This window comes from Aristolochia californica, unplaced genomic scaffold, assembly GCF_029961685.1.
Source record: "Aristolochia californica isolate CCGP_79_NKW_82.1479 unplaced genomic scaffold, dmAriCali1.0.hap1 SCAF_2, whole genome shotgun sequence".
Taxonomy (NCBI): Eukaryota; Viridiplantae; Streptophyta; class Magnoliopsida; order Piperales; family Aristolochiaceae; genus Aristolochia; species Aristolochia californica.
This window is the reverse complement of record NW_027181881.1, coordinates 43,477,508-43,755,815: the sequence shown is the minus strand read 5'-3', so window position 1 is coordinate 43,755,815 and position 278,308 is coordinate 43,477,508. Positions and strand designations below refer to the sequence as shown.

The following is a 278,308-nucleotide window of genomic DNA, read 5'->3' as shown; positions in this document are numbered from 1 at the left end:
GAAGGCTCATAAAGTTTGATATGGAATGTTTACAACACCATTTATAACAGAAACTGTTCTTCATGGAGACATTCAGTGTCATTAACTTGGCATTTGGAAATTTTTGTGAAAGCTGCAGGCTGTGATATAACAATCTGGTCATTTAAGGGCAGAAATTTGCTTTTGCTTAAAAAAATGGAACAAATTTGCTTGCAGAAAGTGTTACTGAAACTGTTGGTATATTGAAAAAAAGAGTATGGACCCAAGTCCATATTTTTCTTATTCTAAATTTATTTATTATCCAATGCATTCATGTTAATTTTATTTTGTGAAACTTTCCTTATTTTTATCAAAATTGAATCATAAAATTAAGACAATGGCATTGTTATAAATACAATGAAGTATATGGCGTTGTTGTAAATAGATTAAATTTTTTAAATTTGAAAAGGTTGGGTGCAGTCAACTTTGGCTAGACTTGAGTCTAGTCTCCTTTCTCTCTTAATATATTGGGTGGAATTATTAGTGATACTGAAATGTGATTTTTGTGAGATGGGGTTATATCCTTGAGTAGTTTTATTCTGTCATGTTTGTCATTATGCAAAAGGTTTGAACTTAATCGGTGGTTTGGGTTTTTATTCTATTGATATGTTTGAGCTCCCAGACCCTGAGGTCACATATGTGGTCTAAGTTATTTGAATTTTACCTGTGTTTTGGTTACTTCTCCTTATATACCTCGATATGGTGTCGTTGTGTTCTCAAGACTGCTTTTTTTTCTTCTTGTTAGGCTTGATGATGAAGAAGATGAGATGGATGTCAATGATCACGATGTACAGAGACTTATAATTGTGACCCAGGTTTAAACCTGAAACCCTTCTTCATATTGTTACTCATTTATATAATATGTTACTCGTTTATATATTTGTTGTTAAATTTCCCGTGCTGTCGTTTTGAGCAATATGTATCCAATTTCAGTCTCACACATGTGATTCTATATTAAATTGTTTGCTCAACAATGACCAGGTTTGTCTGGCTGATTTATGTCTGGATTTCTGGGTCCATGAGATGGTTCCTGATTTCTGTGGCGTTAGTGTTGTTTCGTGTTTTCTGATGCTGTTTACATCAATTAAAGTCTGTAGTTCATTGTTTGTATGCCTTCAAGAAACAGTATGATATGTGGTTTATTGATCCTCTTCGGGTGGAATTTCGGAGTTCATTAAGATATCCTTGTTTCTGAAAATGTGATCCTCTGTAAATAATTAAAATTTTCCTGCTATTACCAAATATCCAATTTTGGAGGGGGTTTCTGTTGTCAATTGGAAATGAATTTTGTGTAGGATCTCAAGAGATTTATGTCCTTATATGAATATGTAATTTTGTATTTTTCCTTATTATAATGTTTATTTCTATGCATCTCACATCCTAGTCGTGTTCTCACAGAATATTAGAGTAAATGAAGATGACAAAAGTGTTGTTCGGAAGTCCAAACCCATCTTGGGTGAGCTTGCAAATGCTATTGATGAAGGACTATATTACTATGAGCAGGTTGATAAGCCCTTGCATTATTCATCTTTTACTTCTTTAATAATTTTCTATCTGGGGATTCTTGTCTCTTCTGATATTGATACGACTCCTGGAATGGGTTTTATTTTGTTCAGGAATTGAGATCGAAACAATCTAATTGTAAAAGAAACCATTATGGGCCAGATGCAAAAGAAGGAGACTTCAAATCTGCCACTGGATCTGGATCTTCTCATTCGAAGGCTACTGGGAACAACCTTGAAGAGGGCCCTTCTCGAAGAAGGCAAGGCAAGGGCAATAGTAATAACAAATATCCTTCTCATAAACAACGGTTATTTCCCAGCAGTTTTAGAAGCCATTCCCATGGCCGTAACCGTCACTGCATTATAGCTGAGAGTCCACCAAGCAATTCAGTTGGATTTTTCTTTGGCTCAACCCCTCCTGAAAATCAAGGGTTAGTCCTGCTTTTGATACTTTTTTCTTTCATAAGTATGGTTTTTTTAGTGGTTATTTTTAATTTAGACTTACAGTGGTGTTTTAAAAATTTCAAATTCAGATCCATGTCTTCCAGGTTGAGTGCTTCTCCACATGGCCAAGGGATCCTAGCTGGAAGCAGTCCCCCCGTGGGTTCGATGCCAAAACCTTTCCCTGCATTTCAACATCCTAGTCATCAACTTCTAGAAGAAAATGGCTTCCGGCAGCAAAAGTATGTGTCCACCTTGAATTATGTGTAATGTGATCGTGATAGTGAAGGTAATGAATGTGTGGTTATGTGGTATTGAAACTTTTAGGTACCTGAAGTTCCACAAGCGCTGTCTAAATGATCGAAAGAAATTGGGAATTGGTTGCAGTGAGGTTGGCAATGTTTTGATTTCGAGTTTTGCTTATATGTTTTTGATAGAGTATGGGTTGTTTTGAAAATCTGCCTTTCTTCTGTTGGTTGAGAACTGTTTTTCCTCTGTAATGTGTACTCATGCTGTAAAATGTTGTATATATCTTTACCCATTTTAGGCCAATACCTCTGGTGTCTATTATGTGCAGGAAATGAACACACTATATCGGTTTTGGTCATTTTTTCTCAGAACTATGTTTTCGCCATCTATGTATAATGAGTTTCGGAAGCTAGCTTTGGAGGATGCAGCAGCCAAATATAACTATGGAATAGAATGCCTTTTTAGATTTTACAGGTATTGCACAAAAGATATTAATCTTTAAACAATAAGTTTAGTAAATAGTTGAACTATAGTTTTTATGCAACCAAATGTGGGCTTCCTGATTTTTTGCACTGCGGCATTTCATTTAGTTATGGATTGGAGAAACAATTCAGAGAAGACCTGTACAAGGATTTCGAGCAGCTTACCCTTGAATTTTATGATAAGGGAAATCTGTATGGCCTTGAGAAGTACTGGTGAGTTTGTATGCATTGTAGTGTTATTGTTACTATTTTGGAAATTGAAAATTAGTTAGGCAATTATTTTGCCTTGAGAAGTACTGGTGAGTTTGTATGCATTGCAGGGCATTCCACCACTATCGGGGGTCACGAGACCACAAAGAAGCTTTGAAGAAGCATCCGGAATTAGAGAGGCTATTGACGGAAGAGTACCGTAACTTGGATGATTTCAGAGCAAGTGAGAAAGCAGCAAGAGAGGGGAGCAGCAGTGGGTCTGGGAACAGACCAGAGGGATTGAATCCATGTGTGAGTGTGAGCAGAAGCAGGTCTAATTTGGGCGGAGAAGTAGAGTTAGCTGCACACTGAAGCATGAGGATGGGGGGTTGAATAGAATTTTGGAGTTGAAGAGTAAAAGGTTTTTATCGTGTATTTTTGGTTTTACAAATCTGTTTAGCCCTAGGGCATTTTTGTGCAGATTTTGGAGTGCCCCTGCGGGTAGAGAAAGTGTTGATTTTTTGGTCGGATTTGTAAATAAAAAAATAATGGCTGTATCTGGGATTGTGGAATTGACCAAATAATAAACTCGATTTCGGCCCGGTCAGCATCTTGTTGTCTTCGCGATCATTATTATTTTTTCTCGTTTTTGTCTTCAGTGAACTAAAAAAAACCCGAAAAGAACCCAAACCGTTAAACTCGAACCCGTCCCGATCAGAACCCTGCCTCCGCCCTGTACTCGTAAACCCAACTTAAACCCGTTCAACCAATCCGTTTTAACCCTGTTTTACATCTCTTTGTCATGTGGGTCGAATTCCCATATGAATATAGAGATATAAATATAAAAATAAAATTTTACTATATTTTTATTGTCAATTTCCAACGGTGGTGATTATTATCCTGAAGATAAGGCAGAGGTTTTTTTCTTTTGTCGTTTTAAGTTCCGCGGAACGGATAGGAACCCGAAAGCTAGGAAAGAACTGAAGAATACCGTCCAGAGGAAATGGCTATGGCTTTCGCAGCTCACTGCCAAGGAGCTCCTTCGGCTTCCCTCACTCTTCTTACGAGTAGAAGGAATACTGTAAATGGGCTGAAGACCACCACCTGCAGTGCACCCTTTGGGTCCTCCTTCCTTTCACCTTGTACCTCCGTCTCATTTCCATCCTCTTTCTCAGGTACGAACCCGCATCATTAGCGAGTAATTTTTGGGGAATGCTGGCTCGGTCTCCTCGAATTTATGGTCTTTTCCGTTGTTTGTGAAATCCATTTTTTTGAATTATCTATTCAAGCGTTGGTTTTCCCTTTGCTCCGAATTTCATAATGGTTTGAAAAACAGGTTAAAATTTTCTCCTCTGTTGAAGTTAAGGCACTGATTTTCTCTTTACTAACTTGGGGACAAAAATGTATTGAGAATAAAAAGCAGTAACATATTATGAAAATGATGAGGCAATGTCGTGACTTGATGCTCCCTCAAATCCTTTTAATTCTTTCGGTGTTGAAAATAATAACGGTTATTTAGTGAATGATACACGGAATAAATATTTTTAAGCCATAGCCCTGGTGTCATGAAATCCTCATCAAAACATACAAACACCTGTGCCTGTGGTTTAATTAACCCAGTGCCAACCTTTTGGTAACCGAAGTTCACCAGTCTTGCTTAGCAGGTGGTTCAATTACTACTATAGTCCCCAGAAAAAGAAAAAGAAAATAAAAATGGTCGGAATAGGGTAGTCCTGAATGGACCCAGCTCAATAGATGGCTGGCCAGATAACAAATTCAACCATTCATTGAGTATATGCTGGTCGATGAAATGTTTCCACATGACTTTTAACACAGAAAAAAAAAAAAAGGTTTCTACTTGACTTTTCCGGGGTTTTACTCCATGACACCTCTATTGAAGCTATCAGTGGCAAAGCACGGACTCTGAAACTGTAAAGTGGTGGTTTGTTTGTATTTAAGTTTTTTGGATGATGTGGTCACTCTTCAAACATTGCTTGTTGTTTTGCGGAGCAATCTGATTTTGGTGGTTACTGTTTTTTTGTCATTGTTTATAGTATTGGGCTAGATATTCGTGTTTCAAATAGTTTCTTGACATATTTTCCTTATATTTGTCATTGTAGTGGCTGGATTTTTCAGCATTTTCCAATAAAAAAGTTGTTTTCCTATAAGTGGTGAGAGAATTTTAAGCTGAATGAGAAAAGGCACAATTTCCTCATAACTGTTCATCTCGTGTGGCAGCATAAATAAATTTTCAGTATACTTTAGAAAGTAACATTTAATTCATGTTTGCCTCAAGGAAAGCATAATTTATCTACTTATCTCTCATTCCTGTTTTTTTTCTGAAAAAAGAAAACAAAAGATATCACTTTACTTTTCTCTGTTGCTAGTTGACAAAAGATTGCTTCTTCTGTTAGCACTATAAGTAATCTAGAAGGAGCCTCAAGTGGGTGAAGTTAAATCCTTTTCTGTTTTTGGTCGCATCTCCAGCATACTTTCTTGGTGGGGTTTGGTTTAAGTAATTTCTTGACTACTGACTATAAATGGTTTTGTGGGGTTCTTGTTTACATTGGTCTTGCTGATGTTAAAAACATCAATCGTGTTTTAAGCTATATGGAGAAGTATTTTATTTGCTCTGAGTGACTTATTTGAGAGCTGAAGAAATGAGCTGCAAATGTGCTTTACAAAAGTTTGTGTCATCACAGCCATATTTTTGCTTAAGCTAGCAGCCACCTGCTTGGTGCTGTGCGGCAGGCAATGAGTACTGGATAGCACAAATCCAACTTTAGGGTGTTTTTTTCTTACCCAAAATAAAGGGGCTTGACCAAGTACCAAGATAGAAAAAACTGAAAATGAGAGTGCTGACAGGGATCTGATATCTTCACTTGCATTTTCAGGATTATCCTTGAAGGTTGATTTCAACTATGGTCCAGTTGTGCGAGAGAAGCCACGTACTCTTACCGTTCGGGCAGGTAAGGCTGCTTTATGCCTGACTAAAAGGAACAGATCACGAAAATCACTTGCTCGGACTCATGGTTTCCGTCGGAGGATGAGAACTACTAGTGGAAGAGCAATTTTGAAACGAAGAAGAGCCAAGGGGAGGAAAATTCTTTGTCCCAAGTCAAATCCGAACAGTGGAAAACGGGCATGAGTAGAGAAGAATTGAGATCAAGCGTAGGGCTGTCCGCCTAGTCATTACATTCCAATCTTCTCCTGTTGGATTCCTTTTAAATTCTTCTATGGATCTGCATTATCATTTCTTTCTCAAATTTAGTTGTTTGTACTCCTAAATAGTAAGTTTTTCATCCCACACAGTCCTCTATGTTTAGCCTCTCCTTTAAATGCGTTGCAGGATGGCTAGAACCTTGACATTGTTAGCATTTTTTGCAGGGGCGACTTTCACTAAATTCATGTGATCCGAATCATGCATCCAAATTACAGGGGCAAGTGAATGGTTGACATTGAGACGACACTTTGTTGTTTTACCTGTGTCGATGAACCACACTAATGTCAGCTTGAACTAGCCCCTGATGGAGTGTTATTAGGAGAGTTTTGATATGCTTCTCGCATTCCCTTCAGATCAGAGGGGGGGGGCGGGAATGACTGTCTTCCTTTACATGAATGTCTCATTTGTATTTTCCCTTTGATTTGGGGAAGTGGAATGGAGCCGCCCTTTTTAATTCCATGGGAGCAGCGTATTCCAGCTTGTTTAATAAATAGTAGGATTGACAATAGTACTCGGTTCTATTTCTCTATTTCTATAGATGCTTCAGTTTATGGGAATTAGGATTGGATCTTCTTAAATGTATGAGACACAGGTAGTTCGTTCTCATTAACTCAACTTTTTGTAAGTAAACTTGTTCATTCACATTTGCTTGGATCAACCCTTAGCAATCTTTCTTTCTTCTTTCAGTTTTGTTGTAGCAAAAAATGAGAAATAAATCACAGAAAAATGGAGGGATAAGGTAATGAACATCTTATTACATTATGGGACCAATGTAATGAAAAGATTTTAGAGGGACAATGAAATCCAATTTCAGCTTATCCCAATTAATTCTCCTGTATTGCTTTCAACTCTTCTCTCTAAAACTAAAAGTGGGGGCCAATGTTTGACAAACAGAATCTGCAAGTTACAGTGCTCCAGAGTGCAGTATCTTCTTCTTCCATGGAGCAGCACATGGTGGGATTGCACCAGGCTGGGTCCTTAGTGGGTCCTTAGTGCCCACTATTTCTATGTTTCTATCTTGGCATGGTCTTGTCTTCTCAACCTTTTTTTTTTTTCTTTTGATGATCTTCAGCAGCCCAATCTTTCTGGGCAACTTTTACATCCCTTTTGCTGGGTAAGTTGCTTTATTCTCATATTTACTCCATTAGTTTACTGATCTAGGGTTTAGTGTTGGTTTCTTTAGGAATATATGCATTGTAGTTCTCAAAAATGCTACGTTATGTGAAGACAATCTCCATTGAAAGTGGAAGAAGGGTTAACACATTCATCTCTTCCATTCGTGGAGAACCTTGGGGTTCTACAAACTGTTCATCTCTGAAGGACTCTGGAGTCTGTACACCTTCCCATCCTCACTGTCTTAATCTTTAAAATGTAGAGAACACAAACCCAGGATATACCCAACTCTTTCCTTCTTTTCTTTAATCATTATAAAACAGTATTAAGTAATCCAATGCATAATCTAATAATTAACCCAGAAAGAGGAAGCTCAAAAACCATGTTTGGCTTCAAAGTCCAAACACCCAAAAAGTTTTTCATTCCTTAATCTCTTGAACTTGTAAGAAAAGATACAACATAAAATGGTGAGAATATTTGACATAGAAACTTCTGCAAAGTTGAAAGGTATCTCATCTGACAAACAGGCGACAAACAATAAAAATGAGCTCATAAGGCTGAACTACAAGTTATGATCATAATCTTTATTTTCTTTTCTCTTTTCCCAAAGCATAGACAAGTCTACAGGGTCTTTTAGTGCTCTTCCTCATGCTTTTGTGTGAGACTCATCCATGCTTTGTCAAGTGGAAATATTATAGTATCTTTTAATCTTGAGCATTCCCCCAAAAGGCCAAAACTGGGTATATAATACAGTCAGTAGTCATCATTTCATGCATTACTTTTGTTTTCTACTTTGATCTCTTATATTTCTGGAAGACCACAACTTCTCCACATTCTCTCTATCTTCTGTAAAGCTGATGATGAACTGTGCAATGGGTTGATCATTTGGGAGGAAACCCATGTGTGACATGTGCCACAACCCCCTCCAACCCAGAGATGGATGACAATATCTAGGGATTGAGAGCTTCATTCACATAAATTAATCACAAGTTCAGTTTTAATGGGTTCCAAAGTATCATGTACAATTCGAACTCCACGTGGCGAATCCCCCTTAGTGGCCGGCAATCCCTAAATATGGGCATTGAGAGATGCCACCACAGAAGGACTGATGAAGATTTGTCCTTGTACTCAGCTCAAACTTGGGTCAAGAGTCCCCAGTGATTGCAAAGGCGTTTAAAAAATGAGATATGAGAAGCTCCTTTGGTAGATCATAAAACAAATTTTATGTTTGTAAAGTGGGAGAGTCGGCAGATTTATGAATTATTAGTGTAGAGCTCTCTTAGCATCCAAGGGGAAGCATGAGCTAGAAGAAGAAATACACCTCAATCATCTGCTCAGGCGTATGTAGCCAGTAAAAAAAAGAATAGCTGGGATGTTTGCGATGTGAGAAAGAACTGGTGTGTGTGGGCTTGGAAGCTCTGAGAAGGATAGACAACATGATGAGCTGAATGATTTACTGTCGAGAAAACTGGTGTTTGGTTATGCTGTGGATGGATCGGATGGGTTTCATTTATGCTGTTCATGTGATTGATGGGGAATATATAACCTGGTCATATGAGCCATAACATCCACGAACTCGAACTGCATTTGTTTGCAGCAACTTTCTCTCTCAAGGATCCTTGGCATTTTTTTATTACTCTGTTACCCTTCTACGCTTTGCAATCAGATTCAAACTTTGAGACGTCAAAATAAAGAGCAAAAAACTAGATCGTGAGTCACAACCCAAGTCTCAAGGATTGATTTTCCCTGTCTGCCCGATTCTTTGGGGGTTTTTAGATAAAAGAAAGGAAATCGAGCTCCAGTAACTCCTTGCCTCAATCACTTATTGCTTTTAAAAAAATATATTGTGGCTTGTTATTTTGAACTGTGCCATCAATTGCAGTTTAGTTGCTTGTGATAATGCATGATTTATCCAAAAATATTTTTTAACTGATCAAATACGACAATTTTGTCGAAACTTTCGATTAAAAGTTGTTCTCTTTCTCTGTTGGTCACAGATTGTTGCGAGGGAAGACTAAAGTCTGCCATGTGGGTCCCTTCAGCGAGGAAAACGCCCGTGTATATACGTGGGCCGAAAACTTAGGTTTCCTGAAAATGGCTATTTGGCGTTTTGGCCTTTTGGTTGCAGAGCACCTGTCCCACTGCGATTCTGTGAAATCGAATTTTAACAGAGGTGAAATGAGGGTTCTTTAGATTCAGATCGGATCCAGCTGCATGTAAGTACAATGGGTCGTTCTAGTTATTATAGTCAGAGATTTGGATTCTGGAATAGTTTGTCCGAGAAAAAAAGGGGAAGGAATTTATTGACGGATACATGTTTTCCCAAGTTCCTTGACTCTTTACTCTCTTTGAGGTGGCTTGCGCGGGTTCCCTTCTGTTTCTTAAATCTTTGTTTTCCATTTCGAATGTTGGTTTGTGTTTCATCTCGGATTGAGTATGAAATTCGACGGCTATGGTTCTGTTATTGAGTGTTTTGGCATCTTGGCTACCTGTCTCTTGTAGTCTTTTTTCAGTTGTGGACTGGATTCGTTCTGCATGCCTTACAGGTTTTAATGGCGTGATACTTTCCGTCACCTTCAATTTTCTGTAGGTCGCAAGGGCTCTCTTCTGTTTAAAACTGGGATATTCTATGTCCCATTTATCAGTTCATTTCTGGTTCATCTTTCGCAGAGCATTCTGGGTGCTGGGCTTGGGACAGTTTTGGGGAGTGCTTTGATTTTTTCTTCCTTGATTTTTAGTCGATTCGTCTTTAGCAATGTGGTGTTCTTTCTAGCGAACAGTGAAAATCTCTTTCCCATGTTATGGACGCCATTGCTGTTAGGGGTTTCTGTATGTGTTAGTTTTCTCTATTTGTTTTTGCGTAATCCCTTGCAGATAGCACCACTTTTTTTGTAAGTTCTCTTTCTTTCAACTTTTGGATTGAGATTGGTAGGCGTTTGTGTGTAAGACATTTTTTTCAGAGTCGGATCTTTTGACAGAAAGACGACAATTTTTTGGATCGTTTATGTCAGATTAAAAAAAAAAAAGAATCTTTTATGTCTCTAATGCACCAGTTCTAGGGTTCCAATCTATTTCAGTAAGGAAACTTATATGTATTAACTGTTAAGCTTTTTTCTGGTACGCCTTGTTGGACTTCCTTTTCTGTGTTCTGTTGTTGGTGTTATAGAAATTTTGGTGGGTTTTGTGATCTTGAAACTAAATTTTAGTCCCTTATAGGGCTTTTGGCTTGCTTCAACCACGGTGTGCGTGAGAATTTTGGAGAAATTATCTTTGTTGGGTGTAGGAGTTCTGGGTGCTTCATTTTTAGTAGCTGCTAGAGTTTCCAAAGCTTGGGTAAAACCCAGTGTATCAGTATCCAGAGGATGGGATCACAAGGAGGTGGTCAACAGTCACAGTTTCAAAGTCTAGCCCGGCAAAGCTCTTTGTACAGCCTTACCCTTGATGAAGTTCAAAACCAGCTGGGTGATTTAGGCAAACCCCTTAGTAGTATGAATCTTGATGAACTTCTTAAGAATGTCTGGACTGCTGAATCAAACCAAGCTGGGGGGTTGGATATCGAAAGTGCATCTATTGGTGGTCCAATAGTAACCAACCCAGGTTTACAGCGCCAGAGTAGTGTCACACTAAATCAGACCCTGAGCAAAAAGACCGTCGATGAGGTGTGGAGAGATATTCAGCAAGGTCAAAGTAAGAATAAAGGACAGAGGAAAGTTCAAGAAATGCAGCCAACTCTTGGAGAAATGACTTTGGAGGACTTCCTGGTTAAAGCAGGAGTTGTAGCTGAGGGGTCAGAACAGAAACAAAGGTGTGAGGGTGAGCTGAAGGGTTTGGATCTCTCACAAGGAGTATGTAGTATAAGCCCTGCTGCACCCGTTGATACCTTGTCTGGTTCACAGAATTATTCACAACAAGCACCATGGCTACAGTATCACTACCAACAACAAGCACAACCTCAACAGCAAAGTTTGATTAATACGTATATGCCTGGCCGGCCAGTCCCTCAACAATTGTCTATCAGTCAGAATCCTCTTATGGATGTGTCATATCCAGAAAATCAAATGTCCATTTCGCCCCCATTGATGGGCACATTATCAGACACACAAACACCAGGGAGGAAAAGGGTTGCTCCTGGGGGTATGGGTGAGAAGACGGTGGAGAGAAGGCAGAAGAGAATGATTAAGAACAGGGAATCTGCTGCTCGCTCTCGAGCCCGGAAGCAGGTTAGTGTCTGAATTTTTTTATTAGGTCATCTGATGTCGTTTCTGTTTTATATTGATTATTTATTCATATGTGAATATTTTGCTCATTAATGTGCCAAAAACAGGCTTACACAAATGAACTGGAGAATAAGGTTTCCCGTCTGGAAGAAGAAAACGAAAGGCTCAAGAAACAAAAGGTAGATATTATTGTATCTGCTATCTTTGATTATGTTGTGAATAAACCATTCCGTTCTTCACTTGCGTTCAATTAGATTTAATTGGTTTCTCGTGGATTGGATGTTAGTGTTGAGGAAATAAGCTGGATAATCATTAAAAGCAGTAAATAAATGAACTAGAGATTGGCATAACCCTTGCCTATCAGATATGATCTCTTTGCAACCACTGTTTTGGCAGTAGTTATGTTGTGGAGTGCTCTAATTTTTTCTTTCTTTCTTTCTTTCTTTAATTTTTAAGCAAAAACTCTCTTCGTGGTGGCACATTGACCTCTACTTCTAGTTTTTCACTCTGTTTCTGAGTTATATTACTCTTATCCTCCTGATTCAATTTTGAACAATTCTGAACCATAATAGTTTTAAATGACGATGCCATGGCAGTAAAAACTGTATAAGGTTTGACAGAATTATGCAGATAGGAAGCCTGATTTTAGTTTAGATCCACTCCCCGCTATAAATTGTATTTAGGTTTATGAAATCAAATTCAGGATCCTGGTTGGTTGTGCATGTGCTGCTTTGATAAAATACAAGCAGAATCATCTTTTTCTGTTACTTGTAGGAACTGGAGAGGATATTGCATTGTGCACCACCCCCAGAGCCTAAGTATCAACTCAGACGAACAAGTTCAGCCCCTTTTTGAATCATGTTTATACGTGAAAATTTTGTAGATTTGGGGATAGTGGGCTTTTCTCCTTATAAAAGTTGTACTATTAAAAATGCTGGGTAGCTTGGTGTTTCAGAGCTTGGACACTACCTGTATAAGTTTTCGAATACATCCATGGAACACTATTTAAGAGCTGCTTTGCTTTTTTAAGCTGTTGAGTTTTCTTTGATATTTACATTTTATAAAGCCAGTAGTCCAAATAAGAAACGGGTAAGATTCTGATTGTTTGATGAGATGAAAAATCATTTACCATTTGGACTTCAGGTGTGAGAAGGAAAATACAAACAAATGAATCAGATATTATCATTTCATGGCACACTGGCAGTTTCCAAAAAAAAAACAAAAAAAGAGAAATTCAGTGTTTGTTGCCATTGTTGAAATAAACTGTGGCACTGAGCTACGAGGCATTTATAAGATCTTTACTCTGAGCCCTCATTATCAGCAAATATGAATCTGAGGTCCTCGTTATCTCTGTAAACTTGAACTAATGCTGCAGCTTTGTATGCAAACAAACCAAACCTGGCAGGGACAAGCTGCAACCACCCAAATGTTGACCAATTTTTTTCTAAACTCAGGTAGTTCAGTAGAAGTGATTGTGTATGTACAAAACCAATAGAAAAGTCAGGACCATCTACCTGGAAATCAAAAAAGCCACTGAAGAAATTATGTGAAAGTCCCCAAAGTCCATAAATTGCTGCAGGCATTACAAGCCTCGGTGATGAAAGTGCAAGCGCACTACCCCTCACTGTTTTTTCAAGGAGATTATTCAAGTCTTCACTTCTTATACCGATTCTGGTTTGCAGAGGCATACACATGGGGTTCAGTAGATTCTTAACATGTAAATACAAGTTTTCAATATATTTTGGCATAAGATTAAAGTTCTTATGAGATCGAAGACAAAAAGAAGATGTAGAGCTCACTTTTTTGGTTTCTTCTGCAAAAAAACCAGGGGAAAGGCTTCCTTGGATACACTGTCCACATGATAATAAAGCAGCTGGAGATATATACAACTACACTGCAAGTTGGTTAGGACATGCATAGAGAAAAAAGAGAAAATAACAGAAGCACAAAACAAATCTATACTGAGGACATGCATAGATTTTTAGTTTTGTCTCAACTATTTTTAGGTTAGTTAAACAGGCTGTCCATGAAAGATGGTGTATAGATTTTGCTCAATTTACCAATGATCAACATTAGTTGGTTGAGACCAAAGTGGTTCACAGAAAAAGAGGATTGACCATAGCTGACCCCAACAAATTTCAGACAAAGCTATGATATGACAATTGTGTCAGTATCATGGTTGCAGGACTCAGTGGGCTGGGAAATGGCCCTTGTATTTTAGGAATTCCCCCCAGGGCATTGCCCTGGGTCCAGCCTTGGACTTTAGGCAATCTAACTTGGATTTCTGAGAGTCCAAGTTGGGGAACCGTGGTCAGTATTAGTACACCACAGGACTATCTCTATCAACCTATTATTCAGTGTCTTGGGATCCAAGGTATCTCAGTTAAATTTGAAAGGACTTTTCTCAATGAATAATCAGCTATAAGTCACTTCAGGTCAGGAAAAAAAATCAACTAACCTGAAAACAACGCCGAGAGCATAGCTGATACTGGCCTGATTAAAAAAAGGGAAACATTTTAAGCAGCTTACTTGTATACTGAGTGACCCAAACCAGTAGAAACAAATCAAAACATTCGGGCATTTATTGGTTAAGAAGGCATTGATAAAAACAAGTGCACAGTAAGTATCTGAGCATACCTGGATAGATAAGGTTAATAGGCAATATCCACTGCAGGCAGCTCCAATGCCAGTAGTTAAAAGAAACAACTCCCTTTTCAGCTGCACACCAGTACAGAAAATATTTCAACTCTTGCCTAAAGAAAGTAAATAACTTTGGGTAAAACACAAACAGCTTACTACCGCGTCATATTTGAGAAAGTTTAGCCTCTTTCTTTTCTCACTGTCATTCTTCCAATTCTATCATCAACATGAAAACCAGTTAATGTTTTACAACATACAAACATTACCAACATGTGTATGACTGAGAACCTTCAGTCATAAATTTAAATTAACATATCAAGGATAACCACCTAAAGCAGACCTTAATATCATATTTCCTGTTATTAGGAGCAATACTGTGACCAGATATCCACTTGTGTGTTTGGGTCAGTTTCAAATGTCCCCCAGAGCTTTCAACTTCAGTGACCTGTGAAAATCAACGAAGGCTATTAGTTATTCAAAACTGTTGAGAAAAATATTTGGCCTTCCTCTAAAGGTCTAAATTATCTAACTAACTTCACATAGGACGACACTTTCAATGATGTAAGAAGTATTTAAAGTTCATTAATGGAGCAGAGGTCGTCACTATCAGCAGTAGTTTTACATTTTGGGAAAAAATCATCATAAATTTAATTCAATATGAAAAAGTAGGCTCATATGAATTTCACATGGTAACCAACCTCCTCAAGTCCCTGGCAGTTGTCCATTGTACTGGTTTCTGGTTTAATAAAACTTTGGTTCCTTGTCCAAGGTCTATCTGAAGCTTTAGATATGATATCCCCATTCAACTGTCTCTCCTTCAAGAAAATCTGCAAAATTTCTTCTCCGGCAAGGTCACTTTCTGAATAGAGACAAGGAAACCAATCATGTTCTACTTTCAACTCTATCCAGACTAAAGCAGCAAAATTGACGTTCAATTAATTTGAAGACAATCGTAACCAAAAGACTATCAGCTGATAAGACAATTAAACAATTCAAGCTACTGATCACCAATTCTGTTTCATGAAAATTGAACAAAGTAAATTGTGGCGATCAAAAATTGAGAGGCAGTTAAAATGATGAAGGCAGAAGGGCTGCTGACAGAGTAAAATGAGAGATGATACAGGCTCACTTTGTTAAGATTGGATAGGGTTGTAATGCGTTTTCTGCATAACTACTACTAATCTGTCCAAATCAATGAATGATCTATTGCGTTCGTTGAATTACAAGAAGAGTATACAGTCCACTGGCACGAGAGCTGATGGCTCAGTTTCTTAAAGCACAAGTTAGAGAATTAACTCATCTCATTCCGGTTTCTTCTACTTCAACTGATCAGAAACTCCTTGTTCTCTGAAATAAGAGTCTTCTCAACATGGCCAGAATAAGCATTCTATCAGCTCTATGGCTGCTGATTCACAGTCACTACTTGGTGGGTTAAAGAAACAGTTCAGTACTGTTCATGGGTTAAAGAAACAGTTCAATACTGCTCAGCATTAAAAAGGAAAGAAGCTAAAAACAAGCTCAAGTCTTCTGGAATAAGACTCCTGAGTGAGAATCTCTTTATCGCCTGAGTGAAAGCAGACAGAAGCACAGTTGACTGTCCTTATCCAGAGAAGAGACATTATGAACAACAAATACACTAGCAGTTTTAGAACAACATAGAATAAAAACAGTGTAAATGTTTGTCTACTTTAAAGGATATCACTTATCACAATACCCATGAAATGTGGATTTGATTAAATTGTTCAATCAGTTTCTGGAAAAACGAAAAAAACTCTTATTTTGTTTCCAGGGGCTGCCACGAGCAACTCAATTATTCATTATAACATTAGCTAATTCAGTTCACCAAAGCAAAATGTAGAAATACCCAGGGTTTTTTTTTTTTTTTTTTTTTTTTTAACGTTCAAAGATAAAATTGTCGTAAACTCAAAATGCCCCATACGGAAAAAAGAGGGAGCAAATGTTTCAATAGTAATGGGAATGTAATGTGCAGAGAATTGAAACGTAAAAACCAAACCTGTCAGTTTTTCTCAACTCCTTAAAAAAAAAAAAAAAAAAAAAAAAAAAAAAAAAAACTGAGACGAATTTAGTAACTCGAAATCACGGAAAGTAATTTAGATAACAAACCAGAGAGAGAACTTCTTAAGGCAGAAACTCGTGGAGATTTCCCGGGAGGACGACGAATATCATACAATGGGGAGATCTTAATATTGTAAGAACATGGATTTCTGAGGTCAGCGATGGTCATGCCGAACGACACAACACTAAAACGAGTGTCCATCTTTACACCTCAGTTGCTCATGGAAAGTATCCCGCAAAATATCTAATGCAGCAGTTCGGCGTATAGAACTGGTCACTATCTTCGTATCCAAGGACACTTGGAAAATCTTTGGTCGGCGAGCCAGACAACGAAGGGCATCTTGGGCAATTCCTCCGGTCGGTTCCTGTGGCAAATATCATTTTCCACAAGACGAGGATATCTTCGTCTCTTTAAAAAGGTTTTGAATATGCACTCCTCTTCTGGATTTACTCTGGTCTCGTATAATTAACGACCAGACGACGACAAGCAGTTCTAACCGGGAAAGACTTTTATTTTAAGCTCTATTTATATGTCATACGATTTTTATATTTTTTCATCATTTATAACTTTAAAATTCATTTTTTATTATTTTTCTTATTTATCCAATTATCGATTCTACACTTTGATAAATAGATAAATAAACCATATATTAATGTATAAATAAAAATAGAACAATATATAAAAGAGTTGATTATAGTCTTATTTACATGTAAACTAAACCAATAACCTCTTAAATGAAAATTAAATAATTATAATTATATATTTTAGTTATATAGGTCTCAAGGTACAAAGGGAACTGATTTGTGAATCCAAATGGTTCATTCATAAGACATCGAAATGATAACACAGGTAGTTAATTAATTCCATATTCAGAAGGGAAAGCATAACAGAAGCCAGTCAGAACTCAAGAAATTTGTTCATGGCTACTCAGAGAGAAGCAGACACAACTCTAGATAACTATTAAAGCTAAAATGAGTATTTTTAACCTTAGCCACCAAGGATCATGAGCCTTGATGAAGTCGGGAATCAAGCAAGGGTGAAGGGAAAAACCAAGTTTAGTTCTTCTTCATCCTCCTCGATTCCTCCTTACAGAGACCTTCTACAAAACGAGCATGTGGCTCCTCCGATGGAGCACCAGCGATCCAAGCAGGCAGTATGGAAGACATGACCGCATATGAGCTCAGAGGTGTCTCCTCGGAGTTGCATCTTAGAGATGCAAATAGCAGAGTCTTCTTTCTCCACCCTTCTTACTCTTCACCTGTATTTGTTCCTAATCTCCTCCTGACGACCCGAAAGACGGCCAGAACATTTAGCTTTTGCGTTCGGTAGTCGGAATGAAAATCTCGAATCCATCATGGAATGGGTGCTGACAAAGAAGTAGAGTTGGGCCACAACGGACCGGATGGCGGACATGGAAAGACGCATTAGGGAGAGGAAGAAGAGTAGAAAGAGAGGGATAAGAGGTGGGTAGACAGAAAATACGGAGGCTTCCATGCCAGAGATCGATTCTAGCAGAGTGGACTGAGGTGGCTGGGGTGCTCATTCATCTTATAATTTGCTAGATATCTGCTAGAAGAGGACCACAACTGTGACATTCAAGGGATGATACTAACGGCAACTTGATTCCCCTATTAGAACCACAAAATGGTAAAGAGCCGTTGACCTCTGTCGTCGGGGAGGAGGAGTCGAGAAGACGAACCAGTTAAAATTCAATTTCTCATTCTTGCGTTTACAAAATACAAGTTAGGGTTTTATACAATGAAGAGGGGTAAAATGGTAAAAACACAAATATTACAAAATAATAAATTAATTAACTAATAGATTACATTCTAATATTTCCCCTCAAGGTGGCTTGTAAATGTCTTTGACAGCCATGTTGGAAAATAAAGAAAAAAGGTGGGTAGAAGGGAGAGGTTTAGTAAACATGTTGGCTAGCTGGTACTGAAAACGAATGGGAAGTAACTTGAGGACTCCCGAAGTAACACGTTCACGAACTTGATTGTCGCAGTATAGTAGCGCAGGAGAGTCAACTTTGACTTGAAAATCTTGAAGAAGTTGCTATAACCAAATAAGTTCACTTGCAGTGGAAGAAAGAGGTCTATATTCAGCTTCGACGGAGGAGCGAGAGACGGTGGTTTGCTTTTTGGCCTTCCAAGAGACTATAGAATCACCAATAAATATGCAAAAACCAGTAGTAGATCGGTGAGAATCAAGACAGGAGCCTCAATCAGCATCAGAAAAGGCCTTTAAACGAACCGGAGCACAAGCATAAGAGTAAGCACGCATCTGCAAGGAAGAAGTAGAGGAAAACAATAACCCTTGGCCAGGACTGTTCTTGAGATAACGAAGCAGGTGATGCACTGCCTTGAGATGCAGAAGACGGGGTTGGGCCACAAATTGAGTAAGCTTGTGAACAGAAAAAGTAAGGTAAGGGCGAGATAAAGTAAGGTAAAAAAGTTTCCCAACAAGCCGCCTATAATGGGTTATATTAGGAAGGAGGTCACCGTTAGTGGCATTTAAACGAAGTTTGGGATCCATGGGAACATAAGTTGGTTTATAAGCCAAGTAGCTTGTGTCTTCAAGTAATTGTAAGGTATAATGGCGTTGGGAAAATATTATACCTTGCTTGGACTGAGCAATCTCAAGACCAAGAAAGTGCTTGAGACAACCAAGATCCTTGAACTTAAACTGAGTATGCAGAAAGTGTTTGAGCTCAGTAATAGCATGAGAGGAAGGACCAGTAAGGATGATATCATCCACATAAACCAATAGGGCGACAAAGGAGGAGCCATGACCTTTTGTGAAAAGAGAGTAATCGGATTTCGGTTGAAGAAAACCAAAGGTGATTAAAACGTGAGAAAATTTTGAGTACCATTGGCGCGAAGCCTATTTGAGACCATAAAGGAACTTGTGAAGCTTGCAAACTAGTTTGTTGTGAGAGGAAGATGACTCCCCTTATCGAAAGTAGCCAAGAGGGAGATCCATATAGATTTCTTAAAAAAGATCACTATGTAAAAACGAGTTATTGACATCAAGTTGAGCTAGATGCCAACCATGGGAGGCAACAAGAGCAAGAAAAACCTTCACAGTTACTAATTTGGTTACTGGAGAAAAAATGTCGACAAAGTTCAAACCTTCTTGTTGGGTATAGCCTGTAGCTACCAAACGAGCCTTATGTCGCTCAAGAGAACCATCAGAGTTAAGTTTGATTTTATAAATTCATTTGCATCCAATGGTATGTTTATCAGGAGGCAGAGGAGTGACGGTCCAGGTGTTGTTAGCTTCCAAAGCGGCCAACTCGTCACGCATAGCCAACCTCCATTCAGGACACTTCACTGCTTGATGATAGTATTGAGGTTCAACCTGAGAAGAAAGACTGAGCGCAAAATGTTTGTGGGAATCAGAAATGGCATGGTAAGAGATGGAGTTAGAGATTGGATAAGGCTGAGAGAGTGAAACAGATGGAGGAGAGCCAACAAATAAATTACAGTGATAATCCTGCAAGTAATGAGGTGGATGAATCTTCCTAGTAGATGTGCGAAGAAGAGCACCAGCGGATGAGGATGGAATAAATGTGGGAAGATCATGAGGTGGAAGATCATCAACTGGAATATCAGAAATAACGGGGGAATCAGGAATAGGGGAAGAATTGAGGTCGAGAAAAGGATGAGCTTGGAGGGAAGAGTGAGGCATAACTAAATCAGGAAAATGGATCAGTAAGTTGATCTGAACTTGTGATAGTATGGAAAGGGAAAACTTCCTCATGGAGCACGGCATCTTTGGAAAGGAAAACCTGTTTGGTCTCCACATCATAAAATTTATAACCTTTCACACTAGCTGGATAACCAAGAAACACACAAACCCGAGCATGAGGGTGAAACTTGGTACGATGAGCAGCTAAGATGGAAACAAAAGCTAAATAGCCAAAAACGCGGAAGAGGAAATAATCAGGAGATGTGTTATAGAGCAAATGGAAGGGGGTGTTATGTCGTAAGAGAGGAGAAGGAGTTCTATTAATTAAGAAAGCCGTAGTAAGAATACACTCGGTCCAAAAAGGGACGGATATGCGGGATTGAAAAAACCATAGATCGAGCCACATTCAAAAGGTGTTGATGTTTTCTTTCAACAACCGAGTTTTGCTGAGGCCTTTCAACACATGAAAACTGGTGCAAAAATCCTTGAGTTTGAAAAAATTCAACAAAGGATAACTCAGGTGCATTATCAGATTGAAAAACCTTGATTTTGGCATTAAACTGCGTAGAAACCATGTTAAAAAAATGCGGTATCACTGAGACAACATCAGATTTAGTCTTCAATAGATAAATCCAAGTAAATTTAGTACAATCATCAATAAGAGTTAAGAAAAAATGATGACCAGTATAAGAAACAGTTTGATATGGTCACCAAATATCACAGTGCACAAGATCAAAAAGACATGGTAACAAATGATTATGAGATTCAAAAGATAATCTACGTTGTTTAGCTAGAGGACAAATATAACAAGGATCGGATTTATATAATCTAGTTACATCACAGTTTAACTGATCCTTCAAAAAAATTTCTAGCAGAGTGGACTGAGGTGGCTGGGGTGCTCATTCATCTTATAATTTGCTAGATATCTGCTAGAAGAGGACCACAACTGTGGCATTCAAGGGATGATACTAACGACAATTTGATTCCCACTTCATTATTTAATTTTCTTTTAGCCTCTCATGAAACAAATTCAGGGGTGTTAATTCATGGAAGAAAGTTCTAATTCCTTCTCATCTATAGTTATGGGATTAAGGTAGGAGTACTGAAGTATGTGGGCCAATTGAAATGCCCCTGTTTTCTCATCCTTTCGATACATCCAGAGAGGGGATTGAGTCCCATTGATCCGCTTGAACCTACCTGACCAATCTGAGGAGTCAAGTAACGCAAGTTTTAACGAGAGTTAAACCATGAAGAAAGGGGATTTTCGTATGTGTAAGCTTCGACTGCTTAGGTAGTGCCACATCATTACGTCACATATGCACTCAAAGAGTCCTACGCCATGTCGCTCATCACGTCATTAGCAAGTCACATCTTTCTTTACATAGGATGACACGTTATTGAATACCACATAAACCCTTCACGTCAATTTGCCTTTTTTTTTCCTATTTTCTTTTCATGATTGATTTAAGTTATTTTGTAATAATTTTTTTAAAAATATATTAATTTCTGGTTTTAAAAATCTTACACATTTCATTTCATTACCTTCACTTTAATATAATATTTATTATTATTATTAATTATTTTATTTTTTAAATATATTTTATACTTTAATTATTTTATTTTAAGATATTATTTAATTTAATACAATATTTAGTAAAAACTAATTTAGTTTTCAAATTCTTATTTTTTGGTACAAATATTCTACCTTTTTTATAATAACAAACATAAAATTCGTATATTAACTAATTCAAAAAAATTATTCTTACCTATTAAACACCTATTATTATCGATTTAAATTTTTATTTAAAAAAATATTTTGATTTTAAAAATCTAACTCATAGGTACACTTTTATTACCTTATATTTAATTTTTATTTAAAATAATAATTTATTTTTAAAAATTTTATTTAGATAATAAAAAATTCAAAATTTTTTATTTTTTATAAAATAAATCTTATTTTTTTAATATTATTTAAAATTAATTAAATACTTTTAAAATATTTAAAATTAATTAAATACTTTTAAAATATTTAAAATTAATTAAATACTTTTAAAATATTTAAAATTAATTAAATACTTTTAAAATATTTAAAATTTTAATTTAAAAATATTAAATATATTTTTAAAATATTTTTGATGATGTGGCTTTTGGATGATGTATCGGGTGACATGGCATAAGATGCTTCAAGTGCTTATATTACATGGTGATGTGGCACCATGTAAGCGATCAAAGGCTTACATGTCACTTTGACTATACACATGTGCACTTGACTGATCAAAGTTGAGTATTTATATAATTAAGTTTAAAAGTTAGTTATCTATGTTATTATCATTTTTAAAAATTAGGTAATATACTAAAATTCCCTTTACCAAAGGAAACTAAGTTCCTTGTTAGGGGCGTTATGATATCAGACCTGTTACAAGAGAACACAGGTCATAATGGTATAGCATCATTTTACCTCTTTGAAACATAAAACTCTCTTGGGTCCTGTGAATGGACCACTGAAAGTCAGTAACTTATTCTAAGGAATCTGATCTTGCTCTATAGGACGTACAGGCAACGTTCAAGTGATCAAGTGGCCTCATACATGGGACTAATCTACTAAACATGTTTCATTCACTAAGCAACACCCTTAATAGAGTTCTTGTGGTTAGTGCGTAGCCAAGTTTCGGCCCTCTATTGGTGCTAGTTTCCTTCTGGTGCTACGAATTTAAACATCAGGCCGTACCCCCACGATGTTATGAGATATGAAAAAGACTGTTTTAGAGGTGCTTAGAACTACTAAAATAGACCCTTATATGCATTCTCACCATGATATCCACGCCATAGTTAATATAAACAGTTTGGTTGATTGAGAATCTGAAATTTTTGGTTTTAGGTTGTTTGATCGACAATCTGATCAAAATTTGAGAAAAAACGTGTTTTGGTAGGTAGTCCAATCCTATTAAATAATTATAATTGTTGGATCAGTACTCATTTTCATTAGATGTGGCTGGAGATCGACCATGAACACCTGATAAGCAGCCAAAACAGTAATTGCAGAAGACCCGACAAACTTCAAACGTAACGTTGATAGATGGAAGAACGTAAAATAAACGCATTTCTTAGATAGTTTTCAGCAGATACAATTGAGCAATACTAAGAACATATGCGATCATTCTCCCAGCTCCTCTGCTGCATACACTTTTTATTGCTGATTACATTCTTCTTCCGAGGGAGAGTCGTATTAACGATTGAGATTTATACAGAGGCAATAATTCAATCATCGTAACCACCACATATCACGTTCTGCTCTGGTGGTTGCTAGAAAAGCCGTGTAGTTGAGCACGATCACTTCATCTGTCTTTTCCGTTTCTCCATCTATGGGCCTTTCTTCTTTTCTCTCCTCGTTGCTTTCACTCTCCAATCTCCTGCGAACTGCGTGCCCACAACCTTCCCTAAACTGGGTTTTGGCCAGAAGGGTGAAAAGGATTGAAGTGCCCAAGAAAAGAAGGAGGAGGGGAACCGAGAATGCTAGCGCTGAGACTGCCATGGTTGAAGAGCAGAGGCAAGTTCCGGCGGAGAATATGGAAGAGACCGCAGAGACAACCTCCCAGTGGAGAATGTGGAGAAGAGCAGAGAAGTTCCCACCGGAGAATGTGGGAGTAAAGTAACAGAAGAGATGATTATATAGGTTTTGGACGTGAATAATTTTCTTCCACGTGTTGTTGCTTTCATTCTTTTTCTTTCAAGGACTGTTTAAGGGCTGACTGGTGAAAGTTTGAAGTGAGCAAGAGGACCAGATGTTAGACTCATTGATCTCATAAACCAGGACGTAACCTAACCTAAACATGATTCTTGCAATTTCTGTAAGCTCTCAAATCACACTAAAAAGATAAAATAAGGAAAGACTCCATTGGTTAACTGGCCAGATTACTTCCTTAACAAGGCAAGAACAAAGCCCTGACCTCTTGGATTCTCCTATTTTTAAGGTGGAGGAGGTGCACGTTATTTTTTATCTCAAAGATGAATCATGTTAGCAGTCACTGCATGCAAGTAACCATTTTCTCTGATGTTTCCACCAAGCGTCTCAAGCCGGAATTAGTATGGTAAAACTTGGGCGGCGGACACGACGACTTCTGTAGCTTAATTGGTGTTACATTCTTTCCACGCTAAAACGATTTACTTCTCCTTTCCCGACATTCCTATCAGCGATCAAGTGAAAGTATGGCGAAGTAAAATCCATCGATGGGCACTGGTACGATGATTTTAGTGGAAAGGAAATCGCAGTAGGTTATAAAATCTGAACAGGAAGAGTATAATATCTAAATTTAACCGAGTTCTTGGCGACATTTTTTTTCCAGTAAGGCTGCTATAGTATATGTGTATATCTGGGTGATGAAAGCTTGCTCGAGGTAATTTCCACAAGAGAAAAAAGTGGCCACCGATAAGTCTGAAATCACGTGTTGGACTAAAGAGCAAAAGCTGGACTCCGCCGGCGAAGCAGCAGTCACCGGAACTGAACTGCTCAGGGATGATGCATGCACGTTTCCTTGGCTGCGCCTTTCTTCCGCCCAACCTTATTCAATTTAATATTCATAAAGAGACTTTGGACACGTTTTAATTTTTGACCCGGACCAGATTAGGAACAAAATTAGACTTCTGATCAAGTTCAATTGTTTCACGTAAGCCTAACCTGACCGGACGGGGCTGGGGCTGGGTTCTTGATTACCTGTGTAAATCATGAAAGGAAGGAGGTACGCTGTTGCTTGTTATTTTGAATGTTAATCAATATTTATAACTTGATTTGTTCAGCTGATCAAACCAGTTTGATCAAGATCACGACTGGATCTATCTATCGTGTCCTCTGTCGTCAACTTTGAACATGATTCTTGACCTTGCTTCATTCTTGAAGTCCATATTTGGCTGAAATTTTCTCCAAGAGTAGTCGGGATATTTTTCAAGATAATAATGACGGAGAAGCCCTGGTCTTCTCCTGCTCATTCTTTCTGGCCCACTTATTTTGTTTCATCTGCTTTTGTTGTCTAGATCCACATTTGAATTCCCTTGCACAGGTTTTCCTATCTTTTCATCCTTCCGGGAAACAGAGATGATGGAAACAGGTAAGGAGACGTGGAAGGATCCCACCACCTCTCTTTTTCTTTTCTTTTTTCTTGTGCTGGTGCTTGTTGTGTTAATTTTTTATGAGAAACAGACAATAAATTCCAATAAGTTATATAAACTTCAATATTATATAGAGTTTTTTTTTACCAAAATAACCATTTGAAAACCAATAACGTTATCGACATATTTTGAAAACTACCCAACTTTGACCAATCCACTGTACATGTGGACAGTCAAAGGTGACATGTAAGCTTTGACTGCTTATGTGTCGCCAAGTCATCAATGTAGATATGGTAAACGAACACATCGATTGCCCTCTTTTTGTCATGTCATCTCACGCCACGTAAGCCCTCACTTGTATGTTTTTGCGTTCTAATATCTTCCTCGATCTTTCTCCTCTCCTCTCCTCTCGCCCCCTCTCATACTGTTGCTGCTCCCCTGCTACCGGCTCGGCCTTGCCCTCGCCCTCGACGCCCCCCTCTCAACCGCTCTCTCTTCGTCTATACCCAGACTTCGTCTCAGCCTCATCTCTCATTCTTCTTCTCTGTTCCCCTCTGTTCATGCTCTCGCCACCCCTTTCTCAAAACCGAAGCATATCATTTCATCTCTTCGTCACCCCCTCTCTCAAAACCAAACCCTATAATTTCCTTTCAACACCCCTTCTCTTAATACCCTATCATTTTACTATCTCGCCGCCCCTTCTCTCAAAACCGAAGCCCTACTCACCCTCCAAAACCTGAATTTGAATTTCAGAAATCGATTTAGTAGGGTGATTTTTTAGGGCTTTTGTTAATTGAATCGAATTATTGTGTTTAATTATAATGTTGATTTGGTTTAGGTGTTTAATTATTATTATTATTTTTGTGATTTAATGTTTAATTTCTGATTTTATGTTAATGAAAATTTTGTCAATTGCAGATAAATTAAAATTATTGTAAAGTTTAATTTTAGTTTATGGATTTTCTATATAATTTGCTGTAATTTAGTTTAGGGATTCCTATGCCATTGAATGTTGTATTTTTTGAAGTTGCTATTTTAATTTTAGTTAATTTTGTTTAATTTTCTGATTTGTGATGTTGCAGTTTACTTTATTAAGATAAGAGTTGCAAGATTTTTAGTTGCTAGTTGTTGTTACATAAATTTGAAGTGTCATAGAATGATCATGCCATGAGAATTTTAATATTTTTATTTAAAATTATTTATTAATATATGACTTTCCATTGATCCTATTTAGAGCTTTCAAATTAAGAAAAAAATATTGAAAATTGTGTTCAGATTGGTAATGGGTGGATAGACTTGGAGACAGACCAGAATGACTTTGTAGATTATGTATAGAGTCATACAATGATATCAGATGAGAGTCACAGGGAGATTTTAATTTTTCTCTTATCGATGAAACTACTTGGCAGAAGGATGACTCTGATAATGAGGAAAGGGAGTGTCGCCACGGCAAACATCACCACCATCGCAAGCATTATGATGATGAATGAGCTAGGTGTACCCTTGGCTGTACAGACAACTTCTAAACTTGTTGAATGTATAATATTATCTTACTAAATAAATGAGATTTGTCTTCTATGTTGGGTTTGCTTTATAGCTTGAGCCTATTTGGTTTGCCTTGGAAGGTTGTTAGAAAAACTGGGTGTACTATAACTTAGTTCAAGAAATGTAATTTTAGTCTTTTGAATCCGTGTCAAACATGTTGGAACGCCATGACTCCCATTAACAATCTCTTATACTACAGTAGTCAAATGTAATACTAAGGCTTCTGGGCATCTATTTGGTTTGTTTTGTCCAGGCAGAGGAAATGCACTGTGAAATCCTAGGATACCTTCTGTACATTGCCAAAGTAGTTGCTACACTGGAAGGGCTTGATAAGGGCTTCAGAATCGTCATCAATGATGGACCTGATGGATGTGTTTTCCCTTCCATGGTTTGATCCTAATAGAAAACTATTTGGGTTTCACTTCTCTTATAATTTTTTTTTTTTTCATTTCACAGGTCAATCCGTAAATCATCTTCACACTCACCTTCTTGGGGGACGTCAAATGAACTGGCCCCCCTGGCTAGGACAAAAATGTGGTCTGCATGTGGTTGAACTGTGATGAGATATGAGAGATCATATTTGACAATTTATGTTTTTGATCCTGGAGTGGCAGATACAAGTGATGCCCTTCATTTAAAATTAATTAATTCAATTTCTGTTATACAGTTTCAAATTTAAAATAATAATAATTCTATTTCTGTTGCTCTTATCAGCTGCACAAGTTCTCAAGCCCACAATCGATGAAGAGCACAACACTTGGGCCCATCAAAGGGTTTTCTTAATCCAACAATGTTATGGACACTGTTTGAAAGACCTCAAAACCTGACCCAGACCTAGAGGCTAGATGCGTCGTTATGAGGGTACTTTCGTAGTTGTTTGCCAAGTAGGCGCCCTTTTCATAAAGCAACAACTTGGAAAGGTGAGGAGCTGTATTTAGGGTTTTGCACATGGTGGGTTTACGGTTGCTGGAAGCGGAGAGCGGCAGGCTCAGAAGGAAGTTCAGCTGTCATGGTTCTCAAGTGCGCTTTCTCCTCTCCTTCTAACTTTTGATATTTGGTTCTAGTTCTCCCTTATTTGTTCCAACAAAACTCAATTCATGTTTCCTTTTTTTTTTTTTTCCTAATGTTTGCTTTCTTTAGATTGACCTAGATCTATGATTTCCAGGTCTCGTGTTGGTGTCCGCTCAGTTAGATATTTAGTTTTTTTTTTTTTAAGGTTGTTGTTTTCTTACCAGTGAAGAAAAAGTTGAATTCGTTTCTAGGCTAGAGGGCGGCGTTTTTTTGCTGAGCCAGGTTGAAGGTCTTCCTCCGGTTAAATGTCACTGGAAATTTTGTTTCAGTTTTATCTGCAGTGACATGATTTTAAAGAAATTATTTAACTGTTTTGTTCTATTTTCTTTGAACTTCTTCTTTCAAGTTTATCCTCTAAGAAAATGGAGAAATGACTGAAGCAGAAATCTTAAGTGTTGAACTAGTTTGTGCAACCGAGTTAGTCATAAGAGAAATTAGTTGAAGTAATTCACAACAAACTGAAAATGGGAATGAAAATGTTGTGGTCTGATTTTTTTCCGATTTATTCATTAACAAACTGGAAGTGACTGACGTGAAAATATGTTCGGATGGGGCTAGTGACTGAGCTGCCGAGGTACTTATGGTTGGAGTATAGAATTTTCTATCAGAAGCTGAAAACAAATTATCTTTTTCTAATCAAAGTAGAAATTATATATTATAATTTCTAGAGCGAGTTCGGCAGCCTTTTTTTTGTCTTTCTTTATTCCCAATCAGTTTTCTTAGCGCCAAACTTCAATCGGCAATTAGCACAGAGTTTCATAGTGAATGATGAGTGGAATTGCGTTGCAATTTGATCACCATGATATGCCAACATTGTATGTAATGCATGGGTTTTAGTTGGTTGTGAAGTGTATCTGCTATAAATATGTAACATTTTATACTATCTTATCACACGATTTGTTTAATTGTCCATCTATTAAGTGAATTATACTTGTATTGGAATTTGCCAATGTCAGCACAATACTTCCCGTTAAAGAAAATGATTCCACAAATCGATACAACTAAAATAGTCTATTGGTCTCACATTCTTTGATATTCTTGTGTTTAACTTTGTTGAACCACTTGGTTTGTTTTCAGAACTGAACTTTGCCGCTTCAGCGGTGCCAAAATATACCCTGGAAAGGGAATCAGATTTGTACGAGCTGATTCTCAGGTGAAATTTTCGATCTCTGCTCTTAATTTTGATTTCTGTGTGCATATGGATGTACTTTTAGCTTTTCATTGTCTTCTTCTTTAGTTTATCACGGAACTTGTCTGCATTCATATTAGGTCTTTCTATTTGCCAATTCAAAATGTAAGAGGTACTTCCATAACCGTCTGAAGCCATCAAAGCTCACCTGGACTGCCATGTACAGGAAGCAGCATAAGAAGGTAACTTGTCATTCTTTCTAGGCATAAGAAAAATCATTTTAGTTTGCTCAGACACTGTTTTGGGTATTACAGGATTGTAGGGACCGAGTCTCATTCTGATGTTATCTCAAATGTTGAAATGCTCTGTTCTGAGATGTCACTATATATGGGCTAAGCATATTTATTTTTCTATAAATGACATGTCTTGCAGGATATTCACGCTGAAACTGTAAAGAAGAGGAGGCGTGCAACAAAGAAACCTTACTCTAGGTCAATTGTTGGGGCCACTTTGGAGGTTATCCAGAAGCGAAGAACTGAGAAAGCTGAAGTCAGAGATGCTGCTCGTGAAGCAGCCCTACGGTGTGATTCTATGAAGATGTTTTCTTGATCTTTTTTATTCTTTTTTAGCATCGCATTGGAAAGTTTTCAAGTTTTTAACTATTAATAATAGGCCACTATGTTTCTTCCAGTGAAATTAAAGAGAGGATCAAGAAAACCAAGGATGAAAAGAAGGCCAAGAAAGCTGAAGTGATGGCCAAAGTGCAAAAATCGCAGGCTAAGGGAAACTTACCCAAAGGAGCTGCCCCGAAAGGCCCCAAGCTTGGCGGTGGTGGTGGAAAGCGCTGAGAGGTGGTGAAATGATAAATTCATTAGCACCAAGGCATATTTCTGAAAGTTTTTGTTGGATTAGCCTTGTAGGCAAGCAAGCTGTGTCGTTGACTGACTTTTTCAATTTCTTAATTGAGTGGCGTACTATTTTCGTTTCATATTTGTTATGGAGTTGCAATGCCCACATTTCATTCTTATGTATTCAGTAGCTGAGAGCTAGTTATTCCAGCTTTCATTTTTTCTACGATGCAAGTCTGAGACCTGCGTTTCCTTATTTTCGAAACGGTAATCTCGTCTGGCTGGAAAAAAATGTTTCTGCTGTTCATTACTGCCCATGGAGGGGCAACATCTGGGGTAGTGGGTGGTTTTCATGAAACAGTGCTTCTTCGATTCTTTTCCCTTACGTATATAATATAATTTAAACAAACAAATGAGATAACTTATTTAGCAATTGAGGGTTGATCCAATACAAAAAATATCTAAAACCCTAACTTATTTAACTGTCCTACTGAGTTATCTCAACCGTCCATGAACAATAACTATTTTAGCCGTCCAACTGAGATAGTTGTTTAGCACCAAATAGTTTTTCATAGGATCAGCCATTTGCAATTTAAACATATCCAGAATATAAATTCCATCATATCCCAGTCTTTCTAGGGTTTTCGGATGAGAAAAGTTTTCTAGTTTCGATTTTCCCAAACTCGTTTCCGACGAGGATACTTACCTGGCAACTCCGGAGTCACGGATCCGCCCACAGGCCTAAACTGAATGGGCTCTGTGAAGCCCAATACCGTGAAAACTCTGGAGAAAAGGTAGAACCCGTAATTTTAGGCATTGGACGGTTGACATCAGCTGCCTATGTTAATTGATGGATGAGATACAGTCCGAAAACCGCACGGTATCCGAAACCCTAGATCATTGTCGTCTATTTAAAGGATCCTCAGAAGCAAAATTTGGGCGAAACCCTAGGCTACCTTTCTATCTCTACTTTCTTGTTCATTGTTTCTTCGTCCGTCACTGAACTTCTTTTTGTTTTAATTCAATTTATGTACTTTGCGGCACATGAGGAATCTCAGTTTTATGAGAAATTTGCGTCTGAATATCCCTTTGATGCCATCACCTTGGAGATCTGATGCCTAATACCTCCAATAGTTTGTTTTTTTCTTTTTTTCTTTGTGATTCCGTAGAGATTGTCAAGAAGTCTTAATGAATATTTTGTGTCATCTGCGTCAAGAATTTTTGAAGTAACTGTAGGCATGATTTGTTACTTCTCTCTTCTGTGATTTCTCGGCTTCTGCAACTTGGAACGGTGTTGAAATTTATCCTCCATTATCCTTCTATTGTTGATTTAGATATTCGAACTCGATCGTTTTTTTGAGATTGTTCTTAGCTGGTAATGCTTTTTGTTTGGAAGAGTGATATGATGATTGATTTGTTTCCCTATTGGTTTGATAGCCGAGATGATGGCAATCAAAGTATTAGCTCTAGCTGATCACTCTCTTCTTCGACTCTAGATTCATTTTGGTTTCTTCAGATATCTGTTATCTGTCGACTGATTTCGTTGCCCTTGTCCGTGTCTAATCAGAGGCCTAAGATTACAGGAAATGTGATATACCGAATGTGAGAGTGCAAAAATAATTCTCACAAAGGAAATTGAATCTGAATATGTATGTGCCTGCTTTTACCTCCAACAAATGTGTATTCCTCTTTTAATCTGTGTCGACGAAAGTAATTAAAATTTAAAGAACAATTGTGTATTCCTCTTTTCTTGTCCGTCTCTAACCTTTAGAAAGAACCAAGACGAGTAGAAGTGGACAACAAACAAGTATCATAATTGGTGGAAGACAACACTTGAAAACCGTAGAACGAAAACCATCGAACCACTCACGAAACATTTTCATGGTTTTCAGCTCGAAAAGCAAAACTACTTTATGCTTTGAACCTAAGAAAATGATAGCAAAACTACCCACATTTCATCATCAGCGGGTAGGGGTGGCATCGAGCAGCTCGAGCCTTAACATATATTTACAAATTTTTTAAAAATATATATTAAATAAATTGTATATAAATTTAAATATATATATTTTACATAAAATTGGATATGACCTTTACATAAAATTAGGCATAATTTATATATGTAATACATATATAAGATTAGGCATAACCTCTTCTTAAAATTGAGTATAATTTATGTATATAATACTTGTATAAAATTCGGCATGACTTCTATTTAAAATTCGGTATGACCTCTACTTAAAATTCGGCATAATTAATATACATAATACCTGCATAAACATTTCATAAACACTCCATAAAATTATCTATACATTTCATAAACACTCCATGAAATTGTTTATACACTCCATAAAATAGTCTAAAAACTCCATACATTGCATAACATTATAAATAAACTCTATACAATAATCAAACACAACAAAATTCAATGAAATATCACTATCAATTTACAATCATCCAAATAAAACCAATAAATCCATTATAAAATTACAAATTATAGTTGTTTCTCTTAATGCTAGAAAATAATATATGTCCCTGCATGAGCAAAATCTCCACCTATGATAAAAACAAAAAAATAAAATTAGTTATTGTCAAATAAAAAAATACTTTTCCACTACTAGTTACTTAATGTCGTTAAAAATATAAAAATTACCATGATGAAAAAAACATGAAAAATCATGTAGCTGGTAGCATTATCTCTGCACTCTTCTTCTCAGGCTGTAATCATATAAAAAAAATTAATAAATAAAACTAAAAAATATCATAATAAATAATTAATCAAAGAAATTCACCTTTTGATTTTTCTTTACACCGTGAAGAACCCGAACCCAATCATTGCCACAAATCAAAGCTTGAAAGGTATTTGGTGCCAAGGAAGAACAATACGAGTCTATTACTCTACCACCAGCATTAAATGTAGACTCTGAAGCTACTGTGGATATGGGAATTACAAGGATGTCTGCTGCCATCTTAGATAATACCCGAAATTTCATATGATTCACTTTCCACCATTCTAAAACATCAAAATCATATTGTGAAGTTTCCTCACAACTATATACACCTTCTTCAAGATAAATTTCCAATTCAGACCTTGGTGAATTAATTACATCATTTTGTTTCATATAACTCATTAACTTTGACCAACCTGAACTTGATGAAGGCCTATGACTTATGGAAACACCCATAAAGCTAGTACTTGAAACAATCTCTTCATTTCTAATGTTCACATTATATAAGGATACATATTCATCGTAGATCTCATATAAGGTGAGTCGAACTAAATTTATATTCATTGTAATTTCCTCCTTAGAATATATCACTGGAAAACACATTTCGATCAACTTTAATTTGACCCTTGGATCCAAAACTGAAGCAACAACCATCAATAAATTGCATTCACCCTAGTACTTCTCAAATTTCTCTTTCATTCTACTAACCATTGTCCTAATGAAAACATTTTCATTTGTATAATGAAAATCTAGAACTTCTTTTACCCTATATACCTCACTAAGGTACAAATTAGAAATAGGGTAGTCACTCCCAGAAATTATATTAGTAGCTGCATTAAAAACTTCTAGAATCTCACACACCATGTGAACCTTTTTCCATTCATCAAAACTTGGCAAACAATCATAAGTTGGTTCTCTAACTTTAAATCTAGAGAATACATCTTTGAATTTTAATGCAGAAGACAACATGTCATAAGTGGAGTTCTAATGAGTTGGACAATCCATAACCAACCTCTTTTCACCAAGTTCTAATTGTTGTACAATTTCAGAAAAAGTGTGAAGTCTAGTCTCAGATAGATTTATGAATTTGACACTTTCACACACATTATCAATGATATCCTTAATCTGAACAAGACCATCTTGGACTAATAAGTTCAAAATATGAGCATAACAACGCACATGAAACAATTGTCCACCACACACCAAATTGTTTTTCCTTGAAAAATCTTGTTTCAAAACTCCGATACAAACATCATTATATGCAGCATTATCAACTTAAATACTAAAAACTTTATTTTCGATCTCCCACTCTTTCAAACACTTGTAAATAGCATCTGCTATATCAACGCTACGAAGAGGAGGAGGAACATGCACAAAACTCAAGACTCGTTTTTGTAGCTTCCAATTACTGTCAATAAAATGCCCAGTAATAACCATGTATTCAATCTTTTGATGTTGGGACTTCCAAAGATCCTTGGTAAGACTAATCTTGTTAATCTCTTTTAACAAAATTTTCAATTTCTTTTTCTTTGCCTCATACACCTCTATACACTCATTCTTAATGGTCTTACAGGATATTTTCTCATAATTTATATTTGCCATCTTCATTACAAAATTAAATCTCTCCTCTTCTACTATCATGAATGGATGCTCATACATAAGAATCCAATGAGCAATGAGTACTCTCATTTTAGCTTTATCATATTTTCCTCCAAAATCCATAAAAGGAAGTCCAGATGGACTTTGATCAACATTAGACCCCACTCCCACTGGTTGAAAGTTTAAAGTTTTATGTTTTCTCATTGCCACTTTTCTACTAGTGCAACGTTTCAAATGTCGACTTATATGTGTGGTCACTCCACTACTAATAACACTCAAATTGATTTTATAATGAACACACTAAGCCTTTTTTGTTCCATTAAGTGATACTTCTTTGAATTCCAACCACACATGAGACTTTTTTTTGTCTTTTTGAAGTATGGGTAGAGTCACCTTCATTCTCATTTATGGTAATTTCATTTGGGCCCACTTCTATGACAGAGGGTAGTGACTCTGGTGGAGCTGAGTCACTATTTATGGCCACACTAGAACTAGTGTTAATTATTGATGTCAATTGAGGAGGTGTTGACATTCTTACTTGATCTGTGTCAGGACCTTGAAGAAACCTGTGAACATTTGACAAGGTTTAGGCATCATATATCATCCAATGAGTGAATTTAAGACATCAAAGGTTCACACACAAGATCTCAATTTCCAAAAGATAAAAAATGAACTATCAAATCACTTTTGCTAATACATCAAGCCATATAACATTTTAGAACAGCAACAGATATAAGTTCAATGAGAATTAAGAAAGAAGGACAAAAACTAACATTTTTTATTCTTTTTTATAATAAAGAGAAGTTGGATGCAATTAAGAAAGCTCCTGATTCCATTAACTATAATAGAGTATTATTGAACAGAATATGTTATCAACACCAACATTTTTTATTTACTTTGACAGTAAAGAGAAGTTGGATGCAATTAAGAAAGCTCCTGATTCCATTAACTATAATAGAGTATTATTGAACAAAATATGTTATCAACACTCAAAATCATGAAATAAAATTTCATTGCTAAAATATATCAAGTAATAATTTGAATACCATTGCTGTTTATTGCTGAAATGTATGATAAACGTACAAAATTTTATAAGAGGTCAGACACCTAAAAATAAGAAAGCAAAAAAGGAACAAGATCCCAAAACATAAAAATATTTGAAAGTCTAGAATAATAACTTCATTTATGAAGAACAGTGGAATTTGAGCAAAAAAATCATTGATAACCAACTATTTTCCAAACATTATAACACTTGAGCTTAGTAAGTCATTCTGAGATATACAAAAACATAACAAATGACAAGGTGGGGGATTTTTCTCCCCCACCCTTCCTTTCCTTCTTGAATGTCATAACTCAGTATGAAGTTTCCTGGCTCTCAGCCAACTAGAATGCAATAGATGACACGCTCAAGCAAAAAAAAAATAAAAAAATTAAGAGAATAAAATAGGTCAACCTCTAGTAAGAACAAATGTCACTGAAGTACCATTGAACTATTTGAGATACAAACAATTGCAAGAAAAAGAGAGTATACCAAAAACTCATCTAGTGCAGGAACCCATATTACAATACCAACTGCCAGGATTTGAATGCCCCATATAGATATTTTCCCAATTAAATTTATCAATATTCTTTTTTAAGTGTCTTTCAACTGATTGTTTCCTTGTCCAGTTTACCAATTCACCAAGCTAATTCCTTCATCAAGTTTCATAATATTTACTTCCAAACTAAAAGTCACCTAAACATTGACAACCATTTTCACCTTGACTTGTAACCTTGTTTGCACTCAGTAAAATATGCATATATGTATGCCTTCGCAAACACTACCTCTTGTTTACAGTCATCCCCACAGGAAACTACTGCCTTAGATAAAGTCCACAGTGAATTTTGTGACCTTTTGCATTAGAAATGGACACCCTTTGTATTATTCTTTCCATCAATCGGTATCCCCTATTAAGAGTTCCAAGGAACTACTTTGAGTGGATATAACCATTAACCACTTTTGAGTCAGTCAGAGGGAATGAAGAAAGATGATGGGAAAACATACTAATGAAATCAACAGAATCTGGAAAATATGTGTTTAAAAAGTAGAATTTTAGCAAGAAGGCAGTAACTTACTTGAATTGGCAAGAAGCTCAGAAGAGAACCTCGTTGGAGTGTTTGCTGGTAGAGCTTTTGGCAATAAATGTTGTTCTGCTAACCCACGCGAACAATATCTTCTGCAGAACAACAAAAATAATATAGCTCGAACAACTTCATTGGATGTCTTTGCTATTTCCCTTCAAGAAGAAGAAGTTGTACACCTTAGCTGGGAAGGGTGACAGGAAGAGAGGCCTATACCCCGTTATTAAACAAAAATGATACTTAAAGTTTACTTTTCATTATTTTCAAATCCCAAATATATAACCAAGCTTTAATAGAGGGGTATAGCTGTTTTTATTTGTTGATATAAAATTTTTAAAAAAGTCATAATTCGCCCCTCACCCACCAAAATCATTGAAAACTAACTTTAACATTAACATTAGGATTGGAATTGTAAAGGAGATTTCCTTGAAACAGTGGAGGTTGTGCAGATGAGACTTGAGATAAGACATGAGAACAAAGAGAATAATGAAAAAAAGACCATTTCTGTTGGAAAATCCATCCCCCAAAGCTCTTTTTCTTTAAGTTATAGAGGAAAAGAAACATCCTTATACAATCTGTATAAAATGATTTTCCCAGTATGTTGTGACAGTATCAACACTCAAAATTATGAAATAAAATTCAACACTCAAAATCATGAAATAAAATTCATATCGGCAATTTCTTCCAAGGATTTCTTCCCGAGTGTACTTTTTAAGTTCAAGAAATCTGTCAGCTGCAAATATCTGCAAAAAAAAAAAAAAAAAAACAGATCGTTATTTTTGCTTAGGCATAACGGCATTCTAATACAGAACATTTCACTTACAGATACAGAGTGTTCGCCGTTTGGATATCCAAAAAGACTTTCCAAGAATGAAGGAGCACTGCTGAAACGAAGCGAGAGTTAGAGAGAGTTAGGTCGGCGACGAAAAAAAACCAAAAGATTAAATAAAAATCTTACCTCCTTCCGTCGGACTGTTGCTTTCGTCTCGTCGGCGATGAAAAACTTTGGATGAAGAAATCGAAGAGGAAGAAGAGAAAGAAATCGCAGAGGAAGAAGAGAAAAAAATTACAGAGGAAGAAATTGAGGAATCGAAGAGGGAGAGGGAGAACGAGGGATTTGAAGACCAAATCCCCCATTTCCCCTGACTACCTGCCGACGGACAACGATTTTCGCAAGAAATCATGCTGAAATGGTATGGAAATGGCAGAGAAAAGTATGGGTTTCACAAGCAGCTAGATAAAACGAAGAGACGTTTTCCCAAATATTTCCAAATCCCCCAATTCCCGAATTGCTCGTTAAATTAATGAGTCGGCTCGCGAGCCAAACCTATCTCTGCTCGAGCTTGACTCATTAATCTAAATGAGCCTATTTCTGAGTTTGAGCTCGGGTTGAACTCGAAATATAACTAATTGAACCAAGCCGAACTCGAGTGGCTCACGAGCCGGCTTGGTTCGGAGCCACATGACTCGTGACTCCTTTTCCATTTTTTCTCCGTTTAATTTTGACGATAGAAAATTCAAATATGGCGCGTCTTATGATGATGAAGACGGGAAGTCTCCTTTGCCGCCGAAAATTTTAAATAATTCAATTTTTTTTGCAACGGATACTTAAACCTAGAATTACCAAAAACTCCTTCAATCTCTACACGCCTATCAAAGGGCTTCCCCTTCATTAAAATAAACAGTATATTTTGTATTAACTTCTGAGCATATAGATGTGGGCCCAAGGTCAGTGTTTCCTTTTCTTTCTGCCCTTGGAATCTGGATGCCTCCATTTATTTTTTCCCTTTAGTTAACGATGGCGCAATCTGCTGCTGCTTTGTTATTGGATCTTTTCGTAATTATATTCTTCCGTGTTAGAAATGTTACGGGGCGTGCAAGAATTATTCCGGTAATTAATCTACTGCCCAAATTACCCTCACTTTATGAACAGTTACTTGAACATTAGCTACATTTCATTGGCTGGTCTTTTCGTAGTTGCCAAGTAATTTAGGGGCATTAATTAAGAAGCATGTACTGAATGTCTGAATTTCTCTTTCAGCCGGTTTCATTTTCATAGCTGCTTTATTCCAATTTGTCGTTTTCGGCAGGAAATACGCGAACTTGATTCTGATAAGCGGAATTCTTCGCAAGCTGCTGGGGTTTTTTGCTCACTAGGGGGAGCCGTTAAGGAAGTCTGAATTGCCCGAGTATTCTTTGCTGCTCCGAATCTCCCTCACAATCCGTAAATTTCGTAATGTTCGAATTTCGAACCACGGGAAATTTTGTGTGGCTTTAACGGTAAAATTATATCTCAGCTGGGTGTGATTAATTCTTCATTAAACCATTTAATTCTGTAGTAACTGGGAAATCGTTTGATTTTCAAGATTTGGAAATTCTTTTTAGTACTTTTAAAGTAGCAGAAACGATCCCGGAGTCGATCGTCGACCTGGAAGAGAGTGGACATGGTCTCCAGGTATTCCGTGATCCTTTTCTTTTTAATTTTTATTTCTGGGTTCTGATTTTCTAGGCTCCTTGTTGTGATGTTCTTAGTTCTTTCTGCAATTTTACATAGCTTTATTCTTTTTCCCTTTCTTGGTTAGTTGAAGATATGCGTAGTTCTTGAATTGGTTCTTCGGATATCGATATCTTTCTTTTGCATGAGAATCAGAAACTCTCGTTACAACTTTCTGTTAAACACCAGTGGGGCGTCAGAGTAATCGCTGTACTTTGAAAGCAAATTGAAGTATGTTAAATAAGTAGTGTTTGCTGAAGTCCATCTCATCCACTATCTTTAAACAATTGCAATCATCCTCGCTTTCTCAGCTGAGTGGATGGGTTTAGGGTTTTAGGGGCATAGAAGAGAATATGGGCATTTTGGTCATTTTGAAAGGAATACTCTGGTCCTGAGGCTGCTGATCTCGTGCTCGGCACGCAGTGAAGACCCCTATAGTTTCTATCCGGGAAAAAAATGATTATTTTAGTTCTTTCTGATTGTTTCCCGCTGCTTTTTTGTGAGAGTACTGCTTTTTATGAAGCTGTTAGGACGGAATAGTCTTAGAAACCCCAATGTATATTTTGTTTCCTCGTTTTCGTTTCTTTTGGACTTATCCTAGTCACCTATTCTTTGTGCTTCTGTGGAGATTTTGGCTTTTTCTCTGGATTTCTTAGTACAATAAATTCTGCTTCCTAAGTTTCATGTACATGTGAACCATTTCCAGCACTCACTCCTTTTGAGTTCTTGATTGTGGTGCCAATAATTTGAAGTTAAATTTTCGTGAAAATAATTTCTGAAGTTATACGTTTTTCTCTATTAGCGATGGCTATCCAGTAAAATGGATACAATCTGTTTTAGCTTTTGATTTGATTCATTCTTTGACTTAATGATGCCTATATCAGAGGATTTTGGTAGAGCAGTTACTGTCATTTTCTTCTCTTTATTTCATAAGCTTCTTGCAGTATTAGCAGACACTGGCAATCCATGAGTTATTTTTTATATTTTGGTGAGATTAGTTGAGGTTCTTGAAGGGCTTTTCATTTTTTTTGGTTGGATTGTCTTATTCTCTAGCATGTGCAAAGTATTAAATGTATCTACATTGAGCTAGTCATGATGTGATGAAGATCTTCCTTTGTAGGCTCTGCATTGTATCCTTGAAATTTATTCTTGTGAAGTCTATGGATGAGTAACCTCTGAAGTTAATTCTTAGTTTTCAATTGGGTTTGTCCTATTTTTTGTATTTTTTAATATTTTTTTAATCCTGGAGTTTGTCAGTGGTTTATCTCAAGTTCAAGATAGTAGAATCCCGATTCTTCACATTCTCTTTGCAGTTATCTTTGTGAGAAATATTCCTGATTTTTTTTCTTTTTGCTTGCATCAAAGCCTAGATGTTATCTGGACTTGGTTGTGGCATTATTCTGCAAGCATCTTGTGAGTTCTAAGATATTTTCTGAGCTTGATGTGAATACCTTCTTTGCCATGACAAGCTGAAGCTTCCTCTTCAAGTGCTCATCTGTTTTGAGTTGTTGCTAAGTCTGGAATGTTTTATCTGGTACAGTTTATGTTATATTTTGGTATGAGTTAATTTGCAAAATCTTTATTTCATCTGCCTCTTCTCTGTGTCTAGATTTTATAACTATTATCTTTCTTTTGGTTTAAAAAGATATTTTCCAGGAAAATTCATTTACGAACAGCTTCCCAGTATATTTTTATATATCTTTTATACATTAATTTTGTTTCATTTTGAGGATTGTGTCTCAGGAAGGGATCATAAAATTTTCATCTGAATGGCATGAATCATTCTCTATGAAATTTCATGTAGATTTCTTCTCATAATGGTTGCTTGTTGTTTCTTTGATTCTGATCCCAATGCATTTCTTTTTGGCAGTTTCTGGATCCAGCTTGAGATTCAATCACAGAGTTTATGATCTATGTGATTGACACTCGTCAGTTTCATTTGAAGCTTCAACATGAAAAAGTTGTTTTTCTTTCGATCTTCTGGTTTAAGTAATGGAAACAGCAATCCACCTCCACCACAGGACAAGGTGTATTGGGAGAAACCTTTTGAAAGCAATGAGATAAGTCATGCAAATAAACAGTCTCATGGTACAACTAAAAATTCCAAGAATTTGAGGTCCATACCAAGAAAAAAACGAACTTCTGGTAGCACAGTCTTGAGAAGGAGCTTTTCGTTTTCATCACCAAACACATCTAATGACCCAGGAGAATGTAATTTAGATTCTAGTGATGCTAATAAATCTACTTCAACTGGCAGCCCTGGTCTGCTTCTAGAGCTTGATGGTCCTACCTGGTAAATGTTTTAATTTGGTGAATTGATTTCCAATATTTTGTTTTAATTTTCAGAAATATTACATGTATTCTGTCTCTTATTACTTCGTACTTTTCCAGGCATCGTTCACTGACTCCAGAAAGGATCATCAAGTCTAGAAGTGGCGACCAGATGTTGGTTCTGGAATCAGGAGAAAAGCATGACTCTTCTGGCTCCTTCAGGAGATTTGCTGAGTCACCAGGGAACTCACCTTGTAGCTCTCCAGTTCTGCTAAAGTGTCAAGCTCCTCGATTATCTCAAGTCCCTAACAAAGTCTTGGACCTTTATATTGACGGAGAACACCAAGAAAATAGACCTATAAATGATTCTTCCCAGAGAAGCTCCCCTGTTAATAGGAAGGATGGTCCTTCAGCAGAAAGCAGGGTCCTTCCTGGTGCAAGATGGCCACCACGGATTCAGTCTAGGGGACCCACTTCTCCAACCAATCATAAGGATCATTTCAGATCCCACTCATTTCGGGAAACAAGAGATGTTCATCCTCATCATTTGAGAGGTCGGCCTGGAGAGGATGTGTGGCCTTCTTCCCCGCACAGGCTTGCTAAGAGTGTGGTTGAGAAACTAACCGGAGTATTTCCTCCAAAATCCAGACATAAATCACAAGAGATCAACTCTGAAACCTCTTCCACTACTGTTGAAGATATATTTGAAGACCACTCAGAGCTTCTTCCCAGTTTAAACCCAAACATTTTCCTTGAGAAAAGTTCCCAAGTATTAGAGGGACCTCACCAAACAACGAACAGGTATTGTTTAAAAGGGAACTCAGGATTAGAAAAACAGAACCTTTTAAATGTGAATGACTTTGTGAATATGGGACATGAGCATTTGCAGTTGAGAAAGGAGGAGGAGATAGATGTGGAGTTATGTAGGAAAGGGAAAGAGGCTGAGGAGCGGTTCCTAATTTTGTCAGAAGAGCTTGAAGAGGGGAAGCTCAGAGTTGGGAGCATCATGGATGAGATGAGAAACTTAGCTTTCGATGTCTCTGCTCAAACACAAAGCCGAGTAACGGAGAGAACTTGTGCCAGAGAAGCACTTAAACTTGCAAAAATGGAACTAGATTCGAGGACAAGGAGGCTAGAGAAGGAGAAGAATGAGTTGCAAGCTAGTTTGGAGAAGGAATTGGATAGAAGGTCTAGAGAGTGGTCTGTCAAGCTTGAAAAATACCAATCAGAAGAGCAGAGGTTGAGAGAAAGGGTAAGGGAGCTAGCTGAGCAAAATGTCTCACTTCAAAGAGAGGTTTCATTATTTAGCAGTAGAGATTTGGAAACCAAAAGCAAAATAATGGACCTAGAGTCACAGCTAAATTGTGTAACTTTAAGAATGGAAGAACTGGGGTCAGATAATTCTAAGCTCCAAAAAGCTGTAGCAGATCTTCAAGGTCGATCTGAAGGTGCTGAATCTGATCGAGACTCTATTTCACGAAGATATAGAGAAAAGGAAAAGGAAATTAAAGGTTTACAGAAAGATGTTGTGAGATTACAAAGGATCTGCTCTGAACAAGAGAAGACTATTTCTGGGTTGCGGCAGGGAGTTATTGAGGAGATTGGCATACAATCCTCAGAAAGATGTGACAGCTTGGTTAAATTGCAACTGGAGCAGGTGAGACTGACTGGTGTGGAACAGACTCTGCATAAGGAGATAGAGTCTTTCAAAGCTGAAGTGGATGCCCTCAGGCATGAGAATATTCATCTGTTGGATAGATTAAATGGTGGAAGGTCCTCATCATTTAGGCTTGAAGAGGAATTGCGTGCACAGGTCGAGTATTTTCAAAATCAGTGCTTCTCATTGCTTGATGAGGGTGGTCACATTTATGCAAAATTGTTGGAATTTGTGAAAGTGTGTCAGAATGATGACAGGATGGAGAAAGGGTTGGTTAGTGGGCTGGATAGTTACTGCATTTTGGAGCATGATATGAAGCTCCAGAGTTTTAGGAGGGGGGTTGAAAATGTCAGGAGAGGTTTGCAAACTTTATCTACAATGTTGCAAGATAAGGTTGAGCTTGATGCAACAGAATGTCAGGCACCTGCTTCAGGAGGTCAAGCATTGGAGGTAATATGATAGCTGCCTTCTTGTGCATAACTGAGTATGAAGTTTCTTTTCTGGTATTGATTTCCTTATAAATTTAATCAGCCAAGTCTTTATTCCTTAAAGTAATCTGTAGACACCATTGTACAAGTTTAATGGGTCATTTTGTTGAGTAATGATCTGACTTTCTTTTTTCAAAGTCTTGTTAATTTTGCTGTTAATTTTTTTTTAGGAGCATGATATGGAACGTGAGCTGAAGGTCGAAACTCTGTTGACAAAGGCTTTAAGGGAAAAGTTGCACTCTCAAGATTTGGAACTTGAGCAATTGAGATCAGACCTGGCAACTTCAGTAAGAGGCAATGACCTCTTAAGATGTGAAATCCAGAGGGCCAAAGATGCTGTATCTTCCTTAGGCCACAAAATGAAAGATCTCGAGCTTCAGGTGAGCATTCGATAATTATGTACATGGATTATTACTTGAATATTCTTAGAAATGACTGAGAGAGTTCCTGATGAACAGATGATAAGAAAAGATGAGAACATAAATCAACTGCAAGTAGAGTTGCAGCAAAGTATGAAGGAGTTGATGGTAACAAGGGGAATTTTGCCCAAAGTTTATGAAGAAAGAGATATGATGTGGGAGGATGTTAAACAGTACAGTGAGAAGAACATGCTTCTTAACCGTGAAGTGGCTTCCTTGAAAAAGAAAATAGAGGCTCTGGATGAAGATATACTATTCAAGGAGGGTCAGATTACAATATTGAAGGACAGCCTGAACAAGAAATCATTTGACATTCTTTATGATCCCAGTTTTAACTAGGATTACATTCTATGATGATCAATCTCGATTTTTTGGTAAACATATCCACAGTTTAATTTGTTTGCTGTTTTCCTTGCAGTTTATTTGCACGGTTGGGGGTGAAAAAAATGTCTTTTTCTATTTTCAATTTGTGGTTTTGTCTTGTATATGTGATGTGATGTGATGTGATGGGTTCGTGTCTCATTGTAGAGGAGAACGTTTGCTTTGCAAGTGTGGATATAAACATGACATGTTTTTGAAATTTAAAAATCTTGGGTAGAAAGAACTACCCACCCCTGCATTAGTCTTCTTGTGTTTTGATTCCATTGGTAAACAAAGTTTCAGTTGGATATAATGTAAAATGGTGCATTTCTTTATAAGTGAAAGGATTATCAATTCTATCACTTGACTCATTTGTTAGTGAAATAATATGTAACCAAAGTCTTTAGCGATATCAATATAAGAGTGATATTTTATTAGCCTGTAGTGTCAATTAAACAGATGAGGGCACTGTCAATTTTTTTTTTGCAACATTGGAATTCACTTTCCGCTCCATCTTTCACTTTCATATTCTTTCCTCTTCTTTTTTCCTCTATCTCCTTCCTATTTTCTTTGTTTTTAATCATTATTTTATTTTTTATTATTGATATTATAAATATTATGGATAAAATTGAGCTTATTATTAGTTTTAATTAAATAATTAAATAGCATAAATATTTTTAAAATTAGTAACTTTAATTTTTTGTCATGTATTTATTTATAAGTACATATAATTTTATTTTGAATAAAAAGATTTATTATATATTAGTTGATGATTATTATATAAAATAAAAAAATATATTAATTTTTTAATTATTTAATTATATTATTTATGAAATTTACAATTAGTTATCCTTAATTAATAATATATTTTATAAAATTTTAAAATACTAATAGATTTATATTAACAGAAATTATTTTATTTTAAATATAATACATTATTTAATTAAATTATATATTTATTTTTTATAATTTAACAAAACTACACATTCTTTATGGAAAGCACTGAAAAAAAATCTAGTTTCAAAGAGCACTAGCCCCTCTAAAGTTTCTCTTATGGGGGAACCTTTACTTGTTTTTGTGAATAGGAGTGACACTAAGCCAAATTCGCAAAACAATTTGGTTTGTAAAAAACTCGGTTCAATTCAGTTATTACTCAATTTAGACTCAAGTCAAACTTGGAATAAGGCTCATTAAGTGTTACAAACCAAACTCAAGATTTGTCAAATTCGGTTTGTTGACTAGTGAGCTAATTCGTTATCATATATTTTCTTACAAAAATACCCTTAAACCATAAATTATTTTCATCAGTTCTTCTTTAGCTGGTAGATGATTACTCTTATTTACTTCAAACCTCAAAGACTACCGATCTTTCAACTCTTTTAAGTCCCTCAACATATGATATTACTATTTATTAATTAAAAAACACTATTGATGGAAAATGATAAGCTGTTTTAATTCTTAAATTTGGTTGATGATAACAATATAAGAATTTTTGAAATGTTAGGCATATTTTTCTTACATTCATATAACATTGAATTTAACAAAAAATTTCGCTTTTATGTTCTTATAAATGCATTATTTCCTAAACTGACATTTGCCTTGTATCTTGTAAAGACTGCAATATCAGCCTTGTAATCGGTCCTCCAGGAGGATTTCAAGGCTACTGAGATAGAGGTAGGTCATTTTGCATCACATTACGTTTTACGTTTGTAAGGCAGGTCTGAGTACGAAGAATTCCTCATAACCAATCTATGTTTTGGCAGAAAGGTTGGTTTAGTTGATGAATAACTTGAATCTGTTTCACAGGTGGGTGTGGTTAGAAAAGAGAATCCAGTTATCAGAGTCCTGTGAACAGAGGAAATTGACGAACACACGACGGCCATCAGTGAGCACAACTAAGTAGAAGGATTATTCGTTACTGGATGATAGTTTGAGAAGTGTCTCGTGTTTTTTATTGGGCTATGTTGAGCCTGTTGAAGTTGAAAACATGTTATGTTTCTCATTTGAATAGCATCAATACTGAGAAGGCTTCCAAGCTACTTTCAGGTTTAGACAGTCCTTATTTAAGCCAAAACGAAATCTAGTAGGGTGGCGACAACCTTGACTTGATTGTTGATCGTCTAATGAGCAAATCTCTTGCAATTGCATTTTACCCATTTGACTTCAATTTATCTGGGTGCTAACCCAATGAACTCTACACAAATTTGAGGAGACATTTCTCCTCTCTTCGTCTAGGCTCTAAGCTAAAAGCTCATGAAAGATCCAGTTAGCGTTAACATCTGTACTATTGTACATTCTAAACATAAATACAACTCTGTCACCTCCTCCTATCTTTGGACTCGAAAATTTTGGAAAAAAAAAAACAAAAATGAATGAAAGCAATGGATCCATCTGCTGCTAATTCTGTACCTCTGCAAAATTAAAGAAAGAGACCCTCAGGTCTTCCTTCCTACTATGGTCCCTCCCCTTTACAAGCTCCTTTCTTCCATTTGACATCAACGAGGAGGCAAACCAGCAATGGGGTTTAGAAACTCCAAAAGCCAGGACGAGTTACTTGTTCTGCGTCGGATTTGAGACACTGGGTGGCGCCTTTCTTAAGCTTGCTCCGACTGCTTTCTTGACATCCTTCATTTCTCCTCCTGGATTGTTTACATTTATAGAAACTGAAGCAGCAGATAGAAGAAATCTTCTTGGATAGCTTCTTTCCTTGATCAGAATCTGTCTTTCAAGGGGAACGGACAAGAGGGAACATGTAACGAAGAGGACGAGGGCCAGTGTGAAGAGAGGAGCCAAAGCTCTGCTGCAGAATTTCATGGTGTTTCTCTGAACAGAAGGCAATGACTGAATGTAGGAAGAGATGGTTAAAATGGAGGAGTAGAGTTACATTTATACGGGATCTTTGAATTTCAATCCTCATTAGGACTGTTGAATTCTATATCCATGGATCTGTGTCGCTTTTGTTATTAAATACAGGAGTCATGTGTGACTGACTATACAAGGCTGTCTTCTGGACATGTCTTGTGCCCAATATTACAATTCTTAGCACCAGACACAGCAGAAAACTTGTTTAAACGAGCACATCTTGCAAGTATGTATTTGAAGGCAATGTAGAATACATTCTTGAAAGGGTAATCTAGGATATAGCTGAACTTCAGGTACATATGCTATGCTTTTTACTTGAGAAAAAAACTATTGACCCTTTTTTCTCTAGGAAGCAGCTGATCATGTGACATTGATTTGACTATTCTATATTTCTTGATTCTTCACAATCCTCACATATTAGACTAAAAGAGTCATGTGACCAAGGCACACGGTATCAGATCAGAGACCTAATTCATTTGTTCTCCTTTTCTATTTTAATCTTTGTACCTCTCATGCAGCTTGCTCAGCTTCGTGTAGCTGGGTTGCCTCTCTTTCCAGTGCAGCTCCATACTCCCCATGTCTCCTTCTGGGAAAATGCCTTTCCAACCTCAAGAAGTAAAGAAGCTTTTTCCCAAATTCCAACGGAAAATATATGTTGTTTTCATTAGTGCATGTGCCTAGTTGTAGCAAATATTTTATCTCTAGGGAGAAAAATTCCCTTACTCTACGGTGGCTAATTGGGATGGCTAGGATTGTCCAGTTGATGACTTTTTTTTTCTGAAACTGGGTCGACCCAGCTAGACTGTTCAATTGGTGAATGTGGGGAGATTGACAAAATCAGTATTTGATACCAATTTGACTGAAATCGTGTAAGATTTTAGTAGGAAAGAGAAGAGACTTCGTGTTTTTTTCCACGAGTCAAAGACGAGCAGAGTGAAGAACGTGGGCGCATCTGCAAGTTGGAGCCTTTTAAAGCAAAACCCCACCTGCTCAAACCATCACCTTTCTTAAGAAATGAATATAGAAACCAATGTTTGTCATCCTTAGAGCCGCTTACTCGTCTTCTCGAACTTCATATCACTTCCAGGGATCCATGTCTATTTCTGGACGGATGGACAGGTTTTCTCCATTTGTTTTTTGAGGTCTCACGGCTTCCCTTAGAAGCGAAGGAGTGTAAAAACAAGATAAAATAATTTTACAGGATACCAATCATTGCAGTTTATCTTCTGGAAAGGTTGCATCCGAGTGAAGATTTTGGAGCATTTGGGTTGGAGTTTCCGGGCGGTAAGATTCACCTCGAAAGCCTCAGTTTTCTTTATGTTTGCTCGTTTATAATATAAATGTCAGGTCATTACAGAAATATCACTGGTTAAATTGGAGATTAACACGGTTATAAATCATCTTTACATCTGTCATAACTTGTATTTTTGAAGAGATTCCTGAAGTCATTTGTTTCCATGTATGCAGTGCAGATTTGCCAGACTGGAAGCCTCACAATGGTCCAGATTCTTCAACTTCGACAGAAATATGAACTCTCCATTTTCACATCCAATGTCATCTTATACTTCACAGTTGAGGTCCTCTTTGTGGTCCATTTGGCCTAACTCTGATGAAATTGGGGGAAAACTACTTTGCCTCAGCTTCCAATGAAAGCCCTTCCATCAACTATTACATGAAATAGACCCATTACACAGAGATTAGATGTTTTTTATGCACTCTTCCTTTTGTTCTTTCTCAAAGAACAGCCAGACGTTCAAGCTGCGACTGGTGTGCTGAAGATAGAAAGCTAAAGTTTTTATACTTGGGGTAGACTATAAATAATACTACAGATCATCCAAGATGCCAGTAATTGCTGGTAACGGAGACGTGATCAAGATGATCGATTGTGGGTTACCAGCAAATCTGCAATTGGGACATTGATTTTTATCTATGATCACGGCAAGACTGAAGGAAGCAGCCACAGATTTATCCTTAAATATGGTGTTTAGACCAGAACTTGGGCCTTGGGGGCGATCCACCACTGTCTTCACCCACTCTTCCTTCTTCCTTTTTCTTCGGTTCCACTCGCGGAGTGATAATCAGTTCCATGGGTATCGTTCGTTATCGTTCTTTCAAACAGATTGATCGGGTTCCAGACAGACAACCGTCTCTCGCTCTCCGGCACAATCTGGCTTGGGTTGGATGGTGAGTACTTGTTCTTCACGGGATTCACTGATTTTGATGCAAGGAACGTCTACGGCTTTCCATGATGAACCTCGTCAAGTCGTATCGCGGTAGCTGTGGGAGAAAGATTCATTTATTGCGGCCTTTGCTGTACAAATTAAATGACAAGCTGATAAAGAAAACCATTTAATGATTTGAGAACGAATAGGAATAGTTTTAATTCATATGTGACTTTGTATCATTAACAATTAGGGTACGGACCGAGCTGATTTCGCGCCGCCAGCAAACCCGTCAGACGATATTGGAGCGGAATAGAGACGTTAAACCCGGAGTTTTGGTTTTTCAGTATGAAGACACGATCATTTTTAATGTAATCCCATCTGAAATTTATAACAGAGTATGAAATCAAAGAAAACATGAAATTTAGAGATTGCGAAACTGAAAACGAACTGAATCCATTAAACCTTCACGTGAATCTGCAATAACATATCCAATTAGAAGCCAGCAAGACAGTCATCATTTCCACCTACTTTTCTACAGTATAGTCATTGATTCTCCTGCACGAACTGCGAGATGGAAAAGAAAGAGGAATGGCTAGAAAAACGAAGGAGAAGCAGACAGTGAATATCCGACGTTGCTGGTGTCGAAGATACTGTTAAAGATATCTGCATTGATTCAAGGCTCTAATTCTGTATAACCGTTGAAGATAATTAGTCTTAATTATAGGCTAATTTTTTATATAATTTTTATTCTAATTTGATTGTAATATTCTTTATATGAAATTGTAAAGCTTATAAATTGATCATCAACTCCACCTTCGGATTGTGGTGGTTTTTTATCAAATCCTCTCATGGTATCAGAGCAGGCGTTCTACCCTGTCTCTGTCGAGCTATTCTAAATTTTTCTTTTTCTCTCCGCCGAGTTTCACTACCTCTTTATTTTATTTTCACAGCGTCCCTGTTCATTGTCTCTGTCATCGTCGCCATTGCAGAAAGATGACAACTTCGCTTTCTTGGCTGAGCCAGTGGCGGTGCATCCCGTCGCTGTTCATCTCCTCTGTTCGTCGTCTGCTCACTGCTATCCGACGCGAACCTCCAGCCGAACGCGAACCAATCTACCGTCGATCGTTGTCCGATCGCCGATTGTCGGTTTCTCCTTCACCGATTTTCGGCTTTGCTGTTTCTCGCATCGGTTTTTACAGAAGACGTCGCCGCGCCTCCTAGTAAGTCAGCTATCATCCTTCGTATCCTTCTTCGTCCAAATTTATTTTTCTTTGCTTCGTTGCTTCGTCCACATTTATTCGCTTTGCCGTTTTGCCCAACTTTTTTGTTTTCCTTTTTTTCTCGCTTCGCTGCTTCATCCACGTTTGTTCGTTTCACCACTTTGCCTAAAATTTTTTTTTCCCGCTTCGCTGCTTCTTTCCTCTCTTACCTCTTTGATTAAATTCAACGTCATAGTTATAGTCAAAGTCAAAGTCAAAGTCAAAATCAAAGTTAAAAAAAAAAAAAAAAATCGCTCGGCTTCTCCCATGGCTTCCGAATCTTCTTCTCATCTTCTCTCTTATAACACTCTAATCCACATGATCACCATCAAGCTTTCTACCTCTAATTATCTTCTCTGGAAAAGCCAATTTCTTCCTCTCCTTGAGAGTCAAGAACTGTTAGTGTACGTCGATGGTACTCTTGTCCCGCCACCTCGATTTGCACCAGCCACCTCTACCACACTCAACCCCACATATCTTGCATGGAAATCAGCCGATCAAAGACTTCTCAGTTTACTGCTATCCTCTCTCACAGAGGAAGCCATGGCTGCTGTTGTTGGCCTCTCCACTTCCCGTGATGTTTGGGTTGCGTTGGAGAATACCTTCAGCCATCATTCGAAAGCTCGTGAACTACGACTCAAGGATGATTTGCAACTGATGAAACGCGGCACCAAACCAGTTGCTGAGTACGCTCGTACTTTTAAAGCCCTCTGTGACCAGCTCCATGCCATTGGTAGACTTGTCAAGGATATTGACAAAGTGCATTGGTTCCTTCGTGGCCTCGACGCTGAGTTTTCCAGTTTTTCTACCGCTCAGATGGCTCTCACCACTCTCCCCTATTTTGCAGATTTAGTTTCTAAAGCAGAAAGTTTTGAGTTGTTCCAGCGGTCCCTTGAGCCGTCTGCCACCACTGCAGCGTTCACAGCCACTAAGCGCAGTCGTACCAATACCCATGGAACTTCTACTGCTTCCCGTGGTAACCACCGAGGTCGTACTCATTCCCACGGCCGCAACTCTTCCAACCGAGGACGCACCCACTTTGGTCAGGGTTGCCATCCACCCCGCTGCCAAATTTGTCGCATGGAGGGCCATTATGCTGATCGTTGCAATCAACGGTATGCTCAGACTGACTCCTCGGCTCATCTTGCTGAAGCCTTCAACACATCTTGTTCTCTCTCCAGATCCGAGGCTGCTGACTGGTTTTTGGACACTGGGGCTTCCGCCCATATGACCACCGATCCATCTACTTTGGATCAGTCCAAAAATTACACGGGTAAGGACTCTGTGATTGTAGGAAATGGTGCATCTCTACCCATTACCCACACTGGTACCTTTTCTCCTGTTCCAAATATTCACTTATTAGATGTTTTGGGTGTTCCTCATCTCACAAAAAATCTTCTTTCCATTAGCAAATTAACTTCTGATTTTCCCTTCTCTGTTACATTTAATAATGCTTCTTTCACTATTCAGAATCGTCAAACAGGAAGAGTGGTGGCAACCGGTAAAAGAGATGGAGGGCTTTATGTGCTGGAGCGCGGCAACTCTGCTTTTCTTTCAGTTCTTCGCAATAAATCTCTACGTGCTTCATATGATTTATGGCATGCTCGTCTTGGTCATGTGAATCACTCTGTTATTTCATTTTTAAATAAAAAAGGACATCTTTCTCTTACGTCTTTATTGCCTTCTCCCAAACTATGTAGTACCTGCCAACTTGCTAAAAATCATCGTTTGCCTTATTCTCAAAATGAACGCAGGATATCTCATGTGTTAGATCTCATTCATTGCGATCTTTGGGGTCCTTCCCCAGCCAAATCAACATTGGGTTTTCTCTACTATGTCATTTTTATTGATGATTATTCCCGATTCACCTGGTTTTATCCTCTGAAATTTAAATCTGATTTCTTTGATATTTTTCTTCAATTTCAAAAATTTGTGGAAACCCAATATTCCACTCGTATCAAGATTTTTCAAAGTGATGGTGGTGCTGAATTTACTAGTAATTGCTTCAAAGCCCATCTACGTTCTTCTGGCATTCATCATCAACTCTCTTGCCCATATACTCCTGCTCAAAATGGTCGCGCTGAAAGAAAACATCGTCATCTGACTGAGACTGGCTTAACACTTCTCTTCCACTCTCATCTTCCTTCTCACTTCTGGGTTGACGCTTTCAGCACTGCAGTTTATATTATCAACCGGTTGCCCACTCCGCTTCTTGGAGGTAAGTCACCCTTTGACCTTTTATACGGCTACTCTCCGACTTATGAAAATTTTCATCCTTTCGGTTGTCGTGTTTATCCTTGCTTGCGTGATTACATGCCTCACAAACTTTCACCCCGTAGTGTTCCCTGTCTTTTCTTAGGTTATAGTCCCTCTCACAAAGGATTTCGTTGTCTTGATCCTCTCACCTCTCGGCTATATATCACCCGTCATGCTCAATTTGATGAAACTCACTTTCCTACAATCCCTAGCTCTCAGGCCCAACCACTTTCTTCACTTCACATATCCAATTTCTTGGAACCTCGTCTTCATCATATTGAGCCACACACCCCTTCATCTCCTCCCCATTTCCCGCACATTCCTCAATCCAGCTCCTCCCCATGTAATATTTGTTCTGACCCTTTGGATGAGTCTGTGCAGGTTGATAATTCTCTTGCAGGTGCTTCTTTGCCATCTTCGGTCTCTAGTTCGCCTTCTATTGAGACTGCTGCTCATCCGCCTTCTCCCTTGGGCTCTCATCCTATGATTACCCGCGTTAAAGTTGGTATTTTCAAGCCTCGCCATCCAACACATCTCAGTGTCTTGGGCTCTTCTGGACTTCTTTCGGCTCTTCTTACTTCTACTGAGCCCAAAGGATTCAAATCTGCTGCTAAGAATCCTGCTTGGCTTGCTACCATGGATGAAGAAGTTCAGGCTTTGCAACAAAATGGCACTTGGATTTTGGTTCCTCGTCCTCTCAACACCAACATAGTGGGCTCTAAATGGGTGTTTCGCACTAAATATTTGCCGGATGGTTCTGTCGAGCGTCTCAAAGCTCGCCTTGTTGCCAAAGGTTATACTCAGGTACCTGGTCTCGATTACACTGACACTTTCAGTCCGGTTGTCAAAGCTACTACTGTCCGTGTTGTGCTTTCTCTTGCTGTTACCAATAAATGGCCTCTTCGGCAACTAGATGTCAAGAATGCCTTTCTCAATGGCAACCTTTCTGAACATGTTTATATGGACCAACCTCCTGGGTATATTGATCCTCGTTTTCCCACTCATGTTTGTCTGTTAAAGAAAGCTCTCTATGGCCTCAAGCAAGCGCCTCGTGCCTGGTTTCAGCGTTTCAGCTTCTTTCTTCTCACACTTGGGTTTTCTTGCAGCCGCGCCGACACCTCGCTCTTTGTCTTTCATCAACACTCTAGCCTTATATATTTGCTTCTTTATGTTGATGACATTATTGTTACTGGCAATAATCCATCTCTGCTTGACAGCTTTACTCATAAGCTTCATTCTGAGTTTGCTACCAAGGATTTGGGCTGTTAAACTTATTCTTCGCTATGTTAAGGGCACTCTCCATTTTGGCCTTAGTTTTCGTCCATCCACTGTTCCCAGTGCACTAGTCACTTATTCGGATGCTGACTGGGCTGGCTGCCCCGATACTCGTCGTTCCACATCAGGCTACTCCATTTATGTTGGTAACAATCTCGTTTCTTGGAGTGCAAAGAAGCAATCCACTGTCTCCCGCTCCAGTTGTGAATCTGAGTATCGCGCTCTAGCTATGACCGCTGCTGAACTTCTTTGGCTTACGCATATTTTGCATGATCTCAAGGTCCCAGTTCCACAACCACCCCTGCTCTTATGCGACAACAAAAGTGCTATCTTCTTAAGCTCTAATCCTGTTTCCCACAAGCGGGCCAAACATGTTGAATTAGATTACCATTTTCTTCGGGAACTTGTTGTCGCTGGCAAACTTCGCACCCAGTTTGTGCCCTCTCATCTACAGGTTGCTGATATCTTCACCAAAAGTGTTTCTCGCCCTCTTTTTGAATTTTTTCGATCCAAGCTTCACGTTTGTTCCAATCCGACGCTTCGCTTGAGGGGGGGGTGTTGAAGATACTGTTAAAGATATCTCGCCTTGATTCAAGGCTCTAATTCTGTATAACCGTTGAGGATAATTAGCCCTGATTACAGGCTAATTCTTTGTATAATTTCCATTCTAAATTGATTGTAATATTCTGTATATGGAATTGTAAAGCTTATAAATTGATCATCAACTCCACCTTCGGATTGTGGTGGTTTTTTATCAAATCCTCTCAGCTGCTGTATCTCTTAGCGGCCATTAAAGAACTTCATGAATTCAGGGACATCAGCTGCGGCATGATGGCAAGTCGTTATGGCGATCACAATGCATACTTAGTCATGCGTTTGACAAGGACAAAAAGTGAACATATATGGTGCACCATCTGGTTCCATCTAATTTGCTTCTTCTTCTTCTTTTTAATAAATCCTCTGGAAATTTCACACCTATTTGCCGTTATAAGACTTCACATTTTGTGCATTAGCACAGAGTATATTTCTTTCTTCCTTGACCCTACGTATTTGTTAAGTTTGTCAATTCATCACCCACCCAGCCAAGCAACCAACATAGAACCGCATTTCACGTACCAAACAGTATACACCGGTCCGACCCGTATATATTGATTTTGAGGCATCCAATACAGAGTTGTACTGCCAGGATACGGAGGAAGGAATATCGATCCAAGCCAATACTTGTGGATTTTGATATATCTATACGCTAAACCCTGATATAAAGTCATGAATATACATTGGTCAGTACTTAAGAGCCTTCCAAAATGATATTATAGTTACTACAAACTTCGCCTGTCAGTCGTCTAGAGTCGTCTTACAACACACAAATAGTTGAAGTACCCTAGATTTGACAGCACCCTGAACTCCACATAAAAAAAAAAGTGTCTTCCAAACACAACCTTACGCTCAACCTCCCCCACCCCCACCAAACCATAGGACAAGTGAACATCTTCCAAACCCACCCAAAAAAAGGAGTTCCACAGTGAATCCTGCTTTATAGGATAATTGGTAACCTGACAACCTACTCCAAGCTGCCAAGGCGCCCCTAACTGAAAACTAGCATGATATAGTTACACGGGATAAGTTAAAATCAGAAACAGACAACATTTTTGCCGATCAGTTGTACCTGAGTAGTACTCATAAGTACCCGGCTATGCTTCACTAGTCTAAGTTCACCTAACTGGTATCTAAATGAAAATTTAAAAAAAAAAAATGTTACAAAAAGCTACTGATTTACAAAATGAAACAAGTCCAACTCCACTTATTGACTCATTGGCGAGGAACTGGTGGGGTAGTTGGCGGATGGTTCTGACCATAAAATCCCATCCCTGGAAGCGACTGGTAGAAGCCTGTAGTGACTCCATGTTGCTGCTGTTGAGGCTGGGACTGTGTTTGTGACTGAGTAGCCGACCTTGCTAAGCCTATTAGCATATTACTAGGTGGTGGTGGTGGAGGAGGTGGGAGGGAGCTACTACGGCTTGTGTTGAATGAATACGGGCTTACACCCACCATCAAACCATTTGATTGCAGAAACTGTTGAACTTGAGGTGGGCCAGGGGGCAAAGGTGGTGGAGGTGGTGGCTGTAAGTGGTTGGTCTGTGCCATGGTGTTGAAATAGGTACTGCTTGTTATGTCAGAGGCTGGCATGAGCTTCTCAAGCTTAGGTCGCTTCTCTGGTGGGAACATGGACCCCCCACTGCTCATAGAAGCAGCAGCACCAGCTTCTTCAGCAGCAAGAGATGACAGGACAGATGAAAGCATCTGGGCTGATGATGTTGATGCAGCAAGTTTTGCAGCCATAGCAGCTGCTGCTGCTTTCTTCTTCTGCTCATCTGATGTCGAGGTTGGAGTTGCAAAAGATGTAACTGGTTGAGGATGTGGTGATTGAGGGGTAGTGCTCGACTGGACTGGAGCTAGATTAGGCTCTGGTGCAGATGCAGAACCCAAAGGTGAGGTAGAGGCAGCAGCAGTTGCAAAAGCAGCATTGGAGGTAGAGGTAGGGCTAGGGCTAGGGTTAAAACCAGCACCAATGCCAGAGATGAGAATAGGAGATGAAGAAAGCTTCTGTCGCATGTTAGTTGCTAGTTCAGTCTGCACGTGAGCAATCTGCCAAATAAACACAAATCAGCCAACACAAAATAGTTCTATGTTTAACCAAATGAGAAAAAACACAATATGTCCCACGTTATTAAATCCGGACCAGATCCGACCCCTTATACAGGTCTGAGCAGCCCAACCCTTCCCCCTCCCCCTCCCCCCCCCCCCCCCCCGCCCTGCTCTTTCTCCCCTCCCTTAGCATTGCAATGGTTGAAGCAAACCCCCCAAACCTTTTTGTAAAATAAATGACATTATCTCGAAGCAAATCAGTTCAACCGGACCTGGTCACTTCTCTGTGCATTTATCCTTTTTTTTTCATCAGTGGTTCAAAATGAGATATGTTTTTCACTTGCTCTACTCTTTCACAACAAGTTACTTTATAACATTGGTACGAAACACAATCCTCAAAAAAATTTTGTTGACGTCTGCTAGATTCCATCTAATATTTTTTTCCTAGCACATGCACAGTGAAGTTCAATGAAAATTTTATAAAAAACATGCTACAATGAAATATGTACCAGAGTATAAACCGAATCATAGAGTTATATGTATTATGTAACAGTGATCTGTGTTTACACTAAATCATAGAGATACATATTATGCTTTTATTATGAATTATGTTTAGAAAAAAATATTTAAGAATACAGCCAAACTTTTTTTATTATTTGGAAATTGAATTACACAAACTACACCTCAGACCATGATGAGACATTATAACCACCATTTTCAAGGCATCGATTTTTCAAAGCATACCGTTTCAAAAAATTTTTTTGTCATAAGCAGAACATAAAAATTGTGAGTAAGATGATTGAAGACTGCGCCTTTCTCAAAAAAAGGGGGACGGGGGGAAGAAGACTGAAGATACTCACCTGCACCTGAGTCCGAATAACCTCTAGCTTTGATTCCTGAAATTTTGCATTCAAGATCAGCTACATGAATATTCAGTTCATATGTAAGATAGGTCCCCCTCCCACAAAAACAAAAAGAACCCTTACTACTAAAGAACATTCAGTTCCATTTTGATAAATATTTTACCTGTTCTTGAAGAGCTTCTTTCAGCCGAGCTATCAGGGCACCCCTAGCTGCTTCGATACTTCCTAATTGCTGCATACATTGCTTGAGAACAGTTTCCAACTCCTCAAGTTCATTACCCTGTGAAGATCCCTGCTGATTACCTGAGACAAGAGACCACATGCTACTTAACTAGTCAAATACACACTTTCAGCTCGTAAAATTGCAATAGTAATCGACTGCACACCACCAGCTTTCCACATAATGGACATTGCCTTATCATAACCTTATTCAGATTTTTGCACCATTAGAACATGGTAAAATATTTTTTTGTGTTTAATATATTAAATATAATTTTCTTATATGAAGAATTAATATATTAAACATAAGCAATGATAAATACAAGTAAAAGAATACTTGTTTTTTTTTAGAAAGTGATGATTTTATTAAAACAAAAAAGCAGAACAAACAAGATTAGGGAGATACTTCCCCCTTACAAGAAGGGCATAGAGAGAGCCCCCTTGTTTAGCAAAATCATCCGCAACAGAATTTGCAAATTAGGGCACATGGGACCAAATACAGGTAAGGTGGGGAAGAATGTATAGAACAGAATAGTACACATCCCAATGACACCATGGTGGAGAAGAGGGAGAGGAGAACCATCCAAAAATCACCACAAAGTCTCCCTCAATGTGGAGCGGCCCGGAGAAGTGCTCGTGGAAGATGATGAGGCCTTTGAAGAGGGCCTGAAGCTAGGCAGCAGTGGAGTCACAAATGCCCACAGGTCTAGAATAAGACATGAGCTGGTTACCACCATAGGCCGCCATGCCAAAATTGCTGAGAGAATTGCCATCAAAATTCATCTTGATGAAGCCCTGATTGGGGGGGTTGCCACTCTTGCATAGCTGGACGCTTCAACGGGGCTCCCATCTAAGCAATGATACTCCAACAATCCCTAAGCGAGAGCCCAGAGAGAGTGGAAAACTCCTTCCTGGAATGGAGCCAAGAGGAGATGAGGCCAATAATGGAGGAGGTAACCCAATCACAAGATAGATGTTTGGCACTGAAGCGCCTATTATTCCGTTCCATCCAAATGCCCCAGGGGATCAAGGCAACACAAGCAGACATGATCATCTTTCCCAATTTAGGGAGAGGAAGTAAGTGCCCAACCGAGAGGATGTCATTTGGCAAGCAGAGCTGAAGCCCGAATCAACTGAGGATGTTCATCCACACGGACCAAGAAAAGGGGCATGACACAAAGAGGTGGCAAGTAGTCTCATCCTCAAGGCCACACAGGGAGCAAGAGGTGCACACATTGAGATTACCATAGCGATGAAGGTTGACTGCAGTGAGAATTCTATTAATCCCGACACTCCATAGGAAAAATTTACCCTTCCAGGGAGCAGAGAGACCAAATAAGACCCACCTCATGGTTGGGGGTTGTCGAAGTTCATCCCTTGATGAGGGAGTAGGCGGATGACACAGAAAACATACCACTAGCCTCCGACCACCAAATCATCCAAAGCATCACGAGGCTTAGAGGAGGAAATCACCTCCAATAGGTGAGAAGCAAAGAAGGGCAGCTGCATCATCAAGACCACAACGTAACCAGAGATCCCACACTCTCAAATCTCAAGCGTTCGTGACAAACAGGTAGCATTGCGTGGAGGCCGGCCAAAAACTACCGAAAGAAGTCTTCAGAGGCCCAAAACTAACCCACCAATCCTCCCAAAAATGGATCGAGCGACCATTACCAGTGTGGAGGCGAATGCCCGAGTAAAATAGCGGGAGGAGAGGAAAAATAGCTCTCTAGATTGGAGATAGGGTGGCTCTTCTCCTTCCCGAGGTCCACCACGTCTCATGCCAGTTAAGCTTGAACAACACCATTGGTCTCCAAAGGTTGTTGCCAGAAGTGTTTAATTTCCAGATCCATTTGACGAGGGCCATATTCATATTCTTGGTGAGTCGAACACCCAAACCCCCTTTAGATTTGGAAGTCCAAACATCCTTCCAACCCACCAGATGATACTTGAAATCAGTAGAGGTAACACACAAAAGGAATATCCTCATCAAACCGTCAATTTGGTTGCAAATCGAAGCAGGTCAATGCTTGAAAAGTCTCCCCGCTTTAAAGAGGAGACGACCCCTCCAAGTAGCCAAACGAGATTCCAACCTCTCAATAACCAGGCTCCATAGGTCCTTGTTGATGCGAGAGGTGAAGAGGGGAAGACCAAGGTAGGTGGTTGGAAGTAGGGGTGGCTTCGAACCGAGCCGGCTCGAGTTCGGCTCGGTTCGATTCGGAATTTCTTGAGCTCGAGATCCGAAATCGGCTCATTTGAGTTAACGAGCCAAGCTCGACCGAATCAAGGTTCGGCTCGAAAGCTCACGAGCCGGCTCGTTAACGGGCGAGTCGTAGGATCGAGAGCGGGGGGGACGCCGAATCCCTCCCGTCCACTGCTCTGTCGCCGTCAATAGCTCCTCGTCGGCCGCTACATCCCCTCTGATTCTTTGCCTCCTCTGTTTCCATCATCACCGACGACAAGTGCTTGCCGGCGCCGCGCCTTTGCTCCCCCCCCCCCCCCCCCCCCCCCCACGTCGATTTCGCACGTGTCAATTTCACACGTGCGAGATCATAAACAAAGAAAAAAAAAACTCATTGTCCCTTCCTCATGGCTCTTGAAGAAATTGAAACGATATTTTAGTAGAAATACGTTTCTAGAGACTATTAGTGATTTTTTTAATAAATATTGAAAAGACATTTTTAGTAGAAATATAAGGACCATTAGTGCCTCATGTTTTTCGAAAATATTTTTCTAATTATAAATTCTTGTTAAAAAATCATATAATTTTCTAAGTAAGATTTTCTTACCAAGATGGGCTAGAAAATCGTATAGAAAATTTTTGAATAAGTATTTGACAGTTGATGATATAATACTTTTAGCATGAGGCAATTTTCATAGCAATTTTGTGTTTGACATTTTATTTGATTAAAAATTTATTGATAAGTATAGTAATATATTAGATTAATTATTAATTTTTATTTATTTCCTTAGAAGAGGCAATAAGAGGTCCATTTAACTTTCCTAAGAAAATTTTAAAATATTTCTTGTAATTTTCTAGTAAGTCTCTAATAATAATAGGATTTTATTTAAAGGATTTATAGTTTTTATTTGGGTGATTGTAAATTCATAGTGATATTTCATTTAATTTTGTTGTGTTTAATTATTGTATGGAGTTTATTCATAATGTTATGCAGTGTATGGAGTGTTTAGACTATTTTATTGAGTGTATGGAGTGTATAAACAATTTCATGGAGTGTTTATGGAATGTATAGACAATTTTATGGAGTGTTTATGCAGGTATTATGTATATAGATTATGCCCAATTTTAAGTAGAGGTCATGCCGAATTTTATATAGGTATTATATACATAGATTATGCTCAATTTTAAGTAGAGGTCATGCCCAATCTTATACATGTATTATATATATAGGTTATGCCCAATTTTATGTAAAATGTATGCATAATTTTATATACAATTTATTTTATATATATTTTTTGAAAAATTTTAAATATATGTTGAAGCTCGAGCTCCGTTAAAATTTTTGGGCTCGAGACGAGGTTCGGCTCAAAGCTCGGCTCGAAATCTTTAAATCAAACTCGACTCGAACATAAGCAACTTCGGGCTCGGCTCAGCTCGATGCCACCCCTAGCTGGAAGGGTAGAGAGAGTAGATCCGCCATGGAACAAAGTTTCTCTGAGTTGATGTTAAACCCTAATAAAGTGGTCTTTTGCAAATTAACTTTCTACGATGAAGCAATTTCAAAAAGGCCCAACAAGGCCTTGACCTTCAAAATATAGTCCAAAGATCCAACTCCAAATTACAAAGTATCATCCTCATACTGAAGGAGGAGAACATCGAAAGCCTCAATGTTGTTAATCAGCTCCAACCAGCCAACCTTCTTAGCCTTGTAGGTCATAAACGAGAGAACTCAGCAACAATATTGAATAAGAGGGGGGATAGTGGATCCTCCTGTCGAATTCCTCTGAATCCCTTCAAAAATCCGCAAACAATCCCATTAATAAGGAGGGAGAAGGACGCCGAAGAGATGCAGGTTCTCATCCAAAGCCTCCAACGGTCGCCAAATCTCATCTGGCCCAAGAGGTCCCAATTAACCTTGTCAAAAGCCTTCTCAATGTCCTGCTTCAGAGCAAAGTGAGGAGTGCTAGAGCAGGAGTAATAATCAAAAAGTTCATGTGCCACCATGGAGGAGTCCGGAATGTTCCTTCCCCTAAGGAAAGTGCCTTGCCCATGACGAATGACTAGGGGAAGGAAGGCCTTCAAATGCCAAGCAAGGAGCCGATCAATAATTTTGTAAGAGCTAGGGATGAGACTGATGGGGCAAAAGTCACCTAGCTGCTCAACATTAGCCTTCTTCAGGACTAAGGCAATAAAGGAGGCCTCCATGCTTCTGAAAGTACTGCCATCCTTGTGGAAGCCTCGAACCATGTGAGATATGTCCTGTTTAATAATGGGCCAAGCTTTGCGGTAGAAATCCCCGTTAAAACCATTTGGGCCAGGCACGCGATCACAGCCAACCCAAGATCAGCCTTCTCAATCTCCATATCAGAGAAAGGAAGCTCCAGGAATGAAGCGGTAGCAACGGAGATTTTGGCAAAAATGGAGGTGTTGGAGCCTAGGCTGATGAGGACACTCCTCAGTATAAAGATCTACACAAAACTTGATCAAAGCATCAGTTATGGAGGATCTATCTGAGGTAATCTCATTGTCAACACATAATGAGGTAACTCGGTTAGTCCTCCGCCTCGCCGAGGTGACGGCATGAAATTTTTTTTGTTGGCGTCCCCTTCTTTCAACCATTGGAAATGGGATTTCCATCGCACTTCCTCTAAGTGATGAAAAGCATGGAGACGAGTTTGAAGACCAACGCCAATCTGGTAAAAAATGCCAATCTGGGAGAGGAGGGAAGCTTTCTCAACACCAAGGGAGGAATTCATGTTAGAAGCCCATGATTTCAATTTGCCTTTGAGGAGTTTCAGCTTCTAAGGGAGGTCCCAGTCGGCACGACCACCACCAATCAGCCAGAAGATGATCAAAGTCCACATTTAGCATCTATGAGTTCTCAAAACGGAATGGAGTCGGTGCCCATCTCCCAAAAGAAGTGGATAGGAGGATCAGCTAGTGGTCAGATCCCACACGATTAAGAACCTTGCTAGAAGCATTGTCATATAGCTGAAGTCAATCAACGCTCACAAGAAATTTGTCGAGTTTGGAAAGGAAGGGTTGCCTTTGCCCATTCAACCAAGTGAAGGTCTTTCCAAACAACGGAATTTCCACAAGCTCAAAGCTTCCGATGAAAACCGCAAAGTTTCTCATGGAAGAGAAAATACAGGTGGCAAGAAATGACTTCTCGTTGCAAAATCTGATCGCGTTAAAATCCCCTGCGATGAGCCAAGGCACCAACCATAGCTGGAGAAGAACGTGAAGCTCCCCCCAAAAAGATCTACGTTGCTAGTATCTGGTAGGTCGTGGACCCCAGCCAGCCCTCAAATGCAGCCCGAGCAACAGTCATGAATCTCAACCCAATTGAGAACTGGCCAAGGCAAAGATCCGTGAGGTCAAACATGCTAGTTCCAGAGGGCAATCAGACCACCAAATTGGCCCACCACGTTGATGGCACACCAATCCAAGGTAGGGCAAGGCCAAATTTCCGAGCAATGGAAGCAGTCATATTCTGACACACCGTCTCTTGGAGGATCACAACTGAGGGCTTGCAAGAGGCAAGAACGGGGCTCATTACAGTGCACTTCCTAGGCGAGCCAACTTCTCGAACGTTCCAGGAGACCACAATCATTTCTAGGGTGGTTTGAACCCTCATCACCAGGCAGGTAGCCTTTATAGACAACTCCCATAAGTCTTGCAAGATTCATCATATGTTGCCAGGTATCATCATCATAACAGTGCCTTCCCGCCAGAAGGGCAAAAATAAACTGATCCGAACAAGCGTCCAGAGAGGGGAGTGGGATGCAATCCAAAGAGTGGTTAGGCCAACCAGACTGTCGCCCAAAAGCTTCCCCCTGTAGGGAAGCCTGAGGAGGAGCTCTATGACACCTCTGATATGTGGCAAGAGCAGCGGTGGATGTGCTCTTCGGCTGACTCAAGCTAGGAGCAGTAGTAGCAGGCTGGATAAAAGTTTCAGTGGCTGATTCTGAGTCCAAGAGATCCAGATCAGAGTTAGGCCAGAATGGGGAGGAGGGCAGTGTGGACATTTCTATGGGAGGGCAGGGGTTGGGTGAGGGATGGGGGATGCTCAAGCTAAGGGGATTTATGGGACTGCGGGAGGTCTCCAAGAGGCCATTTCAGGGGGCCACCAGGAACCACATGTCGAAATAGGAGGTTTCTGAGTGGTTGGGAGTTGACAATTGTGAGGGATGGTGTTGTCCCTGATGGTTAAGGTCTGAAGGAAAAGAGAAAACTACTGTACTGAGGGGGTTTGGAAGAAGAGGTGGAACCGACGAAGTAAAGGTGGTCGCAATGGTACGTTGTGACAGGGGGTTTGGCTCGGGTGTGTATGGCTGGGAGGTAACAACCATGACAGGGCTAGCCATAGGATAGGGGCTAGGTGGCCAGACACCAGGTTGGGGAAGCGATGACACATCATTCTTGAGTCAACGAGGAGAAGTGCTGCAGTGAAGGGTTCCGTTCCCCCATCCGGTGCCCAATGCCGTTAACAACGGACAAATCATCAAAGACAACCTTTGTCCAGAAACAATCTTCGCCAACCGAAAGCCAAAGGAATTGGGACCCCATCCAATGTTGCTTCGGGAAGATAAACAGTCTTGACACGTCCATGTGAGAAAGTGAGGCAAATTCCGCCGCTAGGTAGAGAAGCCTTCCAAAAGAGGTCGCAATCCGAAGAAGAGTATCTTCCGATCAAAGCTCGACCGGGATACCCCAAACCGAGATCCATTGCCCATACTGAATCATAGGAGTCAATGGGACCCAGTCGGCGAACCTGGCAAGCGGTGCTTGGCAGCAGGCTAAGGCGTTTAAAGCATTGGTTTTATCATCGTTGAATGTGAGGGAAATCAGCCAAACCAGTGGCCCAAGGTAAGAGGCCCTCGGAAGATAGTCAAGATACAGACGAGCACGAAACCAGTTCGTGAGGCCAGTGGAGTTCCAACTTGGGTCAATCATGGTCGCCAGCGATCATTAGCTCAAAGCAATCTCTTGCACGACAAGGAGTGATCATTAGCTCAAAGCAATTTCTTGCACGTCAGGAGAAAGGGGGGGGGGGGTTGCGTGTGAAATACTTCCATGGGCAACGACGACAACATTGCAATGCTTTCGAGCATGGGCTTGGGAGGAGTGCTCAGTAGAAGAGGGAGAACCGAAAAGAAATCGGACCAACTTGAAGTTCCTTGTATCAGGTTCAGTGACCATCGTCCAAGGTAGTAGCAGCAGCAAAGGAAAGACGAGCATTCAATTGTCAGGAAGGAAACGAAGACTCATTTCCCAGCACTATGAACAATGACATGAATTGCAGGGCCATCTCGGTCTCGGGTTTGACAGATCAGCAAAGATGAGTCGCTGAAAGAGAGACATTTCCTCTTCTTCTGGCTCTCCTAGTCCGAACAATCGTCCAGCCCTTTCCGTCGCAATTTTCATCCAGTTTGGATTCACAGAAGTCATCGTCAAGCAGTAGCAGATCGGAAGGATCCTCATTCCCAGTCGTGTGATCCTGAGCCGAAGCACTGAGACATGGAATCCACGAGCTTGACTCTCCCTTCTCGAAACGATGCACGAAATTACCATTTCGTGCATAACGAAAGGAGAGGGAGGGAGGAGACGCGGTATCGTCCACCTTGTCTTTCTCCTTTATGACAGAAAACCTCGCGGAATGATTTCCGAGCCACCAACAGGGTCGCCAGAGATCGACGCTAGCCGTAGGCCACCATGGGAGGTGATTGCGACTCCCCCCAAGACCTCCACATCGCGCATGTCGTAGTTTTTTAACCCTAGGGTTAATGGTCCCTACTACTAATTAAATCAAGTCAAAGAATACTTGTTCAAAATAGTCACACAACAATACATTATACTGAATCCTGAAATAACATGTTTGTTGGTCCTTGTTAAAGATATGTGTGTGACATTCTATGTAATTAAGTGAAGGAGTGGCATAGGATGTAATTATGTAAAAGTTTTCTTTTTTTCCTTCATGTACTAGGGCTTCCAACCCTCTCATCTATAAATAATGAAGTGTGGAGAGAGACACATGCGTGCACTCTTTTCTCCTTAAAACCCTAGTCTCTCATCAACCTTGTCCCCTCTCTCTTGCCTTCTTTACTCTCTTTTCTCTCTTCTTCTTCTTCTTCTTCTCTTCTCTTCTCTTCTTCTTCTAAACCGTAGGCTTTCTAATGATGTAACCCTAGAACCTAACATAAAATCAGAGCAGGGATTCTAGGGTTGTAAAGCAAAAGCTGCTCAAAGGTGCTGAAGTATACAAAGAAGACAAAATTCCAGCCATTAGAGGAGGTAAAGTGCTGGTCCTTTTCGAATTTCAGCGAGCCCTACATCAGATAAGTGGTTTAAATCCATGATTTTCTGTCTTAAACCATTCAAAGTCATATTAGAAACAATCCTAGATCGGTTTTAAAGTCAATTCCCCGAATGGTTTGGAGTTGGGTGAATGGCTGAATTCCGAATTTTCTTGAATTCTTTATTGAAGCCTTGTTTTTGCTAAATTTATATGCCATAAATTCCTAATCTGGATTTCGAAAAATCCTTTTGAATCACAGTTCAACTCTCCTATAGTTGATGATTTAATTGATTCTCTAACCTCTTAAAATCCTAAGTTGGGGTTTGGAAGTTTTTTAGAAAGTTTTCCATGTTCAAGGTGTTTGAGATTACTTCTAAATCAGCAATTTGTTTTAATTTTTCCAGTCTAATTATCAGTGTTTTCAAGGAAGTTTGAAGAGTCTTTTTGAAGTTATAAAGGTTCATGAAGGCTGGCCATACTTGTGCCCTCCAATAGCTAGCCCTACATCCTCTACTTTGGTGTTGTTTCTTGAATTCTATCTAAAGTTGTATGCTTGTTTGGTTGATTGAGAAAAGGCTGATCCTTTGCTCCTAAAGTTAGTCAAAAGAGTTTTTTTGTGTGCTCTTTTAAGGGGGAACCCTGTGTTTTTATTTACCATGGCTGAAATTTCAAGTAACTCATCTTCTTCCTCAAGTTATGCTTATTTCACCAAACATGATCCATTGAGAATCACTACTATTTCACTCAAGGGTTTGAGTAACTATGTATCTAGATCTCAATTTGTTAAACGATTTCCGATTATAAGGGACCTTGCTGAACATTTAGACCAGTCATCTACCCATGCTGATGATGCTTCCTATCACAAGTGATCGAAGGAAGATAACTTAATTACAAGTCGGCTAACCAATAGCACAGAGAAAGTAGTTGCCAAGGATATTTGGGATAAATGTTTTCAATTATACTCTACTCCTGACGGTCTTCAAAAGATTTATGAGATATACTCTACTCCTGACGGTCTTCATGAAGACTTTGCCAGGTTCCAAGGTCTACTTCAAGAGAGGATAGTTGCTCAACCATATTTAACTAATATAGCTACTCAAGCAAAACAGAGGGAAAATTTTGTATATGCTATATGCCTTACAAATCTATAATCTTACCTGGATGTGGCAAAACTCAGGTGCTCAGTTCCTCGGTTAGACCTTCCTTTAGCGATATGTGTACAATAATGCTTAGGATACCGGTCAAGGTATCTACTCCTCTGGCTGAACAAGTTGAGAATTCAACAATGTTCTCCCAAGGGAGAGGGAGTAACAACTTTGGTAGAAGAAGAGGAAAAGGTGGCAGGTCATATGATAAAGATAGAGGAAGAGGAGGTGGTGAACCCAACTCTAATTCCTCCAACATAGGTCAAGAAAGGAAGATGTATTTTTTGTGACATCTAAATGACAAATGTTGAAACCTACATGACAAACCAGATTATTTTAAGGCTAACCAAGCATAAGCCTCCACAATGAAGTGACCTCAAATCCTTCTAAGGGCAAGATGGAACTTTTAGATGAAAATTTTGAGCTGTTTCGAAAATTAAAAAATCCAGTGGTTACCCTAAAAAATGTGCCCACGGTTACTGTTGCTACTATTGGTATGTATTCCTTTCTCTCATGTTCCAACTCATCACATCGGATCATTGATTCTGGAACCTCTAAACATTTAACGGGTAAAATTGAAAACTTATCCTCTATGACTCCATGTTCTATGGACCAATTTGTATCCATTGCAAATTGGTCCCAAACAAAAGTTTAGGATACTAGTACATCTCCTTTATTGCCCTCTTTCTCACTTTCTAATGTCTTGTTTGTTCCTTAATTTCTCTTAAGTCTCATGCATGTTAGCCAATTGACAAAAAACCAATTGTTTTCTAACATTTTTTCCTTTCACATTGTATCTTTCAGGACATCGAGACGAAACAGGTGATTGGTTGCTGCCATGAGAAAGGCGGTCTTTACTTTATGAACACCACAACCTTCACAGCTGTGACAACTACCAATAAAGATGCACAACAATGGCACAACCGATTGAGTCATCCATCTTTATCAAAGTTGAAATTACTGGTTCCATCACTTAGTTTACTTTTTCAATTGTGTGTGAATTTAGTGAGCTTGGGAAACATCACAAGTCTACTTTTCAACCCAGGCAAGACAATATATTTGCTACTCCTTTTGCTTTAGTTCATTCAGATGTTTGGGGATTTGTTAATGTCCCCAAAAATTTTCTAAGTACTTTGTAATTTTTGTGGATGATCATACAAGAATTACTTGGTAATATTTCATGAAAGAAAGAACCGAAGTATTTACCATCTTTAATTCATTTTGTGCCATAGTAGAAACTCAGTTTCAGAAAAAAAAATCCAGATTTTCTGGTCAGACAATATCAAAGAGTATTTTTCTTCCGATTTTAAAACCCTATGTCAATAAAGGGTATAATCCATTAGTCTTCATGTGTTTATACATCTCAACAGAAGATTGTGTTTGAAAAATGAAATATAGACATATTGTTGAAGTAGGGAGAATAATTATGCTTGCTATGAATGTTTTTTTGCCCTCAATTTTATTGGTCATATGCGGCTCACTGCTTGTTTTTTAATTAACCGCATGCCTTCTAGTGTTCTACATGGCCAAAGACCTTTTTCTAAATTGTTCCAAGACTCGACTTCTTTTCTGTTGCCACCTCAAGTGTTTGGTTGCACCCCTTTTTTTCATAATTTGGGTCCCATCTGAATAAATTTACTCCCAAGGCAGTTACATGTATTTTTTTTTTGGGTACTCCAAATGTTAGAAAGAGTATGTATGTTATTGACAAGTTCTAAGGCAAACCTTTGTTTCTGCTGATGTAACATTCATTGAAAATGAGCCATATTTCATGGCTAGTTCTCCCGGTTTTGCACCTTTTGTATGGATGTCCAAGCCTAATGTGTCGGTGGATCACCAACTTCCGCATGATGAGCAGCCACCTAAGACTTCTCTCTCTTTGGCTGTCGAAAACCTAATTGTGGGGGGCCCTGCTGTGCCTGAGGTAATTTCTCCTCCCTCTTCTCCAGTTTAGTTTGGACCACTGTTATGACACTAGACTTGTTGCCATTCGTAAAGAGCCTCGTAACACTACTCTTAGACCTTCATCCACCTCTCATCTCATCTCCAATTATGTATCCACTCACCGGATGTCTCCCAGTTGTATTTCTTTTTTGTCTGCAGTATCCTCTTCCCATATTCCTAAAAGTTATACAAAGGTTTCCGCTGATCTGAGGTGGAAAACTACCATAGATGAAGAGATCCAAACCATGTACAAAAATTCTACTTGGGACTTGACATCTTTTCCACCAACAAAAAAGGTGGTTGGTTGAAAGTGGGTCTATAAAATCAAGCATAATCCTAATGGCACAGGGGTTAGGTATAAAGTGAGGTTAGTTGCAAAAGGTTACACTCAGTCTTATGATATTGGCTATGATGAAACATTCTCCAGTGGCAAAGACGAATTCAGTTAGTGTTTCTCATTTCTCTAGCTACTAATTTTAAATGGTCTATACATCAGTTGAATGTTAGAAAAGGTTTTTTAAACAGTGATCTGATAGAGAAAGTCTATATGAGTCAACCACCTAGTTATGTGGTTGTGGGGGAGAAGGTATATCAATTTAAAAAGGAATTTATGGGCTGAAACAATCTCATCATGCCTGGTTTGATAAATTTACCATTATAGTTACTCGGCTTGGGTTCAAATGATGTGAAAATGATCATTCGGTGTTTACCAAATACACCATCCATGGGAAGATTCTCATGGCTGTGTATGTTGATGACATTGTCATTACTAGTAGTGACTATAATGGCATTTAGAAAGTTAAGAAGGATTTGAACAAAAAATTTCAGACCAAAGATCCAGAACTTCTCAAATATTTTTTGGGCATAGAAGTTCCTCAATCCAGTTATAGCATTGTCTTGTGACACACAAAATATGTACTTGATCTCTTAAAGGAAATCGGGATGCTTGGGTGTAAACCAGCTGATACACCCATGGAACCAAATGTTCGACTATGTTCAAAAGCTGGTAATGATGTTGAAGTTGGCCATTGTCAACAGTTGGTTAGAAAACTAATCTATCTCACAATTACGAGACCAGATATATCGTATTCAGATAGTGTTATCAGTCAATTCATACATCGACCTCAATAGTGACACTGGATATCTTTGGAGAGAATTCTCCAATATTTGAAGAAAAGTCCAGGTCAAGGATAATTGTTTAAATCCCATGGACATACTGATATTTAGGGGTTTGTAGATGTTGATTGGCTGGTTGTCCTGATGATAGAAAGTCCACATGTGGGTACTACACGACTGTAGGAAGTAACTTGGTCACATGGAGAAGCAAGAAACAAAATATTGTGGCAAGGTCAAGTGTTGAGGCTGAATACAGAGTTATGGCACATGCAGTAAGTGAGCTATTATGGCTTAAATCCTTCATGAACGAGCTCGAGTTCTAGATAACTAAGCATATGCAGTTTCACTGTGATAATCAGGCAGCCATTTTTATTGTAACCAACCTGGTATTTTATGAAATGACTAAACAAATCGAGATAGATTGTCACTTCGTTAGAAAAAAGTTACAAACCGATGTTGTATCAATGCAGTACATACCCTCCAAGAACCAACTGGTTGATATCTTTATGAAGGCTATTATTGCAAGATCTCTCTCTGATATGTCTCAAGCTGAGAATATTTTATGTTATTTCACCAGCTTGATGAGAATTGTTAAAGATGTGTGAGTGACATTCTATGTAATTAAGTGAAGGAGTGGCATAAGGTGTAATTATATAAAAAAAAAATTTCTTTTTTTCCTTTCATGTACTAGAACTTCCAACTCTCATCTATAAATAATGAAATTGGGGGAGAGCCTCTCATCAAGCTCGTCCCTCTTTCTCTTGTCTCCTTTGCTCTCTTTTTTCTCTTCTACTTCTTTCTATTCTCTTCTTCTTCGAAACCCTAGACCTTTTAATGATGAAACCCTAGAATCTAACACTCATCAAACCTAACCTCTAGCTGACACCTTTCTCACATATAGCCTGTGAAAAGATGGTTCTATGCTAAAATGAAAATCAATTTTCAGATTCAGGAGAAAAAACTAAATATTTCTCTAAGTTTAGCAGAAATAAGAGCTTGGAGAAAAGGAAGCTTTGTATTCATAATTTCATAAGCTGTAAATGAAAGAGGTTACATACAGTAACAACAGCAACAAACTAAATATAATTTCTAATGCAGTACAAGTAGTAATAATATAGTAATAACAACAATAAGAAGAAGAAACAAATCTTTCACGGGCACAAAAATTCATCTCAGAAAACATAGAAAGCTGCTATAATGAGCCTCTGCCAGGGGGAGGTGACTCTCAGTAGTGTCATCATTTCATTTTCCTAAAATAACTCTGCATGAACTTCCAGACTCACAATGAGATGGAAGATGTATGCTTACTTGGCAGATTCACTGGCCAATCTTCTCCCAACAACATCTTGTGTTTTTGTGGTACTCATAAAAAAATTAATTAATTAATACAGTTTAGTAACGTTCCCTCTCTCTATTATAAAGCCCGACTTGACCAACCAGTTGAACCGGGTTAAACTAAACCAGTCCCTTGTCTGAGTTACAGGTCTGTAAAACCAGCAGAAAGAGGAAACCATTGTGACAGAACCCCTTGCAAGTTAAACCAGCGATTGTAATTAACAGGCCAGGCAGGGGGAAAAATTCCCCCGCGTGACACAACTTGCAGGGGGGCCTCTCTTCCTCTCTAAAAATCACTTTGTAAATCAAAGATTTAAAGAGAGGAGGGAAGAAATGCAGCCACCCCTTCTCCTTTCATCAGACAACGGCAGGGAAGCCCTCTCCTCCTCTCTATAAATCACCTTGTAAATCAAAGATTTAAAGAGAGGAGGGAAGGATGCTACCACCCCTTCTCCTTTCATCAAAAGACGGTGAGGGAGGCCTCTCCTCCTCTCTATAAATCACTTTGTAAATCAAAGATTTAAAGAGAGAATGTAAGGATGCTGCCACCCCTTCTCCTTTCATCAAAAGACGGTGTGGGAGGCCTCTCCTCCTCTCTATAAATCACTTTGTAAATCAAAGATGTAAAGAGAGGAGGGAAGGATGCTACCACCCCTTCTCCTTTCATCGGAAGACAGCGGACGAATCTACGTCATAACGGCAAAAAGGGCAATGGATCCCTCCCCCATCGCACTTCTGCATTATGAAAGGCATAGCAAGGGTCCTTCCCCTATCCGGACAAAGGAAATAACATGGAAAAATGAGTTAAAAGATCTTGACTTTATTAGTTGGAAAAAAGGTTCCTAAGTTGGCTAGTTATTTTGAGACAGGCAATAGATCCAGTTTCTAACAAGGTATCAAAACAAGTTGTGTGTATGGGCCAAGGCCCAGTGTGTGCTCCCCAAATTATTTGTGTTGTGTGGACTGAAACCCAGTGTGTGTTCCCCAGGTTATTTGCATGTGAGATCCATGAAATGAGAGTCGGATTGTTTACGTGTTGTAGACATATTGTAGACCCGTTATGTGTAAGCCTAGACGTAGGGGAAAGTTGAGTAAGGAAAAATCCCACATGGAAAAATGAGAAGGAAAGTTTAAGGGGTTATAAGGTTGAACAATAGACCTCCTAATTGGGTAATCATTTTGGATGGAACTGGATGCAAGCCAAAGCCCAACAATTCAATGTGGGACTTTTTTTCCTTATTGAATTGTGAGCAAAATATTTGGGGAAGAAAATTCCCTTGTTATGATTTTTATTTTTTATTTTTAAATTTATGTTGACATCATTATAATGTCAGCACTGGTTTAAATCGAAAGAGATGAACTAGATTGAACCGGACCCAATCATCTCACTAGGTCCAATTTTTATTTTTATTTTTAGAAATGTCACTATGTCCAATTTTATAACATTATTCCCTCTCTAGGCCCTTATTTTAGTCTTTATTTTATTTTCCGTCATTTGTACGTAAACCTCCCTCATCATGCATTGGAATGCCTTCTCACATTAAATATTCTGCCCACAGTTTTCACAAAAAAATAAAAATAAAAAATGTCACCACCACCATCATCATCAAAGCCTTGTCTAACTATGTTTGTGTAGGTCACATAACTTCATCCTGATGAATCATATTTGAGGTCCAGAATTAGGTTGTCCTTCAAAATATCAACCCATATCAATTTCACCCTTCCTCTACTTCATTGAGGGTCCATGGACCTACATTTATAAAACCGTTCTCAACAATGCATCTTAAGGTCTACAAAACATGTCCAGATCCCTTAAATACTAACATAGAAGAAAATGAAAATAAAAAAAGGACTTACCGTGAGTACAAGCATCATCAACATCCTTTTCCATCTTTTCCACACAACGAACAGCAGCTCTACATTTGTTCAAGATTGTATCTTCATTTAAATGTTCATCATGAACAGATTGAAATGCAGTGACTATTTTTTCAGGCATGCCTCCAACAGCCATTTTCTGAATAAAAATTCACCGAAAACTAAAATGATATCCACATTCAACTGAGTGCATACTGCAGAGAGGAAGTAAAGGAGTTAAAGCATAGAAATTCTCACGATTCTTATTGAATGTGCATCCTTCTTCACTATTTTGATAGAATTAAAACTCCTTCCATTGTTTTCCACTGAAACTGGAGGCTCCTTAGGTGGGTCTGTCCCAAAAATTTCATCTTTGAGACCTCGACCACGAGATCCAAAAACTTTTCTTTCTTCCCATATATCTACCTGAAAAAAAATTAGCACAGACAGGAGGAAACCTTTTCTATCAAAATAGTGATAGAACAAAAGAAAAGGAAGAAAAAAAAGAAGAGAAAAACATAAACAGAAGGGAACCTTTTGCACTATGTAGTTACAACTAACGCCAAGAGTCCAAGCTTCTTGCAATATAAGCTTTTTTCAATAGCAAATGCAATATGAGCATTTTAAGAAAGCTTTTTCGTTTTTTATAACAATGGGAAAGGGGATTTTATTAAGAAAGCTCCAGACAGAGAAAAGTGCAAGCAAGAGAAAAGAACTAGTCCAAGACCAGCAGGACAATATAAAAGATAAACAAAAAGAACATTTCACCATCAATCAAACAGGAAGGTAAATGCTGACAGAGAGAGCTAACAATGTAATCAGCTAAGCTAATAACCAATTGCCAGTTCCTCATGAGAAGTAATCTAAGAAGATGGCAGGTCTCCTGAAATTTAATAGCACAGAAAAAGGTGCAGTGCATCAAGCTTCAATAACACCACCAAATGATTTTTGCTTATCCTCAAAGTCCTAATTTCTTTCTTTTCATATATTCCAGATGATGACTGCAATTGGTAACATCCAAAAAACTTTCCTAAATTTACCCAAGAAGCCAAATTCACTAGTTCAACAAGAGGAAGAATGAGGTGGAAAACAATTGAAGCCCACAGTTAAGAGTAAAGGCACTTCAAATGAACATAGAAGGGACAATGGAGAAGATGGCCAGCCACCCCAAGTTATTCAACCCAGAACGAGCAAGTTTGGTCTTCAATCATATTTACTCTTCTATGCAGCTAATCAATTGTAAGAATTTTATCCTTTTCTGCACACTATAAGAAGTGAGTAACTTTTGGAAGGGCTCGAATACACCATGCAAAACCCGTTGAGGTTGACAGAAAGCCATCCTCAAAATGTGGATGAAGTTTGTACATGTGTTTCCATAATCTTGATGCATCAGTGCAAGGATGTAAGTTTGCACATATTTAGCCGAGATGACCATTCACCATAATGTTCTTCTGTTGATACCAAATTTTATAGCCATTTTATCAAGAGAGCATTGTTCATGTGCCTGATATTTTTAATGCCAAAGCAACCTATATTCTTGGGTTTACACACTTCCATCAAGCCTAAAAGGTGATACTAAAAGTATGTCGAAGTACCCCTCTGAAGAAATCTACTCACAATGGCCTCAAGTATGTTTGCCGCTACTGCAAGGCAGAACAAGAGAGAGAGAATAAATGGGTGATCCAGCCACAGTGAGAGGGTCGCATAGCCAGCCAAAGAAAGAAGATATTTGTGCCACTTGCCAAATCGTCTCTCAAACATGCTCAATGATTAGAATCCAAAGTGATTTAATGAACCTTTAAATCAAGAGGGAAGGCCCCAGTATGAGGCTGGAAGGGAACACACATTGCAGCCTAGCACATTCATCAAGGTAGTAATCTCATCTACGCTTACATTTATGCCAAATACAGAAGATCTTAAGTATTGACTAGAGTTGAGCTCATATAATACAAGGTTTTTTCCCCTCTTTTGAACGGTGATGAAATTGTATTAAAAGAAAAACAAAAGGTACAAGAGTGAGGTTTGAAGCCAACATTAAGAGGTTGTTAAGACCCACAAGGAATAGCATTGTCATTTTTAAATTGTTAGCCAGCACAAAAATGCTGTTAGATGGAAATGTACGGTACTTTGGGAATATTAAATGTTGTAGTTAGATTTAGGTTTGTAAGTGTTAGAAAATCTACTGAGGGATTGTTTGATCTTTTCACATCAGCAGATGTTTTTGAAGTTTATGTATCTTGTTCTACATGTTTAATTATGGCACTAGACTTAGTTTCATGTGTTTTGATTATGTATATCGGGAGATATAAGGGTTTAAATGATTTTAAGTGTATAAGGGTATTTTTGTACTTTGACCTTTTCCACTTAATGAATAGACGAGGGGGTAGAGCATGACCCCTGACAAGACTCTTTTCAAGAATTCTCTCTTCCCATCTCCATCCTCCTTCTCTTCTTAACTTTCTCTCCTTGTACTCTCTTATTTTTCAATTTCACAGTAGGAGGCATCCGCTACTTGTGGAACGCATCAAATTGTAGTAGTTCGTGATTATATTATTGCAAGCAACGCTAAGAAAGCACCAGAGTTGAAACCACAAAATAATTTCTTCTGTATCTCCATTCCTACATATTCATGTTTGAACCTGAAACTTAGCCTCTCACGCCAAACTAGACATTAATACAGGCAGACTCAAGCTTATATCTTGACATTCTCCACAAAGCCTAGGTTTCAAATTGGAATCAGAGCAGTGATTTCCAAGAGGTGATGTTCTCGGATCGACAGACAAGGAGTAGGGCACCTAAAATGGTGAGTGTTTGACATCATTTTTGTTTCTGTAGCAAACAAATGGTAAGGCAACCTGAGCCTTGACATTCCTCTCTCTTTTTTCTCTACAATTTCGATTGAGAACAACAGTTTTCTGAGTTCATACAGCACCTTGAGACCTCTAGAAGAACCTTTAGTGGTTCTAAAGGAACTACCAAAATGCTGTCCACGGGGGAGATCATGATAAAAGAACAGGATTTTCTGTCCCAGATTTGAAAAACATGTAGGGTACCCAAGTATCCACAACATATAGACCAATACAAGATACAAAGAGCCTGATTTGAAACAAATACAACCCACTTCTAAAAACATGTAAAAATTCTGAACACAAGATAACAAGAGAAAGTAAGAAATAAAACAAACCATTGGATTATTTTAGCATGAGTTTAGATCTCTATTTTGTGGGCTAAAGATTTTCCGCATTCAAAGGCTAACCATTGGATTATTTTAGCATGAGTTTAGATCTCTCTTTTGTGGGCTAAAGATTTTCTGCATTCAAAGGCTCCCAGAAGTGGAGGGTGATTCCATGGTTGTCATTAGTTGGTTGCCAAAGCCCCGACCCTGACCCCTTGTCATGCCTTCGGAGATACTCGGCTGAAGCTTATGACATTTGTTCTAGCATCTCTATTTCTTGGTTTTGTACACCTGGGTCAGTAAATTGTTTGGGCAATTCCCTTGCTAATGAGAAAGTTTTTTTTTTTTTTTTATTCCAAAAAATTTGCTAATGAGAAGGTTGAGAAACAACATCTTGTTGTATGGCAGCTGGCCTCATCGGCCTAATTGTTTTTGCTGTATCTAGAGCTTTGATCTGTTGTATTCTCATTATTCCAACAACTAAGGACTTTTTTTAGAAACAAAAAATAGGACTTAATTTATTTTATGCTGCAGAAAATATTAATGAGAGGAATAAAATATCATAATAATTTATTAACTCATGTAAGCCAGACAAGAAGAGGTTTATAACAACACAACCAACAGTGTTTTGTGATTGAACTGGACAAGGCCATCTTTTCAGGTCTATAGCCAGACCAGGTCTAATAACATTGATGCATGTTGAAAAACAAGAACAGGGGCATTTTGGTTATTTTACATTGTCATTATTTATATTCTTGATGTAATATTATTCTACACATCAAACTATGTCTATGGACCAAATTTTATGTAAAGAGGACACGTAGAATAGGAGATATAGAGAATTAGGTTTTTCACTTAAAGTAGGGGCAATGCTGTAAATTGATCTCATCTACTCAACCCTAAATCTATAAATAGAAGCTGGAGGAAGTCCAGCCACCTATTTTCAGTTTTATTTCTCAATTTCACTTCTCCAAGCTCTCTCCTTCTCATTCTCTCTCTTTAACCTTTCATCTTCTTACTTTTTACACTGCAAATGAAGCAAGTGTTAGAGAGTTATAGTAGTTGATATATTCTGTATTTACATTATCTGATGTTTTTCTTACTAGGTGAATTTTTTTTTTTATCTGGGGCCTAGATCCGACATTATCAGTTGGTCAATGGTGTAAAGTTGTTAAAAGGCACCAAATGAGGCGGTCTAATTTCAATCTCAAGGTGGATCACTAGGACTAAGAGGGTTTGCTCTCCTTGAATTGACAAAAGGTCCTGATTTTCTCAATTTCCAGCAATTTTATCCTCATCTGATGTGAAGCTAATGCATAAAATACTATAGTTTGATCAGGTTTATAACAAGTAAGTTTCATGGACAAAATAAAAAATTAAAAAGTAAAGTGCACCAGCAAGAGAAATAAACAAATTGCGTCAACAGGAATGACCATTTTTTATCTTCTTTCTGAACCAACATAAATGACAAGTCCTACCATTAAGATGGCAATCAAGATAAGATTAAAACAAGATAAAAATATAAAAGTAAAAGATTCTGCCTTTGATCCAAACCATCTGAAAAGAGAATAACTTCACTATTCTTAAAGCAAAAGAGACAATAAAAGAATTAACTGATTACCAGCCTAGCCACCACACTCTTCCCTTGCTCGTCACCATTCTCGACTACATCTTTCAGCACTTTTGGAAGGACTTTCCAGAACTCATTCACAAATTCACTTCCCTTCCGTCTACTATTCTGTAAGATGTCATTTGCCAAATATAGAAAAGGCACACACTGCTCCTTTTGGCAGCTATTGAACAATTTCTCCCACGTTTCAACTACCTGTCGTGCTTTCTTCCGGTGAAAAATGCACCAATGTGACAAGGCTATTTCAAAGTTAAGAGAAACATACACAAACAAGTATAACCAACAAATATAATTCACAGGTCCTAATAAAAATACAAATTGCAGAATTATATTTCCAGACAACAGAAAATGTACAAGTACAAAGAGAACTTTATAAGTAATCAACAGTATAAAAGCACTGTATAGAAAAAATTGGATCTTACAGAGACTTTACAGAGTTATCTTTATGAATCATTCATCTTCATGGAACCAATCCTTGACATGATTCTCTTCTATCAGTGCAGGGCTCCCTCTCTTTTCTTCCTTCCTCCTCCATCATTACTTTTTTTTCCTTCCAGGCTTCCCATCCATTCATTCTGCCTGCATTTATTCAAATCAGTTTCTTATTTTCACATATATTGGAGACATCCTAAGTATTCTCTGCTGTTGTTCATCAATAGTTTTATTCCAACTATTCTCAGTTGCTTACAACTGGAACAATTTCCTTCACCCCATGGAAGTCCTACCTAACTCCTCTGTTCCCCTTGAACTCCACCACCTCCACCCTCTCCCTCCCAACCGACTCCTTGAAAACAAACTGCCACTTTTTTGTCCAACCGATACCCCCATCCCACCTGTTGTGCTTTCCTCTTACTGTTTCCTCACTTTCACTTTTATCACAGCTTTGAACTGTTCAGATGTTAAATTAAAATTTGAGGGAGTTGGTAGGGGCCGCGCGAACGCGTACCCCAGCTTGCACAAATTTTGACGTCCACTCTCCCACTTGGGGAGATGGTAAGGCAACTCTCCTCCCAAGTGCAATGGAAGCAGCTACCCTAGGCCATCGGCCTTCTTGTTCACCGATACACCCCGTCCAGGTAAGTACTTTTATCACAGCCACTGACAACATTCTCTGATGTTGTTCATATTTGATTTTATTTGTTCCAGCTTTAAGACCTCCAACCATCGGCTAGCTTGCCCTTTTTGGAAGTCTAACAGCAGCAAATTAACCATTCACCATGAAACATAACATGTAAATAAGAAAAAACCAAATGAGAAGGATACTTTCTATGCTTTGCTGTGAGTTGTTGAGTTTAGAAAGCTTCTCAGCTAATATCTGGCCATTAAACACGTTATTCATCTTGCCTTTGCTAACACTCAGGCAAACAAAATACTCCTGCACCATGCATTAATATGCAACCAAGTTATTTTCTATGAATAATTGAATTAAACATTCTAAAGAGTAAGAAGGAAACCCAATACTTTTTTTGAGAGAATTAAGAAAAACTCGAAAGAAAATGAAAACATTAATCACAAAAATATTTATCACATGAATATTACTTTTTCAGAACAATGATGCCCACAAGAAAAAATAAATAAATGTGTTTCTACCAATTAAGGGCATTAAATTTCAAAGAACTTCCAAGATATCATACATTTGATGTTTTACAAGAGGACAAACGAGGTTTTCAATTAAAGTACCCCACATTGTGCACATTTTGTTATTTTCTATGAATAATTGAATTAACCATTCTACAGAGTAAGAAGGAAACCCAATACTTTTTTTGAGAGAATTAAGAAAAACTCGAAAGAAAATGAAAACATTAATCACAAAAATATTTATCAACTGAATATTACTTTTTCAGAACAATGATGCCCACAAGAAAAAATAAATAAATGTGTTTCTACCAATTAAGGACATTAAATTTCAAAGAACTTCCAAGATATCATACATTTGATGTTTTACAAGAGGACAAACGAGGTTTTCAATTAAAGTACCCCACATTGTGCACATTTTGTTATTGCAATATCAGTCAGATACAATTGCCAATCCAAGCATATAAAATACATCTAAGAAATAAAGAAATGAACCTTTTCAAAAGAATCATTCCACTCCACTAGCTGAAAGATTTGAAATAGCATACCAGTTTTTTATTTTAAAAATTATTACAGGATAATATTATCAAAAATGAAATTCTTAAGTAGGAGTAATATCATTTTTGGATTCCTCTTGTGTCTCCTTTTAACCTGGCAACCTCAGATGGAGCTTTATTTGATCAACAAACCTTAAATCTCAATAGTTAGAAAACCAATGTATGCCTTCTTTTCTTGAACTTTCTAAGCTAGAAGTCCTTGTTCTGGATATATAGATATATATATATATATATAGAGAGAGAGAGAGAGAGAGAGAGTTACTTCTGATTATAATATACCAAAAAGACGCCTTTTTTTAATGTTGAACCTCATACCATGGTTAAACTTAACCCAAGAACTTGCACTAGAAGCCGCCCATGTGACTATTGAAATAAGGGTCCAATCCATAAGGGAGACTAATTCCAATTCAGCCACATTCTAGCTCCTTGTACTTAACCTTTCTGTTCTTCAGGTGTTGACGGATAGGTAAACTATCCTGATAAAATTCAAGAGGACAAAAGCCTAACAAACAAGTGATATATGTGTAATTCTCTGAGCACCTAATATTTCCTTCTTGTCCCATGTCATCTTAATCAATCCTCTCATTTATCTCCATCAATGACAGCCTTTTCAAAGCAACTGCTGTTTTTTTTTTTTTTTGAGAGAGAGAGATGTGTGAATATATTGCAAAAGAGAGAGAGAAGCTAAAAAGCAACTGCTGTTACAAGGGTTTAATAAGGTACGCCACCTAAATGAAGCAGTCAATGCTTGTAGTGTGGGCATCAGTCGCATTAACTAATTCTCTGTTGGGATAGAGCACTCTTATACACATTGATTAAAATATAAAGATGTATAAACAATTTCTGTCTAAAATATAGAGGCCTGAATTTGAAAAGAACATGACCGTATCACATTCATTTAAATGTGTTAATTGTATAGTTAGAAAAAGAGGATGTTTTTTTGTGGGGCACCCAAAAAAAAAAAAAAAAAAAGATTTGTGGGTCACCTCCAATAATGGGGGTCTATGCAGATGCTCACACCCCTAACATATTTTCTGTTTGCCCACTTGTGAAGAGCTCCATAATGTCGTGTCATTACCCAGTTTCCTGAAGCTGTAAGAACATACCACCTACCAAATAATTCTCTTCCACATTAAGCTACTTGGATATTTGTTCAGTGGCCACCAAGAGAAATGATTAGCTAATATAAACATCAAAGCTCCCACTGAGTACTAACTTGAAAGGTGATCATGTCAATCAGGTACAAGCTGCCTAGCAGGGATGGCCTGTGCGAATGATCATTTCTGCCTTTGGACATTTCATGCCAAAATTATACAGACAATGCCCTCTTCTTGTTTTGTCCTTTCTATGGTAAAACTGTTAAAAGACAACTAATCAATCCTTAGTAACAGTGACTGCTTACAGCAGGCTATAGCTGAATGATTGTAGAAAGTGGCTATTGACAGCACAAACACCAATGACCTGAACTCTGAATTAATGTCTGATCTCCATTTATAGACTTTTCCTTTCAGCAGAAGAAAGAAGAGCATTGGCTCTTTCTCCTCCCAAAAAAGTACATACCAGTCAGCACTTGGATGAGTCCAGGATGTTTGGATACTTGCGGTATACTTTATACAGCTTCAGTTGGACTTTTGTCACTCTGCATGACTCTTTCGGGTAAGGCCTTGTTAAAATATAATTTTAATTTACTTAATTTTCTAGAGGTTACCAAACCCTACTCTCTCCAACAGCCTTCTCTCTTCTCTCACATTCTCTCTTTTTTTCCTTAAGTTACCCGTACTCTCTCACTCTTCAGTTTTACAAATCTCACATGGTATCAAAGCAACTGCCCTGACCTAGAAATACAAAACAACTTAGAGAAGAAGAAGAGGAAGAAAAGCAGGATGAAAAAGAATAACAAGAAAAGAAGAAAGCATGAGATGACTAACAAGTTTTTGAATTTTCACTTTTTCTTTTACAAGGTGAAAACTTGATTCCAAAGTAAATCTTACTATAATAAAATGTTAGGAAGGGGGTCCCCTTACAATGAGAGATTGGAGGGACACCCCTTCTTTAGCTAACAAGTCAGCCACGTTGTAAGATGATCTCAGGACAATACTCCAAGCTCATGATTTCTGAGTTTTCATTTCATCGATTTCTTCTTAGACTACTTTTTATTAGACCTCTTCCAATTGTTTTTTTTTTTTTTCCTTCTTTGTGATGGCTCTTTTTATTAGCTGAAGTTGCGGTAGTCTGGTCTCTGGTCTGTTCCATTACTGTTCATCTGGTCTCTTTAATGCTTATTGTTTTCTTCTTGTCCCAAAGCTTGAGTTAACGCCCCCCACCCCTTCTGTTGCTATTATTGTTCAGGCCACCCTTATTCTCATCAGTTTGTTGCTCCATTTCCTCCTAAAATTTGAATAATATTGTTGGCCTGGTGCAAGGCCTTCCAGCCTTACATAGTAAGCCATCCCCAAAGTACGATTTAAGAGCCCCTTGAATGGATACTTTCCTTTTTTTTCCCCAACCACATGTTCACTTGCAACCTTGAAGGGATCACTCGGATTTACCTTGGCCCAATAAAAGTCGAATACCTTGTCTTTGTGCTTCTTGTTTGATGCCAGTTTTGGTTGTTTGGAATATGTTCCTTATTTTTTAGTGATCATCGCCAAGCAGAATTGGCCACTTTCCTTCCAGTCCTCATTGATCAGATGGGAAACAAGATAACTAGATTTAGTTACGTCTTCACTTTTACCTTCCAAAGGATGTGGGGTTCTTTGAACTCACTCTTCTGGCAAATCTTCCATTACATCTCAATATGTGCTATGTGATTGTGTCAATCTGTTAGTTAGAGTCCCTTGAATTGGTTTCTTTATTATGTGGTATATGGGGTGATTTCGTGCGTTTGTCCATGGCAGTCTATGATATCTAAGAGTTTTTGTTTTTTCTACTTAATGTTTTCACTAGTTTTTTTATTGAAACCATATACATTGTTTCCATTGATTCAAAATTTTCTAATTTTTGTCACCCGTCTTTTTCAACTCTTTCTTGTGTTGTGTTCTCCAGTTAAGGTTGGCCCCTCCGGTTAGGGTTGTGATAGTTTGTCTCTAGACTCCCTACATTACTTTTTGTTCCATGTTTTTTATCCAGTTGGACATCTTGAGATAGAGTGCTACCTGTTATTCATGGGGTGAAGGGAGAAGTTGAATGCCAACAGGAATCTAAAGTTCTCCAGTCAGTGCTCCATGATAAGTATTCCCCAACTTGAAGAGGTGATATATAGTATGAGGGTGTTGGTGTTGATAGAATAACAATACAAGATTCTATGGTATTGGGGAAACTTGGTGTAAGAATCAAGAATCTTTTTCAGCAACTTTTTTTCTAAGAGACCTAGCAATAGCATGCCAAGTATTCAATTGTGCAATTTGAATATCATTGGGATGATTTGCTCGCTTAAGCTTATAGAGGGAAAATGTCACATATTTTGTAACAAACCGAAGTTATACCCTCAAGTTTGTGGGAGAGTGTAAGAAAAAATCTAAATTTAGTTTATTTATTTTTTTAAGTTTTCAGAAAATTATTTTCTTGTGGAATCTTGTTCCCTAAAGAGTAAAGAGGAGCAGGGACATCATTTGTAAGTCGCCACTAAAGTTTAACTTATAAATAGGAGAGAGGAGCCTCCAATCCCTAATACCTCCAATAGCCTTCTCCATGTTCCCTCTTTGGTCACATTCTCTTTCTCTACTCAAGTTACTCATCCTCTCTCTCTTCTTGAGTTTTACAAATCTTAACACGCCCTTAGGCCAATCTTCCAAAGTTTCAACCTACAGGATGAAAATTTGGCCATAGCCATTTAAGATCCATGTTATCCACTTATCCACATACTGTCCATGTAGACAATTACACCAGTAAATATTGCATTAACTTTCATAATTTTCTGCTTGTTGACCTTTCAATATAAGTTGACAATGCTTCTTAAAGAGAACTATATATTACCAAGAAAATTATGATTATTGCCATTATAAGGTTTTCCAAACATGATAATGAAGAAAACATTTGCAAGCAACGCATGTCCCAACGAATTCTGTCTACACTGCTGTTTCTAATATCATAGTTTCAGGTACAATGCCAATGTATTCAACGTGACCGACTCCTATATGCATCTGAACACTTGCGAAGAAAACACTGTTGAAATTGTTATCACACTCTCATCCAAACAGCGAGCAGAATCAGAAAAATGTATCCTATTCGACCAAGTAAAGCCAACTTCAGGAAACTGGTCAGCCACAAATAAACCGGCGAGAACTAAGATAAACGACCCAAAATAAAACTATTTAAAAACAGAAACTTCTCCAATCAAAGAACGGATGACTTGACCCGGTTTCTAGTGGAAATGCCACACAGAATAACGAACCCCAGCCTTATATATTTGCACGCAGGAAAGTGAAAGGACCGAATAGAATTAAAGTGACAGACCTCAAATTCCACATACGGCAGCTTCTGACTGATAGCTTTCAGTCCTTAAAAGCTAAATTCAGAACTTTTAACGGGGTAAACCCTAAGTCCAGAGCATCGCAAATAGGCGAAGTTGAAGATTCTCGCCGAGCCCTAGATCCTTTCGGGTGGAAACCTGTCGGGAGTTTGATTCGGGTTTTTATACCACGGACGATAACGAGGATATATCTGCCGGACAAGGCGCAAGGCTTTACGTTTTTTGTTTCGGGTAGTTTGCGGCCGGTGTTTCAGCGAAACGACGAGGTTTGTCTGGACTCTGGCTATAAGGTTCATATAACGCACTTGCCACGCTACGGCACGGTTATCATGAATGGCCTTCAAGCTTTGAAGTACCCGATAACCTCTATCCTGGTTATGGGAATCGGGATCGGCACCCGCGTCGCCCAATCCGGAGTCGGATTGGACTCGTCGGGTCGATTATATATAGGAAATTTTGATATAATCTAAAAAATAAAAAAATAAATATAATATATTATTATTATTATTCTTAGTTGTAAACTTAGTGTATTGTGTATCTTTTGGCAAGAGAAAAAAATATAAATATAAAATCTAATAATATATGAATAATGATTTTGGGATTAAGATCGATATCCAACTTTGCGTGTAACGGTCACAAAACCCAACTGTCATATAGCCTTTACCGAGAGACTCTGCCAAAAATATATTCCAAAAAATATAAAAACTTTAACACCTTCATTTTTATATATAATAAGTTATTATAATTACATAAATATAATAATAATTTCCGGAAGATAAACTTTAATGTACACAACTTGGAAAGCACAAAGAGAACAAAAAATCAAATTATCCAATTTTTGTGGCTCAATTCATGAACTATAAAAACCTTATCTGAGCCAATTAAATTCTTTCACCTCAAATTTCTTTGAATTCCTCAAACCAAACAAGGTGTGAGATAAATGAAAAAAAAAATGAACGAGGAGCCCATTGCCATCTATGTGGACAAAAACTATGTGAGAGGGGGTGGGTGTGGAGCCCCCTTATCCCTTGCCTCTTCACTCCTTTCTTGTTCCTCCTCTCAATCAATTGCCCCTCCTAATGGGACATTTGGCATAAAGAAAGTAGAGAGTAAGGAAGAGCCCCATCCTCTTTGATATTAGCAAAGAAGTCCAAAGGCTCCACCATGCCCACTCCTTCTACTGGTGTGGGAATAGGACTAGGGGTGGCATCGAATTGAGTCGGTTCGCAAGCAGCTCGAGTTCGGCTCAGTTCGATTAGATTTATTTAGATCTTGAATTTGGTTCGAGATCCAAATAAGGCTCATTTGAGTTAATGAGTCGAGCTTAACCGAACTATGGTTCAGTTTGAAAGCTTGCGAGTCAGCTAGTTAACGGGCTCGAAAGTAAGAACCGGGAGCGAGAGTGGGGTGGGGGCAAAGAATTCTTCCTCCCCTCGTCACCCCCAAGCCCTTCCCATCCGCTATTGTGGTCGCCTCTGTTGTCATCAACACCTGCTCGTCAGCTGCCTTCGCCTATGCTCAGTTCAATTTCTTCCTCCCCTCGTCTACCTTCGCTTCTGTTTTCGTCGCAACCGTTATCCCCGACGACAGGTCCTCACCGGCGCTGTTAGACCTCCTTCACTCTGCATTGTCTCGGCAGAAAACTAGAGAACTAAGTTAAATAAGGGAGAAATAATCTAGCGCCCCACCCCCCCCAATGCACGAAGACGATTCTCACATGCGAGATCATAAGCAAACGAAAAAAAAACTCTTTCTTGAACTCAGGTTGTCCCTTCCTCATAGCTCTTGAAGAAATTGAAAAGATATTTTAGTATAAATACGTTTCTAGGGACTATTAGTGCCTCATATTTTTTGGAAATATTTTTCTAATTGGAAATTCTTATTTAAAAAATCATATAATTTTCTAAGTAAGATTTTCCTACCAAGATGGGCTAGAAAAATGTATAGAAGATTTATGAATAAGTATTGACAATTGATGTTGTTATACTTTTAGCATGAGGCAATTTTCATGACAATTTTGTGTTTGACATTTTATTTGATTAAAAATTTATCGATAAGTATACTAATATATTAGATTAATTATTAATTATTATTTATTTTCCTAAAAGAGGCAATAAGAGGTCTATTTAACTTTCCTAAGAAAATTTTAAAATATTTTTTGTAATTTTCTAGTAGGTCACTAATAATAATATGAATTTATTTAAAGGTTTTTTTTGGAAATATGTATCCTAGGAAAAATATTTTTAGTTTTTCCTAGAATATAAATTTTCAACCACGGGCACTAAGGAGGCCATAGTAAATTTATGGCCAGATTCCAAAATTACAAAATAAGTTAGACAACATTTGGAGTAAAAAAAATTAATATTGGTGCATTCTAATCCATTATCGAGATTCAATCCCGAACCTCCCCTATCATTTTTTTTTAAAAATGAATGCATAGTTTTATATATAATTTATTTGACATATATTTTATGTAGAGTATTAAATGTAGGTTAAGCTAGAACTCGGCTAGAGCTCGAGCTCGAACTTAGTTAAAATTATTAGGCTCGAGCTCGATTATAATTTTAGGCTCAAGCTCGAGTGTAAAATATTTAAATCAAATTCGGCTCGAACATAGGAAGGTTCGGGTTCAGCTCGATTCGAAGTCACCCTTATGCCCAATTTTATGTAGAGGTCATGCCCAATTTTATGTAAAATGTATGCCCAACTCGATGCCACCCCTAAATAGGACTAAATTTTTTTCCTTATTACCCTTTTTTATTGGTACCATTTATTAAATGGAATTGATCTCGAATGAATTTATTCATTTAGTTTAATATTCAGGTAATTGGGTAAGATTACCGACTAAATGCACCAATTGTATAGCCGATTACCCGACAACCCAAATAGCTCGAGGATATTATATCTAGTTTGGATACACGTGAAAAATAAAAAATAAAAAAATAGTAATATTTTAAAATTTTGATGATTAAGATTTTCTCTCAATTTCTTTCCTTTATTTTTTCCCAAATTTCATCATTTTGTGAGAGAAAATCTAATAGATTTTCTCTCTTATTTTCTTTTTATTTCAATAATTCTTTGTTGTCAAACAACATAAAATACATTTCTTTTTCCTTTTATTTTATTTTATTTTATTTTTTGTAGGCTCCAAACAGAAAATTAAAGTCCATGAATGGATTACAAAGAGGGATAAAATAATTATCTAAAATATTATTAAACTATTTAAGGAAAAAAACACCCACAATGATCCAATTTGACATACAAATTTTCCTTTCGTGTTTTTATTGTGAGAGTCATAATCATGGAATGACTCCGTGTGCTATAATTCTCCTCAGTGAGGAATTATGGTACGAGAACCAATCTAGATTCAGGCTAATTTGAATGGTGAAGATATAAAGGGTGATTGGGATTAGCAAGGTTGGATGTCATGCTTGCAATATCCTTGTTGAAAGATAGATGTTAAGGAATAGTCTCACATGGATTAGTGAGTACAAATATTTTGAGTTTATTAGTTGGGAAAGAGGTTTCCTAAGTTGGCTAGTCATTTTGGGATAGGCCTTGGACCCAATTTAATATGGTATTAGAGCAATATTAGAGCAAAAACTCGTATGTGGGCTTCCACCCAAATTATGCACGTGCCTACACATGAGGGCCTCCACCCAAAATTATCCACAAGCCTACACGTGAGGGGGAGAATGAGGGCCTCCACCCAAAATTATCCACAAGCCTACACGTGAGGGGGAGTATAAGGGCCTCCACCCAAAATTATCCACAAGCCTACACGTGAGGGGGAGTATGAGGGCCTCCACCCAAATTATCCACATGCCTACACGTGAGGGGGAGTGTTAAGGAATAGTCTCACATTGATTAGTGAGTACAAAAATTTTTAGTTTATGAGTTGGGAAATAGGTTTCATAAGTTGGCTAGTCATTTTGGGATAAGCCTTGGACCCAATTTAACATGGTATAAAAAATGTGGGCTTCCACCCAAATTATCCACGTGCATACACGTGAGGGCCTCCACCCAAATTATCCACATGCCTACACGTGAGGGCCTCCACCCAAATTATCCACATGCCTACACGTGAGGGCCTCCACCCAAATTATCCACATGCCTACACGTGAGGGAGAGTGTTAAAGAATAGTATAACGGTTCAATGTGCCGTATTTGGAACTAGAGACCCATGTTTTTTTTCTCGGGATGCGTGACCTTTTCGGGGCTTTACGTGTAGGTTTGGAGTTCAGCAAGGTGCCTCACCGTGTGCACCAGAGAGGGACCTCGACCAGTGCGCCCCTGCTATTGACGCCAAAAATATATGTCTCCTTCGGCTCAGACTTTGAGCGAGACGCCTCAACGTCTGTGTGGGTTTCACAAAGAGGATTTTTCCCACCGACGACGTCTGATGGTAGAAAGCAAAGGTGATTGCACAATGGCGCTCTCCTATGGTTCAGACTTTGAGCAAGACACCTTGGCATCTATGTGGATTGAGAAGAGAAGTATCCTCTCCCCAGCGACAATGTATGTCGATCAGAAATAGAGGAGATCGCATGGTGGTGAAGGGAAGGGGTCTTGGTATCTCCCACCTTTGTACGTTGCCGACAAAAGAAAAAAAAAATTGGCGAGACACCTCGATATGGCGATGGCATCGAATGTCGTTGCAAACTTTGATGGTATCGTCATCGAAGCCGGAAGTGACGATGAATCAGACACCTTTGTCGGAGAAGAAATGAAGCTCTGGTTGGTTTTTCAGTTGCGTCTCTCGGTGTACGTTGCAGACGTGTTATGGGAAGCACAAATAAGCAAACTCAATCAAACAACCAAATGCTCGTTATGGAAGCTCAAACAATCAAGCTCAATCATACAACGACAACACAAGATTTATGTGGAAAAACCCTTCAGTGTGAAGGGAAAAAACCACAGGGCAAATCCGAACAATCTTCCACTATTAAATATGGGCTTACAATATCAATTTCTCTCAAGTTTTCCCAAACTTGAGGTTTATAAAATCATGAGAGAAAACAAGTTTCTAATTCAAACTCATTCACAATAATTGAGAGATAACCAAATAAACAAAGGTTAGATATCACCGGATATGAAGATTTCACCAAAATAAGGATGTAGAAAAAGACAACTTTGGAAAAACTTTGGAAAACGTTCTTTCTTTCCTTCCTTTCTCTCTTCTCTTTCTCCTCTCGGTCGAACCCCCTTTTTCTCTCTCGGCCGAACGTCTTCTCGTTCTGTTTCTCTCGCTCATGGCCAACACCCTTCTTCACTTAGGGTTTTTCCTCTTTTATTTTATTTTATCTCTTTCACATGAAAGAGATTAGTGGTGGGGCCCACTCATGGGTTGGACCCCACCTACTAAAAACAACAATCTCCCCCTCCGGACCATGAGGAGGACTCACAACAAACTTCCATACCGGCTAGACTAGTGCACAACTAATGTTTTTCCTTGGTCACCACTTTTGTTATCATATCTAATGGGTTTTTATCAGTGTGGATCTTCACAAGATATAACATATCATTTTCCAACACATCTCTAATCTAGTGATACCTCAAATCAATGTGCTTTGTCCTACTATGAAAAGTAGCATTCTTACTCAAGTCCAAAGCACTTCGACTATCACAATGAATTGCATACCTCTTTTGTTTGAAGCCTATCTCACCCATCAACCTCTTTAACCACAACATTTCTTTACTAGCTTCAGTTGCTGCAATGTATTCAACCTCTGTTGTAGAGAGAGTAATGCATTTTTGAATTTTAGATTACCAAGAGATGGCTCCCCCTGCAAAAGTAAACAAGTAACCTAATGTAGACTTTCTCCCATCTATGTCACCTGCCCAATCTGCATCTGTAAAACCTTCTAATATAGGTTTTGAACCACCAAAACACAAACACAATTTGTTATACCCTTTGAGGTACCTGAGAATCCACTTAACAACAGCCCAATGTTCTTTTCCTGGATTTGCAAGAAATCTACTCACAACACCAACTGCAAAAGCAATATTTGGTCTAGTACATACCATAACATACATTAAACTTCCTACTGTTAAAGAGTAGGGAATCTTCTCCATGACTTCCTTTTCCTTCTCAATTGAAGTACATTGTTGGGAGTTTAATTTGAAATAATTTGCAAGTGGTGTATTTACCGGTTTTGCATCTTTCATGTTGAACTTCTTAAGAATCTTCTCAATGTACTTTTGTTGTGACAACCAAATTTTCTTCTTCCTTCTATCACGAGAAATCCTCATGCCCAAAATTTGTTTGGCTGCACCTAAGTCCTTCATATCAAAGGACTTACTGAGATCCTTTTTCAACCTGTCAATCAAATTCATATCTTGCCCAACAATTAACATATCATCAACATACAACAAAAAAATTATAAAACAACCATTTGGGAACCTTTTACAGTAAACACAATTATCTGTAGATGTCCTCTTGTAAATTTAACCCATCATAAAGGAGTCAAACTTTTTATACCATTGTCTTGGGGCTTGTTTCAACCCATAGAGACTCTTTTTCAACTTACAAACCATATGTTATTTCCCTTTTTCTTTGAATCCTTCTGGTTGTTTCATATATATCTCCTCTTCTAAGTCACCATGGAGAAATGCTGTTTTGACATCCATTTGTTGAATCTCTAAGTCTAGGCTAGCAGCTAGACTAAGAATCAGTCAAATTGATGGCATCTTCACTACAAGTGAAAAGGTTTCTTCAAAATCAACTCCTTTCTTTTGGCTAAAACCTTTTACAACCAATCTTGCTCTGTACTTGACTTGATTATTGTTTCAGTTTGTAAACCCATTTGTTTTTCAAGGTCTTCTTACCCTTAGGCAGTGTCACCAACTCAAAAGTGTCTTTCTTATGCAAAGAGTTTATCTCCTCTTCCATAGCTTTCAACCACATATTTTTGTTCTTATCTTTTAGAGCTTTTTGAAAATTTTCAGGTTCACCTGCATCAGTAAGAGTAATAAACTCATTAGAAGGATATTTCTGAGAAAAAATTCTACCTCTTTGAGATCTTCTCAATTCAAGTTCAGCCATCGGTTGTTCAATAGGAGTTTCTTCTTCTTCAACTTCTTGAGACAGTTCATTTAGTTTCTCCCCCAATTCAACATAATTAGGAGTCACATCTTCATGGATAACATCATCCTCTTTATGAGATTCTACACTTTCTTCAATAACTAGTGTAGGAAGAGACACGGGAGGCAAGAATGAGGTAATATCTGGAGTACTTTGACTTTTCTCAACTTTTTCAAGGTATTCAATGGTTTTGTCTTCATGAAAGACCACATCTCTACTTCTATGCAACTTTCTATTCTTAGGATCCCATAATCTGTATCCGAACTCATCATCTCCACATCCAACAAATACACATGGAATAGATTTCACATCAAGTTTTGACCTGTTTTCTTTGGGTACATGCATAAAAGTTTTACAACCAAATACATGCAAATGAGAATAAGAAATGTCTTTTCCTTTCCATACTCTCTGAGGAATATCCTCTCCCAAAGGGTATGAAGGTGACAAATTTATCAAATAAACTGCAGTCTTCACAACTCCCCCCCAATAGGATTTAGGTAATTTAGCTGTAGAAAACACACACCTTACTCTTTCCACAATGGTGTGATTCATCCTTTCAGCTACACCATTGTATTGAGGGGTCATTGGAACTGTCAACTCAAGCCTAATTCCAAGTTTTGAACAATAATTTTTAAATGCTCTAGAAGTATATTCACCTCCATTATCACTATGTAAGCATTTAAGTTGTTTACCTGTCTCCCTTTCAACCATGGCATGAAACCTTTGAAATATATCAAAAACTTCCCATTTGAATTTCATAGTGTAGACCCAAACCTTCTTGGAAGCATCATCTATAAAAGTAGCGAAATACTCTGCATCACCAAGAGACTTAACATCCATAGAGCATACATCAGAATAAACAAGATAAAAAAATCTTTGTGTCTTTCTTATGAACATTTCTAGCAAAGGTAAGTCTAAGTTGTTTACCAAACAAACAATCATCACAAGGAGAAATTTTCATACCTTGAGGTAAAAGGTCCTTCTTTGCTAGAATCTCTAACCCTTTCTCACTCATATGTCCAAGTCTCTTATGCCATAAATTTGATGAGCTTGCTTCTAGGGCTGCAGTCAAGACTTCATTAATGACTTCTACTTTCGTTTTGTAAAAAGTACATGACTTGATTCCTTTTGCTAGTATAAGTGATCCCCTGCAAAGCTTCCACTTGCCATTAACAAAACGACTCTCAAATCCCTCTTCATCTAATATGCTTGCATAGATTATGTTAAAACGAAGATCTGGAACATACCTTACATCTCGAAGAATCATCTTGTACCCGAGGTTAGTTTTGATGACTATGTCCCCCTTTCCTTTAACTTTCGAAAAACCTGTGTTTCCCATTTTCATTGTTCCATAATCACTTGACTGAAACATAGAAAAATACTCTGCATGAGGAGTAGCATGGAAGGAAACACCACTATCAACAATCCAACTTGTTTCAAAATCACTTGCTAAAAAAGAATCTACATCACAAGTTATAATAACAACTTCATTATCCAACACTATTGTATTTTCATCTTTTTCATTATCTTTTTCTTTGGCACTATATTTTCCTTCCTTTTGTGCTTTCTTGAGAAACCATCACTCACTCTTGATATGTCCCTTCTTATGGCAATAGTAGCACTCAAGATCCCTTCTTGACTTTGACTTTCCTCTAGATTTTCCTCTCTCTTGAGGTTTTCTACTTTTGTTTCTACCTCTCTTTTCAAACACCAATGCTTGAGAGTGGGAAGAACCTAGTGATTTTCTTCTTGTCTCTTCATTCAACAAGCTGCTAGTGACAAGACGCATACTTACAATTCCATCTGGATCGGAGTTGCTCAAAGACACCACTAAGGTTTCCCAACTATCTGGTAGAGAACTCAATAATCGAAGGGCTTGGAGTTCATCATCAAAAACTATCTTCATGGCTGCCAATTGATTTACAATACTCTTTATCTCATTGAGATGTTGTGCAATGGAACCATTGTCATTGTACTTCAAATTCACAAGCTTCTTTATGAGAAAAACTTTATTTTCAGCTGTTTTTCTCTCATATAAATCCTCTAATTTTTCCATAATGAGTTGGTTGAAGTTTCACTTGAGACATGGTGAAAAATACTATCATCCACCCATTATCAGATATGTCCAACTGTTTTTTTATCAAGTTTCTTCCATTCTTCATCTAAAATATTTTCAGGTTTTTCCCCTTCAATGGGTGCATATAAGTCTCTGCAATATAAATAGCCTTCCATCTTTGCTTTCCATATTATCCAATTTTCTCCATTCAAACCAACCATTCTATTAGCTGCATTTGAACTCTCCATTGGATAAAAAAAACACCCCAACAACCAAATGCTCTGATACCACTTGTTATGGGAAACACAAATAAGCAAACTCAATCAAACAACCAAATACTCGTTATGGAAGCTCAAACAACCACAACACAAGATTTACGTGGAAAAACCCTTCAGTGTGAAAGGGTAAAACCACGGGGCAAATCCGAATAATCTTCCACTATTAAATATGGGCTTATAATATCAATTTCTCTCAAGTTTGCCCAAACTTGAGGTTTACAAAATCATGAGAGAAAACAAGTTTCTAATTCAAACTCATTCACAATAATTGAGAGATAACCAAATAAACAAAGGTTAGAGATCACCGGATATAGAGATTTTACCAAAATAAGGATGTAGAAAAAAACAACTTTGGAGAAGCTTCGGAAAACCTTCTTTCTTTCTTTCCTTTCTTTTCTCCTCTCTTCTTCTTTCTCTTCTCTTTCTCCTCTCGGTCGAACCCCCTTTTTCTCTCTCGACCGAACGTCTTCGCGTTCTGTTTCTCTCGCTCACGGCCAACACCCTTTTGTTTCTCTTGCTCATGGCCAACACCCTTCTTCACTTAGGGTTTTTCCTCTTTTTTTCTTTTTTTTTATCTCTTTCACATGAAAGAGATTAGTGGTGGGGCCCACTCATGGGTTGGACCCCACCTACTAAAAACAACAAGACGGACAGATAGTCGAAAGAAATTCTATTTACCAAGAGGTTTGGAACCTCGATGGTATCGTCGTCATCGCCGAAAGATGTGATTTCAGGATCGACGAAAATCAGGTCGCTCTGATATCATATCAATGTTCTATTTTTCAAATTAAATGATACAAATCATATTACACATATATAAATGATTTTATTCTGTATGAATTCAAATTATAAATCTTTGCGAATCTTATCTTCGAATCTTATCTTAAACAAAAAACTCTTCGTTTTTCTTCTCCCTTGTTCTTATTTTGCTTCTACTTCATACTTTATTTATCTTCGCACGACATGAATAACGAATTTGAATCCTCAGCAAGGATCCCATGTAAGTGGGTGTAAGCCATGCCTTTATTTGACACTAGTCCTCTTTAGAGAAAAACTATGGTTCCCGTTAAGTAAATTAGATGTCTTTCCATATTTCTTAATTTTTCTCCCGTAATTTCTCAGTACACACGATCTTTTTCTCCTAACCAAAACTGAACCGTCTTCGTTCTCTTCGCTGTTGTAGCCAAGCCAACAACCCCTTAAGGTGCTAAAGGAATCTTTTGCAGTACCAAAACCATTTTGGATAAGCTTTAAATCCTTCAATGATCCAAGGCACTTCAGTAAGCTTTAAATTCATTGCTAATGACCAAAGATATATGCTAAAATAGAGCAAATACAACCAAAAGCTAGAATCGAAGGTCAAAGAGGCAGTTTGTTCTATGCTGCTTTCTCATGAAGAATGATTCAGATCAAGTATGTTGCATTTGGGCAACCTCTGAGGCAGGAACAATGGATTAAACTAAAAAGTCTCAGAAAATGGCAGTCTTGATGAATCTATACTTAGTTTTGTACTTTGTTGGTAATCATGTATATTGCATTTGGTATAACATTTAGTTGGTGGGGACAGGAGGCAGGAGCAATGGATGTTATGCACTTTTTGTTGGGTCATGCCTACAATCGTCTAGTTGTTTCAGACCAGAACAATTATAGGAACAAAGAACTTGTTAAGTAAGAAATGTACTTAATGAATTGATTAGTTTGAGTAGCACGACTAGACAATTAGGTTTTGCAGAACCAACATCAAGACAGTTGCCAATAGGATTTGGGCAACCTCTATTGCCTTTTGGGGAAAACATTGAAATCAAGAGAGGGGATTGGATTTGCTCCAAGTAAGTTATGGCTGGTTCCTATTCAGTTTGCTCAATTTGTTGACTACTACTTTCTTGTATTGTGTATACTGACGTGCTCTTCTTCTTACAAGATCTTGCATGACGCTAGATCCTAGACCAAAAGTTCTTTCTGTGTGTAAAATTGACACCAAATTTTGGAAATTTAGGGATTCATTAACCCTTGTCTTTTTCCACTACTGTGTAGTTGCAGTTTCATGAACTTTGAAAAGACCATGAGGTGTCGTCAGTGTAATGAGGACAGGCCAAAAAAAAAAATACAAACTTTTCTGGAGAGTGGGAGTGCCCTCAGTAAGTATGCTTCAGGTTTTGACTTGCACTGTTAGGCTGGTGAGCAGGTCCGATGGCGGGTCTACACTTGTTAGATGAGAGCGACACATTAACAAACAGAGTCAGAAAAAACGAGTGGCGACAGGCGAGTTCGAGTGTTGCTGTTGCCTCTTAATCTAAGGGAATGAAGAAGGATAGTTCTCAGAGATAATGAACAGCAACCAACAACCTTGGTTTATTAATTCAGAAAAAAAAACAACAACATAAACAACAATTCTTCTAAACTTGAAGACATATAAAAAAGGGGATTTCATCTCCACAAACCCCATCTAAGACACTAAATTGAAGCAAACTCAATATCTTAGTCCTTAATGATTTCTATGTAGGAGCTGGCGGAACCAGTGAGCAGACATCTTGGGGATCCTTTTCAAGCCATTCTCGTAATCAACATAATGGAGCCCGAACCTGGAGGTTGGAGGTATAACCAGACTTCCATTCAAAGTTATCCATCAGTGACCAAGCGAAATAACCGATCACATTTGCACCCTTGTCGATTCCCTTCTTCAAATTCACCAAGTAGTCTTTAAAATAATTAACTCTGGTCCAGTCATGTAAGCTTTCTTGCAAGGTGAGATTCGCTGCATCATCCATACCTGAATAAACCAAAAAAAAAAAAAATTAACCCTTGATATCGATCGTATCTTCATACGACGACTAAAACCAGGTATTAAAACCTCACCGTTTTCAGATAAGAAGACTGTTGGGTTATTGAAATGCTCATTCACGTACTTGACTGTCTTATACATTCCCCATGGAACGATGTAGAACCACACTGAATTTGCCTGCCAGATTTTATCAACGGGTCGATGAGATCTAATAGATCTAAGCAAAGTAAATCAATCGGACGTACAAATCATAAAACTTACTCTTGGACCAATTGGCACTCCGTCACGTTCATTTGTTCGATCATTTGAAGAGATTAAGTTTACACTCTGATATACCTAAATTTGTAGCAGATAAAATCGGAGAGAAAAGCAATACTTACAAGCAAAACCAGCACCCCAATCAGCATTGCAATCTCTTACTGCCTGATATGCCGATCCAGAATCATAAATATAAGTTGAAGTATACTGATTGACACTGACAAAATCCATCGAGCCCTTAACTAATCTGATTTCTCCTTTTGTGAACCGTGGGAGCCTCTCTCCCACAATTAGTTCCATTGATCTGGGGTCGTGACCAAATCTAATTGGTTCCAGAAACCTACAATATTCGCTCATCATTAGAAGGTCAAAATAGGAGTAGTTATCTATTCAATAACAGTGGAGGTCAACTTATATCTTACCAGCTGAGATGAAAATCTCTTGCCCTTTGAGCTGCTGCCATGTCTTCAATTCTCTCACTATAAGGTTCATACCACAAGAAATCTAACACGATTCCAATCTGGCCTTGTTGTGTTGCCTAAAAAGAACAATTCACTCAAATTTGAATGCAATGTATGAAAGAGGAAAAAAGAATGAACCGCAGTCATCCTTATAGATTTCCAGGCTACCTGATATTTTTGGCGATATCGGTTAACTACAGCAGTGTGACACAGAATTAAGTGGTGGCCAACAATATAGGGTTCTGTCGTAGAGTTTCCAGGAGCGCAATCCCCAAAAGGCTTCGAGCACCTTCCAGGAGCGAAGCTTCCATCGTCGTAACCTTGCATTGCGATCACTTTTGGCTCATTAAAAGTTATCCAGTGCTTCACTCGATCCCCGAATGTCTTGAAGCAGAATTCTGCATATTCTGCGTATGCTCGGCTGTTCCACCGTGTAACATCACGATAGTAACGAAAAAAAAACATTAATGGAGACGTAGTTTCTAAAACCAGAGCTCATTAATTTCATTGAAGATCATAGCGACTTACACAACTCTTCGGCTTCGGAGACCACCAAACTTCATTTTGAGAGCGTCAGGAAGATCATAGTGATAGAGGTTTGCAAAGGGAGTGACTCCTGATATTACAAAGAAACTTTCGTTACCGTAGAATATGTACACATATAAGATTCATGCTCTTAAAAAACCGACTGCAAGTATACCTTTCTCGATTGAGTAATCGATCAGATTGTTGTAATAATCGACTCCTTGCTGATTGACTCGATCAATGCCCTCTGTATATTCGGAGCATTAGCTTTTTTTTATATTAAATTGTAAAAAACAAAAAAAACAAAGACTAGTGTTTTAGTATAAATGTATATCAAACCTGGAAAGATCCATGACCATGAAATGGAGAACCTGTAGGCATCCATGTTCATATCCACCAAAAGGTTGATATCCTCCTGCAGTACCGCGTAAGGTAATCGTGAGACAATAGAAAGAAAAATGTTGAACTGTATACCTGTATAGTGTGATCGGAGGAAACTGTATAGCGTGATTGTTTCCTCCGATCCCGTGATTGTATTTTTGATTTTATCCCTTGACTTTAGGATCTAAATTTATCCTAAAATCGATTTGTAATGTATTATAAATAGCCTCCTAGACGGAGAAGAACAGATCATCGGAAAATCATTCTTTGAAGGTTATGTTTAACATGGTATCAGAGCAGGAGAATTTTTTTCTACTGTCACCATGAAAGAAGAAGCTGCCTCGTCGCCGAAGACATTGTACCCAAAGAACAGAGCAGAAGTTCTGCCCCGTAGCCGAAGCGCACGAAGAACTAGTTTAAAACCGGCTTCCGAATGTCACCGACGACCGCATCATCAGCCCAAACGTTTCCGCCAATGACCGCATTACCGAAGACGCTCTGTCGTCACTGTATTCTCGTCCTCGTGTCCACCACCCACTCCGGCGGAACTTTCGTCGCCGACGATTGCACCGTTAGCCGGCGAGGAAGGAGGCGCACGACTGTCTCCTCTGCTGTCGCGAAAAAATTTAGGTCGTAGCAGAAGACGAAGGCAATGCCGAAATAGCGTCGCCGACGACCACACCACCGGCCCCGCTGCCGAACATCACCACCCGAAAACTGGCGGGACTCCAGAAAGCCAACGAACCGCTGCCGAATCATCCCGTCGAATTTGCTGCCGAACCACCAACATTGACGGAGAAGACGAAGGTGCTCGTTTAATTTTTTTTTTAACTTAGGAACATTGTTCCTTTATTCATTTGCGGGTCAACCCAGCCGATAACGGGTTAACCCAGGGGATCCCGAACCGGATAATCGAACCGGACCGGACATATCGAAGTGCACCCGAACCAGACCTGAAACACACCCAAGTTGGACTAAACTCAGACAGAACCGAACTAAACCAGATTACTTCCCGGACCGGACCCAACATTCGAATAAACCCAAAGACAGACAATGGGGAGCTATCGTCTAATTTCTAGCAAAGCTAACAACCGGGTATGTACTCACTGCGGGGAAAAAGGTCATTCGTAACAGCATTGTTACGAGATTATTGGTTATCCAAAGTGGTGGGACTTCTCAAAAAGACCTCGAAAAAAGATTGTTGGGGACAAACTGTTGCCTACGGTGAATGTTGCCCATCCAGGTATTATCGGTAAAGCTTCAGTATTCTCTGCATGTTCTAAGAATAGAACTTGGATTATTAATACAGGTGCATCTGATCACATGACGATGGATTCCAGTCAGTTAAAATCTGTCCTACCTTCTACTAAATCCGCTATTTCCACCGCCAATGGTAGTACCTCTCCTATTACTGGGGAAGGGTCAGTTATCTTGTCGAATAATCTTACAGTAGATATTGTCCTTGTTGTTCCATCTCTTGAATATAATCTGTTGTCTGTTAGCCAAATTACTGCAACTCTTGCTTGTACTGTAACTTTCTGGCCTTCCTATTGTGTCTTTCAGGACATTCTAATCCGGAAGATTCTTGGTTATGGTGTTAGACGGGGTAAACTCTACTATTTGGAGTTGCCAGAGAATGGGGGATCGAAAATCAGTCAGGCAAATCAAGCTAGTAGTGAAGACTGTGCTCGAACAACTATATGGTTATGACATCAACGACTCGGTCATCTTTCCTTTGGTTATCTTAAGAAATTGCGACCACAACTTTTTTCAGGTTTGAATAATTTGGATTTTCATTGTGACACTTGTGAACTGGCTAAGAGCCACCGTATCTCTTATTTACCGAGTTTGAATAAGAGTTCTGACCCTTTTGCAGTTATTCATTCAGATGTTTAGGGTCCTGCAAAGGTTCCCTCTATTTCTCGAGTTCGGTATTTTGTGACCTTTATTGATGAATGTACTAAAATGACTTGGGTATCCCTGCTTATAAAAAAGAGTGATGTGTGTCTAGTTTTTCAGAAATTTCACCAAATGGTACACACTCAGTACCAGAAGCAGGTTCGTGTTTTGCAATCTGATAATGGTACTGAGTTTGTCGATGCTCCTCTTAGTAATTTTCTGAATATTCATGGAATTCATCATCAGACGTCATACACCTATACTCCCCAACAAAATGGATTGGCAGAGAGGAAGAATAGACAGCTTTTGGAAGTAGTGCGTGCCTCTCTCTTTGGTATGAACATGCCTCGATTTTATTGGGGCGAAGCTGTCAAATCTGCTACCTACCTTATCAATCGAACACCTTCTCGAGTTATAGACTTTCAAACTCCTCAACAAAAATTACACTCCCTAATTTCCATTCCCCATCTTCCGAATCTTGAACCCCAGGTTTTTGGGTGTACTGTATATGTTCATATCCCAAAAGTCTTGCGAAATAAACTTGATCCGTGTGCCAAACGATGTGTTTTTGTTGGCTATTCTGATTTTCAAAAAGGATATCGGTGTTATGATCCACACACCCGAAAGCTCCATGTCACTCTAGATGCCTCTTTCCATGAATTAAAACCTTATTACTCAGGGGGAGTCTCTCAGAATTCTCTTCAGGGGGAGAATTCAAGTGAAGAGAATAACGGAGGGGCTGAGTTTATTGAGTTAGAAGTGGTGAATGAATTTTTTAACCAACCAGGTTGTCGTGATGTGCAACAAGACTGTGCTCCCAACTATGAAGCCGAAAGTGAATCATTAATTGCTCCGGAAGAATCCTCAAAGTTACCTCCATCAGCACCATCAACTGAAGAATCAACCAAGAATGTTCCTCCTCAGGTAAATATGAATCATGTGTTTGATGAACCTATTGAAACATGTGTTCCTACAGAAAATATAACTTCTAGATATCCACAAAGATTGAATAGGGGAGTTCCAAAAAAACAATATGAACCTGATCTTGAAGCCAAAACCAAATACTCAATCAATAATTATGTGTCCTCCCATAGGTTGACCAAATCGTATGCATTTACTATTGATCAATTATCTAGGGTTTCTATTCTTAATAATGTGCAGGATGCATTAGCTGATCCAAAATGGAAAAAGGCAATGAACGAAGAGATGGCAACTCTACAAAAGAATGCCACTTGGGAATTTGTTCCCCAACCTAGAGGAATAAAGACAATTGGATGTCGATGGGTGTTCACATTGAAACTCAAACCGGATGGAAGTATTGACAGATATAAAGCTCGGCTAGTTGCAAAGGGATATACACAAAGGTATGGGATAAACTATCAGGATACTTTTGCACTAGTAGCTAAGATTAACACAATTCGCATTCTTATATCTATAGCGGCAAATCGAGACTAGCCTCTGAAACAGTTTGACATGAAAATGTCTTCCTCAATGGAGACTTAGAAGAAGAAGTCTACATGGAGCTACCACCCGGAGTTAAAAGTGGTTCTTTGTGTAAAGGTGAAGTTTGTAAATTGAAGAAGTTATTATATGGGCTTAAACAGTCACCTAGAGCATGGTTTGGGAGATTCTCGGCTACAATGAAGGAGTTTGGCTATAAGCAAAGTAAATCAGATCATACTTTATTTATCAAACATAAAGAAGGAAAAGTAACAACTTTAATTGTATATGTTGATGATATGGTCGTGACAGGAGATGACCAATGTGAAATGCAAGGTTTACAGGAGTATTTAGCGACTAAATTCGAAGTGAAGGATCTTGGACAACTTAAATATTTTTTGGGAATTGAAGTTGCAAGATCGAAACATGGAGTCTTCCTTTCACAGCGAAAATATGTGTTGGATCTTCTAACTGAAACCGAAATGCTTGATTGTAAACTGATAAAGACGCCCATGGAAATGAATCATAAGCTCGAAATTCTCCCAGATCAAACCCCAGCAGACAAAGGGCGTTATCAGCGATTAGTTGGAAGATTAATCTACCTATAACACACAAGGCCCGATGTAGCATATGCAGTGAGCATTGTGAGTCAGTTCATGCATTCACCAATTGAAGAACATATGGAAGCCGTCTATCGGATCTTGAGATATTTAAAGAGTGCTCTAGGAAAAAGGTTGTTATTCTCAAAAAATGATATGTCTACTATTGAAGGATACACAGATTCTGATTGGGTAGGTGATCAGACAACCAGAAGATCCACGTCGGGTTACTTTATTTTTGTGGAAGGGAATCTTGTCACTTGAAAAAGCAAAAAACAGAAAGTAGTATCAAGATCAAGTGCTAAAGCTGAATTTCGAGGTATGGCTCATGGTGTATGCGAGTTGTTATGGATACGGAATATACTGAGGGACTTAGTGATTGAATACGACAAACCTATGAATCTTCACTGTGATAACAAGGTAGTTATCGCAATTGCACAAAATCCAGATCAACATGATCGCACTAAACATGTTGAAGTTGATCGTCATTTCATCAAAGAGAATCTCGATGCAAAGATTATACAATTCCCCTTTATTCAATCTGCGAGTCAGATGGCTGATATGCTCACGAAGGCAGTATCAGGGAAAATATTTCATGGTACAATTGACAAGTTGGGCTTGACTGATATCTATGTACCAACTTGAGGGGGAGTGTTGAACTGTATAGCTGTATAGCATGATCGGAGGAAACTGTATAGCGTGATTGTTTCCTCCAATCTCGTGATTGTATTCTTGATTTTATCCCTTGATTTTAGGATCTAAATTGATCCTAAAATCGACTTGTAATGTATTATAAATAGCCTCATAGATGGAGAAGAACAAATCATCAGAAAATCATTCTTTGAAGGTTATGTTTAACAAAAAACAAGAAGACGTTTTTTTTCTCTTAAAAACTAAGTAAATCCAGTTTACTATTCCGAACCTTGTATCGATGGTACGAGTCATCAACAACTTCTGCAGTGTGATTCTTTGCAATGCGATCTAAGGCGAACATAAAAATAAAAACAAGGTGATCGGTCCGGTAGATCCAAAGCTCATTCACATGAGATAGAAAATGGAATGCACAAAGAATTAAACAGTTCCAGAATACCTTGATTCTCATGAATGAAAGCAATTCACATAAGATAGAAAATGGAATGCACAAAGTATTAAACAGTTCCAGAATACATCGCTTCTCATGAATGAAAGAGTCCCAGATGCTGGGACCTCGGCCATACTCCGGGCCAGCCGCTCCTTCAACCTGGTAAGCCGAAGTGGCCATCCCGAGGAGGAAACCATTGGGAAAACTATCTCTGTTGAGGCCTCTAGTATCGTAGCGACTGCCGGCAATACCCAACTTCAGGAGAAAAGAAACATGAATCAAGACGAAGAGAAGAGAAGCCATTGTCCCCATTTGTTCATAGAGGAGGACTACTGAACGGAACCGATGAGAGAAATACATTACAACTAGGGGTGGCATCGAGCCGAGCCGAGCCCGAACTTGTTTATGTTCGAACTGAGCTTGATTTAAATATTTCGAGTCGAGCTTCGAGCCTCGCCTCATCTCGAGCCTAAAATTGTTATCGAGCTTGAGCCCAACGAGTTCGAGCCGAGCTCGAGCCTCAACATACATTTAAAACTTTTCAAAAAATATATATCGAATAAAATGTATATAAAATTATGCATACATTTTACATAAAATTGGGCATGACCTCTACATAAAATTGGGCATAACTTATATATATAATACAAGTACAAGATTGGGCATAACCTCTACTTAAAATTGAGCATAATCTATATATATAATACTTGTATAAAATTTGGCATGACCTATACTTAAAATTTGGCATAATCAATATACATAATACCTACATAAATACTTCATAAAATTGTCTATACATTCCATAAACACTTCATGAAATTGTTTATACACTCCATAAAATAGTCTAAACACTCCATACACTGCATAACATTATAAATAAACTCCATACAATAATCAAACACAACAAAGTTAAATAAAATATCACTATCAATTTACAATCACCCAAATAAAAACAATAAATCCTTAAAATAAAATCTTATTACTATTACAGACTTACTAGAAAATTACAAGAAATATTTTAAATTTTTCTTAAGAAAGTTAAATGGACCTTTTATTGCCTTTTCTAAGGAAATAAATAAAAATTAATAATTAATCTAATATATTATTATACTTATCGATAAATTTTTAATCACATAAAATGTCAAACACAAAATTGTTATGAAAATTGCCTCATGCTCAAAGTATTATATCATCAACTGTCAAATACTTATTCAAAATTTTTCTATATGGTTTTCTAACCCATCTTGGCAAGAAAATCTTACTTAGAAAATTATAATATGTTTTAAAAAGAATTTATAATTAGAAAAATATTTGAAAAAACATGAGGCACTAATGGTCCCTATATTTCTATTAAAAATGTCTTTTCAACATTTATTGAAAAAACCACTAATAGTCTCCAGAAATGTATTTCTACTAAAATATCTTTTCAATTTATTTAAGAGCCAAGAGGAAGGGACAAAGAGTTTTTTTTTCCTTGTTTATGATCTCGCACGTAGGGGTGGCTTTGAATAAATTATATATAAAATTATGCATACATTTTTAAAAAATATAATGATAGGGGAGGTTCAGGATTGAATTTCAATAATGGATTAAAATGCACTAATAATAATATTTTTTACTCCAATTGTTATCTAGCTTGTTTTGTAATTTTTGAATCTGATTATGGCCTCCTTAGTGCCCCTAGATAAAAATTTATATTCTAGGAAAAACTAAAAATATTTTTCCTATGATACATATTCCCAAAAAAACCTTTAAATAAAATCTTATTACTATTAGTGACTTATTAGAAAATTACAGGAAATATTTTAAAATTTTCTTAGGAAAGTTAAATGGACCTTTTATTGTCTCTTCTAGGGAAATAAATAAAAATTAATAATCAATTTAATATATTATTATACTTATCGATAAATTTTAATTAAATAAAATATCAAACACAAAATTGCAATAAAAATTGCTTCATGCTAAAAGTATTACAGCATCAACTGTTACATACTTATTCAAAAAATTTCTATATAGCTTTCTACCCCATCTTGGTACGAAAAATCTTACTTAGAAAATTATATGATTTTTAATAAAAAATTTCAATTAGAAAAATGTTTAAAAAACGTGAGACACTAATAGTTTATAGAAAATTATTTCTATAAAATTTATTTTTTATATTTTCCAAAGGAAAAAGTTTTTTTTATTTTTTATTTTATGATCTCGCACATGCGAAATCGCACGTGCGAGGGAGGGGGGAGATTATTTCTCCCCTGTTCTGGTTTTTCGTTGAGACGACGCGGAGGGAAGGGGGTTATGGCGCCGGGGAGGACCTATCGTCGGGGATGACGGCTACGACGGAGGCGGCGACGGAAACAGAGGCGACGACGAGGAGAGGAAGAAATAGAACGGACGGCCACAGAGGCGGCCGGCAAGCAGCTGCGACGGCGGTAGAGACGGCCGGCGAACAGCTGCGACGGCGGTAGAGACGGCCGGCGAACAGTTGCGACGGCAGTAGAGGCGGCGACAACAACAGATGGGAGGGTTGGCGGTGACGAGGGGCGAGGAAAATTTTTCCCCCCCTTGTTCGCGATCCCGATACCGATCTGACTCACTTCGAGCCGGCTCGCGAGCCGATGAACTGAACCTGGCTTCGGTCGAGCTCTGCTCGTTAAGGTAAACAAGCCGATTTCGGTGCTCGAGCTCGATAGATGACAAATCGAACTAAACCGGCTCGGTTCGAAGCCACCCCTAATTACAACCTCCCATTTATATAGAGGAGATCAAAGGCATCCTCTCCTGATTGTCCTAGCCGATTAAGAAGTCTTAAGGGAGAGAGACTCACTTTTGGTAAAATTATGAAGCCAATCTTATCTGATCCAGCGGAGTAATATGTTTAATTTAGGAAACAATTTTTTTCTCTTGCGTTGGACTCTTCGGCAAGCTACAATCAACCACTCAAAAGGAAAGCCTACGATGAGCTAGTTAAATTGGGTCCAAGGCCTTATCCTAAAATGACTAGCCATTTAAGAAACTTTTTTTCCAACAAATAAATTCAAGATCTTTGTATCCACTAATCCATGTGGGACTATTTCTTAACACTCCGCTTGCTCTAATACCATATTAAATTGGGTCCAAGGACTTATCCTAAAATGACTAGGAAATCTTTTTCCCAACAAATAAACTTAAAATCTTTGTATTTACTAATCCATGTGGGACTATTTTTTAACATAGCTCTAACTCATCCTATTTGGATAAGTCGAGTATAAATCGATTAATAATTGTAGACCCGCCTTTAAAGCCTCAAACATTGAGGTGGGTCCAAGAAAGCTGTCCCTCGCGCCAGCTCTTTTCTACTTCTTAATGGATATGCGATATCTCTTGAGTTTCACGGGGACGGTGATCTGCATCTCGCAGTGTTCTCGTTTCTCGTCCCGCCTTGGTCCACAGCTTGCCAGTTTTTAACTTGAGAGGTCGGATTTTACTCGGCTATAATTTTCTTAAATTTCTCGGCCGCTTTTGGCGTCGGAGCTAAGGAAAGGCCTTCGACTTGGCTCCGTAGATTCCGTATCTTCGGAAAAAAATTCCCACATTAGGCGCCGTTTGAAGTTTTGGTCAAATCGTCAAACCCTTGTCATACTGAGAAAAGATTTTAAAATTACTCCGCTGGATCAGATAAGATTGGATTAATAATTTTTCCAAAAGTGAGTCTCTCTGCCTGAAGACTTCTTAATCGGCTAGGACAATCAGGAGAGGATGCCTTTGATCTCCTCTATATAAATGGGAGGGTGTAATGTATTTCTCTCATCGGTTCTGTTCAGTCTTCCTCCTCTGTGAACAAATGGGGACAATGGCTTCTCTTCTCTTCGTCTTGATTCACGTTTCTTTTCTCCTGAAGTTGGGTATTGCCGGCAGTCGCTACGATACTGGAGGCCTCAGCAGAGACAGTTTTCCCGATGGTTTCCTCTTCGGGACGGCCACTTCGGCTTACCAGGTTGAAGGAGCGGCTGGCCCGGAGTATGGCCGAGGTCCCAGCATCTGGGACGCTTTCATTCATGAGAAGCGAGGTATTCTGGAACTGTTTAATTCTTTGTGCATTCCATTTTCCATCTTTTGTGAATGAGCTTTGGATCTACCGATCACCTTGTTTTTTTTTTTTATGTTCTCCTTAGATCGCATTGCAAAGAATCACACTGCAGAAGTTGCTGATGATTCGTACCATCGATACAAGGTTCGGAATAGTAAAACTGGATCTAGTTACTGTGCTTATTTTTAAGAAAAAAAAAGCGTTTCTTGTCTGACGATTAGCCTACGCGGTACTGCAGGAGGATATCAACCTTTTGGTGGATATGCACATGGATGCCTACAGGTTCTCCATTTCATGGTCGAGGATCTTTCCAGGTTTGATATACATTTATACTGAAACACGAGTCTTTGTTTTTTTTGGTTTTTTACAATTTAATATAAAAAAAAGCTAATGCTCCGAATAAACAGAGGGCATTGGTCGAGTCAATCAGCAAGGAGTCGATTATTACAACAATCTGATCGATTACACAATCGAGAAAGGTATACTTGCTGTCGGTTCTTTAAGAGCATGAATCTTATATGTCTACATATTCTACGGTAACGAAAGTTTCTTTGTAATATCAGGAGTCACTCCCTTTGCAAACCTCTATCACTATGATCTTCCTGACGCTCTCGAAAAGAAGTTTGGTGGTCTCCGAAGCCGAAGAGTTGTGTAAGTCGCTATGATCTTCAATGAAATTAATGAGCTCTAGTTTTAGAAATTGCGTCTCCATTAATGTTTTTTTTTTCGTTACTATCGTGATGTTACACGGTGGAACAGCCGAGCATACGCAGAATATGCAGAATTCTGCTTCAAGACATTCGGGGATCGAGTGAAGCATTGGATAACTTTTAATGAGCCAAAAGTGATCGCAATGCAAGGTTACGACGATGGAAGCTTCGCTCCTGGAAGGTGTTCGAAGCCTTTTGGGGATTGCGCTGCTGGAAACTCTACGACAGAGCCCTATATTGTTGGCCACCACTTAATTCTGTGTCACGCTGCTGCAGTTAACCGATATCGCCAAAAATATCAGGTAGCCTGGAAATCTATAAGGACGACTGCGGTTCATTCTTTTTTCCTCTTTCATCGATTACATTGCATTCAAATTCGAGGGAATTGTTCTTTTTAGGCAACACAACAAGGCCAGATTGGAATCGTGTTAGATTTCTTGTGGTATGAACCTTATAGTGAGAGAATCGAAGACATGGCAGCAGCTCAAAGGGCAAGAGATTTTCATCTCGGCTGGTAAGATATAAGTTGACGTCCACTGTTATTGAATAGATAACTACTCCTATTTTGACCTTCTGATGATGAGCGAATGTTGTAGGTTTCTGGAACCAATCAGATTTGGTCACTACCCCAGATCAATGGAACTAATTGTGGGAGAGAGGCTCCCACGGTTCACAAAAGGAGAAATCAGATTAGTTAAGGGCTCGATGAATTTTGTCGGTATCAATCAGTATACTTCAACTTATATTTATGATTCTGGATCGGCATATCAGGCAGTAAGAGATTGCAATGCTGATTGGGGTGCTGGTTTTGCTTGTAAGTATTGCTTTTCTCTCTGATTTATCTGCTACAAATTTAGGTATGTAAACTTAATCTTTTCAAATGATCGAACAGATGAACGAGATGGAGTGCCAATTGGTCCAAGAGTAAGTTTTATGATTTATATGTCCGATTGATTTACTTTGCTTAGATCTCATCGACCTGTTGATAAAATCTGGCAGGCAAATTCAGTGTGGCTCTACATCGTTCCATGGGGAATGTATAAAACAGTCAAGTACGTGAATGAGCATTTCAATAACCCAACAGTCTTCTTATCTGAAAACGGTGAGGTTTTAATACCTGGTTTTAGTCGTTATGAAGATACGATCGATATCAAGGGTTTAATATTGTTTTTTGGTTTATTCAGGTATGGATGATGCGGCGAATCTCACCTTGCAAGATAGCTTACATGACTGGACCAGAGTTAATTATTTTAAAGACTACTTGGTGAATTTGAAGAAGGGAATCGACGAGGGAGCAAATGTGATCGGTTACTTCGCTTGGTCACTGATGGATAACTTTGAATGGAAGTCTGGTTATACCTCCAGGTTCGGGCTCCATTATGTTGATTACGAGAATGGCTTGAAAAGGATCCCCAAGATGTCTGCTCACTGGTTCCGCCAGCTTCTACATAGAAATCATTAAGGACTAAGATATTTGAGTTTGCTTCAATTTAGTGTCTTAGATGGGGTTTGTGGAGATGAAATGCCCTTTTTATATGTCATCAAGTTTAGAAGAATTGTTGTTGTTGTTGTTGTGTTTTTTCTGCATTAATAAACCAAGTTTGTAGGTTATTATTCATTATCTCTGAGAACTATCCTCCCTCATTCCCTTAGATTAAACGGCAGCAGAACTCATACTCACCTGTCGCCACTCGTTTTTTCCGACTCTGCCAATTTTTTTTAATGTGTCGCTCTGGTAGACCCGCCGTTGGACCTACAACAACTTTCGTTAACAAAGTTCAAAATCATTGCTACCCTGCTTGGCCACTTTGGCTAAGTTCTAATGTAATTAAATAATTCAACATAAATAAAAGACTAATATAACTAAAAAATTTTTAAACTGAGACTCTGTTTTTGATACCTCATTCTCTAATAATTGTGGCTTTATAATACTTCTTATTGTGTCGTTCGGATTTACTCACATGCGAAGATAGATGCAAAAACCCTGCCTAGATTCTAGATGGACAAAGTTAATCTAAATCTTATCTAGACCAATGTCGATTACCATCATGTCTTTATATGATAATCATTACACTTAATTGATCATCATCCCATTGTAGTTCTTTTTTTAACCTGGTCTTATTCCTTTTGTTTCAACTTCTTTTCCCTTTTCATTGTCTTCGCATCTCCTCTCCCTGTCTCTCTCTCTCTTCTCCCTCTGGGCCTCCCTCTCTTTTCACTCTCGGCCTTCCTCTCCCTTCTCCTTCTCGCTCTTCTCTTTTCCCTTTAAAATCCTCCTGCTTTCCTTCGATTTAACCCTTTTCGATTTCAATTTCCTCTGATTTCTCAATTTCAGTGTCAATTTCTTCTATTCTATTTTTATTTCCCTTGATTTTCCCATTTTGCTTCGATTTACACATTGGGTTTGGGTACTAACAAGACTGTAATGATTAGTACGGCACATGGTTTGAAGTTTACACAATCGAAGACAACATACCACTCAAAGGAGATAGCTGACATGGCTTGTAGGTATGCCAATCCGCCTGTGCAAGTTAAGGAGGATTTTGGGGCTGTCATGGATGTGCTCAAGAAGCTTTCTGCGCTTGAGTGAGGTGCAGACCTCTGGAAGAACTTTATGCATCATTGCTGCACCAGCAGTTTTTGTGTTTCTATTATTAGGCATTAGTGTTTGAAGGCTCTTTTGGAGAGAAATTGACATCTTAGGTTATTTTGATAATACATTTATATAAGTTTTAATTTCTATACCAGTCAGTAGATTGTATTTAGATATTTTTTTGTTAGTTTTCTTTGTTTTTTATGAAGTTCATCTATTCCATGTCACCTGATTAGCCATGTCCACATATAGTATAAAAGTATACTAAATAATGTTGTGGCTTACAGTGATGACTCGTGCATTTTGGATACTATAGAAAGATTATCCTTTTTTCATATCACTTTAGGGGGGGTTAGTTAACTTGAAGTTCGAGATGATCTTTAACCGCATGATGCCCTTCAACACTTGAAGTCGTTAGTGGAGCGCAGATGACATTTTATCTGGATGCAAGGTATGAAGAGGTTCTTCATCTCCACGGTTTAAAATCCTTCGTCTCAAAGAAGGCCATATTTGATCTTCTTTGAGATGAAAAACGTGCGACGCTTGCTTTTCCCTTCTCTCTCCTCACCCCCTCTCTCGCGCGTCCTCTTTTCTCTTTTTTCCTCCATCTCTCCCGCACGCCCTCTCTCGTATCCCTGCTGAAGAATATGGTACTCCCTGCAAGGCAACTCACCGGCCGACGGTGTGATGCTGCAGACGACGATCGAATCATCATCAATCTCAAGTGTTACCTCGATGAAATCTCTCTGATCTCCTCTGCGTAGGTCGTTGAGAAAAAAACAACAACATTGGTCCACCAAGGTCGTACTCCCCCGAATCGAGATGTGCACTCTCCGAATTCTCTAAGCTCCGGTGGTAGCTCAACCTCTGAGAGCTGCTTCCGACGGACGGAGTCCGCATTTCTGTACTGCCACCGATGGCGCCTTCTCTCACATGCTTCAACGCAACTTAAAACAAACCAGCCAACTGATGAGAAGACAAGATTTCAACTCAGGGCGATAGAGTCCCGCCTCTGAGTTGTTGAGATTAGTTGAAGAACTCTCAGAAAACTATATACAAAGACAAGGTAAATCATGAGGGCAAAAAACCATAAACAATAACAATTAACGCAAGCTCCCTTTTAGTGTATTCTTAAGAAATCTGACCAGTTATTTCACTCGCTTTCCACCAGATGCTGGTTCTCAATTACTAATTTCTTAAATGAAGCCCTGTTAATGAAAGCTTGATGAGAGAAAGCTACCTTCCATCTCTTCTCTTTTGCAAATGATTAGATGATCTTTGCCAGCGTTGTTTTCAAATGGTTCGGTGAATTTAAATGTTGTTGAAATTTTTTGAAGTGCTATGGAATGTTTTTGCCATGTGGTGAGGAGATTCGGGTGTTATACATATTCACCACATGCTTTTAAGATCCAGGTGAAAATTGTACATATTTGTTGCATATTGCACAATTATATATGTGGAGAGGATTATGATGATATATTTGAAGATGATGATTCGGGTGGCGAGCTCGGTGGAGGAGCTGATGCGGTCCAATTAGGTGCAATGGATAATACAAATAACGACGAATGCGATGGTCTTGAGGATGTGGGTAGCCAAGTAACATGCTTTCGGAGGCAGAGTGCATTAGAATCCACAAGATTCGGGTGGCGAGCTCGTTGGAGGAGGTGATGCGGTCCAATTAGGTGCAATGGATGATACAGACAGCGACGAATGCGATGGTCTTGAGGATGTGGGTAGCCAAGTAACATGCTTTCGGAGGCAGAGTGCATTAGAATCCACAAGAGCCGCACAATTTCGAGATGCCATATCAACTTCCATGTGGAACGATAAATGATGGTTGTAGCTTATTACTTTTGAACATGTGTCGTTCATATATACTAAACTTGTAACTTGATAATTTTAATATTAAAGGCACAAACTCGTTATTTGAATAATCTTTCTTTTAGGTTATTAATAAAGTTGTATATGTATTTATTTATTATTTTTGTTCAATTTTATTACTATATTAAACTTCATATTTATTGTTCCAGGAAATAAAATATAATTAAAGTATGCATTTGATTAATTAATTAATTTTAATTTTTTGAAAATATATTAGTAATTAAAATCTATCTTATGTTATTAATATAATACCTTTTATTTATTAATCATATTTATTTTTTATTTACTCTATTGTATTAGTGATTTAATAGTGGTAATTAAAATATTGTTAACTCAAGCATTTGGTTTAATTAACTCATTTTTATAATTAATAAAATCAATGATTTTAAATTTCGAAGATGAAGATGAAGATGAATTTGTCCACACTAACACCCATTTCAAAGATGAAGATCATGTAGATGCATGAGATGAAGATGAAAATGAAGATCAAATTTCTAGTTTGTTTACTAACCCCCCCTTATTGCAATGTTTCTTCAAATATAAGGTGTCGGGTAGCTCGCTAAGATGAATACACTCTAAATGATTTATAAAAAATGTAGTTCTTGCATCAGAAACACTATGCTATATGTAAGGAGCCACAAACCTAAATTTGCATGCTGTCTTACATGTCTTTTTTCAAAATCTTAGGCTTTTGTTGTCTACATGCCAGCAACCAGCTACTATGGTTGCTGGCATGTGATGTAGAATTTAGTTATATCGGCTTTAATACCTCGCAAGCGTACGAATCGTTCATGTAATTTAGCGGGAAGCGAGGGTCATATCCACAAGGAGGACTGAATTTTGTGTATTCTTCAGTCAACTAGCCTAACCAAATATGATGAATTAATATTAACTAAACACTAATTATATCCTAAATTATCAAGCAATCATCTGGTTAACTACTTGCACAACAGGAAACGTCAACTCTGGATTTTACGGTGATTCGTGCCTCTCTCGAGTGCCACATAACCACGGATCCGATTTCTCAATCCTTCCGTCTAGCCCCTCTCGGGCGCATAGAGTGAAAGACAGAAATCAGATTAAAATACCAAAATCCAACCTCAGTTATAATCCTACCCTAATTAGCTAATTTAATCAAATATCCGGGAAAAAAATATTCAATAAACATTAATTATCAAATAAGTTTCAATAAACATTCAAAACCTAAGTTCAAACTATATAAAAAATTAAATTCAAAAATGATGAATTACTCCCCTTCTCCTTCCTCTCGCTTGGGCAGCAACTCGTTCTCACGGGTGTTGCAATTTCCCTAAATTAATGGCTTCGGGTTGGCAAGAGTGAGTGGCCAGAGGTAGAGACGACGTCGGCGACGAAGGTTGGAAGCCGACGGACGGAGGTAACGTCCGGCGAAGAACGAAACATAGCTGACGTTCTCTAACCGACTCTCTCGAGTCTCGGTCGGAGTCGGAATAGCTCCGGGAATGGTCGGAAATATGTAATAGACGTCGGAGGATAGTAGGAAAGCGGAAGTGGCACCGGAGAAGCCCTCTCGGATCACTTCTCGGCTTGGCGAGCGACGACTGTCAAACTCACCTCGACGGAGACTCTCTCGAGCTCTCCTCGGGTTTGTTCTCGGTTGCTGGACGGCAGTGGATGGCGGTGGACGACGGTGGCACGACGAAAGACAGTGGCCCGATGAACGACGGTGGGAAACTCCTCTCGGGTCTCCCCTGTTTCCGGTGCTCTGTTCTAGTCGACGCACCCTCTGTTTTCTCTTTATGCTCCCTCCTCCCTTCGACGCTCCTCTTTCCTTTAATACCAATTTTTCTTTGTTTTAAAAACGATTTGCCCTAAAAATCACCTACATTTCACTACGGGCATTTTGGTAATTATCTCCATCTCCACCAAAATTCTCCTGAAATTCCACAATTGAATCTATAAAAAGCATTTCAGGAAGAAATAAACCTTAAAAACAATGAAATATAATTCAGGAGAGAAAAATATGCAATATCGACAGTGATTAATACCAAATTCAATAAATGCTCATTTCATTTGAAATCAGATAAATAACCACCTATAACACAATTATAAAGGTTATTCTATTATAATTAACCTATTTTCATGTCAGAATATGGCATCTATCACACCCCCAAACCTAAATCTTTGCTAGTCCCTAGCAAAACAACAATCGAACCAAAATTAAGCCTAGGAAAACAAAATGCCACTTTCGTATGGAGCACGATTGCATTTAGCGCATGCAACAAACCGTTAAACCCCTACTCTGCAGTAGTGGACGAGTTATGTCTCGTGAGGGTTTGCATGGAATTTACCCACAAAATTCATCTAAATCAATAATATAAAAAAACTAAAGAAAATTACTCCTCATTAGCATATGACTAACACTTAGTATCGTAAAATATCTGAAAACCATATGAGATCTTGCGCAATTTGAAAACCTATGTAAAGTATAGCCTATTATCAATCCAAATACACTCATTGTTACTCCACCTGAACCAATGTGACCCATAAGCTATTACTTCAACAGAACAAAGAGGCAACAAATAACAATAAAATCCTGGTCACATCACAATTAAGAGAAAATAGTAGAGTAAGCCTGTTGTCTGACAATCTCACAAAAGAAATATACCAATTTCAATCTTGACCTGCAACTTCTTTCAAATTACAATTCATCATCAAAGTTAAGGAAACTCATTGCTTCCAGATTTAAAATCATTTTACGTTATTACCAGCGCACTTGTGCTATTACCAGCGTAATTTTTGTTTCACTGAATACTTTTGGTATTACCACCATTTTGTATTCGTCTTCACTGCACATGCCCTTATTTTTAAGTAACCGACTATTCTGGTGCATGTCCCTGGGTTTGCCCAGGCTGTTTCTGACGTTATCTGTCTTTTGTAAGCAAGAGTATTTCCATTTGCATTCATACATTACAATAAGGAATTTCACTGAGGTATAAAAAGGAATGAGTTCAAACAGGCATACAAGACTGTTCAGACTAACATAGATCAACACTAGATTTACATGTTCTCTTTTGCAACTAAGTTCCAAGTCTAATGCAATAGTAAGTTATCCCACTGAATTCTCATGGATCACAACAAATGATATCAGATTTCTAATAGGCATATTCTACACAGTTTTACGAAAAATTTTGAAACACATTTGATCAACTTATTTTAACTCTACTAATGTTAACCACATACTAAGAGGAGTAATTTGAAAACCACGAACAGAAATCAAAAGAAAATTATTGCTAAGATATACAAGAGTCGTCCCCCCCCCCCCCCCCCCCCCCCCTCCCAAACCTAAACCTGACATTGTCCTCAATGGGGAAAAGTTAAAACACGACTACAAAAAGGAATAACAACTTAGCTAGTTATACTCCAGCAAGGTGAGGGTTAAGCTCCCTCAAGGCTCCTAAATCCATAGGTGGGACCATATGTGTTTGGTCATTAATAATATTACCGAAAAGTCAATAAAGACCCTCAGGTATGATACATAGTCTCCCTCGAAGAAGGTTTACTCGTATCAGTCGTACCCGTAGGTAATCATCCGTAGATGAAACCGCTATCCCACATCACACTTTGAAGAAATCTCCGTGTGACTGGCCACTGAAGGCAGCAGGAATCACGCGCTGAACACAAGTCCTTAAGTTACTCACCATAAGGTTTTCATTCAATACTTCAAGATCGAACTGGTCAATCCCAGAACGGTTGTTTGAGTACAGACGTCTCAAACTAGGGATCAAAAGTCTAGTCATCGACTACCGGAACCATGTATGCTCTCAGCCGGCAAGAGACCACCCCAAGTCCATGATGGGGCCGACATCGCCGAGGGACCTCCAATCATTCAAGACCAAAGTACACAAAAGGTTATCCCAAATAAGAATGAATAAACCAAAAAATAAATAAAAATAAAACTATAATGTACAAAGGGATAGATGTGGGGATTGCCCACAATGTGCTAAGTTTATAGTCGTAAGCAAGACTCTGACGCATTCAAGATGAAATGACAGGTTCCTCCAAGAAAATCACCATCACCTCCTCCGGTGTGGGGACATTCTCAAGATACGGTTTGAGCCTTTGACCGTTAACTTTGAAGACCGACCCGTCTCCATGATTGCGGATCTCAATAGCGCCATGAGGAAACACCTGTGTAACTTCAAATGGACCGGACCACCTGGATCTTAGCTTCCCTGGTTCACCATGGTAGCTCCTACCTCGACTTTGGGTGTTTTCTTACAACCTCTTCAACAAAGGGAGCTAATGGTCCACCTAGGGAGCGGCGCCCGTGCATAAAAACACAAAAAGAAACAAAACGAACTATCAAATTAAGCTAACAAACTCACTACTAAAAATATGAACTAACTAGAAGAAATAAAAATAATTCCACAAAAAATACCAAGCTAAAATTATGAAAGAAAAAAAATAAAATAAAATAAAATAAAAATAAATCTAACCTAAGACCATGGAGAACAAAGAAATACACTTAATACGTGCCTCCCCGGCAACGGCGCCAAAAACTTGATGTAGAATTTAGTTACATCGGCTTTAATACCTCGCAAGCGTACGAATCGTTCATGTAATTTAGCGGGAAGCGAGGGTCATATCCACAAGGAGGACTAAATTTTGTGTATTCTTCAGTCAACTAGCCTAACCAAATATGATGAATTAATATTAACTAAACACTAATTATATCCTAAATTATCAAGCAATCATCTGGTTTACTACCTGCACTACAGGAAACGTCAACTCTGGATTTTACGGTGATTTGTGCCTCTCTCGAGCGCCACGTAACCACGAATCCGATTTCTCAATCCTTGCGTCTAGCCCCTCTCGGGCGCATAGAGTGAAAGACAAAAATCGGATTAAAATACCAAAAATCCAACCTCAATTATAATCTTACCCTAATTAGCTAATTTAATCAAATATCCAGAAAAAAATATTTAATAAATATTAATTATCAAATCAGATTCAATAAACATTCAAAACCTAAGTTCAAACTATATAAAAATTAAATTCAAAAATGACAAATTACTCCCCTTCTTCTTCCTCTCTCTCGGGTGCTGCAATTTCCCAAGATTAATGGCTTCGGGTAGCAAGAGTGAGTGGCCGGAGGTAGAGACGACGCCGACGACGAAGGTTGGAAGCTGACGGACGGAGGTAACGTCCGACGAAGAACGAAACAGAGCTGACGTTCTCTAATCGGCTCTCTCGAGTCTTGGTCGGAGTCGGAATAGCTCCGGGAATGGTCGGAAATATGTAATAGACGCCGGAGGATAGTCGGAAAGCGGAAGTAGCACCGGAGAAGCCCTCTCGGATCACTTCTCGGCCTGGCGAGCAACGACTGTCGAACTCACCTCGACGGAGACTCTCTCGAGCTCTCCTTGGGTTTGTTCTCGGTTGCTGGACGGCGGTGGACGGCGGTGGACAACGGTGGCGCGGCGAAAGACAGTGGCTCGGCGAACGACGGTGGGAAACTCCTCTCGGGTCTCCCCTGTTTCCGGTGCTCTGTTCTGGTCGACGCACCCTCTGTTTTCTCTTTACGCTCCCTCCTCCCTTCGACGCTCCTCTTTCCTTTAATACCAATTTTTCTTTGTTTTAAAAACGATTTGCCCTAAAAATCACCTACATTTCACTAAGGGCATTTTGGTAATTATTTCCATCTCCACCAAAATTCTCCTGAAATTCCATAATTGAATCTATAAAAAGCATTTCAGGAAGAAATAAACCTTAAAAACAAAGAAATATATTTCAGGAGAGAAAAATATGCAATATCGACAGTGATTAATACCAAATTCAATAAATACTCATTTCATTTGAAATCCGATAAATAACCACCTATAACACAATTATAAAAGTTATTCTATTATAATTAACCTATTTTCATGTCAGAATATGACATCTATCAACATCTAGACAACAAATTTAAGTGATAGTACCAAACCTTACCTATCCATCATCTGGTTTAATGAGTCATGCAACCAGCTACTAAGGTTATTTTACTTTCCAAGTAGTGAAAAGATTTGCTATTTGTCCTCGGAAAAAAAAAAGTGATATGAATAGCCTGAGGTAGCCATGGAAGGTCCTAATTCCTGCTCAAGAAAATGGAGTTATTTCAGTTCCCTTGTTTTGTCTGTGATTGCTGAATCAACACAATATTTAACCTGAAATTCTTAATTTGATGCAAGCATCCTGGGAAATAGCTCGAAAGCAAAGTCAATAGTTATTTATTTATACTTTGGTTACGACTTAACATTCGATACACCCATTTGTAATAATTAATTAATATAATATAGTATTTCATTAAGTAGCATATTAATATATTTTAATACTACATTAAATCACTTATTAGTATAGTAATCATGTTTATTTTAGTTAATTGTCTGTTTAGGTATATGTTCTATTTAAATATATTATAAAAAATTATTCATTCTCTTGTCTACATCATATTTTTCATTTCGGGGAACTAATACTGGAATATGTTTTCCAGTACATTTGAACTCTCTCCACTACTTTGTTGACTAATGTTTTAAGTGTAATATTTTAAGAGAGTTGACATTTTTATGCTGTATCAGTTCATTTACTGGCTCTGAGAAAATCCATTAGAAATAGCAGTTTTGGCATAAACTTGTTGGAAAAACATTTACCTGTATTGAAGATCTCTATTCTGGAGAGCAGCTTTACATGTGTGCTCAATGTAACGATCGAGATCTCCTTTCAATCCCACAAAATGATATACTTGCATATACCTCACCGTGATGTTCTCTCTGTGCATTGATGGAGGCAAAGCAATACATGATGAGAAAACCTTGAATTTTGACATCACTGAGTAAAAGTATATATCTCTTGTATTTATCAACCTCTGGCTGATAGATTTTGCTTCTATTAGTGGAAGAGTTTAACTGAGGGCATGAATATGACAAATAGAACTGTCTCCCTCTTACCCAATGGCGTGCATAAGGAACTTAATGAAAATCCAAGTAAGCTCAGTTTCTCCTGAATAATTTACCTTGAAATCCTTCATGACTTGGTCTCATTTTCTTTTAAAAGACGTTTCATATGGCAAGCTCCTACGATGAAATGGCTTAGATGGCCTGATTATGACTTATATATGCATTAATAGAAAAAAAAAATCCTTGGTTTATCTAGAATGAATCCTTTATGAAATTGGATCATTTTTGCTAAGTAAAAAATGTACTTAATGAATTGATTGGTTTGAGTGGCACGACCAGACAACTAGATCTTGCAGAACCAATATCAAGACAGTTCCCAGAAGGATTTGGGCAACCTCTGATGCCTTTTGGGGAAAACATTGAAATCAAGAGAGGGGATTGGATTTGCTCCAAGTAAGTTATAGCTGCTTCCTGTTCAGTTTGCTCAATTTGTTGACTACTACTTTCTTGTATTTTACAAGATCTTGTATGACACTAGATGCTAGACCATAGACAAAATTGACACCAAATTTTGGAAATTTAGGGATTCATTAACCCTTGTCTATTTCCACTATTGTGTAGTTGCAGTTTCATGAACTTTGCAACGACCATGAAGTGTCGTCAGTGTAATGAGGACAGGCCAAAGAAAATACTCACTTTTCTGGAGAGTGGGAGTGCCCTCAGTAAGTATGCTTCTGGTTTATTAATTCAGAAAAAACACAACAACAACAACAACAATTCTTCTAAACTTGATGACATATAAAAAGGGCATTTTATCTCCACAAACCCCATCTAAGACACTAAATTGAAGCAAACTCAAATATCTGAGTCCTTAATGATTTCTATGTAGAAGCTGGCGGAACCAGTGAGCAGACATCTTGGGGATCCTTTTCAAGCCATTCTCGTAATCAACATAATGGAGCCCGAACCTGGAGGTATAACCAGACTTCCATTCAAAGTTATCCATCAGTGACCAAGCGAAGTAACCGATCACATTTGCTCCCTCGTCGATTCCCTTCTTCAAATTCACCAAGTAGTCTTTAAAATAATTAACTCTGGTCCAGTCATGTAAGCTATCTTGCAAGGTGAGATTCGCCGCATCATCCATACCTGAATAAACCAAAAAACTATATTAAACCCTTGATATTGATCGTATCTTCATACGACGACTAAAACCAGGTATTAAAACCTCACCGTTTTCAGATAAGAAGACTGTTGGGTTATTGAAATGCTCATTCACGTACTTGACTGTTTTATACATTCCCCATGGAACGATGTAGAGCCACACTGAATTTGCCTGCCAGATTTTATCAACAGGTCGATGAGATCTAAGCAAAGTAAATCACTCGGACATATAAATCATAAAACTTACTCTTGGACCAATTGGCACTCCATCTCGTTCATCTGTTCGATCATTTGAAGAGATTAAGTTTACATACCTAAATTTGTAGCAGATAAATCAGAGAGAAAAACAATACTTACAAGCAAAACCAGCACCCCAATCAGCATTGCAATCTCTTACTGCCTGATATGCCGATCCAGAATCATAAATATAAGTTGAAGTATACTGATTGATACCGACAAAATCCATCGAGCCCTTAACTAATCTGATTTCTCCTTTTGTGAACCGTGGGAGCCTCTCTCCCACAATTAGTTCCATTGATCTGGGGTAGTGACCAAATCTGATTGGTTCCAGAAACCTACAACATTCGCTCATCATCAGAAGGTCAAAATAGGAGTAGTTATCTATTCAATAACAGTGGACATCAACTTATATCTTACCAGCCGAGATGAAAATCTCTTGCCCTTTGAGCTGCTGCCATGTCTTCCATTCTCTCACTATAAGGTTCATACCACAAGAAATCTAACACGATTCCAATCTGGCCTTGTTGTGTTGCCTAAAAAGAACAATTCCCTCGAATTTGAATGCAATGTAATCGATGAAAGAGGAAAAAAGAATGAACCGCAGTCGTCTTTAAAGATTTCCAGGCTACCTGATATTTTTGGCGATATCGGTTAACTGCAGCAGCGTGACACAGAATTAAGTGGTGGCCAACAATATAGGGTTCTGTCGTAGAGTTTCCAGCAGCGCAATCCCCAAAAGGCTTCGAGCACCTTCCAGGAGCGAAGCTTCCATCGTCGTAACCTTGCATTGCGATCACTTTTGGCTCATTAAAAGTTATCCAGTGCTTCACTCGATCCCCGAATGTCTTGAAGCAGAATTCTGCATATTCTGCGTATGCCCGGCTGTTCCACCGTGTAACATCACGATAGTAACGAAAAAAAAACATTAATGGAGACGCAGTTTCTAAAACCAGAGCTCATTAATTTCATTGAAGATCATAGCGACTTACACAACTCTTCGGCTTCGGAGACCACCAAACTTCTTTTCGAGAGCGTCAGGAAGATCATAGTGATAGAGGTTGGCAAAGGGAGTGACTCCTGATATTACAAAGAAACTTTCATTACCGTAGAATATGTACACATATAAGATTCATGCTCTTAAAAAACCGATTGCAAGTATACCTTTCTCGATTGAGTAATCGATCAGATTGTTGTAATAATCGACTCCTTGCTGATTGACTCGACCAATGCCCTCTGTTTATTCGGAGCATTAGCTTTTTTTTATATTAAATTGACAAAAAAAAAAAAAAAACAAAGTCTCGTGTTTCAGTATAAATGTTTATCAAACCTGGAAAGATCCTCGACCAGGAAATGGAGAACCTGTAGGCATCCATGTTCATATCCACCAAAAGGTTGATATCCTCCTGCAGTACCGCGTAAGCTAATCGTCAGACAAGAAGACACTTTTTTTACTTAAAAATATGCATAATAACTGCATCCAGTTTTACAATTCGGAACCTTGTATCGATGGTACGAATCATCAGCAACTTCTGCAGTGTGATTCTTTGCAATGCGATCTAAGGCGAACATAAAAAAAAAAACCATGTGATCGGTCCGGTAGATCCAAAGCTCATTGACATAAGATGGAAAATGGAATGCACAAAGAATTAAACAGTTTAAGAATGCCTCGCTTCTCATGAATGAAAGCGTCCCAGATGCTGGGACCTCGGCCATACTCCGGGCCAGCCGCTCCTTCAACCTGGTAAGCCGAAGTGGCCGTCCCAAATAGGAAACCATCGGGAAAACTGTCTCTGCTGAGGCCTCCAGTATCGTAGCGACTGCCGGCAATACCCAACTTCAGGAGAAAAGAAACATTAATCAAGACGAAGAGAAGAGAAGCCATTGTCCCCCTTTGTTCACAGAGGAGGAAGACTGAGCAGAAGCGATGAGAGAAATACATTACAACGTCCCATTCATATAGAGGAGATCAAAGGCATCCTCTCCTGATTGTCCTAGACTCAGCCCCACATGATCTTGACATGATCATAATTGTCGGCTTCCCACTTCTTGACATGATCATAATTAGTGTCTTAGAAGGGGTTTGTGGAGATGAAATGCCCTTTTTTTATGTCTTGAAGTTTAAAAGAATTGTTGTTTATGTAGTTGATCTTTTTATTCTGAATTAATAAACCAAGGTTGTTGGTTGATATTCATTCTCTGAGAACTATCCGTTCCCTTAGATTAAGAGGCAGCAGCAGCAGCGGCAGCACTCGAACTCGCCTGTCGCCACTCGTGTTTTTCCGACTCTGTTTGTTGATGTGTCGCTTTCATCTAACAAGGGTTGACCCGCCATCGGACCTGCTCACCAGCCAACCCAGATTCTCGAGTGCCCAATAGGGCACAGGGAGTAACGGACCAAGTTAAACTAAATCCTACCTAGATCGATTTCGATTACCATCATGACCATCATGCCTTTATATGATAATGATTACACGGAAGAAACAAGAAAAACTCTTTGTCCATTTCTCACGGGTCTTAAAAAAAAATTGAAAAGATATTTTAATAAAAATACATTTCTAGAGATTATTAATAATTTTTTTAATAAATATTAAAAATATATTTTTAGTAGAAATATAAAGACTATTAGTACCTCATGTTTTTTCAAAATATATTGCTAATTATAAATTCTTTTTAAAAAATCATATAATTTTCTAAGTAAGATTTGCTTGCCAAGATGGGTTAGAAAACCATATAGAAAATTTTTCAATAAGTATTTGACAATTGATGATATAATACTTTGAGCATGAGGCAATTTTCATAGCAATTTTGTGTTTGACATTTTATGTGATTAAAAATTTATCGATAAGTATAATAATATATTAGATTAATTATTAATTTTTATTTATTTCCTTAGAAAAGGCAATAAGAGGTCCATTTAACTTTCCTAAGAAAAATTTAAAATATTTCTTGTAATTTTCTAGTAAGTCTCTAATAGTAATAGGATTTTATTTAAATGATTTATAGTTTTTATTTGGGTGATTGTAAATTGATAGTGATATTTCATTTAATTTTGTTGTGTTTGATTATTGTATAGAGTTTATTTATAATGTTATGCAGTGTATGGAGTGTTTAGATTATATTATGGAGTGTATAAATAATTTCATGGAGTGTTTATGGAGTGTTTATGCAGGTATTATGTATATTGATTATGCCCAATTTTAAGTAGAGGTCCTGTCAAATTTTATACAAGTATTATATATATAGATTATGCTTAATTTTAAGTAGAAGTTATACTCAATCTTACACGTATTATATATATAGGTTATGCCCAATTTTATGTAGAGGTCATGCCGAATTTTATGTAAAATGTATGTATAATTTTATATACATTTTACTCGATATATATTTTTTGAAAAGTTTTAAATGTATATTGAGGCTCGAACTCGTAAGGCTCGAGTTTGATAACAATTTTAGGCTCGAAGCTCGGCTCAAAATATTTAAATAAAGCTCAAATAGGTTCGGGCTCGGTTCGGCTCGATGCCACCCCTGGCCCTAACCTGACAAGTAGGGGTGGCATCGAGCCGAGCCCGAACCTGCCTATGTTTGAGCCGAGCTTCGAGCCGAGCCTCATCTCGAGCCTAAAATTGTTATTGAGCTTGAGCCCACCGAGTTCGAGCCGAACTCAAGCCTCAACATACATTTAAAATTTTTCAAAAAATATATTTCAAATAAAACATATATAAAATTATGCATATATTTTACATAAAATTGGGCATGACCTCTACATAAAATTGGGCATAACCTATATATATAATACATGTATAAGATTAGGCATAACCTCTACTTAAAATTAAGCATAATCTATATATATATAATATCTGTATAAAATTCAACGTGACCTCTATTTAAAATTGGGCATAATCAACATACATAATACCTGCATAAATACTCCATAAAATTGTTTATACATTCCATAAACACTCCAAGAAATTTTTTATATACTCCATAAAATAGTCTAAACACTCCAAGAAATTGTCTATACACTCCATAAAATAGTTTAAACACTCCATACACTGTATAATATTATAAATAAATTTCATACAATAACCAAACACAGCAAAATTAAATGAAATATCACTATCAATTTATAATCACCCAAATAAAAACTATAAATCCATTATAAATTTACAAACTATAGTTATTGCTCTTCATGCTAGAAAATAATATACGTCCTTGCTTGACCAAAATCTCCATCTATGACAAAAAAAAAAAAAATTAGTTATTGTCAGATAAAAAAATACTCTTCCACTATTAGTTAATTAATGTCATTAAAAATATTAAAATTACCATGATGAGAAAAACATGAAAAATCATGTAGCTGGTAGCATTATCTCTGCACTCTTCTTCTCAGGCTGTAATCATAAAACAAAATTTTAATAAATAAAACTAAAAAATATCGTAATAAATAATTAATCAAAGAAATTCACGTTTTGATTTTTCTTTATACCGTGAAGAGTCTGAACCCAATCACTGCCACAAATCAAAGTTTGAAATGTATTTGGTACTAAGGAAGAATGATACGAGTCTATTACTCTACCACCAGCACTAAATAATGACTCTGAAGCTACTGTGGATATAAGAATTATAAGGGGGATTAGTCAACAAACTTAAAATTTGAAGTTCATCTTAATCTCCTGATTCAATTTCATTTAATTCCTCTACATGAAATTCATTTTCAAACTTGGTGTTAGTGTGGACAAGTTCATATACATTGGAAAACAATTTTCAGTGTTAGTGCCCCAAACTAAGAAAAACATAAAAAATAAGAAAATGAGTAACTTATAATAGTATACTTAATTAAAACATAATATTTAAACCCCAAATTAGGTAAAACAAATATGATTACAACATAAATAAGTAATTTAATGTACAATTAATATAAATTAATATATTAATTAATTAAATTAGATATTATATTATTTAATGATTGCAATTTAGTATACATTAATACAATAATTATGTGAGCCAATTAACTGTGTACATGATTAATTATAAAAAATAAAAAAATAAACAGGAAAATTTGATCAAATGCTAACTTTAACGCACTATATTTTTACGTATTATTGCATCGTCCAAAAGGAAAAACAAGCTGAGAATAGGATTTACAAGCTTTTTTTTTTTTTATAAAAATCACATGTGCGAAACTCTCATGTGTGAACTGCACGTGTGAGTTCGCATGCTGTGTGGGACAGATCGTCGAGGGGGGAAAATAATCTCCCCCCCCCCCCCCCCCCCCCCCCTCAACTTAGGTATCCGGGGTTCTGTGCCGTTCCGGCGAGAGCGGTGGCCGGCTGATTTGACGTTGGTAGAAGGCGGTGGTAGGGGGTGACGACGACGATGGGAGAGGGTCCAGAGCAGCCACTCGAGTTGGGGTACGACGAGGCGGGGGCGACGTTACGGGAGTCGACGGCGACGACGATGAGAGGTAGAAAAGGCGATGAGCGGGGGGGAAGGATTAGGTGTGGCGGCAACGGAAGGGGCACAGGCGGCGAGAGGGAGAAGGGATATGGAGGCCGAGAGAGGGAATTTCGGAAGAAGAAGAGAGAAGGGAAGGAGGAGACGAAGAGAGCGAGGACGAAAGAGAGGCCGAAAAAAAATTCGGGAGAGAGAGTGCGAGGCTCAAAAATTTGCTCTATCCCGAGTCGGCTCGTGAACCGATGAGCCAAACCTGGCTCTGCTCGAGGTCAGCGAGTTAACTTAAACGATCCCATTTCTGAGTTCGAATTCGATTCGAGTTTGATATATAACGAGTTAAACCGAGCAGGAACTAAGGTAAACACGAGCCGGCCAGGTTCGGTTCGAAACCCCCCCCCCCCCTACAGTGAAGGAGTCACGGACAAAGTTAATCTAAATCCTATCTAGATCGATTTCGATTACCATCATGCCTTTATATGATAATGATTACAGTTAATTAACCATTATCCTATTCAATCAACATGGGTTGCACATAATTTGGCATGTGCACGCTTCAATCACTTTCCCACACCCCAACGTGTCCTTATCTGCTAAACCCTTTTTTACGTCATCGTGGACATCATCATCCTTGCAGTTGTCGGCATCTCACCAATTGGAGGATCAGAGTGCTTCAGTTTATTCCAAACCCATTGTTTTAACCAGATACGCCGACAGCATTATAGAGGGAGAGTGTTTAATTAGAAGAACATTTAGAGGTTTAGATTGAGATTGGGTCAGGAACCCCACTCACCTTGTAATTGACAGGAGCTAAACATGATAACTATCAACTCAAATTAAAAAATGCGAAAAGCAAATGTTCCCGACATTAGTTAAGACAAAGAAAGAGTGGAGAATTCCAGAAGAGGAAGAAGATGCATTGAACTGAACCCAGGTGACTTTAACGCCCTTAATTTTAATGCCCTCAGCATGACTAACGGAGATGATGCTGTGTGAGTCCTGTACAGGTCAACAATGACTGCCTCATTCTGCGAGAAAAATCAAGGGTTTTGGGTTTTTAAGAACCAGGGGGCGACAGCAATGAATTTGGGTGGTATGACCGTAGGGGTGATGTGGAACCCAGTCAAAAGGAATCACCTATGGCTGTTGGGTCCATTTCTCTTCTTTCCTGTTAGACCTATGGAAACGGTGGGCAAACGGTGGGCCCAGCCAGCGGCATGTGGCTCCTGCACTACGGTGCATGTTCATCATCCTCAACCAACCGTCGCTCCTTTTTCTTATGGTTTTGTTTGTATTTGTAACAGTCAGGCCATATTAATGTCTCCCTGCCCATGCTCGATTCATCGGTCAAAGGATTTCTTTCCACGCCAGTTAGGGGAGGCTTCGAACTTAGCCGTTCGATTCGTTATATATTGAGTTCGAACATAACTCCAGAAATAGGCTCGTTTAGGTTTTCAACCCGAGCTTGATCAAAGCCAGGTTTGGCTCATCGACTTGTGAGTTGACTCGTTAATTTAACAAGCGGCGGGATGGAGCAAATTTTCTGGAGTTTCTCACTCTCTCTCCCGAATTTTTTTTCCGGTCTCTGTCCCGCCCTCGCTCTCTTCGTCTCCTCCTTCCCTTCTCTCTTCTTCCTCCGAAATTCCCTCTCTCTACCTCCATCTCCCTTCTCCCTCTCGTCGTCGGTGCCCCTTCTGCCACCGCGACACCTAATCCTTCCCCCCGCTCATCGCCTTTTCTGTCTCTCATCGTCGTCGCCGTCGACTCCCGTAGCGTCGTCCTCGCCTCGTCGTACCCCAACTAGAGCGGCTGCTCTAGACCCTCTCCTTTCGTCGTCATCCCCCTACCACCGCCTGTTGCCACTACTCTTGCCGGAACGGCATAGAACCCCCGGATACCTAAGTTGAGGGGGGGGGGGGGAGATTATTTTCCCCCCTCGACGCTCTGTCCCGCACAGCGTGCAAACTCGCACGTGCAGTTCACACATGCGAATTTCGCATGTGTGATTTTTATAAAAAAAAAAAAACTTGCAAATCCTATTCTCAGCTTGTTTTTCCTCTGGACGATGCAATAATACGTAAAAATATAGTGTGTTACAGTTAGCATTTGATCAAATTTTCCTGTATTTTATTTATTTATAATTAATGATGTACACAGTTAATTGGCTCACTAATTATTGTATTAATGTATAATAAACTGCAATTGATAAATAATATAATATCCAATTTAATTAATTAATATATTAATTTATTTTAATTATACATTAAATTATTTATTTGTGTTGTAATCATGTTTGTTTTACCTAATTTGGGGTTTAAATATTATATTTTAATTAAGTATACTATTATAAGTTACTCATTTTCTTATTTTTTATGTTTTTCTTATTTTGGGGCATTAACACTAGAAACTGTTTTCTAAATGTATATGAACTCGTCCACACTAACATCAAGTTTGAAATTGAATTTCACGTAGAGGAATTAAATGAATTTGAAGCAGGAGATGAAGATGGCTTCAAATTTTAAGTTTGTTGACTAACCCCCTTTATAATTCGCATATCCACTGTAACTTTAGAGTCATTATTTAGTACTGGTGGTAGAGTAATAGACTCGTATCGTTCTTCCTTGGTACCAGATACATTTCAAACTTTAATTTATGGCAGTGATTGGGTTCAGACTCTTCATGGTATAAAGAAAAATTAAATGGTGAATTTCTTATATCAATTATTTATTACGATATTTTTTAGTTTTCTTTATTAAAATTTTGTTTTATGATTACAGCCTGAGAAGAAGAGTGCAGAGATAATGTTACCAACTATATGATTTTTCATGTTTTTCTCATCATGGTAATTTTAATATTGTTAACGACATTAAGTAATTAGTAATGGAAGAGTTATTTTTTTATATGATAATAACTAATTTTATTTTTTTGTTTTTGTCATAGGTGGAGATTTTGCTCAAGTAAGGACGTATATTATGTTATAGCATAAAGAGAAATAATTATAGTTTGTAAATTTATAATGTATTTATAATTTTTATTTAGGTGATTGTAAATTGATAGTGATATTTCATTTAATTTTGTTTTGTTTGATTATTGTATGGAATTCATTTATAATATTATACAGTGTATAAAGTGTTTAGACTATTTTATGGAGTATATAAACAATTTTTTGGAGTGTTTATAGAATGTATAAACAATTTTATAGAGTATTTATGCAGGCATTATATATGTTGATTATGCCCAATTTTAAATAGAGGTCATGTCGAATTTTATACAGGTATTATATATATAGATTATGCTTAATTTTAAGTAGAGGTTATACCCAATCTTATATATGTATTATATATATGGGTTATGCCTAATTTTATGTAAAATGTATGTATAATTTTATATATATTTTATTTGATATATATTTTTAAAATATTTTTTAAATGTATGTTGAGGCTCGAGTTCGGCTCGAAGCTCGGCTCGAACTCGGTGGGCTCGAGTTCTATAACAATTTTAGGCTTGAGGCTCAGAACATAGGCAGGTTTGGGCTTTGCTGGATGCCACCCCTACACGCGACGTTCCGGCTATCTCACTTAAAAAAAACAGGCGGTCGAATATGAACCACGGTGGCCGGAAAAGTTTGCCACTAGGTCCCACAGCCCCACATCTTGACATGATCATAACTGCTGGATAAAGAGTTTGTCACCGAGTTCAACAAAAGTCACCGTTACCCGGCTGAACGAGCTTTTTATAATTGTCGGCTTCCTTAAACCAGGGCTTAATCTAGTATTAGAATCACTAAGTCAATATAAGTATTTGTAATTATTAGGATTAGTATCAAGATGGCTATTATCGTTAAGGAATTTTCTTCTTGTCTGTTTCAGTTTTTCCGCGCTAAAGACAGTTTTTAACAACCTACGTGAACCTCCTTCTCCGATTTGCAAGCGAAGAAAAATGTGCCAGAAATACAAGTCAAGTTTGGGCTTCCAATAACAGACGAAGAGAATTACATTTCAAAGACGTTTCTTTTTCTCACCGTTGATTCAAGACACATAATCCTCTCTCTCTATCTCGCTTTCTCTTTCTCCGAGAAGGAGACCCCCCAGATATTTTCTACCCTCTCCATTCGCAGAGGATATCCAACAGGTAGCTTTCATGCCGACTCAACAAAGACCCGTCGTGGAAATTTTCTGGTTTCGGCCACAGTCAGCAAGTTCTTTCCTTTATGGTGAATGGTAAACAGTCGCAACCATGATTAAGCGAGTCAAGGCTCTCCTGCAACCCTAAACAGGGCTAACCTACTATTTGCCCTGCCCGCCTGCTCTCTGCTCTGCAGCTACAGTAGAACTTACTTGCGAGGCCTCCCTTATTTGCTATTTCAAGGCAAAAGGAATCATGACCCATCTAAGAACACCTATAGTGTCTTAGCGAATGATGACGAAGTGGCTGCCATTTACAATCTTCAAGTCCTCGTCTATTCACCTCTCTGTACTGCCAACCTCCGTATGGATCTTCTTTTTGCAGAGCTTAGAGCTTCGTCTACCAGGGTTTATTTCTTGAATGGTGGTGACAAGTACCCTTATTATTCTTTTACTAGAAGTGGGTGGGTTTCAGACACGAACTATAATGGGGGATGAGATTTCCTGTATCATGTAGATTTTCAACTTGAGATGTGACTTCTGATCGTCAGAGGTGGTCCTCAAATTTGGGTCTTTCGATGAGAAAAAAATGGATTTTCAGAATCGCCACCAGTGAACTCCTCATCCATGGCTTCCATTAAAAGATTTTGGCTGACGAGTGACGATACGACAAACCCAAACTACTTACACACAACAGGTGATTAAACTGTTGTAAAAATATATATTTCCTGGTGTGGGTCAAAGCAAAAGAGTTGCCCAGCGACACAGAGTCCCCGCTGACTTTAATTAGACCGCCGATACCTTATTAGCTCCCTTGATCGACTCTTTTAAAGTCCTTCTTAGTAATTTATTCCCGGTTTCTTGTTCTTTTCTGCTATATTAAATTGTTAACCCACTAACAAGCGATGATACCTACGCTCTCTAATCCATTTTAAAATCGCTCCAGGGTGTTCTCCCATCCATCTCAACGCCGATGCGACTGAGAAACTATTTTTTTTTTTGCAGGTTTTGAGGTCCTATGAGAACCTTTAATTTCGATGATACGACGCGAACCATATTGACCCATCTTCAGCTAAAATCCGAACCATGATAGTCAGACCCATCATGGTATATTGTTCTTTTCATCATCAATCTTTATCCATATATAATATATATCATGCATCTGAAAGACAATCAATAAGGTTTGGAGTGGAATTAAATGAGGATCACCAACTCGTATACAAGAAGATAGTACAGTCACTTCATTCATCCACCGATTAATGGAGCGTTTTTCGTTGGAAGGAACTAATGGCAGTTGCAGGCAATACAACTTACTGAAACAGACTGAGCAAGATACAAGATTTTTTTCTTTTTCTTTTTTCTATATATTCCAGTACAATCTACTCGAATATCACTTTCATAAAAAACAAGGAAACGAGTTTAAGATAATGAAGATTACGTTTGAGATAAGACATTCGCCCCACTTAGTTTCGGAAGCATTTCTCGAAGATGCCCATGTTGGCTCCTTCTCCTAACTTGCCATAGCTTGGTGTGGGAAAGACAAAGCTCACTTGGAACACTCAACCTTCATAGATGACTATTTTTTGGCGTTACTCAAGTGATCTTCTGGCTTGTAGGGATTTGTTTATATTTCCTTTTCAATCCATTTTAGTCCTCAATAATACTCCTTTCTGAGTCTTCATGGGAGGGGGACTAACCATGGAGCCCGTGAAAGATTCTGTGAGTTTGGACAATGAATACGAGCCCTTCTTGGCCATTCTGATTGTTGGGTGGATGGAACTGATTGATGTTGATTGGCTGTAAACAATTTGGTTCTAGCATTAAGTCAATGTATGCTAACACATCAGAAAGGCCTGGACTTACTTCCACCAACTACTGTCATGTAACGAATTTATACGTTCAAGGACTTGAAGCTAAGAAACTCTTGAATTATTGACAGAGATGATAAAGGAGCAGAGAAAGATAAAAAGGAAAAGATAGCTTGTCCCTTTGCTTTTCTGCTGAAGAAACAAAAATATTCCAGACATTCATCTCCCTCTTACACCTTTCCTCTCTCTCTCTGGCCCCTCTCTCTGGACTAACTGTACACACACTGCAGTGACACGCTTTTTTCTCTTCGTCATCTTTTAACTATAGCTAGAGAAAGTTTTCCCCGTCTCGAGTTAGGAACTTAGAATCATTCTGATCTTCATCATGTAGCCCCCACACCCAGAAAATCGATGAAAGTCAAGGTCATGGTTTCTCTCCCACGATCACGTTCAGCGTAGGCAAACAAATTGCTTTTTTTGTTGGCCACGGATTCAGCAGCTGAGACATCAGAATTGGAATCTGAGTAAACCGATTGATCAACATTCATCGCCAGCCCACTGTGGTTGTCCCGATTGCCAGAGTCATCGAGCTTATCACAGTAACCATTTCTTGAAGGCATGATCTTTTTCTCATCAGGACCTGCAACAAAGGTAAAATAATCGGAATGCTATATTGAGAAAACCAGACAGGACTCGTAAGAAAATGATCAATCAACGACGAGGAAAAGACCCTAGAAAGATCAATATGATCCCATCAAGCCAAAAGCAGCAAAGACAAGTGTAAATTTGGAAGGTAAACAAAGACAAAAGAGATGATAGTATAGTGACACAATACTAGTGCTCGCTAATGTTGAGAAACGGAAAGCAAAACCGAGGACGAACAAGGAAAGGCGCAGAAAAAGATATGTACCGGTGAGAAATTCAAACGGTGGCTGTTCGGAGGGGCTGAATCTAGTGAGGAACCCGGGGAGAAACCTACTGGAGGAATTAAGGGAGAGATCGGTACAAGTCGATGCCGATTCATCTCTTGTGCTGCTGATGGTGGATTCACTACAACCATTGTTATTGTCTATCTCCATCTTTTTATCAAGGGCCTGAGAGGAAGGCTTTCTTCTTCTGTAAGCGCTCGACTGCTCTCTGTGTTTCCTAGCCATGATCACATGCCAGTGGTTCTTCACAGCATTGTCGGTTCTACCAGGAAAGAGTCTGGCTATCATCGCCCACTTGTTCCCGTACAATCTATGCGCAGCCAAAAGCTTCTCCTCTTCTTCTTCCCTAAAAGCTCTCCTGTTGATCCTTGGATCCAGTTGGTTAAACCATCTCAACCGACAGCTTTTCCCTGCGAATAACCCAAAAGATTATTAGAAAAAAAAAAACACCCGTTTAAGAAAAGCGCAGATTCCATGAATCATTGTGGTGGGAGAGAAGGTAGAGCCAATATGCAAGACGAGGAACCCGGGCGGGTATAAATCACACAGTCGGCTTTTTGGGTGTTTTTTATCCTAGAAATAAGATGCAAAACGAAAGGAACAGAAACGAAAAATATAGAAGCCGAAATCGATGTCCATTTGAACACCCGAAAATACATACAAAAGGACTCGGGGAGTTCATTTATCGCCGGTAATACATATCGGTAAACATTATTGTTGCTTATCGCCGCAAAGCTAAGAAGGAATCAGGTTTTATGCACTGTGCAGATCATACAATGGTATCGTGTCCACGCACAAAACCAAATGAAATTGAAAAAACAACGATAGCCGGATTATCTCTCATTTGGAGCACAGCTTAAGCAAACTAATGTAATAAAAAACAAAGAAAATAACAGTATGATTCAACTTTCAAAACATTAAAAATGGGACGATAAAACTGGAATTTTTATTATCCTCTTCTCTTGCCAATTGCCATTCTTGGTTTACCTGATCTTCCTTCGAGCTTCTCGGCGATGAGATTCCAATTTTGAGGGCCGTACTGAGCCACAAGCTCCTTAAGTTTTGCGTCTTCAGCTGGTCTCCAATGGCCTCTGGCACAGAGCCTGGACTGCCCACTATCCTGATTTTTCCCCGAAAAACTCTCCCCTTCTTCCCCCTTTTTGTCATCCCCAAAACTCACTTCACTCCCCTTAACGCCCTTTTCCTCAAAGGACTGAAAGCTCCAGGCTTTCTTCTGCATCTCCACTGAGGGGCACGAAACCTGAAAGCCCATTTCCCGGTTATCACATTTTCTCTCTCCAAAACGAACTTCGGAACCAAAGCCAGGAGGCGGAGGTGGATATACAAAGCTCGCTCCGACACCGATTCTGAAAGCTTCCATTTTCTTCTCGGACTGAAACAGCTCAGTAGGAGCTAGGATAAGACAAGAGCAAACAGAAATTTCCAAAAACACTGTAAATCCCGACAGGATTTCCGGCTAGGACCGCCGTGAGCCAATAAAGCAGAGATTTGAGGGAGAAACCGAAAAACGCAGAAGTGGGTAAGAAAACCGCAACGAGCCTTTCGCACCTGAAGCTTGTAACAGAAGCAGAACAGACCTTTTGACTTGGAAAACAACAGAAACTGAAGAAGCCAACTGGGTTTTGGCTGAAACGATCAGATTTTGATCAGGAAAGGAAAAACTAGAAACTGGACCTTGGCTTACCGGTCTCTCCTTTTAAGGTGAGACGGGGATTTTGTGTCTGCAATTCTGGTGCTTGAGAGAACTTCGAGGAGCGGAGAGAGTGATTTAGAACAGGAAGGAGAACATAGTAAACTATTAAAAAAAAGAAGACGGAGGAAAGAACAGAACAAATAAAATACAGAGGCACAGAAGAAAGAGAATAACCAAGACAGAGGAAACCCGCACGACTATCTTTCTCTCTCTCTCTCCCTCTTTATGGAGTCAAGAGTCCTTACTTTGAGACTGATTTCTCTCAGTGGGTTTTGCGTTGCATGTTAAACTCAAAAACCGCTCGTGTGGTTCGTCCTCCTTATATCTGCTGCTTGTCTTCCTGCCCTGTCCCTCTCGACCTTGACAAAAAACACCAGAATTTGCTTGTCTCTTTTCGCAACCTCTGTTTTTCAAAGCAAGAAAAAGCTAAAACACCGACCCACATGTCCTTTCCCTCTAAATTAATACTGCCTTCCCAAATAATTTTTTTTTTGCAGCTTTTCCTTGGGATGTATATTCTTAAACCCATTTCTCACTTGCAGCTAAAAAATCAAAATATATCAGACACCCATTTCAAATCTCTCGTTCTTTGATCCTCTTATGTGCTTTTAAATCTCTCAAAACCTTCATGGGTTTTTTTGGATGCCGAATTGTATCAATCTATATATATATCCATCCCCTTTAAAGTGTCTCAAATTCAGTCTTCTACGCCCCACCTAATTAATCTCATTCTTAGTCGTTAAAACCAGCAAACCCAAAAACCCGTTTTCAGGACTGGCTGTTCTTCACCTCCTGACCCACCTTGATCACCTTCTCTTTTTTAGGTTTTTCCTCATTCTTTCTGTATAGTGCTCCTCAACCTCCTTCCACCTTTCTCCTCCTCATTGCTCCAATCAACTTATTTTTAAACCCAATCTTACTTTGAACAGTGGTTTCTTTGACTGCTGAAATCATCACGAACTTGCTTTTAGAAGACTGATCTCTCTCACTCACCACTGCCGCAATGTTTTACCAACAATTCTCTGCTAATTAAATAAAATGAAATTGAAAAGTAAAAAAAGGGATGGGGACGGAGGAGGGAAATAAGCAGCTGCCAAAGGGGCTGCACGCGTTATATGCATTACCTCTAAAAATAGTAAATCCGTATTTTTTCTGCTAGGAATCTGATGCTGTGCTTTTTGTGAAAAAAACTGCCGAATACGTATTCTCGGGAAAAAAAAAACCTGGAATTTTTTCTCCTGCTTCATTGCGGTTCAAAGATTCTTGATGAAAATGGTTTCCTCTTATAGTCATATCTTCTGTAAGGGCTAAATTCAGACAAGAGTTGGAGTAGGGTACCGTACCCGAGGAAAAAAGAGGCACCATTATTGAACACTGCGGGTCCACTTTTCCCCTGTACACTCTCTACACTCCAGTATTTGGTAGTTACCCGTCTCTTTCATGTTTCCTCTTTGCTTTTAAGTAGTTATTATTTCCCCCTTCTCCGAACTGTTTCTCTAGCCAGGTCAATTAAAGCGGTTCAATTATTAAACCAAACCCGAGTGTCTCCTCCTTCCACTCGATCCTTCCCTAACCGGGTGGTTTAGCAGAGATTGACTGTAGCAGAGAGGAATGCAGGTGGCAGGGAGACAGGAGAAGGAGCTGTTTCCCTTCCAGCAGATGAGTAAAACGAAAACGAAAAGAAGCAGAAAGCGAAATCGGAAAAGATCTCGGTTTCATTGCTCCGAATCTCAGTGGCAGAGGAGAGAGCGGAAAAGTAGGGACCGATATCGAAATCGTTACAGAAAAGACAGGGTTGGATGGGGAACACGTGTACCGCTGAGCGAAACGCCTCTGGCGTAGCGAACCGTTTGATAACCTTTTCTTTCCTTTTTCTCAACGTCCATCCAAAGCTGCTTTTTTTCCGGTTTTTCTTTTGGTTTTCTCGCTCCCCCCTCGGCCTTTTTCTGATACGGAAACCGTTTCGTTTTTGAATGACGGTGAATCGATTACACGTGCGATAGGGACGGGACACGCTTACGGCAGCGTAGGACGTTCAAGAAAGCGTAACGATATTCAAAGGTGGATCGTGGCAGCCGTCGATACGCCGATATCAGAAAAAAACGCTTTTCTGGGTACAGGAATAAAATCGTCGGGGATATCTGGTCAATGGTGGGACTGTCGAAGGAAGAGAGCCAGCTGGGTTTACTTTATCAGCATAAGAAATTATTTTCCGAGAACTTCCGTTAAAAAGTGGCGGAGATTGGCTGTAAGCCGATGGTTAAAGTGGGTCCGAACTCCCCCAGGAGTGATTTACGTGTTTTTTGCATGCAGTTTGCGAAGCCACTCCGACACGTAACTTGTATAATCAATCATGCTCTCGTTCAACTTTTCCGAGTTGGAAATTCCCGGACTAGCCATTCTCAAGTCTCAGTAGTGGAGTCGTTGAGAGGGAAACTCGAGACGGAACGTGGGGACATATTTGGGAGAAAAAAATGAAGTCTCTGTTTTATTCTGTGAAACGTCGCTGAGAGACATGCCTCAAAATTTATATTACTTTTCAAGTGGACCAGGAGTGGCGCTTGGGAGAGTGGTGGGTTCGAGCAATTACGAGGTCGAAAGCGTCGCGTCGACCCGCACGTGTACCGCCGCCGACCAAGAGAACGTTCTCACGTTCCCGAAGTATGACGGACCAACGCGGTCGGCCCACCCCGCCACGAGGACTGTGCGTGCGTGCATCCTGGCAACTCTGGTTTGTGCCGCGCACAGGGGTTGGCATTGTCGGATTCGTTACAGTCCCTAGGCCGATTTTTTTCTCTTCTCTGAAGTAAGAAGAGAAAAATGAAAATGAAAAAGGCCCCATTCATGAGTCTCCTCCACATCCATCCTAAGTCGAAAGAAAGCATGCTTTCGGCCGGAAAACGACACGTGTGGGGGAGGAATGGACCCACGCGTATGTCGGCCAGCACCGAAAAACGTGGGAATTGTGAGGAAGAGGGGACACCCGAAATCCGGTGAAGGATCTGCAAGGGGGGTTAGTTGGGGCTGTCCCTTTTCTTTGCTAAAAGACACAAAAGTGCAGCCTTTGTTGAAAAAGAGGAACCTATGATCACCCCCTCCGACTACTTTATTTGACTCTCCAACTTTCATATATCGAAAAACAAGAAAGATTTATTTCCTCCTCAAGTCTTATCAAATTATCATCTCCAATTCTCCCTCCCTCTTTCGCCCTTTCTTCTTCTTCTTCTTTTGATTTCTTCCTCTCTCTTTCCCTCTTTCTGCAGTCCTTTTTCATGTTTCCTTTTTTAACCCCTTTTGAGGAGAATATCTACATGCATGTGCCCCTTCACTCTCTGTCTACACTAGCTTTGACACAGTATCCGCCGTGGTTCGTCACATGTGATTACTTAGGATAATATAATTGAGCTCCCTGATCACCCTCTACTTTTGGTTTAAGATTCTGATGTTGTGTAAACTGTAAGTGACTGTTGGTTGGAGGAGGGATTTGAGCTTTAGATTCCTGTCTACTAGCGCTTGGTTTAGGTTCTTCACATGGGTGTTTGTAGTGAGTGGAGAATCAGGTGGGATTGGGATGCATCCAAGGGACAAAGAGAATCCCTGCAATTCATTGCCCCAGGGTTTGTACTCTCAAGTCTCGTTTACAGCTTCCTCAATCCCTAATTACATTTCCGAGACTGACATACACCTTTGAATGGCCAAAAGAAGACGAACGAACAGCAGCTCTTCGCACGATGTCAGCGTAGATTCCAATATATATATTCATAGCATTTAGCAACACGTCGTGCTTTCCCCTCCCTAGTTTTCGTAACTGCCGCAGCGTTGCGTTCTAAGATTCTACATTGATCTTATGGGTTTTTTCAACTTGAGTTAATAAAAGTCGAAACTGGTACAGTTGCTGGAAATTAAAAATGGGGAACATTCGATGTGTGGGTTCGCTCGCATTTTAACGGAGGTGGCTTAGTTCGGAGACATGGAGAGAGATGAGGACATTAAATTTAATTGCCGTCATCGCCGCTTACCAATCCAAACCCATTAAAGAGTAAAAATATATTCAAGTAAACAAAGGTGGTAGAGAGACTTCAGTAGACTGATGTCCTTGAGATGATATTCTCTCAGGTACACGCCCTTCTCTGCAATCCGTCAGAGCCTTTGTTCGCCATTGTTCAAACTTACATGCTTCACTAACCAAAGCTTAAGTCTGTTTCTGCTTCTCTTTAGACGACGTGAAAATTGATGAGCACGATATCAGAGTAGCTAATTTGATTTTAACCCCCATCCGGTGTGCTTCTGCTACTACCGGTTTGACCGTCCAAAATTGACATCAAGGTGGGAATAGTTGACAAGATATGCTCATGGGTTTGATTTCAGTATGTTTGTCGTTCAGGTATTTTGTCAATGTTGCTGATCAAAGGAATGGGCAATTGTGAGGCCCATTAGTTTAGGGAAGATGTTTGTGGGCAACGAGGTTCGTCCATATGTCCGCCATAACTTTCTCGTAATACCCTTGCTGTCCTTTATCCAGTATAACTCTGAATGCATGGTAGATCACTTTACTCAAAATATCTTTCTTGGATAAAAAAATGGAGGCAACAGCTCCGATTGTTGCAAATTTCGGCGGCCTGGGGGAGTCTCCTATCGTCTCTCTGTTTCCAGCTCTTACATTCGTTCGCTCTCAAACTACTGCTTCTTCTCCTTTTTTAGCTGTCTCTCTTTGCGCCAAGAACCCTGCAAAGCAGCAGCTACCGCCACTGAGATTGAAGCTTTTGAGTAATCTCCGACCCCTTAAGGCTGCTTCTTCCGAGACTGCTTCCGCTGATTCCGCTGAAAGGTGGCTTCTTGAGCCTATAGGTCTGTGTGTTCTACCCTTTTTTTTTTTTTTTTCTTTTTTTGTCTTAAATAGTTGGATTATGGCTTTCTGTGAACCAATTCGTTCCTCCTTTTTTTTTGCCAAGGCTTGAGCTTTAAGCTTACAGAGCTTATATTTCGATGTTAAACTAGTAGAAAGATGACCCTTGATCTCTTTTTCATCATAAAGAAAACAATTTAAATAACGTAAGTGGGAATACCATAAATTGCATTTTGTATCACAGAGGAATCGTTATACTGAACAGTACTTGGATTTCTTGTTAATAAATATGGAAATGCTTCCACTGTCCTCCGTAGTTCCACTCAATAAAAGCATGTCTGAGCGTACTGTCTAACAAACAAATTGATATTATCCACTGCATTTAGTCAGTTCCTTCTGACTTATCACTAATTTTAGGTTGTCCATTATTTCTACCTTCTGGTCTCAGTACAAAGCTGCATATATCTTTTGAAATGGGAGGTATTGATAGCATAAAAATCAGAAGACGAAAATTCTTGGCATTTCAATTGGCTCTCCCAACAATACCAAATGATCTCATGTTACTTTCAGCATTTTAAATTTGCAGTCGTTAGAAAATACACTGTGCAATCACTGAATGATGTTCCGAATAATTTGTCTCTCAACTAATCCAAGTTTTGTAGTAATATTGCAGGGGATGGAGATTCAAGACACATAGGGTATAATGTCTCAATGCCTGGTGCTTTTGAAATTGTTTCAGTGAGTGACTTTTTTGTAGTCAACTTGCATTTGAGATATGCTCTAATAACTGTTCCACAAATTGCACCTAAAGAGACCTGTGTATTCATTGTGTGAAACTCTCCTCTCCAGAAAGCAGTAATTGTAGGCCGAGTTCCTGAAAAGGCTGATTTGGTGCTTCCGGTTGCAACAGGTACTTGGATGTTTCTAGTCGTAAAATTCAGGATGTGGAAATATATTATGACTTCTTTTATCTACTTAGGTCCAATTAGGAATCTTTCCAACCAGAACTATGTCTCAAGTTGATTAGCCAATAGGGGAGAAAGCGCAGAGTATCATGTTATAAGAACTGCTGCTATAGTGCTTTTTTTGTTTTAGCCAGCCTCTCCTACTTGAGCGTAGCAGTCACGTGCATGAATTGGTTACCTTGAAATATTAAGAATATGCGTGAACCTGGATTCAGTGTAAGAGTGGACCTTAACCACTTAATTTTCTCGTAATTGCAGGCCTTTGTCGGATTATTTAGTTCTTATATCCAAGTAGTGCCCCTACTGAAGCTAGACAACTTTGATGTCATTTAGGTGTCTGGATGTAAGTTGGGTAATGGTGCAGTTGAGTTAGCTTGTGGGATCCATCAAGAATTGGATCTTTACAACTGCACCAGGGGCCTCTGTTGTTCACATGTTAAAAACTGTTTAAGTAAATTGCAATAGTCAAACTATTTAGTTAATAGTTTGAAAGTGAGGTCATGAGTGACCTAGGCGACATGCTGTGCAGGCATACAGACATGATGCACGAGTGGTAGAGGCAAAACCCAAAATGAGTAAAACATTGATAATACAAATATCAATTGAATAAGTTTGACTATGAGTACATTCATCTGATACCTCTTTTACTTTTCTAAACAGTTTCTGGTCTACATGCTCAACTTGAGAGCAAAAATGGTGTTTTACTGGTTACGGATTTGGACAGCACGAATGGAACATATGTTGATGAGAAGAAGCTACGACCTGGTGCTGTTACAGCTGTCTCACCTGGAAGTATAATTATATTTGGTATGTCATATTTAAATGCAAAGTTTGCATTGCATATGTTAGTTAACATCTGGCAAGTTCGACACCTTAGTTAAGGAGAATAGACTGGTGTTCTACCATGCTTATTTATCTTAACCAGGTGAACTCTGCTTAGTTAAGTTTGAAGATTTATACTTGCAAGTATTTCTGGTGAGTGAATTATTATAAAAAAAATAAAATTCCTGTACAACTTTAACCAAACTCTTTACAAAAATTTGTTGTACTTTTACTGAAATGGACATTATCAGAACCTTGAACAAAGTTCTTCTCCACTTTCCTTACAAGTTTAAAAATCCCTATATTGCAGCATACTATATCTGTATTTTCTTAGCAGTCAAGTCTTTTCTCATGAGTTTGTAATATCTCATTCCAGGGGATATCCACTTAGCAATGTTTCGTGTTTCAAAGCTGGACAACGCAACTCTTTCTGGCAAGTCAGATGAACCAGACAAGGCAGAAATCAAGACAGAGGCTCCGGCTGCCAATGTTGAAGCAACAAGTTAAGAACAACTTTTTTGAGTATTTATGTTTTTTTTTTTTTTGTCTCCGTTTAAAACATTAAATAAACAATTTCTGATATTTTCAGAAATTAATGAGTACAATTTTATTGCTTTGTAAATATGGTCATCCCTTTCATGACACACAAAAGGATTCCAACAAAGTTTAGTGGGCTACTAGTCGAAAAGTCTTAGAGGGTCCTATCTTGCTGAAAACAAAAGCTGGTGACTTTTCCTTCTTCAGGACTTATCTAAAGTAAAGTAGAAGTTCATAGCAGGAATCTTCAAGGGAGACCACTCAAGTCAAGTACAAAAAGCAGGCATATTTCCAATATTTTGATTATTTCACAAATGATGTCCACAATTTTTTTTGAGATACTAAGCCTCAAGAATGGCTAAAAACAGGCAATGAACATTGACTTGAATGAAGCCTTTAAAAGTATTTATTTGCCGATTTTCCTCTCTTTACGTGGTTGTCTGTAGGTCCTCGTATTGTAATTCTACATGCTGTTTGTTTGTGGAGATGGATTCTTCCTTCTCTGGACTCTACCCGTTGTGTATTGCATTATATCCAAGAACTATTACAAGTAATGATCATTTTACATCAACTAATATAAATCTCAGATAGCTTTCAGACAGGCTCTCTTGTCACCTTTACTGCCTGCTATACAAATCCTTTTAAAACCCAGAACCAGATGCCGGAATTGTTTGATTTTTGTCACACAGTATTCTCTAACAAGAACTTGAACTCCTCCAAGTCAATCTTACCGTCTCCGTTTTTATCAAAAGCTCTGATCATCTTCCTGCAATTTTCCAACTCCTTACCTTCTTTCAGCTCCAGCTTGTGCATGACTTCTTGCAACTCAGCCTCAGTTATAAAGCCATCTCCATTCTCATCAAAACTGGAGAAAGCTCCCTTCAGCTCATCCATGCTGGCTTCCTTCTCCTCCAACAAAGAGACACCTTGTAAAAATGTGCAGTCTTGACATCTCCAGTTCCAACGCGGCCGTTGAGTCTTCTCTGCTTCTTTTCTCATTCCAAGCCTCTCCATCACTGTGTCCATGTCTTCTCTAGTAAACATCTCAGTGCATGGACTTACTCTTTGTTGACACTCGGCGCCAATCTGGTTCCACCTCCTGCTCTTTCCACGTCAGAAAGGGATGGCCGGGATAACGCCATACAGCTCATGTATGACTTTAATATATTCTTGAACAGGATGAGCATTCCCTGCAAGGAGAAGGACGCAATGAAGTTGAGGATAGAAAATGCTGCCGGCATGGAGTTCTGGGACATACTGTCGCTGTAGATAAGGTGGATTCCCTCTCATAAATGGCAACAGTTATATCTTTCTTGCACCAAAGTGGAAGATTTGTTGGTGAATGCAGCGAAAGTGGTGGAGGGAAGTTTCAATGGTTCCAAGACTAAGTTTTTTTCTTTGTCATGAAAGCGACCCCAGAAAGAACAACTCAGGAATTTCCGGGAAGAACAGGTGAACTTGTTTTGGCTAAGAGTGAAGAGCAATAACAATGGGTGATTCACACTTACTTTATAATAAAATCAAATTCCTTCGCATTTCCATGTCATCAATCACAAGGTGAACGTAGCAATTAGCAATATTCGTTCCTCTTTACAGAGAACATTGCCATCACTGCTCATGTATGCTAGCAGAAACTTTTTAAGAAGGATTGATGGAATTTCAAAACCTTTTGCTGGGGCCTTAACTCTGGTTTGCTTCTGAATTATAAAGGAGGTTAGCAAAACAATTTCCTTATGTAGGAACCGACCACTGCTTCTAAAACCGAATTAGCTCAGCCACTGGATGACTCGATAGTGCATAAGCCTGCTTCCCGCTTTTTAAACCTTTTTTTCTTTATGATCTTTTGTCTTCAAATCCGTTGTAGTCTAGTTGGTTAGGATACTCGGCTCTCACCGGAGAGACCCGGGTTCAAGTCCCGGCAACGGAAAATTAATAATTTTTCCTATATGTTACTCATATTTTACAAAAATTCACCTAGGATAAATTCCATAACACACATTTATATATTACATGTCATAGAGAGGATGAGTTCTCTTAATCCGAAAAGCTTCAGATTTGAAGCCATGACGTGCCTATTTCAAAGGCGTGACAATTCATTTCCACTTCAAATTCCATGTGCATGGAATTTTTTTTATCTTTGAAGAGCGCTGCCGTGAGACGCCCGTAAAATCCTGAATTTACATAGCTCATCAACCAATACTGTTAGAATATTTGTTTGTATCGACCAGGCCAATCCTTGTATATGATCCGTGAGGTTGTTTTCCTAAAAGGTTCGAGCTTTTTAGTGCACTAGTTTCAACATGGTATCAGAGCAGGTTGGTCCCGAGTTCGAGTCCCGCTCCCACCGAATTTTGTCCCAGGTATTTCTGGTGAATTTGTCCACGGGTTTTCCCCGTGCGAGGGAGTATTGGAATATTTGTTTGTATTGACCGGGCCAATCCTTGTATAAGATCTCTTAGTGTACTAGTTTCAACAAATATTGATATCAGATTCTTGCCTAATCCTAAACAAACAAATGCCTTTTCTTTGACCATTTGGTGTTAGACACATCAAGTGACTCCCAATTAGATTTGAAGTAATGGTGCCACAAATCCTGATGCTATGTTGAACCAAATCTTGTTACATTTAAAATGGAACCAACATTAAGTGTCATTTTAGCCTTTCACCAAAAAAATAAAATAAAAAATCTAATTTTGGCCTGCCTAAGATAGTGTCCCGTGGGATTACTTGACTTAACATTTTGAATGAAGAAGAAGCATTTATTAATCAATTAATTAGGCTGACAAAAGTCTTCAGTTGGAAAGTGAGGTCTCGCTGGCTTCTCATGTTAGACGCTTCTTGCCTTACCATCTCCGATTCCTATGGCTCCAGAAAGTTGTCTGCTTTGGGTCTTCTGGAAGAAGTCAAAGTCGAGAATCGGTTCAAGATTCCTTCCTTCCCCGCATGAAAATGAAAAGAAAAATGAAAAGAGCTTGAGAAGGTCGTTACCCGTTAGGGGAACGGGTAACTCTTTACTTTTCTCTACCCCATTAATGCTATAATCTGTACAGAGCTACAGTTTCTACTGTTGGTAATAAATGATTAAATCCCCGCTCTCTCTCAGACCGTCGTCTCAAAGAGTAGTTACAGCCTCACTGGGGGTTTGGAGTCGTTGACAATGACGAAGTCGCAGCGAAGTAGGGAGGACGAAGTCTTCAAATGTCAATTTTCAACTTTTCAAAGCAGCCGCCCGTCGATTTACACTGCCAACATATGCCGATTCGGATCATGGGTTCCTTATAGTATATCTCTCTCCTTCTTTCACGCGTTCTCTGCCCTCCCCTGTCTTTAACCCTTCTCTCTTCTCCTCTCTTTTCCTTAAATCTCTCTTCTCATTTTGTCTATCACATTGGTTGCAAGAAGCCACCTGCTGTGTCTCTTTCTCTGTCGTTGCTCCATAACGAGTAAGTCTCCGAATGATATCTGCAAAGCAAGAAGCCTTGCTTCTTTTCGCTTTTGTTTGTATCTCGGCATTGTAATCATCATATTTGATATTTTTCGTGTTTCACACACAGAAAAAAGCAAAAAGATTGGTCTTTTTCTTTTCTTGTTGTACTGCTAGTTTAATCAAATTCTGCTGGTGGCAATAGGATTTGAGCCTCAAATCCGAGCCATCGTGATGTCTGCTGTTTTTTGTTTTGGGCAAGAGAAAAGAGCTGCAACTGATTGACTTTGTCTTGCCTGATAGACCTTGCAACTTTCTGATTTGCTTGTACCGATGCTACTTGGTTTGCTCTGAACTGGGTTTTGAAAGAAGATCTGAACTCCGTTGTGGGCATATTTTCTTTATGCAGGTGTCGCTTATTCTTGTATCTTCCAACTGAAACAAACAGAAAACAGGAACACTCAACTGGCTTTTTCTTCGGTTACCTCCGGTGTCGAGCTAATTGATTGGACGCTGTTCGTGTAGGCATAGGCTTCTTGAAATCTGAAACAGCTCCAGGTTAATTTCGACTTGTAGATTTGGATATTTGGGGCATGTGCCGAGGTTTCTGCTCTTTAGGTGATGGTAGCTGAGCGGCCTCTCCTAATCCATTCTCCTTGAATATCGACTGCAGTGGACTTGCCACTTGATAACTTGAATCCAAATATCTCCTCAAAGGTTATCCACATGGATCATGCTGCCGCTTCAGCGAACTTAGCCTCAGATCCCAATCCACGCCCGGTTCCATATTCATCTTCAACTAGAAGTGCATCTCAGCGATCAAGACCTTCTACTCATTATTTTATAGATGTCTCTGATGGTCTTGGCCCTGCAAATGTGGGCAGTTCGGCCTCTGGGAACTCAATAGAGAGTTTGGGTATCTCGGCTTCAAATCGGCGCCGGTACGGTTCAAGAGGGGCAGATTCTGAAGGGTTCTCTTCTCAGAGAGAGATAAGTGATGAAGATGCAAGAGTTATCTATATCAATGATCCTGTTAGGACAAATGAAAATTTTGAGTTTGCCGGAAATTCAATTCGCACTGGCAAGTACTCAGTTCTGACCTTTTTGCCTCGAAATCTCTTTGAGCAGTTTCACCGTGTAGCCTACATATACTTTCTCATAATTGCTATATTAAATCAGCTTCCTCAGCTTGCTGTATTTGGACGTGCTGCTTCAATCCTTCCATTAGCTTTTGTTCTGTCAGTTACAGCAATTAAGGATGCTTATGAAGATTGGAGGAGGCACAAGTCTGACCGAATTGAGAACAGTAGACTGGCATCCGTCTTGGTCAATGGTCAGTTTCAGTTAAAGAAATGGAAAGAAATTCGTGTTGCAGAGATCATTAAAGTTACTGCAAATGAGACTCTCCCTTGTGACATGGTCTTGCTTTCCACAAGTGATCCAACTGGTGTTGCCTATGTCCAAACAATAAATCTAGACGGTGAGTCAAATCTGAAGACTCGCTATGCAAAGCAAGAAACCCTCTCAAGAATGCCAGAAAAAGAAGGAAGTCCAGGGCTGATTAGGTGTGAGCGTCCAAATCGCAACATATATGGTTTCATGGCAAATATGGAAATTGAAGGGAAGCGTGTGTCTCTGGGGCCCTCAAATATAATCCTTCGAGGATGTGAACTTAAGAACACTGCCTGGGTGGTGGGGGTTGTGGTGTATGCTGGTCAGGAGACAAAGGTAATGCTCAATAGTTCTGGGGCACCATCTAAGAGAAGTCGGATGGAGACTCAAATGAACCGAGAAACTACACTCTTGTCCCTTTTTCTTATTGCATTATGTTCAATAGTCTCCACTTGCGCAGGGATTTGGCTCCGGCGCCACAAAGATGAGTTGAACTTCTCGCCTTATTATAGGAAGAAAGATTTCTCGGAGCAAGAGGAAGAAGATTACAACTATTATGGATTGGGGTTGGAAATTTTATTTGCTTTCCTGATGTCTGTTATTGTTTTCCAAATCATGATCCCCATCTCGCTTTATATATCTATGGAGTTGGTTCGACTCGGGCAAGCCTACTTCATGATCCGAGATACCCACCTTTTTGATGAGGCCTCAAATTCAAGGTTTCAATGTAGGGCTCTGAACATAAACGAGGACCTTGGGCAGATAAAATATGTCTTCTCGGACAAGACTGGGACCTTGACAGAGAACAAAATGGAATTTCAGTGTGCTAGCATTAGGGGTGTAGATTATAATAGTGGGAAAGCTTCTCTGGACAGTGACAAGGATGATTATCCTGTTATAGGTAATTGAGCCTTTCTTCTTCCAGTCCTAATTATTTTATTTTTAATCTTGAATTTTGTTTTGATGACTTATTGGTTCTATGTTCTTTTCTCTAAAATAGTTGATGGGAAACTACTGAAGCCAAAGATGATGGTGAAGGCTGACCAGGAACTGTTTCGGCTGTTAAGAGGAGGAAAAGAAATACATGAAGAAAAATATGCTCATGATTTCTTCCTTGCACTAGCTGCCTGTAATACCATTGTGCCTATAATTCTTGATACACAAGATCCGGACGTGAGATTGATAGATTATCAAGGAGAGTCTCCTGATGAACAGGCTTTGGCTTACGCTGCTGCTTCCTATGGGTTTGTACTCGTGGAGCGAACGTCAGGGCATATAGTTATAGATGTTCTTGGAGACAGACAGAGGTAGGGAAATCCTGCTCATTATTTTCTTTTTTTCTTTCATTATTAGTTGAAATGTACCTTCTAGTTCTCATATTGGCCTTGGGCTTTTGATGGCATTGTTCTATATTGTTGGAAAAACTGTGTCAGTCAAAATTCCTGAGATGCATGATTAAAGAAACTCACATGACTAATAATGATAAGTGTGGGAGTGGTTGTATTAGCAGTAGTTGGGTTTTACCCTGTGGGAGTTCTTATTTACTAAGCTTCTGGTTGGTGTTTTGGGTCCCATTTACTGGGCATTGCAGGTTTGATGTTTTGGGTCTGCATGAATTTGATAGTGACCGCAAGAGGATGTCAGTCATAGTTGGTTGCCCTGATAAATCAGTAAAAGTATTTGTGAAAGGCGCAGATAGTTCCATGTTTAGCATCATTGATAAATCCTCCAATGCTGATGTAATTCGTGCAACTGAGGCCCATCTCCACACTTACTCATCGCTAGGTCTCAGAACATTAGTCATTGGCATGAGAGAACTCGACGGTCATGAGTTCGAGCAGTGGCAGTCAGCCTATGAGAAAGCGAACAATGCTTTAATGGGAAGGGCAAGCTTATTGCGATCTGTTGCAGCTAGTATTGAGAGCAGTCTTCTTATATTAGGAGCCTCAGGGATCGAAGATAAGCTCCAACAAGGAGTACCGGAAGCTATAGAAGCTCTTAGGCAAACTGGGATAAAAGTGTGGGTTTTGACTGGAGATAAGCAAGAAACTGCTATTTCAATTGGTTATTCTTCGAAGCTCCTTACAAATGAAATGACCCAGATTTTCATAAATAGCAATTCGAAGGAATCCTGTAGAAAAAGCCTAGTGGACGGAATGGCCATGTCTAAGAAACTTGCAGCATTATCTATCAGCACACCAAATATGGGAGATGAGGTTACCAGGCGTGTACCATTGGCTTTGATCATTGATGGAAACAGTCTTGTCTATATTCTTGAGACTGAATTGGAAGAGGAGGTAAGTGGATCTGGACATTTTTAATGAAAAAATTTCAGTATCAATTCTTTTTAGATTGTTTTGTATATATGCTGAACTGTTTCATTTTTGGATGGCTAGCTATTTCAATTAGCCACAAGTTGTGGTGTAGTCTTGTGTTGTCGGGTAGCTCCATTGCAAAAAGCTGGAATCGTTGCCCTTATAAAGAACAGGACGGAAGACATAACTCTTGCCATTGGAGATGGTATGTTTGCTTCTGTTTTGCTTTTGTTGGTGGTTCTCAGATTAGTTTGTTGTGCGTCACAGCCAAAGTTTAGAGGCTATGGCACCTAAATTTAATCTCATTATTACCCTGGTGTGTGGGCTGTGTGGGCATGCCATTTGAAGGTCAAACATCTAAAAAGTAACCCCCATAAGGAAGCATAGTATTCCATCCGTTATTATCTAACTGGTTAAAGTGCTATCATTGTCCGGTTGAGAAATTATTGACTTTGAACCATTAACATGCTTCAATAAGTGGGTTTAGTCTCCTCCAACATGTGTCACAATCACCGATGCTTGCATCGTCACTAACTTGTTATACTCTGTTATGTGGTATCCAGGTGCAAATGATGTTTCAATGATCCAAATGGCTGATGTAGGAATTGGTATCAGCGGCCAAGAAGGTAGACAAGCTGTTATGGCTTCAGATTTTGCAATGGGGCAGTTCAGATTTTTGGTGCCATTGCTGTTGGTTCATGGCCACTGGAATTATCACCGTATGGGCTACATGATATTATACAACTTCTACCGAAATGCTGTGTTTGTGCTTATTCTCTTTTGGTAAGTGTTTGTCTGGCCTTCAAGTCTCATTTTATTGAAACTGCTCTCAGTTTCTATGAAAGTCTAAAGAACATCTGAAGAATTTGTCACATGTTAAACTACTGTAGCTCTGGAGTTGACTGAACTTGGGTGAACTCTTGAGGCAACTTGGCAGGCTTTTAGAAGTCGATTTTATACAGGCATCCTGTCAGTGCCTTGTTGCTGAGGTTCATTTTGTTTTATCCATCTTTTATCGATGTTACTGTTTTAGGCTCTAGAATATTCATGTAAACATATTTCTCTTGCAAAAATGGAGCCTACCACTCATACCTACCTGAAAATCACAAATCTTACAAACACCCTCTAGCTGTTGTTTTCCCTTAGAGATCCCATAAACGAGGAAGTCATCCCTGAATATAGCTATTTCGTCTCATCTGTTGCATGACCTTGAAACAGCAGGGCACTTCTGTTTCATGTACACACATTACTTCATGTGGGGCCTATTTTGCTTAATATCTTTTTAAAGGTGTAAGTTCATCCTTGTCACGTAATGGCTATCAGAAACAAATGGCAAGTATGCGTGTGGTTGTTGTGATATCTTCTATGGTTGGGGGGTGCCCTGATGATAATGTTGTTATCATTCGGGAAAAAGGATGATACTTGTTCTTATCTTCCCTTTAGATCTTAAAAAGAGGGCCTTTCAAGGTTTTTAACATTCTTGGATTTCTTGGTACTTCTTAAAAAATCTCCCTTGGGAGTGGAATGCAACACAGCACCTATGTTTCAACTGCAATGAGCTGTAACTAATCCTAGCTTCGTGCTAATTGGTGCAGGTATGTACTTTACACTGCATTCACCCTTTCACCTGCAATCAACGAGTGGAGTAGTGTGTTATATTCGGTCATCTATACTTCCTTGCCAACAATAGCTGTTGGTATTTTGGACAAAGACTTGGGTAGAAGGACTCTTATGAAGCATCCTCAGCTATATGGAGGAGGGCACAGACAAGAGTGTTACAACACAAAACTATTTTGGCTCACAATGCTGGATACCGTATGGCAAAGTTTAGTTATCTTCTATATACCCTACATTGGATTTCGGTATTGTACCAGTAATGGCTCAAGCATAGATGGCTCAAGTATAGGAAATTTATGGACTTTTGCAGTGGTAGTACTTGTTAATCTACACTTGGCTATGGACGTGATCCGGTGGACATGGATTGCACATGCAGTTATATGGGGTTCTATAATTGTGACGTTCATTTGTGTCATTATTATTGATGCCATACCTTCGTTACCTGGTTACTGGTAATTCCTTTGTTCTTTCTATTTATCTATTTTCATGCTTCCTTTGCATGTATCCCTCATTATAATGAACATGTGTGGTTTGTTTTAATTTGAAATGTTATGTGTTTACATCCCTTACAGCATTGTAGCTTGTGAGGGTTTACATAAACATCATATCCGACTTCTTCCTTGCCAGTGACTCGGACTAGTTTTTGTTGTCCTGGTTTAACACCATTGGTGATTAACATATATGTGACTCAGACAAATTTTTGTTCGCCGGTTGCATTCTGGATTTCAGACTGTTGGCACCATTGGTGCTTAACATACTTCTGACTCTTTTGAGAATCCGAAATGGCAGATCTATGCTGAATAAAAGTGCAAATCTGCACACTGATTTTCTGAGATGGATTTAGAAAACAATGCTTGTGTATTTGCATGCACAGACTTTCATATGCAGATTAATTTCATTGCGTGGTAGCTCTTTAACGTTTTCCCCCTTTTCTTCCAGGGCCATCATCCACAGTCTAGGTACCGGAGGATTTTGGTTGTGCTTTCTTGCAATCCTAGTGACAGCGTTGATACCCAGATTTTTTGTCAAGGTCTTTGTTCAACATTTAATCCCTGATGACGTTCAAATTGCCAGAGAAGCTGAGAAGTCCGTTGCTTCCAGAGATTTTGCAACAGTAGAAGTAGAAATGAACCCTGTAAGAGGGACCACACATGAGACAGCACAGTGATTTTGTTCTTGTATCATTATTGCCTTATTCTTGTTATTATTAATTTTTTTTTTTGTGGGTATAGTTGCTTATTATTTGAGCTCTGCATCTGGTATCTCACCAGGTTGCGAGAAAATTCTTTCTCTACTATCCGAAGGATAGCTTTGTAATATTTGCAGATGTATGTAACATTTGTTTGTTCTGTTAAAATTATTAGAAGGGGATGGGCGATTTCTGCAGGAATGAATGATCTCATATAACCCTGCTGTTCTTTTACTGTACTTGACAGTCCATTACTGGACTTGTAAAAACAGTTTGATCTCTTTACACAAAAAGTGAATACCTCAAAAAACAATGGAGTTCTGAAGCCGAAGCAGTGAAAGATTTGCGTCACCCACTTGAAGATAAAGAGAATTTTTAATTTCACCGTGGCCCTCCCCCTGCTTTTGACTACACCACTGTGGGTTATATAGGGTAAGAGGACTTGAACCTCTTAATTTGGTAATTAGGATCCTAAATCTTTGTTAATTCTATATGCATCTACCCAAAGAATGGTTCAACAATAAAATGATCTGCCTACCTTAAACCTACAAACTTCAAGTGAAGTCGTTCAGGAGTAATTAACCTGATTCTACAAGACAGCGAGCTCCAATCCCATTCCAAAATTTTGCTTTTTCTTGAGAATTTGATTTATTATTGTTATTATTATTTTGTCCATCAGAATGCCCGGCTGTTTGATTTACTGCAACTTTGTAGTTCTTCCTTCTCTCCCGGGTCTCAACATGCTACCGCGTGACGCTAGAATTCTCCTATCGTCGTCACTCTTCAGGGGCATGGCCCTATCCCCATCTCATATATATACTGATTACAGAAGTCGGCTGGATTTGAACTCCATTGTTCGTTTTGTGGAAAAAACAACGTATTTGATTCTCAAAAGCATGCATGTATCCAGCACTCAGTTCCCGCTTTTGACCGCCCAACTGAACATAGAAGCCATCGTCACCACGATTATGCCGACGTCTGCTCCTAAAATGCTCTTCATCTCCCGGTCCCAGCCCCGGGGCTTCTTTTGCCATTTATGGGAATTGTCTAAAACCCGAGAAAGAGAGAGAGAGAGAGAGAGAGTAAAAGACATCTCCTCCAGCATAGAGAAAGGGTGACCTGCCTAACCAAACTAACGAAGCTGCGTCTTTTGTTTTTTTTTTGAATGATACGAAGCCGCAGTTTTAAATGACAAACAAGAGGAACATCTCTGGTTTCTGATCTTATTCAAAGTCACCGACCTACTCTGGCTGGGAAGCTGCATCACATGCATCATCTCTTCCTGGTCTTTACTGCATGCAACAGGCAGATCATAAGTGCACCGAATAAACAGCAAAAAGAAACACTGAATGGAAAGGAAAATAAAGAAAAAAATCGACCTTGAAAAGGACCCACCGCATCGCAGAGGGTTTTTCATCAAGATATGTTCGAGGTGGACAACCCAGAAGACCCAACAAGTCTCGGTGAGCCAGATTCAGGCGAATCAAAATATATCTCAGGAAAGATCAGAATGTGACTGCATCATTTGCAGTGCCTACCGCGTCGCCAGGAGACTTTTATTTCTATCTCCATCATAATTGGAATATGTGTCGTAAAGTATGCATTTTTTCACCTCTGCCATAATCATATTGGAAAACAATCATTACTCGGGAGATCAAAAACTGTTTCTCGTCCCTGTTTTGAACACAGACAGTGATGATAAACGTAAAGAGAAGGGACGAATTAAAATAAATAGGCACGTGAGAGTGTGATTAATATCGATAAAATCTCGTAAGCGGAAAAGCTTTCGATATTAGATTATTAGTTTCGATGACAGAAGCTTCGAGACCGGCAGCTGGTTTCAGGACAAACGGTACAGTACAGCCCAGCACTACTTGATTCTAGTTTCAGAAGGCAGAAAGATTAAGCCCAGTGAAACGAAAGATTTTAAGTAACAAAAAGGGCCGTAGTAACTGAGCAAACCATCGACTTCTGTATGTTAAATGTTGGAAGCCAAGAATATTATAATCTGGAAACTTAAAAAGCATACCCTTTATTCAGAAAACTTAGTGAGATCATCATTAAAGAAGGGTTTAAAGTTTAAATTTTAAAAGACCGAGTTCACCATTATAGTAAGTCTTAAGCTTCATTTTAAAGGCAAAAAAAACTACTAAAAACAACCAAACTCATGAACTCGGCTCACTTTTTCCTCTTAACACGGACTGCCATAGTTTTAAAGGAGTTTAGATCGTCAGGATGGACTAACAAGTCCCGTAATCCACCCAATACATGAAGCATACGTGGTGCCCATAATGCAGTATGCTCTGAACTTGGGAAGCAAGCCCTCTATTGCCCCCTTTTTTCTTTGTCCAATGGGAGCTCCGCCGTCAACATTGGAAGGGAAAGGGCCAACAAGCTCTGCCAAAGAAGAAAAGAGCCCTTTCTCTTCCTCCTCTTTGCCTGAATCATTGCTAGGGAAGGCGGGGGAGGATGACCTTTTCCATTTCTTATCGATGACAAGAGCTCTTATGGAAGTAAAAAAAGGGAAGGAGGGAAGCACGCTGTACCTCTGCAATCTGCTAGTTTGCATAATCAGGCCAGCAAATCTAAACTTATTCTTAACCAAATTTTAAACTTAGGTGGAATTATTGGAACTGATCAAGTTAAGCAGAGTGAGTCAAAGTAACTCGGACCGACTTTTAAAATTATTTTTGGGGGCTTTTCATGAAAGGATTTAAAAAGGTTGGCAAAACTTCGATTACATTGACTCTAATCTATAGGATGCTGTTAACGATTTTTAACTAATATTAAAGAATTGGCTTGGAACCTCGAGCACTGTCAATATTCTCGCTTTCTCTAATTCGTGAGCAGAGTAGAGATGGATCCCTCTTGGTTGAATAAAAGAATCGGAAAGATAATGGGAGATTTGATTTCTGTCTGCAATTTGTCTTTCCATTTGCTTCAGTTCATTTATCAAAAAATACATGTTACTTTCTGTCGACAAAGGCTGGGGAAGTGACACATGTCATTCAGTCTTTTTAAACTGCTCATATCATAGGCATATGACAAGTTTCATCTTAGCTACTAACCACACTGTCAAAGGCATCGGATCACCTGTGCACGAATGGAGCCCTGACCCACCTTTCACCAGAGGGACTCAAGGGAACAGTAGTGGTGCAGGTGAGAAGCACGGTTTGAGATTTTAAAGAGTCTTTTAACAGATCGAAAGGCCTTGTACAGAAAGAAACTTTGAGATTTAATGCTCACGATTTCATGTCTCTATAATTTTTCCCGAGGATTATTAGAGAACATTAATAATGAATTGCAAGCAAAACTACCGAAACGAGGTTGACCAATGCAAGTAAATTAAATGAGTCTTCAATTTGGCAACAACAAAACAAAGCCAGTGAATCCCGTAATTCATGTGCATGAACAAAGCATACCAACTGAACCATTTTTGCTTCTCGTCTTCTTCCATGGAAGCCGCCACCACTACAGTGTCTTCTCGGTTAATGGCAGCCAACTCTGCGCCCACAGGACGGACAGTTTACATTTGATATTTATCGTCAGAATGTCGTCCAAAGAAAAGCCACTAGAGGACAGACGAACACAGAAGAAACAAGAACCAGGATTCCTTAGCATCAAAGAAAAATGAGGGTCTTTTTCTTTTTGGGTAAGGAAAGAAAAGCCAGAGTCGGTAAGGCAGATGTAGCTCTTCCGATGACAGATGTAAGCTCGTCTCTCCCGATGACGTCAACTAGGATTGAGTTTCTTTGACCACCTCTTGAATGATCCTCATTTTCAAATACGTTTTGCGACTTACAGATGGACCCATCTCCCGAGCTAGCCTTCACAAGGCCCATTTTTACTTACTGGTGATCTTCTATCCTTCAACCCCTTTACTGACCATGTAGTTTCTAAAGAGTCGACGTTGTATGAACCCTAATGGTTTCACGTCGTTTCAAAGGCATGCAGATTGAGAATTTTGAAATGAGGCTTCTGAGAAAATATTGCATAGACGTGTTTGTTGAATTGCCCCTCTGTGATTGTCTTAGTCGTTAAGACAGAGAGATCGGCAATTCAGCATAAGCCAACCTGAATTGAATCGTCCGTGGTGGATTAGCGGGCCTAAACCGACGTTCAGAGTCGGTGCCGCCTCTTACTGTAGCCGCCGCGTTTCTGCCATGATTCCTTGACGGCTTTGCTCATCGGGAATACAAGTCCCCACTGTTTAGCTCTTCATGTGTCTTAAGACGGGGTGGATTTTACCGGGGATAGTCTGGTAATTTCGGTTGTCTCTTTTGGACATTCCTTCCGCCCTCGCCCTTTTAAATACCCACGAAGCGAGTCGGAGACTGGGAACTGCGCCTGTCTTCGTTGTCCGGTGTCTGCTTTGTTCTCCTTCGCCTCTCGTCTTAGGCCCCTCTTTTATCATCTCTTTTGTCATTCCTTCTCTTCTTTCGTTTTCAGTCTTTCTACGCAAACGGGTTGGAGAAGCAAAGGAAAGACGGAAAAAGAAACGAATCATGGAAGAAGAGCAGGCCCAAGCCACTCAGAGCTCGAACCAAAGTGGAGAGAGGACCGAGCCAGTGAGATCACGGTGGACACCGAAGCCTGAGCAAATCCTCATATTAGAGACAATCTTCAACAGCGGCATGGTCAACCCACCAAAAGATGAAACCGTGAGAATAAGGAAGCTCCTCGAGAGGTTTGGCACCGTCGGCGATGCAAATGTCTTCTATTGGTTTCAGAACCGGCGGTCCAGATCTCGCCGCCGGCAGCGGCAGATTCAGGCGGCGAAGGCAGCTGACCCACATGCAGTTCGCCCCCCTGCTGGTGTAATTCGATACGATCCCACTTTTCCTTCCGCCACTACTGCTAATTCTCTCGCTTCTCCTGGATCATCCTCTTGCTATATTCCTTCTCCTTCCGCCGCGTCTGGGGGTGTTATTGGCGGTGATGGAAGTGCGAATGAACTCTTCTCCGTTCCGCCGCAAATGGATTTCTCCAAGATTGAGCAGAACCCAATAGTTCCATCCATGATGTGGGCTGGCGATAGTTCAAACTTGCACTATCAACCAGGTGAGCCTATGGCCGAGTACTATCATATTTATAGGGATATGCCTTGAAACAGCATGATGTCTTGACAAATCATACAGATGGCATTAATTGCTTCGCATGGTCAAAAGTTGCGTCTGTGCTTCAATTTTTAAGTCTGATAACAGTCCCGTCAAGCTTAATATGCTCATTTTGTTGGGCCTGTTTCAAACCTAAACTGAGGCAACCTCGAGGGCCTAGTTGCTTTGTTTTTCTTGATTTTCGACTACATTTCTCTACTGGAAAAAATACCGCTTTTCTGAGTGAGTTGTTGGGCGTGGTTTTGGATTCAAACCTTGCATTTGGTTCATAGGCAAAAATACTTCAGTAAGATGCAGTCGTACTTTAAGAATCTCATTGAAAATGGCGGTTCTAGAATTTTTTGAAGCTCTCAAATTCTGTGTTGTATTTGCATCAGAATCATCGACTGAATCTATGCGTTTTTTTCTCTTTCATCCTTTGCCTGACACAGGCGCAGTAAAAATTTCTCTTTCGTGTAATAGACTTGTTTTTTTTTATGGAAAATTTGATGTAATATTTCTCCAGTTCCGGTTCCTGCATTTTTCGTATTGCCATTCCTTTCTCATCCTTGCCATATTGTTACTCAGTAAAGATGAAATTTAGCTGTGTATTCTTCTTTTCGGATGCATATTATGCTCTAGATTATAGACGAAAACAAAATCCGCACGTTCGAACAAAATTCGTATTGAACCTAACAACACTCCCAATTTTATGACATGATTCCAGGATTAATCACTGTTTTTATCAATGGAGCTCCATCTGAGGTTCCTAGAGGGCCCCTTGACATTTCTATGTTTGGCCAAGATGTGATGTTAGTTCATTCTTCCGGAGAGCCCGTTCCTGTCAATGAGTTCGGTATTTCCTTACAAGGCTTGCAGTTTGGAGAAAACTATTTCCTGGTAAATAGCTCTTTTCATAATATTACTCTTACCCAAAGGACTCGGAGATTGTTTTCTGGTGTTATTCTAAATTAAAGTCCTTCATTTTTGTGATTGTTCTCTGCGCTCCTTTTGAGCTTGGGTTCTTTTTTCACCGAAAAAAGGTGCGTGGACAAGCAGGAAAGAACATTTGGGTTTCGGATTTATCTGTTGCTGATTAAGATTCTCTACAATGTCTACGGAACTTAAACACTGGTATTGGCTACTCTGAGCCCATTTCTCCATCGTTTAACTGTGGGAATTTTGCTGAAAACATGTCTTTCGACTTTTTCTTCTGGAACCCAAAGTTTCAGTAGGTTTGTCCTCTAGTAAGGGAAAAAGCGATCGAATCTATGAGACCCAAAGACTTCTTTTGCAGAAGAAGTTTAATTACTGGGGTTTAATCATTGCCATTTGACATTCCTTTATCATCTTCCCCATGTGCATATGAATTTTCTGAAAATTCAGTCAGTACCAACTACCATCACCTTGGGTATCCAGATAACTCGACAAATTGAACTTTCCTAGTTTTTCAGGGCTCTCTAAGCTCTAACAGAGCTCTCCTTGAGATTTCTTTGAGCTACGCTGTGGGTCTTGGAAAATTCTCTAAAGTCTCGTTAGATTCGTAAAAACTGTCACATCTGATCACTGATTTTTATTTATTTTTAATTTGCAGGTTTCAAGATCCACAAAAATGGAAAGCCACCCGAATTTGCACTGACAACACGAGAAAGCTTTCCTCGTATGTTCTGATGATTTTTATACCAGGAAGGTGAATGGACTTTCTTCCTTGGAGTCCACAGTTTTAACTTTTAAGCCACTGCTCTAAGCATTTCATTTTGGTTTTACAGTTCATAAAAACCTCTGAGAGGTTAAAAAATCGGGGGAAAAAAAAGAGTGCCAGGCGTGTCTTTGCAGTTTTGCACTCTGGTGGAAGAGATGAACGGAATCTAGTGAAAAAATTATTCATATTTTATACAAACCGAGGTGTAATGCATGTTAATGCATGGACATTTTCATGGGTATTTCTTGGAAATGAAAAGGGCCAACCATTTATGGGAAGACATGTTATCCTTCAAAGTCATGCAACCCATCATCGATATCTTGATTCTCCATGGAGGCTCTCAGGTATTTTTTTTTCTCTTGAAATCGATGCATGGATCCAGAACTTGGCTTCTTCCACCGGCTTTGTGTCCAATCCAAAGAGGACGGATGTTTATTGCAGTGACTTATTTATTTTATTTCAATTTTGTGAGTCCACCTCAGTAGAAACGGATCATGTGGGATGAGAGCGAGTAAGCTAATACAGATTTAATTAGATAACAATGGGGGCAGAGATCAGTTGCCACTGTCATTTTAGTCCACCGAACAACTTAATTAGGCAGATTTTGGCATCTAGAACTTTGTTGGGAATGAACAAAATGCAAGGCCCTCATTTGCAGATGCACCTCAAGCACGGGCAGCTGACGAGCAACCTGGATAATGAATCATTTGCAAAGATGACAACTAGGGGTGGAAATAGAAAGTTACAATTAGGAGCTGGTTTGAGAGTAGCTTGAGCTTGGCTCCTCTGGGTTCAGTTCAGCTCAATATTTTCGATCTCGGATCAAATTTGAGCCAGGGATAAAGCTTGTTAAGCAAAACAACTCGAGCTTGATAATTAGGTGGTTCAGTTTGAAAGTTCCCCAGCAGGTTCGGTTCTCTCATAGTTTAACTAAAATGCACTTAAAAGGCCCTGTTAGTGTCCTCTGTAAGTGAAATGTATGTCACTTACGTTGGGTAAAATATGTTAAAACCCGTTAGTGTCCTCTAAGTGAAATGTATGTCATTTACGCTGGGTAAATTACAAATGTAATATACTTTCCCCTGTTTTAGGCATAATGCGAGGGAAAGTGAATTCAGAGGGGTCAAGCTCTCAATTCATTTTTCCTCCATCAATTACATCGGCTTGTCGGGAGGCCTATCAAACAAAAGGGTTTTGGAGAAAAAAATTCAACTCCTCTCTTGCTCGCGACCTTTCAGTGACTTTTCTCCCCTCTCTACAACTTCCGTTGTCCTCTTAACGGTATTCTTGTCAGTCTTCTATTTTATCTTCTTTGTTTTGTGTTTTTCTTGGTCTTGCTTTTGCTTTTGCTTTTAATTCCTTGTTGAGTTTTTTTTTTTTTTTCATTTTCTTTCTTTTTTTGTTAGGATGTTGACCCCTTGTTATTCATCTTTCCACTCGCTGAGCGAGGAAGACGAGCTACAATAACTCAAAGCAAGGCACGCTATAATTACTATTATTAATTTTTCCTTTTAAATAACCATTGTTATTATTTATGTTTTGTTTTATTTTTTTGTATAATCTCTTTTTTCTGTTTTTTGATTTTATATTCATATTTTGGACTTTTTCATTATGCAATACTTAGTATTTAATTACTTCCTAATTTTATTTTTTAATTATAAAATATAATTAAAACTAATAATTTATTTTTATTTTCTTTCGTTCCTTTTAAAATAGTTTTAGCTTTGTTTAATGTTTGGGTCAAGTGGAGTTTCTAAACACTCAACCTAACCTCGAGCCTCGACTTCAAAACCAAGGTTTTTTCCACACCATTTCCTTTCCCTCAACTCCGTTCTTGCCTCATTCCCTCTAACCATATTTTTAAGAACTCAACTCTACCATGAACCCTTAACCTCAAACTCCAACTTTTAATTTGACAAAAAAAGGCTAAAAAATGGACCTCGATCCACCGTGTTTCCCTACCCTAATTTGATAAATATTTTTTGTGTCGTATTTTTGTATGTACAATAGTAATTTTTTATATTAAATAAGTGATTGAGTTATATTTGTATTATTACTATATTTATGTAGTACGATGTTTGTATAATTATTTTATATTTAGATATTACAAAATTAAAATTTTATTACAATTTTAATAATATAAAAGTAAGCATTTGCTTAATTTTTATATTTAATATATTTTATTATTAAATAATATTAATTTAATTTTTTGAAAGTCAGATATATCAAAATATTTTATTTAATAAATAATCTATCTGCACTTTACACCACACTTTCCATTGCACATACTAACACAAATAAATACTTTACACTGCGCACACTAACACAAACAAGTACTTCACTTTCCATTGCGCACACTAACACAAACAAGTACTTCATTTTCCCTCACTTTCATGAGGGAAAGTACTTCACTTTCCCTCCCACTTTCCCCCTGCACTTACAAAGTGCACTAACCCCCCCCCCCAAAATAGTCTCAACTTTCATTATGTAGCTCTAGTATCTCCCACTTCCAGACCTCAATTTTTCCCCAACATTCAACCTTCTGCCTAATTTCTTTGATTATCTTTCTCGTCCTCTTCGTTGCAATCTCCTGTTAATCGCCGATCGTCAGTATTGGCCATTGTCAAAGGAACAACCGAACAGGTAAGTTTCTTTGTACCGCTTTTTCCTTATGTTTTTCTTTGCATGTATTTCCCTCCTCTACCACTCATCTTCCTTCCCCGATGTTAGCGACATTTTTTGAAATGAGAGTCTTGACGAAGAGTAGAGTGACTAAGTTTAACCATATGAACTTCTAAAAACATATATGAAATTGATGAACTGAAAACGTACCTCAAGACATGGCTTCAAGTTTCGGCAAACAAAGCGTCTCGTCTATCGCAAAGGCTCATCGATGGCAACATTCAGGCTTGCCTCTACTAGACTAGATCCATTCTTATAGTCCTCCTTTCCATCAAAGGAGACCACCAATCGATAGGATGGTGAGAGGTTGTAATTGTTGCCAGTTACAACCTGTGACTACCCAGGAAGGGGAAATACCAAACGACGACGGGTCACAATGAGGTGACGGTTCGTCAACCGTCTAACATTCTCCCACTTGACCCATGCACATACTTAATATGTATCATTGATTATTGATATATCTTCAAGAACGTTTCCCATAGATATAATATTCTTATACTCTAACAAAGAAGATTAAATTACATGAATCGTGGCGATAAGTCCTTTAGAACAAGTATTACCTTCCACGTACAACTGTTTACTTTGAATGAGAACCTTATGTGGTACATTTCTTTATGAATGAACTTTCATAAAGCTCATTCAGGATCACCTTATATTGTCATTCTCTAAACTTTATGTATACAACCAATTCAATAGACAAATTGCGATACAAACATAAAGGGAATATCAATGACATAAATTACTTAATAGAACTGAGTCTCATATGTTTAACATGTCACTTATAAGCAACGGGTGGTAGACCCACTTTGTTTCCATTGACATGTTCTCGAATAGCTAAAACTTTATGTCAATATGATTACTACAACTTCCGCTCTTATTGTTATTGGCCAAAAACACTACTGCGGAATTGTCACAATAAATCCTTAATGGCATAGAAATTGTGTCAACAATTTCAAACCTTGAAATAAAACTCTTCAACCATATAGCCTGTGATGACGCTTCAAAACATGCTACAAACTCTGCTTCTATAGTAGAAATAGCAATCAAAGATTGTTTTGCACTTCTCCAAGAAATGACTCTTCCATCTAATAAGAAGACGTATCATGATGTCGACTTTCTCGAATCAAGGAAGCTAGCAAAATCAGAGTCTGAATATCCAATCACTTCTAGATGATCAAATCGTCTGTACGTAAACTTGTAGTCTTTAGTCCCCTGAAGGTATCGTATAATTTTTTTTGCAGCTTTCCAATGGTCCAAACCAGGATTACTTTAATATATGCCCAACATTCCCACCGCATATGCTATGTCAGATTTTGTGCAAACCTGAGCATACATTAAATAGCTAACTACGAAAGCATATCAAATGTTTTTCATTTGTTCCCTCTCTAAATTATTTCGTGGACTTTGTTCTAAACTCAATTTGTCACCTTTCACAATAGGTGTAACACCAGATGAGCAATTATTTATATGATATCTCTCTAGAATTTTGTTGATATAGGTTTCTTGAAACAATCCTAATGTTCCTTGGGATCTGTCTCTATCAATTTTTATGCCTATGATGTAAGAAGTTTCGCCCATATCTTTCATATCAAATTTCATCGAGAGAAATCGCTTGACATTATGAAGTAAATATAGGACTAAGAAAATTATTTTGCTCCCATTGACCTTATGGTATATATATATTGATCCATGATATTCTCTGTAAAACCAAATGATGAAATAACATCATGAAATTTTAAATACCATTGACGAACTGTTTGTTTTGGTCTATATATAAAATTTTTAAGCCTATAAACCAAGTGATCATTCCCCTCTTAAATGAAACCATTAGGTTGTTTCATGTAAACCTCTTCTTCTAGGTCTGCATTGAAGAAAACCGTTTTCACATCCATTTGATGTAATTCCATATCAAAATGAGCTACTACTGTCATGATTATTCGAAATAAATCCTTCTTTGAAACAGGAGAGAAGGTATCGTGATAATCAATTCTTTCTTGTTGAGTAAATCCTTTGGCTATAAGTCTTGCCTTATATATTTTAATATTACCTAAAGAGTTTTTTTTGGTTTTAAAAAACCCATTTATAGCCAATGGCCTTCCCTTTAGGTAATTTAACAATATCCAAACTTAACTTTTAGCTATGGAATCCAACTATTTCTTCATGGCATCATTCCATAATGTGGATTTATATCCTAACATGGCCTATTAAAACATAATAAGATCATCTTCAGCACAAATGTCCATGTTAGACTCTTGACGGTATACTTCATACTTTGAAGTGATTACAGATTTTCTAACTCTTGAAGATCTTCTTAATGGTACTTCAACATTTTCAGGTTGAGAATGTTGAGTAACTAGGTCTATAAGAGTATCCTCATGATGAGATGGTTCTTCAACTATTGGTTGTACTTCGAATAATCGAATCCTGATGATTATCATGAACAATAACCAATCTATACAAAGTTGTAAGAGTAGGTTGAGAACTTGTATGCTCCTCAAAAACTAAGTTTCGAGGTTGGCTACTCCGACTAATTTCATCATTCTCAAAGAATCGTGCATTCTTAGATTCGACAATTCTTGTAAAATAAAATGGATAATAAAATTTGTATCCCATAGATGTTTGTGCATAGCCAATGAAATGTCCACTGACTATTCTAGAGTCTAACTTTGTCTCATGTGGATTGTAGATCCGAACTTCAGCTGGACAACCTAAACATGTGCATGTCTTAAACTAGGTTTCCACCTTTTCCATAACCCGAATGGCGTTTTATGAACCGCCTTGGTTGGAACCCTATTGGGTACATAAACTGCAGTTTTGAGAGCTTTACTCCACAAAGACAATGGGAGATTGGAGTTACTAATCATACTCCTCATTATGCCATTAGTATTTGGTTTCTTCTTTCAACGATACCGTTTTGAGATGGTGAGCTAGGCATTATGTATTGTGGCACAATACCTTGTTCCTCAAAAAACCTTGCAAAAGGACCAGACAATTGTCCTCTTTCAGTGTACCTTCCATAATATTCACCATTTAGGGGAATAATAGAGGAATCAAAGTTTGGGACAGACAAAGTTTGAAGAGATGCAAAAAATAGATAACTAACTTACTTAACATGTAATGCAACTAATTTTTTTGAATATTTACCCATGTAAATAATGCAAACAAATAAATCAACGTGCCATTATAATATTTTCTGTATGCTTAGATTATAACACATATGTGATTTATGTCTCTTTATGATGGGACCCAGAAATTTATTTGTAGAGGAATATTCTAGGCCTGTAGGCAACTAGAATTTTTTTTCCCATCCTGATTAATCACTTAAATATACATTTACCCTGTAAGGCTAAATAATTATATCTCTATGATTAATCACAATTTTTTATGTCATTAACTTTATGTGACTAAACTTAATGTCACTAGACATTTGTTTAATTGAGAATGTTATAGCAATTACTAAATTATTCAAATGTATACAAAAAATATGACATAAAAATAATTGACTAAAATTAAGGTCAAATTATTAATTTTTTATATTTAGGTCAACTGAAAATATGCATAAAACCTAAATAAAATTTTCATAATTGAAAATTTAACATAATATGCACAGGATACAACTATATGTGAATGCTCAATTATTTTATTCATATGAATTGAAATTGCATAAAAAATAGATATTGTAATTTTAAATATGTATCAAATGTGTATCCAATAATAACATTTAAGAGCAACAAGAGACTCATCATACTGGAGAAAATTTGTCTTTCTTTTTTTATGAGACGGTGAGAATTGCCAATAGTAGCTGTTTGGGACCAAAGTCATAGGCTAACAACATATGTACATAATTATGTTATAAATTTCCCTTTAATGAGGTGTGTTAGCCAAGGGTAAAGTCAAAATAGTGAGAAAATGATTATAAATCATTAGAAATGCTAAGATGCTAGCTTTGTAGAGGAAATATAGTTCTTATAATTCCTATTAGTTCTTCCAATTTTCGATGCACAAGAAAGTTATTTTATCTCTTCAAACAAGTATTGAAGGAAGTTCCAGTTTAATCACAACAACTAATGCCTGGGTGGTTTCTTAAGTTTCCCGAGTTATTCATCTTGCTACTTGAATATGAGATAATCTGCGTTCATAGGGTAACATTCATTTCAAAACATAGCTCGACTTGAAAACAATTTAGTTGTCAATAGTAGCAAGCAATGGCATGAATTAGAAAGTTGGGTAAGCTCTATGGTTTAAAGTGTAGCTCATGGCACTCGCGCAGTTAAGCTGCCAGCAAGGGGAGCAGCTTCCAAGCTTGTAGTGGATTCAATCTTGAAGGGCCTCTGATTATCTGATGTACTTCTATCGGCCGAATCCCACCCATAGATTGACAGCATCGCCAAAAACCCAACTCCACTAAACACTTTAAATTGGATTCTTGAACAAGGAAGCAATTCCAAAGCATTTTATTCAACATTTCTAATCAGATTAAGAGGGGCAAAGAAAAACATTTGTGATGGGAGTGTAATCATCAAATTGCTACGGATTGGACCATTTCCCCTCTGCCTTCACTGAAGAGAATGAATGATAGACACTGCCTCACCCATACATGAGCTTCGTGTTAAAAATCATCTTCCAAGATGCTGTAGTTTCAACAAACGAGAGTGGTATTGATTCTGACTCATGTATTGTTTGGTCAATTACTGCAGGAACAGTAAATACTAAAGGGATCTTGCAATCCGACTTCATCAAGATTAGTTTTACAGTAAACGCAACCGCTTAAATCACTTCCATGGCTTTCGGATTCAGGAGGTGCAACATCAGTAAAACACATATGGTTCCTAGTCTAGGTGGTATGAACAAGGGAGGGAGAGAGTAATTCTCAGGCTCATTTATAGCACTGTCCATCCTTTGTTACGAATTGTCTGCCGAACTTGTTTCTAAAATTAATTCAAGAAGAAAAGAAAAAATGGTTCTTCTGTCCTCTTCAACTAAATGGTAATATGTGTTTATACTATAAATAAATAAAAACAATGAAAGCCTGGATGGAGCTTACCTTAAATTCAAATGGTGAGAAAGTGAGAAACTACCAACCTCAATCACTTCTAGCTAATGTAAATAAAAATTTCACCATGAAGAAGAAAGTGACATAAACTGTCCTAGCGTATTAGAAACGAAAACTATTTGCCATCTCTAGCAGTTTTTTCAGTTGATGAGTTATCTGGGGCTGAGACATTAAGACTAAGTAGGTGCTCATTTTTTTTATTTTCTGAGGCACCTTTGCTACTTCACAAGACAATTTTGTAAAGTAATCCTTCAAAAGAATACTCAGTAAATAAAAAGGTAGCAGAGCAATGTCAAGCAGCAATAGTTTGAAAATGAATAGATGAGTTACCAGTTTCCAGTGAACTGAAAAGCACCCTAGAGAATTCTGGAACTAGTATAAACATAAATGTAAGAGTGAGGAAAATAGACATAACAAAACAAGTGCAGATTTTATATGTAGCACTAACTCGTACAAACTTCAGAATTGTTGGGCTTAATTCACACAGAGAAGAACCTAACCAAAATCAGATATAGATCTTGCCTGGAATTGAAGTCAGAAGCCCGTACATCGTTCTGAAAATATTGTAATCAAAACCATGAAAGGATAGGCAAACAGACAAATAGGAGAAGTGATCTATAAACTTCTCATCTTTGTTTTTCTAAAGCATAAACACCCATAACTCATGAACAAGAGCGCAGTTTTGGAGAACTGTGTCTTTAGAAATTGTATTAGTGTGGGAGCTATGAACAACTTAACTTGCTCATTGCCTTTCCACCTTTAGTATTTACATCATGAACCTCTGAACCATCACCCAGAATGAAAGCAACCTTCAGACACCCCAGTCAGCTTCAGAGAAAAACCACAAGTGACTTTGAGCTTGCCAATAATTAGTTTCTAAAGCAAGTACATACAGAAAGCCATTATATAAGAGCCAGGAGCTAAGTTGCACCCATTGTTCCCAGTGCAGTAGAAAGAGAAGGCTCATTCGCAGAATGGACTAAGAGAAAAAGGCTAAAACCTCTCATGTATTGCTTTCTTGAAATGTTTGAGAACGAGATAAAGCTGCAGGATTAGCCTGCAAGACATGTGAAGCATCTGATGTCTGATCCTGACTGTCCAACTTGGATTGGAAAGATTTGAAGATACCACTTTTTCTTGTCGGTTCATTCTGATCAGGCTTAATACCCAGTGTCGCCCAAATAGAGCTTTTTGCAGCCTCATCCGGGTCATCAATTCTTAGTGTTTTTGGGACCCAGAGACTCTTCTCTGTTTTCTCTTCTGCTGGTAAGTTTCCTTCCCTAGAGTGTTTCCCTAAGGTTGGCGAACCATTGCCTGAACAGCCACTATTGCTTGGGGATGATGGAGAAACTCCCACATTAGGCACAACCCATGGGATATTCCATGGACCACCAGCCCAGCCAGCCATGCAGCTCCAATAAGAGGCAGGGGCAGGCACAAACGGGAAGGGAATACTTGGTGCACAAAATGCAGGAGGTGCCATCATTGGTGGCGGACCCCATTGAACTGGACTTGGGTTGCCATTCTCGGGTCCATAGACAAGCTCTGATGAGCATCGTCCAGCTGCCATGGCTGCAGCATTATTCCAACCTGGATTCCAAGGGTAAGGCCATGGAGGGCCACCAAAACATTGCAGAGGATGAGATGGAGTTGTCCCATTACAAAACCCTGGAATTGCTCCTGGCTCCACTGTACCCACATGTTCAGGCAGTTCCTTCTCCAAGCAAGTTGAAGCTGTCACAGATGATGCACATGATAGTTCCTCACCATTCTCACCACATTGAACGGGACCCATCTCAACATTTCTCTTCTTCTCTCCAAGATTAAGCACAGTTTCCATTGATTCACAAAGGGGAGCATCAGGGCCAAATTTTAGTATAGTCCCATTACCCTTCAGAGGCCTTGAAGATGCAGAAATCCCACATGGAAGCATTTGGGGGTGATTTGAGTCAGAAGCATCTACCCTACCATTAGGAATTCCATCAGAAGACGTTACTATATGACGGTAGTGGGAAGCAGCATGCTTATTCTTGCGTCTCCCTGCACCCACAGGAACATTCCTCATAGTCCCACCAGCTGTCCAATACCTCTGGCAGTTCTTGCAGAAATGCCTAGGCTGATTGACATTGTAATTATTGTAATAACAGAATTTGGTGTCTAGGCTGTTGCAACGAGGGCAAGGAAGAATCTTATCGGGCTTCTTGAGAACCTTCTCTTGCCCAGAAGCATCATTTTCAGCTTGCTCTTCCTCAGACTTAGCTTCAACTACTGTTTTGTTATCCTGAAGATGACCCTGATGATTGTCTTCTTTGCTCTCATTCACACCAGAAGAAACATTTTGCCCACTTGGCTCATCTCTGGGATCCAAAACCTGATCTTCCACTCCTGAATGTGTTGCATTTCCACAAGTATCCTGAAATAAAGAACTAACTTCATTGACTTAGTATGTCAATTGATCATGAACCCACGGCAAATTAAGATCAGCAATGGGCAAGGGGAGGTTGGCAAGGGAGCTATATAGAGAAATACATGAACCTCAAGTATTCTACATAAACTACAAGTCTTAACAATGGTTCACGAAATCATCAGCATGGATTCCATGCCACAGAAGACAAGTGAAACTTCAATTACTAGACATATCCAGAATACCAATTTGCATGCAACTCATCTCTTCCTTTTGCCAATTAAAGATAAGGATGGAAGTAGAAACCAACGAAACTTTGGCTTCTAAAAAATGTATTATATCCGTTATTTTAACCTTCAGACTATACTGCAACTAACAAAGCCTTGTTCTTTTTGGAAGTAAATTTTATTTCTAAACTAAATATTCCAGTTGCTCATTCTCCCCAGCAAGTTATAATTGCTAACATCTAAAGAATAGAATAAATGGTTTAAAAGTTATTAAAGATGCTTCAGTGGAAGTATTTAGTAGAATCAGTCCTTACCCTGTATCATATTGTCAATGTCTGAAGTTAGTTACTTTTCGTATTACATATTGCTATGTATAAATAAGCTAATAATTACTGTAAGCTTCACAGTGAATGAATAAGGAACTAAAAAGGATACCTCCCAACAAATCAAACAACAGTATTAGGTGATGTAAACAATACATGAATTCCACTTGGAACCCTTCCGTCTACAAGAGTTAGGGTTTAGACTGCATATAATATATAATCCACAAAAAAACGACGTTTACCTTGAAAATAACCTAAATATCAAATTTTAAAAAGAAATATAGAGTTTTTAAATAGCACAATTTTTTACAACCAAAAAGCAAGAAATTTCAGAACCCAAAGTATCAGACACAAAAAAACAGAGAAATGAACGAAAAGAAGCAGCGGAACAGTGTACATACTGTTATAGCAAGATAGCAAAATTACGAAGAAAAACAAAAAAGCACTAAGAAACACGCTCTCATCCCAAACTATATTTGGAAAATTTTCAGAAGTACGTAATTTGAGGTATCCGAGAAAGTAAAATGAAAACATCATAACAAGATGATAATGAAAGAATATAAAAAGTTCCAATTCAACGGAAAAAAAAAAAAAGCATATCATAACAAGATGAAGCACTGACCTTATCATCTACTTGCAACAACGCCGACACGGAGACCAGATCAGGTTTCTCCCCACTCTCCGACAGCGGAATAGTTTTCCCGAAGAGCTTGATCGCCGGATCTTTAATATCGGTCATTTCTTAGCCGTCTGATTTGTTGGTTCCGAGCTGATATCGACGAAGTGAAGCGCATGTCCTTTGACAGAGAAGAAGAAAGAAAAAGCAAAGAAAAAGTGGAAATAAGAAAAGTGAAAGAAAAAAAGCCTTGGAAAAAGGCACCAACAACGTGACGGAACTTACCGGGAAATGCCGGTTTCGATGTGTGCCAGCTAAGCATCCTAGTCAGCGAGGAGCGTGTTTCTCGGCCACGAATTTTCGTGGCTGTGGATTGCTGAGGGTGACGTCGTCCATGTCCCTGATACATGGATAGCCCATTAAAAGATGGATACTCCTTTAGCTTGACTTTCCAAATCCAAGTGAATTTACTTTTCCACCCGTTCTTTCCAATGGCTTGACCATGTTAACCTTTGGTAAAAATTAGAATACCCTAAATGACCTTTACGTCCGGCAAGTTATTTAAGCTTTTTCTTTTTCCCATACAAGTATGGCCAAAGCTGGGAAAGAGATAGGAAGACACAATGGTCTTAAGGAAAAACGAAAAGGGTATTATCGTCAGAAAGCCAGCGGTCTCGCTTTCCGCAAGCAGTCCTGTTAAACGAAAACTCGACCGGCTATCTCCGGTGGCGTCTCGACGGCTCCCGCATCTTAACGGTATCCACCCTTTCGCCACGTCATTACATATTCCGTTCAAGCCGGGACCCACTCCCCGAAAAGATAAAGCAAAAATCCCCACCTCGTGGGTCTCGACCCGTTCCAGCTTTTTTCGTTCGGTAAGTCAGATCGCCGTACCCTTTTATTAACATGTCATACCTTCACAATGGCTCGACCTTATATACCGATAGTCCACGTGGCAGCGCAAATCCGTCGCGCATATCGGACCTCTGACACGTTTCGGCCACAGAAGCGACGATGAGAAACGAAAGAGGACGGATACTGAATAAAAGTGCAGTCCCTTTTGCAGGGAAAAGAGCGCATCTTTTTGCTTTCCGCGTCTTGTTTTTTAAAATAATATTTTACTTCCTAATGGCTTACGATTTATACTTACCGGGGTGAAATGGAGCAAATTTGCCAGCGGTTTCAGCGGTGCTCAGTTTGATTTGATTTATTTAGATCTTGATAAGCCTAGCTTGAGTTAACAAGCGAGCTGGACTGAAGTATGGTTCAAGTTCAAAATTGCATGAGCCACCTCGTTTATTTAACGATGGCATGGGAGGCGGGAGGCGGGAGGCGAGAGGCGAGTCATCTTTTGACTCTTGAGTTCCACTTTGATTTCTTCTTTTCTTCATCTGCTATTGCCGATTTTTATCACCGCATAGCCCCTCCCAGCTGCGTTCATGGCAGACTCCCTGACCCCCGTGTCGTCTCGGTAGGCATTACCTCGTTGCTACTTCTGTCGTCGTCACCTCTGTCACAGTTATCAGCCCCGACAGCCCCGACGATAACTCTTGCCGGTGCCGGTAGACCCTCTTGCCCTCCACATCGTCTCGGAAAAAAATTAAAAGCCTAAGTTAGGAAAAAAATAATTCATGCGAAGACATCGTGCAATTTCATAAGTGCGAGATCACAAGCATATGAAAAAAAAATTATTTATTGAACTTTGGTTATCTCTTCTTCATAACTCTTAAAGAAATTCAAATTATTTGAGGTACTTTTTTAATACTAATTCTATTCAATTTTTTCAGAAGAACAGATCGGTAACATTTTAGAACTGTTGTTATATGAATCAATGCTCTAAATAACAAACGAAAATGGGTATACGATTAAGTCATCCACAACTATTTTTCTTAAAACTTTTTTTGTCTTGATGATCTGGTTTTCCAGTCATTGAATCAGAATAATTTGATTGAATACAAATGGACAAAATTGGCACTGTTTTTCAAATAAATGTTTTTGTGTTTGATTATTGAATAAAATTTATACAGTTTTATAAATAATTTTATGCATAGTATATAAATAATTTTATGCAAGGTTAACATACAGAGGTTATGTCCAATTTTAAGTAGAGGTTATACTTAATTTTATATAAAATATATATATATATAATTTTATATACAATTTATTTGACTTATATTTTATAAAAAATTTAAAATATAAGTTGGAGCTCGAACACGAACTCTATTAAAATTTTAGGCTCGAATTTAAGTTTGACTTCGGCTCAAATTTTTAATATTTAAGTCAACTCGGATCGAACATAGGCGGGCCCGCCAGGACTCTATTTGATGCCACCTTCTAAACAGCAAAAACTCGTTTCTACAGCGGCGGACGACCTCAGCGTTTCATCTGTGTCAACTCGGACAAGAACGATGCGTGGCCGGCGACCGCTGCAAATTGTCTGACGTAATTCTCCAATAAGATCAAAACACGAGAGGGAACAATCTAGACGGACGCTCACCGGATTGAGACCCCGTAACCTGCCTGGAACACGGCCATTTCCCATCACGTGACAACGCTGACCGCTGGCCATTAGCACATCGACAAATGTCATCTCAGAGTAAACCCAGTAAGAGAAGAGAGAGGCAAGCGGCACGTGTGTTGGACGTGGACGTCCACGCCCAGATAGGACAACTGAGACGTCGGACTCTGAAAGGGGGGTTCCGTTTGGTCGAGAAGGATAATGAGCCACGCATTTTAAGATGGGAGGATAAGGAAGTGGGGCCAAGTTTTTTCTGGATGGATTTTTGTGGGACCCGCAGACGGAGAGTGGAATAGGGGGAAACGGTGAGACAAGGGTACCGTGGACATGTTTGGGCTATCGAAAGAGCAAAAAGGTTTCGGATTGCTTTTTTAGTGGTAAGCCATCAGGTGGACAGATTGGACCCCACCACAAGATCCGATCAATTCCTGTTTCCATTTTCTAGTGTGCAGTGACTTATTTGTGGTCGTCACTTCCATCTGAAAAGGCTGTATGGCGTTTGTGCGCCTATTCTTTCCCCACGTGGCATCTGGAAGCAATTTGGGCCTTCATAGACTCCAAATAAGCCCAAATTATAGCGTTTGTACAAGACTCCCTGCAAGCCTGAACCTCCGATGAAGTAAACGGTGTGTCGCTAATGCCACTTGTTATCTGCTGTATCGAAGATCAAAAGGCAGAGAAGATGATCATGAGAAGGGTATGATGGATGAAGCACCCATTCCTCAAATGTCTCAACAAATCCCCACAAAAGGACAGAGTGAGTTGTTCGAGTGCTCAGCAAAGCTGAAAGACGGACCGTAAACTATTCATGGTGTTCTCTGCGAGAGCATTTTAAATTTGGTTCTACATGCTTCCATGTGAATTGCAGTGTACAGTCTCTACCTAATCTCTGTTTTAAATGTTTTTTCTCTCACTTTGTTGCAGCATTCACTACCTTTATCTCTTGTACCTCACCAAATCCACCATTTCTGAAAGTTCGCCAACATTCAATACCACCCATTATTCTAAGCTTCGACAGGATATCTGCAAAAACTCTAGTATCATTTATTCCTTCGATGGGTTTCTGCACTCTTCAGCATTATGTAAAACTCAACTTGGGTCATTATTCTATTCAAATTAACGCCTGTCTAGATACCAATATCTTTGACTGAAATGATGGACGAATGCCATACTTTTATCTAAGTTTTGTTCTTCTTCTTCTTCTGATGAGATTTTTTCGAGTTCCAGCCACATTAGAGCCCTGAGGAGATCCCCCATTTGGGCCTATTACGCAAATTGATCCCACAAATTCATAACAGGACAGTTCGGCCATTAAACCTTCCTGTGCCCTCCTCTGCAAAATCATATGATGAAAGAGATTTGACATATCGTCTGAGACTCTGAATCCACAGTTTTCTTAAATGTGCTCAGGCACAGAGTCCTCCTCCCTCTCAGGTCCAGACAAACTACAACTATGCCTAGGTTTGTGGTTTTGTGTGGATTACTCTGAATTCCATGACATCATTTCTGATATAAAGAAGACGCAATGGCAGGAAAAAGTTAGGCCGGTGGGCACTCGACCCACTTAACATAAATGTTGGTTGACTTTAGCAACTGGTTTTTATTCTCTCTCTGAGCTCACACTATATAAACACCACCAAATCTCTTCGTCCAAGCAGAGCCAATCAAGAAAGTTTGGTTTGGTTGATTTCTGCTCAGCTGAAACCTAAATGGAACAAAGGCGTCTGCTCGCTCTGCTGATTATGTTTATGGGTTTTTCTCACCTGATATCCGTGAGAGCTGTTCCTATCTCAAGTGAGTTTTTGCTTCTTTCTTCCCTGAAATTTTCTTTACGCCTGTTGATTGGGTTTTGTTGCAGTCAAACATTACCGATTGCTCTTTTCTTATTGTCTTCTTTGATTCGCAATTGCAGGGGGATTTGTGTCAGAGAATCAAGATCCTTCTGTAGAGATTCTGGAACAGGTTTCTCCTTCCCTCTCTCTCCTCCCTCTCTTTTCTACAGAAACATCAAGAGTTTTCAGCCCCAAGTTCGAAGTCTAATTTCTACTGTGAGGGATGGAATCAGTTGTTTTATTTTACGTCTCCTGGTTCTGCAACCTGGACCTTTCAGTTCAGAGCAGCTACAAATTTTAACATTTGATCAGGAGATGAGAAGATTACAATCTTCAAATAATAGTGAATTCTGGGGATGGCTTTATATGAACTGTAGATTTTACGGAGTAGAAAAGGAACATATTTTGAACTGAAACATGAAACATGCAGCACTTACATGCTTGTATTCTGAGAGTCCATTCATCGGCTAAAACGATGAACTGTTTCTTTTGACAGATGAACGACGAAGAGGTGATGCCGCTGGAGGAAGATTTCGTTCATGGAAGAATGGAAATCGAAAGCACCGATTACCCTGGTTCTGGAGCCAACAACCGCCATGACCCCAAGACGCCTGGAAGAAACTGAGGAGGAAATGGGACTGTATTTAGGGATCATTGGAAAGAATGATGAATGGTTCTTTTTCATCTATTTTAGACTAAACTGAGCTGATCTATTGTAAGATGGGCATGATTATCTACCGTAATCCATGTAAAATACGCTATGAATGTGGCTCTTGACAGCATCATCATGTATACCAAATATCGTTTTAATACATAAATTGCTTGCAAAAGTTCATCTTCTACTCTCTATGTTCAAAGTCTAACACACTCTCAAGTTGCAAGGTAGGTTGAAAACTAGAGTTGTAAATGATTCCAAATTACTGGATCCATCGAATCCAGAACTTAACGTTTAAACCTAGAATCTTTTCGGAAAGCCAAACAGCTGAACACGTAAACAAACTTTTCTGCTTCACCCCAACGCTGGGAAAGACCTGTTTGGGTTTCACCTTTTCCGCCTTCTAATCCTTCTCCTTAGCTTCTTCTCAGGCGACCGAGGAGGTTCGTCACTGGATATCAGAAATCATCCCTCGCCGGCTAACAGGTACGCATTTGTTTCTCTTTTGTATGTTTCTTGGCTGTCGTTACGTTTTCAACTTTTCGCCGGCTAATGGTCGACATCTCTTATTAAATAAGTCTGTACATTTTATGATGGAGAAGATGTTTATCTTTCCTATAGAGGTATGTCTTTGTTAGTCAGAAGACCTAACGGAGGACCCTGAGTGTAATTAGCAATTCTCTAAGGTGGTTGTGTAATATTATTGTAAATAAAGAGATTTGAGGGAGAAATAAGAGAAAGAAAAGGTAGTTTGATTATCACACTTTATAACCATGAGTTCTTGTGTATGGAAACCAAATTCAAGAAGAACTGACTTAATCCAAATAAGTTCACTAACCGTGTGAGGTATAGCTCTATATTCGACCTTTGCACTGTACTTAGCCATAACTATTTGTTTCTTACTTTTTTAGCTTAGCAAGTTACCTCCAACTAAGTAACACTTTTTGAAGATTTTTCATGAACTAGTTCACAACTCGCACAGTAAAGGATATATATGACTTAGTAACTATAACGAAAATCAATTTAACTACCAAGCAATGGCTAACTTCCCAAAGCAACATTCTCATGAAGTAGCTTTATATAAACTTCCTCATGTAAATCATCATACACAGAATACATTTTTTACATCAAGTTGAAAGTCTTATCCTTTATTAATTGCCACCGAGACCAATTTACGTACAAATGTAAGTTTAGCTACTAGCAATAATATCTAAAAAACATCAACACCAAATGTCTGTGTCTAGCCCTATGCAAGTAGCTTTGCCTTGTGTTGTTTAATAGAGTCATCAATACTATATTTTATGGTATAAATCCTACGACATCCCACAATAGATGCCCTTGCTGGTAGATTACATAGATGTCATGTTTCCCTAAACATTACACGCTAATGCTGTAAAATTACTGTTGTTTTGTTATATTCCCCTACCAAAGCTGGGAGTTTAATTTTGTTTTGTTCCACAAGTGGGACTGGACTGAATGTATTCTGGACAACTGTAATTGTTTTGAGAAGTTCCGGTGCTAGAATTGAAGGGTATATCTTCTGTTTAATAATTGTGCATAGAGATCCGAGATGTATCTTGCCCTACATATAAAATTGACACTCGAAAAGAGCATGAAAAGAAGTTGAGGTCAGAAATGGATTCAATTTCAATATTAGAAGCTTTAGGGTGCTAAGAATTGTGCTTTAGCATGATGCTCCAAATAAATAATTTACCTGGGATCAATCGTTATAGTAACAAAAGGTTTCAGGAAAGAAAAAAGCCCTCAGGATAATCCCTTGCCCAGAATTCTGGACGAAGAGTCGTAGGGTTTTCCGGCGTGCACGTGGAGTAGTTAGTCATAAGTGATAGTCACTAGCATCATTAACAAACAAGTATAAAAACATACAACCTTTTGTTTTAATCAAAATATATCCATACACAGACCAGAACCGTCCCGTGTAGAAGGAAATTGGAAATCACCTCTGTGTACGGATATTGTTTTATACTTCGTCGGATAGCCTGAATACAATACAATTGGATTTTACACTCTCATACCGCCCCTTTTCTTCGCAGACTTCTTACCCTTTTTCTTTATCTCTCCAACCCGTGCTGCTGCCCTTTGACATGAAATCTTGGTCACATTGGAGTAAAAAGTAAATGGTAAGCTTTAATTCTCCTCCACGCAAAGAGGTACTGAGATAATACACAGAAACGCCGTGAGTAATACAAAACAGCTCAGCCCAGAATTTGCAGAAGGAAAATTCATAATATTAATTAATCATCTTCATGTGATCTACAAACTGAAGATGGGATTTTCCAAAAATATTCATCTCTAGACAGGATTGACATACACAACAGCTACACAATTCCAACAGTTGAGACCACAGCTGTTGAAGTGACAGACAACCGCTTGGACGAAACAGAAACTCAAGAACTCATCAAGAACTTCCCTGTTTACTAACCTCAATTGTCTAAATTAATTCTTTCATATGCAGCGAATTGCCTGATCATCTGACATAAACACTTCAACTTTATGCAAGATTAAGAAAACGTTTTCCTATTTTTACTTTGCAAGCTATAGCCATTACAATCGTGGTACGTAAACACAATACCAAGAAAGTGACACAATGAACCTCCAGGCTTACAAAACAAAACTAAGATGAAACCAGCAAAGTGCACCTCAATAAATCTACCTTTGATTGCATGGTAGTCATGAAATCAATAGATAAAGTTGCTTGATAATAACAGTCAGAATCTACAAACAACATAGAAACAAAAAGAGAAATACCAAAGCAATGAACATGTTTCTTCATTTTTCCTCAAGGCGTTGCAACACGGACTCAGCAAAGACCTTTTGCCTGAAATTGTGAAGTAACAGAAACAACTACATTAATACAAAGAATATAGTTCCACTATTATTTATAATTAATGGGAACTGGATTGAATCCAATATGTTAAAACTTGGTATTGCATACATCAGAAGCAGGTTCATTTGGATTGGAGAGGCAAAAGTATTGTAAAATGGTTCAATTGGGAAAAAAACTTGAACCATCCAACCACAATCTCAATTTCCTTAAGCTTCCCAATTTCTATGCAATTAGGGTTAATATTATATCCTTCAGTTCTTGCCTGATCTTATCCGGAAAGTTGCATACAATATGAAAACAACTTCGTTAAGAGCTTTCCCACTTTGAGCTCATATGGAAATATGTAATTTTCAAAGCACATTGAAAAATATTCAAAATAATACGTATAGAAATAGTAGAAAGATACTTGTCAATTTTATTTTCAAACTGTGTTAGGTGACTGTTATCCTCTTACACAATGTCAGTTCAATGAAAAGCCATGTCATTTCAAACACCTAGTTGCTAATACTCTTTTTCTCCCCTCTCATTTTCTTGGTTTATATCAATCTATAATGAGAACCAAAATCAAGGAAATTAAAAGAGAAGTCAGGCATACTTGAGCTCTGTAAGTTTTGGGCTCGGGCGGGAGTATTTCAAATATCCATCCCATGGGACTTTTTTAAGACCAGCTCTGACAGAGATTATGTCACGCACCCTACAGAAAACACAACAATTTGATACATATTAAGTGATCTTTAAGAGGAAAAAAGTTATGTATTTTTTAAGAGGATAAGAAAAAAAGGGGTGATGCCTCTGCTCTTTCTTCTATCATTACCTTTCTGCAAACTCGATAGGTGTCTCTCCAGGTTTAAGATTTTGGGGCTCCAGGTACCAAACATCACAGACAACAGCCCAAGATGTCATTAGTTGGAGTAAATGCCTTGTGAAGGACTGCCTGTCAAGTAAATGTTTGAATGGAAAACTAGTAAGCTAGAGAAAACCATGTTCACAAATTGATTGACTTGCCACATAGTGAAACTTTTAATGCAATTCTCCTCCAATACAACCTTCATAGTGTTAAAAGTTGTAACCTTAACTAATAGAGGCAGGCTTTGCCAGATGGACTTCCATAGCTCCATGTAAGAAACAATATTACAGAATGAGTAACAAATTGTACATTAATCTTATAAAATTCTTACTTCTTACTGTTCCAGAAGGCATCCACAAATATTTTATTGTACTTTATTGCAACTGGACATACTGTGCAGCCGAGTTCAAAAGCCCCCTGACAATACCAATAAATTAGTAACAACATAACCTGATCAAGACTTATTTTATGGTTTTAAAAGAAATAAATAAAATAACCTGAATACATGAAACAGTCACCCATAGAATAAGCAAGTCAAGAAAAAGCCGAAGTAGTAGCCTCAAGGTGCTGAATGTACCAGACAATTTTATGGGATTATTTTCAGCTTCACACATCCTGATTTATACAACAGAGTAGACAACAAACTGACATCTACAATTTCTTGCTTTTCTGGGTTGGTGAACATAGATTAGTGGATTACGATTTCAAGGTCAACATCTGACAAGCCAAAAAATAAGGCCGAGTGTGAAAACTACTCTGTAGAGTCGGAATACTTTAGTTGGGATAGAGAAAGCTCAAAGAACCATTAATATCAAGAAGGAAGCCGAACATACGTATATTTAACAGAATGGCAGAAGAGATACCAGTCCCTCTAATATAGATAGTTCCATAACAAACAGATCATAGTTTCTATTGAAGAAAATAGTTAGACAAACCTTCTTGAACATGACAGTGTAATGGTTGTTCACACAAGTTCCCTCTGGAAATATCAGAAGAGGATTGTTATCAACACCTTGGACATGGTCCCTCAGCCTGCAGCATATAAGCATGTACAGCTTCTCAATATAGGATGCTTAGACAATTATTAGAACCAACTACAAGAGAACTTTATGATGAGAAGGATACTTACTTCTTTGCAACAATTTCACGATCCTTGGCTTCAGAGCGGTTGAACCAAATACAGCCTACACTCTCCAGTATGGTGCTTTGAAGAAGACCTATACCAATAAATTGAAAGTTATATATGATTCTGCCGTTCTTACTAATGTCTCAAGAAAAAAAAAATAGTGAAAGAGAAAGTTCATTAATCACCCCTTACCAACCCAACCAGGGTGTTTCTGCATAATTACTGCAAAGGCCGTCATTTGTTCTAAAATTATAAAGTCAATCATGGAAGTGTGATTGGCCACAAATACCTGAGGAAAAGGAAGAGTACGTGAATATCCAGATGGCAATAGATGGCTATTTGACAGAAAAGGAAACGAAGATAGATGGGTATGCTCTCTGCAGAGGTAAAACTTAAAATTAGGGTGAGCAGATGAAATTCTAACTCACCTGCTTGGGGCGCCTGCAGGGCCGTGGTCCATGATACTTGACAACACCAGTCCAAGAGGCAACAAATATGCTGCACATGAACTCCACCAGTTTCCTCTGGAAATTGTGCAATGAAAATGCCCAAAAACTCATATTTATTAAAGGTGAGGAATTAAAGAACTTTTCTGACAGATTCTGCTCAAACTCCAGGAGTTTTAAAATAATAATCCCATGATATGAACTGAATGGCAATTAAAAAAATAAAAATCATAGCTACATTGGGATACTATGACATACTTCAAATGTCAGCCACCAAAAACACCTTAACTCTTAAGAGATCGTAATAACCAAATTCAACAAAATTTGAAAAGCAGCCCTAAACACTACATTGTTCAATAGAAGCAAGGCAATGAAAAGTGTTGCAGGGTCTACCTCGATGCTGCTTCTCCATTTATCATGTCCTTTCAGTAGGGAGTGTACAGAAATGAAAGATGACAGAAATATTATCCATCCGGCAGCTAAGACAATAACCCTACGAGTGAAAGTAAGAACAAGATTAGTTGTAGGCACAGTTATATGACATGCAAGAAAGTCAAAATTCACCAAGGCAGGTTTTTTAGGACCAATATGAATTCATAAGCCCAATGTAAATCATCCCAAGTCTGGTAACTGAACCAATCAACTTAATGCAGAAACACTGAAATCTGAAACTAAGGAGTCGAATTCCAATATTTTTCCTTTTGTGGAGAAACCCAATGTAAAGTAAACCAACAAAAAAAAAAAAAAAAAAAAAAACACCAACTCAATGAAGTACCATGATAAACTTCTATTTTATCATCAACTCACCACACTAAGTAGTGAACTGGCCTAACAAAGCTTTGAAACATCAAACTGGTTTGAACGACTTAAAAGCCAAATCTGTTGGACCACTAATTCTTCTTTTCTAGACTATCAGGCACACAGACCAAGATACCCTTACACCCTAAGAGATTTGAATTAATTACCTCACATTAATAGCTCCCCATGTGACTGTTGAGCTAAAGACTCAATCCCTTGGGACACATTTTGTAGGGAAAAAAGAAGTATGATTTTTTTTCTTTTTTAACTACAGAAAAAGAGTATAAACTCAAGTATTGAAAGAATTTAGATGCTATTTTTCTTAATTTAACCATTATATTTTAATAAATGAGTCAAAGTTCATTTCTTCTTATTATTTTTTTATTCTATACATTAATGATTGATGTTCATATCAGATTTTTTTTCTATTTTTTTACATTTCAGTGATAACATGGAGATTATACTCTTCTTGTAACTATAACAAAATAAATGGCATTTTTGTAAACTACATGACTTGAAGGAGGAAAAAGCTGACAAAGCCAAAGTTATGTGAACTTGAAGCACAGTCTCTATTCCCTCATTTTGTAGCTCCAAATCATCTTATCCAAGTCAACTTTGCTTTATACTTGTTCAACAGTAACTCTGCCAAATTTCCCCCCTTTCTTGGTTGTCTACTGAATAGTTAGAGATGAAAACAGATCAGGCATGAACATCACAATCAATGATAACAAGCCCACAATCAAATGCCCACTGAATTTTGCACAGCAATAGAAATAGTTGACCATCAAAGAGGCTATATGAGCCCAGTTATCCAACAAAATACCACTGAACTTTGATCGTACAAGCTCAAATGGAAGAGTCTCCTGCCTCACTGCCAATGACGGATCCAACACAACTCAGATTGATTGAATATCATCTGGATAGAGATATGAGTGCTCAGACACTCATAGTTGCAAATTCAACAAACTGCAACTTAAACAGTTCGCACAGCAGTATAGTATGAGCTTTCACCTAGACAAACCTGATGCTGAATAAACTAAGCAATCAAACAAAAGTTAACAAGCACACACAGGACTTAAAGCTCATTGTCGATTGAACAAACTTCAGGCACTAAACAATATAACCAGTAAAGAGAAGTCAAGATAAATGTGTTAGTGGGATCTGATGTATGTAAAAGCAACTTTTTACCTTAAAGGGAAAAGGAAACAATATCTGATCACCACTCCTAAGCACCATAAAGGAAACAAATACACATTCCAGTTCCATGGCTCCGGAGGATTGGATTTGAAACAACGAGTGAAAGAATCCTATGGATAAAATTATGATTGAAAAATGAAAGTTAGGCTCGAAAAAATTACAAAATAACTACACAGCAACAGTGATAACAGCTGAGTGTAATCTGTGAACAATCATGAGGAAGGAACTCTAAAAACGTTTTGCAACGAGATCTTGTGAACTTACATCAACAATAGCACCGGCGGCTTCAGTTAATGCAGGGGAAATATCTAGCAAATCCCGCCTAATTATGAATCCACGGCACAAATAAGAAACTATGAAAAAACTTAAATGGGAAAAGAAAATCTGAGTAAGCGAGAATTACAAGAGGAGCCTCTTTTGAGGCTCTTGAGTAGATTCCGCGAGGTACTCTTCAATTATTGGCCGGTCCAAATCAACCTCCGAAGTCGAAGAGCGAAGCTGTGACATGCTGAAAGGAAGCGAGGCGAACGAACGAACTAGGTTTTCTACGTGCCTTGAAAACAACAATCTATGATACTTCGCTCCAGGATCCCCGCCCTGTTGATGGCCTTTGCTCTTCTCCCTATGGAGAAATGGTATTGGTTCTGCTTTCGCCTAAGCCGTTAAAGCAATTGAATTGTGTCATCTTAGCACTCCCGTTCCTCGTTGAAGCGGCATTTGATCAGATGCCCCAAATTTCTGGTTGAAGGTTTGAGAGGAAAACCCATAAGGGATACTCAGAGAATTCGATTTGAGAAATGGACCTTACTTACAAAACGAAGAGATGGAAATGAGGCATCATACATGGGCAAAGTGGAGATTAATAGCCCAGAAAACCATAGATTCACAGAAGCAGCGAGAAGCAACAAAAATGCGCGCGGGGTAAAGAGACCGAGTGACAGAGGTGAAGACACCACACCACGCCAGGCGGCAGAAAGGGAATCTTATCGGGTTCTCGTTGCCTACGGTGGTAGCACGGCGAACCCGTCACGATTAACGTAACAGGAAAGGTCGACCGGTTTGACTTTTGAGTTAACGATAAACTTGTGACTTCAGGCCAACAACTTAATAGCCAAAACCATGAGCCCATCACAGTCATGAAGCATCGCCATTCTTGCATCTGGAGAGGCATCCCAACGTTTCCAAGACTGCGTCTCCCGATAATATATTAATGGTCGCTATCCATTCATGTCAGTCTTAAATAATAAATACCTACTTACTTGGTGGATCACCGTAAACAGATTATTTAACAATGATTTAGTAAAATAGGTAACATTGTTTAAATCTTTTCAACTTTTTACTTGGCATCGTGAATGGTCGATCATTCTGTTTCAATTGATTGATCAGTCGCTTAAGTTGATCGATCAACCTTATACACTGATCAATCAATAAAGAGTTTTTTTGGGACAAAGAAGATTGAAGAATAAAACTTTCTCTTTACAATATGTAGTTAGCGATTCTAGTTTGAGGAGAATGTTGAAGACCCGTATTTTCAGTATTTTTTGGTAATTGACGAAAACTTTTCAAATCTTAGATAAAATCAAATTATTCTTAACTATTTATTTTTTTTAAAATGCCATCATCAATTCAATTACAAGCTCAAAATGCTTCTTTTAAGCTAGTTTCTAGCATATACACATGGAGGGAAAAAAAACAAGAAAAAATGTAGTGCACTATCAAAGAAAAATAATTACCACGTGATTCAACATTTGAGTTATATTTCTATGTAGGAAATAAGGAGCATAGTCCTATGACCATAGTTCAAATTTATTTTACACATTTGTTTATTTATTTATTTTTAATTATAAAGTAGAGATAAGGGTAAGGGTTTATTATAAACATAATGAAGTAAATAGCATGGTATGACTTTTCTAAATAATAGAAAAGTGTCACCAGGTGCAATCCGACTCGTTAAGCTCAAAATACCACTGAACTTTGATCGTACAAAATACCCTTCTCTCGCCTTCAACATCCATCTCTCTGCTCCCTCTCTCGGCTTTGGCATCTCACTCTGGTCTCCCTCTTGACCTCTGTCGCAGCGGCCTCTCCCTCTCGACCTCCGTCGTAGAGTACTGGATGTCGAGAGGCTCTGCGATAGAGGTCAAGAGGGAGAGGAGAGGGAGGGAGGCCTTCCTCCCTCTCCTCTCCCGCTCGACCTCCGTCGCAGAGCATGGGAGGCCAAGTATCTGTTGCAAAGCCTCTCGCCCTCTCGACTTCTCTTCTGTCTCGCCCTCTCTCTCTTCTCCCTCTCGGTGTACCGTCAAAGCGCCGCCTCTGTCGGTATTGCCCGCTGGCTCGCCGCCAAGGAAGACGACGTGCAAGACTATGGTTTAATTTTTCCTAAGTTAGGAAAAATTAAACTATTGTCATAAAAATCACTAATTTATAATTTTTATTTATAAAATAATTATTTTTATTTATTTAATATTTTATTTTATAATTACTATATTAAAATAGCGATTTAATAGTCATAATTAAAACATTATTAAAATAAATATTTGATAAATTATTTTGGTTTAATTATCCCATTGCTATAATTAATTAAACCAATGGTTTTAAATTTTGTGACAATATATTATTAATTAGTAATACATAAAATATATTATGTTATTGATAAATATATAAATTTATTTATTATATTATTTTATATTATTGTATTAAATTAGTGGTTTTTAATATTAAAACATATCTTATATTATTAAAAAATAATTTATAATGTTATTTATTTATTATTTGTAATTAACCATATACGTATTTTATTGGTTCACGTAATTACCATATTAATATATAATAAAATATCTAATTTAATTAATAAATATATAAATATATTTAATTATACATTAAATAGCTTATTCGTATAGTCATAATGATTGTTTTATTTAATTTAAGGTAGGCATTCTCTTGTTTTGGATGTTTTTTTCATATTCGTGACGCTTGTTTCCTTTGTCGCCTTCTGGAATTTCCATAATAGAAAAAATCAAACTCACTAAACATAAGGAAAAGTGGGAATTGGTTCAATGAATCTATTTATAGGTGCAGGGCCTGAACCCATAAGCGGTGGGAGGTGGGAGGTGGGAGGTGGGAGATGGATCGACCATATCACGTTTACTTTTGTCCGTTTGTAAGAAAGTCAAAGCGGGACGGTTGGCTGCTTTAGTAGTTTATTTTACCATTTATTTAATAAAATTGAATAATCGAGTAAATTAAACGTAATTCATAATCACTCGAAATATTAACAGAATAATGAACTGACAATCGAGAACGCTAACCGGAATGAAGATTGTTCGATTTTAATCTTATGCGGTTTACACCCTTAATTTGGGTTTGAGACAAGTGATTGGTTCGTTTTGGGTCTCTGGACTCGACCAGACCAAACCGTGTTGACTCAGAAATTAGGAGTCACGAGTCTGAGGCGTAAATCGTTGAATGAAAGCGGCTGGTTGAGAAAAGCATGTGAAAACGTCTTTTTCATATAATTTTGTGGCTCCGTCTTTAATAATATAAGGTCCCAGTGCCATTTTAAAATTTGGAGTCTTTGACCCTTTGGACACGAAATTTAAGCCGAGGCGACGTGTGAAAGCGTTGCTTTGGAGGGCATGCTTCCATACAAGAAAAAACATTAGGGGTTAATCCACAATGAATTTAAAACGAAGTAAAAGAGTAATTGATTCGGAAAACAGGTCCGAATTTAAAATCCCGTTTTTTCCCTGAGCGAATGAATCACTTCTATATTATTAGCCTCCATTGTTGTTGGCAAGACCTTTGACCCACATTAAATTGCAAAATAATGAAAATAGCTATTTGCAAATGGCAAGGACAGAAAAATCATTAAATTGGAATATGTTATCTAAATAAGTCAAATCCGGACGCAAATTTCACACGAGACCTCAGTCTTGTCTGTTCTTCGATATTTGAGGGGGGTATATTAGTCATTATAGTAGTGAATCGTCGTTTAGTAGGCCGGCCGAGTGATAGGGAAATTCTTAAGGGCCAAGGAATTGACTCGGAGGTACGATATAAATCAAAAACCGTTTCGTCCTTGGGGCGCCTCCACGCTTCTCTTTCGTTTCAGTTTCTACTCTGCAAATCCTTTTAGCGTGTTCCTTCCCTCTCGTCGGCACTCAGAATTCAGAGCAACTACGGGACTCTGTTGTCGCTTTCTTCTCATCCGATTAGATCGGCGGCCGCGGAATCGGTTCAGATCTGCCATCAAGTAGCTTCATTCTGTCTCCTTTCAGTAGTTTTTTATTCTCTATTGTCGATTTTCTCTATTTCACGTGATCTGCCAATTAAATTTTGAATGAATCAAGGTTCTATCGGCTTTATTTTGTGGATTTGGTTTTAGATCGAATTTCGGTCTTTCAAGTGATGGTGGCTGGTTAATTTGGAATATCTATTGTCGTTGTGAATTCTCCTGCAATTTTTCTCGGTAAGTTTAGCTGCTCAAGGCTTTGGGCAGACTAAGCGCCAGAGTCTGATTCAGCTCGAGTCTTTCTGGTGTGATCTACCTTTATACATGGAAATACTGTTTCCGTTTACCGTCTTCGTCAAACTTTTTGCTTTCGGCTTGCGGCGGCTTTATTTGGACGAGTTGTCCTGCACTTCACTAATCACTGTTACCTCATCTGTGTAATAATTTGCCTTTTCTCGAGCCTGCCCAAAGAAGTTTCCGCGAACTATTTGGCAAATTCCGGGAGGGTTTATTCGTCCATTGCTTACGGGGTCAAAAGTATCTCTAGTTGTATCAGACACAGCAGGTTCGATAGGATCAGACAATCGGAATTTGGTGTATCAGGCAGCAAGTTCTTGTAGGCCTGAAGTTGAAAAAAATTTGGAATTTGGTGTACCAGACAGCAGGTTCGATAGGATCGAGCAGTTTTTGTGGTTCGGATTCACCTCGTTACCTTTGTCATCTGTGTTTTCTGGTGTATCCGTTTCTGATAATTGGAGGATTGCTGAAAATTGAGAGAATCAGTTTATAGAGAATCGACATACTGAGATTCATTCTTTTTGTTGTAGCACGGTTACTCTATTTTGGAAGGGTGTGAAACACAATTGTCAGATACAGATCGATTAGGTGCTTTTAAGCTGACTGGCTGTTGCTGGACTTTCTGCCTGCTCGATCTGGACTTGGAATCTGTGAAGCATTATTTTCTCCCACAAGATTTAGCCTCATGAATTTACCAGTGGTTGACTGTCGCAGCTTGATCGAGTTCTGCCGAGCATTTGAACAGAACAGGAATTCCTTACCAATGTCAGACCACCGAAACAATCAAAACCAAAGCTCTCGTAACAAGAAGCAGAACAGTTCCTTGAATCCATTATCTCATCCGTTCTGTGAACACTCACCTTTTGCTGCCATAGATGTCATCATTTTAGTTCTGGTTGTCGGTGCGCTGGGAGTTTTGACTGTTCCATACTTCAAATTTATTTTCCATGGGGTGTCAGAGCTTTTCCCTGCTCTCGTTGTTCTCCTAGGTGATCTTATATATCAAGCTCCTGTGGCCTATGGAGTGGGGTTGGTTGTAATGTTTGTTACCCTGATTGCCATTTGGGAGATCATTGGTCATCAAACTCGGAAATGTTGGAATCCTTACTGTAAGGGTCTTCGAAAAGCAGTAGAATTTGATATTCAGCTTGAATCGGAAGAATGCTTGAGATATATGCCACCTATTCCTAAGGAGGCATATGGGCTACGCCCACTGGAGTTAGGACAGGATCACAAAGAGCTAGAAGCCGAGTTGAAAAGGATGGCACCACTGAATGGGCGAACTGTTCTTATCTTTCGAGCACCTTGTGGTTGTCCAGCAGGTAGAATGGAGGTTTGGGGCCCTAAGAAGCTCCGTAGAATCAAGAAGTAGTGGGGTTTAATTATGTCGGTCCTAGTTGTTTTAAATTAATAAGACCATGAGATAATAAAGTACCCAGATGGTTCACTAATCTCTGTTATTAATTCTCCTACTTCAGAATAAGTGGCATCCAACATGTTCTGGGAATCAAGGATATAATTGTCACTTTTTCATGACAAGGACCATATCTAATTTACCATATTATTCTTTTATGATTAGTTGCCATAACATGGATGGTGTTGGCAAACGCAAATGGCAAATCATTATGTTGGTTAAATTAAACTTTCATAACTTTTTCAGTTTTCTGATTCTTTGAAGACTGATTTATGGCAAAAAAAAATTTAAAATGTCTATTTATAGTGACTAAAGTGGTTCTTTTGGGATAACATTGTGGTCAATCACTATATCAATCACCATGTGTTGCATCTGCACCATTCCTAGGAAACCTATTCTTGCTTAACTTATGTAGCATTGAGTAATTCTACTGAGTGAGTTGACCCAACTTGCTTGTGCCTTAGGATCCACTTTCAGATACATGTCTGTTTAGCTCCTGCTTGTTGAGTGAATGCATATTTTGCATAAATTGTTTGATCTTACTTAAACAAACATCACTTGACAAAGAATATACTGATTCTACACGAATACCTGAAAAGTAAGTTTTTCTTGAAGGTGTAAAAAATACTCTATATCTAATTGCCATGCATGTAGAAGCAATTTCACGGCAGAACTGAGATGAAACCTACTGTTACTTTTGTGCAGTTCCTTCTGGCTCAATGTTCTTTCGATAGGGAAACATATAAGACCTTCTGCTATAATCTTGTTTGTTTCATATGGAACATATGCTGATGGGTATTTTTTTTTTATCAATTTTTGGTCTTAACACTGATCTTTTTCTTCTATTGACAAGTTATATGAAGATTTTCAATGCTCGTATTCAAAGCTTTCTCTCAGTTTCAGTAGCATTGGTAATATAATGTTGTCAGGGTGTTTATCATTGTACAAGGTGCTCTGATTTGCATAAGAAATGAACAATTTTCTTACCAAAGTGCAGAGCAGGAGATGCCAAAAGAAACGGTCAAATAAATTATTACTACGAATTATGCAGGATAATGTTAATAATAATAAAAAATGATTAGGATTATTATTATAATCGTATTGATAATAATAATACTAATATCTCATCAAAGAAAATAGCAGATATTCTGGGCTTGAAGCAAAAAAAATTATATGCACAATAAAAAAGAAAAGCATGCATTGTTGGCACTTGCAACATAAAATTGTCTAACCTCACCAGAATCTTGTTGTGCTTTCCGAAGTTGACGGTTCATGAGATGGTTATGTCTTCTTTGCTTTTCAGAAAAGTTATTGTTTTCTTTAGAGAACCTAAAAATTTGAGCAAATAGATGCAGGAAAAAGCTACTAAAATTTACAATGAAAAATGTGGACTCTGCAAATGGTAAAAATATCAGCTGAAAGAACAAACATATGTTGTCTGAGTTTATTCAACTGATAGAAACATATCTCAAACTTGTTGGTAGGAGTTGGTTCAAATTGAGTTAGCTTGGCAGACTTGACATTTACACTACAGGTGTTTTTTTCCCCATTTTCTCTTTAATATTGGTTACCTACACACAAGCAGCATATCCATAACCCCTGTGACACTTGAATCCAAGACCATGAAGTCACAACTTGCTTGTGTGGCTATTGAATCAAAGGCTCAAGGCACCTATTACTTTTCTATACTGGCCTCTGAGTGTACAGACAACTTTATTCAATGAATGACTTGAATAAGTCCTGTCAATTGAGAGAAGATAGTAAATCTCTTTCACTGAAATAATAAAATAAATCGATACGTTGTGCTATTTCTTTTGGCATACATAGAAGTTGATTCTCAGGTTAAGGTCTGAATTTCTTAATATGAAGAACTCTGGAAATAATTATTCAGTAATTAGTGTTTTCCACTAAAGTGCATTCCTTGTTGTCTCTTATTCATTGATAAAAGCAGTGTCTATGGTTAAGCTTTCCCTCTTTACATCATGTTCATGCAATGGGAATAGTCATTTTGCAGAACTTCGAGCATTGGATTTACTATATATACATTATTGCTCGATTTTTCAGAGCTCAAAGGAGTTGATTTTTCTGAGAAATAGAAACAGGACTTCCCCTCAAGGATGGATGCATCTTCTCATAAAACAATTTAAACTTGCTCAGTTCCAGCTGAAACCATTCAAATCAAATTGTTTACAACTAGAAGCAACATCATTTTCATCACGAGTATTGAGATCCAGTTGTCCTGTCAGGTAGGGCACTCCTAAACTCTTTGACTGCTTCCCATTCTCTGGGTGCAGTGATGATCTTTTGGTGTTCTTTTGTTCTGGAAATGTGCCGTTGCCTGCTCCTTCAGTCTCTCTTGCCTCAGAAATTCCCATGGATAAGTTGCTAGATGTCCTTTTCATTGGGAACATTATCCTCTCAGAAGAAAATATCTTACCGTCATTCAGTTCAGGACACCAGCCTGCCTTGTTCCCTTCAATCCTCAAGTTATCTTTAAGCTCTTCTGGATAGGTAGGAACATTACGGCTGAAGTTTCTCAAATTGATATCAATATTTTGAATCTCTTGGTCCTTCTGGGAAGCGTCAGATGAAGTCAAACAACTATCCATTGAACAATCTGCAATTTGGGTTGCTTGTTGTGTCTGTTGAATGCACAAACCTGGCATCTCTTTCAAACCTGAAAGAGTAGAGTTTAGGCATTCAGTAGACACCTTAGACACCAGCTCTGAGAGTTGCACTTTGGCTGCTTCTAGTCCAGCTGAACCCAGATTTTGTCTTCCAAGTGTTTCTTGGGCTTTCTCTAGCACAGACTGCAGGTACTTCCCTTGGGCTTCTATTCGGAGTTGCAAGTGTCTCTGCACCTATAGCATCCAAAAAATACACAGACTTAGAATCTTGTTGTTAAGAAATTTCATTAGTAAAGTAATGATCGAAGGAACAGTTGTCTCCACCTGTTATGATTATAACATTTTTTCAGGTAATGAGAATATCTTGGTTTCTTTTAGAAGTTTAGTAGCACAAAGTTCTATACTTGTGGATGACAAAGATACCTAGTCACTAACAAACATTTCCATTACTTGACACTAGCCAATACCAAAGATGTTGTTACTGCTTTTTTGAATGGCCACATGGTTTCTACTTCAAATTTCAGTGACATTATTTACCTCTAAATGTTAAGATATTTAAGATCTTTCCACTTAATTTGTCTTTCTGAAGGTTAAGGCTTACCTCAAGCTGGTCATGGAGCCTTCTCTGCACCTCAATTTGCATTTGTAATGCTTCACTTATCTGCATGCTTCTGAAAATGAAGAGCTACATTTAGTTAAAAAAAAAAAAAAAACTACAAGACAAAAATAACAAATAAGCTTTTTAATGCCTCTTACTTGCTCGTCTGGGATCCAAGATTTGTATTGCTTGGAACTGCTCCGTTTACCTCTGACATTCTATCTGCTGCTGTCATACAACCTGTGATAAACATATCTACGTGGTTACATAACTTTGAGACTTAAACGAGTTTTTTTTGGGATTTCAGATGTATCATCTCACCATGCTTGGTGTTCCCATTGTTAGCTTGGCCATGTAGATTTTTGCTAAGTCTGTACTTCTGCAGCAAATTAGCTTAACTTAGTCGGAGTTCAAATAATTAACATCTGTAAGACAGGGAAGAAATGTTATTTGTACCTGAAGATGGCTTTTTAGGTGGTATAAGGTAAGTCCTGGAATTCCCATTAGCCTCATTACCGTTTTTGGGGTCGCTTCTGCAACATGAAAGTGTGTTAACTTCAATTTCTTTAGCAAACCTTGTCCATGAACAAAAGACTGCAGTTTGGTAGAATTAGACTCACTATCTGCTCCACCCAGCTGATTTACTGCTTCTATAAAACGTTCATGGAGCTCTTGTGTCCATTTTAGTCGAGGCTTAGCATCCGTTGAAAGAACCAATCCTGTATCTCCCTGAACATTTGTTCCTTGCAGAAATAAATGCCTCTCTGGGAGAGTAATTGAACTCCTGGAGGAAGGGAAGCTGTGCTTCCCTTGATGATGATGATGGTGAAACATTTCCTGTGCCAAGAGAAAGAAATTTAGTAGCAGACATAGCTAAGAAAAATCAGTTACCTAGAAATCGCTGTGCAAATCTGGATCAAACTGTTCTCACCTTCTCTCCTTTTCCGCCACTTTCTATCTACTTGTGGACGAGAACTTGGCTTCTTGAAAGGTCCTAGTGTTGCGAGAAGAAAATGTATCTTCTCCTTAATGATCATTCCCCTGTCCTATCATTTGACCAGCTCTTACGGAGGCAAGTGTTGTGGTGGCTATCAATATATATAAGCAAGTTAAGAGGAAGAATAGAATCTTAGCCAATCCAATCTTCATAGCGACTCAAAAAGAGATCTTGTCCTTCCACACTTTGGCATGCGTAGGCCCCAGCTTGGCTCTCCCTCTTTTTCCTTATCATAGATGACAACTCCTACGGAATTTTGCCCTTGCAACTTTCTGCAGTCTTGTGCACAAAGAACCTCTTGCCGGAACAACTTACACCTTGCAATAGGTACAAGAATAGATCCTGAAAAAAAATAAAAAAAATTTCCCCTTCATTTTGGTCCCATACACTAAAGTGGGAACCTTATACCACAGAAGAAGAATTCTTCGACTAGGGATCCGAAATTTGATTGTGTCTAAACGTTGCACCAAAAGCGCCCTGACTCTAGAACTGGTTGTCTTCAACTGACACATCTACATCTTATTAAATTGCCAATCTCCAATACCGTGAGACAAAACCTTGTTTCTCTTGGCAACTTGTGGGGACAATGACATTGCTTGGTGATTGGAAATTGATGCTGTCCAAAACTCTTATTGTTTGAGAGCTGGTGAGTGAGACTGGAATGAGCATAAATTCCATGAGAAATGGAGAATATTAATGTTTTGAGTTTATGGGGAAAAAGGCAGGAAGAGGTAGGAGATTCTGTTGACTGGATGCATCCAGAACAGCATTAGATACATTCTAAAAGAAAAGAAAAGAAAAAAAGAAGAAGAAAGAAAGAGGAGGAGGTCCAAAAATAAAAAAAATAAAAAAAAAGGAAAGAAAGAAAATGAGAAAAGATGCTCTCTTGGGGACTATTTGGAAGCAAGGTAATGGAATAAGGCATACAATTCTCTTTCAGTCTCCTTTGGAAGTTTGGCACTTATTCAGCTGCAGAGGGGAAAAGGAAAAAGGAAGGAGAGTGGAGGGGCCGGGGGTGCTGCACTTGGCCCCCGCTTAGATTCGTGGCCTTGTAGAAAAGATTGTACTTGCTTCATACTTGCAAGGGACGGACGAAGAGAAATCTCAACCTCGAGAGACCCATTTTGGCAGAGCCTTCTCAACCGCTTCCTTTTTTAAGATACTCGATAAAAGAAGAAGAAAAGCTGTGACATACGGAGGAGCAGAGTTGGAGACTGTTCATTGATCGGAAAAATCTTCAATCTTCTCAAGCGCCGAACTTTAACAGGCTACATTTTGTTTTAGGGATGTTTGTCCCTCCAATAGTTTTGAGCTTTTGAATCATTAGCAGCTTCATTGGAAGTAATAGCTTCATCATCGGAGGGGCGGGCTCCCGCACTCGGCTCCCATAATATTAAATGATAAGTCCGAGGATCAGAAGAACTCAGAGGTCAGTTTCGTCGAAGGAGAGGTCAAATCGCAACCGCATACGTGGGCGAATGTGGTTGGCTTCGCTTGTTGACTGCACGTGAGACACTGCTAAAAGTAGAAAAAAGACGGAATAAAAGAAATTGGGGAAGAGGAGGAATATAATGCTAGATGGATATAGATAGAAAGTAGGATTCCGAGCATCTATCCCTTCCTCTTCTCGTAGGTAGAGATAGAGTTCAAATAAGAATCTCATTAGATTTGTTTTTTATTTTTATTTTATTAGTTTTGAACACAATCCAATACTCTAGTAAGCTAATGTGATGTTTTTTCCTACAAATGATTGGTTGAATCCGGTTTGAACAACATTGCTTAGGAGTGATGTGAGGGAAACCCAGGGACTCCTCGTCTTAGTCGTGAATCATAAGTCGGGAATAGAAAGCCTGAGTAAGAGATTTTCGTAGGGATAGATTTGTTAGTCTGTGTATATAAAGCATTGGTTTGGTCATATACCCAACAAGGTGATTGAACCCTGTTGCCCCATATAGATTGGTTTCTTTTTTCTTTTTATTAGAAATGGACAAAGTCGTTACTAATACATGGATTAACAAATTTGAACTCATTCTCACACTATAGATCAAGTTATCTAAATCGCCATGTTGCTAACTTAGAACGGGTTGATAAAGTTTAAGTGTCAAAGCTTTCTTACATTCCGGTTCAAACAAAGAACCGCGGGTCTCTCTCTCTATCCTATCTTTTTGGCAGTGAGATTCACAGAAGAATGCAGACGAGAAACTGGAGCTTGTACATGATCCAGTTTTTCTAATCACGGTGTTCACAATACAAACATAGGAGAGAGGTGAGAGTGAAATCCATCGTTTCTGTATGGGTGTGTTTTTTACCACCTAGTCCATTTTTTGCACATATTCTGCTTGGATTAATAAAAGGCAGCACATGTTGTCCCCTCAAATTCTATAGGTCCAACTTGCATGAATGATTTCATTTAGACTTAAAAGAGTTTTAAGGCTTGGTGATGGGTCCATTTGCATCCGGTTCTAAGTTTATCTCACCGTGGATATTTAAAAAAATGAAAAAACCCATAAAATAAAGTAGGCATTCTCTTTGAGTGGGGTGGTTAATCCTGGATTATTCTCATACTAATGATGCATCTCTTGCTGCAGTCTTGGTTTTACTGTGGGAATGTTTGTAAAATCAAGATTGGAATCACGTTTTGGCATCATATCTTAGGCAAATAGAATAATAAGTAATGACTGGTCCCTTCATTATGTGAGAAATAAGGACGCAACCAAATGATGTGGTGTTTTATGTAATTCTCCGATGTGTTGCCAGGAACGCATCTCCTTTTCTAGAGAAGGATTCCTCTTACGTCGATCCTAATTTGATCATCAACATCCTAATTGATCGATCATACATAGAATTGAGACAAGTGAGCTTTCTTTCTATTTGTATTAATTATGACTCACTGGGGGAAGATAACGAGCCGGTGGTTTTCCAATCACCGAGTGTACGAGATTTGAGTCAGGGTCAGACTCACCACTTTCATTCTGGGTGAGCCTCCTTCACTCCTCCCTAGTCTTGCTTTATTGGGCTTGCGAGTCTTTGACCTGAACTGACTTTCATATATTGGATAGGCCCAAGTTAATAATGTCTTTTCTTTTATTTTATTCTTTGTGGGTTCCAAACACGCCATAAAGCTTTCTAACCTAGGAGTTAGTTTATGTGAGTCGAAGGCCCATAGCAAATGGGTCCCAGTCTCTCGGAAAGGAAGAGCCCAATATACGTCCTTCTGCATTTCTCACGTGCCTTGTGAACGACAAATTTTATGTTTTTGCGCTACAATTTTCACTTGGTCCAATACTCTCTCATCGAAGAGCACGGCGATTGATTGATCCTCCATCTGCTCTGTCTCCAAGTTTCAATTTTCATTCTTTTTTCTTTAATACCCCTTTGGGGGCCGCATTGCATTTCATAGGCTCCTAGAGTGGATTTTATGTTCTCAGATTTAGATCTCAACAGAAGATGATTGCTCGTCTCCAGCTACTTCTGCTGCTCGCGTCATTTTTCCTGATTGCGGTTGCGATTTCAGGTTCAGCAACGATCCCATCGAAGAAAACCTTGGGAATAGCTCCAGAAGGTCAGTTTACCCGTGTTTTTGTTTTTCTTCAGTTTTGAACAGAGCTATGAGAGATTTTACTTAGCGACATCGTATTTAATCAACGATTGCTACCCAAAAGAAACAATTTCTGTTGTCTCGCGTGATTAATCAGATGAGAAGTACTTCAAATCCGAAGTGATAAAATGCAAGGACGGGTCTAAGAAGTTCCTAAAAGAGAAGTTGAATGATGACTTCTGTGATTGCCCAGATGGGACGGATGAGCCAGGTATGGAGTTTTTGTGAAATAAATTATTTCATTGGTAGATTGTGAGCAGTTCTCTCTCTCTCTCTCTCTCTCACACACACACACACACACACACACACACACACACACACACACACACACACACACAGAGTTGTTTGCTTCTATATATTTTAGCCTTTTTTTTTTAATTATCAACGAAGGAAATCATAGCTGCGTCTCATTGGCGATTCTCATGGGTTGATCATTATGGAAGAGTATCTTTGTCAGTTTTTCTCGTTATCAACGGTTTTTCATGACGCTAGAAGATTCAGCATTGTCTTTTTTTTTACCTGGTTTTGAATAAAAAAAATGAAAAAAGTTCTTGATCTTCCCCATGTTCACGTTCTGATTTGAACTTCTAAACATCGTCCGGTTATTATGGAACTGATTGTCAAACTTCCACTAAATTACCAATCGTTAATCTTGTAGTGGTGCATGGCTATTTAGATAATGTACTTTTTTTTTTCTCAAGCGATGCTTGAGTCTATCGATTTAGTTAATTCTGTTAGTTAGTAGAACAAGACATTTAAAAAGACAAAAAAAAGTTTGTATGCCTTAGTGTTAACAAGACAAACGCTTCGTGATTTAAAAATATATCACCAGACTTGGCTCCAAAGAAAAAAAAATCACCAGACTTCAACTGAGCGGTGCATTTTATAAATACCTGATTGCTGCACCAAAAATACCATTTTGATGCCTTGGTTTTCTTTACATTTATTAGATCTGTCTCCTCTCTTTCATGATCCACTGTGGCCGATATCTTCTTTTCCAGGAACTTCAGCTTGTCCAGAAGGTAAATTCTATTGCAGAAATGCTGGGCATGTTCCCCTAACACTATTCTCCTCAAGAGTGAATGATGGAATCTGCGGTGAGGATTATCTTCCACATGCTTTTTTTTTTCCTTCATTTTCCTTCCTGCTCGTGTGTGTTTATGTATACATATGCACTTTCCCTTTTGTTTCTTTCGTTCTTTCTTTTTTGTTCTGCCTTTGAGATGATACAACCTTCCAGTGCCTAAAGAATGTAGCAAAAACAGATTGGGTGTTAGTTATCTTATTTGGTAGTGGTGAGAGTTAATAGGTCTCATTTTAATATTTTCCTCGAATGCCTGTGGTATTTTTGTAAATTTATAGACAGTTTATACCATTTTGTGCTATCTTTCTAATGTGTTGATCTGTACTATAGCAAACTATCTGCCTAATAACTTGTTCCATAGGCTTATCACGTGCATCAGCTTCTATGTTCTCTAGAGAATGCATATTTTGGAGTTTCTTAATTATTTCAATGATTGGGACAAATAGATTGTTGTGATGGGAGCGATGAGTATGATGGGAAAGTAAAGTGCTCAAATACATGTTGGGAGGCTGGTAAGATTGCCAGAGACAAACTGAAAAAGAAGATTGCAACATACCAGGATGGGGCTGCCATACGGAAGAATGAAGTTGAACAAGCAAAAGAGGCCATTGCTAAAGATGAAGCAGAGCTAGCAAAGCTGAAAAATGAGGAGAAAATACTCAAAGGGCTTATTCAACAACTCAAAGGTATTGTTGCTACTTTTTTTGTTAAGTAATAGTCCCACATGGATTAGTGAGTATACAGATCTTGAGTTTATTAGTTGGGAAAAAGGTTTTCTAAGTTGGCTAGTCATTTTGGGATAGACCTTGGACCCAACTTCACATGGTATCAGAGCAGGTACTCATATGTGAGCCTCCACCTAAATTATCCACTTGTAGAGCCACAAAAGAGGGCCTACACCTAAATTATCTACTTGTAAAACCACAAAAGAGGGCCTACACCTAAATTATCCACTTGTAGAGCTACAAAAATAGAGCATGCACCTAAATTATCCACTTTTAGAGCCACAAAAATAGAGCATGCACCTAAATTATCCACTTGTAGAGCCACAAAAAAAAGGCATACACGTGAGGGGGAGTGTTAAGGAATAGTCCCACATGCATTAATGAGTATAAAGATTTTGAGTTTATAGTTGGGAAAGAGGCTTCCTAAGCTAGTTAGTAATTTTGGGATGAGCCTTGGACCCTACTAATATCTTTGTATCTATTTATTAGGGATCCCTTTTTTGGTTTGTGGGTGAACTCTTGCTAGTATCTTAAGCTTCCTTCTAGTGCTGAAATAGATCTATAGAATGATAAATATTTCTTACTCTTGACTCCTTCATAAGAAAATAACCAGTGAGAATATCAAAATCGCTTCTAAAATGGTTACCATAATGGATTTAATCATCTTCTATGTTGCTCCTATTTGATGAAACCTACATTTACCTCTGGAAGCTCTGCGGTGCCCAGAAAAATAGTCCTGTGGCCCATTGAAAGATCTGTATCCTATGATATTGGCATAATTATCAAAAGGACGAAGAAATGTTTGTTTGTTTTATGATGGGATTGCAAATAACCTGATTCAAATCTTATTTTACAGATCTTAGCCATTCAACTCTGACATCCTTTCCTATATGATAAAAAATGATTCAATTATTTACATTTTGCTCTTGCTTAACCCAGACAACTGTGTTCTTTAAGTGATTTACTTGAATCTTGAAACAGCTCGCAAGGAGCTAATAGAAAAGGCCGAGGAGCTAGAACGCAAAGAGAAAGAAAAGGAAGAGGAGAGGCATAATGAGGCTGAAAGAAAAGCCAGTGAAGTGGAAAAACAGGCCCATGTTCCCTCTGAGGTAGAGAATGTCGAAGAGGCACCAACAGAGTTCGAGAATCAGGTTAGTTCTGGTCCTTTTCTTGTTGATTTCTTGGCAGTATTTTTTGAACGTTTTTTTCTTCCCTTTAATGCTCATATTTCTATTCGCTGCTTCTCCGTCCTACCAGCACATTTTGGAAGATTGATTCTGCTTTGTGAACATAACGTTCTTTGAGAGTGCAATTTGATATTTTGACAAGTTGATGAGTTGGATGAATGTCAATAAGTTACATTTGTTATTTATTTGTTCTCTGGTTGTTGATATAGTTAATGCTATGCAGCTTCTCTGTTTATCCTCTGATTAGAGGTACTACATTTTTGTTTGGTTTAATATGTGTTTCTGGCTGTGTTAGTTTATCTAACATCATTACACTCATATCATCACTCATAATGGAGAAAAGGATTGATGTTGCTGATTGCATCATAGTTGGCACAAGGCTCAAATGATGATCCAGTGCTTGGTATACTACCTATTTCTTGATAAAAAGCTACTTTTTTTTCTGAAAATTTTGCATTGGGATATCCTATAAATTTGAAATGAGAGGCAACCGGAGATCATCATTCTATTAGGAAAGGAAGTCCCCTGACACTGACAAGCTGAGGAGAAAAACCTTTATCTGACAAGACATTATCTGAGAAGGAAGCTGAGAAGACACTATTACTGAGAAACCCACTAAGTCACCCAGTAACTGTGTGCATAATACTAATGCCTTCAGATCCTATTGGACCAGCTGGTCTCACCAGGTGGATTTCCAGTTCTTAAGGGTAAAGTCTCTTCTGAATGGAAAACTGGCTGACCTGCCCGTGTGGACCAGTTTGATCAGAAAAACAAACAGCCAGCTGAACTGGCTTCGATGAATTTTGTGAATGATGTTTTTTTACAATTAAATTTCAAAACGTGCGATGCATGATATTTGATCTCTTGACCTATCAAAAAATAAATAAATCTCTTAACTGCCACAAAAAAATTACTCGTTTGCTTATTGTATTACAATAATGCTGTATGGTTTCAGTTTTACCAATAATTGAACCTGGTTGAATTTGTTTAGCTAGACCTAGCCATACTACTGGATTAATGGCTTAGTCCTTTTTTTTTTAATTTTTAAAAGAAAGGTGCCATTTTATAAAGGCTGAGGCCCAAAGAAACAAAATTATGAAGCACATGAGGGGTCCTTTATAACGAAGGATTGGAGAGAGACCCATTCGCTAACAAGAGAGTCAGCCACAAAATTGGCTGATCTCAACACATTACTCCAAGTTACAACACCTCTAGACACTAAATCAATGATCTCAGAAAAGATTGGCTGTTCTTCCAAGGAAGCTCCTACTAGCAGCACCAACCAATAACAACTTTGGAGTCTCCTTTGACGATAAAAGGGCCACTGAACCAGGCAACATGATTCTTGATCCCGTGCCTGAGGGCTTGAAGCTCGGCAGTTGTAGAACCACTCACACCAAGGGGAACTTCATATGACGGCAAGATTCTCCACTGAAGAAGTGTGCTTGCAACTAAGACCCAGCCCTTTCAAGTCTACACAGCAGGAAACCGTAGTCAATTCCTCACTTGCTGAGCCCTTCTAGATGAGTCTGAAGAGAGCTGGGAAGAACCCCACATGTTCCACTTCTGATTCAAGCAAATTTCTTCTGAGGTTGGAATTCCGGGCTGAATGATAACCATTATACCAGGTTAGGAATTGGCCATCAGACGGTCTGGATTCCTGATGAGCAAGAACAGGCTAGGGAATTGAGTTTTAAGGGGGGAGGTTCCCATCTTAACATCTTGCCAGAAACTAATTGAACTTCCACTCTCAACATAGAACTTTGGGCCTTCCACCAAGAAAACTTAGTTTTTACTTTGAGCCTTTAACAGAGGGCTAGTCCAATTCTTACGTCTATGGACAACTGTTTCCCTTCACAGAGAGCTCACTACATCCTTAAATGCTGGACACTCTGACCAGTTAGTCTTGAGGGTGTTCGTACAACTTCTAAGAATCTGCATACTGAGCTTTTTATATTCTGGTCAATGAAAAAGTGCTTTATTTGAACTTATTTCACAACTATTTGGCCTCAGCTTCACCAGATTTTTGAAAACTTCACAGACTGATGATAATGGTAGAAGAACTGGGTGTTCACTCCCTTGCACAAGCTCTGTTACTTGCAAGTGACAGGGTTACTCAGTACGGTCTGTCATCTTCAGTTTCACTGAGTCAGTCTGTTCACAATTCCAGAGCACTTCAGTGTGGTGAACATGTTGAGGCGGTTGGTTTAATAGCTGTTGAGAGTTTCTTATGAAATCTGCTTCATGCAAATGTTCAGTATGGCAGTTCTACCATGCTTGATTTAATATTTGCGCAAAGGTCCTTGTTTCCAAATATTTGCTTTTCTTGAAAATGTGGCTTATGGCATTGCATTAGCTTTTTAATAATATTTTCGGATTTGCCAAATAGCATGCAGCTGAAGAAATTGATGATGATGAAATTGGAGTTGAACATGAGAAAAATCAAGACAATGCTAGATATGATGCATCTCCTGTTCATGATGATGCTGAGGTAATGAATGATGGGTCTTTTCCTTTTGTGAGTTTTAAGTAAACTGGTGATTATTTGGCTTTCTTCTTAACTGATTGTCCATGAGGACCTGTTTAATCATTTTTATATTTCCTGTAGCCGGATCCAGAAAACCTTGAGGACATGGTAGTGAAAAAAGAAGGTGATGACAATGGAATTGAGCCATCTTCTAGCCATAAAGTGACACAGGTATAAAAACTGCTGCAAAGTGGTAAATGAAACATTTTTTTTAAGTTATTGCAATTGATGTCATTAGGCAGTGCGTTGTTTGAATAAAATATGCAATATCTAAGTCTGTGTATTATCGGCCAGTGAATACCAGTATTGAAGCTCTTTCACAAAGTGATTCTTAGTGAATTAGGTTCACATCCCAAGATCTCCCTTCTCAATTGATTTCTTTTAAAGGACAACCCCCTCTTCCCATTTTCCATGGCACATTCTATCAATTAAAGTGCAGGCTAATGATGTAAGATTATTTTACTGGCATTCAATTTTTATGTACTATTCATGAAAGTCATAGTTCATGATAGTTCATGATAAATTCATGACATGTGTTTCAATGGAAACTCTACATTTTTTTTTAAATGACAGTGAAAGCCCTGATTTCCTCCTGGTTATAGTAGAATCACAAAGCTTCAATAAGGTGATGTTATGTTATTTTCTTGTTGGTTTTCAAGAAGATTAATGACTCTAATAAGCCTCCTTACTGCAGGCATTAGTTTGAGGTCATCATGTTACATCCTTAGTTGAAGAAAAAGAACAATATAAAGAATCTTCTGAACAGGTTTTGAAAAAGAACTGTAACTTGTCAATGGTTGAGGAATTGAGGAAATTTTCAACAAAAGAACTGACACATCAATGCTCGAGAAATTGAAGAAAATTTCAATAAAAGTACCGTGACACATTAGTAGAGAAATTGAAGAAAAATCAACTTTATTGAATAATAGTGGAAGGAAAAGTCCCTGAAAGTGTGGTTCACACTATTTATGCTCCAAGTCTAAATTGAACTCCACAGCATGCAATATTGGACACACAGTATTACTCAATTTGGACTTATCATCAACAAAGTATTACTGAAATTGATTTCCTGTTAAGACTAGGCTAAAGAGGAAACCACTACAGCATAAGCTGAGCACTTCATTGGCTGTCTGACTTTCCAACCATATGAGGGTATTTCTATCATTGATTAACAGTGATATTGAAGCTTTTTAATGACTCTGAAATAAGAAGAAAAAAAAAACTCTGACAAGTGGCTAAAACATTTAACAGATTTTTTTCTCTATTTTTGGAACAAAAAATCTTGTATTCTTACTTCTGGCAATTACAAGAAACCATATGCTTCACTGCCAAAACTTCAAAATCCTCTCTTAATGATCCATCATGACTCTTCTTGCCTTTTGCTTTGTTCTCTGGATCTTAGTTTGTTTTTCTTAAAAAGTTCTCCATATTATTGATGGGATCCTACTTTTAGGGGTTTTCTGTAACAATTGGTCGAAACTGGGGGATTTGTTATCAACAGGGAGTGTTGGGTGTGTGGGTATTAATAGCCAACTTCAAGGGCTGTAAGCCTTCTCAAGACAATTATTTTTGTTTAGATTGAACTTCTGCTACTGTGGATGGCCTGTCTTTCCTTTATTTGTAAGTGAACATTTATAAAGTGGGCTTACATTGGCAACGTCTATAATCCATGATATCTGTCCACAACATAAGCCTATGACTTAAGCCGCAAGACAACCAAATTACATGTTGTAAATCAACTCATTGTCTATATCTTAGACTGCCCACTAGCACTACTCATTACTCTTTACAACCTATCAGTAACTTCTGCATTCCCTACCCAATTTTTTTATGCAGTGGCACTGTTTTGATTACTATGCTTCATTGTTGTTGTTTCTATCCTTAGTTCTACTCACCTGAATTCAAACATTTAAGTTATCACGTATTTTCATCTGTAGGAGAAAGAAGGTTCTGAAAATTCTGAAGGGCTATCTAGAGAAGAACTTGGCCGTCTTGTAGCTTCACGCTGGACTGGAGAAAATGTTCAGGACAAGCCAAATGAGGTGGATAACAGTGCAAAAGAGGCAGGAGGAGAAGATGAAGCCATTCATGAAAGTAGCTATGACGGTTACTCTTCAGAAGCTGATGAGAGCAGCCAAAAGTATGGTGATGATGATAACACAAATATAGATGATGAATATGAAGAAGAGGATGAGGATGTGCTTGCATCATATAAGCCTGAAGAAGAGGACAATGAGGCAGATTTTTCAGGTTTGTCATATCAATCCAATGTTATGCAATGCTTTCTTTGTTAAAAAGTTGCATGACTGTGGAGATTTGGTTTGTGTCACATTATTTCACATATAGTTGAATTGAAATAAATGATTTAAAAGGGTTAACTGAATTTGAAGACCCGCAAGCCCTATCAAAAGGTTTTGTTAAACATTAGATATGTGAATCAGTACAATCAATGACTTTGACTTAGAAAAACCGAGAATTTGAGGTGGTCATCAAATCTATTTTGGATTTTGTGTCATATCAAGGAATGCTGCTCAATGGCCACATCCAGGATTTTTTTTGTGGCAGGTATTGGTTGAAACCTAACTTCTGTATTTGGTATCAATATGCAATATGGAGATGAAATTTTGCATCTTTATTTGAACTTTGTCACTTGGTTGATGGTTTACTACTACAACTAGTTAAAGTTATTCAGCTAGTTCATGCATGATTGACTCCTGAAAGGCTGGTTAAATGCTCAGGTGACTCATCATGTAAAAATCAATTGCTTCAATAATAAGGTTAAAGTTCTTTTTACCTGCCTTTTAGATTTTCTAGAGTGGCAGGCCCTTTTTGATGTTTTAAAGTTCAGACTGTCTTTTTAAACATATGCACTCATAGTTTGTTGGCTTATGTGGTTTGGTAAATTCTCACCATTTCTTAAAAACTGAAAAAACTCTTCCATTGGTTTTTTATTAATATAGTTTTCTTATTTGTTTGACTCCTTGTTATTTGTTTTTATAGGAGTTGATGCTGCAAACCCAGCCTTTTTTTTTAATCACATTTTGAATTTTAAGTGGTTTTGTGGGATCGCTCTGTTTTTTTGTCTTGATTGTGTTGCACTCATAATAATTTCTCTCTTCAGATGTTACAACTACTAGTACCTCATCTTGGTTGGAAAGGATACAACAAACTGTGAGGAACATTATCCAGGGGCTTAACATGTTTAGGACTCCTGTGGATAAGTCTGGTATTACTTGTATTCAAAACTAATCTTATTTTAGAATTTGCAATCATAAACTTTTGACTAGTTGGGTTGTTTGACTTCTGTAGAGGCTGATAAGGTGCGGAAGGAGTATGATGACTCAAGCTCAAAGTTATCCCAGATACAATCAAGAATATCATCTCTGACGAAGAAACTGAGCCATGATTATGGTAATAATATTGAAATAAGTATTTTAGCACATTTCATGCATGTGGTTGTCTCCTTTAGTATTTATTTTGTTAATTATTTATTTTTGTTTCTTAATTCATTGCTCAACCTCATTCCTGTAATTGCCTAACAAGAATGCCTTTCTATCATAGGGCCTGAGAAAGAGTTTTACTCATTCTACAATCATTGCTTTGAGAGCAAGCAGAACAAGTATGTAAAAGAAATTTTCCTGTATAATTATTTTTTCTGCTTAATATAGTCTTAAGAATCGTCTTGGGTGTTTGGCTGAATGGTCATTGGGGGGGGGGGGGGGGGTTTCTAGTGTGAATTCGTGGGTTCAAGTCTCACTACGGTAAAGTGTCCCAACATTTGAAAAGAAAAAAATAGTCTTAAGAATCTGAAATTTAACACTTGTCCTTCAATTATATTTTCTGATGTTATTGATGTTTCTATTAATTTTCTAGGTATGTTTACAAAGTATGCCCATTTAAAGAAGCTTCACAGGTTGAAGGACATAGTACGACACGATTGGGGTGAGCTTCATAATTACTCCTGCAACCGATATAAAATTTCAAAGTCCTGCAAGGGCAGTTATCTTGTCTATTATTTATTCTTTGACACTTCTCAGGCCTCTTGAATTGGGATTCTATGTTAACCTGGTCATGCTTTGAGCAGCTAAGAGGTTCATTACATTGAAAGGATTGGAATCTGTTTTGATCTTTTTAACTTGTAGAACAAACTGCAGATAAATTTTGAATACTATGCCTCTTTACTCTGGTAGAGAGAAGGAAATTTCTCAGCATGTCTTTTTCCTTCCGTAAGGGTAAACTAATGAAGAAATAATATATCCGCAAATCCTGTTGGTTGCATTCATTCTTCATGGCATTGCAGAAAAACCCAAACATGTTTATTTTTTTTATTTTGCTTCATATCCATATAATTTTCTTCCTCGGCTGGGAAGGCATTTGTACTTCATAATAATTTTCATTATCAAATCATCAGGCGCTGGGACAAATTTGAGGACTCATATAGAGTCATGCAATTTTCTGCTGGTGATAAGTGCTGGAATGGTCCTGACAGAAGTTTGAAGGTGAGAGTTCTTGATTACTGTGATGATTATAATTAAGGCTCTGCTTAAAGTGAGAGTTTGTAATTGACTGTCTAAAGATTACTTCATTGCTGTCTCTGTACAGGTCAAGCTTAGATGTGGAATGAAAAATGAGCTTACAGATGTTGATGAACCAAGTCGCTGCGAGTAAGAGCCTCTCTATTTTATGCTAATGACACTCCTGTTTTCTGAAAATGTTCCTTGTTACTTGCCAAATTAGTCTTTGTTGCTTCAGTTTTTGTTTATGTGCACTCATACTTGCTGCATTTTTGTTTTTTTTATGCTAGCTATTATGTTGTCTTTCAGTTAACTAGACATCTTGTGAAAGTGTGATTCTTTGCCAAACATGTTAGACCTACCATGTCTTCTCTGTATCTCCTGAGCTTTGCTCCTGAGTGGATGGATATGCAGGTCACCAGGAGGGACAATTGATTTCTTTCTTGGGGCAAAGATTTTTATTTTATTTTATCTTTTTTATAAATGGTGAATGACTAGACCTCTGTCATAGCCATCATACAATTCATTCAATACCATTTTGTAGACCTGGTAATTGAACATTTTCAAGGTGGTCTGTTCTCAAACTTATCCTTGCATGAAAGTAACGAAAAAATAACCTTGCAAATCCAGTTGGTAACATTTGAATAGGACATTCTCAAACTGTTTCCCTATTTGCTGAACCTGTCGAACTGACATATTGATTCTGTGGGTGTTCATTTATTTGACAGATACATAGCACTGCTATCTACTCCTTCAGTTTGCTTAGAAGAAAGATTAAAGGTATATTTTGTGTTATCACCTTTTAGATGTCCCTTCTCTGTGATTATTCTTAACCTCGCAGTGAAAGAAATTGGTGCTTGCCCAGGAACTGCAACATAAGTTGGATTTGTTGATCAAGGAGCAACCACAAATGCGGGATGAGCTTTAACCAATTTAGTTTGATCAGTGAAAGCCTTGCATTTAGGGGAGCAATTATTGAAAGTTCTCCTAGGTGGGCATCAGTTTAATTCTTAAACACAGACTAGGGAAGCCGTGAGCTAGCCACATTTGAAGCAAGGAGAGATGTAGTTGGTCTCCCTGAGTTTTGGGAGCCAGTTTCCCGATTTTGCTAGTAATCATTTTTCCGGACAAGAGGGAACGAAGCTAGACTCTGATAGCTCATGCTAGAAAACTATAATCACTGTGGATCTATAAGTTCATTGGTCCACAAATCCAGCTGATGTTTATGTCTCCCTTACTACACGTTACTCCATATTTCTGTTTTCAATGGTGTATGCCACGGTGGTAGTTAATGCAGAAGGCACTCTACTACAGGAATTGGCCCTGATGTGTATTAGGGAGAACGGTGAAAAACCTGACTTTTGGTTAGTAGAGCCAGTAACAGTTTCAGTAAAATCTATACAATTTAAAACTTTATTTCAGAAATTTTATATCCTTAGTAATTAATCTATTTGCATTGAGCAAGTGAGCCTGTTGGATTGCAATTTTCCAAATGTCTCCACTTCAGTGGACAGACTACGCTGTTGAAGATATCGAAGTTGACAGTGGCAGCATGACCCAGGATGACGAGCAAACAAAAATAACTAGGTTCCATTCCAAATCAAGCACTCTCTGTGTAAGACGTAGCACATAAATTTTCTATTATCTTAGAACATCTTTAGACTTTCAAAGAGCGTTATAATCCCCTGAGATGTTTTAGGCTCTGGCAATTAATTACCATAGATATAGGCTAGGATTGGATTGGAGCAGAGATGAGCTAGTCAAAGAATGTTTCATAACTCTTAGCTTCTTAAATGTATTTGTACTCACTATACGACGTTACATGGTATCGATATGTCCAAGAAACAACATTCATGGTCTATTTTATTTTGAAATTATTGGTCTATTTCAGATAAACCGCAGTTATATAGTCAATGTATCCACTTGGTCCTCTCCTCTCTTTCTTCAGCCATAACAAGCAATCAACCTTCTCCTTCTACGACTTCTGATCTTCAGTGGATTTTTATCTTGACCTCGTTTTTTAATTCCCTCTCTCTGTCTTCATTCTTCACTGCCGATCGTTTCTTCCCCGCCTCCGGTTTTCGGTTGCTGGGTTTGTTCAAGAATGGTTTCCCAAAAAAGGCCGAAGACAAAGATCGTCTCAGGGCTCACGGGGTGGTTGGGCTCGAGGGGAGTGGGAGGTGGCTAGGGAGAGGGCAGCTGGGGGATAATTTATGAACTAATTATTAACTACTAGTTTACCTCATAAACTTCTTTCTTGACTTCTTATAAAATAATAGTACTTAAACTCCTAATAACTAAGCTTATTTGTTGAACATCTAAATTTTTACATGTTTTTTGGCCTAATGATCTGAACTTTATTTTTTTTCAATTTTTGTAAAAAATTGTAGGGATCTGAGAGCATGCCAAGCCCATCCAGCTCAAGCAGGGCCATGAGATTACTCTCCACAGACTAGAGCATCATGGGAAATGAGATCGCCATATGCATGAGCTACAAAAATTTGGCAGAGGATGTTAAACCTGCCAGTGTTATCCTCTGTGCAGATAGAATCAGAGTCCACCCTTGATTACAAAGAATTTTTTAGGAGGACCGAAGCAGTCCCCACCCCTATAAGTCTATTAGAAAGAGCGGCACTAAAGTCGCACTAATTTTGGTTTTGACTGAAGGAGGGAGCACTGCTAAGCTTGTGCCAATTCTTTGTTGAGGTTCCTGAGTTTGATACAGATTTATTTGATTGGTCTTGTAGTGATGAAGCCCCAGCCAGGCATAGTCTTATCCACCGCGGGCTTATCCTGTTCTGACTGCAGGATGGTGTGGAGCATCCCATACTGAATCAGCAGAGGAAACACTAGAATGTATTCTTGAACATGCTAAGAGTGAACAACAATGCAAGGCAGGGGATTCTGTTGTTGCCCTCCACCGAGTTGGTTCTGCATCTTTGATCAAGATATTGATCGTTAAGTGAGACATCTCACACAGGAACCATTAATGTTTGGCTTTACTCTGTTCTGCTATTGTTGTTCGTTCTGTTTTTGAGGCATTATCATGAAAACTGCAAGAGAGCTATTTGGATGGGGCTCTCCTCGAAGATGTTTGAAGTTGAACACACTGACGCAGTTTTTAATTTTGAATGTTTTTCATTAAAGATGATGATCGTTGTTCTATGGGTGAAATACCGGAGTTCTTTGTTGGTATTTGATAAATTAGCCATTACGTTTTTCATGTGTTATTGACTCTGAACAAATTCATGAGACCAAATAAACACAAAACGTAGAAAAAGAAAGAAGAATAAGATGTGGTCTATATTCATCATTCTTTGGAGGAACAGAGAAATACGCGGGGAAGTGTGTGGAGATCTATGATGACGTTATTGCCTTGAAGCAACTTTCATGAGCATCGGAAAAGCGGAAGGATTTTGGCGAATTCTGTCAGACGCGAAGAGAGGAAAATGAGGAATATCTGCTTCCTTGTGTCTTTATACGAGGAAAAGACTTGTCTGGTCCATCTTTTACCTTGAGACTTTGAAAGAAGTGATTGAAACATATTCAATCTGAAATCCACAGACAAGATCGAACCGGCTTTTGCATAATGTTTGAATAGTCATTGAAATACTGGGTAAAAAGAGAGAAAAGGTGCTGTCCACTGTTATCGTATCCTAAGCTGAGTTAATTACACTCTAAACCTCTGGTTAACCATAAATGGCATTTTAACTCTTGTATCTGAACTTCAGTGTTAATGTGAAAAGAGAAAAAGAAAACCCCTCAACAATGTGTCTGAAGATACTCCATTCTGCTGCTCTCTGCAAACGGAGAGCGCACAGGAGAATGGTGGGAGGTCTTGCTTCCACATCTCCTCTACTCACGACTCAGGTGAGTTAGACTTGGTTTTAGAAGACAGTGAATGGATGGGGTAGAATCACCCAGAAGACAGAAGAACCTGAACCCGGGGACGGGAAGGGAGACGCCTCCTCTTTGAAAGAACCTCAGCACTATTTCTGCCTACTCACTGCAATAAGACTTTCACACTCTAAACAGTATATACCAGCCTGGTAAGCATTCAATGGAATCCGGAAATAGAGAAGAATGAACAGAACAAAGTAAGATTCATGGGCCAGCTCCTAAGAGCAAATCAGAATTATAACATATTTGGCATTTGACACAAGATAACCAATCATATTTGGGCTATTCCTCTCGAACATCTAATAATTTAGATGATTTTGAATGGACCATTTCCAATATTCAGCAGCGAAAAAGTTGTAGAAACAAAAAAAACAGGCATTTAGGTTGCACTCGGTAAAGAAAACGATATGTACAAAAGAGAATACAAGCAAAACTACGGAGAAGGACAAGGTTATAAAACAAGATTCTATTAACTCTCATCCGATCGAGAAGTGTTTCCATTAGCAGATGAGGCCGATGCAGAAGAATTTCCAGTATTCTGAGATCCTCCTGACAAAGAGAACAATCCATTAAAGGGCCAAGGGACGGGGACCCAGAACCTCCTCCCGTTACCGGTCCCAGCTTCACTTCCTCTAGCTTCGCTACCACTGCCATTGTTGTCATCAACTCTATTACTCTCACTGCCAGATCCATTTTGATCTTTTGATGCATCTGAAGGCATCTGAAACCTACAAACAGGACATGAGCTATGAAGCTCCAACCAAGGCAAAATACACCCGGAATGGAACTTATGCTTACAAGGCATCTCCTTTGCCTCTAACCCAATCTCAAAATCTTCTAAACAGACGGAGCAACTCAAATTTTCACCGACTTTCACAGTGGGCATAGCTTCAATTGCTTCTTTTTGAGCTGGAGGGGTGCCATACCTGTTTGGATCATTCTCTGCCAAATGCTGCAACAAAATATCCAAACCAGGGCCGATGAAGTAATCACCTAAAGAACCACCGGGAATGTTGAGGTTACCCTGGTTCTGAGACTCATTTAAATCGAACGACCCTTGAAGTATTATGGCCTGGTTGAAAGGATTAATAAGGATAACCCGTTCGCGATCCCGATCACGTTCGCTTTCCCTTTCTCTTTCCCTCTCCCTCTCCCTATCACTTTCAGAATCCAAATTTTCGGATTCTGATTGCAGTCCAGCCCGAAGGGTCTGAAGCAATTGAAGAATTGCAGCAGAGCTTCTTCTTCTCCGGATGATTGACTCGATTTCCTGTTCATGTTCAGATTCTCCCTGTGTCTCTTCATTTTCTTCATCTCGACGGAGTCGTCGGCGGCGAGGACTACTCATCATTCCCAGCAAGATGGGTGCCCACAGAGAAAGAGCCCGATCAGATCCTAAGTCCGCGTTTTGGTCTCTTCCGCCGTCCATTTCTTCCACAAACCCACTCTCACACAATGGGCATTTAATCTCGACTTCCATGACAGGATTCACCACTTGGGAACACAAGTGACACCAGTACCTGACGACCCCAGCGTCACCCATCTCCGTTCGAAGAGCTTCAACAGCCAAAGAAGAGGTATAAGAAAACCCAAAGATCCATTGCCGAAATCAAAACCAAATAATTTGAAATTTCACGGGTGCACTCTAGCAGCTTAGAATTTAAAAGAAAAAGAAGAAGAATGAAGAAGACATCCGAAAAAATAAGAGAAGAAGTTAAAAACATATATTTAAACAACACGGTTCTAACTTCCACATCGGAAAAAAATTCAAAAGATCCATAACAAGAGGAGAAGATCGAACTACCAAGGTTTACCTTCCATTTAAAAAAATTATAGCACCTTTCCCAGAAAAATCACAGATCTTTAAATTGGCCAAATCCTCCAGATCAATATATTTCTTTCTTTCATTAGAGGAAATTTTACTCATCAACCATAAAAGAAACACGATATGATACCCACAATTTCATGAATCGGGGAAAAACCCCTCCCAGGAAAAAAAAAGAAAAAAAAGAAGAAAACATCAAAGCCATTATTACTCGCCAGGAGCAACAGAAATTCAAGCAGCAATCACCTTGGAAAGCAAAATCTATTGTTGCTCGGAACGCCGGAAATTTGAACAGCAAACGCGAATACTGGAAGACAAACCGCAGTCTGCAGACATTTAAACGTAAAAGAAGTTCAAATGAGAAGGATCTACAAAGTTATTGGAGGATGATTTACCATATATACGTAAACCGGAAGGAAGATTAAACACGGAATCCAGCTTATTAAACAAGGAAAAACAAGTGGGACATCTGGGTTTCGCAGGAATCAAAAGAATTAATGTGTTTACCTGTAAATGGTACCCAGTACGCATTAATTCTTAGAAGAAAATGAACGCAAGCAGAAAACAGCCACGACGCGTCTTTTCATCTTCACGCGGCCCCTCCCCTTCCCTCTTAATTTTTTTTTTAACAGAGTAGAGTCGGTCCTACCGGATTATCCTTTCAAATAAACAAGGAAAAGAAAAGCTTTTACGAGACGCGTTCGGTGGTGATGGGGTATCCTTTTCTCGGAAAACCAGGGTGGCTCAGCTGCCCTACGTTTTGTTTCCCCAAACAGTCCTGTATCTGCTGAATTACAAAAACAGTCTTGTATTTTATGCATTTGTGTAACTTTTTTACTTTGAACAAGTTCCATTAATTGACACTCCTCGATAAAAAGTTAACCTAAACCCGTTTGAATAATCAAAGCTTGTATTTTTGGACTTTGGTGCCTGTATTGTTATTTTACTCTATGATTCGTGTCATTAGACTTAGACTTGATCAATCGGTGGAACAAGATTTTGACCGAGAAATCTTATTGTGAGAAGCTTGAGCGTTATGCTTCCCGATCCCTTGCTCTTACGGAAAGAAAAAGGTTCAAGCTTCTGGATTTGATAATCGGCAGTCTTTTACCTCATCCGATACGGTTCGTCTCCCTTGTTCAACCATCTGCTACAGTTTTCCAGCCTTTAGCGGCGTCCTTGCGAACTCTCAGTCTCCTTCCAGGCTTTCAGAATTAACAAGAGTGCTCGGCCAACGGCGATGAATCTTCACTCGTTGGAATCTCCATTGATGAAGGAAAAGAAGATGGCTTCTTAGTTTCAAGATTTTTTCGCTCCTTCGACGGGAATCTTTTGTGTGGTTCCAGGAGCTGCACCTGTCTTTTCTGCTGTGGCAACACTGATGTTTTGTTCTCCTGCACAAGTCATTTTCCATCCAATCTCCCCTTCAACCGATTCTTCTACAGTGAGCTCACCAATTCGGCAGCGGTCGAAGACAAATTCATCGACGGCCTGAGTCGTTATTTCCGAAGGTCAACGTGCCATTAGAGCCCCTCTCTTACATCAGTCTTGTAATAGAAGGGAAACATGTAACCTGAAGTAATGCGCACGATGGAAAGTCTTGATGAACTCGAAAGTAAGGTTCAGTGAAGGCAACCCCAGAAACAAGAGAGCGTTAAGCCTTAATCAATAGGTTTTTTCTAAACCAAATTTTGGGCTCTCGAAAGGCGCGAGTTGTTGGAGATTCTGTCTTATCAGTTCTCTGAATCACCAAGACCATCATATTATATGCATATCAAGACATCACATCGGGAAAAAAAAAAAAAAAACAAGCATATCACGACAATAAAGAAAAAGAAAAACCTTATCTGGAGCCCATACCAATTAACAATCCTTGGTACCTCCGAACCTCTCAGACAACTGTGAGAAGCCAACAAATTGAGCAGTTCCAAAAGGAGTAACGCACCCATATAAACTATAAGGATACCTTAACGAAAGCTCTGTCAAGACACGACAGAGGCAGTGAGCCTGTGACCTCCAAACCGAAGAAGCATATATGCCTAGGGATAGTGCTGGTTCTCTCAATGATTATCTTAGTTCTAAAGCTTGTCAAGAAGAGGGTGAATCCCAATACAATCCCGATTGATTAGGAAAGAATCTCTTGTTAGGAAAACCGATAGGGGATGATCATACCATGCATTTCTCAAGGAACGTGAAAAACAGAATAACATGAGTTTAGAATTCGGTTCAGGGCAACAATTTCAATCAGTTGGAGATGATGAAAGGCCAACAAGCTATCTGATATTGTCTTAAAAAGTATCCGACGACTCGAAGCAGGTGAGGCAATTCTGTCTGTGTAATTAGGCTTAATCTGTATCACAACTTGCGGCCATATTAAGTGGGAAAATCGGATACTTCAAGAAAACACTGGAGGCCGTGGTGCAAATATTCCAGCTTACCTATCGAAGAAACCGGCAATTTTACAAAATCAATTTACTCGCTTTGGGCACCCGGGGAAAGTTGTTCAATACAGGTTCCTGCAAATCTCAATCTTGATCAATCATTGTACTTTTTTTCCAGGAACCTTTCCACTAAAATATTTAAGCATGCTTTTGTTAATGAGTCCCACAGCAAAAAAATAATAATAACAATTTTGGGATGTGGGCTTCAAGGTTTAACAATTATCATCACTCGTCAGTCGTCACCTATTTGCCAGTAAAATCAAATAATATGTTAGAAAGAAATGATCCAAGCTTTTCATGTTTATGCTCATTCAACCTTTTTTGTTTTGTTTCTCCTTCCATATTCCAGTAGAAAGCAATAAGACATCATTCTTCTCCATCTGTTGCTCTCGATTTAAAGGTTCAATCTGCTTAATGCACAGGTCTTTTGAACGATTTCAGACAATTCCCCGTGCATGCATTAAGCATACCAAACAGAAAACTCGATTGAGAAGAAATTTCCATACTCCTGGTCAACAAAGGTGGGAGTTGGTGCAGAGAGTTCAAAGGAATTTCCATGGCTGACTTAACCATCTTCCACTAGTGGTGGTATCCAATTTAACCTAAAGTCAATCATCTACAAAGGTTCACCCGTCTACACCTCAAAGATATACCAAGACATGACTACATCGCTCCTCCCTTAAAAGAAAATCACAAAAATTTAGACAGAAAGCTCATATATATCGGAACTCAGAAGTTTAAAAGGTCTGCAAATAAAGCTTTGACCGGTTGCTTAAAAGAATAAAAGAATAATATTATGAGTGAGAATAATCATATTTGGTTAATATAAGGAAAAATCATAAAATTATTTGTTGAACAAAAAAACGTCTATCAATTTTGGAGAAGATCTGAACCCAACTTCAATAGGATATTGACCCATTCCTAGAGGCGAGAGAGTATTAGTGAGATCAATGATAAGAAAAGTAATATAGTTAATAATAGGAAAAATGCTTTCTATGTATATCTGAACAAAAGAAGAGGTAAGTAAAACTGAAAAACTTTTTAAGTCAATGAAGAGCGGTTTTCTTTATCCATCTCTTTACTTGAAAAAAGCAGTACTTACAGTTGATATATAGCATCTTCCATACCCTTTAAGCTTCATTGCCATTGTATCATATGCATCCAAGTCAATGAAACCATCAAACTGCAGTAATAAATCAGGAATAAGCTAATTGGCTGTGGATTATGAATATCATTCTAATTCTGGAAAAAAGGAATTGGCACTTTTTACAGTAGATACCTAAGAGAAATATTGTGAAAAAAGAGAATCACCATCAGCGTTCAACTCTCCAAAAAGTGATTCTAAACACAATAGAAATTTCAACAGAAAAAAAAAAAAAAAAAAGGAAAAGCCACCTAAGTCAATTGGTTTCCAAGGGAAAAGGTTGGTTACTGGGTTAATATTGTAGCCAAAAACAAGATATAATGAAAAACGAAAAGACAAAATCCACCCTTCAGCTCTCAATAGTAACAAAGGTTTAGGTTCCAACCCAAATGATTAGTTGCTAGCACATGACTCATAATTTTCTTAAACAAGTGAGAATTAGATTTCAAACATAATAAACATTAGTAGCAGTCTTGCATCATTTTAAAACTTACTAGTTTCTTGCACATTTTGAAGTTATTTCATCGCACAACCAAATATTACAAATGCCTTATTTTTGTTATATCGATGAGATTTTATGAACAGAGAGTCAACCAAATAGGGATAAAGATGAAAGAGAAGATGCATCTCAAAGAACAAGAAAGAAAGGTCCCTCAACAAAAAAGATATTGACTTGAGATGATATTCTCAGAGTAGGCTTTGCAAGGATAGTGACTCCAAGAGAGAAAAAGGCTCTACATAGGCCACAAGCTTCTCCCAGGTACTGCTGCGGCCTCCACAGTGCAGCTTCTCTCCTACATCACATCACAACAGTCTTCTTCAATGAAAACCAGCTACTGAAATTGCCAAAAGAGAATTCCTGAATAAAAGAGATTGGAGCTAAACTTCCATTGAATCAGTGGAGCCAAAAGGATGAATATGCCATTGAAAAACAGCTCATATATGGATCAACCCACCAAAACTAGGATATATCATCCCCCGTAATGAAGCAACTGCTCCAGTGATACGAATCTGAGAAGCTTATTACTCATACGCTATCATCCAGACATGACATTCCATAAGCAACATCCACTTCGAGGTGCATCTCAGTTTATCTTGAAGTCCATCTGAAACATATACCTCTAACCTAATTTTTAATTAGACTGACATGTGTTTATTATAGTGTCAACAGGAAGATTCCCACATAAGTTTAAAGTTAGGAAACATCATGTGGTCATTAGTTGTAAAATGGCCTCCTCTCTTCAACTAGTCATTTGGAATGGACCTAGATCTAACTTTAACGAAATACCAACACGGTATCTTTTCTAAATGGCCTCCTCATTTAGTTCGTATCCTGTTCAAGTCATCCATGTCTGAATTCCATTATTCGTTTCTTTATGCTAAGACATGCGGGGGTGTGTGCCAGGGATGGGGCGGGGGGAAGGATCATAACAACTTTATAAAACATTAGCAACAGGACATGTTTGTTGAAGACTTTATATTAATTGATTGTATGTACATTTTCTAAAATTATGATTATTTCTACATCAATGCAAACAAATTATCGAGTAAACTTGAAGCATACAAGTAAACAAAGTAGTCAAACACTACAGGCAACAACTGCCATTATAAAACCTGAATCCTATCTGCAGAAAATCCCCAAGAACAGTAAAAAGTAAAGATAGTTTCTTGGAATGTATATGGACCTATTCACTGAAGATCCATGATGAAACTAAAATTAACTTCTTGGAATGCATGCCACAAAAACCACTTCGATTCATCCTCCATCTTGAGCCCTCAATGACATCCGGGGAAAGGCTACCAGAGAAAATCCCTCTAACATAGCAAGATAGAACCACATGCAGAAACTAAAATCATTGCAACTATGATCAATAAAAACTAGAATACAAAAAACAGAGGTAGGATAAGTTGTTCACATTATGCACGTGATTTAGCTTTAAACAATACCCCTTTTGAAGAGAAATGGACATGCATACCGGTAAAGTCAAGAATACAAAGAACAGTGGCAGGATGAATGTCCACTTTAGACATGTTTAGCTCTAAACAATACCACATTGAACAGAAAGGAACAAGAATAAAAACGCAAATAAATCATGTCCAAGCTAACATAAACGTTTCGTGTTTAGAGAAAATATAATGATAGACAAGCAAAAAGATGCACAATCATCTGCTTTTGAACCAAAATAAATGTTTGATGTCAATTTGAACAGACAAAACTTCAAACAAAGTAAATGTATTGTCTCTTCCATTAGGTGCAATTTAGAGGGGGAAAACAAAAGAACACAGAAAGATATCAATGTGGAAGTACAGAAAAGATCTTGCAAGAAGAGAGCATTCATTAGCCATCAAGTACCAACTTCAATTAACTAGATATGACCAGGGTTTTTACATGCACCAGAGAAAACATAAAGGTCCACCACTTCGAATGGATAGATCTGCTACTCTGTTGAAGATGAATTATTAGGTCTTTTGCAGTTTGGATCATCTTCACTTTCTTATTAGTTCAAATCCATTGTTACTTTTCTGTTGGAGGTTCAGTTCATCTTAAAAATTTTTGGGGCTTTGACTAAAGATCTATTAAAAATTTATGGCAGTCATGCTACAGCACTATGCATTCCAACTAAAGATACCACATTTAAGATTTTTAGATGGTGAAATAAATGTTGTCTCAAAGCAAAGAAGAATACCACCACTGCAAGCTATGCATTTAATTATATAAGAATTACACATCCTTATAACTGTGAGAAGAGGAAGCTTAAACAACAATACTCAAATTAAATCCTACAGCACTCCCCTCAAAGAATACCACCCTTTTCAGGCACAAGTTTCCATGAATCAATTTCTGACAATTCAAATATACACTAATAAGATAATATATAACATACCATTGAGCCCACTACCAGCTTCCTGGACCTTTAGGGAGGCTGATGATAAACCTGAGAAACAATACATAGAGGAAATCAGAATAGATAATGTATTCCATCTAGCAAATAGACAATCACAAGAAATTTTAACTGCAAGAGCCCCGATAAAGGCAGTAATGAAGGGATGCCTGAAGAAAAATTGGTCCTCACAGGCAGGTTATAAAGCAATAATACTATCAAAATAATAATAGAAACTGGATATGTATGTGTACAGTGAAACAACAGATAATCAATAACATTTACAGTCTGGGATAAACAAAACTTTCCTCAATGGCAATAAAGAAAGAAAAAAATGACAACACATATCCCCATACTCTGAATCAGAGTACAAATGCCACCTCTTCAGCTCTTCTTTTGAATTAAAGTTGAAGACAAATCTTTCACTTGGTGGCATTAAGTCTTCTATATTCCATGTTAGAGCTGCAGTTAACATAATAAGTGAGGTTAGATCCAACAATTCTTTGCCAGATTTCCTGTACAGGGGGCTACACTCATGGATCCAATCAGACCACAAATTTGGAGGAAAATCAGTAAACCAAATACACTAATCAAGTTTCAAGACACCAAGGCATGAATATTAAATTCTCAAATTAATTATGGTTCCAAACCATGACAACAGCTTTACTTCAGCATGTTATACAAAAGTTGGACTCAGGCCAAACTCGGCCCAAGTGAAATTTGGGTCAGGCTGGGTTGCCCAAGCAGTTAGATCAACTAGGTTGAGAAGTTGGTCAAGGGATGAGTTAGGGGAGATTCGCTGAGTAAAGAAGGGGAGAGTCCGACACCCACCCTTCCCCTTCCCCTTCCAAATTCAAGTTGACCCAACCAAGTCATAGGTTGACTCAATGAGTCGTTTAACCATGGTAAACACATGTTGTCTTCAACTTCTGATGGAAAAAGGTTTCTGTGGTCAGAAAGAACTACAAACTCTTCCAAGAGGAGATAGCCCTACCCGGAGGACACAAAAAATGTAATTAGCCTGTGAGCCATCATAATAATATACACACCCCATATGTAGTGTTCTTCAATGTACTCAATTTAGATTGTTAATTATGCCAAATCCAAAACACATGCATCTGCAAATAGAATGGGAATAAAAGACACTAAGGCAACAACACCAGGTCTTTATACAACTCAAATCCATCATGAGACATGATTTTCTTTAGCTTGGTTGGTCAAGAGTAAGCATGGAAAGTAGGTAGTTCATTTTAATTTTTTGTTGGCATACAACGTCCTTTGATTGATTGAAAAGCACATGAACTTTCTCCCATCTCAAGGAACCATTTTGGTTCCTAGGAATTGAGAAAAGGTGAGACCTCTGCCCTAGAATATAGGAAGTAAGACACCACCTACAACGGAAGTTGGACTCCTAGGAAAAGAATATTAAAATATTCTTTATGGCACCTATATTCTTCCCTCCCATCTTAAGGGAGGGAAGAATATTTAGTCTCCTAATTCTAGGGAAAAGGAGGACGTTCTTCTCTTTTCAAACCCTGGCACCTAAAACTATATTAACAGAAGTGAAACAACGGCATGAGCCTATAACCAGAAAGAAAAATAATAAAGATGTGTCCATCTCCTCTAGCACCATTTTTGTATTAAATATTTATGCCAACCTTCAAGCGTAACTTGTCATACGCCAGCATTCAGGGAAAGTGGTGCCTCCTAAGGATCCCTGCATGGAACTACATTTTATTTCAAAAAAGAAATTCTGAGTTTGTAATGAATTGTTCCCTAGGTAAACCAACCCATCTATAACAGCCAGCTCTGTGTCAATAAGTTAAAACTCCTTTTCTTTCCTGGTTCTTGTGCACAGTTAAAACGAGTGGCAAGCACATAATAAATTCATGTTAACAAGGAAGGCTGTTAATCATGAAGAGGCACGGATTTGTTTCTCTTCTTGAATGGCAGAGCTGGATGTCAAAGCCATGCATCTCAGTGACTCATATCAATTTTCAGTGTTATTGTGTAAGGAGACTAGTGAAATGCTTCTGCCTAACACCATCTTAGGATATTCAATCAGAACAATTTAGCTGGCAAAGAAGAGGGAGAAATTTCATCATCCTAAACATGATGACAGAGCTACATATAGTCCTAGAGAGCAGTGCCTTAAACAGTTTGAAGAGTGTAAGACATAAGAAATCAAAATATGATTTTAAATCTTAAAAATTGGATCAGAAATTTAAACGTCTGCAAAACTTTTCTAACACCATTTGTTATCTGAATTATTTGGATATTCAGAGCAATGTATGAACATAAACATCTCAGACTACTGTGAAAAAAAAAAGGAGAGTTAAAAAATTCACAAAGTTTGTAATATAAACATTATTTTAAAATAAAAAATTGACAAAAGTATCAAAATAGAAGCAAGACAAAAATTCACAAGAAACTCTAGGAAAATGACAAACATCAACTCTTCGGAATAGAAAGCCTACTGTGAAATGTTTCAAGATCAGTCAAGATTGCCTTTGTCTTTTAAGAATAGAAGATGGAAGTAATCTAGCTATTAAAAATCACAAACATCTCAGCCATCCCTAATAGAAAGTGAAAATGGAAGGCATCTTTAACATGGCCATCTGAGGTTGAGGAATTTTCACAAAGTAGGTAACACATAGGAAGAGGACAGTCAAACCCAGACTGAGAAGAGATCTGCAACCAAGAAGAAAAAGTTATGAATTGGAGGCATCAGAGCCAGTTCAAAAAGTACTTCACAAAAGGACCCCTAGAAGCTCATATCCCTTGCAAGTTTGAGAATTCTAGATCAATACACTAGCCTCCTATGGAAGCAATCGGATATGTAAGAGTGAATACGTCCCAGGTCCAATCTTTTAAGAGATTCCACTTAACTGTCCAAGGAACTTCCCCCGCCAATTTAGTAAAATGAAGCACTTCAAAAAATTCAGGACAAGATGAAAAGTAAACAGTGACTCGATTTTCCCTAGATAGTCCACAAGTTGATAACGCAGAATGTCTGTCTCAAAGTAACTCGATTTTTCTTGATTTACTTGAGTCCAAATTCCAGAAGATAAAAATAATAGAGGAATTTCGAAGATGCTTAATGCTTTTCCCAAACTCCATATCCATGAGCAATATAATAGATACGCCTTCAAAAGATTAAGCTGACCGTGAATATTTTTCTCTTTCCAGTCCAGATTTCTACAGTAAGGAACCACAAGGAGCACCATGCTAACTCAAAAGCCTAGATTATCATCAGACCAATAGAAGCTTGCCAGAGTGCTCGAAGCCTGCTAACCAGCTATGTGTAAGAATACCTCTTTTGATCGCACTAATGGAAGCTTGCCAGAGTGCTCGAAGCCTCGACATAGTTGCATCAAAGAACGAAAAGCTGAAGGTGTCCTAAAAGCTAATTTGACAAGGTGTCTCGAAATCCATGAGAGAAGAACTTCTGGACTCTTCACACTCCTCAGTCCTATACTCTTCTTGAGAAATCAATCTATTGGATGTATAAATGGGCAATTCGTATGGTTTCGCAGTTGTATAACTGCCGCAGAACTATCCAGAGTTTCGGGAGTCGGCGGGAACGAGGGAACGCGGGAACACACGCAGGTCAGTAAAATCGAGTCGTAGTTACGGAAGATTAAAAAATAATAGCTTTTCTGATAATCAGACTCTGACATTGTTTAACAAATTGTAAATAGTAAATAAAACGAGTAAGAAAAAGAGAACAGAACGACGCTCGTCGCTATGAAAATCATAGAAACGAAATGCTGTGATATTAAAAGTTGGAAAGAGAGCATTAAAAGTTCTACGTAGTAAAACCTGACTGTTATTCTCAAGGCTTCAGAAGCTCACTTTGCCATCACCGGAGTTAACATTATTCTGCACATCGTCTCCTCTTCTTCTTCCCCCCTCTTCATTCTCTCTTCTTGTTCATGTTTTTCACCAATTGCCCCATCTGAAGCCTCCAGTATAAGAAATAAATCATCCCAAATCCCAAATTTTTCATTTTTTCGAGGAGTAAAAGCGAAAATTAAAAAAAGGCAATCACTAGTCTTTAATGTAACCATTATTTCAAAGTTTTTCATCATTTTTTGTTCCAAACAACTTCAAATGCAAATTGCATGACTCGGCAGAACTAACACAAAGAAAGATCCAATTTTGTGAAAACTGCCTACATACTAAAAATAATTAGTCTGGTTCAACCGGATCTGATCTCCATCGTAAGAAAACTATCAAATCCATAGAGGTACTAAACTCAATTGGTCATCGTAGTTCCTAGGTTAGTGCTCGTCTTCGCTTACTTTTAGCCACTCCATATCTGTTCTAATCATTATCCAAAGGGCCGCGTCTTAAGAAAGTGTTTAAGCTTCAATTGAACTCATCTCCAAAATACACAAATCCCGCATCTTTCTGATTGATGAATTGTAAAAACGTAGTTGACACTACTAGATTCGTATGGTCCTTGAGAAAAAACTGTAAGACAACAAAAAAAAAAGGACATGTCCAACTGATTCATCATACATCTACAATAAAAGTTTGAACCATTGTAGGCATTCGAGAGGCTTACAAACCCAAGCCTGTCGTCAGCTTCCGTTTCGGTGGTAGTGTCCTCCCAGAATCCAGAGCAATCTCTCATGAGGGGAGGAGTCAAAATTAAAAGACTGCTATTCCTGCTATGGAAGAGAGAGTAAAAATGCTCCAACCTCACTTCAGTAATATTACCTTCAGGATGGGAGATCGAGAACATCATTTAGAAAGGACCACAATCTCTGATGGATAACTTTTGCTCATGAAAAACAACGGCCTCAAAATCAGGTGAAACTGTACACAACAACAAATCCCACAAAACATACAATGCACGGCCTCATTGGGAGTATATTGCAAATAGCAAATGTGTTGTTGGAAAAATATTATGCTTCAAAAGCAACCGCCCCACGTCGAGTGCTTCAAGGGTTCTGTAGCACATTGTCATCCTGCATCGTAAAAAATAATGTGAGCTGCAGTTACTGGTGCAACAGTATAAAAGATAAAACTTTAAATGAAGAAGGTATCACCAGTGTTTCCAAATATCTTCATATAATGACATAACGAAATAACATAGTCAAAACATTCCCCAAGTCACACCCAGTCTTTCCTCAATTGAGTTGCCCAGTCTATTGACAAATATCATACTCTTGACATTTAAATTGTTGGTCCTGCTCATAAAATCATGTACAGTAGTATATACTCCTCCGTTTAAAGAATTTATATATTATTAGAGTTGGCAAGGTACGATAACTACTAATTTGATTAGGAAATATCACCTCAACTTAAAGTTTAATATATATCACCTCAAAGCTAGAGTTCCAAGACAAATGCCCACATGACTAGGGGTGGGCATTGGGTTGGGTTTATGGGGAGCCCGACCTGACCCAAAAAACCCGGGTTTGGGTTTCTAATTTCACCCTACAGGTTGGAGACGGGGCAGGGGTTGGTTGGGTTTAAGTCAGGTTTAGGGGAACAGGACAGGGACGGGGTTACGAGGATGGTGATTGAGTCGGGGTCAGGTTTGACGATTCGGGGATCAGGTTCGGGTTGGGGTTTTGGTAAACCCAACCCCTACTCGGCCCGTGCCCACCCCTATACATGACCTTAAAAATAAGAAACAAGCTTCTTCACAGTGCATAATCATCATGAGCATGACAGTACCCAGGTGAAGATCTTCAGGTTTTTTTATTTGAACTCCTCTCAAGCTACCAAGCTAGTTGTGGAAATTATGTCAGCAATATTTGCTTCCTTTCCCTTTTAGCTGTCTTAAACTCTCTTTGAGAATCTTTCTATTATTTTCGTTTTTCCTCCCTTTTTCGTAGTTTTGCACTTTCTAATTAACATATGATCAAAATACACAGCAAATATCATGAAGCCAAGTGTTAACTTGGAGGAGAATAAAAATGGCACACCACATGCCCCACACTTAAAATTATTAAAGTTTCTCAGTTTCTTTTTAAACGACAAAAATTGTAATAAAGAGGAAAAACTGACAAAATTTAGGAGAGCAAACAAAAACTGGAAAACCAAAAAAGTACATAAAAAACTAACATCCAAGAGAAAGAATCCCACACAACAATGAACTGCAATGAAACTCTTATACTTGCTAGACCATCAGCCATGGAATTAGTACTATGTGACACAAGAATCCAGCATATCCGACACAAGCCAGATAAATAAGATATCATCATAATATGGAAGAAGTCGCCATGGAGAACTTACATGATGAAAACCACTTAAGTCCACAGAACATCGCTCTCCACAACCAAAGGACCAGATAAGTACTGAAGAAATAATTCAATGGATGGCAAAAGGTTTACAAGTTTACAAAATAGTATCTTGTCCTCCATATATCCATTTAACACTTCAAGATATTATACTAATGCTACAGTAATTATATCACCAGCAAGCTATCTCAACAATAAACCACTGGTGAGTGCAGAGTTTGGCAGAAGTTACTGCCAGCAGCTGGAAAAGTTTACAGCTGAGAAGTATATGCCTCAAACAAGTACCATGTAATCACTTGAGACAATTTAAAGTCATGGAGTACAAAGATACCCTGCTTTGCTAGTTAATATACATACATATATACATACATATATATATATATTTGAAAATGATTTAAGAATAAGAAGAAGAAGAAGAAGAAGAAGAAGAAAGAAGCCTAAACTCAAAAGAGTCATTCACACAAATAGAAAAATTGGCTAGTCAAAGGACTTGTATTGAAGGTACAAGCTATCCTACAGGATCCCATAGTCTTCATGCCCAAGTGATGAGAACTTCAGCAAAATAAACAGAATTAAATTAAAACTTGCAAATAAAACAAAGGCCACATGACAATGCCTAGTACCTGAAAGGATTTGCTAATACATGGTATAGGTTGCAAAGTTTCGGTCGAAGATGGACGCCGACTACTATCAGCACAATTTGGCTGGTCAGCCTGCAAATGCAAAAAGTAAATAAGCCTGAAATCACCCCCTAACCCTTCCTGCATCCTCCATATCAAATAAACAAAACAATGTGTGTAACCTTAGATGGGCAGATGATGATTGTTAAACATCTTCGACAAGTAGTACTAAAGCATATGGAAAGAAGACTAATAGCAAGAAGTTGCCTTGAGAATTGCACCATGAAAAGATCTGGAACTTCCGTCATAATGGTACTTTTTTTTTTTTGAATAAATGGTATGTAATCAAGAGAATATGACCATGCACACTTCTTGTTTCAAGGATAAACTATATTTCTTTCCTGTTAAGAACTCCAATGGTTATTTTAGCAATTCTGGTGAATTTGAAATTTGAAGGCTTCCCATGAAGGCACAAAGAAAATTACAACTACACATAGATTCCATTGAAGACATAAAGACAATTTCAACTACTCAATTGCTCTCCTCATCATGTAAACCATTAGCAAAACAAGAAATACCAGCCAAAAAGTAAGAAGAATGAGAAAAGAAGAAACCCATACCCTATAAGTGTATCCATGATCCTGAGCATCTCGAAAAAGAGAAGAGTAATAAGCTGGATCATAGATAGAACCACCTAAGATGTCATCAGATTGAGAAACCTGTCTATCTATGACATTGGAAGGGGTTTGATGGGGCGGATTCAAGAAACTATTTCTTAAATCAAAATCTGCACCGCGATAGAGTGTATTGTCAATGCATGAAGCCCCTAATCTGTACATCTGGATCCACAACAATGATGACAGCAACCTCACTGAAAACCCTAGGATTTGCATCCAATAAGTGAGTCTCACCGAAAAGATAAAAAGAGGCCCATGGTTCTTAGAAGAAATATTCCTGTAGAATAAAGGATTAAATCAATTTGGCAATTTACATAATATTAAAACATATGAAAAAACTGAAAATAGTCATCAGAGTGAACATAATTGACTATTAAAAAAGAAAAGAAAAACTTGTAAGCAGTTGACCATTAAAATCATAATTAGCACAAGAGTGAAAGTCAGGTAATTAAAAATACTGTAAAATAAATTAAAATGATAAGATAGAGAAATGGTCAAACAAACAATAAAAATGATGTTTTAGAATGGAGGGATTTCTAATGGAAGTCTTGGGTTCCAGTCTCACCGGGGAAAGAGGTCGAAAGTGGGTGTAATAAACATTCCAACAAAAAAAAAAAAAAAGACTGATGTTCTAGAAATTACCTCTTAATTACAAATGTAAATTTCATAGACTAGTCCAATTCAATCCATTAAACTTATTGACTTAAAACTGATTCATAGGTTAATTTCAACGGAGCTACCTGGTGACTGATTTCAATAAGACTGGTTTTGATATAATCTCATTTTGATTTTTACCCAAGAATGAAGTAAGTTCATTTGGAAGCATCAAAATAAGAGGGCCATGCAAGTCACAGTCGGTGAATTCCTTCCCTCGGGATTTCCCTCTTTGCAATTATTACTTCATGCAGCAGAAACTAATGTTGTTGGGAGACTGCCATGGTGATTATATAACTTTGCATGATTTTTTTTTCTTCTGAATGTTCATTAGAAACACAGAGTACACCCCAAACCCTGGTGAGACTTGAAACTCACACAACAACAACCCCATGTGGCCATTGAGACAAAGGTTCAACTGACAAGTTATTCAAATATTATAAATAAACAGTGGCCAATCGCAATGCCAGAATCTTATATTTGGCAAATCTTCTTTGATTCCTGACAGGATGTCATGGTCTTTCTATAATCTATAGGTCTTTACTCTGGTTATAAAAACTTGCAGTCTTTGCCCAAATCCATCAGTAAATCCTATAAGTAAGAAAATGTATTTTAATCATCTTAAAGTACATCTATTACTAGGAAAGTTCATCTCACAATTAGTCTTATTATCGACATTTCATAAAGGTAGCAGTACTTTACTTGCTTGTTTTGCAAAGCGAACAGCAATCCCTTGGGTAGTATACCTGTCTCCTTTTATAGGTAAAAATAGATCAACTGCATGTAAAAAATATTTTCATAAAACTTTTGTTCCAACCACTGGAATAGTTGATTCTACGATAATTTTTTTTAATTATACAATATAATAAGTTTAATAACAACTGAATAGTTATTTCGATGATAATTTTTTAAATTATAAAATATTATAATTTTAATAACAGCCATTGGTTGCAAGGGCTACTAACCACAGAATTTATCAAAAATTTGTACCCTTCCAGTAAGTGACTAAATGAAGTAAAATGCAGCAGAAATGAGACGGATTTAGAACAAGAAGTAATTTAATAAAAAAAGGATGTTGTTTTTGGCTAACATACCATATTTCATGAGAGAATAGGATGAACCACATGACATCAAGCAATATTGCACAAACTAAAAGGACTGCATAGGTACGTCCAAGGCTCTGGCTGCTGCTTTCAATTGCAATGAGGGCAAAGAGTGCCACTACCAAATTGATAAGTAAAACACCATTGAACAGTGCTCCAAGGGATCCAATCAAGGCACAACCAATCTTGAGAAAGAATAACCAAAAAGTCAGACAGGTAAAATACCCAAAGAGGCACATTTCAACAGTAATAAATATAATTATGACTTACTTGGAGATTTACTTAAATGACCAATAAGCAGCATTTCCAGAAAGAAAGTAATCAATTTGAGGAACAAATAAAGGAATGTAATAGAAACAAATATTCTAAGCCATTAAACTGTCATAAATCCATAAAATGTGTGAGAAAATACACAACAAAAATTTAAATTCACCTACGAATAAGAGAAGACGAGAACCTACTCACAAATAGACTGATAGAGGAACCAGGAAATCAAAAGATGGTAGCCAACTGAGCAATTTAAGCAGAAATTCCAGGAAGAAGGTGAAGAAATTTTTTCCCATTTTCTAAATCATATAGAATATTGCAAGAAATGTAATTCTATGCAAAGAAACCCAAAGAGATGCTAAATGATGTCAGAACAATAAAAACAAGAACAGAACAGGTTACAGATCATAGCTTTGACACTTTGAGCTATTTGGGACTATTCACATTAAAACTAATACGAGTACAGTAACTCAATCTTTTGATCCATACTCTAAGAAACACAGTTAAAGCACAAAATAATAACAAAATAGTCGAAACGGTACTTAAAGTCTAAAACTCTATCATACATACCAGAAATTATAAAATGCATAGCATCGAGAAAAAATAATCCAGAGGGACTAAATAAACAAAACTTCCAGCATTTTCCATGCCTATTTATGCAATGAAGGAAAAAAAAAACAAAAGACATAAGAGTGCAAAACCAAGCTATAATCAGAAAGATTACAAGATGCAGGTTGAGTAGAAAAACCACAACCAACAAAATCACATCCTAGGGTATCCACGGTCAACCTTCGCAGAAGGAAAACAATGCAACGTTTCCGATCATGGTCAACATTATTCCCATGTAAGTACATACGTACACTACAGAATGAAAAAGGAAAATTATAAAGAAGTCAAAGATCTGAATGAAAATTAGAAAGAAAACCAAAGAGACGTGAAAGCTGAGAAGAAGTAACCAAATTCATCCACGAAATACTGAGACCATTGTAACGGACAAGGAAACAGAGAAAAACCCTAAAGTCGGTTGAGACATCTATTGATTTACCTGTATGTAGATGAGAAAAATCGCAACGGCCTGAATCCTGTCGTAATCTCGAAGCGAAGATCTAATTTGCGCCCGTAGCGATGGACAACATTGCATCATAAACCGAATTTTCTATGTCCTTTTTCGCTAGCTCCCTGTCAAACAGATAATTGGAATATGAGTACCAAACAAAGCAAGCTCCCTCTTCGCAAATTGCATAGAATCTTGAAACAAGGAGATCAGGAGTTCGTCCCGGAAGATTTCCGAAGTGAGCAAGAAAAAACAGAGAAAAGAGAAAATAGAAAATAGAATCTCGCTTTTCCTATAGTTATCATATTGTCTTGGATTTTGTCAGAGGCGTTTTTTTACGTTTTCTTCGTTTAAATTTTTTTTTTTTTTTTTTTTTTTTGCCTTTAACTGTTGAACAAAATGAGGGAAGAGTGGCGCGGGAGAAAAGGCTTGGTACGCAACGGCCCATCACTTTCTTAACGTCAGCGTTGGTGCGCGCAATTGCAGCGAATGTGTCTGTGAAGTACCTGCATGGTCATAGATTCCGACCTTTTAACGAGTGTTACCGGGTACACACCGAATTAGCCGGTTGAAGATGAAAGATCCTAATGTATCAGATCAAGTCAGTAATTCGCTTGGGTGGGAAGCATGTGAGATTGATCTTTTGCATTGACAGTTCTTATTTACACATACCTCCTTGTTGGAAACTTCCATTACAGTAGAAGAAAGTACATCTTTAGGGGGAAATGAGTCATTAGAAAAATGTGCCTCAATAGAAGAAATTACTCCAAACTGAAGTGTTGGAATGAATGATGTTGGAAATATTTGGCTTTTGCCTGGAGTGGTAGCTAATGTTGGAGAGTAGTTCGTGCTCTCAGCCAAATTTCATATACATCCTTGTAGTTGAAAACCAAAAACAAAATTTGTCGCACCCATGGAATGTTTCCTAGTGCGAGGACAAGCGCACGAAATTAAGTGTCTGTTCACGAATCTTAGTTTCCGTGACGCAAATTAGAGTCAAATTCAGATAGGTACAGAGCCTTGGAAACTCGTATCAGACGGAGTCTGCGGCCAAACAGTCAAGTACTACTATGATTGTGTAGCTGAACGATTTTCGCATACATATCTCTCTCAGAGTAACTAAATACAAAATTTTCCAAAGAAATGCACCAATGTTGTGTGTAAACATAGGGAAATCAGCTTTTTAATAACTGAATGAATTTGAATAAAAATCCCATATTTTCAGCTTACATAGTTCAGCCATCTAAAGCATTTTAGAGGCCAAGATTCACCCAAATACCTTCCTCGGAAGATCTTTTCCTGGAGTTCAATTAAAAGGAAAAAGTGGGATTCGGCACTCGTACATGCCTGGAATAATTACTCCACCCCCTCCCTGGTCACCCAATTGTCCAAACACTGAACTGATAAGAGTATAATCCAAGTCCTAAGCTGACCCCTTCACGCTAAGTATAAACTCTTTTTCGTGAAACAAAACAAATCATTTCACTCTTGACTAAGATTATTAACGAAAAACAGATAAACTTCCCTAATTCGTTCAGCTTTCCTGGGCACGGATAGATAAAAAAACCCTAAATTCACATTTTGAAATCAGGATTAGCCCAAGGACTTTTTCCTAGCATTGTCAAGCTCTGACCTGGATCAATACAGGTCAAGGTTGAAGCCAGGCAGTATCCAATTCACCATTACAATATCCATGCTGATCAAAGTTGTTTCTGGTCACTACACGATCAGACTCCTTGTGCTTGCCATGACACTATATATTCATTTAAACTAAAAACTATCTTTCAAACTGTTTTTCATTACAATCTGGGTTGTCAGCGTTTTGAAATGGATATTTGTTGGAACAAGTTACACAGCTGAGACTTTCATTGCTCCGTCTTTCCATTGTCATTCTGTAAAACAAAAGGACGCATGTATAAACTTAAAACACATGAGATTAAAACCAAGCATATCGCCAAGTGTTCTAAAAGTTAAAAAAATAAAAAGCATCAAATATTTAAACCCAAAAAGTGTTTGACTATAATGGATGTTTAAGCATGCATCTCTGAGTTCTTAGTGGAAACTAAAGCATGAGATAACTATAACAAAATAAACTTGCAATTCTTACTTCGAACTTAACATCACTTGGCGTAGAGAATGTCATAGTGTCCTGGACGATAAAGCAAACTGATCAAGGGCTTCACAGTGCTTGAAACAGTCTTTTCAGGATCACCAATGTAGGATGGGATGAAGTCATGATGATTCACATTTACATTTCCATTATCACATGAACTCCGGTCAAGGTAAACCACACGGATTGGCACCCCTAGTGCATCAGTCAAAGCAATGATATGCACATGATCACTCTCTTCACCCATGGGCTCTACCGATGTTTTACAGAACTGTGAATCAAAAGAATTCCAATCAATAACCGATTGTCAATGTAAAGAGGAGATAGTGCAGCATACACACCTGATCAACTGTTCCATTGCTCAATCCTAAAATGAATGGTTCAAAAAACTCAGCACGTTTTCGTATTTCACCAGAGGTGACAAATCTGAAGAACATGACAACTGCACAAAAAGTTCAATCAATTACAGCATAAAGAAAGAAGAGACAGATAGCATTAATTTCTTTAACATGGCAAGTCTGACCCTCACCATAGTCAGAGACTGATCTATCACGGCTCCTAATCAGCAGCACTTCATCACTGGACAACAAAGAAGAACTTTTTCTTGGCTCAATTTGATACAAACTCGTGTCTTCAATTTTTTATTTGGTATTAACTTTGCGAAATTCTATCATCAAATTTGGTTGATGGATTTTTTGCAGACAATCCATACGGCACAAAAATCACGTGAGCAAGTATCGAACCTTATGGAGTCTTCATGTCCTTGAATGACACTGTCCAGTTGCTCAAGAAATATCTGTACATTTACCCAAAGGGAATTAGAAGAAAAAGAACATTTATGTAAATTTGAATGGTTATAATCCTTTAGCACATAAAGAAAGAAGCAAAAGAAAACAAGTCAATTAGAACATTAACAGTTACCCTTTCATAAGGTAAAAACTGCAACTCAAAACAAATGAATTTGTAAGAGTTTCAAAGGTAAAATTAATTTCTTTAAAGGCAAGTAAATTTTTACATCCAAGAACAGGTGCCAGCAAAGGTTAACATGCAAGTTTTACTTAGCAACTTTACTCAACTCACCAGGAAGAAATCCTCAAAAGTAAAATCAGCATATCCCAGGCTCTGAAGCGTTTTCTTACACTGTTCAACGCATGCTCGAACACGTGCAACCTCTGCTCCATCTTGTGATTCCAGAATGTGCTCCTAATTCCGGAATCTCAGTCTTTTATTAGCTACATAGTATACCACTGTATTCACATCCCCCCAATTTGTATGTGGAGGGTAGAAAGAAGCAAAAATTATAGAAAGCAGAAGAGTGCAAGAGGGTTAGACAAAGGAAAGTACCAGGTATGCAAACATGAAGGATCGAAAGAAGCAATTCCCATCCCCCCGTGTTCTCCTAATGGCAGCATAGCTTTCCTCAAGAATCTGCATATTGAAAGCTAGGGTAAAAAACCTGAATTCAGGATCGTATTCCCAATAAAGTAGCTCCAATAATGTTCACATTCTCAAACACACTAAAACCAGGTTAGCAACCAAGTCACTCATAAGTACAGAGATCTTCCCATGGTTCAATTCTGATATAGACAATTTTTCCAATTACAAATTGCCAATTAATAGGCAAGCCAATGGCAAATACATGGTATTGCTAATATTAAGAATAAAAACCCAAAGAGTGCAACAAACCTTAATCTTTTCCAGCAAAATAGGGCTGCCCAAGTGGTACTCAGCAGCTAATGCAGACAAAGGTTCCTGTAGTGTTAAAGGTGTTGGAGCAGAAATATCAGTGTTTCTACTGCATGTAACAAGTCTCTCATTCAACCGGCAGAAGCCAATTTGCAACAGAAAAAACACAATGATGCACAAGAAGAAGCGTGATAATGATCATCATTTATAATCTCATCATCACGTAAGTCGGATTTCTCCCTGTGGATTTAAAAGGTTCAGTACAAGCTAAGGATGGACCAAGCACATTACAGATAGAAATTTAGGAAAAGTAGTCCTATATAGGTGGAGAAGGCTTTGATGATGATGATAAAGAGAGATTTAAAATGTCAGATATCACATAACATAATAATCAAGAACAATAAATAACAAGTCCAACCAATCTGCACTGGCCTATTAAAAAACTCCACAGAATGGTAACAGTCACCTGCCACTGCTAAAGTTAAAGTCATACTAAAATTATATCGTATATGTATAACTCATGCCAAACACATCCAGACCATAATAAGGCTTCATTAAGTGTCTAACCAATATTTAATCTGTCTCAGCCACTTGGCTTTACTGGACTTGTATCAACCACCCTTGGTAAAATGAGAGTTTCTAAACTGTTGTAAGTCTTTATGTAAAAGAGTCTTATATTATTGAATTAGCTTTAGCATTCAAGATCTCCACATCAAAGAAATAGTGGCAACTTCTTTGTTTTGCATGGTTTAGTTTGAGCAAAAACTAATGCATCGCATCTGCACCAAACCCACAAAACACAATACTTTTACAGCATAGATGCCAAAAGTGCTTCACTAAAATGTGGCCTCAGGATTAAGAATTTGAAGTATCTTGAGAAATGGAAAAGGCTAAACATTGCATAGAGCACAACATTTTTTGTTCTCTTTCTTTGTTCATCTTTTTATCATTTATTTGTTTCTCTCTCGAGACCAATAGAAAAATCTTATGCTGATGTGAGAAATTACATAAGCAGAAAAGAACCAAAAACTGGATTCTGAAAGCTACAAAAGGGACAAACAGCAAACTGGATGAGAGGCAATACCTGGTGCTTCCTTTTCATTCATTCTACATCTACATTAAACAACTTAATCCCCAGACTGAGGCTACAAATAATTGGGATTCGTGACCTCACATTTCCCATGAATGAGACACCTCTGGCAGTTTGTTTAAGTTTACGAGATTACCCTTCTCATTTTAGTAGAACAGATTTCCGCACGACCTAATTGCACTTTGGGGGCAAAAATTGTCATGGGAACCCATATATAGAAAGGAAGAAACTATCTAGAAATTTTTTGCTTAAAACACATACTAGCCAAAAGATTGTACAAAACAATATAATAGGCATCAAGTCACCATAATGATGGCAAAAACATTTCATGAGTCTAATAAAATCTTGTTTCAACTAAAAAATCATGTTCATGAGAAAATGCTTCATATAAAGTTTACTGTTAAAGAAAACATAAACATTTTCATCAGAAGTACAAGGTTTTTATGAACTTGAAAATCTATCAGCCAAATTGCTAGAAACCTCTGATAAAGTATCATTAATTACAGACATGTCAAAGGAAGATGGCCTGATTTATACTTCGGTTGATCGATACAAAGTTTCAACAATTAAACATTGTATCATAACTCCAATAGAGACCATCATACTTTCTACTTAATTGTTGAAAAATATGTTAGACATGTCAAATGCCAAAACTTATATTCTAGCTTCTGATGAGGCGATTTCACTGTAACAGTCGTCAAAATACACATACACTCTTTTGGCTGAGTTTTTATTTTACCCACATTGAACCTACTCTCCATTTTTGTCACTACAAGCACCAATATATAACCTTTTCACAGTTAACATGGTCAGAGTAGTGAAATCAGGAAAACAATAATCCAATGTAGCAGCAATGTTTAAACCTTTTAATACTCATTAACGCGAACTCCCTGTAGTAATCTGCAATGTTCACCAAGGAATATACACCAGAAATGTGTTATTGGCAAAAGGCAATTTCAAGTTTAACCAATATCAGAGAATCTTGAAGATTCTCAGCTTTCGGCAAGAAACCAGAATCATAATAGCAGTTAAATAGGATTTTATCTTTTTTATTTGAAGGCACTAAATAGGATGTATCTTGGTAAGAGTAGAATGAGACATCATATTTCAGAACCTCGGAACAAAGACTACAGGCCACAAAATGAAGCATAAAATGGATAAAGACTCCTTAAGGTTCTCGCCCTCTAAACTGCCACAAAATGTTTTGCTTCCTCTCGAACTAGATTACAACCAATATGTTTCAGAGCCTTTTTGAAACAAGCGTGCTCACCAATTACATTATGTAAATATCTCAGGAGTTCTACAGCATCAAGAACTGCAGAAAAGAAAACTGCGAAGTTCGAATGCTCAACAGTAGATCAACATTAAAAACAAGGTTTGCAGCAATCCAAACTAAAATTCAGGAACACTGCTGAGTGTATGAAACGCCAGTCAAAGAGGGGCCATGTCAGTTGACATCCAGCGGAAAACTCCAGTCAAACACTGAGCAGGGGAAACAAAAAGTTGACAAATAATCAAAATAGGTGAAAACTTCAATCAACTGTTTGCCCTATCAAATGGAGATGCAATCACGAGGACTTAGGGTTAATAAAAGGGAGAAATTAAGAAAGGGGGAGAAAAGGAAAGAAGAGGATGAGTGATAAAATAGGGTAACAGAAACATTACAAAAGAGTAATCTTGCCTTATCGCCAACAAACGGCATTTTCTCAGCCTCTTCCGCTTTGATAGCGGTCTGCTGTTGCATGATATCATCGTCTCTGAATCTCGCCCAATCCTCTACGACAGCGCTGGAAGAAACGGCATCAATAACCTCCGGAGAGGAGTGCATCTCTTCCTCCGACTGCATCCTTCCGTCCTGTCTTTCGCTCTGTTTTCTTTCTTCTCTCCCTTTGTCGAGGTCGAGTCTTTCATGCCCGCGACAGTGGCAGGCCGAACTCCGTGTTAGTCGGACGTTTTCCGCCGGGGCCGAAGGACCGTTACATCAACCCGGATATCAGAAGATCATAGCCTCCCACTTGCAAGATCTACTTCAATAATCATTACTCAACAGTCCTTGATTTCTTTGTATTGGCCAACGCCACCAAACTGAATATAAATATCACAATTAATCTCTTTTCTACTTTACTCGAGTAACGGATTGGGGTAATAAAACAATGACAAGAAAAGTGAAAAAAAAAAAAAAAAGTAAAAAAATTCCACTTGCCCGGGGTAATGTTATTTGACGAGGGAAACGCAAGGTCAAAAATATTCGAGCAAAAAAAAAAAGTCAAGCTGAGAAGAGACCCCCAGCAAGAGCAAACAAAGCAGAAGGAATGCAGATTTCATCGGAATCTTAATAAGCTCAGTTTTCCGGAAAGTATATACCAACTAGTCGGAGAGTCAATTTCTGGCTTCGTTTCAAAGTGCAGGTTATTGAACGGGGAAGAAGATCAAACTACTCCTGCACCAAATATGAGGAAATATTTGTGTTCTTGTAGATACTACTCCGGCACCAACTGACCTAAATTTTGAAAAGATTTTTGTGAACTTTTAGCACTACTCGACATGTTAGCGACACTCTTGTGTCAGTTCGTTGGATGGTATGCTGCTCTTCAACGCCTTTGGTTTGTATCGCTTCCCCTGAGTTCAACGTGGCATCAAGTTCCTCCTGCTTCAGAGCTTCTGACACTTTCGACCTGAATAAGAAACAGAAAAGCAAATCGATTATTGAACAAGGCATGATTGATTACTATTCTTTTTTTTTTTCTTTTCAATTAGGGATCAACGAATAGGGTTGTTTCCAAAAGGAAGGAAAAGAAGAAATTCACTGACTTATAAGAAATATGATTTAGAACCGACAGACAAGAATTTGTCTGAGCCATTGTCAACTCGGATGAATTCATTTGTTTAAAAATCATTGATAAGAAAACAGAAATCCTTCTAAGTTCTACCCCTGAAGAGTGATTAAGAATCACGAGGTTCACTTTGCCACATATTGATCCTCAATCACTCGATGAAGTTTGGTAAATTCCTGACCTGAATGATGATTCTAATGTAAATGAATGAATCAGAACGCAATGGGATATGAACAGGATCTCACCTTATCTGAAAACCATTGTAGTAAGTTTCATCAACCAGAGAGAAATTTCTGAGCTAAATAGGAAAAAAAACGCAATCAGAACACCAAATAGAACCTAAATAAGCTGCATCTTTAAATATCAATAAGCTGTGTGGCATCCATAACACAAGGAGAAAGGGTTATGAATAGTAAACTCACATAACTTTAGTAAACCCAAATTAAATCTGGTACCGATGCGTACTTTTTGTCGATCTGCTTCACTAATCAGACAAAAATATAATTAAATAATTAAATAATACCTTTGTTATGCCTGAGACGTTTATTCATTGTCTTCAGAAATTTTTTGTCTCTTATAGTGCATTGATACTGACGATCGCTTCCCAAGATAAAATAGACCTTTCTACCTTCTTAGATGTGTACAGTACTAAGCAGACGCAAATTTTGATCAAACAAAAAATATTCCCTTATTTTCTTTCAAGAACACTGAAACTTTTCTCAGGAATATAAGAACAGTTTCTTCTTTTCAAAACGTTTTTAAGAGTTTATCAAAGTTTTTTTTAGTTTATTATATTTTATTTCCAATGATTTCGAAAAAGATTTAGACTTCTAAAATAGGGAAATCCAAAAATTCACTGAACAAAACACTAAAACCCGAAGCATTTGATGGGAAAATTTTGAGTAGGTGGAAGAAATGAATAGAATATTGATTAATAACTCTAGAGTCGTTCTATGTAGTTGTGAGTACTCTAACGACCAGTAGCCAAGAGGACCATGAACCAACAAGATTGGTTGTTAAGAACAAATACGAGAAAAGATGATTATTTGTGTCGTGCTTTGATCCTTAGTGCACCAAGCAATAGTTTATATCACATGTAAAAGTGTGAAAAGTTTGTGGAAGACTTTAGAGTCAAAGCATGTGCAAGAAATTAAGTCTAAACATAAGTTTTTCATAGGAGATATAATATTTTTAACATAAGTCTAAACATAACTACTATCTTTTTAACTTACATTAGATGATATAATATTTACATTTGAAAATGGATTAAAACAATCATTAATAAGCAAACGTCTCCTCAGGCGAATACGTGGGAGTCTACCATCCCTCTCAGTCTCCTCGTGTAGAGAGTGAAGAAACACAGGACAAAGGTTCCGTGTGCTAACACGGATTTGAACGTTCCATAATTGAAGAGTTCATTTAGTAAAATCTGGATCTTCTTCGCTTGAAATGCCTCACATCGTTCAAATTGAGTCTTTCTCAGCTGGTCAGAACCGCCCACCTTTGCAGTTTTCTCCACTCGAAAGTGCAAATATTATCTCCTTCCATCTCAAAAGCTGTATCAAACACAAAAGATCCTCAAGAAGTCGCCCGGCTTCATTCAATAATCATTACTTTAGGTCTCCAAGAATCTGTTTTTTTCTCCGGTAAGCTCATAAAGAAATACGGAGAGCTTGGAAACACCACTGCCTTTCGCTCTGTTTTCAATCAGGCGTGGGACTTGAATAACGTGTTCCTATGGAATTCAGTCATAAGAGCATATGCTCAGAATGGGAGATTCCAAGAAGCGCTATTTTTCTATTCGGAGATGCGAAAGCTGAAATTATGCCCAGACAGATTTACCTTCCCTTCAGTTATAAATGCATGTGCTGGCTTACTTGACGTTGAAATGGGTAGGACTGTTCATGACCATGTAGTAGAAATGGGCTTCGGATCGGATTTGTACATTGGGAATGCTTTAATAGATATGTATGCAAGATTGGGTTGCTTGGATCGTGCTCGTAATGTGTTTGATTCAATTCCTAAAAGAGACGTGGTTTCGTGGAACTCTGTGATATCTGGCTTCTCTGCAAATGAAGAGCCAGAGAAGGCTTTAGAATTCTATTTCCGAATGAAAGTAGAGGGACCAGTTCCCGATTCTTTTACAGTTGGCAGTATTTTCCTTGCTTGTGGAAATTTGGTAGCTATTGGAGAAGGTGAAATAACTCATGGGCTTGCCATCAAGATTGGGGTAGAAGATTATACAACCGTGGCTAATGGTCTTATTGCCATGTACTGTAAATTTTACTATTTAACTGATGCTAAACGACTTTTTGATAGGATGATTCATAGAGATAATGTCTCTTGGAATTCTATGATTTATGGCTTCACTCACTCTGGTGACTGCGAAGAGGCCATCAAACTGTTTCAAGCAATGATCATACAATCTAAGCCGGACCTTTTGACAATTACAGCTATTCTTCGTGCCTGTGGTCAGATGAGGGACTTTAAACAGGGAAGGTTGGTTCACGAATATATGATACGAAATGGGTATGAAATAGACACAACTGCCAGTAATATTCTAATAACGATGTATGCCATGTGTGGCAATTTAGAGGCATCAAAAGAAGTTTTCAAAAACATGCATTGTAAAGATTCTGTTTCATGGAATTCTTTAATCAGTGGGTATGTTCACCAAGGTTCTTTCAATGACGCTATAGAGTCTTTTGAGATGATGATATGGTCAGACATAAGACCTGACTCTGTTACTTATGTTACCCTTTTGGCAATGTGTACTGACTTAGGAGATTTCATTTTTGGAAAAGAGCTTCATACTAATGTGATCAAAATGGGTGTGGATACAAGTGTACTTGTTGGTAATGCTCTTATCTCAATGTACATGATATGTGGGTGCGAAGAGGCTGCATTTGAGGAATTTGAGACGATGACATCTAGAGACGTAGTGACTTGGAATGCCATGATTGCAGGTTCTGTCCGCGCAGGTAACTGTAGTTTAGGATTAAAAATGTTTAGTCAAATGAAAGATGAAGGTATCTTACCTGACATGGCTACCTTGTTAGGAGCATTGCCTGCTTGCTCAGTTTTAGCAGCAAAAAGGTTAGGGAAAGAGATCCATGGTTATATTCTCAAACATGCTTGGGAGCATGAAGTCCCTGTAGGAAACTCCCTTATTGATATGTATTCAAGATGTGGCAATTTGGCAAGTTCTGTCCACGTTTTTTATCAGATGAAGGAGAAAGATGTAGTATCATGGACTTCTTTAATTTCTGTTTATGGTATGTGTGGTCATGGCAGAAAAGCACTAGAACTTTTTGCAGAGATGGAGGAAGCAGGTATTAAACCAGATCATGTAGCATTTATAGCGGTTCTTTTTGCTTGTAGTCATGCAGGTTTGGTCAAAGAAGGTCTGACATTCTTTGATAGAATGAAGAAAGATTATAAAATTTTGCCAGTGATGGAACATTATGCATGCATTGTTGATCTCCTTTCTCGATCTGGGCATTTAGAAGAAGCAGAGAATTTTATCAAGAAAATGCCCTTCAAACCTGATGCCCCTATATGGGGTTCCCTTCTTAGTGGCTGCCGATTGAAAGGTGAAAATGAGATAGCTGAACGGGTGTCCAAACAAATAGCTTGGCTGGATTCCAATGACACAGGATACTACATCCTGATTTCAAATTTAAAGGCGGCTATGGGCAAGTGGGATCAAGTGACGGAGATCCGAAAATCCATGAAAGCTCAAGGTCTGAGAAAAGTTCGAGGGTATAGCTGGATCTAGATTAGTAACAAGCTGTATGTATTTGGCACTGGGGACCATTTGGTGGGACAATCTTCACAGCTTTACCACTTACTACAAAACCTAGCTGAACTAATGGCAAAGGAAGGATACATCGCCGATAGAAGATTTGTTCTCCATGATGTGGAGGAAGATGACAAGATTCATATGCTTTGTGGGCACAGTGAGAGGCTTGCAATAGCTTTTGGGTTGTTGAATACAAAGGCAGGGACTCCATTAAAGGTAATGAAGAACCTTCGAGTTTGTGGGGATTTTAGTCAGAGATGCTAATCATTTCATCTGTTTAAGAATGGGTCATGTAGTTGTAGAGATTATTGGTGATAATTAGTCTTTGAGGAAATTCAGATAGATGCATCGAAGAGTGGATTATCTGAACCGTACTGGAGATATATGAAGTTTCTTTAGCTACTATCCAAGTGGCAAGTGAAAAGCTGGGAAGCTAGGTGTTTTAGGAGGGGTTGCTGGAAACTCTCGTGGTTGTAGATTCATGATTGGTGTATCTTTAAATGAAGTGAAGGAAACACACTCTTAAAGGTGAAGAGAACACAAACAATTCAGTCTGCATTTCCATGCATGGTGACCAGCCACAATATGGAAGTTTGCTGAGACACTTGTTTGCTCTCTTCCTCGATTGAGGACAGCATTAACATTTGAAAGCTTTTGCACATTGGCAAGGGGTATCAGCGAGGCACACCTGAAGACGAGAGATCCCACAGAAGCCTTAATATCACTGGACAGAGGTAGTGTTCTGAATCTATGTGCTTCAATCAGTTAGATTCTGGTGGACTAAACTCTGACACTAAAAGATGCACCTCCTTGTGCCATTTCATGCTTTTTTTCATGACTTTCAAGATTTTGCACACTAGGGTGCGTGTGGATTAATTTTAATTTTTGTTGTTGTTCAAACTACAATCATGAGTAATTCTCTCTCTTAAAGCTGCAATTCAAAACTTTAAAGAGATTAGTATCTATAATATATCTAAATTCTCATCTGGTTTTGATGTCATAGATTTAGTCTATTCAGCCTAACAAAAAGGATTCGATTTGGAGTCAAATTATGCAAACCTGCTTTATTCTTTAATTTACAAAAGTTTCGATATGCGTATTCTTATAAGAAAAAGCTATCATATGTATACACACAAAAAACTATGAAGCTTAAGCAAGCCTTGCGCACTTCCCGGCCTTGCTGAATCTTCCAATGGTCTAATGTTTCTTTGAAGACTCCTATTTATTATATACTTCCTGAACGTCAGACCCAATTCTCCACTTTCAGAATTAAGATTCGAATTACTGATCTTGTCATTCAAGTGTAAGATGTTACCTCTATTGCATTTCACCTTAGGTAACTGTGAACTGTAATGCTTGTGTTGTTGATTTGTCTTATTCATTCTACTGACGAGGATTTTATCTGAAACTTTGATGGCGGAAGTCCCAAAGAAGAGAGGGCAGGATTGATCCATTTGGTCCTCCTTTTCGTGCCGTATGTGGAAAATCTTCATCTCCCTTCATCGATTTTGGTACTTGCGCTTCGTGAGCCTATGCAGTCATCACTATTACTTTTGCTAGAGAAGCAGAGGCAGTACTGTCGCTGTTTCTGTCACCTCTGCAGCCTATGAAATTCTTGTTGAGCCAACTTGCGGACAGAAAAGACAAACCGAAAGAAAGAAAAAAATTCCCCTTCGAGGCTGTGACCCTGTGCTCTGCCTGCCATTCTGAAAGTGAAATCAACGAGTTCCCCAATCTCCGGTAAATTATCAATCCGTCTAATCAGTGTCAGTAAATGATGTTGGCGGACGGACTACCACTCTCCACCATCCTCTGTGTACGACAATTATTAAAGAAGATGGCCTTTTAAGCTGAATTATCAAATCGTGTTGATGAGGCAGGGCAACGCTAGCTTCTCTCCAAATTTTGGTTGAAGCAATTGAATCATTTTGATTAATGTTGCAAATAAGCTGTCGGCAAAGATTGTTGACTCGCAGAAAGCTGACGGCCTTCATTGTCGATGAATAGGAGAGGAGTTTACGTGCCGGAGCGACTAGCCAGTGACACTTCGCTGGTCACTGAATCAACAGCAGGTTGCCCTTGTCCGACATGCATGCTATTCCTGATTCCCTCTCTGATCACTACCTATAAAAATAAGAACAGAGGGCCAGATTGAGGAAGAGCGAGCGGCCATGGCGGGAGGCGTGAAGCTCATTGGTGCATGGACGAGTTCCTACACTCACCGAGTCCAACTCGCTCTGAAGCTCAAGGGCGTTGAGTTCGAGTACATGGAAGAAGACCTGCGCAACAAGAGCCCTTTGCTGCTACTCCATAACCCGGTTTATAAGAAGGTTCCTGTCCTCCTCCATGGCGAAGATGCGGTGGCTGAGTCGACCGTGATACTCGAGTACATTGATGAGACCTGGAAGCAGGATCCTATCATGACCGCTAATCCATACGAGAGGGCCAAGGTGCGCTTCTGGTCCCATTTTGCTGATGACAAGGTCAGTCTCCGCCCCCCTCAGAGTAAAACCTTGGTCCCTATGTTTATTTGATTACTTATCTGAAATGCATGAAAAACGGTGGGTGATGCAGCTGGGTCCCGCCGTCGGGGAAGTCTTCCGGCTGAGGGGCGAAGAACAGAAATCGGCCCTCGATCAAGTAAACCACAACCTGAAGATGCTGGAAGAGGAGCTTGCGCAGGGATTCTTCAAAGGAAGGAAGTTTTTCGGCGGGGAGAAGATCGGGTTTCTGGATATCGTGATAGGCTGCGGTTCGTCTTGGCTCTGGGTGTTCGAAGAGGTGGTCGGGGTCAAGCTCGTCGACGCTGAAGCTTTTCCGCGCTTCTTTTCATGGCTTCGAGATTTCGAAGAACAACCAGAAGTGAAGGAGACCATTCCCCCGGCTGATAAACTGCTCGAGTATGCCAAAGGGCTTCATCAGATGATTTCGGTGGCTACGGTTGAAGAGATCACCACGTCCAAGAGGGTGTAGTGCTGATTAGCAATCAAAGCTTCTTTTCCTGTTTCTCTGATCCTTGTTGAACTAATTCAGTGTGCTGATGTTTGTGTTTACATTGAGTTGCATCTTTCGTTGTGTTCTTGATCTTGTCTAGGGATTAAGATGCCGACGTCAAATTACAGCTCTTAAAAACGAAAGTCTTCTTAAAAGAAAAGGAAATCAGGTAGGAGAGAAGGGCTGAGCTATATTGCTGCAAATGGACGTAGATAACACGAATAAAATATTTTGTAAAAAATAAAAAACAGTAACAGAGAAGGAAACAAAAAAACGCAAAAAGATTTGAATAATAATATCTTCCCTTCAGCCCATGTTATTCTCTCTTTAAGACGAATTAAAAACAGAGAAAAATAAGGTCTATTTGCCGGCAATGAATAATAATTTTTACCAATCCAGAGGCCCTTCATTCGTCTCATTTTTCGACTACAGCAGACTGCAATGGCCAGAAAACCTGGTGAATGAGGGCACCCGGATTCTTTGCTCCCAGTCCAGCCAGAGAGATATCGGGAATTCATCAAAATAGGGTAGATTTCTACTTTACTGAATTCTGTCGAAAAATGCAACTACCCTGTTCAGTGTTCTCTTCCTCCGCGGTGAAAATAAAAGAGCAAATGCATGTTTATGAGACTTGCTAGTTGTTGTTTCCCTCGTTCTACTGGCTCTGGACTAAATTAGAGCAAACAGAACATCCTTGGTTGGGGCATTTCAGCCATTTTAAATCTAATGTCAGAAAACTATGGTTTTGTTAAAGGGTGGCAAAGGAGATTTATTGGATTTTGGTTATGGTTTCTCCTCGTTCGTCATACGGTTTCTTATCGCACATTTCTCTGGTTTGACAAAGTGCTTAAGAAATTCAACAACCATAAAAATTATCATGAATTACTTGAGTTCTGATAGAGAAGAAGTCCTTTAAGTTACTCATTAATAGCATTTGGCCGATAAATAAAGTGCCTCTGGAGGGATTTTGGACTTCAGTCAAGAACTGCATACAATTTAATCCTGATGGTGCTCCTCCGGTGATATTGATCGTCAAGGCTTTGGTTGGAAAGCAATGGCCATACTGCAGAAAGCAAATTTTTAGTCTAAATTAGGCAATATGGAGATTGAATAAGTATGCATTTGCTAAAGAAAGAAGACAGAACAACCCGTAGTAACTTTTACATAGCTTCAAAAATGTTTTGAAAGAAGACTACTCCATGAATGTCTTCTGAAGAAGGCCTCTGAAGGAGGGAGATCACTGTGCCTTCGATTTTTTGTTTATACACTTGGCTTTCTGTATAACTACTAAGGATATCTTTGCAGCATTTTTTTCTCAGGATTTGTTGGGTCTTCACTTTTAACAGCTTTTCAGATAATCTGAAAGTGAGTTTCGAAGGTGTTGATGAAGTAGCATTTAGCTTTTTCATGGATCAATTGTAACCCTGCTTTTTTCAGGGTTCATGATCTGGTTTGGCACTTCTCTGTTGTATAATTATCCTCTGCTGATATATTATTGTTTCTGTTCAGACTTAAAACAATCGCAAAGCGTTCAAATTTGTATCTATTTGTGAGTTCCTACCAACCCTTTCTAGATGATATTTTTCCTGCAGTGAGCTTCTTTTCTCTGCTTTTGTAAATGCCTAAACATGTAAATCACTAGTCCTTAATGCTTTGTGTAGCTTCTTTTGAACTTACTATTTCCAAACTTTTGTTGTTGAGAACTAACACAATGGAGCCGACCACTCAATCTTCTGTGTATTGGGGTGGCTGCGATCATGAACCTGCAATACCTCGGATAATATGCACTTATGCGTGTAAACAGGCTCCATCTTTTATCGTCTGGAGGAGTGCCAGTAAATTGAACTTTAGAAGATGAGTAACTCGCAGCGTCAACTTCCAAAAATCGTCACAATAAATAAATTGAAGGGGCCATAAATTGAAGGTTCCCCTCTTTGGCGAGCTCTGGCTGCTGTTGGGAGTGAAGAGGAATGCCAGAAAGTGCATAGTCCGATGTGGGCGATTCTTGCTGCTTTTGAGGATGCGGAAGCACGACAGTCCGAGAGAGCTGAGCTGTGAGTGATTGGCTGCGTAAGCTCAAGGATGCAGCTTATGAAGGAGAAAGACATACTGAATGGATTCGACATAGCAGCGCTGAAGAAGAAGGTCGAGACTGCGTGAGCAGCAAGGGCAGTGTAAATCCAAAGGAAGAGACTTCTTCTCTGGCTCGAACCCACCACTAATTCGTTATAGGAGGGTGCATAAGTTGCAGAAAGTCAAACAGAGGTTAGATGCCATCGCGGAGGAGAGACTAGATACTAATTTAATAATGGAGTTCCTAGCAGCAGGATTGAGAATCTGAGACCCCAGACTCTCCTACGGAAATAAATCCGAGATTGTAGGAAGAGTAGAAGATAGATTACGGGTAGTAAATCTATTGCTCAGTGACGGCAGGGAAGACAGCGTTTCTGTGATCTCTGTAGTAGGTATGGGGGTCCTGGCAAAACTACCCTCTCTCAGTTAGCTTAAAATCATGAACAGGTGAGAAGCTACTTCGACCTGAGAACATGGGTTTGCGTATCCAATGGTTTTGATGTGAGAAGGATGGTAAAATGCATTATAGAACCTGCTAGTTCGAGCGGAAACAATCTCTCAGACATGGATCCAACTATAATAGCCTCCAGAATATGTTGAGAGGGAGGAGATATTTGCTTAGTTCACACAAACGTGTACTATTTATTTTTTAAATTCTAAAAATAAAATTAATTTTTTAAAATAAAAATAAAAATATTTGTTTATGTTTTAAAGAATCATATTTAAAAATACTAAATCTAAAAAATCGCAACGTTAAATTATCATAAAAAAATTAATTAAAAATAATTGAATTGTTGAGATTTTAAACTTAAAAAGCATCAAGGGTATGTGTTTTATAGCTTCAAGAGTCTGCAGCTGTTTGCGTTAGACCGTCGATCGACGCCGAGGAGCTTCTGAGAAGCATATGAATGTAAGGAGTTCTTTCTGTATCCCCCCCAATCAGTTGCTCTTTCTTCGAGCAATGCGATCTTGTCTGTATCCTTACCTATCAAACTTAACAGTTAAAACCTCTTCGGGAAATGCCGTTTGTTTCCTCTGACATTTCAGTGAGAGCGAAGCTGGTTATGAACGACGACCAAATGGGTCAAGAGTCATGCTCATGTCTGCTACTCCGTATCTGCAAAGCATGGGTTACAGAGCCTGAAGGAAGAGGAGAAGATAGGTGTCTGTGTCTCTCCCCCCATGTGGCCAAGTTTTGGAAATCGAGAAAAGCTACTGGCTTTTTCACCTACCTTATTTGACCATAAATAACGAAACCCATCAGGATTGCAGCCGTATGCCAACTTAAACCAGAGACCTGGATTCGTGATATTCCGACCATTTAATTTTGCTATAACACGAGTACCTGTCCATCTTTTATGGTGGTTGTGCCAGAGATTAGAAATTTTAACCAATCCCTTGATGAGTCGAGCGGGAAGTAAATTTACAGTCTGTAAGGCTTGTCATTGTTGCACCATATTGAAGTAAGAAGAAAAGAAACCACATGAACTAGCACTTGAAAGAACTGAAAACTTGATGTCTTAATCCAATTAGACAGAAGACGAAATTAATTTTTTTTTTTTACTAATTTCTTTATTCTTCGGCATATTACACAGCCATCTGGAGCGACACTTAAACACACTCCAAGACAGTTAAAGTCCTTCCTATTGTTATATCGAAGGAACGTATCTCAGCAAGAAGCTGTTCCATTCAAGAGAAACAAAACAGAAGACTAACTTGTATCTCCTCACTTACAATCACCATGAAAACATTCAGGTGTGGGTTAAAAACCCTTGCACACCTCGCCCAAACTTCACCACACTACAAACATGAAAATAGAGGCCCTCTGCGTATTACCGGACATCTTCACACCATCCTTCATGATGGTAGTAGATAAGAATAATCATCCCAGACATAATAAACCATGGTAGAATATATATGTATATACAACTATAGGGTGTTAAAAGAGTTTTCCTAGAAGTTAGAAGTTTTGGAGGCTGTGAGAATTTTAGTTAGTAAGGAGAAGAGAAGTTAGAACTGTCCTCCAGTGTAGGTTGAGCCAAAAGACCAGTTTGGAGGAGCAGCAATATTGGAGGTTACAGATCGACCGTCACTTGTAGTCACCTTGAAAGAGAGAGCTTGCCCGTCGAGGCATGATCCGCTCTGCCAGTTCTGACCCCAGTTTCTTGACATGGGCTGCCAGCCAGTTCGGGAGCCTTTGACCGAGACAGCTACAACATCTCCTGCCCCACCCACATTGGTGATGAGAACTAGATTGAAGTAGGAATGCCCATTGATGGTGAATCGGATGCCACCACTCTTTCTGCAAGCAACCCTGAAGCAGAAGATGGATAAATGGGAGAGGTTAGAGAGATTGAAAATGGGTCCTTTTTCTTTATAACAGGCTTTTGCAGTTTTCTGAGCTTAGCATAGAGGGTGAACAGAAACAAGGGAGATAGTGGCTTTATGTTTTTTGGGGGAAAAAAATTTATATTTCTTTGAAAAATCTGTGCTTCAGTTATTTTACGGATTTTTAGGAACTTGAGAGGGATTGATGGTTCAAAAAGCACGAAAAAGAAGAAAAATGATCTTGTACTGGCGAATTGAATGGCATGAATTAAAAACTTAATACTGAAAGAAGTGGAATACCTTCTATACTGAACCGGTATTATTCCTGCTTTATACTGTGCTATATGCCGGAAAACCGGCTGAGAGAGATCAAAGTGCTGTAGAGGTGGATTGCACCATCCTCCTGCATCGTTCGGGAGAGCATTGTTTGGTGGACAGAAGTTAGTTGCTGTTACTATGATGGATCCAGGAAGACACCATTTGTGATCATTTACACATTTAATCTCATAACAGGCTCCACAGCTCAATCCATTATTAAACAGAGCTGTGCTCAATGCAGCAGTATTTGTGCCATACCCCTGACTATAAAGATTTCTGTACCCACAAGCCCCGCCTGCAACAGAAACAGATAAAACGAACTTTTTAGGGATGATGATGAGCAGGAACAGTTTCATCATATTTTATGAGCTTGATGAGGTTTTTTAGCCTACCCATTGTATCAGTAGCATCACTGCCTCCATAGAAAGTTGCATGAGCATTGGACCAACCACCGCCATTGGCTTGAACAGAATAAAAAAAGGTAAGAAACGATAAGAGGAAAAGCCCAAGAAAATCCATGCCCTGCGAAAGAAAGCCACATTTAGTCAGTATGAGACCATCTAAGGCAGTTTGGGAATGACATGTTTAGAGCAAAGAAATAGGTTTTGGGCTCACTGAGGTCTGAATAGAGAGCTTCAGCTATTGTCGAGAGGAGAAGAAGAAGGAAGAGGTGAGAACAAGTGAACTAAACGAAATGTATTTATAGATGAGGAACGGCGGATGGAGGAATGTATTCAAGTAGAGAGAGAGGAAGGGAATGCATAAAATAATGAGCAGAAGTAAGGGAAAGTGTGGTAGAACAGTGTCTTAACCACTATAACCGACCCAAACTGTTCATAAAACCCAACAAAATATGTTACTTTGTCGACAAAGTATACCACTTTTTTGTTCTCTTTTTGTGTGTTGGTCTCCTAATCCTACTCTGTAGGGTTTGACTCCCTTTGCATCCAAAGCTAAGTTTGGGCGATGAAAAACAGAAGCCTGGCTGCAAAAAGGGTAAAAACATTAAAACAGTACAAACTCCGAGAATCTTAATTCGAGCAGAAGGTGGCAAACGCTATGGCAGGGTCCCTATGTGAAAGCAATAGTACCAACAAGACATCAGAGGTGGAATCCACTAGGGTGGCCGTTGAGGCTGACAGCAGCCAATCTTTTTGGTCTGCGCTGCTGTTATTTTGGATACTCTATAGAGCAAGGTGAGACAGGTACTTGGCTCTATTCTACTAATCTTTCTGCATATTTACGGAAATAGATAACTAGTAAACCTTTCAACTTTTCCTTCGTTTAGACTTTAGACCATTCACCATTCACCATTCAAGAACAAGAAATTATATGAATTAAGATAAAAAGAAAAAGACTACTATATTATCCGCAGTTTTTAAATCCATGAACTCTCTCAACTATGCACATGGATGATGGGTTCTAGCTTTGACTTAAATAAGTTCTTAACATTTACTTTGGCCATGCCTGTTGGGAATAGACGTCTGACTTTAGAATGCACCACTACAATGGGAATCTTTATATTTTAATAAAACCCAGAAAATTTGTAGATGATCTCGGCCTCAAATTCAGGATATACCAGGTTAAATCGAGGTGCTCTGCATGTGGGACGCCGCCCAACATGAAAAGGTTAAGAGAATGACAGTTCCCCTTCTTCAAGCACATCTGATGCTTCAAACTTATCCCTCCTCTTTCCAAATCCATTTTGCATCTCTTTTGCGGCCAAATTAGCTGTACATACTGGATAATCTTCAACCTTTTTTTGTGATACAGATCAATTTAAAACAGCAAAGCGATCTTCTTTACAGCTTAGCAGAGACCTAACATATTCTTCTTTAGGATTTCAGTCGAACACCTGGTGTGCTATGTTCTTCAAGTGATAAATCCCATTTTCTCAACATGGTTATCTCAAGGCCTGCTATTAAAGCCCTGTGGTCTTCTTCCCCAGCTCTTGTAGAATTTTTTAAAGAAATTAATCAAGTGTTTCGGTGTAGTTCAATGTCCTTCAGTTTTCATCGTCTATTATTGAGAAGATATTGAGAAACAGCAGTCTCAGAAAGAAGCAGAAATGAGGACAAACAGATATCCATATTCAGTTGGGAAGATGTGTATTTGGCGGTGGGGGGGATTTGAAAGAGTTTAATAACATTACTTCGCATTTCTGAAGGATCCGCACACGTGAAATTTCTGGTGGCAGCAGGAAAGAAAAGCCAAAAAGCTATCAACACTTGAGAACTCTGTATCTTCAAAAGGAATATATGAAGAAAACTAAGAGCAAAAACTCCGTCTGGTAAGGAGCAACGAACAAGGCGAACATTGGGATCACATGGCCACTTGTAAAGCCACCAACTGGTCGAAAAGCAAATACCTCCTCATCATACTTGTTCATCTCATTTACACTGAAGCTGCTAGGCAGGGTCAACTCCTAATTACTAGTCTATCTCAACTCAAAAAAACCATAAACGTAAAATTGCTTCACCTTTATGTGAAACTAACTGGGTTTTTCATAAACATATGAAATAAATGATCTGTGATCTATGTTTATTCCATAAAAAAATATCTTTTTCTCCCTTCTTAGCACCTTATATAGCCAGTGCCTCGTGATAAAACGAAGAATCCTTTTTATATTTCATTTTATTTTCATTTTGGTTTACATTGTATTTATAATACTATATATGAAGATATAACATATTGTTTCTCATGGACGATCCATGAAAAGAGGAAATTGGTCCTTAATTTCTTCCATTTGAAAACTCAAAAAATTGTTCCTTAATTTCATCTGTTTGACAACTCAAAATCAATCCTTATGCTTGATTTCCTCTGTTTGACAACTCAATTCGATCTTTACGCTTCATTTCTTCTGTTTGACAGCCCACGTCAACTCTCCCCTTCAAGTTGGTTCATAAATATCTTTTATGCCCAACTTGTCAAGTGAGATATTAAAGGTCTTGCTTAGAACAACCTTTGTAAGTATATGTTGGTCTTCAGACTTAATAATGGAAATCAAATTATCTTGGATTCAAGATTTTGTTTGATGAAATATTTATCCACTTCAACATGTTTGGTTCGATCATGTTGGATTGGGTTATGAACAATATCAATGGTTACTTTATTGTCACGAAACAAGTTCATTTCGGCACTAGGAGCAAATCCAATCTCGATTAACAGACTTTTAATCCAAAGGAGTTCACAAGACCCTTAGCCATTCCTCTGAACTCGGATTCAGCACTAGACAATGACATTACCTTTTGCTTCTTACATCTCCATGCGACCAAATTACTTCCAACGAAGGTAAAGTAACTTGAGTTAGACTTCCTATCACAAACAATCCTAGCGCAATTTCAATCTATGTAACCCTCAATATTTAGGAGATGATTCTTGCATAACAAAAACCATTTTCCCGGAGAGTACTTTAAATAGCAAATAATCTGAATTATAGCTCCCACATAATCTTCACTAGGACAATACATAAATTGACTCACTATGATTATAACATAAGTAATATCCGGTCAAGTATCAGATAAGTAGATTAGCTTACCGACCAACTTTTGATACCTTTCTTTATTAGTTGGCACCTGATTTATACACTCTACAAGTTTGTGATTATGGACAATTGAAACGTCAGTTGGCTTACAATCTAGTAATCCAACTTCTAATAGCAAATCTAGAACATATCTCCTTCGATAAAAAAATATATTTTTTTTCTTGATCTTGCTACTTCAATTTCCAAAATATATTTGAGCCCTCCTAGATTTTTCATTTCAAATTCAGTTGTGAATTGTTCATAAATTCTAGAGATCTCTTCCATGACATGCATTATAATAATCATGCATCTACATAGATTATTAAATTTGTTACCTTTCCCAGTTGATGTTTCAGGAATAGAGTATAATCTGAGTTACTCTGTTTGAAGACATATTTCTTCATAGTCAAGTTAATCGTCCAAACTATGTTTGAGGTGATTGTTTTAGCCCATATAATGTGTTGCAATTTACACACAACCTTAGTCCCTAAGGATGCAATGTACTCTAGTGGAATATCCATGTAGACTTCTACCTCAAGATTACCATGGAGAAAAGGCATTATTTATGTCAAATTGGTGTAATGGCATGTCAAGATTTACTGGAAGAGACAATAAAACTCGAATTGTACTCAATTTTACCACTGGAGGATATGTCTTTTGATAATCAATCTCATATGTCTGTATATATCATTTCGCCATAAGCCTCGCCTTATATATGTCGATGGGTGCCTTGTGTTTAATGGAGAAGATCCATTTGCACCTAACTATTTTCTTTCCTTTTGGTGATGAAACAAGAGTCCATGTATTATTCTTCTACAAAGCCTCTATTTCTTGTTTTATGGCTTGATCCCACTTTGGATAAGTTAAGGCTTCTTGTAATCTACAAAGAACATTGCATGAGGATAATGTATGCACGGACACTTTGAGATGTTATGACAATCTTTGAGTAGACACATAATTCACAATTGGGTATTCTGAACTTCTTTTTCCAAGATCCGGGGAGTATCAATTTGGTGGTTTGTCATGATCGTGTCTGAAAAGTAAATTATAACAAGCAAAAGTATCCAAGTCATCAACAAGAGTAAGTGTAGAACTTACCTCAGGAATATTCTCAAGAGATAGGTCTAGGTCTTTGGGTATAGAGGAGAGAGGGGGTTCTTTTTTTGGATTCAGATCCCTGAAAAAAATCAGTACCTTTAGTTCTTTCTTCCTCATTAACTATTGGAAAATTTTCTTTACTCATCAAGTTGTCTTCAAATCCTGGCCACCTTCACCAAACCTATTCTTCACTTTATATCTCCCCCTGAAGAGGAGATGTAAATATCGGTAGAGAAAAAATGTCTCTGATTCCAAGAAGGTAACATCCATAGTGACATAGGAGCGCCTAGTAACAGGGTCGTAACATTGGTATCCTTTTTTGTATGTTCCATACCCTAGAAAAATACACCTCATTGCACATGGATAAAGCTTAGTGCGTTGATTTTTATGAAGATGAATGAAAGCCACATATCCAAAGGTTCGTGGAGGAATCAAAAGCCACATATCCAAAGGTTCGTGGAGGAATCACCTGAATAGTAAGTAAAGAAACATGGTTGGAAAGAACTTGTAATGGTGTCTTAAAATTCAACACTTTTGAAGGCATTCGATTTAATGTGTATTGTTGTGGTCACAACATCTTCCTAGTATCTACTTGGTATATATGCTCCGATTAAGAGAGGCCAGACTGTTTCTAAGATATGCGTTTTTTTTTTCAACAACGCCATTTTATTATTGTGTTTGGGCACAAGAAGTTTCACGTAGAAGGCCATGTGTTTGAAAATACGTTTGAAATTATTAATTAACATATTCTCCTCTATTGTCAGATCGAGAATCTGAATTTTAGATGAAAATTGTGTCTGAACCATTATATGAAATGATAGAAAGACACCAAAGACATCAACTTTATGTTTCAATAGGTACAACTAAGTTATTCGAGTGTAATCATCTACAAATAATACAAACCACCGAACATCGAAAGAGGTGGTAGTAGGAGAGGGTACCCAAACATCAGAATGAATGAAGGCGAAAGGAATTTTACTTTTATGTAAGCTTACCGAATAAGGTACATGATAATTTGTAGCCAAAATGTAGGTATTAAATTTACAGTCTTATTCATGTAACTATGAAAATAAGTATTTCATATACCTAAATGACGATTCCCACACGACGGACCATAACAAGATCTGTCACTCCTTGACATTGGTTGCATATTGCATTTCATTAGCTTTACCAGAGCTAAATCATCCACGTAGTACAACCCCCCTTCACCTCTTAGTACCACGCCCAATGATGAAAACATGCTGGAGAAGGCAAAAAGATAAGGAGAGGGTGATAAAACAACAGTTCCAACTCCTGTAATTGGATATATAGTTTCATTAGCATTTGCAATGCTAGCTCGCTATGGTTGAGTCATCTTGATAATATCATTTGAATCATATGTCATGTGATTGGTTGCCCCTAACAGCGGCTAGCCAATACACCCAAAAGACCGATCTGTTAGGTGCGAAAAGCTACCGCCTACAAGAGTGGTTGGAACCACTCTGATACCCACCCCGCCTATTCTTGACCGCCTCTCACGGGATTCGATCACGGGACGTGGCGTACCCAGCTCTGATACCATGACAACGGCTAGCCAATACATCCAAAAGACCTATCTGTTAGGTGCGGAAAACTACCGCCTACAAGAGTGGACGGAACCACTCTGACAGCCCCCAAATCAATTATCCAACTACAATAATCACTCCTTTTAGAACTGAGTAATGCATACCCATATTTACCTTGATCATTGTGAGTATCATTTGACGATTCCTTTTGTGAAATAAAAGATAATTGTGGTTCTGCGTTCACTAGAGCAGCCCGTATTGACCCTCCATTAGAAGTAACTTCTCATTGTTCCTGAACCTTGAACTCGGTCCACCATTTTGGAAATCCATGTAACTTCAAACAGGTTTCAATGTGTATGTTTCATTTTTTCCACAATGAGTGCATCCTCCTTCCGATTTTCTTTTTTCCTTGGAAATAGTATTTGATTTTCTATTCACTATAAAAGGGGACGTCTGGAGTGAAGATGATTGTTTTTGACTCATCTTAATTCTTTTGGAAGTCATAACTGTTGTTTTTAGTAGGTGGGGTCCAGCCCATGAGTGGGCCCCACCACTAATCTCTTTCATGTGAAAGAGATAAAGTAAAAGAAAGAAAGAAAAAAAGAAAACCCAAGTGAAGAGGGTTTTTCCATGAGCGAGAGAGACCCGTGCGCGAGAGAAAGTGAAGAGGGTTTTGCCGTGAGCGAGAGAAATAGAAGAGGGTTTTTTTTCGTGAGCGAGAGAGACCCATGCGCGAGGGAAAACAGAAGAGGGTTGTTTTGCCGAGAGCGAGAGAAACAGTGCCGCGAAGACGTTCGGCCGAGAGAGAAAAAAGGGGGTTCAACCGAGAGGAGAAAGAGAAGAGAAAGAAGAAGAGAGGAGAAAAGAAAGGAAAGAAAGAAAGAAGGTTTTCGAAGCTTCTCCAAAGTCAGTTTTTTCTACATCCTTATTTTGGATAAATCTCTATATCCGATGATCTCTAATCTCTATTTATTTGGTTATCTCTCAATTATTGTGAATGAGTTTGAATTAGAAACTTGTTTTCTCTCATGATTTTGTAAACCTCAAGTTTAGGCAAACTTGAAAGAAATTGATATTGTAAGCCCATATTTAATAGTGGAAGATTATTCGGATTTGCCCCGTGGTTTTTTCCCTTCACACTGAAGGGTTTTTTCACGTAAATCTTGTGTTGTGGTTGTATGATTGAGCTTGGTTGTTAGAGCTTCCATAAAGAGCATTTGATAGTTTGATTGAGTGTGCTTATTTGTGCTTCCCATAACAAGTGGTATCAGAGCATTTGGTTATTTGGGGTTTTTTTTTTTCCAATGGAGAGTTCAAATGCAGCTAATAGAATGGTTGGTTCGAATGGAGAAAATTGGATAATATGGAAAGCAAAGATGAAAGACTATTTGTATTGCAAAGACTTGTATGCACCTATTGAAGGGGAAAAACCTGAAAATATTTTAGATGAAGAATAGAAGAAACTTAATAGAAAAACAGTTGGACATATCCAACAATGGGTGGATGATAGTTTTTTTCACCATGTCTCAAGTGAAACTTCAGCCAAATCATTATGGAAAAAATTAGAAGATTTATATGAGAGAAAGACAGCTGGAAATAAAGCTTTCCTCATAAGAAAGCTTGTGAATTTGAAGTACAATGACAATGGTTCCATTGCACAACATCTCAATGAGATAAAGAGCATTGTAAATCAATTGACAGTCATGAAGATGGTTCTTGATGATGAGCTCCAAACCCTTCTATTATTGAGTTCTCTACCAGATAGTTGGGAAACCTTAGTGGTGTCTTTGAGCAACTCCACTCCGGATGGAATTGTGAGTATGAGTCTTGTCACTAGCAGCTTGTTGAATGAAGAGACAAGAAGAAAATCACTAGGTTCTTCCCACTCTCAAGCATTAGTGTTTGAAAAGAGAGGTAGAAGCAAAAGTAGAAAACCTCAAGAGAGAGGAAAATCTAGAGGAAAGTCAAAGCCACAAAGGGATCTTGAGTGCTACTATTGTCATAAGAAGGGAAATATCAAGAGTGAGTGTCGGTTTCTCTAGAAAGCACAAAAGAAAGGAAAATATAGTGCCAAAGAAAAAGAGAAAGAAAAAGATGAAAACACAATAGTGTTGGATAATGAAGTTGCTATTATGACTTGTGATGTAGATTCTCTTCTAGCAAGTGATTTTGAAACAAGTTGGATTGTTGATAGTGGTGCTTCCTTTTATGCTACTCCTCATGCAGAGTATTTTTCTATGTTTCAGTCAGGTGATTATGGAATAGTGAAAATGGGAAACACAAGTTTTTCGAAAGTTAAAGGAAAGGGGGACATAGTCATCAAAACTAACCTTGGGTGCAAGGTGATTCTTCAAGATGTAAGGTATGTCCCAGATCTTCGCTTTAACATAATCTCTGCAGGCATATTAGATGAAGAGGGATTTGAGAGTCGATTTGTTAATGGTAAGTGGAAGCTTTGCAAGGGATCACTTATACTAGCAAAAGGAATTAAGTCATGTACTCTTTACAAAACTGAAGTAGAAGTCATTAATGAAGGCTTGACTGCAACCCTAGAAGCAAGCTCATCAAATTTATGGCATAAGAGACTTGGACATATGAGTGAGAAAGTGTTAGAGATTCTAGCAAAGAAGGACCTTTTACCTAAAGGTATGAAAATTTCTCTTTGTGATCATTGTTTGTTTGGAAAACAACATAGACTTACCTTTCCTAGAAATGCTCATAAGAAAGACACAAAGATTCTTGATCTTGTTTATTCTGATGTGTGCTCTATGGATGTTAAGTCTCTTGGTGGTGTAGAGTATTTTGTTACTTTTATAGATGATGCTTCCAGGAAGGTTTGGGTCTACACTATGAAATTCAAATGGGAAGTTTTTGATATATTTCAAAGGTTTCATGCCATGGTTGAAAGGGAGACAGGTAAACAACTTAAATGCTTACGTAGTTATAATGGAGGTGAATATACTTCTAGAGCATTTAAAGATTATTGTTCAAAACTTGAAATTAGGCTTGAGTTGACAGTTCCAATGACCCCTCAACACAATGGTGTAGCTGAAAGGATCAATCGCACCATTGTGGAAAGAGTAAGGTGTATACTTTCTACAGCTAAATTACCTAAATCCTATTGGGGGGAAGCTGTGAGGACTACTGTTTATTTGATAAATTTGTCACCTTCTTACCCTTTGGGAGAAGATATTCCTCCGAGAGTTTGGAAAGGAAAAAACATATCTTATTCCCATTTGCATGTATTTGGTTGTAAAGCTTTTATGCATGTACCCAAAGAAAACAGGTTAAAGTTTGATATGAAATCTATTCCATGTGTATTTGTTGGATATAGAGATGATGAGTTTGGATACAGATTATGGGATCCTAAGAACAGGAAGTTGCATAAAAGTAGAGATGTGGTCTTTCATGAAGACAAAACCATTGAAGACCTTGAAAAAGTTGAGAAAAGTCAAAGTACTCTAGATATTACCTCATTCTTGCCTCTTGTGCCCCTTCCTACACCAGTTATTGAAGAAAGTGTAGAATCTCATGAAGAGGATGATGTTATCCATGAAGATGTGACTCCTAATGATGCTGAATTGGGGGAGCAACTAAATGAACCCTCTCAAGAAGTTGAATAAGAAGAAACTCCTATTGAACAACCGGTGGCTGAACTTGAATTGAGAAAATCTCAAAGAGGTAGAATTCCTTCTCAGAAATATCCTTCTATTGAGTTTATTACTTTTACTGATGCAGGTGAACCTGAAAATTTTCAAGAAACTCTGAAAGATAAGAACAAGAATATGTGGGTGAAAGCTATGAAAGAGAAGATAAACTCTTTGCATAAGAACCACAATTTTGAGTTGGTGACATTGTCGAAGGGTATGAAGACCTTGAAAAACAAATGGGTTTACAAACTGAAACAAGAAGGGAATAATCAAGTCAAGTACAAAGCAAGATTGGTTGTAAAAGGTTTTAGCCAAATGAAAGGAGTTGATTTTGAAGAAATCCTTCCACCTGTAGTGAAGATGCCATAAATTAGAGTGATTCTTAGGCTTACTGCTAGCCTAGACTTAGAGATTCAACAAATGGATGTCAAAACAGTATTTCTCCATGGTGACTTAGAAGAGGAGATATATATGGAACAACCAGAAGGATTCAAAGAAAAAGGGAAAGAACATATGGTTTGTAAGTTGAAAACGAGTCTCTATTGGTTGAAACAAGCCCCAAGACAATGTTATAAAAAGTTTAACTCCTTTATGATAGGTCAAAGCTACAAGAGGACATCTACAGATCATTATGTTTACTGTAAAAGGTTCCCAAATGGTTGTTTTATAATTCTTTTGTTGTATGTTGATGATATGCTAATTGTTGGGCAAGATATGAATTTAATTGACAAGTTGAAAAAGGATATCAGCAAGTCTTTTGATATGAAGGACTTAGGTGCAGCCAAACAAATTTTGGGCATGAGGATTTCTCGTGATAGAAAGAAGAAGAAAATTTGGTTGTCACAACATAAGTACATTGAGAAGATTCTTGAGAGGTTCAACATGAAAGATGCAAAACTGGTAAGTACACCACTTGCAAATCATTTCAAATTAAACTCCCAACAGTGTACTTCAATTGAGAAGGAAAAGGAAGTCATGGAGAAGATTCCCTACTTCTCAGTAATAGGAAGTTTAATGTATGCTATGGTATGTACTAGACCAGACATTGCTTTTGCTGTTGGTGTTGTGAGTAGATTTTTTGCAAATCCAGGGAAAGAACATTGGGCTGCTGTTAAGTGGATTCTCAGGTACCTCAAAGGGTCTAGCAAATTGTGTTTGTGTTTTGGTGGTTCAAAACCTATATTAGAAGGTTTTACAGATGTAGATTGGGCAGGTGACATAGATGGGAGAAAGTCTACGTCAGGTTACTTGTTTACTTTTGCAGGGGGAACCATCTCTTGGCAATCTAAACTTCAAAAATGCATTGCTCTCTCTACAACAGAGGCTGAATACATTACAGCAACTGAAGTTAGTAAAGAAATGTTGTGGTTGAAGAGGTTGATGGGTAAGATAGGCTTCAAACAAAAGAGGTATGCAATTCATTGTGATAGTCAAAGTGCTTTGGACTTGAGTAAGAATGTTATTTTTCATAGTAGGACAAAACACATTGATTTGAGGTATCACTGGATTAGAGATGTGTTGGAAAATGATATATTATCTCTTGTGAAGATCTACACTGATAAAAACCCATCAGATATAATGACAAAAGTGGTGACCAAGGAAAAACATGAGTTGTGCACTAGTCTAGCCAGTACGGAAGATTGTGGTAAGCCCTCATGGTCTGGAGGGGGAGATTGTTGTTTTTAGTAGGTGGGGTCCAGCCCATGAGTGGGCCCCACCACTAATCTCTTTCATGTGAAAGAGATAAAGTAAAAGAAAGAAAAAAAGAAAACCCAAGTGAAGAGGGTTTTTCCGTGAGCGAGAGAGACCCGTGCGCGAGAGAAAGTGAAGAGGGTTTTGCCATGAGCGAGAGAGACCCATGTGCGAGAGAAACCCGTGCGCGAGGGAAAACAGAAGAGGGTTGTTTTGCCGAGAGCGATAAGTGCCGCGAAGACGTTCGGCCGAGAGAGAAAAAAGGGGGTTTGACTGAGAAAAGGAAGAAGAAGATAGGAGAAAAGAAAGAAAAGAAAGAAAGAAGGTTTTCAAAGCTTCTCCAAAGTCGTCTTTTTTCTACATCCTTATTTTGGAGAAATCTCCATATCCGGTGATCTCTAATATCTATTTATTTGGTTATCTCTCAATTATTGTGAATGAGTTTGAATTAGAAACTTGTTTTCTCTCATGATTTTGTAAACCTCAAGTTTGGGCAAACTTGAGAGAAATTGATATTGTAAGCCCATATTTAATAGTGGAGGATTATTCGGATTTGCCCCGTGGTTTTTTCCCTTCACACTGAAGGGTTTTTTCCACGTAAATCTTGTGTTGTGGTTGTATGATTGAGCTTGGTTTTTAGAGCTTCCATAAAAAGCATTTGATAGTTTGATTGAGTGTGCTTATTTGTGCTTCCCATAACAAGTGGTATCTGAGTTTGGTTGGTAGAGCTTCCATAAAGAGCATTGGATAGTTTGATTGAGTGTGTTTATTTGTGTTTCCCATAACAATAACTACACTAGTTGTATCATCTATTCCCGTTATTACTACTGCATGTCTTATATCTTCCTTTCGTATATAAGCATAGCTTGTTCTACCATAGGGAACGGTTGTAGTTGTAGCACATCACTCTAAATCTTATCTAGTCGATCATCCAACCCATCAAGAAAAGTGTAGGCCCTATCTTCTTGTAAGATAGAATTGTATTTTAATATATCGAACTCACACTCCATCAATTAATGTCGACGAAAATCAATTTTTCTCCATAAGCCTTGAAGATCATTGTAATATTTTTCAATTGATCCTCCAACTTGTTTCATTCTAGTGATTCGTCTCTTTAAATCATGTACTTGGGAAGCACCTGCTCCATAAAATGTTATAGCTACAAAATCTCATACTTTTTTTTAGAGTTGGAACTCAGATAAAATTGCTAATCAGATATGGATTCATTGAGTTGATCAGCCACCCTTTTACAATTACATTTTTGGTTCTCCATTACCGAAAACTTGGGTATATATTGATGGGGCTGTGAAAAATCTCCATTGATATCCCAATTTGTATTTGCCAAAAATATACATCTCAATAATTTGAGACCATATAATTGGTTCCACCCAACTTGACACCAAAGCTCGGTAAAGGGATCTAAGTTTGAGTTTGAGTCAAGACTTCCAAGGTAGAGTATGTGCTCATAGTTGGTTCCTTTTTTTTTTTATATAGCAAAATAGAGGAATACTAAAAAATTAAATAGTAGTGGATATGCCACTTACTAATGAGGATTGAAATGAAACCAGTGAACCTTTTTGTAGATAAATATAGCTGATAATATAGGATTTTTTTTTCTAGATGCTCTGACTTGGTCCATATGCTTTCTGATTAGATCAGATAGGGCTTCGTCAATATCACTGAGTCCAACAACTTCAAAAAGAGGACAAAGTCTGTTAAGAGACCACGTAAGTGGCTTGAATACTACTAGCATCGTCACAGTAGGGAGCTCCATCCGTTAGGTGAGAGAACAGGCCTCAAAGGCAAGTGGACGAATCCCCTCGTGAAACGCTAGCACCATGGTCGCTGCTAAAAGTTCGAACCTGAGTTCCATAGCAAGTTCACCCTGCACTGGACAACGTTGAACCATCTAGCTACTCAAGTGGTATGAAAGAGTCTGATGACACCTAAGCCTTGCGTAACCCAGTGACAAGGCTCCAATAACAAAAGATGTCCCATTGGTGAAGAGACTCAACGAAGGATAACAGGAAGCATCTATATCTGGAAGAAAAACAATCTTCACGACAAGCTCAGCGACACATTTCATGCAATTTCCTGGTCGTATTCTATCAAAGCTCGAAGGAGATTTGATGATATTTTCTTCATTCACATCGACAGCAAGGACACTACTGGTAGAGTCGTTCAGCAGAGGATGATTCCGCTACATTGGAATCACGTCCTGCTACCCAAAAACCACTCCAGGAAGAATGATGTCCAGAGAATCTGCTCTAGCCACCTCTGGAACCACCGCTCTTTACTAGAATTTTCACTACTGCTCGAAAGAACGAAGGAGCAATGGATCTTGATCGGATGACAATCACCACCATGTAACGCTCTGACACCATGATAAAACGAAGAATCCTATCTATATTTAATTTTATTTTCATTTTGGTTTACACTGTTTTTATAATACAATACATGAAGAGATGAGAAATTGTTTCTCATGGAAGATCCATGAAAGGAGGAAACTGGTCCTTAAATTTCTTCCATTTGACAGCTCAAGAAACTGTTCCTTGATTTCCTCTGTTTGATAGCTCAAACAGATCTTTCATTTCTTCTGTTTGACAACTCACGCCAACGCCTCAAGAAACTGTTCCTTGATTTCCTCTGTTTGACAACTCAAACAGATCCTCGATTTCTTCTGTTTGACAACTCACGCCAACACCTCATGTAGAACTCTTACAATATTCTCAACTTCTCCTAGACTAGATGATGGGACTAAATACCATCTCAGGAGGGAAACCCAAACACTACTATGAAGAAAACATTGGGTATTGGAGTTAGGACATCTTAGTTAAGAGTCGTCAGTCTCGCCGCTGAGCGTCACTCTCTATTTTACACTCCCGAGGATCTTTGTAACCATGCATGCCCATAGCAACCCTTCTCTTCATCTCACGACTCTCAAATCTCCTCATCTCGCTTTCTCCTTTGGTCCTGCTGTTTACTGCTCTCTCTTTTGTCTTAGTCACTTTACAACGAACGGGTATAGGCATAGCGTCCAGACCCATCAGCATGGGCACCACGCCAGGCCTGCCCCAAACCACCCTCTCCCCCGCTAAAGTCTTGGGCAAGTCCGAAGTCCTGTCCGGATGCAGATTAATGTAGCCATCATTGCAGAACCTAGTTGTTCTTCGCCCCCCAGGACAGCAGACGGACTTTCGACAACCTTCTTCGTAGCAAAGATTTCGGAAACAGGATTTGTACATGGCATCTTTTCCGTCTAAAGAAAACCGAGGGTACTGATTCAAGGCTTTTCTTGCAGAACTGAGAATATCCGAGTTGTTCACGCAGGACATCCTCCTGTTGGTGTATTCTCCAAGTTCTGCCCTCCTCGTGGCCTCCTCTTCTAACTCCAGCTGCCAGACCATCTCCTCCAGGGTCGATGGGCGTCCTTCCTCCAAGTCGCCGTCAGATGAGTAGGAGGAGCCAAGAAGAGATGGGTCGATCAAGCAGGAGAACTCTTGATCGGGCTTCCGTCGGTTGAGTGTTGATGTAGAGCCGACTCCGTTGTAGAATCTGAGCACACTCTTCTTCATCTTGGCTGAGAAGCCTCTCACGGGGAAGTAAGCTGGCAAATGGCCGGAGGATTTGAACAGAGATAAAAGATGTGACCGTGAGCGAAGTGAATTAAAGAGGTGGGTCTGTTAAAGGGGATTCACGTGAGACTAGAGATATCTCACAGGATTTCTGCTTTGCTCCCTGCAAAGGCTAGCTGGGTGAGGTGCTGCAGAATCGTAATCTCACAATCCATTGAATAGAGTTTCAAGGCTTCCACCTTCCTCCGTGGATAGACAGATACGCCCATGCATAAATTCCATTTGAAATCAGATCAACCAACACTGCCCGATAAAGGAAGCGTTGGACATGCTCCATAACCGTAATTTCACGCAATGACAGTCTGAGAGGGATACGAGTCATACGTAGCAAAGAGACGTAAATGCTCTCTACTCTCGAGTCTCAGCGAAGGTAGCAAATAGAATTTGACTTTGAAATGGTACAAGGTACAGACCACAATAAGGGACTCCCGCAGAGATTTCACCCTCCAGGGCAGAGACGCGGAGATAGTGGGAAAAAGTAATGTCTCGGCTCGGTTCAGAATTATAGTCAGGATTGTGAAACACGTCCGTCCAAAGTAGTTTTTGCGGGAGAGCTGTCAGCTGACTCTCCGAATACAGAAAGCAGGCCACGACGAGAAGACAATTTATGTGCACCTGGGACTCGTGAAGCCACAAGCAGGAAGCAGTGCCCACTGCCTACGCGAATTAGCAGAGAAGCCCGAACAAGCGTAGTCAACTCCAGTAAAAGCTGCTTTTAATGCTTTGCATGGGATAGGATGAGTACATACATACTATCAACAAATGGGTCAAAACATGCCAAATATACAGTAAAAAAAAGTATGCTCGTTAAGTGTAGTTTACCATCTGGATTCCTCCTGGTTAAATACAGTGAAATACAATTGCACAAGACGCCAAAAAAAGGAAAATCTGCACTGATCCAAGTACAGCCCTGACCAAACAGCAAAACATATTGAGCTTCCCCTCAACACATTAAGACTCCTTGTAATAATTCCTAATGGCAGAACAACCTGGCCCGTGAGGTCATCTTTTAATGAAATCCCCGATGCTTCTCAATTATCTCGATTCTTCATGCCAGGTCAAGTTTTAGAGCACCCAACTGGATCCTTGCCTGCCTGAGAACCAGTAGAGTATGACCCAGTTCGGTGAAATATTTTTGAACCCAAAAGATCTTTTCCTGTCTTTCCTTTGAAAGAGAAACGCTTTCTAAAATAGTTCCTTATCAAAGAGTTACTAGCTCCACGACCCATAGGCAAAGATCCATTCCTCCTCAAGCCACTCTCACCGTGATTCATGTCCAGGTTACCACAATTGCCTGTGACATCAGCTAAAAAGGTTTCTCCTTGATTCCTTTGAACTGATCTCCGCGTCATCTGTAAAGGTTCTGAAACTAGTGATGATGGTGGTTCAGCCCCAATGGTATTTCTATGGCACACTGGACAAGGGGGATCAAAACTTTGAGATTTAGGAGTTGTCTGCTCCAAGCAGTCAGCGTGAAAAACATGACTGCATGACAACACTCCAGCTATTGGCATATCACCACTTCTGACAATCCGATAAGAACTCCAAGGAGATTTCTGCCAGAGCATTCTTCCGCACAACCCACATTTTGGATTGTCAGCAGAGTGTAGCTTTCCGTTTTCCGAGTCTCTGTGTTCGGTGATCTCAAACCCTTCTCTATCAAATCCCATGTCATAGCTGCTTGCATTGCTCCACCTAAATCCTTCTCTTCTAGAACTTAAGCTGGGATCCGGAGAAGCATCCAACTCATGAAGATTATCAAGGGTTCTATGGAACTTACGCTCAAGACTAGATGTCCTCTCTGGCCAGAAAGGTGACGTAGTATTCTCACCAAGTGTCAATCTGCTTCTAACAGCAGGTTCTACTGCTTCACCAACTTCATTATCTGATACAGGATTTCGAAATACAAGAGGATAAACAGGTTTAGACATAAATGAACGCCTAGTTGAAAAGTTGGCATGGGTAGGGAAGGAAATGGGTTGTTTGGTTGACGACTCCCATCGAGAAGATTCAGAAAGTGGAGATGGTGATCCAAAACTGTTAGACATTCCAGCAGCGAAGCGCCTCTGCAACAGGCAAAAGTAAATAAATTATACTCAATACAAAAACCACATGGAACTTATCACCATTAATAAAATGTAAAGAATAAAGATTGCTTACCTCAGTAGACTGAGAAAATGGAGAAGCTTCCAGCCTTGATCCTGGCAGCACATTCGTATCTTGGTTATCCAATACAGAGCATAAAATCAGACAGCAAATATAGACATCAATATACAAGCAAAATTACCTCCTATGGAGGGTGTGGAAAATTCTGCAGAATTGTATTTTTCAACAGCTGGAGTCCAACGAGAGGAACCTTGTATAATGTCTGATGGACTTCCAAAATAAGAAAACACGCCATCAGATATAGAATGGTGATGATGATTAGGAGGATACTGTTCACTGCTCACCCTACTTCTGCTTCCTTTACTATGGGAAGATAAAGATGACCCATATAAAACAGCACCATGAGACCCATTAGACAATGCATCTGATTGGAACCTGCAATCCCATCTCCTCGAGAGTGGAGGAGAGAAGCTAGAATTTGTTCTCCAATGAGGTTCATTGGGCCCCATAGAATAGTCTCTACTATTTGTGTTTGATTTTGCCCCATGTGGCCCCGCGGCCACACAACAAAGAGCCCCCGTCTTAGCTATTTTTATGATTACAATCAAAGAAGAAATGAAAATTTCAAACTTCACAACTCATGCAAGCTGGACATTGTGAGATAAATTTGTAAGCTTCCCAAACACTCATTGCAATACTATAAAGCCAAATATCTTCAATATATACAAGTGAAATCATATTAGTTGCATTTGCTCATCAAAGCATGCAGCAATTAGCCAAGATCTTCTAGACTAGTCATTCACCTCCACAGCAACTTCATCAAGACTACATGGCCTCTTCTTTTGTTCTGCATAAAAAAGCCTTTCTTATCATATGGAGTACACAAAATGAAAACAAGAGCAAAGATAATTTCCAAAGATTGAACATGTAGATTCAAATAACATTTAAAATTTAACACAGCATTTATTCCTTAAATTTCTTCAAAAGTGGACAACTGGCAGTCCTTATTAATATCAGTACGCAAGCCTTCTAGACTAAAATCAAACTGATAATAGGTGAAGGATTGGGATCATATGTTCTGCTTGGAAATGGCCTCTGGTAATGCCTCACACCCTTGACAGTCCAGGTTCAAAAAGACATTAAAACCAGTAGCCCGGGCAGCAAAAATGACAAGCATATGTATTTGGTGCACACAAAAAGTGATATTTATTTCACAAAAGAAGAATGAAAGTTTCTGAAAATATGACCATTCCAATGGCAATGATAAATAACATAATATTTTAAAACACAGCCCCTAAAAATATGAGAAACATACACCCAGCAGTCCATTCCAATCAAGGGAATCTGGTTAGGTCGTACATCAGATATGGCGGCATCTTACAGAACCCACTGAGAGGGGGATTTTCATGTGCAATTTTCACAGGAGCCAGAATATAGTATAAATAACCCCAGCAAAAATTTCAAGAAAAAAACCCAGTAAGATTCACCAATTCCATATTATAGAATTGTCAAGATCACCAGCTCATGCTGACACTACCAGTTCCCACAGGCATTCTAAGTTTTCATTAACTATGTCCATGATTTTCAAGTGAGAACAATAATTTTAGCATTAACCTCAATTCCTTTAAACATTTTCTAAATAAAAAAATCCTTCAATTCTGTAAACTACACATATATGTGATATCCACTTGCCATAACAATTTTCATTGCGCAAAAACAGTTTATCATCTTGTGAAAAGAAAAAACACCTAGTCTTGGCATACATGTAGAAATATCCATCTGATTCCATATGTTGTAGGGAACTCTTCAAAGCAAAACAATATCCGGTCCTATATTTCTCGACAAGAAACTAGACAAAATTAAATCAAAACTTCAAAGTGACATATCCAAATGCATTATATGAGGCACATTAATCTTGCACTGTTTTTCACAATTAAAGTTTAACTGCAACTTGGAGTTGTTAAAATCCATACAAGAAGACTGGTCCAAGAACAATTAATGATATCTAAGGATATTCTCATGAAGGTTCATACAGCTTCTATGAATTGACTCAGAACCTAAATAGTTTACGCCAACTTGAACTCCTAGTTGGCTGCGCCAGCTTGGCAATTCATGGTTTCACTGTAATATACATTAGGCATTACAACAATATAGAAGATCTTTTTCTTTTCTGAATGATCAACAGCACAAAAGATCATCCTAAGAAACGAAAAAGATAAAGATAAAGCGGCATTTCCAGAAGATAATAAGACATTCCCCTGGTTACATACAAAATAAAAATGGAGAATACACATGGGAGATTTGGACCTTTGGCACTATGGTCACAGAGGGGAGTCTCCAGTTGTCAGGTCTTTGATTCGATCCTTACCAGGGAGGTAAAGGGGTGTGTGTGCATGTGTAATCAACATTCAAACAAAGGAATACACATGGAAGAATAAAACATAAGAACATGAGGAGCATATAAAGGAAATGGTAATCAACATTAAAATACTAAAGAAAATAATACAAAACGAGAATAAATTTATCAGAATTTAAAAATTAAAAAAAATCAGAATACTTTACAGACCACCTAACTTACGCACTGTAAAAACTAGTCAAGCCACGAACACTTTTTACTTGGCTCATTCAAATGAAATCACCTCAATATTAACAAACTCGTCTAATATTTTTGTATAAAGGAAGTATCACGACAAGCGGATTAACAAACCATCATTGAAGAACTAAAAATTATTAATGCAAATAAACCTATAGCAATCTCACTGCATTAAAGAAAGACTGGAGATCGTGCAAAATAAATCCAACAACCCACCACTCGGGATAATAAATCCAACCACAATTAGAGGAATGACCAAGTCATGCAAAAATACACTATCACTTCGTTGGTCAAACACAAGTGCTAATTTCTCATTATAGTCCTGCCATCCTTCCACAAAATTTTACTATTTTACAGAAAATAAAAATATTTTTAAGACAAAAAAATTATAACAGAGTTATAAAACCCAGACTGGTTCAACCAGACTTGGTCCATTATCCAGGCTATTGTTCGGTAAGACCCTGGGAAATGTTAAAACCTGGTTATCCAGACAGGATTCACTAGCTGACCCAGTAAAGTCAACTGAGTCTCTTCTCGTGTGGGTGAATTCTCCCCTGAGCAACACAGAAAGAGGGAGAGGAGGGAGGGGGGAAAGGACCCCCCCTCCTCCTCCTCTCTCTCTCTCTCAACAACCCACCCTTCCTAAATCAGGGGAGAAAATTTTCCTCCTTTACAAGTTGAAGACATCATCACAAGTCAATTACCAGTCAAACATGGTTGACCCTGGTTCAACTGGTATAGTTCACTATATCGGTTTTATAACATTGAACTGTAGTGATATAGTGACAATAAGAAAATGGACAACATCTAGGGAAACAAAAAAAAAGTTGGAGACACCATTAAAAAAGGAACAAAAGAACTATTCATGTCATTAACCACGATGTCCTTGAACCATATTCCGTGAGACCACCACCTTGATTCTGATTCATGGCCTCCAAGGCTATCGGTTTAAGCAGCTTGCAGCTGTGGTTCAATTTGAACTTAACAAAGACGACTATGAGCTGAGATGGTCTTCCACACCCAAATAAAATGCACTATAGAGTCAGCAGAATGGTGATTTCTATCATATTACACATTAAATTTCACTGCAAACACTCCATTTCAAGAACATGTGAATGATGGTTTAAAGAAAGGGAGAGGGAGACAGGGAGGTGAGGGACTGTCAAAGATTCAGTGATTCAGCATGCAGAGATAAAAGAAGAAACTCTATAAGATTAATTTTGACCAAAGTTAATAGAAAAGGTAGTTGCAGCGGCACATCTTTCATAGAAGCCAAGATATACTGACACTTAGCAGTCACAAATATTGTCATAACAGTAGGCTACACAAGTCATGTTCATATTCTGATGTTTTTTGGTGGCAGACAACATCAATCACCCTCTTCGTGTGGCTTAGTTTTGAACTCATAAATCTCCTAAAAAGAAACTGAAACAAAAGTTGCAAAAAGACAAGTAAAACCAGCTTACTCAGCACAAGGATGAATGAATTTATAGTTCTTCCATTCTGGTCCAAATAGTGGCAGTCACATAAATTGAACAATCACTAGATCTATTCCTAGAGCCATCGATCAAAGAGCTATGTCCTAGAAAATGCCAAATCTGGTATTGCATTTTTATACATAAACATACTTAACCAGTAATTTTTAGCGACTTCCCAGTAGAGCTGGAAACATGAATTACATAGTTGCAACAGGTAATACAAAATACACTGAATAGTACAGAACTAGATATTTCATTACAAGAGAAGAAATACTTGCAAAAAGCGGAATCCAAAACCTGAAGATACACACACAACTGTTCAATTTGGACCAACTTACCGTGCTAATATATTTTAATCGTGAATAAAAAATAAAATAAAATAAGCACAAAAACACAACAATAGTTCTTCGTTACAATATTCCAAAACATAAAGAGTGGAAATGGGAATACAGTATGCTTCAGAAGGAAAACAAGCAAAACATATTAGTAATATAACTTATAACATAGCATACTACAAACAACCACCAGAAAACTAATAAAAAAAGCGCCTTCCCGTATGAGATGAACAAAATATAATTACAAGCTTCCACGGATTCATAGCGCGGGCGAATAACCAAAAAATAACAAAAATCAACAAAAATTATTATCAACGCCAGACTTCATCATCTGATGTAATTAAGAAAAGAAAAATACCATGAACAGGTGAAGAATAAAAAAAGAAACGGAAAGGCAGAAATAATACGAAAAAAAAAAGGCATATAGATTATAGGTAAAGGAAGAAGGAGAGTGTACCTCGGAGGCAGCAGTTGATTTCGATCTGCTGCGTCAAGCTATGCAAAGAAAAGATAAAGAGGGCAGAAGGAAACTTCGAAACCCTAGCTTGGGCAACGAAAGGAAGGGGGGTGGGCCCCGTTATCGTATTTTGTTTGTTCCGTGGAGAGAACAGATTAAACAGAGAAGGAGAGGACAAAAACCGAAGAAAGAAGAGGAATAAAAGGGCACTGAAAGGGATGCGCACTCAGCACTTCCTCCGGAAAAGTACCGAAAAACGTGCCGGAGTTGAACTTCCCCCCACTCCCCTTTTCGCTCTTCTATTTTTCTTTTTTATTCTCTCTCTAAAATTTTGGGAATATATTGCTAAAACGCCTGTAAAATTAACGACTAAACAAACGAATTAATCTTGAGTTCGTCTCAAAGGAGGCCTAGGGGAGCAACCGGTGATTGGAGAATTTGAAGAAGTTCCACCCGTGGTACGTACCAGAATAGGTCGGCTAGCTGTGCCGTGTTGGGCCCAGTGCTATGCGGCGCATTGGTTAGTCCAACCCAATCCTGACCCAGGTGAGTGCCCTCCCCAATGGGTCCAAACGACGTTTCCTGAGTCATACTCACCTCACCTCATTTAAAGGTACTGAAATGGCTTTCAAGCTTTGGCTTCCCCTTTGGAGATGTCCAAAAATTTCTATCTCATTGACTTTTAATTCTTCTTTCCCCAAATGAGACTCTTTTCTCGCTTAGAATGGTTTACTTCCATAATGGGTCGAGTCACCTTCCTAAATCAGGGTAATATATCTGAGGTAAAATCTGATATATATCGATTGTTATATAACACAAATATCAACTTATATGTAACACATATTGACGATACATACATCCACCGATTTTTAGGACTAGTATGTCATATGTCACATGTATAGACCCACAAGAGGTACACTCGTTTTGTGCACGATTTGTTCCATGGGTCCTATGTAAATTAAAATGCTGATATTTATTACAGAATTTTTTTTTATATAAACTTGTGCATATAAGTGCACCTTTTTTTTTTAACTTTATGGACTTGAGTCCATAAAATTAACCATGAAATAGGGAGGGAGCTATAATTCCGACCGGACCAATCCCCGGCCCCTTGATCATATCGGCCAAGTGCTCTCCCACCAAGAAGCCCGCCAACCTACACCGCGAAGCTCTTACCACGGTCAGCCGAGCGAGAAGGGAGACACGAGACCTGCGTCGTCTCCAGGTGCATCCCTTATTCCTCCTTTCGCTGTCTCAATTCCTCTGTCATGTAATCTTTTCTTCCTTTCTGATTTTAATAATAAATTTATTGTACCGTGTTGCGAATCTATCCAAACAGAGCCTCGAGTTTCAAATCGAAGGAGTTGTGTACGTTCGTCCCAGGCATCTGTTTGGACAGTGCTTTGGGAGTTGGTTTGGTTTTGTTTCCTGATTCATCCTTTCGTGCTGAGGTACACTGGCATCCTTCGTCTGAGATTGGGTGGACTATCTGGCTTTCTTGTTTCTTCTATTGAAACTGATATTGGACACAATTCGGCATTCCTCCATGCTTCTGCTCCTGATCCGTTGGTGTGAGGATGCCTAGTTCAAATGATTTTACTGAGGAATTAGGCGAAAATTAATTAGTTTCCTTTGTAGGTTTTTCCTACTTTTTGACTTTACTGGAGTTGATTTCAGTAGCCCTTGTTATAGGAGGTTGGTTTTGTGCATTTACTTTCCGATGAAGGTTGTTTATGTTGTTGGTATTATGGCTTTCTCTCATCTTGCGGTATCATTTCACTGATGAAGGTTGATTGTCACTTTAGGACAATTGCCGCATCTTCTGTATTTTGTTATAGCTTTGTTGCTGTTCATCCACTAGATGTTGATGGTATTCTTGAACCTGTTTTGAGTTTCTATTTGATGGAAAAGATATTATTCCCGGTGCCATTATTCGTACTCATGAGTAGTCAACTACACCTTTGATCTTGTTGTGCCCACTCTTCGATTTAATATTTGACTTCCATTATTGTTGTGCAGAGGAGATGGGAAAGTTCACAGCTATAATCCTTGTGTGCTTGTTTGCTACTCTGCACGTTCCAGATGCATCTCCATTGCCAATCACGGCTCCAGCATTTCTGTGGTCGACACATGATCATGGGTAGGTTTATTTGCTTTATATCTTTGGTTTTATTTTATTTTTTCAGAAGTGGGAGGAGCAGTTATGGTCACTGTGGGTAGGCTGGGTCAAAACAATTACTCTACCAGTTAGTGATTTTTCTCTAGTGCTGAAAGGGGCCACCATTTAGATGTCTCTTGTTTTTCTTTCTTCTCTCGTCCTCCTTGGTCAACTGATTGTGCATTTGGGATGCATATACATATATTTAAAATTTTCAATTGTTTACCCTTTTGTTAGTGGGTGATAGCACAAACCTGGTTTCCACCATCCCACAAACGGTTGCCTTACACAAGTTTTTCTCAATGGTTAAGTTCTAAATTTACTGAATACAACTTTATTTTGGGCAAATGCTTGCATTCTTCTGGAAGAAGTTCATGTGCTCTTCGTTACTGTTTCCCTTTCTGGAAGTTTCCACTGCAATCTATCTTTCTGATGTATCGTGTAAACTTTATATTATGACACTTAATCTTTGATTCTATTCAGAAGGAACAGGCTTAGAAAACTTGTTTGGATCTTTTGCTTGTGGCAGCAAGTGACTGAATTTGCAGTTACCCTTGTAGTTTTTTTTTTTACATGGGTACATGCTCCTCCATCTTTACATTCTTAGACATACGGCTACAAGGTTGCTGTGTACTCTTGCATCTTCCAACATTATGATCATACAGCTTTGAAGTAGCCATCCCTTGTACTTGACTTCACTTCAAAGATAATGTAGTTGTATTGTCATTTATCTAAGTATTGGCTGAAGCAAAGCTTCCATTCACTACATTTAAGAAGGGAATGAATCTCTCATTTCCTTCAGAGCTTATGAGAGTAGATTTGCCTTCTTAAAAATCTTGGGGGATCATTAATGAAATTAATTAAGTTCATGAGTAAAACCCTTTTAACTAAATGACTTTGGCGGTATCGCACTTCAAAATGTGCAATGTGGAGGAACATCATTTCTATAAGATATCATTACTGCATAAAGGACGGGCTTCCATCTGACAACATACCTTGATTCGCAACCTGCATCTGGAAAGCGATTTGCAAGCGCAAGCCCCTACTTCAACAGATCACCTGTATCCACGCTGTGATTGGCTCCCCATAGATACTGGCTTGACACTTGCATTGGGAACTTTCCCTTGGCAGAATATTTACATATCTTCTTTCACCTTGTTTGCAATCCTCATATACTGGTCCATGATTTTTCACTCCTCCCATGACCTCGACCTGCTGGAACCTCGATCTCTGTTGAGATTTGTCGATGTTGGGTTGACACAGCTCAACTACTTAACACTCTCAACCAGCCTACATTATTGGGAAGTGTGAAGACCAGCAAATCTGAACGAAAACTCTTTGCAATACCCATATGCTGTCCTCCCTCTACTCCCTTCTCATCTCTCAGCATCAACAAGCATTCACCATCTGTGTTCTTGCTGGAAAATCCCCTCCTTCCATAAAGGTCACCCATTTCTTGTGGTGTGCTTTAAAGGGGAAGATCCTCACCCTTGACAATTTAATTTGTCGAATTAATATCCTTGAAAACAATTTATGCAAGCCTTGCAACTCTGATGTTGGGAAAATTGACCACCTCTTTCTCCATTGCCCCTTTTGTTTCATATTATGGGCACAACCCTTGCATAAATTTAGCCTTCATTATTGTCTACTGGCTTCCCTTCTGGAAGCTCTTGTTCATCTTTTCAGTTGTCTGAATACCAAATCTGGCAAAATCCTCTGGTGCCGTGAGGGGTGCTAAGTTAGAGATACTCTTGCTAATGAGGAGCTTGGCAGACAATAACACTTTATCTTCACTTTATGTTCTTTCTTTCCTTCTTTTCTAATAACAATGTGTTCATTTTCAGAGAGTAAAAGTTTATTTCATTCTTTTGACTAACTATTGCTATTATTTTCTTTTTTGATGATCGTTACCAATTGTGTTCTTATTTGGATGTCAAGTTGCTGTTTCATCTTTCCTTCCAAATTGTGTTCTTTTGCTTCTATTTTCCGTTTTCGGTTGTGTATGGTTGCCTTGATATTTGTTTCCTTTCTTTCTGACTATGTTCATGACTCCCCACTTTTAGTTTGTTCATGCTCTATTTGTTGATGTGGCTGAGTACCTTTTTTTTGTTTAGTATTGGCCTTGCATAAAAGCTCCAGATTAAGATCTCTTATCTTTTTGTTTTTTTGCTGATGCAGGGGGTCTGGTGGGATGAGTGAAATTGTGAACTACCGTAGACTCTCCACAAAGGACTTAGCCAAGACTGTGCTCTCTGAAGGGGGATGGTCGAATTTTGTGGTATTCTACTTTTCTTCAAGGTTCACTGCTAGTTCTAGTACTAGGGGTTTTCTTTAAATTACAAGTTTATCTTCTAAAAAATTAAGTTATTACTCTTTGATTGTGACCTTAGTGCTCTAGAGACAACCTTCAGAAGTCTGTTGATGTTGCAGTTGTTTTAGTGGGAAAAAAGGTATGGTGTTTCTTTAGAGAATCCTTTAGTGATGTTTCATCCTTTCAGATATCATTTAGATTCGTTTTGAAAGCAAACCAAGTTATGAACATTGTTGAGTTTTTATTTTTTAGAAAAAAATTACTTTAAAAAAAAATTAAAGGAGCAATTTTGTTGAGAAAGAAAAGGAAACAGCAAGCTAGCGGGGAGCTAGCTAATCATTTGACTAAGAGACATTACTTGAGGGAGAGAAATCACTTTACTAAATCACGCTGCATTTTCTGCAATCTTTCATGATGGTCAGATCAAGAATTTACCTCATGGGAAACTTGGAACAAATGAATCTGTATAGAAGCTGCTAGATCCATAATCTGGGCAAATTCTTGGTCAATGTGAGGATTTCTGCTTTTGTAAAATCTGATTTACATAAAGGACCATCAATGTGAGGAGTTCTGTCATCTACATCTTTAATTACTCTACCATAATCAGGATTACCAAGCGAACTCCTGTCAAAATATGGAGCCGGGGGGGGGGGGGGGAGGGTGTGGTTGTGATGGGCACGGGCTTCATCTAGCCTGTTTCTGAGGCCTTTGGCTAGACATGAAAGCAACTGATCTCAAATTCTTTCTGATAAGAGCAGCAGGCATTTCCAATTATTGGCTTTTTTAGCTTGTCTCTTTGAACTTAAATTCTTTCAGGATATGGTATACATATTACCAGCCGACCTCTCTGAACTGGCAAAATTTTATTTTACTGACTATTTTCTCATTCCAGTTGCTTAAAAGGCTCGAAGGTGTTTTTAGAGTTCTACCGTTTAAAAAAATGGAATTGTCTTTGGCTTTAATGAGCTAAATTTATCTTTAGATTGAAAGGAAATAGTGAGCAATGAGTCTCTGGTGGTAGCACTTTATGGCACCACATATTCTGTCGAATTGCAGTTTTCATGAATCATATTATTTCTTTGAATACCTCAGCTCCCTCTGAGGCTTGTGTCACATATATGACTGACTATGGAAATTAGGTAGATTAATCTCATTTGAGGTTTGAAGCTGAGTTTGGCACCAAAGTTTTGAATCATCTGGTGAACTTCGCTTGATTTAAGTATATTCCTTTTCATATACAGTTGCAATCTTCAGATATTTCTAGAAGCTCTCATGTGGAGCAAGACCTTATAGATCTGCTCAAGGTAATTACTTGTTATAATAGTCAAGTTTTTTGGCAGTAGGATTTTTTTAAGTGTGCTCATCACAGGGCTTCCTTCTTTTCCTCCAGGTCTCTTTCACAAGTTCCAATTTTTCAATGGCTTTTCCATATGTTTCAGTATCAGATGAAAAGGAAGCATTTGAAAATTCTTTGATTTCAGAGATTATGGAGACTTGTGGGGATCATACTCAAGTGAATAATGTTGCATTTACTGATTCATGTTCAGTAAAGGGAGAGGGTCTTGTGAAACTTGAAGGCCTTCCTGCGGCCTATGTAAAGTCAACAACTCAACTATATTGAATTACATTTTATTCTGTAGTTCTAGAAATTCTTTAAATGATCTGTTCATTAATTGCATAAAATTCTCATTATTAATTGGATACAAGCAGGAGTATATTCGTTCCAAGTTACAAACAGAGTCAAAGGGCCAGACAGATTTGGTCATTCTTTGCAGCAGTGATTCACAGTCATCAAATGAACTTGGTGAGAATGTTTCAGAAGGTATGTTAGCTTGTATGGCCTTTTGTCTTTCAGTTTCTGTAGTGAGACAGATTATTTATTTGAATTTTCTTTTTCAGGTGACATATTATCTGAACTTATCAGCTTTCTGGCAAAAAGTGATGCAAGGTATACTGTTCTGTTTACCTCCGATCCATACAGGTCAATTCATTACCCTTCTCACCAGACATTGGAGAGGTTTCTTGCTGAAGGCCCCTCAGGAAAAGAATCCATCAGTTCAACTAGCTGCGACAGTGTTTGTCAGTTCACATCAACACTTCTGGAAGGGGTCATAGTTGTAAGTTACTCCACCCCTTGGTTAAGAGTGCTATGGATTTTGTCATTAAGCTAAAAAGGATAATTTACCAATCTCAGTTTTGAAACTGTTTAAATTTATCAGAAGTAAAGTAATTTATATAATAGTAAGAGAGCGCAGATAATATCTATTCTTGACCATGGTCATATGATCAGACCAAAGTAAAGTAATTTATATAATAGTAAGAGAGCGCAGATAATATCTATTCTTGACCATGGTGATATGATCAGACCAAAGGAATTGAGGGTTCACGAACATCAAGAATACGAGACAAAAGGGCCCAAGTGTAAAAGTTTCGAAATCAGATTTTAGTTGTTAAACTTGATTAATTTGCATGCATAGGGACTTTTCTCATGGCAAAGAGGTCTTGCTCCTTGTTCTACACATGTTTAGCCAGCATATGTAGGATCAGATAAGCAAAAATCTCAGTATTATTTCCATGTCACCTGTGAATTTAGTCACATTGTTCATTAGAACTGGAAACCATTACAACATTCAACAGGGGTAATATGCTTAAATAATTTAAATATAGTTAAAATTACGTAAAGCTATCATGGAGTTATTGTGCCTAAATAAGCTAAAATTTAAGGTTTCTTGTGTGCTTCTAACGGTAAGCATGTCTTCATTAACCATCTTTTATGATATGATACACAATGTTACAAAATATATGCTATGCAAGGTTACAAAACACCTCTGAAACTTTTCAAATGATCCAATGTAGTGTTATTAGATCTAGACCAGGATGGTTGATTGAACCTGCTTCAGTTGGACCTGGTCTCTTGATTCTCTTCTATTCTTTTGAAACTAATATATTCAAGGTAAAAAGTGGAAAAAGTGGTCAACTTGGCTGTTTCGCATTGTCGGAAAGCCAACCCTTGCAGATGAGTTTGCTTGGTTGGATCAGTTTTGCCCTTCCTCCCTTTAGCAAAATGCGAGGGATGGACCTTCCCCTGTCAATGAGATCAATGAAGTTCCTTTGGCCTGAGTGTCCAGGGGGTTGGGGTGGCGGAGCTTAGTTCCCATCCAGTTCCTTTTATGTGTTAAAACTTTTATTATGAGGTATTGGCAATGTTATGTTGGTTCAATTGCTAAACTCTCCACCCTTTTTGGTTGTTGACTGTTCTGGTTCTAATAACATTTGTCCACGTCAATGAACCCTTGCATTTATTTCTAATTGGGTGATCCTATGTATAGATCTAAGAGAAGTTCTGTACTTTCATGATTTAATGGGCTTAATTAATACTATAAATTAAAAATGATGATCATTAAGCAGTTTTAACTGATAAACTTCATGACTCCTATTGAAAGTCAATAAACC

General features: G+C 38.4%; 29 protein-coding genes and 4 non-coding genes across 45 annotated transcripts in view; 17 read left to right on the top strand and 16 right to left on the bottom strand.

Moving 5' to 3' along the window:
- LOC137955692 (la-related protein 1A-like) overlaps positions 1 to 3,488 on the top strand; it is an 8,151-nt gene extending 4,663 nt beyond the window's left edge. For 2 of the 3 annotated variants that reach the window (XM_068802763.1, XM_068802761.1), the window contains 8 exons: positions 764 to 833; positions 1,417 to 1,521; positions 1,635 to 1,951; positions 2,054 to 2,203; positions 2,289 to 2,352; positions 2,539 to 2,684; positions 2,801 to 2,905; positions 3,013 to 3,488. In XM_068802763.1, the coding sequence (XP_068658864.1) occupies positions 764 to 833; positions 1,417 to 1,521; positions 1,635 to 1,951; positions 2,054 to 2,203; positions 2,289 to 2,352; positions 2,539 to 2,684; positions 2,801 to 2,905; positions 3,013 to 3,253 (1,198 nt within the window). In that variant the 3' untranslated portion in view covers positions 3,254 to 3,488. The remainder of the gene's footprint in view (positions 1 to 763; positions 834 to 1,416; positions 1,522 to 1,634; positions 1,952 to 2,053; positions 2,204 to 2,288; positions 2,353 to 2,538; positions 2,685 to 2,800; positions 2,906 to 3,012) is intronic. The other variant, XM_068802762.1, reaches the window with a different exon arrangement.
- Positions 3,489 to 9,298: 5,810 nt separating this feature from the next.
- On the top strand, positions 9,299 to 12,463 carry LOC137955732 (ABSCISIC ACID-INSENSITIVE 5-like protein 2). The gene is made up of 4 exons (XM_068802829.1): positions 9,299 to 9,433; positions 10,434 to 11,437; positions 11,542 to 11,613; positions 12,209 to 12,463. Exons 2-4 carry the CDS (start codon positions 10,580 to 10,582, stop codon positions 12,287 to 12,289), a joined length of 1,011 nt encoding a protein of 336 aa, XP_068658930.1. The 5' UTR covers positions 9,299 to 9,433; positions 10,434 to 10,579; the 3' UTR covers positions 12,290 to 12,463.
- A 216-nt stretch (positions 12,464 to 12,679) lies between these two features.
- On the bottom strand, positions 12,680 to 16,345 carry LOC137955119 (uncharacterized). Its single transcript, XM_068801990.1, has 8 exons — positions 16,199 to 16,345; positions 14,845 to 14,933; positions 14,234 to 14,290; positions 14,072 to 14,152; positions 13,893 to 13,927; positions 13,234 to 13,323; positions 12,949 to 13,105; positions 12,680 to 12,846 (listed from the first exon to the last, which is right to left on the bottom strand). Exons 1-8 carry the CDS (start codon positions 16,317 to 16,319, stop codon positions 12,733 to 12,735), a joined length of 744 nt encoding a protein of 247 aa, XP_068658091.1. The 5' UTR covers positions 16,320 to 16,345; the 3' UTR covers positions 12,680 to 12,732.
- Positions 16,346 to 27,413: 11,068 nt separating this feature from the next.
- On the top strand, positions 27,414 to 29,680 carry LOC137955713 (large ribosomal subunit protein eL24). Its single transcript, XM_068802793.1, has 5 exons — positions 27,414 to 27,512; positions 28,641 to 28,716; positions 28,833 to 28,934; positions 29,125 to 29,273; positions 29,384 to 29,680. Exons 1-5 carry the CDS (start codon positions 27,502 to 27,504, stop codon positions 29,538 to 29,540), a joined length of 495 nt encoding a protein of 164 aa, XP_068658894.1. The 5' UTR covers positions 27,414 to 27,501; the 3' UTR covers positions 29,541 to 29,680.
- Positions 29,681 to 30,575: 895 nt separating this feature from the next.
- LOC137957392 (small nucleolar RNA Z101) lies at positions 30,576 to 30,663 on the top strand. Its single transcript, XR_011113361.1, has one exon. It is a non-coding gene; the product is annotated as a small nucleolar RNA Z101 (small nucleolar RNA).
- Positions 30,664 to 30,935: 272 nt separating this feature from the next.
- On the top strand, positions 30,936 to 31,020 carry LOC137957393 (small nucleolar RNA Z102/R77). The gene has a single exon (XR_011113362.1). It is a non-coding gene; the product is annotated as a small nucleolar RNA Z102/R77 (small nucleolar RNA).
- Positions 31,021 to 38,089: 7,069 nt separating this feature from the next.
- LOC137956084 (uncharacterized) lies at positions 38,090 to 43,899 on the top strand. Of its 2 annotated transcripts, none has more exons than XM_068803406.1 (6): positions 38,090 to 38,266; positions 38,372 to 38,441; positions 40,351 to 40,773; positions 40,872 to 42,858; positions 43,067 to 43,276; positions 43,355 to 43,899. In XM_068803406.1, the coding sequence occupies exons 3-6, from the start codon at positions 40,433 to 40,435 to the stop codon at positions 43,652 to 43,654; spliced, it is 2,838 nt and encodes a 945-aa protein (XP_068659507.1). In that variant the 5' UTR covers positions 38,090 to 38,266; positions 38,372 to 38,441; positions 40,351 to 40,432; the 3' UTR covers positions 43,655 to 43,899. The 2 variants fall into 2 exon arrangements, with proteins under 2 accessions (XP_068659507.1, XP_068659506.1); XM_068803405.1 differs by having other exon boundaries at positions 38,353 to 38,441.
- A 10,866-nt stretch (positions 43,900 to 54,765) lies between these two features.
- Positions 54,766 to 84,769, bottom strand: LOC137957010 (uncharacterized). Its single transcript, XM_068804707.1, has 8 exons — positions 84,487 to 84,769; positions 79,163 to 79,274; positions 77,891 to 78,138; positions 73,353 to 73,520; positions 73,098 to 73,254; positions 57,165 to 57,304; positions 56,999 to 57,034; positions 54,766 to 56,138 (listed from the first exon to the last, which is right to left on the bottom strand). Exons 2-8 carry the CDS (start codon positions 79,236 to 79,238, stop codon positions 55,302 to 55,304), a joined length of 1,662 nt encoding a protein of 553 aa, XP_068660808.1. The 5' UTR covers positions 79,239 to 79,274; positions 84,487 to 84,769; the 3' UTR covers positions 54,766 to 55,301.
- On the bottom strand, positions 78,823 to 78,983 carry LOC137957400 (U1 spliceosomal RNA). Its single transcript, XR_011113368.1, has one exon. It is a non-coding gene; the product is annotated as a U1 spliceosomal RNA (small nuclear RNA).
- An 11,712-nt stretch (positions 84,770 to 96,481) lies between the features above and the next one.
- On the bottom strand, positions 96,482 to 103,526 carry LOC137955876 (beta-glucosidase 1-like). The gene is made up of 11 exons (XM_068803067.1): positions 103,433 to 103,526; positions 103,188 to 103,246; positions 98,286 to 98,361; positions 98,122 to 98,193; positions 97,950 to 98,037; positions 97,590 to 97,842; positions 97,383 to 97,498; positions 97,083 to 97,300; positions 96,964 to 96,995; positions 96,777 to 96,879; positions 96,482 to 96,690 (listed from the first exon to the last, which is right to left on the bottom strand). The coding sequence occupies exons 1-11, from the start codon at positions 103,524 to 103,526 to the stop codon at positions 96,482 to 96,484; spliced, it is 1,320 nt and encodes a 439-aa protein (XP_068659168.1).
- A 3,649-nt stretch (positions 103,527 to 107,175) lies between these two features.
- LOC137955118 (beta-glucosidase 44-like) lies at positions 107,176 to 109,610 on the top strand. The gene is made up of 11 exons (XM_068801989.1): positions 107,176 to 107,392; positions 107,498 to 107,556; positions 107,651 to 107,726; positions 107,820 to 107,891; positions 107,976 to 108,063; positions 108,172 to 108,424; positions 108,521 to 108,636; positions 108,719 to 108,936; positions 109,015 to 109,046; positions 109,122 to 109,224; positions 109,307 to 109,610. The coding sequence occupies exons 1-11, from the start codon at positions 107,176 to 107,178 to the stop codon at positions 109,582 to 109,584; spliced, it is 1,512 nt and encodes a 503-aa protein (XP_068658090.1). The 3' UTR covers positions 109,585 to 109,610.
- Positions 109,611 to 120,381: 10,771 nt separating this feature from the next.
- Positions 120,382 to 130,754, bottom strand: LOC137955117 (beta-glucosidase 44-like). The gene is made up of 13 exons (XM_068801988.1): positions 130,703 to 130,754; positions 126,221 to 126,627; positions 122,580 to 122,748; positions 122,412 to 122,470; positions 122,242 to 122,317; positions 122,076 to 122,147; positions 121,904 to 121,991; positions 121,544 to 121,796; positions 121,332 to 121,447; positions 121,032 to 121,249; positions 120,922 to 120,953; positions 120,744 to 120,846; positions 120,382 to 120,659 (listed from the first exon to the last, which is right to left on the bottom strand). The coding sequence occupies exons 1-13, from the start codon at positions 130,752 to 130,754 to the stop codon at positions 120,382 to 120,384; spliced, it is 1,923 nt and encodes a 640-aa protein (XP_068658089.1).
- Positions 130,755 to 132,308: 1,554 nt separating this feature from the next.
- Positions 132,309 to 135,142, bottom strand: LOC137957033 (transcription factor MYB52-like). The gene is made up of 3 exons (XM_068804733.1): positions 134,214 to 135,142; positions 133,208 to 133,636; positions 132,309 to 132,937 (listed from the first exon to the last, which is right to left on the bottom strand). Exons 1-3 carry the CDS (start codon positions 134,605 to 134,607, stop codon positions 132,681 to 132,683), a joined length of 1,080 nt encoding a protein of 359 aa, XP_068660834.1. The 5' UTR covers positions 134,608 to 135,142; the 3' UTR covers positions 132,309 to 132,680.
- A 4,356-nt stretch (positions 135,143 to 139,498) lies between these two features.
- Positions 139,499 to 142,687, top strand: LOC137957034 (uncharacterized). Its single transcript, XM_068804734.1, has 6 exons — positions 139,499 to 139,788; positions 140,460 to 140,524; positions 140,636 to 140,696; positions 141,412 to 141,558; positions 141,950 to 142,075; positions 142,318 to 142,687. Exons 1-6 carry the CDS (start codon positions 139,521 to 139,523, stop codon positions 142,326 to 142,328), a joined length of 678 nt encoding a protein of 225 aa, XP_068660835.1. The 5' UTR covers positions 139,499 to 139,520; the 3' UTR covers positions 142,329 to 142,687.
- A 104-nt stretch (positions 142,688 to 142,791) lies between these two features.
- Positions 142,792 to 143,136, bottom strand: LOC137955116 (probable calcium-binding protein CML46). Its single transcript, XM_068801987.1, has one exon. It carries the CDS (start codon positions 143,134 to 143,136, stop codon positions 142,792 to 142,794), a length of 345 nt encoding a protein of 114 aa, XP_068658088.1.
- An 828-nt stretch (positions 143,137 to 143,964) lies between these two features.
- On the top strand, positions 143,965 to 144,037 carry TRNAE-CUC (transfer RNA glutamic acid (anticodon CUC)). The gene has a single exon. It is a non-coding gene; the product is annotated as a tRNA-Glu (tRNA).
- Positions 144,038 to 145,315: 1,278 nt separating this feature from the next.
- Positions 145,316 to 152,229, top strand: LOC137955825 (phospholipid-transporting ATPase 1-like). Of its 3 annotated transcripts, XM_068802985.1 has the most exons (9): positions 145,316 to 145,553; positions 145,944 to 147,827; positions 147,927 to 148,233; positions 148,518 to 149,223; positions 149,323 to 149,446; positions 149,805 to 150,024; positions 150,837 to 151,066; positions 151,169 to 151,310; positions 151,798 to 152,229. In XM_068802985.1, exons 2-9 carry the CDS (start codon positions 146,261 to 146,263, stop codon positions 152,024 to 152,026), a joined length of 3,525 nt encoding a protein of 1,174 aa, XP_068659086.1. In that variant the 5' UTR covers positions 145,316 to 145,553; positions 145,944 to 146,260; the 3' UTR covers positions 152,027 to 152,229. The 3 variants fall into 3 exon arrangements, with proteins under 3 accessions (XP_068659086.1, XP_068659083.1, XP_068659084.1); XM_068802982.1 differs by having other exon boundaries at positions 150,837 to 151,310; XM_068802983.1 differs by having other exon boundaries at positions 145,329 to 145,391; positions 150,837 to 151,310.
- A 4,323-nt stretch (positions 152,230 to 156,552) lies between these two features.
- Positions 156,553 to 158,118, top strand: LOC137955115 (WUSCHEL-related homeobox 11-like). The gene is made up of 2 exons (XM_068801985.1): positions 156,553 to 157,108; positions 157,871 to 158,118. The coding sequence occupies exons 1-2, from the start codon at positions 156,553 to 156,555 to the stop codon at positions 158,116 to 158,118; spliced, it is 804 nt and encodes a 267-aa protein (XP_068658086.1).
- Positions 158,119 to 166,991: 8,873 nt separating this feature from the next.
- On the bottom strand, positions 166,992 to 170,320 carry LOC137956343 (cyclic dof factor 1-like). Its single transcript, XM_068803807.1, has 2 exons — positions 170,157 to 170,320; positions 166,992 to 168,993 (listed from the first exon to the last, which is right to left on the bottom strand). The coding sequence occupies exons 1-2, from the start codon at positions 170,271 to 170,273 to the stop codon at positions 167,584 to 167,586; spliced, it is 1,527 nt and encodes a 508-aa protein (XP_068659908.1). The 5' UTR covers positions 170,274 to 170,320; the 3' UTR covers positions 166,992 to 167,583.
- Positions 170,321 to 174,340: 4,020 nt separating this feature from the next.
- Positions 174,341 to 175,286, top strand: LOC137954815 (uncharacterized). The gene is made up of 3 exons (XM_068801718.1): positions 174,341 to 174,462; positions 174,581 to 174,630; positions 174,997 to 175,286. Exons 1-3 carry the CDS (start codon positions 174,378 to 174,380, stop codon positions 175,123 to 175,125), a joined length of 264 nt encoding a protein of 87 aa, XP_068657819.1. The 5' UTR covers positions 174,341 to 174,377; the 3' UTR covers positions 175,126 to 175,286.
- Positions 175,287 to 176,984: 1,698 nt separating this feature from the next.
- LOC137955756 (glycerol-3-phosphate acyltransferase 9-like) lies at positions 176,985 to 183,461 on the bottom strand. 2 transcript variants are annotated; one of them, XM_068802869.1, is made up of 14 exons: positions 183,261 to 183,461; positions 182,821 to 183,155; positions 182,682 to 182,739; positions 182,409 to 182,527; positions 180,816 to 180,915; positions 180,405 to 180,500; positions 180,169 to 180,265; positions 179,980 to 180,067; positions 179,786 to 179,882; positions 179,182 to 179,267; positions 178,818 to 178,937; positions 178,599 to 178,697; positions 177,925 to 177,994; positions 176,985 to 177,329 (listed from the first exon to the last, which is right to left on the bottom strand). In XM_068802869.1, the coding sequence occupies exons 2-13, from the start codon at positions 182,922 to 182,924 to the stop codon at positions 177,946 to 177,948; spliced, it is 1,113 nt and encodes a 370-aa protein (XP_068658970.1). In that variant the 5' UTR covers positions 182,925 to 183,155; positions 183,261 to 183,461; the 3' UTR covers positions 176,985 to 177,329; positions 177,925 to 177,945. The 2 variants fall into 2 exon arrangements, with proteins under 2 accessions (XP_068658970.1, XP_068658969.1); XM_068802868.1 differs by having other exon boundaries at positions 182,821 to 183,461.
- Positions 183,462 to 186,512: 3,051 nt separating this feature from the next.
- Positions 186,513 to 188,653, top strand: LOC137956668 (uncharacterized protein At5g19025-like). The gene has a single exon (XM_068804247.1). It carries the CDS (start codon positions 187,631 to 187,633, stop codon positions 188,315 to 188,317), a length of 687 nt encoding a protein of 228 aa, XP_068660348.1. The 5' UTR covers positions 186,513 to 187,630; the 3' UTR covers positions 188,318 to 188,653.
- A 1,790-nt stretch (positions 188,654 to 190,443) lies between these two features.
- On the bottom strand, positions 190,444 to 192,634 carry LOC137956445 (myb-related protein 2-like). Its single transcript, XM_068803944.1, has 7 exons — positions 192,516 to 192,634; positions 192,205 to 192,421; positions 192,041 to 192,117; positions 191,906 to 191,963; positions 191,743 to 191,824; positions 191,588 to 191,657; positions 190,444 to 191,220 (listed from the first exon to the last, which is right to left on the bottom strand). Exons 2-7 carry the CDS (start codon positions 192,416 to 192,418, stop codon positions 190,513 to 190,515), a joined length of 1,209 nt encoding a protein of 402 aa, XP_068660045.1. The 5' UTR covers positions 192,419 to 192,421; positions 192,516 to 192,634; the 3' UTR covers positions 190,444 to 190,512.
- A 3,221-nt stretch (positions 192,635 to 195,855) lies between these two features.
- LOC137956172 (glucosidase 2 subunit beta-like) lies at positions 195,856 to 207,529 on the top strand. The gene is made up of 16 exons (XM_068803543.1): positions 195,856 to 196,143; positions 196,277 to 196,390; positions 197,181 to 197,276; positions 197,710 to 197,949; positions 198,970 to 199,139; positions 201,565 to 201,666; positions 201,784 to 201,873; positions 203,640 to 203,952; positions 204,824 to 204,928; positions 205,012 to 205,113; positions 205,264 to 205,321; positions 205,576 to 205,644; positions 206,114 to 206,201; positions 206,305 to 206,366; positions 206,945 to 206,996; positions 207,082 to 207,529. The coding sequence occupies exons 1-16, from the start codon at positions 196,029 to 196,031 to the stop codon at positions 207,142 to 207,144; spliced, it is 1,839 nt and encodes a 612-aa protein (XP_068659644.1). The 5' UTR covers positions 195,856 to 196,028; the 3' UTR covers positions 207,145 to 207,529.
- Positions 207,530 to 210,348: 2,819 nt separating this feature from the next.
- Positions 210,349 to 213,218, bottom strand: LOC137956090 (E3 ubiquitin-protein ligase SIRP1-like). 3 transcript variants are annotated; one of them, XM_068803414.1, is made up of 3 exons: positions 213,053 to 213,218; positions 212,188 to 212,267; positions 210,349 to 211,673 (listed from the first exon to the last, which is right to left on the bottom strand). In XM_068803414.1, the coding sequence occupies exons 1-3, from the start codon at positions 213,055 to 213,057 to the stop codon at positions 210,586 to 210,588; spliced, it is 1,173 nt and encodes a 390-aa protein (XP_068659515.1). In that variant the 5' UTR covers positions 213,058 to 213,218; the 3' UTR covers positions 210,349 to 210,585. The 3 variants fall into 3 exon arrangements, with proteins under 3 accessions (XP_068659515.1, XP_068659516.1, XP_068659517.1); XM_068803415.1 differs by lacking the exon at positions 213,053 to 213,218 and adding an exon at positions 212,449 to 212,526; XM_068803416.1 differs by lacking the exons at positions 212,188 to 212,267; positions 213,053 to 213,218 and adding an exon at positions 212,337 to 212,409.
- Positions 213,219 to 215,150: 1,932 nt separating this feature from the next.
- On the bottom strand, positions 215,151 to 221,998 carry LOC137957098 (probable complex I intermediate-associated protein 30). The gene is made up of 6 exons (XM_068804810.1): positions 221,723 to 221,998; positions 218,751 to 218,870; positions 218,412 to 218,462; positions 217,239 to 217,339; positions 215,485 to 215,565; positions 215,151 to 215,303 (listed from the first exon to the last, which is right to left on the bottom strand). The coding sequence occupies exons 1-6, from the start codon at positions 221,772 to 221,774 to the stop codon at positions 215,253 to 215,255; spliced, it is 456 nt and encodes a 151-aa protein (XP_068660911.1). The 5' UTR covers positions 221,775 to 221,998; the 3' UTR covers positions 215,151 to 215,252.
- Positions 221,999 to 222,781: 783 nt separating this feature from the next.
- LOC137956116 (uncharacterized) lies at positions 222,782 to 229,505 on the bottom strand. Its single transcript, XM_068803459.1, has 5 exons — positions 229,032 to 229,505; positions 227,711 to 227,904; positions 225,906 to 226,239; positions 225,289 to 225,378; positions 222,782 to 223,384 (listed from the first exon to the last, which is right to left on the bottom strand). Exons 1-5 carry the CDS (start codon positions 229,128 to 229,130, stop codon positions 223,358 to 223,360), a joined length of 744 nt encoding a protein of 247 aa, XP_068659560.1. The 5' UTR covers positions 229,131 to 229,505; the 3' UTR covers positions 222,782 to 223,357.
- Positions 229,506 to 230,596: 1,091 nt separating this feature from the next.
- On the bottom strand, positions 230,597 to 235,941 carry LOC137955860 (OVARIAN TUMOR DOMAIN-containing deubiquitinating enzyme 1). The gene is made up of 9 exons (XM_068803038.1): positions 235,608 to 235,941; positions 232,837 to 232,902; positions 232,495 to 232,578; positions 232,231 to 232,353; positions 231,894 to 231,946; positions 231,680 to 231,729; positions 231,492 to 231,592; positions 231,148 to 231,421; positions 230,597 to 230,932 (listed from the first exon to the last, which is right to left on the bottom strand). The coding sequence occupies exons 1-8, from the start codon at positions 235,770 to 235,772 to the stop codon at positions 231,161 to 231,163; spliced, it is 903 nt and encodes a 300-aa protein (XP_068659139.1). The 5' UTR covers positions 235,773 to 235,941; the 3' UTR covers positions 230,597 to 230,932; positions 231,148 to 231,160.
- A 2,245-nt stretch (positions 235,942 to 238,186) lies between these two features.
- On the top strand, positions 238,187 to 242,064 carry LOC137955114 (pentatricopeptide repeat-containing protein At3g03580; the record flags this gene model as incomplete). Its single annotated transcript, XM_068801984.1, is given in 2 exon segments — positions 238,187 to 241,296; positions 241,986 to 242,064. A coding segment is annotated over 1 exon segment (2,640 nt), but the record flags the coding sequence as incomplete, so codon positions are not given.
- Positions 242,065 to 242,154: 90 nt separating this feature from the next.
- LOC137957260 (probable glutathione S-transferase) lies at positions 242,155 to 243,615 on the top strand. Of its 3 annotated transcripts, XM_068805013.1 has the most exons (3): positions 242,157 to 242,302; positions 242,570 to 243,045; positions 243,137 to 243,615. In XM_068805013.1, exons 2-3 carry the CDS (start codon positions 242,734 to 242,736, stop codon positions 243,533 to 243,535), a joined length of 711 nt encoding a protein of 236 aa, XP_068661114.1. In that variant the 5' UTR covers positions 242,157 to 242,302; positions 242,570 to 242,733; the 3' UTR covers positions 243,536 to 243,615. The 3 variants fall into 3 exon arrangements, with proteins under 3 accessions (XP_068661115.1, XP_068661114.1, XP_068661113.1); XM_068805014.1 differs by having other exon boundaries at positions 242,155 to 243,012; XM_068805012.1 differs by having other exon boundaries at positions 242,157 to 243,045.
- A 3,745-nt stretch (positions 243,616 to 247,360) lies between these two features.
- On the bottom strand, positions 247,361 to 248,930 carry LOC137954817 (expansin-A15-like). Its single transcript, XM_068801721.1, has 4 exons — positions 248,891 to 248,930; positions 248,668 to 248,797; positions 248,258 to 248,570; positions 247,361 to 247,943 (listed from the first exon to the last, which is right to left on the bottom strand). The coding sequence occupies exons 2-4, from the start codon at positions 248,792 to 248,794 to the stop codon at positions 247,640 to 247,642; spliced, it is 744 nt and encodes a 247-aa protein (XP_068657822.1). The 5' UTR covers positions 248,795 to 248,797; positions 248,891 to 248,930; the 3' UTR covers positions 247,361 to 247,639.
- A 15,271-nt stretch (positions 248,931 to 264,201) lies between these two features.
- On the bottom strand, positions 264,202 to 270,671 carry LOC137956164 (uncharacterized). Of its 3 annotated transcripts, none has more exons than XM_068803532.1 (5): positions 270,387 to 270,671; positions 265,868 to 266,370; positions 265,705 to 265,793; positions 265,578 to 265,618; positions 264,202 to 265,483 (listed from the first exon to the last, which is right to left on the bottom strand). In XM_068803532.1, the coding sequence occupies exons 2-5, from the start codon at positions 266,068 to 266,070 to the stop codon at positions 264,476 to 264,478; spliced, it is 1,341 nt and encodes a 446-aa protein (XP_068659633.1). In that variant the 5' UTR covers positions 266,071 to 266,370; positions 270,387 to 270,671; the 3' UTR covers positions 264,202 to 264,475. The 3 variants fall into 3 exon arrangements, with proteins under 3 accessions (XP_068659633.1, XP_068659634.1, XP_068659632.1); XM_068803533.1 differs by having other exon boundaries at positions 266,327 to 266,370; positions 270,387 to 270,669; XM_068803531.1 differs by having other exon boundaries at positions 265,705 to 266,370.
- Positions 270,672 to 271,485: 814 nt separating this feature from the next.
- Positions 271,486 to 278,308, top strand: part of LOC137956566 (uncharacterized) — a 7,808-nt gene continuing 985 nt past the window's right edge. Inside the window, exons 1-8 of the mRNA XM_068804109.1 lie at positions 271,486 to 271,611; positions 272,406 to 272,526; positions 274,723 to 274,822; positions 274,935 to 274,994; positions 276,097 to 276,159; positions 276,246 to 276,449; positions 276,566 to 276,677; positions 276,755 to 276,972. Of these exons, the coding sequence (XP_068660210.1) occupies positions 272,411 to 272,526; positions 274,723 to 274,822; positions 274,935 to 274,994; positions 276,097 to 276,159; positions 276,246 to 276,449; positions 276,566 to 276,677; positions 276,755 to 276,972 (873 nt within the window). The 5' untranslated portion in view covers positions 271,486 to 271,611; positions 272,406 to 272,410. The remainder of the gene's footprint in view (positions 271,612 to 272,405; positions 272,527 to 274,722; positions 274,823 to 274,934; positions 274,995 to 276,096; positions 276,160 to 276,245; positions 276,450 to 276,565; positions 276,678 to 276,754; positions 276,973 to 278,308) is intronic.

What these genes read in the sequence shown, in the direction of transcription:
- LOC137955732 (XM_068802829.1), top strand. Translation starts at nt 10,580, where the DNA reads ATGGGATCACAAGGAGGTGGTCAACAGTCACAGTTTCAAAGTCTAGCC. An exon ending in GCTCTCGAGCCCGGAAGCAG is followed by an intron (nt 11,438 to 11,541) that starts GTTAGTGTCTGA and finishes TGCCAAAAACAG; the next exon opens with GCTTACACAAATGAACTGGA. An exon ending in AAAGGCTCAAGAAACAAAAG is followed by an intron (nt 11,614 to 12,208) that starts GTAGATATTATT and finishes TGTTACTTGTAG; the next exon opens with GAACTGGAGAGGATATTGCA.
- LOC137955119 (XM_068801990.1), bottom strand. Translation starts at nt 16,319, where the DNA reads ATGACCATCGCTGACCTCAGAAATCCATGTTCTTACAATATTAAGATC. An exon ending in CTTAAGAAGTTCTCTCTCTG is followed by an intron (nt 14,934 to 16,198) that starts GTTTGTTATCTA and finishes GTCTCTATTCAG; the next exon opens with AAAGTGACCTTGCCGGAGAA. An exon ending in TATCTAAAGCTTCAGATAGA is followed by an intron (nt 14,291 to 14,844) that starts CCTTGGACAAGG and finishes TGTTGATGATAG; the next exon opens with AATTGGAAGAATGACAGTGA.
- LOC137955713 (XM_068802793.1), top strand. An exon ending in ACAGGAAGCAGCATAAGAAG is followed by an intron (nt 28,935 to 29,124) that starts GTAACTTGTCAT and finishes CATGTCTTGCAG; the next exon opens with GATATTCACGCTGAAACTGT. An exon ending in GCTCGTGAAGCAGCCCTACG is followed by an intron (nt 29,274 to 29,383) that starts GTGTGATTCTAT and finishes TGTTTCTTCCAG; the next exon opens with TGAAATTAAAGAGAGGATCA.
- LOC137956084 (XM_068803406.1), top strand. Translation starts at nt 40,433, where the DNA reads ATGAAAAAGTTGTTTTTCTTTCGATCTTCTGGTTTAAGTAATGGAAAC. An exon ending in GAGCTTGATGGTCCTACCTG is followed by an intron (nt 40,774 to 40,871) that starts GTAAATGTTTTA and finishes GTACTTTTCCAG; the next exon opens with GCATCGTTCACTGACTCCAG. An exon ending in CAGGAGGTCAAGCATTGGAG is followed by an intron (nt 42,859 to 43,066) that starts GTAATATGATAG and finishes ATTTTTTTTTAG; the next exon opens with GAGCATGATATGGAACGTGA.
- LOC137957010 (XM_068804707.1), bottom strand. Translation starts at nt 79,238, where the DNA reads ATGAATAACGTGTTTAATGGCCAGATATTAGCTGAGAAGCTTTCTAAA. An exon ending in CTCACAGCAAAGCATAGAAA is followed by an intron (nt 78,139 to 79,162) that starts GTATCCTTCTCA and finishes ACTTTGAAATAG; the next exon opens with CCTTGTCACATTGGTGCATT. An exon ending in AAGAAGCTCTTCAAGAACAG is followed by an intron (nt 57,035 to 57,164) that starts GTAAAATATTTA and finishes GCAAAATTTCAG; the next exon opens with GAATCAAAGCTAGAGGTTAT.
- LOC137955876 (XM_068803067.1), bottom strand. Translation starts at nt 103,526, where the DNA reads ATGGCCACTTCGGCTTACCAGGTTGAAGGAGCGGCTGGCCCGGAGTAT. An exon ending in CTCCGAAGCCGAAGAGTTGT is followed by an intron (nt 97,843 to 97,949) that starts GTAAGTCGCTAT and finishes ACGGTGGAACAG; the next exon opens with CCGAGCATACGCAGAATATG. An exon ending in TTGGGGTGCTGGTTTTGCTT is followed by an intron (nt 96,996 to 97,082) that starts GTAAGTATTGCT and finishes ATGATCGAACAA; the next exon opens with ATGAACGTGACGGAGTGCCA.
- LOC137955118 (XM_068801989.1), top strand. Translation starts at nt 107,176, where the DNA reads ATGGCTTCTCTTCTCTTCGTCTTGATTCACGTTTCTTTTCTCCTGAAG. An exon ending in TTTCATTCATGAGAAGCGAG is followed by an intron (nt 107,393 to 107,497) that starts GTATTCTGGAAC and finishes TGTTCTCCTTAG; the next exon opens with ATCGCATTGCAAAGAATCAC. An exon ending in AGTCTTCTTATCTGAAAACG is followed by an intron (nt 109,225 to 109,306) that starts GTGAGGTTTTAA and finishes TGGTTTATTCAG; the next exon opens with GTATGGATGATGCGGCGAAT.
- LOC137955117 (XM_068801988.1), bottom strand. Translation starts at nt 130,754, where the DNA reads ATGGGTCATGATTCCTTTTGCCTTGAAATAGCAAATAAGGGAGGCCTC. An exon ending in GATATCGCCAAAAATATCAG is followed by an intron (nt 121,448 to 121,543) that starts GTAGCCTGGAAA and finishes TGTTCTTTTTAG; the next exon opens with GCAACACAACAAGGCCAGAT. An exon ending in TTGGGGTGCTGGTTTTGCTT is followed by an intron (nt 120,954 to 121,031) that starts GTAAGTATTGTT and finishes ATGATCGAACAG; the next exon opens with ATGAACGAGATGGAGTGCCA.
- LOC137957033 (XM_068804733.1), bottom strand. Translation starts at nt 134,607, where the DNA reads ATGGAAGCTTTCAGAATCGGTGTCGGAGCGAGCTTTGTATATCCACCT. An exon ending in GAAGCTCGAAGGAAGATCAG is followed by an intron (nt 133,637 to 134,213) that starts GTAAACCAAGAA and finishes GGTTATTCGCAG; the next exon opens with GGAAAAGCTGTCGGTTGAGA. An exon ending in ACCGTTTGAATTTCTCACCG is followed by an intron (nt 132,938 to 133,207) that starts GTACATATCTTT and finishes CCTTTGTTGCAG; the next exon opens with GTCCTGATGAGAAAAAGATC.
- LOC137957034 (XM_068804734.1), top strand. Translation starts at nt 139,521, where the DNA reads ATGGAGGCAACAGCTCCGATTGTTGCAAATTTCGGCGGCCTGGGGGAG. An exon ending in GTGGCTTCTTGAGCCTATAG is followed by an intron (nt 139,789 to 140,459) that starts GTCTGTGTGTTC and finishes GTAATATTGCAG; the next exon opens with GGGATGGAGATTCAAGACAC. An exon ending in GGTGCTTCCGGTTGCAACAG is followed by an intron (nt 140,697 to 141,411) that starts GTACTTGGATGT and finishes TTTTCTAAACAG; the next exon opens with TTTCTGGTCTACATGCTCAA.
- LOC137955116 (XM_068801987.1), bottom strand. Translation starts at nt 143,136, where the DNA reads ATGGACACAGTGATGGAGAGGCTTGGAATGAGAAAAGAAGCAGAGAAG.
- LOC137955825 (XM_068802982.1), top strand. Translation starts at nt 146,261, where the DNA reads ATGGATCATGCTGCCGCTTCAGCGAACTTAGCCTCAGATCCCAATCCA. An exon ending in GTTCTTGGAGACAGACAGAG is followed by an intron (nt 148,234 to 148,517) that starts GTAGGGAAATCC and finishes TGGGCATTGCAG; the next exon opens with GTTTGATGTTTTGGGTCTGC. An exon ending in AACTCTTGCCATTGGAGATG is followed by an intron (nt 149,447 to 149,804) that starts GTATGTTTGCTT and finishes TGTGGTATCCAG; the next exon opens with GTGCAAATGATGTTTCAATG.
- LOC137955115 (XM_068801985.1), top strand. Translation starts at nt 156,553, where the DNA reads ATGGAAGAAGAGCAGGCCCAAGCCACTCAGAGCTCGAACCAAAGTGGA. An exon ending in AAACTTGCACTATCAACCAG is followed by an intron (nt 157,109 to 157,870) that starts GTGAGCCTATGG and finishes ACATGATTCCAG; the next exon opens with GATTAATCACTGTTTTTATC.
- LOC137956343 (XM_068803807.1), bottom strand. Translation starts at nt 170,273, where the DNA reads ATGACCGATATTAAAGATCCGGCGATCAAGCTCTTCGGGAAAACTATT. An exon ending in TGTTGCAAGTAGATGATAAG is followed by an intron (nt 168,994 to 170,156) that starts GTCAGTGCTTCA and finishes TCTTTATTTCAG; the next exon opens with GATACTTGTGGAAATGCAAC.
- LOC137954815 (XM_068801718.1), top strand. Translation starts at nt 174,378, where the DNA reads ATGGAACAAAGGCGTCTGCTCGCTCTGCTGATTATGTTTATGGGTTTT. An exon ending in GAGAGCTGTTCCTATCTCAA is followed by an intron (nt 174,463 to 174,580) that starts GTGAGTTTTTGC and finishes TCGCAATTGCAG; the next exon opens with GGGGATTTGTGTCAGAGAAT. An exon ending in CTGTAGAGATTCTGGAACAG is followed by an intron (nt 174,631 to 174,996) that starts GTTTCTCCTTCC and finishes TTCTTTTGACAG; the next exon opens with ATGAACGACGAAGAGGTGAT.
- LOC137955756 (XM_068802868.1), bottom strand. Translation starts at nt 182,924, where the DNA reads ATGTCACAGCTTCGCTCTTCGACTTCGGAGGTTGATTTGGACCGGCCA. An exon ending in CCTGCAGGCGCCCCAAGCAG is followed by an intron (nt 180,266 to 180,404) that starts GTGAGTTAGAAT and finishes CCTTTTCCTCAG; the next exon opens with GTATTTGTGGCCAATCACAC. An exon ending in CCTATCGAGTTTGCAGAAAG is followed by an intron (nt 178,698 to 178,817) that starts GTAATGATAGAA and finishes TGTTTTCTGTAG; the next exon opens with GGTGCGTGACATAATCTCTG.
- LOC137956668 (XM_068804247.1), top strand. Translation starts at nt 187,631, where the DNA reads ATGAATTTACCAGTGGTTGACTGTCGCAGCTTGATCGAGTTCTGCCGA.
- LOC137956445 (XM_068803944.1), bottom strand. Translation starts at nt 192,418, where the DNA reads ATGTTTCACCATCATCATCATCAAGGGAAGCACAGCTTCCCTTCCTCC. An exon ending in CAATGGGAACACCAAGCATG is followed by an intron (nt 191,825 to 191,905) that starts GTGAGATGATAC and finishes TGTTTATCACAG; the next exon opens with GTTGTATGACAGCAGCAGAT. An exon ending in CTTGGATCCCAGACGAGCAA is followed by an intron (nt 191,658 to 191,742) that starts GTAAGAGGCATT and finishes CTTCATTTTCAG; the next exon opens with AAGCATGCAGATAAGTGAAG.
- LOC137956172 (XM_068803543.1), top strand. Translation starts at nt 196,029, where the DNA reads ATGATTGCTCGTCTCCAGCTACTTCTGCTGCTCGCGTCATTTTTCCTG. An exon ending in AGTGAATGATGGAATCTGCG is followed by an intron (nt 197,277 to 197,709) that starts GTGAGGATTATC and finishes TGGGACAAATAG; the next exon opens with ATTGTTGTGATGGGAGCGAT. An exon ending in GTCCTGACAGAAGTTTGAAG is followed by an intron (nt 206,202 to 206,304) that starts GTGAGAGTTCTT and finishes GTCTCTGTACAG; the next exon opens with GTCAAGCTTAGATGTGGAAT.
- LOC137956090 (XM_068803414.1), bottom strand. An exon ending in AATAGATTTTGCTTTCCAAG is followed by an intron (nt 211,674 to 212,187) that starts GTGATTGCTGCT and finishes TGGCTGTTGAAG; the next exon opens with CTCTTCGAACGGAGATGGGT.
- LOC137957098 (XM_068804810.1), bottom strand. Translation starts at nt 221,774, where the DNA reads ATGTCGAGGCTTCGAGCACTCTGGCAAGCTTCCATTAGTGCGATCAAA. An exon ending in CATTAGTGCGATCAAAAGAG is followed by an intron (nt 218,871 to 221,722) that starts GTATTCTTACAC and finishes TGTTAACTGCAG; the next exon opens with CTCTAACATGGAATATAGAA. An exon ending in ATTCCAAGAAGTTAATTTTA is followed by an intron (nt 215,566 to 217,238) that starts GTTTCATCATGG and finishes TTATTACTGCAG; the next exon opens with TTTGATGGTTTCATTGACTT.
- LOC137956116 (XM_068803459.1), bottom strand. Translation starts at nt 229,130, where the DNA reads ATGATGCAATGTTGTCCATCGCTACGGGCGCAAATTAGATCTTCGCTT. An exon ending in TTTTTCTCATCTACATACAG is followed by an intron (nt 227,905 to 229,031) that starts GTAAATCAATAG and finishes TTCTTTCTCAAG; the next exon opens with ATTGGTTGTGCCTTGATTGG. An exon ending in ATCATGGATACACTTATAGG is followed by an intron (nt 225,379 to 225,905) that starts GTATGGGTTTCT and finishes TTGCATTTGCAG; the next exon opens with GCTGACCAGCCAAATTGTGC.
- LOC137955860 (XM_068803038.1), bottom strand. Translation starts at nt 235,772, where the DNA reads ATGCAGTCGGAGGAAGAGATGCACTCCTCTCCGGAGGTTATTGATGCC. An exon ending in TTTTGCTGGAAAAGATTAAG is followed by an intron (nt 232,579 to 232,836) that starts GTTTGTTGCACT and finishes TTCAATATGCAG; the next exon opens with ATTCTTGAGGAAAGCTATGC. An exon ending in TAGATCAGTCTCTGACTATG is followed by an intron (nt 231,593 to 231,679) that starts GTGAGGGTCAGA and finishes CTTTTTGTGCAG; the next exon opens with TTGTCATGTTCTTCAGATTT.
- LOC137957260 (XM_068805013.1), top strand. Translation starts at nt 242,734, where the DNA reads ATGGCGGGAGGCGTGAAGCTCATTGGTGCATGGACGAGTTCCTACACT. An exon ending in CCCATTTTGCTGATGACAAG is followed by an intron (nt 243,046 to 243,136) that starts GTCAGTCTCCGC and finishes TGGGTGATGCAG; the next exon opens with CTGGGTCCCGCCGTCGGGGA.
- LOC137954817 (XM_068801721.1), bottom strand. Translation starts at nt 248,794, where the DNA reads ATGGATTTTCTTGGGCTTTTCCTCTTATCGTTTCTTACCTTTTTTTAT. An exon ending in TGATGCTACTGATACAATGG is followed by an intron (nt 248,571 to 248,667) that starts GTAGGCTAAAAA and finishes TTTCTGTTGCAG; the next exon opens with GCGGGGCTTGTGGGTACAGA. An exon ending in ATACCGGTTCAGTATAGAAG is followed by an intron (nt 247,944 to 248,257) that starts GTATTCCACTTC and finishes CTTCTGCTTCAG; the next exon opens with GGTTGCTTGCAGAAAGAGTG.
- LOC137956164 (XM_068803531.1), bottom strand. Translation starts at nt 266,032, where the DNA reads ATGGGGCCCAATGAACCTCATTGGAGAACAAATTCTAGCTTCTCTCCT. An exon ending in TTCCACACCCTCCATAGGAG is followed by an intron (nt 265,619 to 265,704) that starts GTAATTTTGCTT and finishes ATGTGCTGCCAG; the next exon opens with GATCAAGGCTGGAAGCTTCT. An exon ending in CATTTTCTCAGTCTACTGAG is followed by an intron (nt 265,484 to 265,577) that starts GTAAGCAATCTT and finishes TGCCTGTTGCAG; the next exon opens with AGGCGCTTCGCTGCTGGAAT.